General features: G+C 37.2%; 5 protein-coding genes across 7 annotated transcripts; 2 read left to right on the top strand and 3 right to left on the bottom strand.

The window, feature by feature from the left end:
* The first annotated feature begins 23,517 nt into the window (after positions 1 to 23,517).
* LOC131432712 (putative tyramine receptor 2) lies at positions 23,518 to 237,393 on the top strand. Of its 3 annotated transcripts, XM_058599172.1 has the most exons (5): positions 23,518 to 24,398; positions 24,453 to 24,793; positions 129,674 to 129,725; positions 210,717 to 212,559; positions 236,330 to 237,393. In XM_058599172.1, exon 4 carries the CDS (start codon positions 210,931 to 210,933, stop codon positions 212,518 to 212,520), a length of 1,590 nt encoding a protein of 529 aa, XP_058455155.1. In that variant the 5' UTR covers positions 23,518 to 24,398; positions 24,453 to 24,793; positions 129,674 to 129,725; positions 210,717 to 210,930; the 3' UTR covers positions 212,521 to 212,559; positions 236,330 to 237,393. The 3 variants fall into 3 exon arrangements, with proteins under 3 accessions (XP_058455155.1, XP_058455153.1, XP_058455152.1); XM_058599170.1 differs by having other exon boundaries at positions 23,518 to 24,793; positions 129,674 to 129,732; XM_058599169.1 differs by having other exon boundaries at positions 23,518 to 24,793.
* LOC131432884 (uncharacterized) lies at positions 70,337 to 81,827 on the bottom strand. Its single transcript, XM_058599451.1, has 4 exons — positions 81,648 to 81,827; positions 80,908 to 81,581; positions 70,547 to 70,657; positions 70,337 to 70,475 (listed from the first exon to the last, which is right to left on the bottom strand). Exons 1-4 carry the CDS (start codon positions 81,825 to 81,827, stop codon positions 70,337 to 70,339), a joined length of 1,104 nt encoding a protein of 367 aa, XP_058455434.1.
* LOC131432713 (uncharacterized) lies at positions 146,204 to 148,057 on the bottom strand. Its single transcript, XM_058599173.1, has 3 exons — positions 147,565 to 148,057; positions 147,145 to 147,503; positions 146,204 to 147,087 (listed from the first exon to the last, which is right to left on the bottom strand). The coding sequence occupies exons 1-3, from the start codon at positions 147,565 to 147,567 to the stop codon at positions 146,805 to 146,807; spliced, it is 645 nt and encodes a 214-aa protein (XP_058455156.1). The 5' UTR covers positions 147,568 to 148,057; the 3' UTR covers positions 146,204 to 146,804.
* LOC131432893 (uncharacterized) lies at positions 158,208 to 159,720 on the top strand. Its single transcript, XM_058599468.1, has 4 exons — positions 158,208 to 158,357; positions 158,411 to 158,916; positions 158,984 to 159,094; positions 159,160 to 159,720. The coding sequence occupies exons 1-4, from the start codon at positions 158,208 to 158,210 to the stop codon at positions 159,296 to 159,298; spliced, it is 906 nt and encodes a 301-aa protein (XP_058455451.1). The 3' UTR covers positions 159,299 to 159,720.
* Positions 237,394 to 261,704: 24,311 nt separating the features above from the next.
* LOC131427869 (delta-1-pyrroline-5-carboxylate synthase) lies at positions 261,705 to 284,145 on the bottom strand. The gene is made up of 6 exons (XM_058591422.1): positions 283,735 to 284,145; positions 263,568 to 264,564; positions 263,265 to 263,506; positions 262,718 to 263,201; positions 262,365 to 262,646; positions 261,705 to 262,302 (listed from the first exon to the last, which is right to left on the bottom strand). The coding sequence occupies exons 1-6, from the start codon at positions 283,867 to 283,869 to the stop codon at positions 262,043 to 262,045; spliced, it is 2,400 nt and encodes a 799-aa protein (XP_058447405.1). The 5' UTR covers positions 283,870 to 284,145; the 3' UTR covers positions 261,705 to 262,042.
* Positions 284,146 to 288,358: the final 4,213 nt, after the last annotated feature.

The raw sequence follows: 288,358 nt of genomic DNA on the forward strand, positions 1-288,358 counted from the left end.
TTTCACTGCTTGATTACGATGTGACTAAATAATAATCGGAAAGCATAAACCTTGAAATTCATTCATTTACTGCAATAAGCCTAAAGTCCAATGACTTTTTGCAAAGAATAATGAGCTTTTTCAATTTATGTTTATGTTAGTACATTCTTTTATTTTTTCACTTCGATAGGGTATAGAAGCATGAAAGAAAAAATTAGAGGGTTGTATTCAAGACACGACCGAACACAATAACATTAAAAATGAAACGTTTCTAGGGTTTTCATAATAAATACAAAAATAAAGATGATAATGATGATTATACACTAAACTTCACTACACTTCAAAGATACTTGAAAGCTCAATTTTAGATACAAACAACCTAAAGATTTAAACCTGAACAAATGAAATTATTTTATTTTATGATGATAATTTTCGAGAAACGTACAAACTTATTAATTTGATTTGATTTATATCGTTTACCCCCTGTTTTAACCAAATAATGGTCGTTCACTTGGTGGACTTATTAATTTTATAAACAGTTAATCGATCCAAGAGAATGTTGTACCAGTAATCTCAGTAATGGTGTAATTTTATTAATCCTTCAAAATCGTCGATAATCTTCGGAAAGTGTCGGTAAATAAGATGGCAACAATACGGCGAAGAAAATAAATTAAAACATTTTTAAGCTTACAATATTGAAACTTTGGAATCATTTAAGTTAGGAAAATCCATTAACAAATCATCGAGGAACAAGCGCTGCAAATTAGATCCGAAAAATCTATCGCCGATAATTCTAAATTGGCCTGATAGTTACCAGAGAACCAAAATAAAATGCTCAATTCAAACCAATTTTTCAATGGTATGCAATTGAAATATTCAAATGACGTTATCTCATAAGTTTAAGTTAAATATTTCCGAATCGATTAGTTGTTGAATTAAATAAATCCATCAACAAATGACTGAGTTATAAGCGTTCAAAATTATGACAGAAAAATGTTACGCGATTAGTTTTGCATGTTTTAAATTGACACCCAGCCTTGTGTAGCGAAGAGTAAGGCATTTTTAATGCCAAAAAACAATAGAGTCGCCTGTCTTAGAGAATATGTACTTCTACTGGGTCATAGAACTACGTCTATCTCATTTGATAATCACTTTCACAGTACAGATTACAGTCGACGATGTTTTTAGTCAGTCTGTGAAGGTTATTCGATGTGACAAATTGCAATTCTGCTCTCAAGCATCATGCATTCGGTTAAATACGCAATTTCAACTGTCTTTTTGATCAATCGAAGGAAACGCGCGGCCGGCTAATTAAACTAAGTAAATTTCTTGAAAAATAAAAAAAAAATATGAGACTACGTAGGCTTCAAGCAAACCCCCCCCCCCCCCCCCCCTCCACCATCGGAAACAAACGAAGACTTTTGTCAGATCCTCCCTTCCCCCAGTGAGTCTACGTGGTTTATAAACGGTCCCTGAGGAAAACTTATCACGCTTGTTTGCCTTTTTCGCCCTCGGACGACGGTTTTAGCATGGGTTGGTGGTTCAATCCTAGACACTAAGGGGCTGTCCATAAAAGACGTCACACTTTTTTTGACGATTTTTTACTCCCCCTCCCCCCTTTGTCACAAATTGTCACAGAAGCAAAGACCCCCCACTCCCCCTATGTCACATGTCACGAATTCAAAATAAATAAAATTCATCTCAATACATTCAATATGTATGACAAACCATATAAATATGAGGGAAAAATCGATATAGATATATTATTATTATTTTTTTTTTGTTTTGATTATAGAGGTTTTAACATTGTGGTCATTCACCTCTTCGGGCTAGAAAAGTTTTCTAACCCTATGTGCGGGGTTGGGAATCGAACCCAGGTGGGCAGCGTGAAAGGCATCGACTGACCCATCACGCTATACCCGTTCCCCAGATATATTATTGTTTTAGGAAAAGAATAATATTTCCTTAGTGTAGCATACAGGGCTGTGAAAATAAAGACCAAAACCTCATCAAAACGAGATCACTGCCGGAGAATCTTTTCATTATCAGTTGATCAGTGAAATTTAAATCACATCGATCAATATCGGTACTGCTTTTCTGTCACACAATGGGTAGTGATTTTGAGCTAAAATGATTCTTAATTTATGTAAGTTGAATCATTGGATGATTCGATAAGCTTTGATGTTGGTGGAGGAAAATCACATTTGATCAAGATAAGACATGACATGATCTACGTCTGAAATCGTTGATCTCCCGCCCTTTTTCAAATGGAGTACAATTGAATAAACTGCATCAGAATCAGATAAGAGAAATGCTTATGATAAACTATAATCAATGCTAGAATATTAAATTACTGAAAAAATTGTCAGTGCATAACTTAAGTTAAACCGTTTGAAGGCATCTTTTTCTTTTTTACTCATATTTGGCAAAATTTATTAATTTCGCTAATTTACTCGCTCCTCCGTGCACTTTTGCTGATCACAACAGAAATGATTTCCTGCATCATTCATTTCCGAATTTACAAGAAGAAGCTTTTACATCAACAAATACACGTTTTTCTATAGAATGTAAACGTTTATTGTGGAGATTTTTTCAGGAAATAAGGTAAGGCAGGAATATAATTAGGTATTTCAAAAATGTGCTCATTGGAAATATTGGACGTCACATTCCAAAAACCTCCCCCCCTCCCCCCTGTCACAAAAGGTCACGTTTTATGAAACAGCCCCCTCCCCCTTGCGGCGTGACGTCTTTTATGGACAGCCCCTAAACCAAAGACTCTCGAACTGAATCCTAATTCTATATTTTAGAACTAGATTTTCGGAACTGGTTTAGTTGACTATACAGGGTCCGCCATCTAACATTTTTTTTAACCAGCGGTTATTTCGACATTGGTAACCTTAATGTCACTTCTGATTTGACAGAAACTAAGTTTTATCCTTTCGCTGAACGAAAATGGTTGTGTATACGCTTGAGGAACTCGTGAAAATAGTGCAGTTTTACTTTGAAGAAGACGCCGATTTTTGCCAAAAAATCATCTTCTAGGATGAGGCACATTTTCATCTCGACGGGTATGTTAATAAACAAATTTGTCGCATCTGGGGAACGGAAAACCCGCACGATATCATGGAGAAGCAGATGCATCCTCAGAGAGTGACGGTTTGGTGCGGATTTTGGTCTGGCGGCATCATTGGGCCATTTTCTTCGAAAATGAAGCAGGAGCCGCCACCACGGTCAATTACGAGCGCTACCGCGCCATGATTGCCGATTAGTTCTTCCCGTCACTTGAAGAGGAAGACTTGGACACTATTTGGTTCCAACAAGACAGCGCTCCGTGCCACACAGCCTACGAACGCTACGATCGATCTTCTGCGCACAGTCTTCGAAGATCGAATTATCAGTCGAAATTCGGATGTCGTTTGGCCGCCTCGGAGCTGTCATTTGACGCCGTCAGACTATTATCTTTGGGGAGCTGTCAAAGATAAGTGTTATGTGGACAAGCCAAGCCTTGAAGGACAACATTTGTGCAGCCATAGCTGAAATAGAGCTGCATACAATCGAAAATGTACTGAAAAACTGGACCGACCGTATGGCGTACTGCAAGGCCAGCTGAGGCAGCCATTTGAGGGAAATTATATTCCACACCAAATTCCAAATTATTAACCGGAAGGATTGTACTTTAATATGAAAAAATAAATTTTGAAATCGGATGAACCGTTTTTGTTTTATTGCATGTTTAAAAAATAGTTACATGGCGGACCCTGTATTTTGGAACTTGTATTCATTCAGATTCAGCCATTTAACTTCAAAATTTTTTAACAAAATTAAAAACATTAATTTTTAATCTAGATTCTGGAACAAAATTATAGATATGAACTTCGAACGTGAATATCGGAACTGTTTTCCGAACCTGAATTAACTAGTTTCTAATTTTATTTTCCAAATTTAAAACCTGCGCGCAGAAATTGACTCTAAAACTTGGGAACTAGATTTTGGAATTGAATTCAACTCCCTGAGCTTCAGGCTCGGAATTCAAGTAAAGAAATCAGTTCTAAAGTTGAATTCGGAACCAGGATTCGGAAAAAGTGTTCAGTTTTAAGAATTTTAGAACTAAATTCATGAACAGTATTCTTGATCTAGATTCTAAACCTGAATTCTGCATTTGAATTCGGAACCAGTCCCAGGCTCCAAATTTAGTACTTTAATTCAGTTCCAGTTCCTGAAAGTGCAGAAATCAAATTTTGGAGTAGTTAAATGAATGGTGGCAAAAATTATTCAACATTTTTGAGCATCATATAAATTTCCCAAATCGGTCTTTTTAGAACCATTGAAATATTCCACTATGCACTATGCGAAGTTTTCTTCCACTGAATTTACACGATTTAGTTTACACGTAAATTAATAGTAACATGGAAAAGACATCAGTAAAATCGCTTAGTTCTGCGTATAAATTATACTGAACCCTAAAGAATTTAAAAGTAACTTTGTTTAATTTCCTGCTAGAAATATGTGCACGAATAGATGTAAATACACAAAATATTATTATCTGTGTACAATAAGGAAAATAAACTATCCACAGATTTTTCTTTCAAATTGTGATAACGCTCTTCATCAAGTTCCGGACAAGCGATGCATCGCATTTTTTGGACGCATTAGCCCAAATTTTGTTGAACTCCTGCATGTTCCCAGCTGCCTCACCAGTCTTCTTGAAGACTCTCTTCACGATTGCCCAGTAACGTTCGAGGGGTCGAAGCTGAGGGCAATTTGGTGGATTGATATTTTCCTTAACGAAATTTATACCCTTTCCCGCAAGCCAATTGAGAGTGGTTTTGGCATAGTGAGCCGACGCTAAATCTGCTAAATCCGCTTCTTGTAGGTCTTAAGATGATTTCGCCTCTTGATACGCTGGATCATTCCGACACTCGTTTCTGCTTTTTTGGCCAAATCACGTATTGACATTGATTAGTTCTTCATGATTAGAGATACCACTTTCTGGTCCAATTTCGGGTTCGAAGAACCGGGTTTTTCTGCCTTCACTTAGCCATGTGTCCAAAACCTTAACTTTCACTTCCTTTTCAATACGCGACATTTTGAAAACGCAGAATTTCAATCGCACAAACAAGTAAACAAACTAAAGCTGACAGCCAAACGCACAGCATGCTGTGATCTGAGCATAAAAACGTGATTAATCCACCTAACAGTGAGATGGTACCTTTTTTTATCAATCCGCATGTGTTTTTTTGAATCGATATTCTTAGGTGTTTTAGTTCTAATGACATTATTTTAATCATCGTCGTTTTAAACAGCAAATTGAAATTTCAATCACTCATTACCCTGTAATGTCGAAACTGCAAATCGTATCGAATTTCAATCTTAACGTGTGACAATCGATTGAACATTCCATGAGATGTGGAAGTAAGTTCCACTTTAGAGTTTTTCGTCATTATTTATGGTACTTCCAAAGCCGGTATTCAGGAACTAGCATAACCCAAAATGATTCGAATGGCCATAAATTAATACGCCAAACAATTTACATCTTCTATATCGGTATGCATTTTAAAAACTCATCATCTGTAACTCCAGAATCGGATAAAATTCACCTTAAGTCCTTTAATTTGAATTTTTGGTTTTGAAGTTCGATTTGGCCTTTTTGAAAAAATGATTAAACTTTGAGAAACGATTCGAAACTGGATCCGGAGTTCTAAGATCGGTGTAGCCGAAATTAGATAAATTCAACTGAGGAGTGTGTAGACATCTTTGAGAAATTGTAGTGCGAAATAAAATTTGGGGGTACATTCCGAATCCAAAAACGAATACCGCTTAAACTGAAATTGGTAATCGACTATCCAAATCTGCAAACCCGATCAACCTGATTAATTTATGTGAAATGGACATTTTTATACTAATCACCCTATATCTCCTAAGCCAGAAATCGGATCTGACTAAATTTTATAGGATTTTAAGACCTCTTATTTGAATCATATTTATTATTATTTTAATTTCGTTTCACATATCTATTTATTTATTTATTTCGTCAAGCAAATGTAGACTACATATAAATTGTTTACAATGTTCACTTACATACTACGCATTATTTCTACGACAAAGCTGAGATTTGATTTGATTTTTTGACATAGTAAGGTCAAGATGTTCGGAGTATTGATTGTAATGGCGCATTATTCGATTGACTGGACTGTATTTTGCATAATTTGTTCTAGCTTGTTTTTCTAAAAATAATTTCCTGGAACGTAATTGACGGCTAGGTATATAAAAATTTAATTGCGATAATAATGGAGCTGATTGAATGCGTTGAGAAATAATGTCGCTGATAAAATAAAGCATTGCAAAGTCGCGGCGTTCTTTAAGTGTTTGTATATTGATGAGCATGCAGCGTGCTTCATATGATGGTAGAGGAAATGCTGTCCAGTTTAATTTACGAAGTGCATATAAAAGAAATTGTTTTTGAATAGATTCGATGCGTTCTTCGTGAATAATATTGAATGGATTCCATACTAGGCTGCAATATTCCAAAATAGGTCTGACATATGTAGTGTATAATAATTTAATTGTGTATGGGTCCTGAAAGTTATGACTGAAGCGTTTAAAAAAGCCCAGCATGCTATTAGCTTTATTGATTATGGTATTGTAGTGTTCCACAAAAGTGAGCTTGGAGTCTAAGATTACGCCTAAATCTCTTACAATTTTGCATTTTTCTACAAGTTGATTTCCTAGTTGTATGTTTGTAGATATAGTTTCATTTTTCCTACTGAAAGTTATTGAGTTACATTTTTTTACATTGAGTTGGAGTAGACTTTTGCAGCACCAAATGTGGAATAGATTGATTTCGTTCTGGAATATTACAGCGTCGTTGATATTTTTAATTTCCATGAAGAGTTTCATGTCGTCTGCATATATAAGCACTTTCAGATTTTTGAGTATGAAGGAAATGTCGTTTATATGTAAAATGAAAAGGAGAGGCCCTAAGTGAGAACCCTGAGGTACGCCAGAAGTTACATTAATTGGTTCAGACAGAATGTTTTGGAAGCGGACTACCTGTACACGATTCGTTAAGTATGATTTAAGCCATTCCAGAAGGCTATGTTCTATGCCATATTTTTGTAGTTTGTGTAGAAGTAATGGTATGTCAATACGGTCGAAAGCTTTGCTAAAGTCAGTGTAAAGAGTTTCTACGTAGTTTCCGGCGTCCATTGCATTCAGAGTGAATGTCATAAATTCTAAGAGATTTGTTGTTGTTGAGCGGCCTTTAAAAAAGCCATGTTGTTTGTTTGTTATTACATTTTTAAGTTGATGAAAAAGTTTTTCATTTACAATTTTTTCAAATAATTTTGGAATGCATGAGATAATGGCTATTCCACGGTAGTTCCGAATGTTAGATTTTGCACCAGATTTAAATATTGGTACAAGAAAGGAAGATTTCCATGCTTTGGGAAAAGTACATTTATTAAGTGATAAGTTAAAAAGTAGTTGTAGTGGTAGTGTAAGTTCTTCAGCAAGATTTTTTAAAAATATTGGTGGTATACTGTCAGGTCCAGGCCCTTTTGAGGCGTCTAAGTTTTTCAGTGCTGTCGAAATGTCATGTTCTGATAGATAGTTTACAGAGATGGAGTTGGAAAATGCAGGTATGAAAGAGAAGTATTCACGGTCACGGTCAGTTTCTGAATAAGATGTATACACTTCTTGGAAAAAATTTGCAAAGTGATTGCAGATTTCTGTATTATTTTTCCCAACATGTTCGTCGAGGTGCATTTGAGATGGAAAATTGTTGCTTTTTAGTTTAGTTTTTGTGTAGTTAAAAAAGTTCTCAGGGCAAGTCTTTATTTCGTTTTCAATTTTGCGGTTGTATTCTTCGTGTGCTGTGTTAATGGCTATTTTGAGTTGATTGCATATATTTAAGTAATTTTGAAGATGAGCGTCACTTTTTTCTTGTTTGTAAATTTTGTGCGCTTTTTGTTTCCTATTTTTCAAATGTTTTAGTTGTGAATTGAACCATACAGGTAATTTGCTGTTATGATTTTTTCTTCTTCTTTTCATGGGCAATGTTTCGGCTAATATTTTGTTTATGATGTGATAGAATTTGTTTACTTCGGCGTCGACATTTCCTTCTGTACTCAGTATGTTCCGCAAATTTATTATACTTAGTCTACACTTGACTTCTTCAAAGTCAATTTTATTGTATTCCGGCACTTCCTCATATTCCAAGTCGTAGGGAAGGGATGTATTGTGTGAAAATAATTAATATTCAATTGCGGTGTGAAATGCTTCATTTTTCCACAATGGCAGGTTTGATACGTTCACACAAAAGTCTTCTGTGCAATTTGTGAAAAGAAGGTCTAAATATGCATTTTGTTGATTTTTTACGGAGTTTACTTGATGCAGGCCAAAATTAGAAATTTTGTCGAAAAAGTAAGGCAATGTTGCGTTTTCTCCTACGACTGGAAGTAAGATTGATTCATTTTCAGTGTCAGAAATAAAGTCCGCATTACGTTGATTGAAGTCGCCAAAAATATGAAGCTTTACTTCAGATTCCATATTCGAAATAATTGTGTCTAAAGATTGAAAGAATAATTCAAAAGAGAATTTGTTCGCATTTTCGGGTGGGAAGTAGACAGAGCAGTAAATATGTTCTTCTCCCAATATTGAGACTTTGGCCCATACTTGCTCAAATTCTTTATATTTAGGAGTAATAATTTCTTCAGAAGTAAAGCAAGAGTTTATGGCTATGAGGACTCCACCTCCAGATTTTTCCTGACAGAGAGATAAATTTCGGTCGTGCCGGAATACGTTAAAATTATTTCCAAAAACTTCTTCGCTTCTAACACTTTCATCCCAGCTGCTTTCAGTTCCAAGGATTACGTCGAGAGAGGAGGTTATTAAATTTTGATGAATTTCTTTCATTTTGGCCGGGCTTTTCATGCGGTTGAAATTTTGGCAATAGACCAAAATTTCAGTCACATTTTGTCTATGAAGCGAAGAAGTTTTTGAGAATTCTGGAATACTTACATTACTAATTCCTGTTTCTATTCCTTCGTCAAAGGGCGTCGTTATTTCCGAAAATTCGGCCTTGTAAAATTGTGTTCGGCTTCCCGGATTAGTTGGAGTCGGCGGGTACGTTCACTTGTCAAAAATTTCCCATAAGAGTCCAGGTCGGCCAGCGCTTCCTTAGGTTTCATTCCATATTCCTGATACACTTCGATGAAGATTCGTAGGAGGTGGTCAGGTGTTGTTGGAAGGCCTTCTGATGCTAATAGCATTTTTATACTAGTTGGTGTCATACCCTCGATGCATACTGTAGGTTGTTGATTTTTCATGTATGACAAATACAGACGGACGACGTGCATTATTTTCGGGTCACGAAGTCTTGCTTTCAAGAAGCGTTCGTCGCCATTTGCAGATTGTGAAGTAAGACGTACAATTGGAGGACGCATTGGATCAATTTCGAATTGGCTGTCTGTATTCATGTCCTGTGATATTGCAGATGTATTTATGTTCTGTGATATTGAAGAAGTGTTCACATAGTTAGTGGATGGTGCAGCTTTGATGTCATTACTTCCTAAGACCGAAGTAGTGTTGTTTTGAATACTTCTTGTTCCTTTGTAGGGGTTGATTATTTCACCTTTTTGAAAATTTATGAATTTTGAGGCAATATCTGCACCTGGATTCCCGGAGAATTGAACCCGTGCAGCTGCTAGTAAGTCTTTGTCCAAGGGTAAGGTATATTGTAATGACACATTTTTGTTATTGTTGTGGCAGGTATTATTACTATTAGTGTTCAAGTTGCTGTTGTAGTGCACATTATTGTCGTTGTTGTTGTTGTTGTTGTTGTTGTTGTTGTTGTTGTTGTTGTTGTTGTTGTTGTTGTTGTTGTTGTTGTTGTTGTTGTTGTTGTTGTTGTTGTTGTTGTTGTTGTTGTAGTTGCTGTTTTTACTGCGTGTACTGTAATTTGAATTATTTTGTTGTTTCCGCTTCCGATGTCTTCGTCTGCAGTTTGCTTTTTCAGCTTGTTTTTCTTGCAGCCGTCGAGTGCGCTGTTTCTTGTCATACTCACTCCAGTCTCGTTTCCAGATTTTTTTACTTCCAATGGAGCGCCAGCCACTGTCGCATGTTTGAATTTCCTTCTCTTTGAGTTCTTCAGCTAGAGACTTAGGTTTGGTATTTTGGTCTTTGGTTCCGATACTGGAGATTGATGTCGATATTGCTTTGACTTCATCTCTCAATTCTTCCAGAACAGTGTTAGGTATTATTGCAGGGACTTCAGATTTGGTGGGTCGTAAGAATTTTTCTTCGAGGCGAAGAAGGCGTTCGCTCATTTCCTTGATGTGCTGGTCATTTACTTTACTAAAATCGCTAACGTTTTTTATGGCACTGTGTAACGAGGCCTCGAATGACTGCATGCGCTGACCTACTTTACCGCAAATGTTGTGGTCGTTTCTGCTGATACTGGACAATGACTGCTTCACGTCGATGAGCAAGCGCTCGACACTGTCGAATATTTCCAGGTAATGGGTTTTCATGTCTGCAGTGGTCCGGTGATACGTTTCCGTTTGATTTTTTGTGTGCTTTAGAAGTTGCTCCTGTAGATGAAGTAGTTTTAGAGTTTCAGCTCCTGTCCTTATTAAATGTTGACAGTCGGCACACACTGGTACCATAAATGCCAGATTAAAATTTTCTTGATGCCGCTGCACGCCGATGCAGGCTGAATGGTACGATTTTTCACAGAATTCGCATTTCCAAAGGAAGCGGTCGTCAATATTAACACACGATTTTACACCGCACTTCATTATTCTAGATAAAAATTAGTCCGAAAGGCTATAAAAAAAAGCCCGCGCGCGACGTAGACTACGCGTCAAAAAATAAAAAAATATAAATTACTTGCGGAGCGCTCGAAAAAGCGAACCGCGCCCGATGACTGTTCGAGGCGAAAAAAAAAAGCGGATAAATCCTGTGGTTCCTCAATCAGAAGTCGGATCCAAACGTAATTCAGGAACCTTGTTTGGGAGTATACTACTTTTCATATGAATCTGAGTTTGTAGAAATCGGTTTAGCCATCTCCGAGAAAATTGAGTGAAATTATTTGTCACACACGCATTTGCTGATCTCGACGAGCTGAGTCGTATGGTATATGGAAGTTATGTTCTTCCAGTTTTTATTGCTGTAAGTAGTTTAAATCAATATAATTATGGATTTGCTTTCAACTCGAAAATGCTGATATCATCTGGTTTACATATGCCATATTCGAACGATTATGTTGCCAAAAACGAACCGTGCTAAAATCGGTCCAAGGTAAATTGTCATGAAAAAGGATGTTGAACACAGTCTTTCTGTTACTTAGAAACAATTGTATGTCACAGTATAAAATCGTGTTTTACGTTGCTCCCAAGCATTTCTTTGCCAAACAGCGCTCAAAACTTCTACTGCTGGAATAGGGGGAAAAGTCGTTTACACAAAAATTTCGATATCTCCGTTAAAAATGGACGGATTTTAACAATCTATGGCTTGTTGGATAGGTATTACCATGCGGAATCTAAATCTGAAAATATATTCTGTTTTCAAGGTCAATTGTGACAGATACTGTCAAAAAACTGAAAATTTTGACATAAAACTTCGTATAACTCAAAAAGTAAACATCCGATCTCAAAACCATTCAATAGCGTTCTGGGAAACGGGGAGTCCTTTCATTTGCGACTAGTTTGATCAAAATCGGTCCAGCCATCTCTGAGATCTCGACCTCTTAGTTGACAACACACATACAGACACACACACACATACACACACACACACAGACATTTGCTCAGTTCGTCGAGCTGAATCGATTGGTATATGTCATTCGGCCCTCCGGGCCTCGGAAAAATTTTCGAAAGTTTGAGCGAATTCTATACCTATTTTATATATATATAAAAAAAAGGTAAAACCATCGCAAATATATGCGTACAACACAAATGTGTGTGGATAGCTTATTTTCGATACATTCCTCAGTTTCTTAAATAAATGGAAATGTTCTTTGAAGAGTGTTATTCCTTGTAATTATGGGCCCGGGGGGAAAGATTTATTTGTGTGCCCCCAACTAACTGAATTGGTCTCGTCAAGGACCCCCTAAGACTGTGACAACAAATGATTGGGAATAGAAGCCACGAGCTCTTTAAATTTTTAATAATTTTGAAAATATGTTTGAATATGGCTGGAGGAAAGCAGACGCAACATGAAATATCTTCTCATTTTATCAAAAAGGAAGGCTACAGACATTTTACATTGGCCCTACACATCCTCGGAATCGGGGAAAAACGAGTTTCCTACTCGTGTCACTTTAAATCAGTGAAACTGATTTCCAGTTTGTGCTTTTCCGCATTCTTCGAGTTAAATTTCGGCGTGAAAGTCAGTGTCTGTGTATTCGCTACCGTTGTCCTCCTCGTCTTCGTCGCCATCGCATGAGTTCAGATGAGATGGAAATGAATTAAAAATAAGATTGGCTTAACCTCTAAGCTGAGTGGTGACTGATTCAACCCCGGTCGAAAAAGTTCTTTACCAATGCTTGAGTAAGCATAAAAGCGGAAATAATGCAAAGGGAGAATGCTATTGTCCGTTTTCAATGAACGACCTGTACGGCAAATTCAAGCAAGCGCTACGAATCCAGAAATGAAATGGGGCTTTTGAACGACACTCGAGAAGATTGCTCAAATCGGACGGGTAGTTCTATTCATCCTGTAGTTGCAGTTAACGGAATCGCTTCGACTGTGATGAATTGACTCGTTGGAAGTTATATTTTATTTATAGGAAATACTATATTCATTTTTGAACTATCAATAGAAGGTTTAATGAGCACAACCGAAGTGCAGGAAGCGTAATTTACTCAGTTCTAAATCATAATCAATTATTCATCAACCTCTGGCTAGATATTACGATAAAACTTTCACCGAAAATTACAACACTTCAGCTCCACTGAAATTGATTTCATGATTCTACTTTTACTTTTTAAACTAAATCTCATTTCCTTTTGAAGCCGTTAATACAAACTTCCTTCCCACCTTCCATTTCGTTTCCAATCGTTTCCGGTGCCCCTCCCGGATCTAACAAACTTAGACAATATTATTAGCTTACATCGCTAATGGGATTGAAAGTGAGCAGTGAACCATTTTAATGTTTTGTATTCCGGACTGCCGAAATATCCTCCATAGTTGAATATCCTCTATCCGCCATGACGAGAGTGTCGGTAAGTTTAATTATTATTATTTCCAATCACACTCTCGCCTCCATTGTCACAACCAAGTAGATATGGATGTGGAAATACAAACATTTTTGTCCATGGCCGCCTACGACGGTTTCCTTGTCGCTGTGTACACATACACAAACAAACGCGCATTCACACATACAGGCTTTTACAATTTGCAAATTGATTTACCATTCAACGATAGCTCAGCACTCAGCAGATTTGTGTTTACGATTCCGGATAGTATATGGGGTGTCGACAACTTTCGGATATGGTTACCGAGTTGTTTTCGTTCCAAATGGATGACTTGTTCGTCCCAAAGCGAAAAGGGTTCCGCACACTCCTTCCAGTGAGGTTTTTTTTTCGAATACCGCTGTGGGAGACCGCCTCTCCATGTTGCTACCACAAAAAAATTTGGCCTGATTTCCACATGCTGCATAGAATGAAATCCAAAGAAGCGTCAGCAAAGTCTAGACTATGTTAATGCTGAATTCCGGTCTAGGTCTAGGCTTTGTGCAGCGATTGATGATTTATAGTTTAAGAGAAGTTGGATGAAAGGAAATGTTTTTGAGAGACTTCTGACTAGCAACTGTTTTCGAGTTACCAGGCAAGAAAGTGGAAAATAATTTACGTTTAAAGAACTACTCTTTTCTTCGCTATTGCAACCCAACAACTTTCTTCAACAACCAGCTCGGAATTGGAATGGGATCTGTTGAATAAGTGATGAATTTTCGATGCCTTCGTTGGGATAATAGTGGGAGTGGTGCAAGATAAAATTTCTATCGAGCATTTGTGAGGTCGGGTGAAATCTCGCAGGATGTTGGTTTGTATAAGTTGTTTTTAATCACCTTTGTCTTTTGTATGATAAAACAGAATAAATACTCCACATTTTCAGCCTGTCGTATGTAGAAAGACAATGCTGTGAAGTCTACCCATAAAAGAACTGTAATTATAAACGAATCATAAAACAATCTGTTACTTGTCAAAACGTCGTAGCTTATCGAAAATCTGCGTTCTATTCATTTCATGTCTGAATATCTCGAGAATGACAGTTTTTAAGATAAAGGTAACTATGAGTTAAATCATTACTTTTACCTGTAGAATCATTTTCTAATGTTTGACTTTTTGACGTAACATAGAGAGTTCATAAAGTTTTTGAAAGAAAAACAAACCAACAATGTTATTCACGTTTCGTCGTAGACTTTTCAGTGCCGAGCAGTTCAAATTGAACTGCTTATTTCAAACTTAACCAGTTCAACTTGAACCGCTAATCAGACGTAAAGTTAGCAGGGTTGTTACGAAAAATTTCGAAATTAAAACGCGCGAAATCCGCGCGAAGTCGAAAACTAAAAAGCGCGAAATCCGCGCAAAGTTGTAAACTAAAAATCTGCATAAGTTTGTCATAAACACAATAAATAAGTCCGCATACAACACGTCAATTTGTGAGACCTCATCAAAACGTTTTCTTTTCAATTCTGCATCTTTTTCGATGTCCTTGGTTAATATATACTCTCTGATGTACGGGAAATATAAAAGCGAAAATAAAATTGCCCACAATTGTGTGATTTGAAAGAAGTTAAACATATTTCGACGAAGACATTTTTTTTTGTTTCAAGATCTTCTTGCTCGGCAAGCTTTTCCTTCTCGGTTAGAAGAATTTTGAAGTAGGCTAAAGTCCGATCCAAAATCATTTTGGAAACATGTTAACGAGCTAAGAAAGGAATCGGACCTACCATCGACCATGTTTTACGAACAACAAACTGGTTCCTGCACGCAAGAGATAAGCGATATGTTTAGGAAAAAAATTTCCAACGTTTTTTCTACAGAGACCTTAAGCCTGTACCAAATCTCTCAGGCGGCTCTTAATGTTCCCATATCGAGCCAGTCTTTGAATTTAATCAATATCGACATCGACGCTGTACTAACGGCAATCGTAAAACCTAAACCTTCACACTCTGCTGGACCCGACGGTATCCCGGCAGTTGTCTTGAAGAGATGTTCAAGTGCAATAGTAACTCCCTTATGCCAACTGTTTCAACTATCACTCACGACCGGAGTCTTTCCCGTTATGTGGAAATGTTCCTACATGTTTCCAGTTCACAAAAGAGGAGACAAAAAACACATTGACAATTATCGTGAAATTACTGCCCTAAGCGCCATATCTAAGTTGTTCGAATTAGTAGTTCTTAAGCCAATTTTCGACCACTGTGAACAATACATTGCGGAAACTCAACACGGATTCATACCGAAACGCTCCACTGCTACTAATCTCTTATCTTTTACGACATACGTAATGGATGCTATGTCTAATGGTTTCCAAACGGATGCTATTTACACGGATCACTCCGCAGCTTTTGATAAAATCAATCACGCTATCACGATCGCCAAACTGGATAGGCTGGGTTTCGGTTCCAGCATTCTTCGATGGATGCAATCGTATCTCTGCAATCGACGGCTAGCGGTTAAAATCAATGACAGTCTATCGCAGGAGTTCTTTGCTTTTTCCGGAATACCTCAAGGAAGCCATCTCGGTCCACTGATTTTCCTCCTTTATTTCAACAATGTTAATTACTCACTGGAAGGCCCACGACTATCTTTTGCTGACGATTTAAAGTTCTACCAAATAATCAAGAGTGCAGAGGATGCTTCATACCTTCAGCGTCAACTGACCATTTTTTCAAGGTGGTGCGAGATCAACCGAATGACTTTAAACATTAGCAAATGCTCTATTATCACATTCACTCGTAAGAAAGACCCTTTGCGGTTTGAGTATTGCCTCCATGATGCAGCGATTGAAAGAGTCACTTGTGTCAAGGATCTTGGAGTTTATCTGGACGAACAAATGAACTACAAGCAGCATATTGGTTACATAGTTACGAAGGCTTCTCGTTGTTTGGGATTTGTTATGAGAACTGCTAAGCGCTTCACAGATATATACTGTTTGAATTCGCTCTACTGCTCACTTGTTCGCTCAACACTCGAATACTACTCGGTGATATGGAACCCTTACTATGTCAATGGTGTTCTCATAATCAATATCAATGTTCGTTCCAGAGCTCTCCGCAACAACAACCTGCTCAGATTGCCTCCACGTCGTACTAACTACGGAATCAACGGTGCCGTCATTGGATTGCAACGAACCTTCAACGGTGTTTCTACGGGATTCGATTTTCATTTTTCCCGCAGCCGAATAAGAGAAATTTTTTTAAATATTCTTAGAAACAATCATTAGGACTTAAATTTGTCTGTTGATTAAATAAATAAATAAAAATAAATAAAATAAATCAGGATGATCTGATTTAATCTTTATAATTTCAGTTTCCATTATTTATCACCTCCTGTTTAGCTTTTCAGAGACAGCGCCTTCTCTTGTTGTCGGATTTTACTCTGAATGTCTTTTTTTTTTGCTCCTCATCTTTTATGCTTTTAATTGGAGCAGGGAAAACCCCACGGGAGTTAGTTTCTGTCATATTTGCTCTCCATCAGTACAAAAAACCTCCTTATCTTTTGCATCATTAGATTACATTCATCCAAATGATACATTTCCTTAAATATAGTACAATAGCTCAATCGATTAGTGACTGAAGTCGGTCTGCCACAAAACTAGCCTTACAAACATCGCGACGGACCGATAATAAATCGAGACCAAGCAGTTTGCAGCGGTCATGGTAACTCGGTAAGTATAAAGGATATCTCCATGGAAGACGTCGGAGAGCGAATCGGACAAATTTGCGTTGAATCGCTTCAATGCGTTGGATATCGTGTTGGTAATAAGGTGACCAGATAACAGCAGCATATTCGAGAGTTGAGCGAAATGAAGCGCAATACAGAGCTTTCAAGCAATGAACATCCGAGAGTTTTTTAGTAACACGGAAAATACAACCTAATAGCTTAGAGGTTTTAGAACTAGTAAATTCTATGTGCTCCTTAAAATTTAACTTGGAACAGCCTAAACAGCCATCGTAGTCGAACTTGAATACAGACTTTTTGCTACTAAAAGAGATGACGGAGGATTTAGAGGCATTTAAAACCATTTTGTTGATGTTACACAAATTAGCTGCATTATACAATTGTTTTTATAAAAACTCTGAGTCAGCTACAGATTTGATTATATCGGCGAACGATAGTTTCATACACTTGAACGAAAAATTTGGATCGTTGAAATACAATCAAAATATAAACGGTGCAAGGTGAATTCCAGAGGTAAAAGCAAATGGTGAGGTTTTACAGTCTCCTATTTTCAGTATTATTTCACGACTAGTTAAATTAAAAAATTCTCCGTTAAGGTGAAATGTAGCGGAATGCGCGAATCGCGTTTTTGATCAATTATTCAAAAACTAGACCGATTTTCGAAAAACCAAAAACTTAAGTTTTCGAAATCAAATTTATCACAACTAAACATTCTTAGAACGGTTACTGTTTCGTTCCACGGGGATGGTTTTAGAACTGAAAAGTAGTGTTTGTTGCAAAATTACACAAAGAATCCGCATTCCTCATTTTTTTTTATTGCTTGCGCGCTGCTGTTTCGTATTGAAGTGGTGTGAGAAATGCACGGTGGACTCGGTGGCATTATTTCGTGAGCAAAAATTACATATAAAATAATGACGCGAATTTATGCATCATTGGGTTTTGTGTTTAAATAAAAACGAGTTGAATACAATATAATTGTATTATTATAAGTTGTAAAAAATCGTTCATTTTCTAAGCAACTGTCATTTATAATGCTAAAAATGTTTAACTCTGTTTTGCTAAGGTAATTTTAGATTGTAGCAATTTTTATAGCAAAACTAAAACTTCAACTTTGACAGGCTACTGAATGAAATGAATACAAGCCAAGTATTATCGTTCATGTAGAATATTTGAAAATATAACTATAACTGATACAAACAATGTGGCCTGGTGAACTACAGGCAAAGATATCGAAAATACTAGAATGTTATCTTGTCTTCAATCGTTCTTTTGAAGAAGAAGAATCCATGCTTGCTACTAAACTCAGGCATATACATGGTTAGCAAGTTAGTCAATACATATACAAATAACCTCATGTTAGTCATTCATAATTGCTCATGATTCATAGCTGTAGTGTAGGAGTAATCATTAACAATAACGATTGAATTAGCATGTATTCAAAGTTTGAAAGATTCAAAAATCCATTACGTCCAGTCTTATTTACAAGCCAACATAACGAGATGTAAGCCCACTGCGCTCAATCACTGAAAAAAGTACTGGTTTCTATGTGTCGGTTTTTCTTGTTATGCTTTGTGCGACGGTTCGTTCAACTGAAGCGGATAAAATTTTGCGCGCATTTTATGACGCTACATTCCACCTTAAATCCCAGTCTAATTCACTTGGAGTTCGTTATATGATGATTTATTTTGTCGAACGCAGCAGAGAAATCGGAGTACACTGAGGTCTTTTTACGTGGATTTCCGAAGCTACGCGGTTTTCTTGTTTTGTCTTAGAAATGCATGTAACGTCTTGATCTGGTGTTATCTAGAATTTTTTTAAGTCAACTCTCTGACACTTGTTTTTTAAATAATAGATCTCGACTTTCCATGCATTTCTAAGACATTTGGCATCAGAAAAATTCTTCCATTTTGAATTTTTTTCCGAAGTTATGCGGATCCCCCGCGTTAAAATAGACCTCAGTGTATATAGAATGTACTTGGAGTCGTGCTTGTAAAGAACGTATGATGAGGGAAGTGTAGGTTACCAAATTTGTGGAAGTTGAACGCTTTGGCATGAATCCATGCTGAGATATGTAGTCAGAGCAACTATGTGTTATAAAATCCAGAACTATAATTCCAAACAACTTCGATACACCGCACAATGCAGCAATTCCACGGTAGTTGGACACTTTTGTAAACTGGAAACACATATTATTTCTTTCATATTTCATGACAAATTCCAGAATGCAAAAAGCAATTCAGAATGTTGGATAGTGGAACCAACTACAAACTATTAGAACAATTTCTTATCACAACGGATGGAATCTCGTCGGGTCCAGCACTAGATATCTGTTTCAACGTTTTCTTCTTCGTTTCTTCTCATGCCAAACTCGAGATCGGAGTGCAGAAAATCGAAATTTTGTTCTCTAAAGCAACCATTTTCTAGAGCCGCCTCCTAATAAATTTTGATTTTATCAAGGTGAAAATTCACTGGACCAATTGCTGAAACGTTCGCCCATTTTCAATTTTTTGGGGTTTCAAAAACTGAACTTTATTTTTTTGAACAAATGATTCACAAATGTGAAACAATGTTTCTTGAAATTCGCGTGAAATCCGCGCCATCGTATCAAAATCTGAGCAGAAACCGCGCGAAATCCGCGAAAACCGCGAAATCCACGCGACCGTAACAACCCTGTAAGTGTCTGTGTGTGTCCTCAAGGTGGTGTACTATCCCCACTTTTATGGAACCTAGTCGCTGATGGTTTGTTAAGGAAACTTAATAACCTTGGATTTATGACTTATGGTTTTATCGACGATAATCATATATTGATGACCGGTATAAGCATTAACACTCTCTTCGATTTAATGCAACAAGCCCTGCGATCTGTTGAACAATGGTGTTGTCAGGTTGGATTATCTGTAAATCCGGGCAAAACATCAACGGTGCTTTTCACTCATCGTAGGATAATCACAGGAGCTCGTCCGTTACAGTTCTTCGGTTCAGAGGTGACTGTGGTCGATCAAGTTATATACTTCGGAGTTATTCTTGATTCAAAACTGAATTGGTCTGCTCACATTCACTTCAGGATTAGGAGAGCTTGTATGGCTTTCGGCCAATGCAGACGAGCTTTTGGAAAAACATGGGAACTCAAACCCAGATATATTCATTTGATCTACACAACTATTGTTAGACCAATTTTAGCATACGGATGTCTTGTATGGTGGCAGAAAGGAGAAGTTGTAACAGTTCAGTCTAAGCTAAATCATCTCCAAAGGATGGTCCTAATGGCGATGACAGGAGCATTCACGACAAATCCTAATGCTGCTCTAGAGGCGCTACTGTGTATTAAACCACTACATGTGTTCCTAAAACAAGAAGCATTATCTTGTGCATACCGTCTTAGGGTTACAGGGCTTTGGAACAGTAACCCATTAGATTATGCTACCAGCCACACTCGCTTGTGGTCTCAAATGGTTACATGGGATGAGTATTTACTCGCTCCTAGTGACCTAACTCTCACATGCAGTTTTCCTTTTAAAACATTCAATGTGAGCTATCCTCTTCGTTAGGAATGATTGTCTGGTTGTCTGGAACGACAACTTGATGAACACATAGTTTGTTATACGAACGGTTCTCTGTTGAATGGTCGAGCTGGTACTGGTGTCTACTGTCGTGAAATGAAACTGGAGCAGTCTCATTCACTTGGTAGATACTGTACTGTGTTCCAAGCAGAAATTTACGCAATTCTGTGTGGAGTACAATCGGCACTTCAGCAGAGGATCTGTGTTAAACGAATTTATTTTTGTTTCGACAGTCAGGTAGCCTTAAAAGTACTCAGTTCGAAATACTCACGGTCGAATCTAGTGATCGCATGTCGAACTCAAATTGAAGACCTCAGCATTTCAAATGCTGTTTACTTCTTATGGGTACCCGGCCATTCTGGTATTACTGGAAATGGGCTGATGAGTTGGCTAGAGCTGGTGCAACGAATGATTTCGTTGGTCCTGAACCAGCTTTACCACTTTCAACTAGTTGAATAAAGCACAAGATTCTTTCTTGGGCTGCATTCAAACATGCCAACAAAAGGATATTCTCTCGTTTCTCACCCAATGTGATAAGGAGCTATATCCAGAAGTGTTCATCGTTCTTCCTGGAATGAATGAATCCTTTCTGTATTCACCTTAAATAGGGTTTAGCAGATTGTTTGGCATCCTTTAGGGGGTACCGAATTTACTTCTTCTCGTACATACTGCGAATCGTTCTGCATTCTTCCGGGAGTGCAGAATGGTGTCGCTTTTGTAAGATCTCTAAATCCTCTCGGGGGTTGGAGGTTTTATTAACTGTGCATCGTTCATCAGAAAGAACGCACATAGTAACAAACCTAAATAGGTTTTACAGCAGACTGTTCGGGATCTCGTAGAAGTTCAGAATTTACTTCTGCTTTCACTAAATGTGATCCAGAATGCAGATTTTACTTCTGCTTTTTTGTGTTTTTGTGTCGTCAATTTTCCCCATCCTCCTAGTCCAAACCTTACCATTTCCCTTCAATCCCTCCCTCATATATCGGGAAAATAATGCTAAAAACAAATTGATGCAAGGCACAAATCTCCAAATATCAAGGGAAACGTGCCATTTGAGCCAATTTGTTCTGATTCCTGATGAACCTATGAGACTACAAGATCTTTAATTCAAATCTTAGTTGAAGAAAATCGGTTGAGCAGTCTCTGAGAAAATCGAGTTCACTTTTTGTTAAATTTACCGCGCTACTTTCGAACTGAAAGTCCGATCCGGGTAAAATTCAATAGCACCCTATGGGACCAAGAGACCTTTCATTTGATTCTAAGTTGGTGAAAATCGGTCCAGCCATCTCCGAGAGAATCGAGTGCACATTTTTGTTACATACTCACATACAGACACACACAGACACTTGCTCAGTTCGTCGAGATGAGTCGAAAGGTATATGACAGCTGGTTTTCACAGTGATTGCATAACCTTTCTATATGAGTAAGGCAAAAACTATGATATCGAAAAAAACTAAAATAGATACATTAGCACTGTTGAAAGTTAGTTATTACATATTAATCGACTATTAGACGTTTTGTACGGATAAAATGCTTATTTGGTCTCTCCGCAAAATCTTTCATCGAAAAAGCTGCCAATGATAGTTCCAGTTTATTCATATTATCCAGCAACTACAACTCCCAACTCGCATAGCAGAAATACCATCCGAAAAGGGTTAATGATAAAACTTTTGTTTAGAAACATCTTGAATGCTTAAAAAATAAAAGGGGCGTTTCATAATACTTTCCCCTACCAGCGCATATACCGTGAGCTTTACAAGATGTTTTTTATTGTTTGACACTCATCACCTAGTAATTCCCGAACCGAAAGTCAGATCCAGATGAAATTTAGAAGTAACACAAAACCATAAATTGACGACTAGTTTGGGTAACCAGTTTTGTGATAGAAATCAAGTGCATCGATTTTACTCAAATAACTGTTTGACACCGTTTATTGATCAAATATTTTACACACTTTTTTTTCAACTGAGGTATAATATATCAACAACATGATGGCTAAAGGATAAAGGATGTGGATGAGAGAAGCTAATGCTATACCTACTGTACGGAAGGACGACGACTTGTATCATATACGTTAAATACGTGAACTAAATTTGGGATTGTGTTTTAGAGTTATATTTTTTCATTGTATGTATCTCGACCGAATCGAAACATCACAACTGAATGTTCAACTTACATTCTGTAAGGAATAATTCCATTCTAAACTTTAAATTGGATCGAAATATACAGAAAAAATCTGACGCTCTAGCGAAACGTCCGGACTCAATCGAAAAACAGATCCGGCGTGTGTACATGTGTAATTTATATAATTTCAGGAATCAATAATGAAAAAAATTCCGGTCGCGGTGTGAAAATCCATAAACCTAATTAGTTTCCTTCTGATGATCGGACAACGTCGTCACGGTGTCTAACTGAATCTACTTGATTGTTTTCCTTTCGAGTATGACACCGCACAACTCTATTTTAATTATAATTTTGAACATCACTAGTAGAAATATTGGAAGTTAACTCAAATTCTCTAGAAAATATGCCAAATTTATTTCTTTCACTTTGACAAGAGCGAAACAATCTAACGTTCAACGCATACGCCTACTGCGATTCCAAGCAGCATGTTTAACAAACCAAGTTTTGCATAATGAAAAGTTTTTCTATGCTGCTTATTTTTTCTAATTCGTACGTGGTACCAGTCGCCTCCATAGTTTACAGAATAACACTTCAGCAAATACATTACAGCGAACCCATTGTCGATTGCTCATTTTAAATTCAGTGAAACAGTTCATCCGTATCTAGTGATTGGTGCTTACGGTCGTGATGAGGGGGTTAATGTGGTCACTCAACTCACGGCATTCATCATCATCTGCCCAGTGCGCAATGGTTTTGATCTCCGGAAAATCGGCACGAGTTCCAGAAAATGAGTGCCTCCAGCTGCTGCCGAACGTGATTTCAGTAGTAAACATTGGGAGCTCAGCAGCAGCGCGTCCCTTTCGTTTCGTTTTGTTTCGCTCCGTTCGGCCTGGCGCCTACTGCGATTCGCATCAGAATCTTTGCTTTGAAAAGCAAAAGCTGCCAGATGGATCCGCCGTCAGTCGACTTTGGTATGTTATCGCGAACGCACGAAAAGTGGAGTCCGCCTGATCTTCGGGTTCGATTTTCTCAGACAAGTTCGATTTTTGAATTCTAGTGTGGTTTTTCCCAGTGTGTGGGAGTGAGGGTTTTGGACCGAATTCGGCAAACCCACATGACACCACCAGACCACGAGTGTTTCGAATTGATACGTCTGCTATATTTAATAAACGTATCACAGGAAAATTAAACATAATCTCTGGATCAGACAGAGAGGCGTAGCGTTCGTTTCCCACGCTGCATTATTCGGTGTCTCTGTCGAGGTCAATTATGTCCGCGGCCGTTAGGAGTGGCATAGCGCAGCGGAACAATTTATTAGAAGAAAGTGACGAAGATGAACAGTGTTTAAAGAAGAGTGGAAATTAGTTTCGATGGGCGAGTAAATGGTGAACATGCACAGCTACCATGGCACACTACGACCGGAGGTACAGTAGGCGAAGACGAAGTTACCTTGCGGTATTTGCACCGTATGTCCTGTGTAAGCGATGGAAACCCGACCGGCAATGATGGTGATAACGATGAAAAATTGCATTTGGCTGGAACTTGTGTCTAGTATAATGGGGATGCTTTTAGAGTAGAAGCAAATTACACTACGGACGCAGCGGAAGTTGATTTTGCGAAACAAAATTGTGCAAAGTACTGTGGTATGAATAAGTGTTCGTTCTGGAAACGCATAGTGGTTAGCGAAACATTTGAACTATAACAGCTAGTACTGAAATTTAGAGCGAAAGTGATTTTGAAACTGTTAACTCATTAGATTAATTAGTGCAGTTTTCTAATTTCTAAGTCAAACAAATGTGACAACCGTCTCAGTAGTGTGACTACAGGTGTGTAAAAATAACCGTTAGTATTTTTACATTTGAAAATGTTTTCAATTCAAGTTTTAGGAAGCAAACCGTCAGTGATGTAAGGCACGAGCAGTTTCTGTGAACGAAAATCGGTGTTTTTTTGCGTAGAAAAAAGATTGATCCTAACCAGAGCGAAACATCAGCTGAGAAGGAAAATGAGGTGAAAAACATCAAGCAGTAAGTGTGCACCGTCTTCCAAAATAGCGCATTGGACGCGGAGTGAGTTTTCAATACCAGAGACGGTATTGCCATTATTTTTAACGGATAAGACGATCAACGCGCAATAACGAATAAGAAAATCACGGCCAACTGCAATCACGATCCGGGATTCGACGGGTAATAGCACAGTCTGTAAACACGGTGCGGTCCGAGGGGTGAGTATGTGCACATTGCTGTACTAAATATAAATAATCCCATTTTTATGACCCCGAAACATTTCTTTACGTCTTCGAGTCATTGAAAATCGTCGGTAGTAGTGGGAACTGTAACTACGAACTGCCGGATGTTGAATAACTGAACAACCGTCGTCATCGTCGGCAAGTGAAACATGGGCATGGGTTAAACCAATAAATTTTCTCCAGACGAATGTTTGGAGCAGTATATATATCAGAAATTTATGTCAAATAGATTGATTTGGTTTGGCACACAATTTCCTCTGAAGATCTATACTCGAAGTGTGTGCGGTTCATTGACTAATTGGAATGCCTCAGTAATTGGTGCGTGCGAGAAGTCAACGGGGTTTGAAAAATAAAAGTACACAAGACGATACGATTAATTTGACACTTACTACATTAAAATACCGAACAGAATTCCTGGAATTCATCATAAAACTTCATAATCGAACTAGCTGCAATAGTGGGTTAAAAATAATAACCGTGTTTTGCTAAACAGACCTGAACTTCATTCGAGTGAAATGGTTTTGTAAGCGGAAGGCTTCCACCAAAAGTTTGTCTGGCTTGTTCCCATCGTTCAGCCGCAGTATTATTGATAATGTAAACATCATAATAAGACTGAAAAATTTGCCTTCAAAAGATGAAGTTTTTAAATTAAAAAATCTATGCACGTTTATTGCGAACAACAAACTTTGTGTGACTTCTCCACAAATCTCAGTGAAGGACACCATAAAGCTATAAAAAAGTTTTAATTTATTTGAATTTGATGCGATCAAATTTTATCGCTGTGACCACTTGCTCGGAAGATAGAATGGTAAAATTGCAGAGATATTGCTTACCACAGCCTACGACTATGAAGAGAAAAGCATCGGGCTGGATCTCTAATAGAATGGCATGCATTTCCGGACCAATACATTATTCCTGAGTCTTTATTTTTACAGAACACTAAATCAGCATGAAATGTTTCGATATATTCCGAGAATTATTTTATTACTGCAAAGGTGCAATTTAAAAATGTATTTCTAGCATGGAAACATTTGGATTTATATTTAAGCACATGAAAAAGATAAAAAGTGCTGTCTGTTTTTGTGCAACTTGACCTCCTTCTGTTTCAATATACTGCATAATCCATTTTTAACTTTAACTTCGTTATGTTAACAGGAAAATTGCATGGTTTGTGCTTTCTAGAATCTAGAATCTCTCAATGAAAAATAAAAATGTTATCCTTATACAAATTATATTCAAATAAAAAATCATCATTTGTCCGGAATAACGGATCCTAAAGAACAAGTTTCTGAATTTAATTTGGAACCGACTTCTGGTTCCGGAATTACAGGGTGATATGCTCAATTAGTGTTGGGAAAATCATGATCAGAATAAGTTCATTTCATTGTCACTCGTCAAAAAATCAGTTAAAGAAATTTTCTAAAATCACTTCCGAGATTTGCATTCATGAAACAAGCATCCACAACACTCTGAACCTTGAAATTCACAAGTGATGCTTTGTGTCAGCAAAACTTGATGACGAAGTTTCATCCACAGAGAATATTGCTAAAAAGATAATCGAAAATGAGACGAGTCTCCGATGATATTCCGGCGCAGAGTTTCCATTACGCTTCTATTCGAAACTGAAGCAATTCGTGCAATATTTAATTATTGTATTTTCATCAATAAAAAATTTTCTGCTGAATAAATTCGGAACTGAACCGCAACTTAGAAATAATGCCTGCGTTTGCTTTTCGATGCACGTAGGGTTGTCAATATGAACAACAATATTTTTTTCTACATTTCAAGTAGTGATTAGTGACGAAAGGCTGTTTTAATTTCAGCTGTTTGATTACACTGAACTATTTAGATTAAACCCACTAAAAAGCTATTTATCATAAATTTATAGAAGTATGTATATACAGGAGTGCAGCATTTTGCATGTCTTAAGGGGCGGGTAGGGTCTAACACTTTTGAAAAATCATTTATTATTTTCTTTATATTTTCTTATAGTAAAATATTTGAAGAATTTTCTGTGAAATTTTCAAGCCTATTGGAACGAAACTCTGGAAGTTATGGACCTTTATCTATGGCTATCTCATTCTACGAAGAAGCAAGAGCTCGGCGCACAGGCCCAAGATTACTACTTCGATTGACTTCAAAACTTGACAAAACATTCTTGAAATGGTTCGTTATAATAAATTATAAAAGAAAAAATATGATCTTTTGAAAATGTTAGACCCTACGGGCTCCCTGGAGTGATTAATTATTTCCATTGATTTTATAGACTGAAACCTTTAAACGCGTTTTCCTCGAAAGCAGGTTTTGAAAGTCCGTGTTCATCGTCATTTAAAAGCTACTGCATCAATTTTGTTCAAATGTTGCACACACTTTCTACATATAAAAAACCAGACCCCAACGTTTTCCTTTTCGTTGTTTGTTACTTTGGGGAGGTTTAACAGCTATGGCAAAAATGGCATATTTTTTCGTGAAAAATCGTAGTTTTCACTTTGAACAACTACCAAAAATTAAAAAAATCAAACAGCGACGTTGGGGTCTAGGAAAACTTCTACTATAACTATGCTGCATTCATTTGTTCACTTCTGATTAATCTACGCTAAGATACAGTGGACACCGCAAATCATGATTTTTAAGAAGCGTTCTCAAAAATACCTCTTCACCGACTTATTTCTCAATACTTCCCCCCCCCTCCTTAAACACAAAGCAGATGCAGCGTTTCAGTGTCACATTTTAATTGGCGTAGCGATAGCTTGCGCTCCTGTTACTTCTGCATATGATATTCAAGTTGTATTGGGTAATTTTTTTAATAAGTTGCATAACATGCTTTGTGATTTTCTTTTATTATTGATTTTATAAACTTTATTATTATTCACACTTTCTGCTTTTATTGATGAGAATACTTCACAACTGGGGTATGGCTGAATAAATCTCGACTCGACGTTCGACTCAGTTCGACGAGATCGAAAAATGTCTGTGTGTGTGCTCTTTTAGAAGATATTTTTACCGCTCAAATTTCTCAAAGATGGCTGAACCGATTTTAACAAACTTAGGTTCGTTCAAAAGCGACTATTGGGCCATTGATCAAGTTCGAAGATCAAATGGCTGTGATTTTTGGTTCCGGAGATATGATGATACAAGTGACGTAGCCGACAAAATGCGTTGTTTTTTTACCGTGCAAATTTCTCAAAGATGGCTGATCCGATTTCAACAAACTTAGACTCGTTTGAAAGCTATTAGGCCATTATTCAAGTTCGAAGATCAAGTGACTGCGACTTCGGGTTCTGGACATATGATGGCATAAGTGACGTAACCGACAAAACACGTTGTTTTTTACCGCTCTAATATTTATAAGGGTGCCAATATTTTGGGATCACCTCTAATTTCGTAAATCTCTGATGCTCAAAAGTTTAAGCACATAAAAAGTCCCCATGAAAATTTGAACAATATCGGTCATAGGTAAGGGGTGCGCCCGGCGGTAAAGGCTTGAAAATTGTCGATCTAGAAAAATCACCATAGGGGAAAGTACACGAATTTCCCAAAATCAAAATTTTTATTCATGCCAAAGGTCTTAGAATTGCATGAAACGAAAAATTGTGAAATCTTTTCCAAGTTCCATAAAGTCGATTTTTTTCTACGGCCATTAGTAGCATAAAAGGAATGTTTTTCCAACAACGTAAACATTTGAATTTCAATGAAATTTTTCGCATGTAGTAAACAAGAGCACGCCGTATTTTTTGAAGTATTGATTGATTATTTTTGTACATGCAGTAAGAGAAAAATTTGGAGTAGGTCATATCAGAGGCTACTGATTTGATACCGTTTAAGATTTTGTAGTGCTAAAATGAACCATTTGGTTTCAAACGATTGCGTTTGTATTCTAGGAAGTAGGGCGGCGATTTGAGACACGATTTATTATTTTTAATTTGACGTAAAGCCGCCATGACTAAGTTCAGTTTTTGCAATGACTGAGCGGAAATATATATTGGAGAAGCTAAGTGAAAGAAAAACTAACAGAAAAGATGAATTTTTTGGAAAAAGATACGCTCAGAGACAGGACTAGAACCTGCGTTCTTATGCACTCCGTGCATACGCGCTACCATTTCGCCACTCTGATCTTGTTTTAGCCACTCTAAAACTCGAAACAGACATAGTAGCAACGTACATCGAACATGGTCTACATCCTGGCCGTCACCCAATTGCGGTTTGATTTTCCGTAACAATCTGCTTCTGGTAGGAAAGGGCAGACAATCAATACAACCTTCATAGGGGTCTGTCGCTGACGATGTCCAGCCAGCGACTGGCACCATTAAAGAAGGTGACAAGCGTTTATAAATACACTCTCCTACTCAATGCTTGATCGGAGAAATAGGTATGAAGCGAGAAGACTAGTGTTTGATGGGCAGAGAAGATGTTTGGATATAAGGTATCGGTCGGATGACGGCCAGAATGTAGACCATGTTCGATGTACGCGCTATTGTGTCTGTTTGGCGTTTTAGAGTGACTAAAACAAGATTCAGAGTGGCGAAATGGCAGCGCGTATGCACGGAATGCATAAGAAAGAACGCAGGTTCGAGTCCTGTCTCTGAGCTTATCTTTTTCCAAAAATTCATCTTTTCTGTTAGTTTTTCTTTCACTTGGCTTCTCCAATATATATTTCCGCTCAGTCATTGCAAAAACTGATTTGAGACAGTTTTCTGAATAAGTTCTTTACGTTACTTTTGGGGTCCTGAAAAGGACTGTCAGTGGCTTTGGAGTCATGAAAAAGACTATTTGGTTACGGATAATTACGTTTGTATGCTTCAATATTTCATACATCTCAATATTTGAGTGAAATAAACTATCCAAATGCTGTATGGGATTCATTTATAGCTTGCAGAAGCAGCCAAATGCTAACATTATTTGTGTTCATTTGGTGCGAATTTCGTGCAGCGAAAAGTGCACAAAGCTAATTAAATTATTCTGGAATTGTACTAAACTAATGATTTTCTTCGTTGATTTGCAAAGATAGATCATCTTAATAGTTCTTAAGATAATATTTAGAACCATTAGAATGGCTAATTTTATATCATATTCCCCATCGTTGTCAACTTTTCGTTTTCTTTTTCTCCAATGCAAACGACCAGCTGTATGATGCAATCGGCTATTGTTTGAAGCGAAACTCGACGTGGTTCTGTTCATGGATTATCATAGACTGAAACTAGCAAACGTGCAACAGGATCTATTTAGAGATTCGGTTGATTTTGATGTTTCGTGTTTAAACCTATTTTTTCACAATGTTTTCATAAAAAACGTGGTATTCAGAACAATCGTTTTGTGAAAGAGAGAAAATAGTCCAACAGGGAAAAAATTATTAAAAAATCAAATGTGGAATAATTTCATTACACTTTCGTGTTGTGAAATTTTGAAAATTCACCCGTCGCCATCAAAAATTAAATGTTGTAATATTAAGATTAAGAAGGGATTTTAAGATTAGCATCACTTTTTTCATACAAATATGCAACGCAAATGTCAACCGCTTGGTTTGAGAAATGATGCAGAGTATGTGACATTAATACTGAAGCATGCTTTTGGGAACTACTCGAACCAATTTGAATTTATTGTTGTCAAAAATGAGACAGATCGGCTGAAAAGTTCGTATCGTTTCTATGAGAGGCCGCCACTAGAATTTAATCCATACCATTTTCAGTTACTACAAACCTTCAAAAGATACGTGTATAAATTTGACAGCTGTCTGATTATTAGTTTGTGAGATATTGCATTTTGAGTGTAGCTACTTTTGTTATTGTGAAAAAAAATGGAAAAAAAGGAATTTCGTGTGTTGATGAAACACTACTTTTTCATGAAAAGATACCAAAAAATGGCTTGATGAGTGTTATCCAGACTCTGCACCGAGCGAAGCAACAATTCGTAAGTGGTTTGCAAAATTTCGTACTGGTCATATGAGCCCCGAAGACGATGAACGCAGTGGACGTCCAAAAGAGGCTGTTACCGATGAAAACGTGAAAAAAATCCACAAAATGATTTTCAATGACCGTAAAGTGAAGTTGATCGAGATAGCTGACACCCTAAAGATATCAAAGGAACGTGTTGTTATTATTATTAACGAATATTTGGATATGAGAAAGCTTTGTGCAAAATGGGTGCCGCGTGAGCTCACAATCACAATGTCACAAGTCGATGAAAATCATGCTGAAATTGAACGAATTGGGCTTCGAATTGCTCCCTCATCCACCGTATTCTCCAGATTTGGCCCCCAGTGACTTTTTCCTGTTCTCAGACTTCAATAGAATGCTCGCTAGTAAAAAATGTAGAAGCAATGAAGAGGTAATCGCTGAAACTGAGGCCTATTTTGAGGCAAAGGACAAATAGTACTACAAAAATGGTATCGAAAAGTTGGAAGACCGCTATAATCGCTGTATCGCCTCTGATGGCAATTATGTTGAATAATAAAAACGAATTTTGGCAAAAAAATGTGTGTTTCTATTAAACGATACGAACTTTTCAGCCGAACTGTTAGTGTCAAAAATTATTTAATAAAACGACAAAAAAATTTCATGAGTCTGTTTTGAAGAAAGTGAAAGTCAATATCACACCACTAGGTGGATGAAGAAGGGTTTTTCTTCATTTTAACCACTTTACACGCACTGAACATTTTCAAAGAGCTTCTGTATTTGTTAATCAGCGAATTTATTCATCATGTATTCTGCAAAGGGTTGAGATATATCGACTATGAAAGTTTATTTCTCGAAAATCTTCTGTGCGAACTTGTTTCCTAACTATCATCGAGGAATATATTTTCACAACTGTTTTTCTGACATGTGAGATCAGTTTCAGTGAGAATCGCATTTGCAAAAATTTTCCAACACTGCACTTAATTTTCTCGAAGACGGCTGAACCAATTTTCACAAACGAAAATAATATCAGTAGCTTTTGTCGAAGATGATTCAGCTGAGTTTTACCATCTTAGATTCAACTGAGAGGTCTTCAGATTCCATTGAAATGTCCCGGTTTTTATTTACATCAAATTTCCGGTTCCGAAGATAAAGTGCTCAGAGTAAAAATGCCAATTTCAAGTGTATTTTATTTATTTATTTATTTGTTCGAACTGTAGACGTAGGACTACACAATTATTGTGTAGTCGCTATTAATTTCTGTTTAGAACATTCAGGAACTAGTTATCTCTTGTGTTCCTCATATCCTTATTTGTACCACGGTTCAGATTTCCTATAACGTACCGTTAGTTTGTTTATGTTGATTTTGAGAGGCGTGCAAGGCGAACGGCGCATAAAAATCCACAGAAAGCCCATTTGCTGATGAGGACACAATTCTTTACCAAGGCGTTAACGAGCCGCACAGAGTGTAAGTCAAGTTAATACTTATCGTCATCACTGTTAAAGGAGGCTATGAGAACGGCTTGATAAACACAGAATATTTCACATAAATCGTTATTGTTTGAAGTTTCCACCATCAAATATCTTGAATATCTTTATCTACTCCAAACGATGTGGCCTGATCTCTTTTTAAATTGCGTGTTTTTAAAGCGCACTCCTGTTTAGTAAACAAAGACATAATCCTATGTCAAAATGTGCGATACAAGTGTACATGTACATTTTATTGAATTTGTATCTCTCAATAGCAAATTTTCGTAAATAGGAATTTTTGGAAACCTTCTCAATGAGCAAATCAATTTAAAAAAAAGTCATAAGTTTTGAATGAGCACTGTACTTGCAAAATCAGGGGAATTTTATGTCATGAATACAATTTACTTTACTATGAGGCGCTTTTTCAAAATTTACCTTCTTGGAGAGTTATTTATTTATTTATTTAAATAATATACATAATCAACAGACAAAATATTGTAATAATTATTATTTCTAAGTATATTTAAAAAAACTCGTTTTAATTCGACTGCGCGGGACATGGAGATCGAATCCCGTCGAAACAGCATTGAAGGAACGTTGCAATCCAATGATGGTGCCGTTGATTCCATAATTAGTGCGGCGTAGAGACATTCTGAGGAGGTTGTTGTTGCGAAGAGCTCGTGCGCGAACATTTAAGAAGTGCGGAGCAATCGACATTGTTCAACAAAACGTCGGCGATTAGCAATGCACGGGACAGATCACGTCGCACCTTCAGTGTATCGAGTCCGATAAGCAGTCCGCGGCTTTCATAACTCGGCAATTGATGAGGGTTATTCCATGGTAACTGACGAAGAGCGAAACGAACAAATCTGCGCTGTATTGACTCGATTCTGAGATTTCCACTATGATAAAGCGGGTTCCATACCGCCGAACAATAATCGAGCGTTGATCGTACAAGCGAGCAGTAGAGAGACTTCAAACAGTAGATATCTGTGAAGTTCTTAGCAGTTCTCGTAACAAATCCCAGGCAACGTGAAGCTTTTGCATCAATGTACGAAATATGTTGCTTGTAGTTCAGTTGTTTGTCAAGAAAAACCCCAAGATCCTTGGCACATGTGACTCTGTTTATCGTAGATCCTCGGAACGTGAACGTGAACGTGATAATCGAGCATTTACTGATATTTAATGTCATTCGGTTGATCTCGCACCACTCTGAAAAAATTTCGAGATGACACTGAAGGGAAATGGCATCCTTTGTTGTCGTAATCATTTTAAATAGCTTAAGGTCGTCGGCAAATGATAATCGTGGGACACTCGGTAAAAAGTTCACTTCGTTGAAGTACAGGAGGAAAATTAGTGGTCCGAGATGACTGCCTTGTCGAATGGCAGAAAAAGCAAAAAAAATCATTAGATACATTATCATCGATCTTAACCGAACCCGAAGCACAGTCGGTCCAGTTTTTCGATAGTAATAGCGTGTTTTATTTGGTCAAAAGCAGCGGAGAGGTCCGTATATAAAATATCTGTTTGAAGACCATTTGACAAAGCATCTGTTATAAACGTCGTAAAGCTTAATAGATTAGTTGAGGTTGAGCGTTTCAGCATGAATCCGTGCTGAGTTTCTACGATGTATCGCTTAGAGTGATTGAAAATGGGTTCCAGAACAACCAGTTCGAACAACTTAGGAATTGCACTAAGTAAGGTAATGCCGCGATAGTTGTCGATATCCGTCCTGTCTCCTTTTTTGTGCGCTGGGAACATATAAGAAGATTTCCAGATAACAGGAAATACTTCAGTCGTGATTGACTGTTGAAACAGTTGACAGAGAGGGTGTTGCAATACCACTGGAACATTTCTTCAAAACGACAGCGGGGATGCCATCGGGTCCAGGAGAATATGAGGACTTCATTTTAACGGTAGCCTTTTGTACAGAGCTAATATCAACATTGATGAAATTCAACGACTGACCCAAAACAGGAACGTTCCGTGCTGCCTGGGAGATTTGATCCGCTGTTAAAATATCTTTAGAAAAAACCCCAGAGAATTTTTTCATAAACATGTTGCAGATTTCTTGCAAGCTAGCTATTTTATCATGTGATGAGTAGCGAATTTCTAGGGCCAAATAAACTCATAATAGATTTTCATAAAATCAAACTCAAATCAACAGATCTGATAGTTTCATATAAAAATATATCCAAGTTCGATTTCCGGTTCTAACATTACAAGATGATAATTTTCCAAAAATTCAAACCGTCATAGCAAAAAATAAAATATCAAAAATGAGCTCAAAACAGTGCAATTCATTGTGTTCAATCATGTTAGTTCATAGCCATACCAACTGTTATACTGATCCCGTCATTTATGTTAAACCGTCATTCACATCAAAGACGCAGAAAATGTTGGAAATTCTTTTAAATTGGCTTTAAAACTGTTTCAGTTTATTATCTGTTTTAATGATCCCAATTTCAATATACAGGTATCCAACTTTATGTTTCAGAAATTCCGGAAATAGCGGTCAAAATCAAAATGGAGATCAATTCATTTCCGCAAATAAGTCAATTGTCGAATGAAGTCTTCAAAACTGGCGTCTGAATTCGATCAGTATCTGACGAGGAAAATAGATTAGGAAAATTAAATGCAAAAACAACTATGTAATGAAAACGGAAAAAAACTATCGCAGAGACGAAACTCGAACCCGTAGCTAGCTTCTATACAGGGAAATCGTTTTGCGAGTAAAAGTACCCTGCATGTGAAACAGATGAAGAATCAGCCTAAATTAACAGAAGAACCGAGCACGCCATTCAATTATAGTCATGTCATGGTTTCTGTTTCATACTTATGTACACCTGCAAGGATGGCTTTTATCGTATCAAAGAACGTTCACTGGCAACTCTTCACACGGTTCAATCAGTGCCATCAAAGATTAATTATCGTAACAACAAAAACCTGAGATGGCTCATTTAACATAGAATCGACTCCAGTGAGAGAGCGAATTTCTCTCGATGACATTTCAAAGGTTTTTTCGATGAATCAAAGGTTAGCATGCTGCTGTGGGGATCCTCTCTGAAGCAACAAACGGTCGCTTATTTTCGTTTCGCGATCCGATTCTATACAGGCAGTAGATAATTGCGATAGAATCACTTTACTATTGCCGCTTATTCTAACTATGCGCATATAACCTTTGTATAAGTTGTGTCTATGAAAATGTCTGTGAATGCTCCACACAAGGGTTTTGAAATATTGCAACCTAGTATGAGAATCATCAAGTTGAATCATCGATTCGATTTTCTGCGAAAATTGTCAACTAGCGATTCTCTCTTGGGAAATTCCACACAGCAACGATCATTATCAGACTGTACATTTTTTTTAAGGGCGTGAAATACTCAGAGTATGAAGTGGAGCGAAGAAATGTAGCAAAATTCTCTCAAGAATCTCCTGTCATATTTTCAATCTATTTTCCTCGTCAGATACTGATCAAATTTACATCCTACAGCAATCGATGGCTTTTCACAAAACAATTTTCCTCGCTGCGATGCGGATAGTAATGCATTCAGGTCGTGAATTAGCACTTATTCATAAATTTTCTTTAATTTATTCGTTGGCAACCATACGCATAAAAGTTTTTAATTATTTGAAATATCTCAATCATCAGCCGCAAAAAATTCTCCGAGCTCCCGCTGCCCATTCGATCATTTTTATTTCCATCAAAGTAGACGCTGCTCGGTTCAACACGTTTACATCGTAAAACATCGCTCACTGGGAGTCTTCGCAAACCATCAAACCTTCTGTCACACATCAGCATCAGCAGCAATAAAAGTTTTGACGAACGAAACGTGATGTGAACGTTTTGTTTCAATTTTACTGACCGCATTGAGTTAACCATATTTCATTCTGCTGCGCCTAAATCTTTTGAATCGTCTCAAAAAAATCTGGTCCTGCAGGCGCTCGCTCAAATAAGCGATTGAGCCTGCCACTTGTCACCGTGCCAACTTTTCAAGTGACAGTTTTATCCAACCTCCGCTTTCAAGGGAAAGCAATAAAAGGAGGGAACAGAGAATCCTATTTGTCAGTATAATTATAAATCGCGATAAGTTTTAATATGGCTATGCTTCAGCGAATTAGTCAGTTAGTAGACAGGTAGCGCCACCGCCATGTCGGAAAAGTTTCCAGGCAATAATTCAATGTTTTAATCTGAATGCTTCGGGACTACTGCGTTCAGATGATTTAATGTAGAAAGTCACGATCAGCACGTGTCAGAATTATACGATACTCTAGTAAAGCAATTCGAGCATAATGAGCTCCCTAAGCGAAAAATAGTTAAGATTTTAAACGTTTTCCCTAGCAGCATTAAACTATCATTGTGCATCTCTGCATATGGGTGAAATTACAATGCAGCTTGACTACACCGGAACGAAATTCCTTTTTAATCTAAACCTTAACAAGGAGTGTACAGCAAATGAGCCCTCAAGGACTTGCAAAAGTGACATGAAAATAGCTTTTAAACTGTATCACCCTGTCCCTCAATGCTGCAGTACTCGAGAATAAATTATGAAAAAATGATCAAACGTTTTGGACCGATAACTGTACGAGAACAAAGATTTTAAATTTTATAGATGATAAATGAATTATTTATAATGAATCAAAATCCTATTTCACGTTAGTAGTGAACACGGGTGGAAACTCGGTTCGAGGAAACGTCTGCTTGCTTCTAAATATGTGCACTTTTAATGAGTGCTTAGTAGAAGGATTTAACGTTCGGAGTTTTTTGTTCTATGCTTCTGAGAAAAATAAATCCTTACGAGACAGTTGGACATGGGCAACTGGCAGAGTCCACTAGAATATTTTTTGCGTCTTTGGGCGAAATGAAGTAACGGACACAGCTTGCCATGATCAGCACTTCTTATTGGACTTTTCCTCCATTTTTCGCTTGTGTTAGTGGAGCGCTCTCATCTACGGCGCTGGATTGTGGGAAAACACTGTCCATTCGAGTGCTGGGATTGAGTACTGAGCCTCGGAGTAAAAAAGGAAAAAAAAGCAGGTCGGATAAGACGCCTTAAGGCAATTTATGCAACCACGTTGAACACTGCGTTGGGGCTTTTGCTTTGCTGTTTCCGCCGGAAAAAAACTCCGGGTCGGAAGTTTTGTCGGATTTGTTCGATGGAAGTGCAACGATGTACCGGAACTGGTGCCGAGTGGCGAGAAGAATGTCAACTGCATTATGGGGCTTTTAATCACGAGCACGGCGCTACTGTCAATGAGCAAGAAAAAAAAAGGATTTTGTATGGCGTCACAAGAAAAGTTGCCTCTAATGTACATTAATTGATACTGCCCACTAAACGTGAAAGGACTTTTCGAACCCGGAAAAAGGTTTTCTGCTTATCAAGAAGAAACATTTCTGCATTTGGGAAGAATAAATTTAATATGAAATTGTGTAAGAACTGGCTGGTTTTTTTCTATTTTTTATAGAAAGGTCATTGTGCAAACCGATTTTATTGCAGGGACCTCGAACAGAGTGTGATACATAACACTCTGCAAGGACCCGGCAGAGTGTCATTCGATTAAGTTCGTCAAGATCGGGAAACGTTTTTGGGCGTATGTGACAAAAACGTTTTCCAAAAAATTAGTTTATGTAGTTACAATTCACGCTTTGTCACGGCAGTGTATGTTTGGATGCAGTGCCGTAAAATTTCATTTAACTTCATTCAATTGAAACCGACTATACACAGCCGATCAGTTGACTGTGCTATACTTCATACTCAATACATACACCGTTCACTGACACACTGAGTTGACAACACTCAGTTGTTCATCCGTCAATTGAAACTCAGTTGAACCGACGTCAGTTTCTCCCTTGAAATAACAAACATCTCTTTCAATTGACTGAGAGACTGCCCATCGAATGAACTCCAGATGGGTCAAGTGTATCGCTCTAGGTGAAGATTATATTGAAGAATAGAAAAGTTTTCATGGTAAAAAAATCGACTTTTTCTACGTTGGGCCCGGGACTTCTCATTCCATGTAGTACTGCTACAAAAATCCGATGAGATGTCGCCAATGTAACAATTATTTTTCATGAGCGTGATACGCTCTCTTCTCAATTGTGGATGTACCAAAATTCTAATTCTCAGAGAGCAAACCTGCGAACCTCATAAAGTGCAAAAATTATGTTTCCTAAAAGTCATTGGGAAGGTTTCCCGTTCTCTTTGAAAATTTCCGGGGTTGATGAGGAGATATCGGCAGCGATGTTTGAAATGATTCTGAGTTCTGCTTTAGTACCTGATATGTAGAATTTCGCTTCATTTGGGTCACTTGTTCAGCAATATCAACATTCTTGATAATCTGATTTGACTTGTATTTTAGTATTTTTTTACTAAATTAGTGTTTTTTTATCCATTTAATAAAAGTTTTCAAGGAATATCAATAAACCGGAAGTCGCCATCTTGGAATTCAGAATCACCTCAAACATCATTTTCCAACATCTACTCATCAAACCCGTTTTAAAAATATCCATTTTATAAGGGTTTTCAAGGAATATCAATAAACCGGAAGTCGCCATCTTGGAATCACCTCAAACATCATTTTCCATCATCTACTCATTAATTTACATGGAATATAAATAAACCGAAAACGACTTTCATTGTATGCAAAAACCTCTTTTTACGAAGTAGGTTCGTACAAAAAGTTTACGTTATTTGGGATTTTGTTCGTAAAAAGAGTTACGTAAAAAGAGGTAACGTAAAAAAAGTTTACGTAAGCGGAGGTTTGGGTGTATTCTGTTATAGAAAATGAAACAAAAAGAATTAACGAAACAACGATTTTTTCTATTTTCGATATGCAATTTGAATGGCAAAATATAATATTTGGGCAGCAAATTATGTAAGAAAATGAATCATAGAACATCTAACGATGTTTTCAAAGACGAGCAAGGAAACAACACAACATTAATAGCTAAAAGTTTTCTGAACGTTTCAGAAAAATTCTATTTTCGTGATAGTAATTTTGTCAGTTATACACTTTTATCCATGCAAAATTTCTTCCACCCGGCCGCTGCCGCACACCCAGTCGAGAAACTACACTGCTCCATGGGCCATCCGCGGGGGGGGGGGGGGAAGGGGGGGGGGGGAATGTCGACCAAGGCCCCCTTCTCTTTCAACCACTACACGGACCCCACCTAGATTCAACCTCTACCACCACCGACCACCAGAGCACTGTTTCACTACTATCCGAGGCACGACTCCGCCACCGCGAGAGGCTGGCCTCCCGGAACACCTATCACTGGACCCCACTCCCATCGGACCTCCACCTGCAACCATCACCCGAATACAGGACCGAGACCAGGAGCCTGGTCCCGACCTCCAGAAAGCAATCCGCCACAGACCCAGCACCTAAGCGGCCATCCGCCGGGGGCGCTGCCCTCGGGGATGTTACCCGCGTCCCGAAGCTGTAACATCAATCCCAGTCCAGCACAGAAAAATAGTCTTTAACGTAGTCTTAAGCTTATCCCTATCTTCTCTCTTTCTCTATCTCTATCCCCTCACAATCTAAGACATATGAACCGATACCATGAATTGTAACCATTTTTACTGACTCTATGTAAAAACTCCCCCCCCCCCTTTCCCCGAAATGCCCCACCTTATATCACCCAGCCACCCCCAAACCCCTACCCCAATCTGATACATACCCGGTGAACGACCATTATTAGGTTAAAACCGGGGGTAAATAAACGATATAATAATAATAAATAAAATTTCTTCCAGTCTCAGTAGTAGAATAACAAAAAATTTAAATAACATTTTAGGCGAAGCTAAGAGGTACTCAATTCATAGTAAACGAAGTTTTGTGGATGTTAAAACAACTTGTCCAAGAAAACTAGCAAGATTGTAACATATGAACAGGAATTGAAGAGAGTTCATACGACGACACGACCAGGCACTCTGAAGAAAAATCGAAACAAAAAGTGTCCGTGAACGAATCACCACCAATTACCGCAATATTGAGGGTCCCCTTGTTAATCATAGAAATAATCATCTGCAGCAACACTGCTTTGGTTACTATGCGTTAGTTACCAAGGCAACTCGATATTATAAATAAACAAACAAATTGAAAAAGCATTCCGTTTCATTGCCAATAGTTACACAAAAATGGGCTCAATAGGATTTAATTTAATAACGAAGGATTTTACATGCGATCTGCTACCCTAGCGCATCAAAAATTCAGATCCGAGTGGAAAATCTATAAAACTTTTTAAAGATGCGAAAAAAAAGTGAGAATCGTGAAGTTTATTTCATCAGTTTTGAATCAAATAGACATTAAACACGTAACATTAGAAGGACCATGACTTATGATAAAAATCAAAATTAATGGAAAATAATAAAAACGCTGTGTTTTGCGTATTTCTACTAAATTCCTTTTTTTCATTCTTACACCCGCAACTTGTTCTGTAAGCGGAAAATGCGCTTAATTATCTAATTGTTCTGGTTTTAAATACACTAATACTCTGACTTTTTGAAGAATTACGATAGTGTTGAAATAGAGCCAAATCTCAGATGTCTGCTCTAGAGTTAGCAATAGTAATTGGACATAAAAAGTGGTTCGTCAAAATGATATATCAAAGTGCTTCACATAAATTTTATATCCGCTTTGACAATTTTTTGAAAACATTTAGGTTATATGAAAACTTTAAAAAATGTATTCACTGTCGTACTTAGTAATATCTTTGTAGATGTACTTCGAAGTAATCCATAACCAAATTATTTTGTCGTGAATACGACTTACTTTACTATGGGGTGCCTTTTCAAAATTTACCCTCTGAGAGAGTGATAAGTTTTTGATCGTGAATATCTCTTGTTGTAACTAACGAATCAATATAATTTTTGCTACATGCCATCGGAAATATGATCACAATTTTATGATAAAATATTCAGTTGTGTGACATAATCTCAAATAATTCAAAATTAAACTTTGCTGAAATGTTTGGTATAAACGAATATCAAAGAGGATAATTCATAAGGCGCGTTTGCCTTTCTCGTATTTTTAAAGCTCATAGCTCAGTGATCTGTGAAAGGATTCATATAATCTAATTACCAATAGAATCGAAATTTTTCAACTTAAGCGTGTATAGAAAAAGCATTGAAGTATTTTAATAGTACACTATTGAAAAACCTGTCTCATTTGATCCATGTCAACACCAGCCAATCAGAACGCGTTCTGAGGAAGACAACAAAATATCTGCTGCTGTACAACAAATCGTTCGAGCAAATGTTCCGAACAGTGTTTAATATCGTAGTGAGTTCCACAATTTGGTCCTTCTGAAAGGCAGGAATGAATCCCGTATAGCATCCTGATAGTTTCTTTCAATGAAATGCAAATCCGAAATGAAATAATAGTAATTAAAATTCTATATGCTGCTATTTTTATAGCTGTTAGGACCGCCCATTAGTAAAAAGCTACAAACGAAATCTGGTAAAAAAACCTCTCAACAAAAATTGGATCAGTTTGGATTCTATCGCCACTGCGAGCAGATGTATTTTGTGTCGTTTGCAAAGCTAGTTTCGCTTCCGACAATAGCGATTACGTATCAGCTGCCAGTCATTTGCATTGGTGAAAAAGCAACGGTGGAGAGCATTACACAAAATCAGCCGTTCTAATGACTCTAAAAGTTTTCTAAGGAACTATTAGGATTTGTTGATCGCAAATCGAAGGGAAATATCCTCAGTTTAGTGCAACTCTAGAACAGTTTGGTTAGATTTGTGCACTTTTCGCTGTGTGAAATTCACAGTAATCGAGATCAAGTGAAGCCTTCTTTGTTTTTGCGAAAAATGTGGAGAAGGGGAATGCTTGCATAATTCATACAATTGATCAACTAATTGATATTCGGAAGTGTTAAGGAACATTTCAGCTGTTTTCGTATTCACGACATCCAGTTATGTCTCTGACATTACCAACCCGCCTTTTTTCTACTCGTTTGTGCACTCGTTCGATTGTTGTATCATGCCTCCAATCCGGGAATCTATGCAGGAGATATTTTTCGATACCACGTGGAAATGGTAAAGTAAGGTGCTTCTCAGTTACTTTTGCTACAATCTAGTTATAGTTTGGCAGATTTTCAAGAGATGGTGGGCCATTCAAATCCAGTTGATTCGTAACTGAAATACTGGAGTACTTTGGCGCATACTTGTACTGGTGGAAGAGCAACTACAAATACAGCATTATAAATAAAACTAAAGGTTGTCGAGAAATTCGCGATAACAATCCTTTACAATAACATAGTATTTCACTAAATCCTCAAGCGAAATGATCCTCGTGATTCTTAAGAGAGTTGTTCAACGGAAATAGTAAATATGAAACTAAGGTTACGGTAACTGTTATTCTAAAACAACAATTTATCTGCCTGCGTTGCCAGTTTCAAACATTTTTTTTTAACAATTTCACTTTGACATTTCAAGCTACTAAGGGGTAGTTAAATTTGCGATACAGTTTTGAATAGCGAATGGCAGGTCGTGTCGTCGGTTCATATGTCATATATCTTTATGTCATATATTTTGACCTTTCGTACCTCTGTTAAAACATTGGTTTTACAGTGATTGCATGATCGTGCATCAGAGCACCAGATCCCCTTACCGAGTTCCATCCCAGATAATCAATACTTAAGGATCCAGCAACTGCTGTCACGTTTTGCAAAATTAATGGTCACCCATCAGGAATCAGAATTAATTGGCTCAAGTTGAACGTTTCCCTACCACTAGGTCTGGGACTTTTGAAAGACCATCCGAACGATATTTGAACGATCTAGTCGGCTAAATCAAAATCGTCGTATGTAATTTCAAAACATGAAAAGTGGTACTTTTGGGTTCTGAATGAATGTTCCTCATTCACAAATGTTCTACATTTTTGACGCACAAGCAATGCAGAAATACACTACAATCGGCATTTAACATATACCAAATACTATGTTTTTCGCTATGCAGTACACTGTCAGAGTCAAGTCAGAATCCGTCATAGAATGGGTTGATGACTCTGATGTAAAATTAATGCTTGTAGCAGAATCTAGAGCCCGTTAGACTTATTGTAGCCGTATGGATCAAAAGTTTTGTCTTGGTACTATCTCGACGAATGCGAAAATAAACAACAGTTTCTACTCGAAAGCAAAGATAAGCCGTGATCTACAGTTACAATATGAATGATCATTGAACTAATAAATGAACGTCAACGAACGTCAACCTTCATAGGTTCCTGAGAGTGAGAAATCATATTTTTTTACATGATTAATTCAAGTTTAATTAATTGATCTGTATTGATTTCTGTCATTAAAACTATCACAAAAAATCATTAGTTTTTCAGGTTGGTAATAACACAGAAACTTAAAGTAAAGTTGGCAGTTAGAAATATTTTCGGTTACTTCCATATATCGAGAAAAAAAAAGGCTAGGATAAATTGATGAAACGGTTGTCCAAATCATAGCGATCTGTTTGTATGGAACCTAAGGGTATTATGATTTATATTTGCATATACTATCAATAACCGTTAGACAACACCTCTTCTTCGGAAGAAACATCCGATTCGCCAGTCGATTCTTCTAGCTCAGCTTCGTTTTTTAGATCGGGACCTTCTGAAACAATCATTTGCGGTGTGTCGGGCATAAATGAGAATTGTTTTGCGTGAAACTTTACGTAGACCTAAAATTATATTTGTATTTTCCATGTTACGGATTCAACTACCTAGCTAGGATGACAGCTGACGAGAGCCTGAAGAACGTTCGATTTGACAAAATGTTAATTTTCTGAAGTGCTTTTCAACGAGTGTACCGGGAAAAATAATGATCCCATTGAAACTTGTTTATTTTTATCACTATTACTAATCGCATACCTCATCTGTCCCAAACACTCTAGATAATTAATGTGCCTCACTAATTTCCAACTGATCTCTTCTAAATTGTTCCACCAAACAACCATTCAACATTTTATTAAACTGACTTGAATTTTAACTTAATTACCAAGCAACTGAACGTAGTGCCGTTTGTTTTTTGTTGGCATTTCATGCAAGTAGGTCATACGAAACTATTCGACGAAGCACCATTAGATTTTGTCGCAGTTTCAATAAACATTATTCAAAGTTTTACCCTACCTTGGCCCGCCAGTCTGGACTTTTTCCGCACTGTTTATGGCATCTATCGGTGCTTTGGGCTGCCAACCCTCCCTCGGTGTGTAGTATTTAGTATTACGGTTAGCATGGCCTACTGCTGTGTGGGCGATCTGCTACCACGCTGTGCTAATAGAATCAGTGGAACGACTGTGGCCCGATGATGTTGCGGCTCCACGGTAAGGCCTACTGTGATGATGGCTTCATGAAATCGTTCCGACAAATTTATTATTTTGCTTGGCTGAACAGGAGCAAATCTGCGGATTTCATTAACCATTCGAAGGATTCAATTGGCATCGAGAGTAGGAGGACACTGTCGTGAATGTATAGAATTGTATCGGTACTGTCATTTTGTAGCGGATGGCACCATTCATCCGCTAAGGTTATGGTTCAATATTGTGCCCGACAGTGGAATTCCGAAGAACATAATTTATTGTCATTATCCATTTGGAGAAACGATTTTTGGTTCACCTATTGGATGAGATTCAGTGGTTCAACTTGAATCCTGTTTCCGTTCTATAAATATATAAGTAAAGCCGTAGTAAAGCTTATTTTTTTATTAATATCATTTTTCTCACAAAATCCATGAAAAGCAACCGTCTAGTAGACGTGAAAACTCCATCAAATTGAATTTAGTGGATTTTCTACTTGCAGTGCAGCTACCATGGCAAATGATAACGATAAAGTACGACTCACACGATCAGTCAACTTTCGACAACGGCACGCTGAACCGCTTCTTCCGATTAGTTTGATACCTCCTGTATCGGATTGTTTATGCCGATGACGGTCGCCTGTCGGAACGTGTGCGTCGCACCTAAACTATACCATCCTCTCGGTCTTAGCATGCTATGCCGACATGGCCTGATTGATCCAGCAAAGTCTGTTGCAGAAAATATGCAGGATAGCCTGCTGAGATGACTTGAAAGTTGTTACGTACACGCTATGGAAGTGATTTCACTTTAATGTTTGTTTTGTAAAATATTTTTTATGCACTACTTGACGTATTGATAGAATGGCTGCTGGGCACGTGAAGGGGAACGAAATGAAGGAAACTCAGGATGGCATTTTACTGTGTTTTTATGCGAGTTTATGAAAAGGATTTCCATAAAACTTTAGGTTTGTTATCAAAAGTTAAATTATAAAGTGATCGGATTCTTAACTTTAGATATGAGTGAGTTTAGAAAAACCAATTGAAAAGTTTTTTTATTAACATGATTCCGCAGTGAACAGAATATAATAGGAAAAGTTAATCGTCGCCATGTGCGGAAACAACACCCATACACAAGTGACACACTGCTAAGAACTGTTTTTCAATTACAATTGTCGCCTTCTAGCATTTCTGTATCATGACTCCTTCACAGCCAACGTCACTCTGAGCTAGAGATGGTCATGTTAAGTTTTTATTATTAAATCAAAGTTCGGAAATAAATTGGCTCTGTTAATTGAAAATCGTTTCACTCGAGTGAGCTTGATTTATGCGTCCTTGGCGAAATCGGATTCAGGAAAATAAAATTCGATCGTCCCAAATTTGCAATGAAAAGCAAACGAGATAAGCTTTTGGGGTTGCAGATTTCACAACGGCGATGAAATTATGCAAACACGAGTTACTGCACCAACCGCAACGAGTTGAGTTGTTTAAGTAAAGCAGGATTTAAAGTTTTGTCAACCTTTTTTCTTTTCTCTGGCGTAACATTTTAACTTAAACTTGTCTTCTTCATATCTATTATCATCAGTCAAATTAATATGCTTCTTTTACAAACCACCCGTATCTAGAATATTCATAAAACTTCAAGACGTGTTGATGGAACATAGTCTAGGTTGGCGTGATGAGTAACTCAATCGCTTTTAATGCAATTGAAACTACAAAAATATTGAAATTTAATTGTAACGGAATTTTACGATCTCGTTAATCCTATTCAAATGATATACAAAACTCGGCCTTCCGAGTCTCGGTTCGAAAGTCGGTTTTTACGGAGATTGCATATTCTCTTTATATATGAAAGGTAAAACCAGTTACGTCATTTAATCCATCATATCTCCAAAGCCCGAAGCGATAACCATTAGATCTTCGATACGCATTAGATTTCCTTTGAATAACCAAAATCAGTGGTAAACCAGTAGAATTGTCTATTCGTTTCGTTCGAGACGTCAGAAAAGACAGCGGCTCAAATTCAAGTAGAAGATCATTACTAAGCAGCTCAACTTAAACTGTTCTGCATTTGACGAGTCGAAGACGAAACGTAGATGTAGCTTATAATATCGTGTTAAAATAAATATTGCAGAACAATGAAGACGTAAATATTTTTCTAGTTCTAAAAAAATTATTGAAAGTTTTTTCCAGTGTGACTTGTTTAGATTGTCCACTTAATTTCCTGCAACTTTATCACTTTCTTTAACTTGATGCTTGAATCTCAAAAACGGCGCTATTTTCATAAATACATTTATTTCATAGTGAAATAGTTCGCTGTAGCATCCACCATATAGAGTACTTTGAACCTAATATATTTTGAATACAGTCACAACGGTTAGTATATAAAAAACCTTTTTTAATCCACCTAGTGGTGTAATAATGCCTTTCTCATATTACTTATGTTTTTAATAACTAGAAGATTCTGTCAAGATTTTCCTTTTCAAACTTGAATGAAATCATATAATTTCCTTGATGTAAATTACCACCACCATTTCAATTTGTAAACAATTATGTCAAGTTAATATAGATTTAAATGTGCAACCCTGCCCGCTACACAAAACTGAACTAAGCAGGCTGTGTGCTAGGCGGTTGTTTTTTATCTTTTTCTTCCGTACCAGCACGTACCGATGAAGTCGGATCTGGGTGAAATTGCACAGTATTTTTTAAGACACTAAGAGCTTTAATCTGAATCATGATTTGTGAAAATCGGTTTAACGGTTGCTGAGAAATCGATGTGAGTTCCGGTTTTGAAGCTTTTCTTCACTATTATCGGTGCTTCCGGAAGCGGAAACCGAGGACTACTAGTCCCAAAGTAGATTTATATATCCACTAACAAACAAATAACTAGATAGATTTAGCAATAAGTTTTATGGAAATGTGCATCTCGTTTCGCATTCGCTTGTGAAAAAATACTCATGAAACTGAAAATTTTCACTAATCGCTCTGTAATACCGAAACCGGAAGTCGGATCTGGATCAACTTTGCGGGAACTTTTCTAGAAATTTCAAGACCTTTTATTTGCATCTTAGTTTGTAAAAATCGGTTAAGAAATTTCCGAGAAAATTGAGTGCGCATTTTTTCATAGATTTGCACATATTTCATTGTAATTCCGGAACCGGAAGACGAATAAAGATAAAATTCAATGGCGATTTATGGAACCATAAGACCTTTCGTTTGAATCTAAGTTTGTGAAAATCGGTCACGCCGTCTCTGAGAAAAGTTCTTCAATTTTTTTGATGCACCCTTTAATTCCGGAACCGGAAGTCGGATCGGGAAAAAATTCAATAGCGATCTATGGGACCAAACTTATAACTATTTCAGGTTTGTATGTATCAGTACATCACTTTTATCCAAAGAAAGGTAGCTGGATATAGGTTTAACTAATGGAAGAGGATGGAGGCAAACATAAAAAAAATAAAAACATGAAACTTCAATGGTACTAATGAAATGATAAAGAAGTTTCAAGTATGACATGCAAGAAAGTCGCGAACTGGGGCATTGGATAGTCTACCCTGAACCATGCCTTTGTCGATAATTTAGAGAAAATTGAGTGCATCCATCAACACAGATCATCCTCATCCCAAGCAGTTGCCTTTTGCCGAGACGCGCTATAGTATTCATTGAAAGCAACCAGTAGCTCATAATTTTCATCCTGAAGAACACCACCTTTGGCTAAAATATCGGCTCTTTCATTACCTGGAATGGAGCCAAGAGCCGGGATCTAGACTATAGTGAGTTGATAATTCTCGATGAACATTAGAAAAGGTCTTACTTTCTCTTTCAATTATTATGGCAAATTCCAGTAATTTCCAAAAACTTCTACAGTGCATATCGAAAGTTGATGGTTTTTGAGATAATCCTATGTGAAGTGTTAGATGGAAAGATTGCTGAATGGACCGTAATACTCGAAAAAGAAAGTAAACAAAGAGAAACTGTCATTTGCACTTAGGACCTTTTCTCGTGTTTGTCTTCAATTGTTAATCAATATGTCGTTCAGGTACTGTTTTACTTTACCCAAACACGTTTCATTCTTTTTAGCCATGTTTTATCGAATAAATTCAATTTCGCTCAGACTATCTGTAAAGAGGAAATAATGGTGCAGAGATAATGTGACGATTACACTCAAGCTGTAATGAACTGCTTCTAACTCTGCTATATAAACAGATGCAGGTTCTTGAAGCCTAAATGAGGCCGAAACATTATTGTTGAACATAACAGTTCGGCTGAAAAGTTCGTATCGTTTAATAGAAACACACATTTTTTTGCCAAAATTCGTTTTTTATTATTCAACGTAATTGCCATCAGAGGCGATACAGCGATTATAGCGATCTTCCAACTTTTCGATACCATTTTGTCGGGAATACGACTTACTTTACTATGGGGTGCCTTTTCAAAATTAGCCATATGGAAGAATGGGCAGAACTTAATCGTGAATATCTCGACTTGTATTAATGGTAGCAACATAATTCTTTTACCATTTCATCAAGAATATGACCAGGAATTTAGGATAATATTTTTAACAGTGTGAGATAACCACAAATAACTCAAAAATTTAGTTTTCTCAAAATTTTAAAAAAACGCGGAAAACTCTTTACTTTCGCTTGGGTTTTTCGCGCAAGGACGACGATTTCGAGGTAGTCAGGCACATATCTTCAACTGAATGCGTATAAAAGGGGAACCGTGGTGAAAATCGATCATTTCTTTTCGTGCGTTCGATGGTAGCAGACGTCGTGGGAATTAAACCTTCAGCCAGCAGCGACGGAGAGAGCACCTTCTGCGTGGTTAAAATCTCAAACGCTCAGGTCGCAACTCTCATTTGCTTTTCGGTAGTCGTAACGAGGTTTAGAATTCAGAGCCTGCGTGCTGAAACTGGATTCTGGAACTGTATTCCGGAACTAATTTGAGTTTCGAAATTGCAGTTCTAGAATTGAAACTGGATTCTGAGTCTGTTATTGGTTCTAAATTTAGTTCTTGAACTCAGGATCCAGTTCTTTATTCCAGACTTCTTCTACTCGGTTCTTTTTAGAACCATATTAATACTCCTAAAGAATTATGCGGAAACTTACTTTACTGTACTCTATAAAACCCATTCTGGTAGTCATGGCGAAAAATCGTCTTCAAGTTTCAGAGCTTAGTTCTGGAATATGGGTTTAGAATTCAGAGTCTGCGTGCTGAACTAACTCAACTCGTCACTCTTCATCACGAACGCTTTCATAAAAAGTTCTTTTCAGAGCCACCATTTACTGCTTATTCCATAATATTTAATTGCGTTTCAGAATGTTTAATATAACTAATTTGTAATTTAGTCTAGGCGCATCGTTTAAATTTCTAGTAATGAAAGAGGAGAAAGTTGCACATTTCAAACAATCGATCAACTACCAATTCGAATTCGGAAGCATAAATAAAGCGTGTCATCAGTTCGGTTTTACATCTTCTCCAAGTCAGTCGATAAAACAAAACCGCTTACGTTGGAAACGGAAGAAACCAAGTACAGTATTGTGTAGTGAACAATAGAACGACCTAAAAATGAGTGAACCAAACGAACAAAAGCTACCGCCGACACGAAAGAATACAATTATTGTTGATTTCAAGGAGTGCAAAATTCGACCTTCGATACGAGAACTTGAAGGTTTGCTTAAGGAGCAAATGCAGCTGGACATTAAACGTGTGCATTTACTTCAATGCAATAAGACGAATAATGTTGTCTACATCCAGTTTTATAAAGAGTTGGATGCAATTCAATTCGCAAAAGACAATAACAATGTGCACTATGTGGAACACGAGAACATTAGGTACAACATTCCAGTATATATGGATGATAGTGCTATAGAAGTGCGTGTGCATGATCTTCACTCGAGCGTCACCGATTATTATATTCGCAAAACTATGTCCCAATACGGAGAGATTCTCTCTATCGAAAAAGAAAAGTGGAAGAATTTTTTCCCCGGTGTTCTAAATGGCGTACGTGTATTACGCATACACTTGAAGAAGCCTATACCTTCTTATGTGATTTTCGGTCAAGATACAAGAATTCCGTGCAAATCACTTGTTACCTATGACAATCAGATGGCCACATGTCAGTATTATCAAAAAGCTGTTCACTACGGTAAGCCATGTGATAAACTGGACAAGGAGACAACTACACCAAAGGACAACAGTGCTTCCGTCACACCAACCCAAAGCAATCCCAGTACACCTGTGACAGTCACCAACAACAGTGAAGCATCCACTTCAACGAAACCATCCAACGTATCCCCTATAGAACAAAGTGCATTAACTGCAGTGAACAACTTACCATCCAACCAACCAGCAACTGCAACCAATGTACAACAAGGCTCATCTCCAGCAACTAGCAATGAAACCAACAACAATACCATCGATGTGGCAATGGATGACGAGACGAACCACGAACGAAGTGCCCCTCAATCCTCGCAGGAGGGAAATGGAAGCTCCTCTCCCCCTAGAAAAAGGGTGACAACGAGATCCAACTCAAAAATAAAAATTTATTTAAAAAATCGGCTCAATCGGCCACGTAAAGCTTGTACGCATATAGGCCTGAATAAAACTATCTTTTAAATAAAAAAAGCGTGTCATATTCGTATTCACGATATCCAGTTATGTCTCTGACATTACACACCCGTACTTTTTTGTAGTACGATTTATCCTTTGTCTCAAAATAGGCCTCAGTTTCAGCGATTACCTCTTCATTGCTTCTAAATTTTTTACCAGCGAGCATTCTCTTGAGGTCTGAGAACAGGAAAAAGTCACTGGGGGCCAAATCTGGAGAATACGGTGGATGAGGGAGCAATTCGAAGCCCAATTCGTTCAATTTCAGCATGGTTTTCATCGACTTGTGACACGGTGCATTGTCTTGAGCTTGAGCTTGAGCGACCACCCCTGGTTGCTACTCCGTTACTGATCGGGATTAGCTGAAATTGTACAGGGAGTTCCTAGATGATCCGACCTGGGACTGGTAAATCATCCTTCAATGTACATCTTCTGGTAATCCCAGAAATCATTGATCAGTACCGGCGCCGGCCAGGCCCGAACGTAAATCGTCTAAGGAATGGGAAGGGATGTTAGTCCAACACTTGTTGTTACTAGAAGCCGTATATACTACTGCGCACTCCACAAGTGTCACGGGAGAAGGATATTTGTTAGTAAAAATTTCAGTATTGGTTTCGCGCGCGACTCAGTATGTTCCGGTTTCAAGATGCTCGGATGCACCACTAAACTCACTGACTTCCCGAGTGAACGTTTCAACAATATCCTATATTGAAGTCCCGGGAAGTCTTGATTCACAGATCTTATTCGAGGAAACTAAAGAAAAATTTGCAATACTATCGCGCAAAGAATAAAATCTTCCCTATTTTTTTTAAATGAAATTACGTGATACAAAATAAACGAGTGAATAGGATTTAGACAAAATAGTTGATTCATTGCATTGACATATTCTAAACAGTTGTTATAAAATCATTTTATATCACCAAATAAAGGTAAAAAGATTTCACGCGCGTTTTTATTATTTAAGTTTTATTATTTTAATAATTTAATAAAATTATTAATTGGTTATATTGGTTGATCTGGGCAGCCGGCTACCGAGAAAAATATTAATTTTTTGTTTGAAATATTAATATCAAGTGTATTCAATATACCGATATATGTTATCTCTGTTATTAACTTTGTAATATCAACGGATTTGCGCAATAGTTATCAATTCAATTTATAATCCTGAAAGACAATCAATAACATGGAAGAAGAAAACATTCCAAATAAAACTAGACAGAAATTGATAAATTGAAACGAACGAAGCTAGACGGAAATTGATAGATCGAATGAAGAGATAATTTAGTAAAATAGAGTAATCAGAAGTGAAACATTGAAAATTTCTGATAACTGAAAGGGAAAAGAAACTCCAGCAATTGTCGCCTTTTACGACATGGAAGCAGGAACCCAGTGGATCTATTCTTGGTTCATTTTTTTCCGCTGGATTCCACACGGCATCTAGGCTGGTACTGTCCGGAGAGAGCTAATAGGTACTATCAATCTCCTAGTGGATCCCAGCCCCTGACACGGCGCATTGTCTTGATGAAACAAAACTTTTTTCTTCTTCAAATGAGGCCGTTTTTTGAAATTTCGTCCTTCAAACGCTCTAATAACGCTATATAATAGTCACTGTTGATGGTTTTTCCCTTTTCAAGGTAGTCGATGAAAATCAACCATGCGAATCCCAAAATACAGACGCCATAACCTTACCGGCCGATTGTTGAGTCTTTCCACGCTTTGGGTTCGGTTCATCGCGTGCAGTCTACTCAGCTGACTGTCGATTGGACTCCGGAGTGAAGTGATGGAGCCATGTTTCGTCCATTGTTATTTATCGACGAAAAAAATCGGTTTTATTTCGATATAACAGCTCCAAACACTGCTCAGAATCATCAATTCGTTGTTGTTTTTGATCGATTGTGAGCTCACGCGGCACCCATTTTGCACAAAGCTTTCTCATATCCAAATATTCGTGAATAATATGTCCAACACGTTCCTTTGATATCTTTAGGGTGTCAGCTATCTCGATCAACTTCACTTTACGGTCATTGAAAATCATTTTGTGGATTTTTTTTCACGTTTTCATCGGTAACAGCCTTGGACGTCCACTGCGTTCATCGTCTTCGGTGCTCATATGACCAGTACGAAATTTTGCAAACCACTTACGAATTGTTGCTTCGCCTGGTGCAGAGTCTGGATAACACTCATCAAGCCATTTTTTGGTATCGGCGGCACTTTTTTTTATCGAAAAGTAGTGTTTCATCAACATTCCATTTTTTTCACAATAACAAAAGTAGCTTCACTCAAAATGCAATATCTCACAAACTAATAATCAGACAGCTGTCAAATTTATACACGTATCTTTTGAAGGTTGGTACTAACTGAAAATGGTATGGATTTAATTCTAGTGGCGCCCACTCATAGAAACGATACGAACTTTTCAACCGATCTGTTACCAAACTCAGCAGCCTCATCAATTCGTGATCTGCATGAATGTGTCGAAAAATTAAAGTTCGACATTTTTCGATTTACAGTAATCTTTAAAAAAAATGAGTCTTGAGTCGAATTAGTCTCTCCATCCGTGCAAATTAAATGTTTTTTTTTTTACTTAAAACGTCATACCGAAATCTAACATGCTATTAATTTTTGGAATAGCTTAAATTCTAAATTGTTTCGTGATCACACATTAAGAAAATGTTGTTGACTTTCTCCAAATTAATTCATTTCATCGTTCGACGAAGTCAGCATAGAAATTTTGTTGTACTGCGAGGTGGAACCGGCAGTTCGACAAAAACTGTCAAAGCTCCGATGAACTGAAGACAAAATTTTAAAATAATGTGATAATGAAATTTAAGGAATGGACATTCTAGTTCTTCGACGTTGACAGACGACACTTTTTGGATAATTAATGAAGGTTGGACTTTCATAAACTAAAATTCTAATGCCACGATGTTGAACAAATGCGTAAGCGACTCCCCAACTCCTTTCAGTTTGTTGTAAATTTTAACGACTGAAAGTCGAATTGTATTGGATCCCATTCCCCGGTGCGGAAAGCCGAAACATTATCCAGTCAACAGATTAATCAATTCTCTTCACGTGAAGAATACTATTAAACTGTCTTACATTTTACTACTACGTGATATTTGTGGGTGAAAGTAATCACCACACCGATAAATTGGTTTAGTACAAGTACGCACATTTCGAATCAAAGTGCTCACCAGAAAATCGCTAGCTTCGCAAAGCATTAAACAAAAATCCGTTTATTTTGCCTTTGTCATTTCGAAAGATTATTGCGAAGGGTTGACTTTCGCAAAGTGTGCCATGATTTTGCCCTAGGCAACAGCTTGAAAGGGCTGCCAACGTTTGGCTGTTCTTGCATTTGGCAATTGTCAAGGTTGGAACTGCTTTCGGAGCATCTGTCAGATGACCCAAACTGTCTGGCTACATGTTGTCCGGTGGCGTTAGCGAAATCGCTCTGCCATGCCTGCCTGACTGGGGTCGGCATTCTGGGGACAACCTAAAATCATAGCTGCGTGACTTTTACGATTTCACCGGCTCTTTTGTTTTATGAGTCGCAGGATTTTGTATCAAAGAAGCAGAGGGCCTTAATCTTATTTCGCAACTGATTTCACGTTCAGGAACGATGTTGCTGACTGGAGAAGCTTCTAAGCGGATGACGGTTTCCAGTGGGCCCCAAACAGGTTCGTTACCATGGTCAGAAACTTTTCTCGGCAGACACAATCATTCGACTCGTCCCATTTTGGAATAAAGCGTGTCTCGCCTTTCTATGAGAGGCAATAATAAGGCCTGGGATGGCGGCTTTGAATGTAAGCTGGGCATCCTAAAAAAAATTGACGAAGGCAAAAAAGGGTGGGTTTGAAAAAGTGAGCATGGTATTATGCCTTTTTAAGTTGGATCCAATGGTTGTACTTTTTTTATTTGATGGTATATGACCAATGTTATTTAAAGTGAACTCAATGCCGTTTCCACCCCATCAACTGGATAGTGCTTCAGTATCTGGTTTATATGATCCTAACGATTTGAGCTCGAATCGTGTTGATACTTTCGTTTTGATACGGATCGTTATAACGAACGGAACCTTTTTATGATATGCTTGAGAATTCGTTTGGAAAAAATACTTCTTTGATTGTTTGAAACATTGAAACATCTAAATCATTTCTTAGCTAAACAAAAAAAGTTTCCTAGAATAATTTCAAACATCGGTTTAATTTAAACAACTTTCACTGCCATAAATTATAAATATAAAACCGTGCTGTTCAACCGTTCTCCTGCTCAACAGTTTCTTGTCTGACTGTTACAATTCCATCCACAAGTGAACCGCACAAAGTAGACTATTCAAATCCAAAGTATTACATTCCGAGACACACTCGAGCGTCGTATCTCAGGTTCTCTCTTGGTTCCTTTGGTCTGTGTTCGGAGGCTCAGACGAATGGATGTACAAACGCACAAACACGACTTTTCCTCTCAGATTCGAGATATTTCACATTCACTTTAGCATCAGTGATATAATACAGCCTTATTTCAGTCATGAAAGACAATGAAATGGGAATCTTTTACGAGAGTGTGACCGCAATATTTGTTTGCCCGTTTACTAGCGCATGTCAAGATCTACGAATTATAATCCGGAGGTGGATCAAACATCCCAACGCCATTCGTGGGCAAAATCACAAATGTGGAAATGTGTTCTGCTAGACATAAACACATGCTGTTTGCTGAACAGAAAATTTTGCATACATACATGTACGGATAACGATTATGTACGTGTCAGAATTACCGCATGATACTGGTCGAAAAGGCAATTTGAAGCAAGTGTGAAGTGCCTGACACTTTGACAAAATCAAAACTGAACGCAAGGCAATTCTATTGTTTTCAGGACAAATAATGCATGCAATTCCAACAACGGGCTTCCACGAGATATCAACTAATTGAATTACTTTCGGTACCATACATTTCGAATGGAACTCAAAGCACAAAGCAATGGCAAACTCAAACTCAAACTCAAACGGCGTTTCAATTTCAAACATAGCATCTTATCAGACATCTATCAGAATTCCGCTGTTGTATATCACGTCTTGCATAAAATTTCGCTCGTTCTGGCGAAACGGTGTATGACGGAACGAACGAACGAACGAACAATAACTAAGCACTCAACAAGCACAAGTAGGCGTTGCAAATTGGCTGACCTGATTCATTTCGATCTGTGGCAGAGCTGAACGTTGGTCAATATTGAACATTCTCCGATTGATACCGAAATCGCAATCCTGTCGTGATTCTTCAGCTACAAAAGCAGTGTGCCCAATCCAATTGTAAATATTAGCTATAAATGTTAAATCTGTCGGTTGGGTAAGCTTTTTCAAATCAGTAAAAATATTAGCACTCAATGTTTAGTGAATCGATTTATTTCCCCATGGACAGAGAAAACTCAACTTTAATAACCCATGGATTCGCCAAATATAGTTAAAACCGAGGAAAAATAAACTATATACACACCCCGATTCTGCACTTTCGTTCGAGTTCGAATTTGGCATTCTTTATTCCGTTCGATGGAACGCGCCTAGTAAATTTATCTTAAGATAGCGATCCAGGTGTAAAAGTGGTTCAAGTATACAAAAGTTTTAGTTTAGACAGATTTTAATATACAATTTGACAAAATTCCGACGCTTTATAATCCCGAATTGTGAAGCTGTTTGGTTTTTCTTTGTTTCGCTTAAAATGAAACACTAAAACTGTCACACCAAACCCAAACGCTAATGGGCAGCATTGAGTTCTGTCATAGTTCTCAGCGCAGAAAAACTTCTTAGGAAAAATCAGAATCAACGTATCAAATGTTCTAAATAAAATAGAATTGACTCCTTGATCTAAATGTATTACTCATCCTTGATCTAAATACTTACTCATCATCCGCTGGAAGATTGATAGTATCAATTATCTTTCTTTGGATCCTGAAGACCGTACGGCAACCGGGGACGAAAAAGTTCAGCCAAGAATAGACCCGGTAGTTTCCGGCTTCCATGTCGTTAAAGGCAACGATTGCAGAACTTTTTTTCTCTTTTTCACTTGAAGTCATTTTTGAGGAAATTCTTCGGATAGAAAAAATGTGGGAACGGAAAATTCTATAAGACACTTTAAGCACTGGAGATCCTTCCAATGTATCTAATGCTGTAAAAATCGTTAAGTCCAATTTTGAGTATTGGATGACTATTTCTGGTACTTCCGGAATCGAAAACCGAAGACTGATAAATACAGAGTCTTCACTTCGGCTCTAAGAAGAAATACCGCAGAGAAAATGATTTTCATGATAGTGTTGCTGACTTCAATACGAGCTATACTGACAAAAATAACAAAGAATAGTCCAGCGGAATATCAATCATCAAACAATATCACTAAAAATGCCCAGATCACTGATATCGCGTGTGTTTACAGATTCCCTTCGTTTGGTTTCGCTAGATTTCATGACGTCTTGGAATTCTGGATATTTACCTCGAAGGGACAGGATCAGGATCAGAACAAAATGGCTCAGATGGCACGTTCCCCAAGTAATTCGGAGATTTGTGCCTTGGCGGGTTTCACATCATTTCCTGATGGGAGAGGATAGGAAAAGAAGGAAGGATGTGTGGGATGGGGAATTTCAGAAACAGCTCAACTAAATCGCAGGGACGACTCGAGATTTCCTAAGAAACCAAGAATCTCCACCGTCACGACCTAGAGCTCTTTGTCACATTGGACAAGGAATTGTAGGATAACCCTTAGCTTCAGTTTCCTGGAACTATGTTCATCCATGTACGGGAAGCCAAAAATTCTCATGCGCAGTTGCGTTAATGCTGGGCAGTTGCATATCAAATGATATGAAGTTCCGTAATCGGATTCACAAAGATCACACGAATAATATTCAGCACGTTGAATAGTAGCCATGTGATATTTTAGTTTACAATGCCAAGTCACTGCTCTGACTAGAATACTGCAATTTTACTTAGAGAAATGTAATAGATTCTTAGATGTTTTCAAATTTAGATTTGGTAAAATTGCCAACTTTCTAGATTTCGTCAATGACTGGCATGCGTTGACACTGTCCAAGATCGAATCTTGTGTTTTATCCAGCTAATTGGTAATGGTAAGGCTGGTTTAGGACCGACAAAACTGGTCTCTGCTCCTGTTCCAGCCAATTCGTTTCCAGTAATACCAGAATGACCCATAAGAGGTTTACAGCATTTAATGTGCTGAGTTCTTCAATTTGAGTTCGACAAGCAATTAACAGATCGGCTGAAAAGTTCGTATCGTTTCTATGAGAGGGCGCCACTAGAATTAAATCCATACCTTCAAAAGATACGTGTATAAATTTGACAGCTTTGTGAGATATTGCATTTTGAGTGAAGCTACTTTTATTATTGTGAAAAAAATAGAAAAAAAGTAATTTCGTGTGTTGATGAAACACTACTTTTTGATGAAAAAAAGTGCCGCCGATACCAAAAAATGGCTTGATGAGTGTTATCCAGACTCTGCACCGGGCGAAGCAACAATTCGGAAGTGGTTTGCAAAATTTCGTACTGGTCATATGAGCACCGAAGACGATGAACGCAGTGGACGTCCAAAAGATGCTGTTACCGATGAAAACGTGAAAAAAATCCACAAAATGATTTTCAATGACCGTAAAGTGAAGTTGATCGTGGTAGCTGACACCCTAAAGATATCAAAGGAACGTGTTGGACATATTATTCACGAATATTTGGATATGAGAAAGCTTTGTGAAAAATGGGTGCCGCGTGAGCAATCACAATCGATCAAAAACAACAACGAATTGATGATTATGAGCAGTGTTTGGAGCTGTTATATCGAAATAAAACCGATTTTTTTCGTCGATATATAACAATGGACGAAACATGGCTCCATCACTTCACTCCGGAGTCCAATCGACAGTCAGCTGAGTGGACTGCACGCGATGAACCGAACCCAAAGCGTGGAAAGACTCAACAATCGGCCGGTAAGGTTATGGCGTCTGTATTTTGGGATTCGCATGGTATAATTTTCATCGACTACCTTGAAAAGGGAAAACCATCAACAGTGACTATTATATAGCGTTATTAGAGCGTTTGAAGGATGAAATTTCAAAAAAACGGCCTCATTTGAAGAAGAAAAAAGTTTTGTTTCATCAAGACAATGCAACGTGTCACAAGTCGATGAAAACCATGCTGAAATTGAACGAATTGGGCTTCGAATTGCTCCCTCATCCACCGTATTCTCCAGATTTGGCCCCCAGTGACTTTTTCCTGTTCTCAGACCTCAAGAGAATGCTCGCTGGTAAAAAATTTAGAAGCAATGAAGAGGTAATCGCTGAAACTGAGGCCTATTTTGAGGCAAAGGACAAATCGTACTACAAAAATGGTATCGAAAGGAAGATCGCTGTAATCGCTGTATCGCCTCTGATGGCAATTATGTTGAATAATAAAAACGAATTTTGACAAAAATGTGTGTTTCTATTAAACGATACGAACTTTTCAGCCGAACTGTTACAAGACTAGACCTGGCTTCATTTGCACCAAGTGCTTTTAGAGCTGCATGGCTGTCCGAGCAGAAATAGATTCGTTTGCCACAGACACCCCGTTGGAGAGCTGCCTGTACTCCACAGATAATCGCAAAGAGTTTACCTTGAAACACGGTGCAGAAACCACCACCAGTGAGTGAGATTGTTCTAATCTCATTTCGCGACAATAGACACCTGCACCGGTTTGACCCTCCATCAAGGAACCGTCAATGTAACAAGTTATATATTCTTCAAGTTGTCGCTCCATCCAGCCAGACAGCCATTCTCCACGGTGAAGATATGTAATGTTAAAAGTTTTAGAAGGGAAATTGCATGAAAGCGTAAGATCACTAGGAGCGAGAATATACTCTTCTAAATTTATTAGGCCACAGCAGGGTGTTACTAGTTTCACGGTCCCGAAAACCATGCAAGCTTTCTTTATTCTGAAGTCAATGTGACTGGACCAATTCAGTTTTGAGTCAAGAATTACCCCTACATACTTAACTCGATCCCTTGCCACAACGTCAGAGCCAAATAGCCTCATCGGACGGATTCCATTTGTAATCCTACGATGAGTGAAGAGTACCATTGATGTTTTGTTTGGATTTACTGATAACCCGATTTGAAGACATCATTGTTCAACAGTACAAAGAGCATGCTGCATTAAGTCAAACAGAGTATTAATACAAATACTCGTGATTAATATAACATATGATAATCATCGGCGAAGCCGTAGGTCGGAAAGCCAAGATCATTTAGTTTTCTTAACAAGCCATCTGCAACGAGGTTCCATAACAATGGCGAAAGAACACCACCTTGGGGACAACCACAAACACTTTGTCTTCTCAACTCTGCCTGTCCCAGTGATGAAGATAATAGTCGATTTCCAAGCATTGTGTGGATCCAATTTATTATAGATGTAGGTACTCCATGACCACGCGCGGCATCTAGAATTGAATCGAAAGACACGTTGTCAAATGCGCCTTCTATATGTTAAGAAAACTCTCAAGCAAGACTGTTTTTGTGAAAAAGCTTTTTCGATATTATAAACTACATCGTGTAGTAAGGTGTAGAGATGTTCGGGTCTCGGGTATTTTACCCAAAACCCGACCCGTACCCGTACTCGACGGGTTTTTGGTCGGGTACGGGTAAAAATTTTTATTTTCAATCGGGTACGGGTCGGGTACGGGTACGGGTAAAAAATTAATGATATGTTTGTTTTAGCAACCTGAGGTCGCTCTAGATCGGACTCCAATCGCGTAGTTTCGCTCTGAAAATTTTCTCGGGTCGCACCACGCATCCAGCCGAGTTTGTTTATTTTCTTTTTTTCATGAGTTGTTGTTTAGGGCGCGTACCACGTGTTCGTTTTACTCGGAGTCAGAGTAGCCCGCGTCTAGATTCAAAAACGAAAACGGTATTAGCTTCCTCACAAGTTTCACGGCCACCTTTGAGAAAAAATTTAAAAATTATTTCACGCCATGCTATTGGAATATATCCTGTCGCAAGGCTACATATCAGAATTTTCATTAAAACACGTTTGAAGTGTTCAAACCCTTTTTGAAGTAATATAGGAAATATTCCATCTTTTCCCGGTGATTTGTACGGAGCAAAACTCTCCACTGCCCCTTTTATTGAATCAGTTGTATTTTACGAGTTAAAGTCCAAGAATCGCAATCACCTGAAAAGAACTCAGGAACTGCTGCCTGTGATAACTCCGTACACCATTGGAAGTGTGTATTAAACAGACAATTGAGTATCTCGTGTTCATTTGTCGCGTTCATTCACCGTTTTCAATCTTTATTGACTTGACATGAAAGTTTTCCGATTTCGACAATAGTTTATTTAATCTACTAGCCTCATTTAGATTAGAGATGTTATTGCAAAGGTTTTTCCATCCACTTCGCTCAGAAGACCGGAGAACAGTTTTGTAAGCTCGGCGAGCTGACACGAATGCCTCCGATCCATCTCTGTCTCGGCGATTCCAGGCTCTTCTACACAGTTTTCTAAGACTAGTGAGTTCAGCGTTCCTTTGCTAGCTCTCACGATACGAAGTGGGCAAACCTCCTTGTATGCCGCAACTATGAGCGAATTTTTCATATCTACAACATTATCCAAGTCCTTTGGAGATCCAACTATTGGTACGTAACCATGAAAGCTAGTGGCCAACCCTCCTATGTAATGATCCCAGTTTGCAGATGTGGAATTACGATAAGTGATAATATCAAACGTAGCGTTTAAATGGTCGATGTTATAACGTATTTGTGATCAGATAACGATGACTCGAGCTCGTTCGGCACAGCCCAATTCGATAACTCATGAGAGATCCTATCCGAGCAGAGAGTTAGATCCAGCACCTCTTCCCTGCCAGAGCGTTCAAAAGTTGGTCGTCCATGACGTCTTGAAATCCTGGATATTTACCTCAAGGGACAACAGACCTTGTTTCACGGACAGAAGAATAATGTCATCTTGATAATTCAAGATCCAACCAACCAATCACTAAGGACCGCTGTCTGAAGACTGTATAAAACCCTCCATATCTTCATTCAACTACATACCCACCATAATAACTCATTCGTTACCTAGCATCAAAATAGATCAACCAGCTTATTCGAATTTGGGTCAAACTCGCATGAGATTTTCGTTGTCCATTGGTATACATTACTCTTCATGATGAACTCAAACAAACCTCCAATCCAATCGTCTTGAAAATTGAATATTAAAAAGCGCGCATGTGTCGACTTCGATGACAACTAATTTTCATAATTTATGGTTCATATCTAGCAGTTAATTTTTTTCTGGATCCGACTTTCGGCTCTAGTGTTATAGGATGATGAGTGCTAAAAATTTCAAACCTTCGTTAAAAATGGCGATGAAAGCAACGTTCCAATACCTATACCTCGTTAGTTGATGTTCAGTGAAATTTCGCTAGTAATCAAAAGTTCTACAGTTACTGAAAAAAATCCACTTTCTTGCTGATTAAAAGTATACGAGAAACTTCTGACAACTTGCAGGAACAGAAAAAGTCTCACGTGTACCTTCTGTACTTTCGTGTACTCGTAAAAATATGTGGAACTGTTCCACTTGATAGTGCAGAACCACTTTCTCGCTGCCTAATAATACATGGGAAACTTTCTTCAACTTGAAAATGCGAAAGAAGTTTCGATCGCACTTTCACTCTGTATGAAAGTTCAACAAATTTCAACTTTCAAATGTGAATGGTTACTCAGAAATAGTAAGCTGCTTAAACCAAACTATTGCCCTTTTTTTCGAACTTTCGATGGCTTGGGTTTCTCAGGGAATACGAGAATTATGAGATGAGATAGGCATCATTATAGCAGTTGGTGAATTAAAACAGGATTTTCAGTATTTATCCACACTTGAAGGTTCACGCATCGCATCTGAAAGAACTTCCGTGAGCGGATCAATTTATAAAATTATTTCCTTAAATTGTAATGAGAAATTTCCTGATTTTTTCTAGACTATTAAAGACATGTTTCTAATTTACATTGGTTATTTGACCGTTTACGTTAAAAGTCTGCATGTTCCGTGTAGAAACGCACATAAGTACATATGACAGATAGGTACCGTCAATTCTGAAGATACGAAGCTGTTGTCGCAACGGGAACGATAGCGAACTGAATTTCAAATCGACATCGCCATACAGATAAAAGACAACACAGTTTTTCATTAACACCACCAGCCAGCATCCGCCGTCTTCCACCGCGAAATCAATTTAGAAACACTTGTTTTTTTTTTTCAATCCATTTCGCACACAAGCAATTTATTATGAACAGCCAAGCCAGTAAACAATACTTTCCCTTCGATCTGACAACACTTACCGGAATGATACAGAGGGAAATTTGCTTTTCAATGGGTCCTATGCGATATTGCCAGTCGCATCGGTTGATATGTAAACAGTGCTTCATGTATATAGAAGTGATTGGATCTTCTTTCAGACGCGTCCTGTTCGTTGTTATAAGAACAACTGGAAAATCGAGAGTGGGTGGTACTGTTATGATTTCGATAAAGGATACGCGGAGGGTGAAAGAGTTTCAGCGTGATTTCGCTTTAAATTAAATTTAAACCAAGTGGTTTTAGTCAGTCAACAAATATTGTGTTGCATTCAACATCTATTATAGCACATTGAAGTGTTTCTTTCTCGTTTTTATCGGGATCCACTACGACTAGTTTTTAATTTTTCATCACGGTAAACACCATATCGATCGGATACAACTTAGTTAGATGCCAAGCTTGAAGGGAGACACTTGTGAAATAGAAAATTTCATTTCAGTGTCAGGCAAAATTGAATGATTTCCACTGGTCGGAGACTGGCGATGGAAGCATACTGGTGGGTGGAAATTGACTGGGAAATTATTTAACTGGAAACATCGAGCCTGCTCGGTATTTCGTTCGGTTGAATAATTTTATTTCAAATTTTTCTATTTCGTTCGCTTGATCTATAGTATCGCTTTCCCTGGAAATTGTTCTTTTACAGCACTTGTATATTTACAGAAATTTTGACGAATTCGGTATTGGCAAACAAGATTCGAATTATCGTATTATATGCTTTTGCTTTTTTCATCAAGAAACGTGTCCTCGAAGGTCCGAGTGTCATACACCATTCGAATCGGTTTGTTGCGATCGTAAAATGATCGTAAAAACCGATTCTCTCCAAACATAGAACATACTTTTATAAAATTCTCCCCCCTACGTGAAATGCCACGAACTGTTAAAAAATCAAAATAATAACTTGAGAACGATGGAGGAGGAGGAATATCTCGTACTTTAAGTAAATTCAAGTACATTTTTGATTTCAGTTAATTCTACTCGGTGTTCACCGCGCCAAAATGAGGTTTTGGGGAATGCTCTGTTACCACCTTATTTTTCAATAATCAAATAAAGAAATTTAACTGATTATTAAATTATGCTTAATAATGTAAAAAAGTTTGAATGAATTTGGTGAAGCTGTTTCTCCGTAGAAAAATTACAAAAAAACTGTCCTTATCCACCTAGTGGTGTAATGATGCCTTTCTTATATTACTAAAATTTCCGAAAAATTTCTCTGGAAGATTCTGTGAAGAATTTTTTTTTCTATCTTGAATAAAATAAGAAACTTTCTTTAGGTATAAACTAACATAACCTTTTCGATTTGTGAACAGTTATGTCAAGTTAATCAGAATTTTACTTTATTTTGCTTCGTCGCTCTAAATGACGATGTGCTATTTTAAATACACTTCATCCTTTGAAAGTATGGTGAAATTCTGGGACAATGAGATTTTTTATTTTATGAGTGATATTATTTGACACATACTCACACACATACACGCACAGGTACATACATTGCTCAGCTTGATGAACTGTGTCGAATGATATAGAACACTTAGCACTCTGGGCCAGTTTTCACTAGTGAATTTTTCAATTGATTGCATAAACTTTTTATATGAGACAGGCAATAAGAGTACTTTTATAGAAAAGCATCTTTATAACACTAACAACAAGGTACAAATTGAATAAAAGAATTAGAAAATTTACATTTTTTTTTCACCTGAAGAATCTAAATTTTAATCTGGCAACCCTGCACGCTATATGAAATTGAACAAAGCACGCTGCGAACGGAGCAAAGCCGCACGTACCGTTGCGTACTAGTTTTGCATTACTGACGTCATTACGTCATGCATCGTCATTACGATTTGAATGTTTTGACACTCATCGCCCTATAATTTCGGAACCGGAAGTCGTATCAGAATGAAACTGCGCAGCATATTTAAAGACAATAAGAGCTTCAATTTGAATCACGATTCGTGAAAATCGGCTTAACCGTTGCTGAGAAATCGACGGGAGTTCCGTTTTTCGAGATTTTCTTCACTATTATCGGTGCTTTCGGAAGCGGAAATTGGGGACTAGTAGTCCTGAAGCAGTTTTAATATATTCACTAACTAACAAGATCTGTCAACAAGATTAATTTAGCAGTAAGTTTTATAAAAATGTGCACCTCGTTTCGCCATCGCTTGTGAAAAAATACTCATGAAATTGAAAATTTGCATTAATCGCACTGTAATACCGGAACCGAAAGTCGGATCTGGTTCATTTTTTCGAGGACTTTTTAAAGAATTTCCTCTCATTTGCTTCTTAGTTTGTAAAAATCGGTTGAGAAATTCCCGAGAAAATTGGTAAAATTGCCTTTCTCATATAGAGAGGTTATGCAATCGCTGCGAAAACCGACTTTTGAACCGAGGCCCGGAGGGCCGAGTGTCATATACCATTCGACTCAGTTCATCGAGTACGCAAAATTTCTGTGTGTGTATGTGCGTATGTGTGTATGTAACGTTTTTTTGCACAAACTTTTCTCAGAGATGGAAGAAACGATTTTCACAAACTTAGATTCAAATGAAAGCTCTTTAGGTTCCATACTAAATTCCTCAATTTCAATTTGATCCGACTTTCTGTTCTGGAGTTATAAGGGTAAAATGTACAAAAAATGGAAATATGTTTCCTATCATTTCTCATAGATGGCGCCACCGATTTTCACAAACTTAGGTTAAAATGAAAGGTCCTATGGTCCCATACGAAATTCCTAAATTTCATCGGGATCCGACTTCCGGATCCGGAAATATAGGGTAAAGTGTGTTAAAAATTTTGTACCAAAAATTCTCCAATCTTCTTCAATTGATAGTTTCTATCAGTAGACGGTCAAACAAACCGAGTTCGGGTATTCTTTCAAGAATCGAAAAAAAATATTTTGAAGAACACCACGGTATTATATATATCAGCATGATTGATATGAGAAAGGCATCACTACACCACTAGGTGGATTAAAACAGGTTTTTATTGAGATTTTAGTTCAACATGCTAGCAATCACTGCACAAGAAACTGAGTTATTTGATTCATCTTTTTGTTTTAGATTAGTATCACTCTTAGCATTCAAAATTCGAAATTCGAAACATTCGAGCATCAGCTTAAAACCCGAGGCCTAAAATTCAGATGTCGAAATAAAAAAACGATTTCACAAAATTTTATCTATATTTTGTTAAAAATAAAATGTACTAAGAGTGATAATAGAGTTGTCTAGTCAAAGTTATCTGGGTAAACCAAAGTCTTTTGAAAAAAAATTAACGCCTACTTTGGCTGGCTGTATTTCAGCATCCAGTTGTTCGATTTTAGAAATTTTATAAGTATTAGAATTTTTTGAAGATATGAAAATCGAAAAACAGCTGGTATCACATTCAATCTATTCTATATATCATCGCTTCGAAATCTAAAACATGTCGAGAAAACATAGTTTATGATTATTTATTATTGAACTTTCGGTTACATTTTGACGTAGGACTACGTCTACGTTTACCAAATTCAAATTACGGAAACTAAAACCTTACAAACAGCGATCAGTTTTTCAACATCTACGGCACAACTAATTTTAAACAGATTTTTGATTGCATTACACCTACTCATTTCTAGGCAATAGATATAGGGTAATAAGTTATAATATGTCCCCCCTTTAAGAAAACTAGATTGCTAAATGTAACACGTGATATACTGTGAGCCTGAGTGTGCCACAACTCCTTAAAGTGTCCGTAAAGTGAATATTCTGAAAAAAACTACAAGGATCAGCCCCATGGGGTTGTTCGAACCATTGATGTGGAACAAGGCAACCAAAATTTCTAATAATCTACAATCAAAAAGTTCAATCAATCCGAACCAATACCGAACATCACTTGTCTTGATTTGCATTTGTTTTATAACCGACGAAATTACACCATTATCCCAAATGCATGCAATTATATCTTTGTACATGCGATTTCGATAATTAGGCTTCTCTTCGCCAAGCTTGTGTTCAAGTTTTTTATGCAAGCAGTTTTTTAGCGTTAAGTTTCTCTACCATTCTGTGATTTCGGTTGAAGCGATAAACTATTTCTCATTATCAATCGAGATCATCTAATATAAATTAGAAATTATTCTTAAGCATTCAAAATTTATCCAGGGATAGTTGTCAATTTCTCATGAGGAAACGACATAACATGGAATTCCGAGCTTGCATGACACAAGATCAGAGCATACCAATTAATGGCTGAGGCCAGTGTGTTTTAGGGCGTTTTAAAGGTCAATTTTCACGCTTCAAATCTGATTTTCTCAGAAACAGTGACGAATATCAAAAAACCCAACTGACAATCTCTTAGAAAATTAGTTTAGATTATTCTGTGAATATTTCAGAATGATTCATTGACATTAGCGGTCGGGAAAGTCTTTTTTCTGAAGGAAGAATTGCTTAGCTGAAAACGCCGTCTTTCAACTTGTTCATTGAATATCTCGCCTTCAAAAGCATGGATCAAAAATCTAAAATATCAAAACTTTCTTGGCCACCCGGCCACATCGAGAGTCATTTTACACATTTAAGAGAGAGCATGGAGAGAAATTTAATACGCGCAGCGAGCCACACGGTTTCACGCTAACAACTGGCCTCAGCCCGCTTCAAATCGTTTTCTGGCACGTTTTTGTCTTGCTAGGCAATAGATATAGATTCTAGATCTAGCAACAACCTACCTCTAGCATGCTAGGAATAGGACTGAAACGTTAGCTTTAATTTCGCTTCTATTTATAGATTCGCGTGCTTCCAACAGCTTCGCTTTTGCATCGATTGACCAATCAGAGCGATGCTCTCTCTTTGATACATCGCTTACTCCTTCAAAACCGTCGTCTATGGCAGGGAAATCCGGTATGTCGGAGATTTTTAGCAGCCAAATAGGACACTGCTCGCTACTAATCCAAATTTCAATCATATATAATTGAAAATACGTGGCTTGATACATTCAAATCGAAACGTAGAAATATTTCCTATCAAATGATGAAATAATATTAATAATTGATACAAAATAGACTGAGCTGTAAGTGTTTAAAACCTGACCACATTTCTACGTGTAGTTTTTCTTGAATTTCTGATTTGCACCACTATATAGAAAATAAAGATGTGTTCCACATCAAAATGTAGTATGTCAAAGAAATTGCGGATAAAATGCTTAGCAAAACTTTACGTCAGAAAGCTGCCTAGTGAAATTTTCAGTTTATTCATATTTCCCAGCAAACGCCAACTACCAAACTTACATAGGAGAAAGATCCTGCGAAAAGATAATGTTAGTTAGTGATAACACTTTTGTTTAGAGAATTCGATCTTCAATGTGTGTGTTTGCATTGTAGGAAATCACGAGTATAAAACAAGAATCATTATCGAATCGATTTGCACTTTGTGCGGTTCGTTAATGGCATTGAGAAGGTATCACCCAAACCGTGAATGGATCTATTTTGTGCACCATTTGCTTTGCACGAGAGATATTTTTGCATATAAATTCCGTTATTTCTTCGTATTCGAGAGAAATGCAGAATGGTCTTGATCATGAAGTGCTGGATTTTTTCAACTGAGAAATATTTCATTTCTATTATTTTGTGAGGGATATATTTTTGAATTATTGTAAAATTTTTAAAATTTTAAAACTAGACGCCAGTCAAAGTAAGCGTTCTAGGTTTTGTTTTAAAGACATTGGTTTACACTTTTGAAGATAACTTTGGGTAGACGACTCTATTATCCATTACCAGTCTTAAAGAACACATTCACCGCGTTAAACTTGTGTTCAATTTTACGAGCGCAAGTTCATTCTAAACTTGTACACGGGTTTGTATTAAGATTTGCTACAAACCTGAACATCGTGCACAGGATTCTTACACAAGTGCGTAAGCTTAAGTTTGAACATATGTTTGCGCACGAGGCACTACTCCAGAGCGTTCAACGATCCGAATGAAACGTGTCTAATTTATAGATGATTGACGATTTAGATGTGTATTTCCTTTCAGCTATGATCATTGAATATATAACTTCGTTTTCTGAAAATTGTGTAACCATTTGTAAGCATTTTTATAGGTTCTATTGACGAAATTCGCTACTTGAAAACAAGAATACATAAATGATAATTTAAAAACTTGTTTTAACCAAGTGTATTCATATTACTCATATCTTTACATATATTGCTGTGTGATACTTCAAAACACCTTTCTTTAATAAAACTAAAAAAGAACAGCATACAAGACCAAAATTTTCACATAATTCGGGTAATTCTGAAAGTCCGGTTTAAAGTTAATTTTGATTACTATTTGTGGTATTTTGGAACCGGATTCTGGTTACCGATATAGCCGAAGTCGGTTTGGTTTTTTTTGTTTCTTGTATCGTCGTGCTTAATGATGATAATGAACACAGTATACTCAATCCTTTAGGTCTTGTTATAGTTTGTTATAATATGAGTAATATGAGAAAGGCATCAGTACAACGCTAAGTGAATTAAAACAAAATGCTCTGAAATTTTAGTTGAAATAGTTGAAACGCCACTGAATGTATGAAAGGGATGCGGCTAATTCAACACCCACAAATACCCCATCCCAAATCAAATATAATTTAAAATCGAATAACCAATTATTTCAACTAGAAGCTTATGAGAATTGAACATATTTCATTTCATTGAGATGTATGCAAACATGATGATTATTGGTTGTTTTGGTAAGTATCATCGCAACCAATAGAATCGAAAATGTCGGAAAACTTCCAGAATAAAAATTCGCGGTCAGTTAGTTACACAAATGTTTCCACACCGATTTTGGACAACAGAGTAATGATCCATTCAGTAACCATAAACAGAAACTTTTTGAAGCCGTTGTTCGTATTTTTCTTCCAAATAAATTTTTGCTAGTGGATATTTGCATCGTTTTATTACCAAACCAACTGTCCAAACAACAATAGCTGAACGATGCTGAAGGGACACTTATCTCCATACAGTCGATGGCAATCGACCTCCTCATTTCGCATTTCGGCACTGTACTCATCGTCCATTTCCTCTTTCAGTGGCAGTCTGAAACGAACACACAGTAGATGTTATTTTTCTAGAGATAAAGTTTACGTCATTTTGCTCCGGGCTCTGACCTGAAAACGATCCGAGCGATGTCCATCATCATGGACTTTCCTGGTGCCAGCATAAATCCGCGGACCTCACAAATCGACCTCAGAATGCACGCTTTCACCGGTACGTTGAACCTGGAAAGATTTATTAAGTTCTGAAAAGTTTTTCGATTTCGTTTCGATGATCAATTGTACTATGTAAATAACGGAATTGATAATATAATAACGGCTTATCACTATTTTATTTGAAATACTCATTTGTCAATATGATGGATTTTCTATGCCGGTATATAAAAATCATCAATAATTCCATCTTAGTTTCGACGATTATTTCTTTAAACACTATGAGTCACCTTTTGAAATCCCTAATCGTCCATTCGCTGTCAAATCATCACTACAAGCGACCTCAAGGAGTGCTGCGAAAATAACTAGTTGTTTGGATATAGAGCAATTCTAAGCCAAATCTTCCAGAAGTGGCAAAATTGTGGCACGATCCCTTTGGTATGCCATTTGACGCAGCTCGTCGAATGACGCAGTTACGGGGTAAAATGTGAATACTGAACTCGAATTTCTAATAGACTATTCATCAAATTTCAACACGCTTAGGCTAAAATTGAAGGTTGTATACAAATCAAGCCAAATGCATTCAAATAGTCGTATAATTCTTCAATTAGACAGGCATGGTTAGTTGATGACCAAATACGTTGATTTTGGGTATACCAGCAGGGTCGATTTTCACAAACTTGGGCTCAAATAAAAGAATCAACGTCTATTAAAATATATTGCTTTTGACTATTGTTTGGATCTCATTTCCGGTTCCGGACACATGGCTAAGTGAGAAGGGTATTACTATGCGAAAAATGGCGAAGCGGTTTGGAATTCATCATGCCATCATTAATAAGTTTGGGGAACACTATTCTTTGGATGAGCTACCAGGAAGAGGCAGAAAATTCGGTTCTTCCAACCCGAAACTGGTGGTATCTCTAATCATGAAGAACAAATCAATGTCAATACGTGATTTGGCCAAAAAAGCAGGAACGAGTGTCGGAATGAACCATGGTATCAAGAGGCAAAATCACCTGAAGACCTACAAGAAGCAGAAAATATCAAAACAAAGTGTAGAACAGAAGAAGATAGCAGCAACAAGGGCCCGGAAATTGTATTCGCGTATTTTGCAGTGTCCGGATTCATGCGTTTTGATGGACGATAAGACTTATGTATTGGAGAACTCAAAAACCATTCCAGGTCCACAATACTCTACTCTCGTCGTTGGGGAGGATGTGAGCGATGCGGACAGGTCGATTCAAGTGGAGAAATTCGGTCGAAAGGTACTGGTATGGCAAGCAATATGTTCCTGTGGTTTGAAGTCAACCATTTCTCACACTACCGGAACTATAAATGCAGAAATCTATCGATCTGGGACTTTTGAACGGAGCCTCGGAGACCCATAGTGTTATATACCGTTCGACTTAGTTCGACGAGATCGGAAAATGTCTGTGTGTGTGTGTGTGTGTGTGTGTGTGTGTGTGTGTGCACTTTTCGAAGATGTTTGAACGCGCTTAATTTTCTCAGAGATGACTGAACCGAACTTGGGCTCGTTTGAAAACTACTGTCGGGCCATTGATCAAGTTCAAAAATCAAATGGCTGTGACTTTTGGTTCCAGAGATATGGTATAAGTGACGTAACCGACAAAACACGTTGATTTTTACCGCTCTTATATATAAGGGTGCCAATATTTTAGAAACACCTCTAATTTCGTAAAGCGCTATTGTTCAGAAGTTTAAGCATCTCGAAAAGAGTCCTCCTGCAAAATTTGAGCTAAATCGGACATGGGTAAGGGGTGCTGCCCAGCGGTTAAAGTTTGAAAATTTTCGATCTTGAAAAAGCACCATAGGGGGGAGTACATGAAATTTCCGAAAGAACAGCACGTAGTACATCTTGGACCTCAAAATCTCGGCAACGAAATTTGTGGAATCTACGCGGATACTGGTTTTCATAAATTGAGTCATCAATTATCTCATCCACTTTATACATGGTAGGCAATTTAAAGTGGAAGCATCGGATAACCCAATAACTTTTGATAGAATTGTCAGATCGTTTAGTGATATACCGCGTTGGAAGTGTCATTCCAAGAGAAATTTACCATGGAACAGTACACACTAAAAGAACGCGCTGAAATGGTTCACGAAATGACCGAGAACGAGAATAACTTTTTGCGAAAAATCATCATGCCAGACGAGGCATATTTCACGTTAAATGGATGCGTTAATAAGCAAACTTGTCGGTTCTAGTAACAGTTTGGTGTGGTGTTTGTGCGTATATGGTGATTGGTCCCTATTTGTCCAAGACGATAATGAAACAACGAAAACTTCAAATGGCGATCGTTATCGAGCCATGATAAATGATTTTGTGATGTCAATTGTTCGTGAAAATGAATTGAATGGCTACTGGTTTCAACAGGACGGTGCAACATGCCATACAGCTCGTTTAACAATCCATTTGTTCCAACCAGTGTTCCCCGGACGAGTCGGTGATTTTGACTGGCCCCCGAGATCATCTGATTTGACGTCACCAGACTTTTTTTGTGGGGCTATTTGGAATCCAAAGTATACGCTGGATTAGCCAAGAACCATAGCTCAACTCAAAGAAACATACGACGTTAAATCGCCGCTATATCGACCGATACATTGGCCAAAATGATAGAAAAAGCCGAAAAAAGGCCACATTTTGTACTTAAGGCCAAAGGTGATTTTCTTAAACCAAAATAAATTACTCTAAGGTCTCTTTTTACACGGTTTTTTACACGGATTCCGGAATTAACACGGTTTTTATTTACACGGTTTTCGCAATTAACATGGTTTCTGATGAGAGTTTAAAAGGAACTGTCATTTGTTTTTTGAGAAAAAAAATAAAAAGGGTACAGGTTGTGTGTAAGAAAACGGTTATGAGAGCTAATTTAAAGTTTGAAAGCTAACTAAAATCATTCATTCAACAATTCACGGGATGATTGACTCTCCTTCCATTAAATGATTAATCAGTCTTCATGTCTTGAATCCCTGTCGTAAATTACTTCCGCTCAGTTGTGGTGTATGATGTCAGCATCGTCATTGATATCGTCGAAAATTTCGTAGCGTCGGATTTACTAATCTCTTCAACTCTACATCATATCGAGCAGTACAGTATTTTATACCCATTTGAATGATATAGCTCTAGTAGTATTATGATTTACGCCGATGAAATGAGTTGCTTCATCATGACACATAACAGATCGGCTGAAATGTTCGTATCGTTTCTATGAGAGGGCGCCACTAGAATTAAATCCATACCATTTTCAGTTAGTACCAACCTTCAAAAGATACGTGTATAAATTTGACAGCTGTCTGATTATTAGTTTGTGAGATATTGCATTTTGAGTGAAGCTACTTTTGTTATTTTGAAAAAAAAATGGAAAAAAAGGAATTTCGTGTGTTGATGAAACACTACTTTTTGATGAAAAAAAGTGCCGCCGATACCAAAAAATGGCTTGATGAGTGTTATCCAGACTCTGCACCGGGCGAAACAACAATTCGTAAGTGGTTTGCAAAATTTCGTACTGGTCATATGAGCACCGAAGACGATGAACGCAGTGGACGTCCAAAAGAGGCTGTTACCGATGAAAACGTGAAAAAAATCCACAAAATGATTTTCAATGACCGTAAAGTGCAAAATGGGTGCCGCGTGAGCTCACAATCGATCAAAAACAACAACGAATTGATGATTCTGAGCAGTGTTTGGAGCTGTTATATCGAAATAAAACCGATTTTTTTCGTCAATATATAACAATGGACGAAACATGGCCCCATCACTTCACTCCGGAGTCCAATCGACAGTCAGCTGAGTGGACTGCACGCGATGAACCGAACCCAAAGCGTGGAAAGATTCAACAATCGGCCGGTAAGGTTATGGCGTCTGTATTTTGGGATTCGCATGGTATAATTTTCATCGACTACCTTGAAAAGGGAAAAACCATCAACAGTGACTATTATATAGCGTTATTAGAGCGTTTGAAGGACGAAATTTCAAAAAACGGCCTCATTTGAAGGAGAAAAAAAAATTTGTTTCATCAAGACAATGCACCGTGTCACAAGTCTATGAAAACCATGCTGAAATTGAACGAATTGGGCTTCAAATGGCTCCCTCATCCACCGTATTCTCCAGATTTGGCCCCCAGTGACTTTTTCCTGTTCTCAGACCTCAAGAGAATGCTCGCTAGTAAATTTAGAAGCAATGAAACTGAGGCCTATTTTGAGGCAAAGGACAAATCGTACTACAAAAATGGTATCGAAAAGTTGGAAGATCGCTATAATCGCTGTATCGCCTCTGATGGCAATTATGTTGAATAATAAAAACGAATTTTGGCAAAAAAATGTGTGTTTCTATTAAACGATACGAACTTTTCAGCCGAACTGTTACATGTACTTCTTGCTCTTCAGAGATGGTTATAAGAATATTTCCATGGGGGGAGTGAGCGTGGGAAGTGTCCTTAACAAAGGTGGTCATTAAAAATACTATCTAATTTGACGAGAATCGGTACTTTTTGAAGACACTTTTTGCACAACTTAGATAAGATTATAAGGATATTCTGTGGGGAGAGGGTGTAGTAAGTGCCTCTAAAAAAGGAGTGTAATGCTTGTAACGGCACAACTCCGGAAATTCTGAACGGATTGCTATCAAATTTGACTCTCCAGAGATTATCATTAGGACATTTTCAGGGGGGAAAATAAAATTTGGTACAGTTATTTCTTGCTCTTCAGAAATAGTCATAAAGGTATTTTTATACGGGAGGAAGCGTAGCTAGAACCATTAACAGGAGGGGCCATGAAAAAAAATCATAAAATTTGACAAGGGTGAACCCGGTTTGTCGAGAAGCCCATTGGGCCATTTGAAGCCCAATTCGTTCAATATCGCGAAAATTATGATTATAATGAGATCTGAGATGGGTCACTAATCATTCGCAATCTGAACATGAACGGAGTATTGTTCGATCGAGTTTCGAGTTATGTTTCACTACAATAGTATTTCACTAAGCAGGACAACTTCGAGAATTTTTTTCGGCCTTCCCTTTACGAAACATTTCCGAGCAACGCCGAGTAATTCAGCTAGTTTTTGATAAGAGTCGTCGGAATGGTGTATTTATATTCAAACATTCTTTAAATTTCCAGACGATTTTGAACACAATAATAGTTTATTGAACCTGGAAAACCTCTAAATGATTTTTTTTGAATATTTTCCATTACCATCGATGCGGTAACAGTGAGTTGAATACAAGATGGTTCATGCAACATAATGACTTATATTATCTAAAAAAACAGGAAACATTTACATGTTAATATTTCGGAAAGAAATGCTCTTTACGTTTTGTATTTTATCAGTTTAAATCTTCTAGTTATAACATAGTATAGTCATTTATCTTAGAGGGCCCGACTTTTGTGATACGCACTGTATGTATTATTTTGGTGAGTCCGTGTGCTGGAGTTGCAAAAACAAATAGCTCAAGCGGTAATATATAACTATGAGAATAACTATGAAGAACTTAACGTTTCATTCAAAATCTTTAAAAAGTGATGTCAGGTGTGTTTATTTTTTGCGCGAGCTGAAAACCGAATACAAATTATCTGATTCATTTTTGTTTTCATTGCGTATGTAATGCTGTATTTCTACCACTTATATTCTCATGTCTGCAAGTTTTGCGTACATTTCAAACAAATAAATCTCGAACAACTTTTTTGCAAGAATTGAATTTTATATCTTTGTTTTTCTAAAACAGAAGAAAACTGCTCACACTGACCTAAAAATCCATGAGGCTGCCAAAACTATGCGCCGAAAAATATTTATTACAGCAAGGTTCTCAATTCGGCTTATCACTTTTTGCCTTGCGAAGAGCATCATTTCGCTATTTTTTCTTCCACAAGAGATTTATAGCAATTATACGTATATTGTACCCGGTACAATTATGACAGCCGTTTGGAAAGTTTGTGATAAGTTGAACAATTGTTATAGTTACTCTTGTTTCACATGACAATGTAAAAGTTTTTGCAGAACTTCTAGTGAAACATTAACAAGTTGGTGATTTACTGCACAATTGTTTTAGATGTACTTAAAGTTGTTATGCAGTGATTTTTTCGGTAGTATTATGAAACTTGACAGTGATAAGTTTCACAACCAATTTTAATATGATTAAAAATCTTTCTGAATATAAAGGTCTAGCAATTGTTTCAAAGGCTCCCTTCAGATCCAAGAACACAGCAAAAATACTCTCTTTGGCTTCGATTTTCTCCTTCCATTTTGCCAATACCAGGTTCAAAGCGGTTTCACAAGAGTGACCCTTACGATATCCCGATTATTCCGGTATTAGCAAACTGTTAGAGTACAAATAGATAATCAGCTGATCTTCAACAACAAGTTCCAAAATTTTTTCCAGCATATGCAACATGTTAATGGGACGGTACTCCTTGGCTTTATCCGTTCCAGTAACCTTGGGGACAAGAACCACACTTTTGATACGTGCCCCGTGTACAACGAATCGTTTACCAAATCCAGTAGATCGTGTCCGATAACATGAAAGCAATCCTGTATCACTTTTGAGTTTACATTGTCAATACCAGTCGATTTTCCCAAATTGAAACAAATATTTTTCAATTGTTCAAAAGTGATTGGTTGAAATTCATCAAGTCTACAATAGTTATTCATCGACTGTTCTATTTCAACAGGTTCACCTACCAATTCAATGGGTTTCGATGCACTATGTGTAGGCTTGATCAACTGTTTGAGAATTTTCCATAACTCTCTGCTGTTTTGTTGATTTTGATCGATCGTCCTCTGTACGTATTCATATCTAGTCTTCTTCAGGGCCCGTGAATAAATATTTCGTGCTTGTGTATATCTACTCCAGTGACTATCATTGTTAGTTCTACAGAACCTCTTGTACTAAAGAAACTTTTCAATGATTCCAAGAGGTCAGTAAACATTAAATTTCATTTAGTACATTTGCGGTGCTAAGACCAGACCATTGTAAACTTCTCAATTCTTTAAGTTGTCATAATGTGTGTGATTGTACAAGCCATTAAAATATTGACTTAATGCTTCACAGCTATTAAAAAAGTATTAATTTCAAACTAATTATTGGGCGCCTTTGGAAAAATTACTGTGTAATTCACCGGTAAGAACAAAAATTTTTATTATCTCCGCGAATGCAGGAAATGTCCCACATCGTCCATTCTTGAGGAGAGACAGAATCAAAACAGTTAACAGTTATGTCAAATCAATAAAAAAATTTGTCGGTTTAAACACATTTTACCCTATAATTCCGGAATCGGAAGTCGGTTTCGGGAGAAATTCAATAGCAACATATGACTCTAAGACCTTTCATTAGAACCTACAGAGGGGTCTCGTATAACGCGGTTCACCGGGGGCGTGAAAGGCGAATCCGCGATAAACGGGACCCAGAGCATATGGGATTTTGACTCATTGGGGCTGTGAACGATTATCTCGCTTCGGTTGACAGATAGAGTCACACAATCTTCGGCAAACTTGTTGTAGGTACTTAGACTAATAATATAGTGAAGTTTGACAGACAATTAGTTGAGAGCTGCTCCGTCAGAGGCGCTTTGAAAAGAGCATGAAATAATAATAAGTTTTCAATAGAAAAAAAAACAGATTGAACATGAAATATCGCGAATATTTTAGCATCTGGAATTCAAAGAACTTTTCGAGAGTATATTTCGGAATCACTCCATCAGATAGAATTAGTGTACTTGCTATGGTACAAATTTCTATATCAAAATTATTCTCTAGTGAGAAAACTAAAAGATCTAGAGCGATTTTGTCTTCTACAAAATTGTTCGGAATATAGCGGTCTACATTATGAAAATCATATTAGTTAGAAACTCATCCACCCAGTGGCACAATTTTGCCAATGAAAATTGATTCTATCATATCTTTACAATTTATTAAGATAGAATGTTGGTGTTTCCGAGAAGAATGTTCCGGAGCTCAAAACAAATCAAATAGTGCAAACAATATCTGAAAGTTCTCTAATTGATGACGCTAGTGGTTGAAAATTAATGTTGACTCATTCAGATGGTTTCTTTGAGAAGTTGTTCTAGGGTTTCAATACCTCTTAAATGATTGACTAAACGGTTCGTATTGTATCTACAAGGTGGTCTTCTGCAACTAAAAATCAGAATAGTTTACGAGAGTGATGTTATCAATCAGTTTTTCAAGAAGTTGGTGAAGGATTGACAAATTGAAAACTGTTTTACTAGAAGGCGCTAGTGAGCTACTGGAGTATTAGTATGAATATCGACATCTGAAATCTGATGAAACTCGTACATCATATTGAAGTTTTGACTATTTACGTAATTAAATAGATTGTTAAGTACATCAATCATGACATGTATTGCTTATTTTATTTAATCAAATTAATTTTTTTTTGCAACTGATAAGACCCAAAGAAGCAAAAATTTTATAGTCTCGCTCATCGTCAGGCAACAAATATCTTCATCTTTCGTGTCAACGAATTATAATGTATTATGATAGCTCCTATAACTAAGCCTACCACTTAAGAACTAAAAGGGCAGTTTAAAAATAATTGGGAACAATGACTAAATAGATACATTACAAAAACGTTATCAGATAATGCTGATTAAATTTTCAGGAATAGATGAGATTTATTACAACGAGAGTGAATATATAATTTCAGTTTTTTCAACAAGTAGGATAATCAGCTCGAGATTGTAACCAAATCGGCTACGCGAACGGCCTAAGAAACATTTAGGCGAACGGATAAAAAGTGCAAATCGATAGTGCGATAAATTTAGAACGCTCCCGATGGCTGGAAAAATCTCTACAAAGAGTAAACCGGGGAAGTTTATTCTGAATAGCTTCGACGCGTTGGATGTCGAGTTAACAATATGAAGTCCAAACGCCAGCACCATTTTCTAGAATTTCTCTCAGTTCACAATATATAGCTCCTAAATTATCACACATTTAAGATATGCCGTAATATACGTTATATTGAGCACTAGCGCATATGCTATGCGAGTATTCTGATATATACTGTAAACATTACGCTACACAAGCTCCACCTGGTAGAGTGATTAGTTTTCAATACATTTATGTTTTACGCATTAATTTATGTTTTGCACAGAAACTGGTTTAGAACCACTACCTTTCCAAATAATCAAAATCTTTACGCGTAATCCAACTTATACCATGCAATATATTTTTGTTCATGCTTTTTTCAATGCGGTGAGACAGTTGTCAACTAGTTTTAATTAAAATATCACTTTTAGTCTTCACAAACACACAAAAACTCTCCGAAGACAGTACGGTTCTATACTATACTGTTTGTTCGTTTATTTCATTTTATTAACGACTTTAACCATTCATGATCATTCGCCAAATATACTCAATTTATGAGAGTTTTCAAGAAATGTTGATGGATTGGCGATCGCTATAAAATAAAATTGAAAAACCATAAATATCAGTTTTTATGTACTTATCATTATATCTAGCAATACAAATAATCAAAACTTTAATATAAAGTTTGAGTTTCACTGTCTCAAGTTCCTTAGATTTCAGATGTCGATAGCTTATTCTTGCAAATACTGTAGTAGCTTACTAACGCCTTCTAGGAAAACAAACTTTGAATTCCCGCTTTCTTCAAAATACCATAATTTGCGAGTTACGTGAAATTCAAATCGTTTTGTCTGTGTTATGCGAATGATTTATATCATGCATTTTTCAAAGCACCGCTGGCGAAGCAGCTCTCAACAAATTGTCTGTAAAACTAAACTAAATTGTTGGTCTAAGTATCGACAACAAGTTTGCCGAAGATTGTGTGGCTCTATCTGTCGACCGAAGCGAGAAAACCGTTCACAGCCCCAATGAGTCGAAATCCCATATGCTCTGGGTCCCGTTTATCGCGGTTATCCGGCAATAACGAATCCGCCAACAACGAATACCGGCAAAACCGAATCCGCGTTGTACGAGACCCCACTGTATGTTTGTGAAAATCTTAGAAAAATAAGTGAGTCATGGTACTTCCGCGGTAATTACGGATCGAACGATTTCAGTGCAACCTCTGTTACACTGGTGAAGTGCAATTTAAAAACGAAAAACGCTATTAATTTTTCAAAATATTGGTTCGTCGGTGTTAGAGATAATCGAGTTTTTCGCCGATTTTACCCATCAATCCGGAACCAGAAGACGGATCTGCATAAATGTCAACAGCCAAAAGACCTTCCATCAATCAAAAAGACGCGAGGTCAGCCAATGAAATATCTGAGATTTGCATGTTCACCAATGTCATTTGTTAGAATTGGTCCATGTAGTATCATCTCACCTGTCACCTATTTCCTTCTCCAAAGTATTATACAACTCCCGCCGTTCCCGATAATGGTAAAAGTGTTCCCAATCGCGGTGGTGGTTAATGCCGAATCGATCCGGTTCCTCATCCAACTGGTAGTCGAATCCACCACCGAGCGAACGTTTCTTTCGAGGGAAGTACCGTTCAACGTACTCTGCTGGATCCTGATGCCACAAATTGATCGCTTGTGTATGGTCCTGATCCTGATCTAGGTATTTATTCCACGAAAGCTCATCGTAATCGTTGGTATTAGCGTAAGAATTGCGTGACTCTGCATTTGCGGGTGGGTAGAGCTGATCTGATCTCTCTTTTCCGTAGCCGGGAGGAACCCAAGATTCGGGATGTTCTTTCAAATATTGTTGAAGCTCGGTTTCTGTCAGCTCGTGGCCATCGTGATCGTGGTGATGATGATGATGGTGCTCCTCCATCATCGGTATGGGAATTGGTTGGGAAACCATGACAGGTGCCGGAGTTGGTGGTGTTTTTTTCGGAGGACCCGGTTCATTTGGTAATTGTGCGATTTGACCCAATCTCAAAGATGCTATTCTATAACGATAATCTGGCAGTGGGTAGTACATGTCAATTTCAGAAGTGAGGTAATGTCCTCCGGGACCTTTGAAGATAAGCAACTTTGCAGCTGCCATAGTAATCTGTAATGCAAAAAATAAAATCTTATCTTACGTGAAATGGTCATTTTTCGGATAAACCAAACTTACCACAAGTTGGCCGTTGATAGGAAACAAAAGAAAGCGCTTTCTCCTACTCAGTGTTCTATTACTGGATTCGGTAGCATCATCGAAACTACTTCCGGTACTGAAAGTGTCACTTTTCGCTAGCAAAACACTGAAACATTCCATGATAAATATGATCAAAAATAGACCAGCTGCACTTCTCATGATGAGATCGACATCCAGCCGCGCTTCAAGCTACAACCAAACTGAATCGATTGTCACGTATCAGGGAAACGATTTGTTTGATATATCATTTACATTTCTTTCGAGGATCATCTTCCGTCCCAAAATAAAGTCGGTCGTCGTGGTTCACAAAAAGCACACTCGGCACAGTTTCTATTTGAAACCAAATATGGGCCGAATCCACCTATCAGATCAAACGGTCATTCGCAAGAAAGCGGTGTGTGAGGAAATGTTACTGGCAATGAAATCGAACCCAACGAAGAACGAGTTTCTAACCGCAGTTTCGGTTTTAACGTCTATTAGCGAGACGCACGGATGCACGGAATCAGACTCGTTCAAACAATTAGTGCCTGATTTTAGTCAAATTAACTCTACCAGCACGCATTTGTTTCTCGGAAGGTGCTAACCATAGTAGAAAACGAAATCAAATTTCTCATACATTGGAACCAGAATTTACGTGCAAAGTCGGGGGTGCGTAAATCAGATAAAACATCACGTTATTTCTAAATTTTCGCGTAAGTAGTGTATCGAAAATAAGCTATCCACATACATTTGTGTTGTACGCATGTATTTGTGATGGTTTTTCATGCTCAGATCGCAGCATGCTGTGCGTTTGGCAGTCAGCTTTCGTTTGTTTACTTGTTTGTGCGGTTGAAATTCTGCGTTTTCAAAATGTCGCGTATTGAAAAGGAAGTGGAAATTAGAGTTCTGGACACATGGCTAAGTGAGAAGGGTATTACTAAGCGAAAATTAGCGAAGCGGTTTGGAATTCATCATGCCAGTGTTGAAAACATAATAAATAAGTTTGGGGACATTATTCTTAGGATGAGCTGGAGAGACAGAAAACCCGGTTCTTACAACCCGAAACTATACCAAAAGTGGTATCTCTAATCATGAAGAACAAATCAATGTCAATACGTGATTTTGCCAAAACAGCAGGAACGAGTGTCGGAATGGTCCAGCGTATCAAGAGGCGAAATCACTTAAAGACCTACAAGAAACAGAAAATCTCGGAACAAAGTGTAAAACAGAAGAAGCAAGCAGCAACAAGGGCCCGGAAATTGTATTCGCGTATTTTGCAGGGTCCGGATGCATGCGTTTTGATGAACGATGAGACTTATGTAAAAGAGGACTCAAAACCCCTTCCAGGTCCACAATACTTTACTGTCGTCGTTGGGGAGGATGTGAGCGATGCGGACAGATCGATTCAAGGGGAGAAATTCGTTCGAAAGGTACTGGTATGGCAAGCAATATGTTCCTTTGGTTTGAAGTCAACCATGTTTTACACTACCGAAACTATAAATGCAGAAATCTATCGATCTGAGTGTCTCCAGAAGAGATTGCTGCCTTTATATAAGAAGCATAGTACACCTCCACTGTTTTGGCCGAATTTAGCGTCAGCTCACTATGCCAAACCACTCTCAATTGGCTTGCGGAGAAGGATATAAATTTCGTTTAGAAAAATATTAATCCGCCAAATTACCCTCAGCTTTGACCCATCGAACGTTACTGGGCAACCGTGAAGAGGATCTACAAGAAGACTAGTAAGCAGCTTGGAACATGCAGAAGTTCAAAAAAATTTGGGTTCAAGCGTTTAAAAAATACGATGCAACACTTGTCCGGAACTTGATGAAGAGCGTTCGATCAAAAGTTCGATAATTCGTGAAGGAATAACTTAAATTTAATCCGGTTTTCATTATGCTCAAGTTTAACCTCGTACAGTTAAGGGTCAATTTTTAGTTTGAATAAAATATCGGTTTTTATCATAATTTGAAAGAAAAATTTGTTGATAGCTTATTTTCGATACACTCCTTATTGAGTCTTACTTACCTAACAGCTATAGGCCTGGGGTGTCCTTTGCTGTATCAAGAATACGTCTCCACATAACTCGGTCCATGGCTGCTAGTCGCCAGCCACTGGAGGTCATCGTCGAGTTTCTCGCAGAGCTTACCGTAGTGAGCACCTTTCTGCAATATTGATATGTAGCCAGCTGATGATCATAGGGGATAAGAGATTCACATGTAACCCGTGTGTCCTGACCAAAACTCACATAAGAAAGTACAGCCTTCTTTAAGACCATGCCTAAAAAACGTTCCCAATGGGGAAAATTTTCCTACTTTTCTTTATCTTTGGAAAGAATATCTCCGTACTGCAACATGATTATGCACACACACATTTAATATCTATGCCCTATGCATTGAACCGCTAACTCGGGTTAACTACAAGCACCTGGTTTAAATCGAAGTTCATTTGTTCCTTGTTAAACGATACCTTTCTCATAATCATTCATAGAAGAAAATGATGCAAACTCCATTTTAAAAGACCGGACATAACTGAAGTTACTATATTTATTCATCGACTAATGAGTTTTACAAAGTAGAAAAAAAATTGTTACATAATTTAAAGGGATTTGTTTCACTTTTCGTAGCTTCCTATAACAAAAAAACCCTTAAAATTGAAATGTTTACACTAATCAATCTGTAATTCTGGAACCGGAAACTGGATCCCAATACAATTTTATCTATTTGTTATAGAATCATTTTGTTATTTAATTCGATGGAAATCGGTGTAGCCATCCTGGGGTAAATTGAATGCATATTTTTTTCTTTTTTGTACTTATTACCCTGCTATCAGTCGAAGACACCTAATTCAATCTATGCTTTCTTTAGAAAAATGAAAACAATAACAGAAAATTAACTGATGATTTCGGAATAGACTGATATTGCTTTTTCTCAAGATGAAAACGGACTACACCATCGGCTGTGATACAGAATATTATTCCAGGAACAAAAGATCCAATTCCAAAAGCTTTGTTGGCAACGAATTTCACTACACTCAGATGAGCCTCTCAGTAGCCCGTGGCACTGACAACCCATACATGAGTAAGGACCGGGCAAACATTGCTATATTTTGCGAGTCAGGTGCTACTGCTATCTATTTGGGTAACTCTTACGCAATAGCAGTTCCTTGGAAGCGATGAGTACCGCCGAAAGGGATGCTGCCATTTGTTTTTGTGTGACAAACTCACTTGCTATCCACCTGCTGTTCGTGTGTCCTTAGTTTCCCCGAGGGAACGTCACAAAATCTAAATGTTAGTACAGCTTTGAATTCGTTTTTATGCTAGCTGAAAGCGAGAAGTGGCTTCCAGTGAAAAACCAGCAACAGATTATTTCCAGTCACCAAATGTAATGCTTTCCATTTTGGGTGGACACTGGTATGATACCGGTAGGTAAAACCGTTGCTAGGGGTTGGACACAAAATAAGACCCTTTTTGAATATATCACACTAATAACTTCTACATTCCAGTAAAAAGCTTCACTCCGTTTTTTTTTTCACGCTTCGTCGCATAAAAAACATTATAAATTACGAAGGAATTAAAATTCATCTGCATAACATCTTGCTAATATTTTAATATTATTATATTTTATAGAATAACAAAACGAAGCAACCATTGGAATCAAACTTGAATATGTTTTCAATTTTCACATTGTCTGAAAAATAGCCTGTCACCATCACAGTAGACATAACCAACATAGTAGGCTTGTGCGTTCGTACCTTTTGAATAATTTATTTTCATGTCATTTAGTTTGCCTGTACTGAACACAATTGTGTGTATTCGAAAAAATAAGTGTTGCCAAATTCATCAACAACGCGAATGTCTTACTTTGTATGAGAATGAGCGTAACCGGAAAAAATATATCGATGAAAATTTGCTCGTCTCGTAGGGCACTTTTGGCCCTTTTTTCTTTGCTCTAAAAACAATGATAATAAATCGCAAAATTTGTGTTGCCAGCCGAAGTGCCAAACCGGATGGCGGTAAGTGGTTTAAAACACGACCCCCGGATGGCATGCTGTTCCGGTGTACTGCGAAGTAACATTGCCTGTTTTTGTTCCCACGCTATGGGAGATAGGTTTTTTTCTGCTTGGTTAATACATCAGAGCGGTCTCCCATGGTGGCGGACACAGAATCAGCAAGTTTTTTGTTCACTGTAATAAGGTAAATAGTGCTGATGCGTGTATGTGTGGGAAGGAGGGGGGGTGTTTTTGCAAAGCATGAGCTAAAAGTGGCAGCACTGGTGGTTACAGATTGTACCAATGAGCTCTACAAATTGAAACTCTGAAAGGTCACTTCCGTTGTAATTAAGAGACAGGAAATAACGTAAATGCATAATTTTCCTGGAAGGCTTAAACAATTTTAATGTACCGGACGCCTCTGGAATTAAACCATTTGTTTTTGAGGTGAAGTCGTCTTATCATACTATGGGCCGCCTTTTAAAAATTCGTCCTGAGGAAGAATGGGTAGAACTTAATCCTGAATATCTCGAGTAATACTAAACGCAATAACATAATTATTTCTCCGTATCATCAGAAATGTAATCAGCAATTTAGGTAACAATTTTCAACAGTTTGAGATAACCACAAATAATCCAAAAATTCAGTTTTCTCAAACTTTTAGCTGCCGGAAAATCAAACCTTTTGCGTGGTGTAAAGCGTCATTTGGATTGGATTTTGGTAATGAATTCTAAATTTGGAACTTAATTCTGATCCTGGACTCTGGCTCACCTGAACTCTGAGCTTAATTTCGGATTTTGAATAAGGGTTCAAAATTTAATTCCAGAATATAAATTCAAAAATAGGAACTAAGAATATGGCACTGAATTTTATTTCTAAATTCTGGAACTAGCTTTTCGGGATTGGTATCTTGGCTGTGGGAACTGAATTTAATACCTTAATTTAAGTTAGGAATTGGTATCCAGAATCATACTTCAGGAATTCAACTTCAGACGTCTGGAGTTCAGTAAATAAATTTTTGATCTGAGCTCCGAACCAGAGTTTTTATACTGACTTCTGAATCTTGATTTCAATTCTTGTATTCCGTTTCGGAAGTTGCTTCCTGAACTCAGTTCCAGAATTCATTTCCAGATTGAGATCCAGAACTCATAACCTGCATGCTGGTGTTATATCCGAAACCTGAGTTCTAGAGCTACACTCTAAAAAAATGAAAATTACGTATGACGTAAAATCAAGCATTCCGTATTTCTTGGATAACAACTGAAGATTATATCCAAGAACATTTAAATTTAAATTTTGTGCCTTTTTCGCGGTTGAATTCAGTCGAATAAGCTGTAAATGTTTAATATTTGCATGCTTTAGGATGTAAATTTAAGTAAATTGTGACGCTCCTTTTATGTGCATTTATTGAGATACAAATTTACACTTGAGCAATTCCAGAAATGAGTAGACGAAAAAGTGACAAAATCAGAATCGACCTTCTCCGTTTTGGATGAAACTATGCACATGGCTTCAGTATGGCAAACCATAAGTTTTGAACCGATGGAGAGGTCAATCCGACTCACGACTGATTTTAAAAAGGGCGTATGTATTTTTGCATTTCACAAAAATTGCCTTTTTCAAATCGTTGTAACTGGGAAACTGTTAATTGTACAAAAATGGCGTTCAGGAAGAAGTTGTAGGGAATCGATTGGACACTCTAAAAAAATATACACTGAAAAAAAATTTCGATTTTTTTTTCTCAATAATTACAAAATAATCCGAAAAACTTAAATATAAAAAAACATGGTTTTAATTTCTTTTTGATATTTTTTATTTTAAAGCTGTTAATAAAACCTACGGATTGATGGCTATCCAATCCGTGCCTTTTGAAAAATGAAAAAGTTACAGCCAAAACAATTTACAGCTATTCGAAATTTCAAGTTCTCGTTGAAAGATAATAATTTAAACAGTAGAATATTATTCTACAGGTTAAAGTCAATAAATTTGTTCATAATATCCTTTCTTCTAAGAGTAGCAGTTCTTGAGATACTTGGATATTTAATTATAACACCATTTTTTATATTTCCATGAATTATTTATTTGCTTGCTATATCTACAATTATCACATGTACATGAATAATTCTTAATAATATTTAAGGTTTTATTTATGTCTGACGAAACTGCCTCGCAGTACAAAAACAGAAAAAAATCATAGCATGTAAAGATAGGTCATATCTTTAACTTCACAGTTAATTTAGCTGAAGCTAACATCGATACAGATATAAAATTAATATTTATACATGTTACTAGATGTAATATTATGGAACCACCGAAGAAATTACGTGTAAATATCCTTTTTTCTAAGAGTGTATATTTTGGAACTAAATTAAGGTTCGAAATTCAAGTTCAGAATTCAGTCCTATAGTTAAACTCGAAACTTGGATTCTGAAAATAAGTTCAATTCCAGGAATCTGGATCTGAATCCCGTACCTCATTTTCGCAACTGAATTCAGAGTCCCAGGGTCCGAATTCATTTCTTCAATTCAGGTGTAGTTTCCGAATGCCTAAAATTCGTATTCTAGTGTAAAAAAAAGGTGGTAAGGAAATACTCAACAGTAAAAATCGGATAAATTTCACAAACCGGTTCTTTTAGGAACCATTCAAATATTCCCCAACTGAGTATGTAAATCTACAAAAAAAAAAACATTATTTTACTCTCATTTGTTTAAAATTAGCATATACACGTTTGTTGCAATTTTGTTATCACCTGAGCCAACTAAACCGAAAATTTCTGTGCTTTGGATGACCTATAACTGCGCCCTCTGGATGATTGATGGCGGAGGATATGGATTTTTTTCCAGACCAATTACAAATTGGATTTGACTGGAGACTCTTGAAATAGATACTTGAATGATGATGACGGCCGTTGAGAATGGCGCTCCGAATTTACCGCATCTACAGATTGCCTGTCAACCCATTAAATTATTTCCCTGTCTTTTTGGAAAGCGTTGCTTGGACGACACTAACGGTTTTTCCCATACGAGCAACCCATGAATGAAGGAACACGTTAACAAATATACGTCAAAGAATTATCATTGCATTAAACTGATCAGTAGTTACAAATGTTGATTCGATGACATATTCAAAATCATAAACGTTCATTTATCTTTACCTCACCACTTACCCGCAACTCAACCAAGTCGCACGGATACCCGAGGAAAAGCGGTAGCATAGGTTCAATTTTCCGATCCGTCAGAAATACGAATTATGCTGAACACCAATAACAATCCATATTACGTGTACATGACACGACAAATCAATTGGGCGCTCTCTGCCAACATTTTCCAGCGAAAAGGACATTCACCAACGTACGACGACGCATGACGAGGGGCAAACATCGCAGATCATCATCAACCGTCGTGCCAACGGCGCTCAAGGCAGTCTGTTATGCCATGGTTGCCTTCGCCTACTTCGATTAACATGCTCAGCTGTTGCTGCTGTTGGTGACATTTAGTTGTGTAGGACTTCCTCACACAAGTGATCTCTTGATTGGCAAACAATTGCTCACAATCGACGCTGTAATAGGGATACTATGTCAGAAAATAACTTTCGAGAGCGAGAGGTTAAACACCGGGAAATATATGCTTTTGTGAGTAAGCGTTTGCCGGTACCAATGTTGTTTTGCAGAATAAATTTACTATTCATGAGGTGTACCGTGGAACGTGGCAAGCGTGCTTTCTTGCATCATCTTAAGTTTTGCCACTAAACTCACGCTGCCCATCGTTGAGCCCCTCGTGGATCAGTGGTAGAAAATCGTTGAAGGTGGAAGGTAACCAACTCGCTGGTAGATTTCAATTGGCACGGGAAACAGCAGTAGAAGCCTAGTGGCAGTGTGATGGGACAGTTTTCACTTCACTTAATATGGTGTTGTTTTCCGGGATAAGTGGCGCAAGTGTCAGGTCGTATCCGATATAGACTACCAACACCCCCCCTCCCCACTAGTCTGTTTTCTCACGACAGCAGCAGTGAAACGGGCCGGAAACGAGTTGGGCATGGGCGTAAATAGTTTTATCGCTGAAGAAATAATTAATTTGGCAGTGAACTGGCGGTCGGGGACATTTTATGATGAGATTTAATGGAGCATACTGCGGGACTCGCTTTACGGCAAACAATGCCCGCAAGGAATGATTTTACGGAAACACGGAAGCCAAAGTATATTTGCTCGGTATACGCTCGATTGAAAAGTAGCGACCGGGGAGGTATAATTGTTGCTAGCTGGTAAATGAATATTTGAATCGCTAATCCTAGACTGAATGTTCGAGGCTGTATCTCGTCTCGAAGCGCGTTCTACCGTTTTGGGGCTTCGACCGATTCTTGAAGTCGCTATAGTCATTAAAAGTTGATTTTGTTTTTTCTCGGAAGGCCAGATTAGCCATTGTTTTTCCTGTTGTTTTGCTTGATACAATTCAGCAAAGCTAGAGCAGATAAGAAGCGAAGTACGTTTAAAGGATTAACTTTAATTAACTATTTTTTTATTTTTCTTTTTATGTTGTTAAGCAGCAGATATATTCTTCTAATGTTGGAAGTGTTTGGAACCGGAAGCGATTAGATCTAATGCTTTCATCCATTAGTAGGATCACAGAATTTTCAACACTACTACTAATACCATGGAAGGATTAAAGCTCTGTTTAGATTGTGCTGCTAGATAAAAGCATAAAAAGATAAAAAGTCACATCCTTCGCATCAGAAACATCCGGTGGCAGGAGCCGGTTTGGGGTCTTTTCCGGGTTTCCGTACCGATGCCATCTTGTACCAATCATATGTGATAAAAGAAAAAGCATGCTTTTTCAGAATGAGGCACCCATAGCAACTTTTTTTTTCCTCATAACCCTCATCAAATCCCTTCTCTGAATGTGTCACAATATTCACATCTCATCTCTACATTGCGTCAATCAGGTGTGAAAACTAAAATTATTTCCATGTGGTTCAATCCCTTCAAGCTATGAACAAAATTTCTGCAATATTCATAAGGTTCAATTTTTTTTTGCGGATAGTGCTCCCATTGTTTGTTGCTAAGTTTGCAGAACGATAAGTTTGCTATCACCGAACGGGGTTGATTCCTGTCTCCTTGGTAGCTCACTCTCTGATTGAATTTATGAGAAAAGTTTTGCTTCTGGTGAACATTTTCAGTTAACTTTTTTCAACATCGATGGTGCTTAAGTATGAGCGATGTCCGAACTTTGGAATTGTTTACTTGTTCAAATCATTGCAGGGCTTGTGGTGGAGAGCACCGTTGAAAATTTAGAAAGCATTCGTTTCAGTTCTCTAGAATTGAAAAGTTCACCAAAGTTAAGCTGTGCTCGCAGCACAGACAGAACGCAACAGACACTGCAGTATAGAGTGTCAACACGAAATCAACGATCTAGCACCAGTGCGTGGTTTTTGTTTTTTGAGCAATTCTACCGCAAATACAGATTTTTTTTTAATTTTTGTTTTGTATATTTTAATTTGGCTAAAATTTTACATAAGCGCCATATTTATTTATTAAACAAAGTCCATCGGGCTAGTGTCTAAATGTACTAACAGTGTAGGGAAAAGCCCAAATGAGTTGAAATAAATTTATGTCTTTCTCAGATAGGCATAAAAACCACTATATTTTAAAAGCAAACACAAAACAATTACATGATAACTACACAACCATTTAAAAGCTAGGACAAACAACTTATAACAAAAAAAATAAATAAAATTATTTATAGTTAAATTATTGCAGATCGCTTGAATTTTTAAAACAAAGCGGCGGGAAGGCTCTCCATACTCAAATAACTCTTCTACAGCAGTGAATGTTCTTATCAGTGCAGTAAAGCTTCATTCAATTCAATTGAAACTGAATGTGGAACACATTGACGATCTCTCTAATGCAGTAAACTTCACTCTCTGACGCATACAATGTTTGCTGACGACCCGAACGGGCAGCATTCAGTTCATCAATCGTTTCTCTTCAATCTAGGCTCAGTTTAACCACCGTCAGTTGATCTCTTGAAGTAACAAAATATCTCTTTCAATAGTGTGAGAGCGGCCTTCAAATGAGGTTCATGTAAACATTCGAATTGGTTCAAGATAATAGATGAAAGACAAACCAGATAGCTGAAATATCAATCACAGAATACACATAAATTAATTGTTTCGTCCTTCAGTTTACATTTTGAATACTTTACTCCATTTATAATTCTATTCGTTCGAACTTGCTTACTACCAAGAGCGAAGGCAATGAAACAGGTAGACTACTTGGTACTCGAAACTGAGCAAGCAAAACTTCAAATGACTAGGTACGATTATTCAACTGACGATGAATTCCGGAAGCTTCACTTGAAAATGACAGCAAAAGTCAAATGAATTAGTAAGGATATGCTGACGGTCAGCAGCCATAAATTTCATTTTCATCTTATATTACAGATCGGCTGAAAAGTTCGTATCGTTTCTATGAGAGGGTGCCACTAGAATTAAATCCTTACCATTTTCAGTTAGTACCAACCTTCAAAAGATACGTGTATAAATTTGACAGCTGTCTGATTATTAGTTTGTGAGATATTGCATTTTGAGTGTAGCTACTTTTGTTAATGTGAAAAAAATGGAAAAAAAGGAATTTCGTGTGTTGATGAAACACTACTTTTTGATGAAAAAAAGTGCCGCCGATACCAAAAAATGGCTTGATGAGTGTTATCCAGACTCTGCACCGGGCGAAGCAACAATTCGTAAGTGGTTTGCAAAATTTCGTACTGGTCCCGAAGACGATGAACGCAGTGGACGTCCAAAAGAGGCTGTTACCGATGAAAACGTGAAAAAAATCCACAAAATGATTTTCAATGACCGTAAAGTGAAGTTGATCGAGATAGCTGACACCCTAAAGATATCAAAGGAACGTGTTGGACATATTATTCACGAATATTTGGATATGAGAAAGCTTTGTGCAAAATGGGTGCCGCGTGAGCTCACAATCGATCAAAAACAACAACGAATTGATGATTCTGAGCATTGTTTGGAGCTGTTATATCGAAATAAAACCGATTTTTTTCGTCGATATATAACAATGGACGAAACATGGCTCCATCACTTCACTCCGGAGTCCAATCGACAGTCAGCTGCATGGACTGCACGCGATGAACCGAACCCAAAGCGTGAAAAGACTCAACAATCGGCCGGTAAGGTTATGGCGTCTGTATTTTGGGATTCGCATGGTATAATTTTCATCGACTACCTTGAAAAGGGAAAAACCATCAACAGTGACTATTATATAGCGTTATTAGAGCGTTTGAAGGACGAAATTTCAAAAAAATGGCCTCATTTGAAGAAGAAAGAAGTTTTGTTTCATCAAGACAATGCACCGTGTCACAAGTCGATGAAAACCATGCTGAAATTGAACGAATTGGGCTTCGAATTGCTCCCTCATCCACCGTATTCTCCAGATTTGGCCCCCAGTGACTTTTTCCTGTTCTCAGACCTCAAGAGAATGCTCGCTAGTAAATTTAGAAGCAATGAAACTGAGGCCTATTTTGAGGCAAAGGACAAATCGTACTACAAAAATGGTATCGAAAAGTTGGAAAATCGCTATAATCGCTGTATCGCCTCTGATGGCAATTATGTTGAATAATAAAAACGAATTTTGGCAAAAAAATGTGTGTTTCTATTAAACGATACGAACTTTTCAGCCAAACTGTTATTCGATCGAAAATGAAATTTTACCGCACTGGTTCTTATGCATGCAGTATTTGGCTCGTTGTATCCGAATACGGTCCTATGGAATCTGTGCTGAAGCAGGTTTGTGTTACACAGTGATCTATTCGGTATTCGAAAATTAAGATCATGAAGCAGTTCAATCTCTCCGTTGATCAACTTAGCAATTATCAACGCCTGTTGAGTTATTCTACGTTGCTGTAACGAGTCGATTCCCAACAATTGGCATCTATCTGAATATGGTAACAAGTTTACTGGATCTCTACACGCTGAATTTCGGAATGCCATACGAACAAATCGTTTCTGCACTCGTTCAATTCCAAGGCTCCACGAAACTTGATACGGACACCAGATTACCGACGCGTTCTCGAGAATTGGGCGGACGAGTGAGCAATACAAAGCCTTAGGACAATGCGGGTCTTTAAAGTCCTTTGTAATCTTAGCGATGAAACCCAATTGACGTGTTGCTTTCAAACGTCAGTTTAGCATCCAACTGTACACCAAGATCACACACTTGATTCACTCTAGAGATAATTGTACCATCAATGTTATAGTCAAATATGACTGGAGATGAAATCCTATGAAATGTTATGACTTGGCATTTGGCTACACTTATGATGAGGTTGTTTTTCCTGCACCAATCATTGATTAATGTAAGCAGACATTGTAGTCGACAGCAATCATCTACACTACGAACAGTGAGATACAGTTTTAAATCATATGCGTAAACTAATTTACATCCAGCTCCCAAAAGCAACGCCACATTGTTGAAGAATAAAACGAATAACAAGGGTCCTAAGTTACTACCTTGTGGGACACCTGATTTATTCGAAAACTCGGATGATGTGCTGTGGTCTATTTTCACGTGTAATTTTCTATCAGAAAGATTGCGGAGTTGCGATGATAATCCAAGGCGAGATAATGTGCAAAGAAGTATTTTATGATCTATTTTGTCAATAGCAACTTTAACCTCGATTACTACTTTTATAAATAGGACAAATAAACGACTGTTTCCAACCTAGCTTGCTCAAACGATCGATTGAAAATGATACTCAAATTGTTCTGCTGAAGTTGGAATACAACGACACAAAACAACGGCTGGTATAACATCCAGACCAGGAGAAAAGGAGCGTTTAAGTTTTTTGCTGCTTGCTCAACCAAGTTTGGTGTAACGGTAAAAATTATTTGCATCATCAGTTTTGCCATATTAACTCTAGCCTTACTTTTTTGAAGGGACTAATCCCTTGAAAATGTTCAATAATATATATCCCAGAAACGGTGAGTCACATCGATTTTGTGTCTTCCGCTATGTTTAGGTGTTTAGGACCATGTAAAAACCATTTAGTACTGTTTATCTTGTCTGGTGTCTTTTTATTTTAAAAATATAACATAAAATTCAAATATACCAAAAAACTTATTTTTGATTTTTTGCCTTTCTCAATCAAAATCACTACAAAAACCGACTTTTGAACCGAGGCCCGGAGGGCCGATTGCCATACACCATGGCTCAATCGATTTTTACGGACTTAGATTCAATTGAAAGGTCTCATGGCCCCATAAAAAGTTCCTGAATATCATTTAGATCTAAATTCTGGTTCCAGAATTACAGGATGATATGCACAAAAAAAACCTGTTTTAATCCACCTAGTGGTGTAATGATGCCTTTCTCATATCAATCATACTATCATATATAATACTGTGGTATTTTTCAAAATAATTTTCTTCGATTCTTAAAAGAATAACCAAATTCGGTTTGTTTGACCGTCTACTGATAAAAACTATCAATTGGAAAACATTTGAGGTCGATTTAGAATTTTTTTTAAAGGTTTTTCCCCATTTCGAGTGATGGTATACAATTTATAACTAACTTTACCCTATATTTCCGGATCCGGAAGTCGGATCTGCATGAAATTCAGGAATTACGTATGGGACCACAGGACCTTTCATTTGAACCTAAGTTTGTGAAAATCGGTTGCGCCATCTATGAGAAAAGTTAGAACATATATTTTCTTTTTTTTTTGAACATTTTACCCCATAACTCCCGAACCGGAAGTCGGATCCAAATGATATTCAGAAATTTTGTATGGGACCCCAAGACCTTTCATTTGAATCTAAGTTTGTGAAAATCGGTTCAGCTATCTCCAAGAAATGTTAGTGCAAAAAAACGTTACATACACAAATACGCACATACACACACATACACACAGAGACATTTTGCGTACTCGACGAACTGAGTCGAATGGTATATGATACTCGACCCTCCGGCCGTGGTTCAAAAGTCGGTTTTCACAGTGATTGCATAACCTTTCTATATGAGAAAGGCAAAAACGATATTTTATTCAAACTAAAAATTGATCCTTTATTGTACGAGGTTAAACTGAGCATAAAGAAAACCGAAATTTAAGTTATTCCTTCACGAGTTTTCGAACTTTTGATCGAACGCTCTTCATCATGCATCGCATTTTTTGGACGCTTGAGCCCAATTATTTTTTAACTCCTGCATGTTCCCAGCTGCCTAACCAGTCTTCTTGAAGACCCTCTTCACGATTGCCCAGTAACGTTCGATGGGTCGAAGCTGAGACCAATTTGGTGGATTGATATTTTCCTCAACGAAATTTATACCCTTTTCCGCAAGCCAACAGTGGAGGTTAACTATGCTTCTTATATAATGGCAGCAATCTCTTCTGGAGACACTCAGATCGATAGATTTCTGCATTTATAGTTTCGGTAGTGTAAAACATGGTTGACTTCAAACCAAAGGAACATATTGCTTGCCATAATTTCTCCACTTGAATCGACCTGCCCGCATCGCTCACATCCTCCCCAACGACGGCAGTAAAGTATTGTGGACCTGGAAGGGGTTTTGAGTCCTCCTTTATATAAGTCTCATCGTCCATCAAAACGCATGCATCTCGCAAAAGACGCGAATACAATTTCTGGACCCTTTTTGCTGCTCGCTTCTTCTGTTCTACACTTTGTTTCGAGATTTTCTGCTTCTTGTAGGTCTTCAGGTGATTTCGCCTCTTGATACGCTGGATCATTCCGACACTCGTTCCTGCTTTTTTGTCAAATCACGTATTAACATTGATTTGTTCTTCATGATTAGAGATACCACTTTCTGGTCCAGTTTCGGGTTGGAAGAACCGGGTTTTCTGCCTTCACTTAACCATGTGTCCAGAACCTTAAATTTCAAATCCTTTTCAATACGCGACATTTTGAAAACGCGGAATTTCAACCGCACAAACAATTAAACAAACGAAAACTGAGAGCTAAACTCACAGCTGTGATCTGAGCATAAAAAACCATCACAAATGCATGCGTATAACACAAATGTATGTGGATAGCTTGTTTTCGATACACTCCTTTTTCGGAAGTGTGGGAAAAACATACAAGTTTTATTCGTATTCACGTCATCCAGTTAAGACTCTGACATTACCCATCCTCTTGTTTCAAAAGTATTATTTCCATATATTTTTTAAAATTTTTTACTTGAACTGATGTTTTAAATTTCAAATAATGAATTTTTAAGAGATCAATTGAACGGCTGAAAGCAAAAATCGGATAAGTGCAACTTAGTTTGGAAAACCCAAATCAGAAGCGATTCGTGCGCGAATATCATATGAAACTGGCTAGGGTCGTGCGTGTCTGATTGAAAAGCGTGTTCAGATAAGCTGCGTAATTGAAAGGGTTTCAAACCAGATTTGGATTATTTCTAACTAATAAGATCCATTTCCTAATTGAAACTAGTTCCGCAATGAGAAAATTTCGATCACTGCTGATCTAATATTGCACTTCATTGGTGTTGGAATTAATTCGCTGACTTTGAGAGTATAATTACAGTATCGTTATTCAATGTATTATCCATCATTATTCACTATTTTTGGCTATCTCTCCGGTAATGCTCGGATACCGAGTTGAAGAAATTCTTTTTCTTTAGGTGCGATGAATAAATCGATCCAAATTTCAGTAGTTTTCGAAGTGTTGCTCTGACAAGCCATGCGCTTTGGATCGAAACAAATGGTAATCGGATAGAGCAATGTCCGATGATGAGGGTGGGTACAGTAGAACTTATCATTTCTGCGTTTCCGAATAAGTTTTTACGACTTTTGAAACATGGGGTCTTGCATTGTCATAATGAAACATTACTTTGTCGTGACGATCTTTATATTGTTGTCGTATGCGCAGCTCATAATAAATAACACCCAGCTATCATTTTTGAAGCAATGATTACACTTACACACTTTCACTGAAATACGGCGATTTTTCGTGTCACTTTTCTTCTTCAAGGTAATGAAGGAATCCTCCCCGCCAAAAAGGACATGTTTGATATTGCATAAAAAATGCTACGAACACAAAAAAATTCGGTATACTGGTAAAGATGCGCTATGTCAGCTTTCAGGAGTATTTTTACTTTCGTATGTTTTACTATGAACGTCTTCCTTCGTAAAACGCAACGAATTAATTCCAACACCTAATATTTAATAGAGAATATCGATCATAAACTATTAACAAATCTTGGTTGCCATGTTGTACATCATCAGTTCAACCAACCGCATAAAGCTGTGCCTTGTAGTTTCTTTTTCCGAATTAGATTTACTAGTTTTCTCAAAATAAAATAATTGGAATACTTTGCAAAAATACTTTCGAGTTAATTAGAAATCGAAATAAAAGAAACTTTTTACCTATAGCTAAAATTTCAGGCCAGTTGGAATTCCCCGAAAACCAAAAAATCAGATCGGCTTGTAATCGTGTATTGTGAAATGAGTACAACAAAATTGAGCCTTGTACCGGAGCAAAAATCAAAACGGCAAGTCGTTTTGCCCGAAAGCACGCAATCTGAGTGTTGTGTAAATTTGTTTACTAGAAAGTTTCAATTCAATTGTTGGTTTTAGCCGCCCGACGAAATTGCAGAGGAAAACAATTTTCTCGTTCAAAAACATTGTATCCATTTAAATCAAAACAAGCAGAAAATGAACGCTTAGTTATGCATCTGGGTGAACTCAGTCTTATTAGGATCCTCGGGGCAAAATAACTGAGCCAATCGTCGGTTTCAGCGTTCGTTCCATCCGAGTGGAATTTACATCGTGGAGGGAGGCGGTGGAATGTGGTTTCTACATAATACATCACGCAAAAAAAAGTCATGAGTGCGGAACATATTCGTCTTGTTGAATTTTCCGTGTACAAACGGTGGCATAGCAGGCGGTGATGCGGTGCGTTATTAGCTTGTTCTAGCTACCGGTCGTCAGCACCGGTTCCGGCACTGCGTTCATAACAGACAACAGCCTGCTGTTGCTTGGCTTTCGTCAGTTGGTATAGTGGAAACCCTCGGGCTCCTGTGGTGTGATACACGGTACGTGCATTAGTAGCGTGGGACTTCTATTCAGAACGATTTTGCCTTTCTTGATACGTATAAAGATAAACACTTTGATTTTATGCATCGAACCACGCTGTATTTTTACCAGCTTTAGAGCTCTGCCGCCGGCAATTTAGTTTGTAAAGAGCATTTTTGGTAACAAAATACCCGAAGAATTAGCTTTACTGTTGTGGAATGCTTTGTACACGTACCTCGTCTCGGATCCGAAATGTTCTGAAATATTCGGAAGAGAGTAAATTGTACAAATTGAAAATTCTACTGCTAGTAAATAATACTATAGATATTCGACTAATTCCGTAGTTCTGTTTTGGATTCAGTTCAGTTGGCCATGATGAACTGATATCAAAAAGTCAAGAACACGATTGCCCTGCGGAACGAGAAAACGGATGCCGAATGTCAGATGCAAAAACAGATGCTATCGCCAATCGCAAAACCATTCGCTGGGTTTCCGCAGCTCCAATCGACGACCTTTTGTTTTGTACTACTTGCGAGACAGTACAGCTCTCTTGTTTCGGATGAGAACCGTTTGAATGTATTCCGAGTAATATATCTGCGAGGGACGTGATGTGCTCGTTCCGATCGGTCTATTATATTGTTTCATAGAGAAATAGTAGGAAAAAAAGATATCCTCCTGTCAAGGAGAAAGCACAGCATGTGTTCGTTAGCTTACCAGCTATTGGATGATGATAAAAGAGATACCAATAATGGCGACATTCTTTTGCACTGGTGCACATATCATGTCATGTCGTATCCTGAGACGCTGAACATGACTCGGACTTGCAGCTTGGAACGTATTTCTATTGGAAGCGTATTTTATAATCAATACGATAAGATCAGGGCGTCAATATAATATTGGATTTGTGGCATTATCCCATTTTGCGGTCAAACGAGAGATTCGACTAGAAATGACAATGAATTCTAGTGCACTCTAAGCGTAAGATATATAAACTCATCAATCAGATCTGAAGGTTCGTTAAAAAAAGCATTTATCTCATTCTAGGCGAAAACTGAAAACGGAAATAAACAAGTTTTTTTTTTAATTTAAATTTACTGTCGAGCTGTTACACATAATTTGAAAAATAGAAAAAAAAAGTTACTAGTTAATATGTTTTAAGTTCGATTTCATGTGCATTGTGGAATAAACTTCATATTAAGGAAAATGGCTGATCAATTGAAACTTAGGGTGTAGTCAAGACATGCGGAGCGATGCGATGAGTACAAATCTTGACAAGCGATAACGATATTCAACGCAAGGGTGCCACTTTCGAAAATTGTTGAAACGAGATACATTCATGTTTATTTTTCAAGTTTAATTCCTACAAATTAATCCCCCGGTTCTCATAACTCGACAGATGATGAGGATTATTCCATGACAACTGGCGAAGAACGAAACGAACAAATCTGCGCTGTATTGATTTAATTCTGTGGGCTTCATTGCGGTAGAACGGGTGTCATATAGTCAAACAATATTCGTATGTTGGAAGCACAAACGAGCAATTGAGAGACTTTAAACAGTAGACATCTGTGAAGCGCTCGCAGTAGTTCTCATTACAAATCCCAGGAAACGAGAAGCCTAGGCAACAATGTACGAAATATGCTGCCTGTAATTAAGTTCGTCGTCCGATTTCGGTTATTCTTTTAAGAATCAAAGAAAATTATTTTGAAAAATACCACAGTATTATTTTATTTAAGTTTGTAAAAATCGGTTTTTTATTAAGTTTGTGAAAATCGGTTGCGCCATCTAGGTATAAGAAAAATTAGAACACATATTTCCATTTTTTTTTTTGCACATTTTACCCCAAAACTCCGGAACCGGAAGTCGGATCCAAATAATATTCAGGAATTTTTCATGGGACCACAAAACCTTTCATTTGAATCTAAGTTAGTGAAAATCGGTTCAGCCATCTCCGAGAAAAGTTAGTGCAAAAAAACGTTACATACACTCGACGAACTGAGTCGAATGGTATATGACACTCGGCCCTCCGGGCCTCGGTTCAAAAGTCGGTTTTCACAGTGATTGCATAATCTTTCTGTATGAGAAAGGCAAAAAAGTAAACTTTGTTCATTGCGACAGTCCCGCGACAAAAGGGTATAACTGCAAATGAGAGCCTCTCTTTGTTTACTTTCTCTTTTGATTATTACGGAGCCATTACTGCAATTTCTTGAAAGTTTCCAATATAAATCGACGGCTTGTAGTTTTAACTTGAATATTTTGCGAAGAGTAAGGCATCGAATAGGTATAAAATCAATCTGGTAAATCATAAAAGAAAAAGTAAACAAAAAGAAACTGTCATTTGCAGTTAGGAACCTTTTGTCGTGGGACTGTCGATTTCTTCTAATGCTTCAGATGGAACTGGATACCGAGGTGAGGTTCTCCCACCAGCATCAGTAAGAACAAACCAAGTATAAAGCGTGCTCTAATTTGGACTTCGACCGTCAGGAGAAGCAGTCGGTAATGAAAGCAGACCTTTGGCGTGGTATGAAGCCTCCAAAGCTTAGGTCGTGCTAACATCACAAAAACAAGCTCCAAGTCGTTCAAAACAAATTTTTAAAAATGATTCTGAGTCTACCTCCATGGACTAGAACTTCTTATGTACCTTCGATTGCTGAACTAGAAACAAGCGAGCAGAAATTTGAAAAAGCACACATTAAGTAAACTAAATAATAAAACTAAACTTCTGAACATGCCATTATTAGAGTGCTTCACAGCTAGAGTCAGCTTAGGTTAAGTAGACAAAAATATACAATTTCAAGGATATAAATCCAAACATGAAATAAAAGTCACTGCCAATGTCGAACTGGAACAATAAGAAAAACAACTAAATTTAGACTGAATAGTAAATACCATAGATGTAAAGCTATAAACTGCATCACTAAAATATTGTTGTCACTGTATACAAATGTTGACAAAAAATGGATAATAAATAAAATATGTAATGTAAAAAAAGTGCTTTCATTTCGACTTCGATCGTCAGGAGCGGCCTTTTGCGTAACACAAAACCTCAAATGTACAGGCCGCAGAGCCAGTTTCCCTTCAAAGAAGATCGATTGCAACATTTTGCTGCTGGTCGTTTGCATTGAAGCAAAATACAACGAAAAATGAACAACAATGGGGAACATTATGCAAAGATTGCTTCGTTGTAGATCGGAAATTAAAACCATCAGTGTAGTGCAAATTTAGGATAATTTTATTAGTTTTCTGCAATTTTTGCAGTGCACAATTCGGAACAGTGTTTAATATCTTAGAGAATTACTTAATTTGGCCCTTCTGAATGCCATAAAATAATCCCGTACAGCCTTTTGATAGTTTCTTTCACTGAAATGTTCAAATCCGAAATGAAATAATCAGCATAAAAATTCTGTATAGTGTTATTTAAAAACATAATTGTATACCCAAAGAATTATGCGAAATTATTGTATACCGCCCATTTTTCAACCAGTTGTAGTTTGTAATAAAACTTCCTGCTGATTTGATACAAAATGCATAGCACCGACTCAGAATATATTCGAACTCAACTCGTCACTCTCGATCACAAACGCCTTCGGAAAGGTTCTTTTCAGAACCACCTTTATTTTATTATTTTGGTTATTTCGTAATATTCAATTCAATGTCAGAATGCTTAATGTAACTAATCTGCACTTTAGTTTAGGTGTACCGTTCCAAATTCTGGGAGTGATATTGGGGAAAACTTATTTGTATTCATCACATCCAGTTATGTCTCTGACATTACACACCCGTATTTTTTCTCTATATAAAGGTATTAGAATTGCTGGAAACCCCGAATTTCGAACGGAGCCTCGGAGACCCATAGTGTTATATACCATTCGACTCAGTTTGACGAGATGTGTGTGTGTGTGTGTGTTTGTGCACTTTTCGAAGATATTTTTACCGCTCGATTTTCTCAGAGATGGCGAAACCGATTTAAACAAACTTAGGCTCGTTTGGAAGCTGATCAAGTTCAAAGATCGAATGGCTGTGAAAAATTTTTTTTTTGAAAAAATCAACTCAATCAATTAAAAAAAAAATTCGAGATGACACTAAATCTCGACGTTTTATGCAATTCTAAGACTTTTGGCATCAACATTTTTTATCCGATCTGCAGAATTTTATTCAAGTCCGACTACCAACACATTTTTTTTCCAAATTTCATATCTTCATAGAGAATCGTAAATAAATTCGTATGTCATATTAGTGTATGGTTAAATGAACCGAATGTCACTATGCCGATATCCAGCTTTTGGTTGCGGAAGTACCAATAATAGTAATCAAATGTAATAGGGTAACAGGTATTTTGGCCACTTCATATATTTTGGCCGTCCTAACAAACTTTATGAATTTAATCGATTTTAAGGGGCGGGTAGGGTCTAACACTTTTGAAAAATCATTTATTATTATCTTTGTATTTTCTCATAGTAAAACATTTCAAGAATATTCTGTGAAATTTTCAAACCTATCGGAGAAAAACTCGGCTAGTTATGGACCTTTATCTTTGCTTATCTCATACTGCGAAGAAGTAAGAGCTCGGCACACAGGTCCAAGATTTCTTCTTCGATCGACTTAAAAACTTGACAAAACATTCTTGAAATGTTTCATTATAAAAGAATACAAAAGAAAAAATATGATTTTGTGAAAATGTTAGACCCTACGAGCTCCCTTGAGTAATAAATTGTTTCCATTGATTTTATAGAAAAAAAACTTTGAATGCGTTTTTCTCGAAAGCAGCTTTTGAAAGTCCGTGTCCATCGTCATTCAAAAACTACCAATTTTTTCAAATTTTTCACACACTTTCTACATATAAAAATCCAGATCCCCAACGTTTTCCTTTTCCATGTTTGTTACTTTGGGGAGGTTTTACAGCGAATTTTTTCGTGAAAAATCGTAGTTTTCACTTTGAACAATCACCAAAAATTCAATAAATTAAAAAAAAAAATTCAAACAGAAACATTGGGGTCTAGAAAAACATCTACTCTATCTATACTACTTTGATTTGTTGACTTCTTATTAGTCTGCGCTGAGATACAGTGGACACCGCAAATCATGATTTTTAAGAAGCGTTCTCAAAAATACCTCTTCATCGACTTATTTCTCAATATTTTTCCACGAAAAAATACAAAATGTTGTTCGAATGATGCTTTTTATCACGCAAAAAAATTTAATTTATTTTGTTGCACGATAACTCTGAAAAAATTCTCAAAAATGATTATATTTTTCATCGTTTAGACCCTATCCCCCTCCCTGATATAAAAAAAACATTTTTTGATATTTAATGTTTTTCGGTTAATCTCGCACCAATCCGACAAAAAATTAAGTTAACTCTGACGGAAAATGGTATCCTCAGTTGTCTTGACAGTTTGGAACAATTTAAGATTGCATAGATACAACTGAGGGGATGCCATGCCAATATGGAGACTCCCAAAATTAAGTTTTTTCCATCATAATTTTTAAATGATTTGTTTTTGTCTTGTTATGAGGTGAGAGTGAAGGAAACAGATTAAAAAATAGAAATGAAAACTGCGAAATTTTCAATGTTCTTAAAATATATTTTACCTATTAAAATACATATTTTTATCGAAGGTGGCATATTATAATGTACACATTCTGAGATGTTTTTGGACAAATTAATAAAAAAAATAAAGTGGCAGCTGAATTTTTAGACAGAAGTAAAAGACATCTCCGAAGATGGATGAAATTTTGAGTGTTTTCTTCAATTATATATTGTTGATCTGCTTAGCAGTTTGTATTTCCTTTTTGTATTGGATCAGAAGATTTCTCTGTTCGTTTGTGTTTCCTATTTCTTTTGTCCTAGTTGAGTATATTCAGATACTTAAAAGACTCAGATATGGCGTGAATGTTAGTTCTACAACTTCGTAGGAGAGCAGATTGGTAGCCACGAAAGTAACCTAACCTAACAATTATCATGAAGGATTTCCGTTTGACAGTGTCAGTGCAGTTAAAATAATGTGTATCAGAAATTTTATTTTCTCCGAGTTTGCTGAAGAAGCTTTAGTTTTAAAACTCGTAGTGGTCCTACGTCGTCACTTTTCGGGTGGTCCTTAGTTCCTTAGTGTTGCTACTGACATCTAACCATTTGTACAGAGTTGATATCAATATTGATGGATTGATTTGGTTTGTTATTAAAATATTTTTAGAAAAAAAACCTGCAGAATTTTTTCATAAACATTTCACAAATTTCTTGAATACTAGAAGTCAGCTGATCTTTGTAGTAATTAGAAGAAGGCAGATCTAGCTCCTTCCTCTGCTCGTTTTGGATTAGATTTTAATCATCTCCGCACTTTATACAATAATTAGTTAGTTAGTGCTTTTCTTTTAAAACTTTTTTAATCTTTGTAACTCAGTGGATTGCCACGGTGCTTGTCTGGGAGGATGGTGAATTGCTTTGGTACATACTCGTCAATAGCATAAATCAGAACATTGGAAAAGATTTGAGTTGCAAGATTCATATAGGCTATCTGCGCAGCTCCGGAAGCGCGACCAAGTGGCGCATAGCGTCTCCAGCGCGGTGCGCTGCCTCGAGTGCATGAAAGGTCCAACAAAGTGTGATAGCTTACAAAATTGGCAATGGTCCCTATTTTCTTCATTTACATGAACGCAACTGAAATTTTGAACACTTCTGTCCGCATTATCTGCAAAAACCAGTTTTTTGATGAGTTTTCACAATGTTTTTGTAATATAAAAAATTAGGTATACGAGTTTTGGGCAAATTAACCGATGCCCGGAAGGCCAACCGATTCAGCTCGACGAACTGAGCAAATGACCGTGTGTGTGGTTAGTTATGTGTTGTTCACAAAGAGGTCAAGATCTCAGAGATGGCGAGACTAGTCGCGAACGAAGAGTCTTTTCGTCAGTCAGTACGCAATTGATTGGTTTTGCGATTTGATGTTTACTTTTTAAATTATACATAGTTAGATGTCAAAATGTTCATTTTTTTGTAATTGCAATAATTGGATTGCATAATTTCAACCCATGGATTGTAAAAATCCATTCACCTTTAACATAGTGCTCAGTGGTCTCAACCACATTAAAATACTTTTTCTGTTTGAGTTTCAGAGGTTGATTTCAGGGCTTCATTGCATTCAGAAAAACTTTTGTTTGGAACTATCTTCTTCTTTGAATAAAATCAAAGTTGGCATTAATCCACTTAGAAGTGAGTTATAAGTATTTATTTGCATACATTGCGTGGTAGTGAATTCAAGGCTTTTGAAGAATTATAGAACATGCTACTACAAGAAAATATGCCGAACACACGGGCCCTTTAAAATACATTGGTACACGGAGAACCCGCAGATCACAAAATTACAATATTGCAATTGTTGTTTCACGTCCTGGTTGTTTCAACTAAAATGTTGTTGATTTAACTAACATATATGTTGATTTTGACATAACCATTCAGGTAACCGAAATTGTTGTATTCAAATGCTGTCACTTGGCGGAGAACGAAGACAGCAAAAGGCAGAACAAAAAACCTCTTCATTTCACCAGAAGTGTTTCAATTGAAAATTTTCAATGGTAAATGAACGTCATTTATGTTAGTTACGTAGCGGTCGTTTTATGTAAGTGAAAATATGCAGAAGAATATATCAGTTAATTGTAAAACAAGTTTTCCTTGTGTTAAATAGATATTCCTACAGTATAAATGATTTTATTTCATCTGAGAGTAATGTATTCTAGGACAGTTCATATCAATGTTATTAAAACCGCTTAAAAGTGGTACTGTTTGTATTTTCTTGAAAGTGTATCTGTAGCATTAGGTTTACCAGCGAGCCATTCTGCAAGTGAAGGAAAAATTTCCTAATTCCCTGTGACCATTTTTCTGGTGAGTTCTCTTTTGAGAATTGTAATCTTTTGGTTCATTTCCATATCCTTTGTGAATTTAGTGATAAAGATATAAGCAGTTAATTAGGTAAAATTTCGTTGTTCAAGCAGTTAGCTGCCCCCGAAGAGGCTAACCGTAAAAAATATTTATTGCAATCGGCGTTTTAAGTTCAAATAACTGAATAATTGGTTGAAACAACTGAGACATGTTTTTGCTTTCATGCATACAAGTAACTTTGCTGTGATTGTGTCTTTGCTCAATTGCACGAGTGACATCTCATTGAAACGTTTCATTGTTCGCTCAGGGTGTTTGGCATTGCTCAACTGAAACGTTTCATTACTTGTTTGTGGTACGTGTTTTTGTTGAGTGTCGTTGCTAAGCTGCCAGCACGATAAATCAAAAATGACAGATTAGTTAAAACAACAGTCGATTAGTTGTACCAAATTTTAACCAATCAAAATCAGAAAAACAGCTAATATTTTAGTTGTTTTGCGATCGCTGGCTTTTCCGTGTATCGATATAAGGAGCATAATTGATATGAAGCTAAAAAAATGTAGTTTTTCCATCATAACTTTCTTAAACACACAGACGAAAAAGGGAATTGAGGGAACCACGTGGTCGATTCACAATTTATACGCGCTCCACTGTGCTCAGGCCTTAAATAGATATGAAAATACACTTTTAGAAATGAGTGTCTTAAGATTCGTTACTAAACGTAGCACCTTAATATGCGTTAGTTTTTCCTTAGTTGTTCCCAAAACCAGTTGGGAGGTGTAAAAATGTTCCTTCATTATTTCTATCTGAACATGGAAGAGCCAGCGATCGCAAAAAAACTAAAATATTAGTTGTTTTTCTGATTTTGATTGGTTAAAATTTGGTACAACTAATCGAATGTTGTTTTAACTAATCTGTCATTTTTGACTTATCGTGCTGGCAGCTTAGCAACGACACCCAACAAATAATGAAACGTTTCAGTTAAGCAATGCCAAACACCCTGAGCGAACAATGAAACGTTTCAATGAGATGTCACTCGTGCAATTGAGCAAAGACACAATCCCAGTAAAGTTACTTGTATGCATGAAAGCAAAAAAATGTCTCAGTTGTTTCAACCAATTATTCAGTTATTTGAACTTAAAACGCCAATTGCAATAAATATTTTTTACTGTTAGCCTCTTCGGGGGCAGCTAACTGCTTGAACAACGAAATTTTGCCTAATTAACTGCTTATATCTTTATCACTAAACTCACAAAGGATATGGAAATGAACCAAAAGATTACAATTCTCAAAGGGGAACACACCAGAAAAATGGTCACAGGGAATTAGGACATTTTTCCTTCACTTGCAGAATGGCTCGCTGGTAAACCTAATGCTACAGATACACTTTCAAGAAAATACAAATAGTACCATTTCACTTTAGCAGCAAATTTTTAAGCTCTAAGCGGTTTTAATAACATTGACATGAACTGTCCTAGAATACATTACTCTCAGATGAAATAAAATCATTTATACTGTAGGAATATCTATTTAACACAAGGAAAACTTGTTTTACAATTAACTGATATATTCTTCTGCATATTTTCACTTACATAAAACGACCCCTACGTAACTAATATAAATGACGTTCATTTACCATTGAAAATTTTCAATTGAAACGCTTCTGGTGAAATGAAGAGGTTTTTTGTTTTGCCTTTTGCTGTCTTCGTTCTCCGCCAAGTGACAGCATTTGAATACAACAATTTCGGTTACCTGAATGGTTATGACAAAATCAACAGATATGTTAGTTAAATCAACAACATTTTAGTTGAAACAACCAGGACGTGAAACAACAATTGCAATATTGTAATTTTGTGATCTGCGGGTTCTCCGTGAAACAAATGATAACGAACGAGTCTAAAATAAAACAATTACTGGTAGATAAAAACTGACTTGTCGTTTACGTCACTTATATCATCATATTGCTGGAACTGGTAAGCATAGTCACTTAATCTTCAAACTTCACCAATAACTCAATAGTAGCTTTCAAACGAATCTAAGTTTGTTTCAACTGGTTCAGCCTTCTACTCGCACAAACACACATACTAACACAGAGAAACATTTTCCGATCTCGTCGAGCTGGTCATCTGAGGTCGATCAAAAGTCGTTTTTTCCTGCAATTCTAGAATTCTGCCTTCTTCTAAAAAGGGAATTAAATATTCCCTTCATAGAAGAAGGCAGAAACATGGATGCAAGAGTATTCAAATGTATGTAGTAAGATTAGATGTGGTTAATCGTTTTTGTACGCGAGTTTTCTTAATCGAAAAGAAGTAAAGATACCTAAAAAACGAGATAATACAAATTTTTGCGTTTTAGCGAGCTCTTGGTGCTCAAAACAGTTTCCTGGAGAAACCCATTATCATTTCGCTTTTCCTTATTTTCTTCCCTTCCTCAACGATTTATGACGAAAACTAAGGAATTTTACCGTTTGAAAGAGATTTTCAATAACCGTGCTCATACTTCATCGGATTATGCAAATAATATTAATTAAAATAGTCGAGTTTGGTTTGTAAAACCATGGCTAAGGATATTAAAGAGTACCGCGCTAACGACGCCAGCTCTCACAAGGTGTCGCTTTAATCGCTATTTCGAGATATGCAGTTAGCCTATTGTCATTATCAAGAACTAATATCCACGTTTAAAAGAAATGCAGAGATACTACTGTAGTCCGGCTGATTTAAATTGGTATCTGATGATTTGAGAAAATTCACAGTTACCCTACGTTATACTATGTTCACATTAGCGCTTATATCACTTGATATACAGATGATATGCATATCACGTGGAAGTGTTCACATATGATCGAAATGATATCGTTTGACAATGAAGTTGTCATATTGAATGTTCCCATTAGGAGTAAGATCAATAATATTGCTTTTCTCTCCTACAATTCAATCAATAATTGAAGCCTTGCATTTAATGGTCTCCGAACGCCAGTATTCGTTGAAGAATTCGAAATTATAATGATTGTTTATTTTCATTCTCAAAGTGACGTTCATAAATGAGTGCGTTCAATGCCATTATCCGTGTTGCTAGTTGCGATTTTTGACAACTCGACATGATATCGTACATGATATCCCGGATATCATGCCAAAATGGTGATACGCGTTGACATCAAATTGTATGAGATATTAAGTGATATCGCGCATATCATCGGATATCAAGTATATCCGTATATCACTTGATATCAGCGCTAATGTAAACATACTATTAGATTTGATTCAAGTACAATGTGCAAGGGAGGACGGATGTCTAATGGATTTCACTAAAGGATTACATTATCTCAATTGTATTCTATTCTATCTGGTTACAGTTGCAAAATGAATTGAATATTTTTACAAGTTGCCATCAAAGTTTGAGCCCGAGTGATATCCGGAAATGTCCCTAAAACTTATTAAACTGGGAAAAGTTACACAAATCAAAATACCTAAACCTCTGAATGTGCTACGGAAGTCAGCTAACGAGTTACCCATCGGGGACACGACGTGGAAATTTGCTTAGCTTCCATCGATTTTCCACTTTCTCTTGTTCCTTAGAGACCCTAGGCACCCTTCATGCTATCGTTAGCAGGGACTTTTTAATTATCCAACTCATTTTCCAATTAACCTATTCAAATTAAAAGGTGATTTTTTTGAGGTTAGGATTTTCATGCATTAGTATTTGCTCAGATTTTTTGAGGTTATGATTTTCATGCATTATTATTTGCTCAGTATGCTCTGACATTTCATCATGAATAGACTTACTAACGAGCAACGCTTGCAAATCATTGAATTTTATTACCAAAATCAGTGTTCGGTTCGAAATGTGTTTCGCGCTTTACGCCCGATTTATGGTCTACATAATTCTGGTTGAATGGCTACGTAAATAAGCAAAATTGCCGCATTTGGAGTGAAGAGCAACCAGAAGCCGTTCAAGAACTGCCCATGCATCCCGAAAAATGCACTGTTTGGTGTGGTTTGTACGCTGGTGGAATCATTGAACCGTATTTTTTCAAAGATGCTGTTGGACGCAACGTTACAGTGAATGGCGATCGCTATCGTTCGATGCTAACAAACTTTTTGTTGCCAAAAATGGAAGAACTGAACTTGGTTGACATGTGGTTTCAACAAGATGGCGCTACATGCCACACAGCTCGCGATTCTATGGCCATTTTGAGGGAAAACTTCGGAGAACAATTCATCTCAAGAAATGGACCGGTAAGTTGGCCACCAAGATCATGCGATTTGACGCCTTTAGACTATTTTTTGTGGGGCTACGTCAAGTCTAAAGTCTACAGAAATAAGCCAGTAACTATTCCAGCTTTGGAAGACAACATTTCCGAAGAAATTCGGGCTATTCCGGCCGAAATGCTCGAAAAAGTTGCCCAAAATTGGACTTTCCGAATGGACCACCTAAGACGCAGCCGCGGTCAACATTTAAATGAAATTATCTTCAAAAAGTAAATGTCATGTACCAATCTAACGTTTAAAATAAAGAACCGATGAGATTTTGCAAATTTTTGCGTTTTATTGTTTAAAAAAGTTCTCAAGCTCTTAAAAAATCACCCTGTATAAAGGTTAAAATGAAACTCAAATGGAATTGGTAAGATACTTCCTCCCGGTATCCTCATCCACTTGATAATTTTTTGACTAACATGTAAATTCGAAAATAAATCAAAACTGCCAGAGGCAGTGGATCAAATTTTCAGTACAATGATATTCATGGTATGACCGTTGACATAAATTTGAATGTGGAAAAGATTTATTTAAAAAACGATAGACATCACTGATGACTGCAGTGCCTCCTTCAGAATCACGTACGAGTGAACGCATTTTACCAAACTCACCAACCCGTGTAATGTATGTTGCGTGTAGCGAATTCCTTAATCAAAAGCCATGCATGACCTGAAGGGTTGATGGTGAGATTCTCGTGGAAAAGGTATATTTGACAACAATAAACAAAAAAACTTGCATGGTTAAACTCGATCGTTCATTTGTCAAGGTTGTCAAGCATGAAAGAGTTTTCATTACTATTTATCATACATATTATGTGGTAAGTAATCCCGTTGGGAAGTATGCAGACAGGGAAGGAGAAAAGCAGCATGCATCTTTTTTGCATGAAATGTAGCAGTGCACAACCGAATACTAGTTGCATTCCAATTATAACATTGCTAACCAATGTGTTTGAGTGAACTGGGTTGTTTTTTTTCGTATTTTTTTTATTTGGCTCCTTTTCACTTCAGTTTAACGCGGTCGTTTTACAGTAAAAAATATTTATTTTGAACAGTAGTAAACAGCTTTTTGGCAATGGTCATAGGTAACAAGTGATTTGCACGGAATTCTTGTCTTCTGACCGAAAGTCACATAAGAAGCGTATAGTCTTCTTCAAGCGCATGCGTAACAAAAGTACGCCAATTACACAGGCAAAATTCCGATTCAAGAAATGAGCAAAACGAGTCATGATTTGGGGAAAATAATATATTTTCATGTTATGATAATACACCATGATTAAAAGTTCTCGGATCATGATCTATTTGGACTGATTTCGTTGAAATTTAGCGTAACGCATTTGACGTTGTTGGGTATAACTTAGGCGTGTTTCTGCTACGATGCAACATAAGTTCAGGCGTTATGTTTTAAAATATCAAGATTTTAAATATGAATTAAATGGAATGGTGTGAAAGTGTGTGGCGTATTGTTCATACGATTTCAACTAATGTCTCAAATAATGTACATTTGAATAGCAAAACAGTGAAAAGCACAACTAATTTCTTTTAATCTGAAGCATCAACAATTTAAATATGTTTTTGAACAACCACGATACCTAAAATAACGTGTTTACTTGCGTTCATTGCTCCATATTTGATTTTTTGTTTCAGAATTTGGAAAACATAAACGAACTGCATGAAAGTACACGTGTGAATCAAACCTCTTAAAAAATACTCTATGTTGAATTCTTGCAAATACCGCGGATCAATTTTTTCTTTTTCGTTTTCAAAACATCGTTTGCAAAATCGTCTTATTTGAAATATTTAGGTGAATCAATACAGCTTGTGGTCTTATATATATGAAACAAATTAATCAAACTGGTTGAACAAAAAAATCTAATTTTCGTTAGATGGTGCTCCTAATTTACAGTCGAAATTATTTTTCGGTTTACGTTATCTCTCGGAATATAATTTTAACAAGAACAGTCACGTCGAATATGTAAGAATACATTCAGATATATTCATACAAAATGTAATACATATGATGTCAATTTTCGGTTCATTTTCTTTAAAATTTTCAGTTGTTCATGCTTTTCAATGTCTGCTTTTTGTCTTACCATTAATCTATTAAACAATCCATCACATCACTTGAGGCAGAAGGTTCAAAGTGATATCCGGATAGAAAATAGGAGTTACGAGCTTTAAAAGAAATACATTCCTCAAGTAACACACTTTCGGACCATGATTAATTTTCATGGGAGAAGACTTTTTGCTTATGGTTTCATGAGAAGTTAAAATGATTGGTTTCATAATTTTCTAATCATGACAGCAGTAACGGATTTCTTTCCGTGTAAAATACCGGGTTCTTCCACTTTTCTTTTTCGATAGAGAGAAGTTCTCCATATTGGGACATAGTTTAACGAATATAAGGATCGATGACGCTTGATGGAAGATCATGCACACGCACTTCTATAGTACTATCTTCCATATATACTGGAATTTTGTACTTAATGTTTTCGAATTGCGAATTTGTCTTACTGCATTGAAAAAAATGCACACGTTTAATGTCAAGATGCATTTGCTCTCTAAGCAACCTTTCAAGTTCTCGTATCGAAGATCGAATTTTGCACTGCCTGAAGTCAACAATAATAGTATAATTACGATTCGAAATGGTATATCGTTTGTCTCGAAAAATGCGTTCGTTTCAACGATAACTTCGTCGTTGATGAAGAATCTCCTTCTTTGGGGCATTTTCTTCAGATCTGCAAACAGATAGTAGTCGCTGTGGGCCATATTCGGTAAATATGTTGGGTGCGGCAGCAATTCAAAGCCCTATTCATGCAATTTCGGTATGTTAGGGAGTAACCTATGACACGGCGTAATTTCGCTATTGATAGTCTTACCTATTTCACGGTAGACATCCCAAAATCATGAACCCATAACCTTGCTGCGCTCACATTGGAGCCGTTTATCCGGCGGAAACAATAACCAAGAAAAGATCCACTGGGTTCGTGCTTTCATGTACTGGGATCCATTTTAGAATTTATAGTCACAATTTTTGGTCGTTAATCGAAACCCGGGAATCAGAAATGCCGACATCATTCGTAACCGAATGTTCGAAGTGAGCACACGCGTTTTTTTAACAATCGACATCGGTAAGACGAAGGTGCCTATCACAGCAGAGGCTGTAGTATAGGCATTAAATAAAAGTGATAAAAAGTAGCATCCCCGCAAGTGAGTTCTGTCTGTGCACCGGTTTTGTATCGGTATCGACAGTAGACGCTATTGTGCTATCCTCGGGCAGCAGTTATTTCTATTGTTTGCTACCCGCATCGCAGCAGCCAAATCCTGAGTCAAGGTCACGCTGAAGAACAACGAAGGAGTGAAGGAGCAACTCACCTAACAGCTTACCGTGACATACTGTTAAGTATTTTCTCAAACTTTTTCTTTCAACTTTTACTATTCATATATTTTCTTTTCATTTTATTTCTTTCTTTCTCATTTCAAGTGCGGGAGACTTCTTTACTCCCGCACTTTAAATATGAATATTGATGACAGTGGGGGTGTCTCGGAGGAGGGCGAAGCTGAACGAATGAACGAAGAACATTTAGAGGCTGAGTTTGCTTCCGAGATGCCATCTACCCCTCCTATACCATCTCCCCCTCCGATACCATCTCCCTCTCCAATGCCATCTCCCTCTCCGATGCCTCCATCTCCCTCTAAGATATTGCCTGCTCGCCAAAAAGTTTACCAAGACGATGGCTCGGGGGGTCCGTGGTATACTTCCGGCCCAAATTAAAGTCTCTCAGAGTTTTAAATATTGCTCGGGACCTGGAAAAACATTTCTCGGCAATAAAAACAATAGATAAGGTTTCGCCAAACAAGTTACGCGTTGTTGTGTCCGACCTGAAGCAAGCAAACGAGATTGCTACCAGCGAGTTGTTCACGAAGGAGTACCGCGTGTACATCCCGTCTCATGTGGTGGAGATCGACGGTGTGGTCCGTGACGAAAGTCTGACAATCGAAGATCTGATGAAGGACGGGGTAGGCCGTTTCAAAAACCCCGACCTTCAACCAGTGAAAATTTTGGAGTGCAAGCAATTGCACTCCAAATCGATAGATGGTAAATTTTACCAATCGGACTCATTTCGCGTGACTTTTGCCGGATCTGCACTTCCAAATTATTTGGTAGTGAGTGGAGTTCGTCTACCTGTTCGGCTGTATGTACCGCGGGTAATGCATTGTACAAGCTGCAAACAGCTAGGTCATACGGCAACCTATTGTTGCAACAAACTGCGATGCGGCAAATGCGGAGAGGCCCATGAGGACGATCTCTGCAGAAGAGCAGTGGAAAAGTGTTGCTACTGCGGGGAGAATCCTCATGATCTTTCGGTGTGCCCTACGTACATACAGCGTGCGGAGAAATTGAAGCGATCCGTGAAAGAACGTTCCAAACGTTCTTATGCGGAAATCTTAAAAAGAACCACTCCATCGACCCCTGAGAACCCGTTTGCAATCTTGCCAGTTGAAGAGGATACCTCTGACGACCCAGGCGAAGGACCTTCCTACACACAGGTTGAAGGAAGCAGGAAAAGACAAAATCTGGCTTCTCCCAAGCTTCCTCGTAAAGGCCTCAGACTGTCCTCTTCGTCACAAAAGAACCAAACGGAAACAAAAAGTGCTGACTCAAAACCGAAGCAAACACCTCCTGGGTTCAAAAAACTTAGGGATGATAAGGAGTACCCAGCACTTCCTGGGGCATCAAAAAACCCGAATGACCCCAAAGCACAACCAGAAAATCCAACAAACGCTGGATTATTGAAATTTTCTGATATCGTGGACTGGATATTAACAGCCTTCAATATTACTGATCCTCTGAAAAGCTTCCTAACTGCTCTACTGCCAACAGTAAGGACATTTTTAAAACAGTTGACTGAACAATGGCCCCTCCTTGCAGCGATCGTATCTTTTGATGGATAATTTACCACTGAGAATCGAAGATATGATCATTGTGCTTCAGTGGAATTGCAGAAGTATCATCCCAAAACTTGATTCTTTCAAACACTTAATACATACTCATAATTGCGATGTATTCTCCTTGAGTGAAACTTGGCTTACTTCTAACATCAACCTCGACTTCCATAATTTTAACATAATCCGCCTGGACCGAGAAGACTCTTATGGAGGGGTACTTTTAGGGATTAAAAAGTGCTATTCATTTTATCGTATTAACCTCCCCTCGACACCGGGAATTGAAGTTGTTGCTTGCCAAATTAATATTAAAGGCAAAGATCTATGTATAGCTTCTATCTACATTCCTCCCAGAGTCTCGATAGGGCATCGTCGACTTGCAGACATCATAGAACTTCTTCCTTCACCGCGGCTGGTTTTAGGGGACTTTAACTCGCATGGTACAGGATGGGGCTGCTTATATGATGATAATCGTTCTTCGTTAATCCAAGATCTGTGTGACAACTTCAATTTGACAATTCTAAACACGGGAGAAATGACACGGAACCCTAGACCGCCAGCACAACCAAGTGCGCTGGATTTATCGACTTCGCTACAGTTAGATTGCAAGTGGAAGGTAATCTGTGATCCTCATGGTAGCGATCACTTACCGATCATAGTTTCTATCACCAACCGTGTAAGACTATCGGAAACAATCCATGTTTCGTACGATTTCACACGAAACATTGATTGGAAAAGTTTCGCGAGCTCGATATCTGAGAAACTAGAAACATCACAGAAGCTTCCTCCGGAGGAAGAGTATACATGTTTGGCTGGCTTGATTCTTGACACCGCAATTCAAGCTCAGACGAAACGAGTACCTAGTGCGCAAACTAGTATGCGTTCTCCCAACCCATGGTGGGACAAAGAGTGCTCAGAGCTGAAAACGAAAAAAGCTTCAGCCTTCATCTCGTTTAGAAGGAACGGAACTCCAGATAATTATCGGAAATACGCGGCGTTAGAATTTCAAATGAAAAGTCTGATTAAAGCTAAGAAACGCGGTTACTGGCGAAGGTTTGTTGACGGATTAACGAGAGAAACAGCAATGAGCACTCTTTGGAATACGGCCCGTCGCATGCGCAATCGAAATCACGCGAACGAAAGCGAGGAATATTCTAACCGCTGGATATTTGATTTCGCTAAGAAAGTATGTCCTGATTCTGTTCCGGAACAGAAGATATCCCGCGTCGCGACATTGAATACAAACGAAACACCGTTTTCGATGGTAGAGTTCTCACTTGCGCTCTTGTCGTGTAACAATAGAGCCCCGGGGTTAGACAGAATTAAATTCAACTTGTTGAAAAATCTGCCCGACTCTGCCAAAAGGCGCTTGTTGAATTTATTCAACAAGTTCCTCGAGGGTAATATTGTCCCACACGAATGGAGAGAAGTGAGAGTTATTACTATTCAAAAACCTGGAAAACCAGCCTCCGATCACAATTCGTATCGGCCGATTGCTATGCTTTCCTGTATTCGGAAATTGTTGGAGAAAATGATTCTCTTCCGTCTAGACAATTGGGTCGAAACAAATGGATTGCTTTCAGGTACACAATTTGGGTTCCGCAGGGGCAAAGGAACGAACGATTGTCTAGCGTTGCTCTCAACAGAAATTCAAATGGCATTTGCTCGTAAAGAACAAATGGCATCAGTTTTCCTCGACATCAAGGGGGCATTCGATTCAGTTTCCATTAACGTTCTATCTGAGAAGTTGCATCAGCATGGTCTTTCACCAGTTTTGAACAACTTTTTATATAATCTATTGTCCGAGAAACACATGCATTTTGAGCATGGTGATTTGACGACAAAGCGATTCAGTTACATGGGTCTTCCTCAGGGCTCATGCTTAAGCCCCCTTTTATACAACTTTTACGTAAATAACATTGATGAATGTATCAACACATCTTGCACGCTAAGACAACTTGCCGACGACAGTGTTGTGTCTATTATAGGACCCAAAGCTGCCGATCTCCAAGGACCATTGCAAGATACCCTCGACAACTTGTCGACATGGGCTTTTCAAATGGGTATCGAGTTCTCTACGGAGAAAACTGAGCTGGTTGTATTTTCAAGGAAGCGAGAACCTGCGCAACTACAGCTTCAACTAGGGGGTGAAACCATAGCTCAGGTTTTCACATTTAAATATCTCGGGGTCTGGTTCGATTCCAAAGGTACCTGGGGATGTCACATTAGGTATTTGAAACGAAAATGCCTACAGAGAATCAATTTCCTTCGTACAATAACCGGAACTTGGTGGGGCTCTCACCCAGGAGACCTGATCAGGTTGTACAAAACGACGATATTGTCAGTAATGGAATATGGATGTTTCTGTTTCCGCTCCGCTACGAATATTCATTTCATTAAACTGGAAAGAATTCAGTATCGTTGTTTACGTATTGCCTTGGGTTGCATGCAATCAACCCATACGATGAGTCTTGAAGTGCTGGCGGGCGTCTTACCGTTGAAAAACAGGTTCTGGGATCTCTCATATCGACTGCTAATCCGATGCGACATTTTGAATCCGATGGTGATAGAAAACTTTGAAAAGCTCGTCGAGCTTAATTCACAAACCCGTTTTATGTCCTTGTATTTTGACTACATGGCTCAGAATATAAATCCTTCTTCGTTTGTTCCCAATCGTGTTCATTTTGTGGATACTTCTAATTCTACTGTGCTTTTCGACACATCCATGAAAGAAGAAATTTGTGGAATCCCGGATCCTGTACGCCCTCAAGAGATCCCAAAAATTTTTTATAATAAATTTAAAGAAGTCGACTGTAATAAAATGTTTTACACTGACGGATCATATCTAGACGGGTCCACTGGCTTCGGTATATTCAATGTAAATTTCACCGCTTCCTATAAACTCAGTGATCCAGCTTCAGTTTACGTCGCAGAACTAGCTGCAATTCAGTATACCCTTGAGATCATTGACACTCTGCCCACAGATCACTACTTCATTGTATCGGACAGTCTCAGTTCCATTGAGGCTCTCCGTTCAGTGAAGCCTGGAAAGCACTCACCGTATTTCCTGGGGAAAATACGGGAACAATTGAGTGCTTTATCTGCAAAATCATACCAGATTACCTTGGTTTGGGTCCCCTCACATTGTTCCATACGGGGCAATGAGAGGGCGGACTCGTTAGCCAAGGTGGGCGCACTAGAAGGTGATATCTATGAAAGACCAATCTGCTTCAATGAATTTTTCAGTTGCTGTCGTCAGAAAACTCTAGCTAGCTGGCAGAATACATGGAATAGTGGAACTCTGGGACGATGGTTACACTCAATAATCCCACAGGTATCGACGAAAGCTTGGTTCCGGGGGTTAGACGTGAGCCGAGACTTTATTCGTGTAATGTCAAGGCTCATGTCTAATCATTATATGTTCAGCGCGCATCTCCGTCGTGTGGGGCTCGCTGAGAGTGGTGTCTGCGTTTGCGGTGAGGGTTATCATGACATCGAACATGTTGTTTGGACATGTGTCGAGTATTGTGATGCCAGGTCCCAACTCATAGGTTCCCTTCGGGCCCGAGGTATACCACCCTTCGTACCAGTCCGCGACGTCTTGGCAACTCGAAATCTTCCTTATATGACTCTCATCTATAACTTCTTGAAAACTATCAATGCTCAAATTTAGTGCTCTCCCTATCTCTTTCTCGTCTACAGCTCTACCGCACTCTTCTTTACGTTGCTGGAAGTATGGCCTGTGTAAACGATGCTTCGGAGCATGCACCTGCCTTGAACTGACTGAGTTGCTGGAAGCTACCCAAAAACGTCACATCAACGTCAGAACACACCAACGAAGCATCCCAGTCCAGAATAATCTCTTCATTGCTACAAGCTGAAAAACATGAAGATTCATCGAACGCAAAATGTGTCTAAAAGATGTATGCCACAAACCAATGATGTATTCAAATTTCAATTCAATACTGTGTAGGTCCCACCCTCCCTATGTCCCCTTACTAACTGGGGAGTATGCCGCCCCGTAATACGGCATCCCTTTCTCTCTCCCTAACAACAAGACAATCGGCCACGTTAAGCTAAAGCAAATGAGCCTAATAAAAAATTTTATTTGAAAAAAAAAAAAAAAAAAGAAATGCCGACATAAATTTATTTCACCATCTACTGACAATGTCTATCGATGGGAATAGTTTTGAGGCAAGCTTAGAAATTATTTTACGTGTTTTACTCGTCGATTTTGGTGACGGTATAAATACTTTAACAATTTTCACCCTGTGATTTCGCAACGGGATGTCGGATCTAGATGAAATTGAGGAATTCAATATGAGACCACGAGACCTTTCATTTGAACCTAAGTTTATGAAAATCGGCCAAGCCATCGCTGAGAAAAGTGAGATCTATTTTGAAATACATGATCACTATTTCCGATGCTTCCGGAATCAGAAACCAGAATAGGTTTCTTCTTTTGTCTATGGTCTATGTCTATGGATAATGGCTATCGATTGGAACAGTTTCGAGGCCACTTTCAAATAATTGTTAACGTTTTTTGTTTTGCCACTTCTAGTGACGGTATCAAATTTTTATCGCACTTTACCCTATAATTCCGGAACCGGTAGTCGCATCCGGATGAAATTTTGGACTTTTGTATAGGACTATAAGACCTTTCATTTGAAGTTTGGTAGAATCAGTCCCGCCATTTCTGAGAAAAGTGAGTAACCGTTACCTACATATATGAACTAAATGCTGGTCGGTTTCTCGCAATATGTAGGAAATCGAAAGTCTTTCGCAATGCTTGAATCCAACTGAAGCAACCATTGTTTTAAAGTGGGGTTAGTCGATGGAACGGTGATCTTGAAACGTGATTTGCTCTGTTTACGAAATGGGTAATCGAAACTTAATTGTGCTGTCACCTACCTGAGTCCTGGATTAAAGTCATTTACTTGTAAAACATATTATTTTCTGTAGACCGCTGCCAAACAGTGGGGATTGGAATAGGCTAAACACACACATTTTGCTCGACGCTTTTGGCATTACTGCAAAAAAGATACTGGAATCAGTCCTGCAATTTGAAGTAGTCTGAACGTGGTGAAATACAACTTAGAAAGCAATCCGATTGAACAATACTTCGTGCATGCTCAGACTACGCACGTATGGCCTAGTTGAATTCATGATAATCATAATTGTTTTCACGCAATTCTCGTCAAATCAGTTCAGTTTTATCTTTGATTACTTTTATTTTATATATTTGAAACACTTTTCTCTCCATAAATACCTTCCAAATAGTAACTGTGTTTGTGGAGAATTAACGTTTCTTCTCACATCCGATCAATATCGCCTCAGACTCCCGTGGTTATGACGACTGCTAATGGGAGCGGGTCATTTCGCCGAAAGTCGTTTCGTCGAAAGCCATTTCGCCAAAAGTCGTTTCGTCGAATAGGCCATTTCGGTCTGTTCTGAGGTTCATAAATCAAGCTTTATTCAAGAGTACAAGAATCAATTTTTATTCAAGAAGTACAATTGTAGGTCAGCAAAACGGGCGTTAACGCTATCATCTTTCATTTGTCTTTATTTTAAATCAATTCTAATTACGATTTTAAGACGATTTCAGGTTTCGGCGAAATGACCCTTTCGGCGAAACGACTTTCGGCGAAATGGCTTTCGGCGAAATGGTTTCCCTTGCTAATCCCTTCTTACTATTCTTATGACGGCATTATTTCCACGTAATTGATTCATATTGGGTCGGCAGTCATCATGATTTACAAATTTGAATTTTCGTTACCTACTCTTGTTACGAACACTTAATCCCTCTCTTTCTTGTTAATAATATTATAACTACCATTGAATTGCTAGGAATATATTATACTCGTCAAGAAGTACCATTTACGATTAATTTGACCTTACACCACTCTTGCTTGGGACACTTACTACACTCCCTATCGCTTTAAACGTCCATTTTCGTAAACTTTCATCATAGACTAGAAAAAAGTTGGTTCTAAACTTCCATCATAGTTTAGGTGTTTTGGTCTACATGCATTTCGCTGTATATCGATATGGTTCTATATTTTTTACAGGGTTACTACCTTGAAAATCATTCCCCTCTCTTGTTTCACATGGGTGACATACATTGATTCCCAAAATCCCCTTCTCTTAGTCCAAATACCACCCACCCTCTTTTTAGAGCTACAGAATAATACAAGCTCCATACAAGATATTTGAAATCATTGTTCTCGACTCATAACTCATAAGTGCAATGACTATATGTATATCTGAAAATCAACACGGTTTTATGCCTAAACGGTCAACATCTACTAACCTAGTTACTTACACATCTTTTGTCATGCAATACATGCAATCTCGTCTACAGGTAGACGCTATCTACCCTGATTTTTCAGCGGAATTTGATAACATAAACCATCAAAAAACAATTGCTAAACTTGACAGACTTGGCTTTGGTGGTTCTTTACTGAATTGGATGCATTCATATCTTACTGGTCGTGAGATGTCGGTAAAAATAGGAAACTGTACAACATCACCGTTTGCTGTGAGTTCTGGAGTACCACAAGGAAGTCACTTAGGACCGTATATATTTTTACTCTACCTTAATGATCTGCACTTCTTACTGAAATGTTTCAAACTATCATTTGCGGATGACTTCAAACTCTACCATCTGATCAAAGAAGAAGAAGATGCACACTTTTTGCAAACTTAATTGAATACATTTGTTGAATGGTATCACTCCAACAAGATGGTATTAAACGCCTCTAAATGCTCCGTCATATCATTTTCCCGCATGCACTCAGTAATAAGATATGACTACAATCTTTCGCAAAATGTTCTTAAGCGTGAATCGTTCGTGAAAGATTTAGGAGTTATTCTTGATGATAAACTTAATTTTAAGAATCACATTGACTTCGTGATTTCGAAGGCATCGAAACATACACTGCTTGAAAACTCTTTATTGTGCACTAGTTCGATCATCGCTTGAATATGCGGCTGTCGTTTGGTCGCCTCATTATCAAACTGATATTGATCGTATTGAAGCTGTTCAACGCAAATTCATTAGGTTTGCTCTCCGAAATTTACCATGAAGAGACCCATTAAACCTTCCAAGTTATAATGATCCGACTGATCGAACTGGATCCGCTGTGTATTGGTAGAAACGTCTATAAGGCTGTTTTCATCGCTGATTTAATACAATCACATATTGATTGCCCTGATCTCCTACGACTGGTCAACTTTGACATCCATCGTCGCAATCTTCGTTCACATCCATTTTTACGAATCCCTCGTGCTAGAACTAACCACGGATTTAATGAACCGTTTCTCAGTATGTGTCGTTTGTTTAACAGTTGCTCGCAGGTCTTTGATTTTCATCTCTCGCGTAATGCGATAAAACGCTTATTCAACGATTCCTTAACTATCCAGTAAATAAATGTTCACCATCTTCATTGGAAACTAATCAGATTCACCGAAACTAACTTATTCGTCCTCCCTTTCATTTTCTCCGTCTTCCACCATCTTTTTGATCACTAACTAGATCTACATGCCGGTGTAGTGCTGTAATATTGTGTCATCAACTAGTTTTATGGTTAGTGGTTTAGCTTTAACTGTTAGTTTTAAACGTAGATGTATCTGTTGGATTATTAAAATCTGTTGATACAAAAGATGAGGAGGTTTTATGCCTGCTGGAGAGAGATTGCTTCATTTCATCTCCATCGGGCTTTGCCCTGCTCCCCAAATAAATAAATAAATAAATAAAATAACTTGTTTATTGTCAAATTCGTTGAATTTTACATAAAACTCCTCCGTTTTTTTTATTTCTGATGTGAGTTAGCTCTTCAAGAAAAATTTGGAACGCATATCACGTCTACCGTCCTCCCCCCCCTTTTATTTAAAAATAAACTACTCTTCTGACTTCTCTCAGAAAAGCAAAAAGTTATATTAGATCATATAAACAGTTTTTTTCATTTGAATCCCTCATTGTTGGGAACTATTACTTCATCCAACCCCTCAAAATACCCTTATGATCATCGCTCAAGTGCGAATAAAACCGCTCTGAGTTGTGATGGAAGTATTCATGGTTTTCAAAAAGTATCGATTCTCGTCAAATTCGATTAATTTTGTCATAACTTCCCCTGTTAAGCACACTTGCTGCACTCCCTTCCTTATAAAAATACCCTTACAACAAAAGATAAGACAAAATTTGGTTATAAAATTGTGAGAACATGTTCTTGAAAAAACTGATTATAGAGTGAATAGATAATTCAGTAAAATAGAGCAACTAGATGTGAAACGTTGAAAAAATCTGATAATTGGAGGAAAAAAGAAACTCCTGCAATTTTGCCCTTTTATGGTATGGAAGCAGGAATCCAGATGATTTATTTTTTTTTTTGGTTTTGGTTTTTGGTTAGAATCTTAGATCTTGAATAAACACCTTCAATTGGACTCACCACTCATACGGCAAGGATTTGGTCGGAAATTGCATAATTCTCTTCTAAATACAAAACGGCGATCCCCCAGTTATCGTTGAGGATTTCACTTGCTTGTCACTTTGCACTGCTCAGCTTAGAGTACTATTTTTTTGCTTTCGTTTTAATTTTTTTTATTTCGCAATGTTCTCTCAGTAGTGGCATTAACTTTGATGACAGCTGTCTATGGTGTCGCTTTTCCTTTGCTGATATCATTATGCCCGGTGGTGGCGAGGACGAGGAATATGTATTCAGCAGTACACGAGTCCTAAACGAGGATCAATTTCGTCTTTCATTGTTGTGTTGAGTGCTGTCATATACAATCGGACGGAATTGAGAATTGGGCTGGAAAACGAGAAAGGAATCTAATCGCGTTACAGTGAAGAATGGTTTCATTACGAATGCTAATCAACGAGCACACAACAGACTACGGATGCCTTCGTCCTTTTTTTGCGATGGAAGGAAAGTAAAACTTCTACGTGGCTAACATTCCGCAGCGCTTCACTTCAAGACGTCTTTGGTGAAAAAGCGTGGTACATTTGTATGGTACTTTATTTTTTTGAGGAATAAGAAGAAAACTCCACAACATTCGCCCTCCTGCTTCCCACTGCTGCAATTGCGGACGATTCGGTAATGCTTTTTTCCAGTAACGGTGATTGAAGCCAAAATCAATGATGAAATAAACAAAGTATTCCTTTGCGAAAAACGTTACGATCTTATTTTACTGACTTGACTGGCATCGCAAAAGAATAAAAAAAAACATCGTATAACGAAAATCCCATCGGAATGATGGTTGGAATCATTTTCCGTTTGCATTTGCTTCGTTCGGACCTTCCTTCTTTGACTCGGACTTGGAACAGCAGCACGTGTTACACCTCTAGTGCAGCCGAATGAACATTTTCGAAGCAATCAGACTGTCTCCGGAGACGCTCCCTCCGAGAACGGAAATGCCCGGTTTCCATTTGTCTGCATGATTTTCTCGGAATAAAAGAAATGTTAATGGATTTCATATACATAAGCACCGTTCAATGTCGATGATGTCCCATTGATGGTTTCTGTGGGGAGAAAAAGAACAGAAATGTAATTGAAAAAGACAGTACTCCCACATCACTATTGGAGCGCTCTTCGATGACGACGTTGTGCCTGTTTTGATGGGTTTTTCCACAGAATAACATTTGGCATTGCCGTTCTGCTGATGATAACAAACATTAGAATTGTGTCGATCATGGAATTCATAATCCCCGAATGTGTTCAAGTGCGAGTTCTAGAAGATTTCTCCGAGTACAACTAAGTAATTGTTGTACTTAAAAAGGCAGGTTTCAATGTGCGTTGCGTTGGGACGATGATTTTGCCGAATTGCACACTGATATCATCCAGTTTTGTGCTGATTGACTAAGGAGAGTTGCTTAGGAAATAGTATTGGGAATTGATAGGGTAAAGTGTTGTAATATGTCCCCCTTAAGAAAACATAGAGATATTTCAAAGTGTATTAATATGTGGTTGCAATATGGTTAAGGAACATAACTTTCAAAGATTCTGGTCGAAGTGACTAAATTGATTGATATAAACACAATTTCCAGAACGACCACATTCTCAGTTTTTTTTTTCATTTCCTTAGACATAATGATCCAGAAGCCGTATAACATGTCTCACAACAAATCCGTGGTATGCCGCACAACAAGAGACATTATGCCCCACAACAATGATGCATTATGCCACTTGAAATGTCAAAATAGAAAAAAAACGTGCTTCATCCACCTAGCAGTGAGATGATACCTTTTTTTTTATCAATCCGTGTTTTTGTATGAATATTCTTCGGTGTTTCAGTAGGGGCTGGGGTCCACTAGGAGATTGATAGTACCTATTAGCTCTCTCCGGACTGTACCAGCCTAGATGCCGTGTGGAATCCGGCGGAAAGGAATGAACCGAGAATGGATCCACTGGGTTCCTGCTTCCATGTCGTAAAAGGCGACAATTGCAGGAGTTTCTTTTTCCTTTCAGTTGTCAGATATTTTCAATGTTTTACTTCTGATTGCTCTGTTTTACTGAATCATCTCTTTATTCAACCTATCAATTTCCGTCTAGCTTCGTAGAAGAGTTTTGTTAGGAATGATTTCTTCTTCCATGTTATTGATTGTCTTTCAGGATTATAAAGTGAATGATGAAAATCAACCATTGCGCAAGTCCGTTTATATTACAGGGTTGGTAACGGAGATGAATACATAGTAAAAAACACTTGATGGTAATATTTCAAACAGTAAATTAGTATTTTTCTCGGTAGCCGGCTGCCCAGATCATCTAGTATGACAAGTTAATGGTTTTAATAAATAATTGAAATGATGGGGCGGAAATGGTAAAGAATCCAGACGCGTGTGAAATCTGTTGACTTTTGTTTGGTGATTTAAAATGATTTTATAATAGCTGTTTAGAAAATTTCAATGCAATGAATCAACTTTTTTGTCTAAATCCTATTCGCTCGTTTATTTTGTATCACGTGGTTTCATTTATAAAAACGTGCTTAATCCACCTAGCAGTGAGATGATACCTTTTTTTATGAATCCGAATATGTTTTTTTTGCATGACTAAAAAAAACGCGAAAGGTAGATGCATAAACGAGTGACTGCATACTCGACAGCCGGCTGTACGGAGTTTTGTCAATTTCGGAGATTGACTGTTTCGTGCATTATATTGCCAGCACAAAGTAACACATAAAACGATAATACTTTAAAACATTCTTGGTAGCCGGCTACCCAGAACAATAAACACATGATAACATTATTAAAACATTTACTAACAAAGTATCCTCTCCTGTGATGCATGTGGGAATGCAGAGGATTCCTCGGTTCTTAGTAGCAACATGCATCGAACTAACAATCCTTTCTCTCCCAAGTAGATCTGCATTCGGACGTGGCCGGCGTCGGTATTGATCAGCATGCATGGTTCAATACAGTTTGCACAGTGTGAAACAATGTGTTATTCCCAAACATGTTACTTCAAAAAATCATTTTGCAATCTCAATTGGTCCAGATCAATAACGGAGTAGCAACACACGGGCGGTCTCTAATGCTAATGCTAAAAAAAATGCTAATATTCTTCGGTGTTTCAGTACTCACGACATTATTTTAATGACCGTCGTTTTAAGCGGCAATTTGAGATTTTAATCATTCATTACTTTGTAATGTTGAAACTGCAAATCGGATCGAATTTGAAACTAAGAGTGTGACAATCGATTGAACGTTTCATGAGATGTCGAAATAAGTTCTACTTTAGAGTTTACGGTTATTTAAGGTACTTCCAGAGCCGGTATTTAGGATCCAGCATAACCCAAACCGATTCGTATGGCCATATGACGAATAAATTGCAATAGTTTTGAGTCCAACTTTAAACCTTTTCGGGATTGTCATCTTCTATATCGGTTTGAATTTTGAAAAACCATCATCCTGTAATTCCAGAGTCGGAAGTCAGAATTTGATAAAGTTAATTTATTTTGTTTTTGTCGATTTGGGTTTTTTTTGAGAAAACGATTGAGCTTTGAGAAACGATCCTATACTGGAACTGGAATTCGAAAATCGGTATAGACGAAGTCAGTAAAATTCACCTGAGAAGCTGTATAGTATACATTTGTGTTTCAATATATTTCAAAATCAGTGTAGACATCTTTGGGAAATCGTAGCGCGAATTAAATTTTTGAATACCTTCCGAATCTATAACTGAATACCAAAAGCAAAGCGAAGTCTTGGCATTACATTCCTTTTGTGGAATTTTGCCTTTCTTTTTCAACAGACTTCGCAGCCAATTTTCAGTGTACAGAATCTTTGCATGGCTAGTATTACGACCCTACTGTCACTATGAATCCTTCCAGGTCGGGGCTTGAACATATGACAACTGACTTGTAAGACCAGCGTCCTATGCATTGAACCGCCAACCCGAATACCACTACAACTGAAATAAGTTTATTTGGTTATCGACTATCCAAATCTGCAAACCCGATAAGCCTGATTAGTTTATGTGAAATAGACATTTTTATACTAATCATCCTGTATCCCCTAAACCGGAAGTTGGATCTGACTGAAAAACACGATGTTTTACAGGTTCAGCCATCTACGAGAAAAATGATTTACACAATTTTAATTTCGTTTCACATATCATCTTGTAGTTCGGATCCAAACATAATTCTGGAATTCTGTTTAGGAGCATACGACTTTTCATATGAATCCGAGTTTGTAGAACACGATTGAGTCATCTCCGAGAAAATTGAGTGAAATTATTTATCACATACGCATTTGCTGATCTCGACGAACTGATTCGAATGGTATATGGGTGTCATGTTCTCCCACCATTGATTGGTGTAAGTAGTTTAAATCAATATAATTATTGAATTGCTTTTAAACTGGAAAATGCTGCCATCATCTGGTTTACATATGGCATATTCGGACGATTATGTTGCCAAAAACGAACCGTGATAAATTCGGTCCGAAGCATAATGTCATAAAAAAGAAGCTGCACACAGTCTTTTTGGTACTTAGAAACAATTGTATATAACAGTATTAAAAAATCGTGTTTTACGTTACTCCCGAACATTGCTTTGTCATACAGCGCTCAAAACTCCTACTGCTGGAATAGGGGGAAAAGTCGCTTACAAAAAAATATCGATATCTCCGTTAAAAATGGACGGATTTCAACAATCTATGGCTTGTTGGATAGGTGTTACCGTGCGGAATCTAAGTGTGGAAACATATTCTGTTTTCAAAGTCAAGTGCGACAGATACTTTTGAATACCTTTAAATTTTGACATTAAACTTCGCATAACTCAAAAAGTAAACATTCTATCACAAAACCATTCAATAGCGTTCTGGGTGACGGGGAGACCTTTCATTTGATCAAAATCGGTCCAGCCATCTCTGAGATCTCGACCTCTTAGTTGACAACACACATACAGACACACACACGGACATTTGCTCAGTTCGTCGAGCTGAATCGATTGGTGTATAACATTCGGCCCTCCGGGCCTCGGAAAATTTTTCCAAAGTTTAAGCGAATTCTTTACCTATTTTTTATATATATATGAAATAAGGTAAGAACAGAAAAAGAATTATTATTTGCATCAGAAATTATTTTGCGTCTACTAATTGCAATCGGGAAGCAACATTCCCAATGTACCATTTTTTATAATCGTTATAAATCTATAAAACAATATTTTAATTCGAAGCATACTGTTGAATCGAGGGTGCGGCATAATATCCGTGAAGTGACTGTTTCGAAATTCAGTATATCAACAAAATGGCATTGTTTCTCTGCATGTTTATACCGTATATAAAGACATCAGCATTGTTAAAAGTTAGTTACTAGGTTGCAACCGACCATTTGACGTTTTATATGAGTAAATTGCTTTTTAAGTCGACACAAAATCTTAAATCAAAAAGCCGCCTAATGCTATTTTTGTTTTTTATCTTTTCCAGCAAACGACAACTGCCAAACTTGCATAGCAGAAAGATCCTACGCGAAGATAAAGTTAGTGGTAATACTTCTATTTTTTATATTTCTGTCGTTTATTTATACCCGAAACCGGGTTGATAATACTTTTGTTTAGAAGAGTCTTGAATACTTAAAAAGGACTATTCCAACACTAACAGAATATCTCATCAGCCATTACGCGGGCAGATATAAATAGCAAACAATAACCTAAGTAACAGCAAAATTTCCCATCATATCAAGGCTTCTTATTTCTAGGCTGTCATTTCAATAGGGGAGACCAGGGCTGGTTGGCCAGGTGGCTTTTCTGACTAGACTATTATGCGCATTGGCGAATTCTATAGTGTTTTTGCTGAAGTATGTGGTCACCCATGTACCAACGTAATTTCAGGTTTTTTTTATTATAGTTTGTGCTGAAGAAGAGTTTCTATTTTTGGCGCTGGTGAGTAAATTTCTGTTTTTTGTAAAGTTATACGTGTAATGCGAATCAATTTACATTCGATTTCGAAAAACGTGATACCATTGGAAAGGGTATTCAAAACTTTACAAAAGAGCATATCGGTTTCCAGGATAAGTTCGGACGTGTTTTTCATTCGCTCCCAGTGCCGCGCGCGAAATATCTTTTTCTTGGTTATTTTAATAGTTTTTGTTTGTGTAATCAGTGTGAGTTGCGAAATTTGTGCACTGGATACCTCCGTCGACATAATCATGTGGACATGCGTTGGCTGCCCTCGAAAATTTCACACGGCTTGCATCGGTGTTATCATTCAGCGCGGTTCTCTCAGGAGTAGACACAAAAAAGCAGATATTCATTCTTATGTGCTGCCATGTTGCGAGGTATGTCAAGAATTACTACAAGTAAAGCCAGTAAGTGCATTATAGCCTTAAAGTCGACAAAGGAAAGTGTGTTCTCGAAACTACAAACCATGACGTCAGAATTTTCTACAAATTTGCGAGACTTGAGTGACGAAATAAGTCAACTCAGCCAGCTGTCACTTGACACAGCAATCTATTTACCTAACAATCCGAATTCTACGCTCGAGTTGGACATCCTAGAGTTGAAGTCTTTATCAACAAATATTGTTGGAATTCAAATTGCTGTATCATCATCATCGACACCTGACTCATGCCCCAGTTTGGATGACGAATTGAACTGTAAAAAACCCGACTATTCTGGATGGCGTTTATTAGGCACAAAACGGTATGGGAAGCTGATCGGAGTGAGTACGACGCACGCCAATCTAGGTTCCGAAATCAGCAAAATGAGGCTGATAAGTCAAGAAGGCACAAAAAGCGAAATTCAAGAAAAAATCACAATAACAGATCCAGTATTCTTTCAACGCATCATTTATCTACAAAACGACATCATAATAACATTATTCGTCACAACATGAATAATCATTACAATAACTATAATAACAACTACAACAACAGCCAAAATAATTTTCCACCTGATAGAATACTTCTTGCTGCAGCTAAGGATCGATTTTCGGGACCACTAACAAATTACAGACCTACAATTGATTTTTAAAGAGGACCGACGCTTAATCCTTATCGAGAGCACAACCTGCAACTAACGATGCCGAATCAAATGTCCGCTGAATGTATGTCAACTGATACGTGCGTGGCGTGTCGTGCTCAACATTAGTGTTTTCGGCAATTGACGCATTACCCAGAATCAATCAATAAGATCTTCTCATCTAGCGTCGTCGACAGAAATCGTAGCATATTGTCATAATTTTAACCGTATGAAGAGCGCACTTAAGAATAATGAAATCCATAAAAATATTTTAGGGTGTTCGTATGGAATTATTCTAGCAACAGAAACTAGTTGGGATGAAAGCGTCAACAGCAGGGAAGTCTTCGGAAACATTTACAACGTTTTCGTGAATTCCATACATCTGATAAAAACCTGTTTTAATCCACCTAGTGGTGTAATGATGCCTTTCTCATATTACTTATAATATCATAAATATTACTGTGGAATTCGCAAAAACAACTGTTCATTGAATATAAATAGGAAAGTTTTTTCGTTCTTAATCCAACAAACTCTACAAATCCTGTTTACCCTGTAGTTCTGGAACTGGAAGTAGTATCCACAACAAATTTAGGAATTCCGTATGAAACTGTAAGACTTTTCCTTTGAACCTATAAGTTTGTGAAAATCAACGTGGCCATCTTGAAGGAAACTTACTTCCTCTCGTTGGGGAGAATGAAACACTTCATTATTTATTCGACAAAAATCCAGTTTAGGTCTTAATCAAATTAATCATGTAAAAAATCAGCAAAACTGTTATTTAGATTTTCTATTGACTAATATTCACGATGATTTCTGTGTGATAGAATCACCAACTACATTGTGGAAAAATGAAGCTTTTTATACAGCAATCGAATACTCAATATTTATACATCAGATCAATAGACCCGACGACTACGAGTATGAGAAGATTTTCGATTGTCACTCAGCAAATTATGATAGTATTAGTCTTAGCTACGAGAAATAGATTGGCAAGAACTCCTTAGAAACGAAGGAAATGTCGAAATTTCTGTAGATATTTTCTACACACTGCTGTATAAAGATGTCCCATTGAAGAAAATTAGAGCATATTAGAAACCTAAGAAATCGAAAACAAAATGCTAATAAAAAGTACAAAAGAGAAAATAACAGTGACAATTTATCGAATTACATACACATCTGTGACCAACTAAGTTTATCAATTAATACAGCATTCAAAGAGTATAACTCAAAAACTGAACAGGAAATAAAGTCTTGCCCAAAAAAAATCTTTGGTTATGTGAGAAACAAATTGAAATCAGAAAACTTTCCGTCAAGAATGTATATACAGGAAAACATTGGTAATAACTCACAAGAAATTTGTAATATTTTCGCTAATTTCTTTCAACAAATCTACACGAAGTTTTCTGGAGATGACAGCGATCGTGAATATTATAATATCTTTCCTGAGTTTAGTGAAGATATTAATGTAAATCAGATCGAAGATATATGGGATGGGATTCCACCCATATTCATGAAAAAAAATAGCATTAAATCTTGCAACCCCTTTATGCTGGCTTTTTAATAATTCGCTTCAGTGTGAAGTTCTTCCAGATACGTGGAAAAACTCTTTCCTTATACCAATTTTCAAAAATGGGAAAAAAGCAGACATATGCAACTATCGGTGGATTGCCATTCTTTCTTTCATTCCGAAGCTCTTTGAAGCGATAGTTAATGACAAACTGTTTAGTTAAATAAAAATAGAATTACTCACATGCAACAAGGATTTTTTAAAGGACGTTCCACTACTACTAATTTACTTGAATTCGTCCACTAAAGCTCTTTATGCAGATCTCAGCAATATATTCGATCATGTTGACATACCCATGCTTATGTTCAAATTACAAAAATTGGGAATCTTACCAGGTCTTAGCTTAGTTTGGTCACCTTACTTAATCACATGGGAAGAACAATTTTAATTATATTTCGTAATTTAGGTTGGACAACACTTCCTCTTCCGTCCTATAAAGCCCGCTGTATGCTGATCAGTATTCGAACATTAAATTGATGGCTGTATACAACAAATAATTAATCCTATGGTATACTTTTGATTGTTGACAAATAAATAAATAAATAAAACCTTACTTTTATTTTTGATAGTCGCGATTGTTCTCGAAATCATCCAGTGAAGTAGGTTTGCCTAGTTATGTACGGGGTTGGTTGGCCGAGTTGTAATTTTAGCTTACAACTTATTAGAATTTTCATTTTTTCAGAGGTTAAAGCAATGTGCACTTGAATATTTGTGAAATGTGACCCTTTTTTTGAACAGAGTTGTATATTATGCTTATAGTCAAGTTGTAATTTTTACACTGCTAAGTTTGCAATGACTTTACCAATGATTATCTATTTTCAGTGAAGGAAAATATTTGCCACATGCCTTTTTTGAGTTTAATTCGATTTCCGGAGAAGACGTAATCGATTCAAGGAAAACAGGACTGATTAAGTAAATCCGCATCGACTTGGATCCGACAAGTAAAAAAAATTATCTTTTTTTCGGCGTGAAAGTGGCAGTGGAGTTGATCTCGTTTCTTTTGTCAAATATTCATGTTGTTTTCTGGAAACTAAATCAAAAAATTGTGAAACAACAAAATTCGACTATTCAAACTGTTTGTACTCAAACTAGTTGCCAAAAAAACCTCCAGCTAGATATGCGCAACATGAGTACTAAGTTGTAGTAGCGTGTTTTAAAAATATGCGGATAGAACTTTTCAATCAAAATACAAATTACTGTAAGAATTGGACGCAAAGGAGGTCGCGAAACGATTAAATTCTGAGATGATATCTCTGGAAATAGTTAGCAGGTATAGAAGAAAACGTTGAGATTCAATTAAATTCGTAAATCTGCAGTAATCAAATAGTGGTATATTGGTAATAGTGGTATATAGTCGCCTGTATCATAGTAAGCCGAGCGTTTTCATCTTTTTACCTTCGCTGAAAATATCAAAAATTTCGTGTGGAAAAATCTTAGTGGATACGGTTGTATCGTTTGAGATGTATGTTTAGCAGCGGTGAGATAATTGGTCACCAGAATGGCTGCCAGCCATATTTTTTTTTAGTCAGCCATCTGGCAGCCATACGAATACGTATACGTATTTTCGTTTTTGAATCTACACGCGGGCGGCTCTGATTCCGAATAAAACGAACACGTGGTACGCACCCTTAACAACAACTCATAAAAAAAGAAAAAATAAACAAGCTCGCCTGGATGTCGTGGTGCGATTCGAGAAAATTTTTCAGAGCGAAACTACGCGATTGGAGTCCGATCTAGAGGGACCCCAGGTTGCTAAAATAAACATCTCAAAAGTTGTTTGGGCGACTCTGGGTAAGTTCTCGGGCTGCTCTGATCAATAAACGAAAACCGACACTATTCAAATCTATATTCCTATGACTCGCCTACTTTGAGTTAATTGAATTACAAACTTTACTTGTTCCATCCAGTTTTGAAATATAATAATAATATAAGAGTCAACAAATTCGCTGTATCTCTGGAACAAACATGTGTTGAATCCGATAGGCATAGAAAAGATAAAAATTAAAAAATCCCAAGAAACTGACACGGTTCAGGTACAATGATTATTCTGAAGTGCTTAGCACCAAAAGCATCAAATTTACAAAACCATTAATCCCACAAAAAATATTTGTAATATCGTGTTCATGGCTTGCACAGCTTTTCCATCCGAATAATTACACCCTAACAAGCTCACTTTCCACGCCTCAGAGCGGTGAATGAAATTTGCGATTGGAGTCAGCATTTTTTTTTTTTGCAATCAGTGTGGAGATAAATACGTTTTTTCCTTCTAGTGAGCAGATCGTCCCCTTACTATTGAACCGTTGCCGTCCGTTGGGCTTATCGAATATAATTAATGAAACTTCCTCGCCGCATGCATAATTAACCGATCCGGGTTCCGCGAGGGGAGAGCAGCATCCAACATCGGATAAATTATGGGAAGGAAGAATATTATATATTATTTTTTCGAAGGTGTCCTGTTAACTGTCAGATGTCGAGGGAAGAGCAGGAACTGAAGCATGCTACGATGGCCACGGTTCAGTGGAAGCATTGTTAATGTTTTAATTTTTTATCGGTATGATTTTACCATAAAATTTCCATTAATTAAGGTGTTTTGCTGAAAGGAGCTTCTGTACTCCGCCTGACCTCAAGGCGAAATCTATCGGAAGGGTATTCCACGAGTTCGCTTAAGTTATTTTCTGATGATATGTTAATTTCTGTTAATTTTTCGGATAATTTTGGACGATCTTGCTCAAGCTTCTGTAAAATGAATAATTCGTCTGATGGATACTTTCGTTGTGGGTGGAAGCTGTAATCCATTTGTTTGTTTTAATTCGCTACTTTTGTGAGTTTAGTAATAGTAATACACTCAAGTTTGGTGTTTCTCATTTTGTCTGGCCCATTAAAGTTAAAAATAATCGCAAACATGAAATAGGTTTGCTTTTCCTTAATTACGATTCCTTATTGTAGCCACTAATGAGGTATGTTTAAAGAACAATATTGGAGAGATTTTATCCATCGAAAGAAAAGTATAGAAAGAAAAGGAGGGCGTAGATTATTGGTTCTGCCTTCCTTTGTAGTCTTCGGTTTGCAATCAAAATATCCATGTAAGTCACTGGATATCTATGGAAATTAGTTCCTTTTTCATAGATCACCGGGCGCAAGTGAAAGTAATTGATGAAACTGCGAAAATTCAACACTGGATTGGCACTCGAAAGCGAAAGAAAACCCGACCGTCGATACAGAAAAAAAATAAACTGTTCCCATCCTCAACGACACGGCCAAATGTTTTTTTTTCTTTTTCAACCATGCAACGTTTTCCACACTCATCCGTTTGCAACTTGACGAAGCGATACTTTAATTTTGTTTTCTCTGTTTATGTTATTTGACTGTCACTCAGTGCGATGGTGTTAATGTTGTTCAATCACAAAGACACACATCGGAACCGTTTCTAGCTACGATACAACATTTATTCTATACTGAACTCTTAATTACAAACTCGAAACAACTTTCCACTGGTTGTGAATCGTAAACACCAGATTTTCGTCATAAATTAAAGCAAGACATTCGTGCTTATGCTACATCAGTACAAATGCCAGGATACTTGAGAAAAATTCAAAGCTGTCTGATTAATTGTGAGACTAAGTTGCTCTGACTTCATTTAATCAAGATAGAGAAAATAAATTAGAAGTATAGGAATGGTAGTCTTTCCGTTTGTTTTGTGCTTTATTAGCGTAATTATTTATACAATGTTTTCTACATACAAACTGTGTGTTTTTCGATGCTTTTTCAAACTTTTGTATCTACTTCCGACGATGAGAAAGCACGTGGTGCTTTGTACTACAACTACTTCGACAATTTGTTCTAGAAAAACTGTTTTTTAAGGTCAACATGCTAATTGCATTACCAAATGTACCGCATCTTATATTTCACCTACTTTCATGCATGGTTTGAATGCTGGCATGGCATGCATAGAGTAAGACTAATTAGCACTTCAGGGGCGATGAACGTAGGAATGATTTCTCTATCTTCGTTTCAGTTTGAAATTAGTAGGCACTGGCATCTCTCGCTTTTGTGTACTGGCGTTGGTATTAGAATGTGGGTAGATGTTTTTTTTTCTAACTCAGAGACTGCTACTTGCACACACAAAACCGGAAAAGTACTGATAAATTAACAACTTTTCTTTTAATGTTGAGTTTTCCTAATTGAATTGAGTTACTCAGCATATTTTTGCATGATCATATGGAAACAATTTACTGTTTAAGTGTAAACCTTAAATTAACCATGATAAATATCGTTAAACGATCAATAGTATGGTGTGGATGAGACAAAGAATAGTATGTTAAGCAGGTTTGATAGTTTTCTTACGAGTGAGTTGGTGCCTAACAAAATATAAAACGGAACCCTGAAAGACCAGGGAAAATGAAAATGAAATTTTTTAAACCTCCTCTTTCGGCATAAAGCTTGGAACTGAAAATTGTAGGGATGAAAGCGTTAGAAGCAAAGAATTTATTGTAAGTCATTTTATTGTACGAAGTATAACAGACTTAATAATACAGAACATGAAAAACAATACTTCTTATAGAGCGAGAAAAAAATTATTTTCATGACAACACTCTTCGGAACCGACTTTTACATATGTTAGGTCGTTCTGATTTTGTGAGTACTCGAAATAATTTTGCCCGAGTTGGTGGCTCAAAGCATAGGGCGCTGGTCTTACAAACCAGTTGCCGTATGTTCGAGCCCCGACCTGCAAGGAGTTCTATTGTAACTGAGAATAATAAATAAAATCAGAATTAAAATTAAAATGCTAGTACTCAATGTAGAGCAAGGATGTGAAGATATACAACAAAAAGGTGAGCATGCAGAAATCTTTTAGTAACTTAACTTTTACCTTCAACCAAAGGGGTCGAGTTTAAGCATCTCATTCATGCAAATCACTCGAATCTCTGGTATGCCGGAAAGTACCGAAAAAGGTCTTTTACCATTTACTATACGAACCGGTAAAAGAAAAGTTACCAGAAGTTGTCAGTTTCTACTTGCGACAGCATTCTTATACACATGAAAGGTTTGTTCGAACTATTGTTTATGCCCCCAGAGTCACAGGGTGCTGGCTGTTTAGTCTAGGTTGTAAGCGGTATTCAGTAGCGCTGCACTCACCGCTACCTGATGGAAACCCATCATGCAATTTTTACTTTGTCACTATTAGAGATAGTGAAGAATTAATTGTGTACGAGAATGCAGCTGCGAGTTAAAAGTAACAACTTCTGATAACTATTCTTTTGTCGGTTCGGATAGTAAGTGGTAAAAGATCGTATTTATCGGTATTTGCGGCATACCAGAGACTCGAGTGATTTGCATTGATGAGATGCTTAAGTTCAACTCCTCTTGCGAAAGTTAAGTTAATAAAAAATTTCTGCTTGCTAAAATCAACCTTGTCACGTCTCGCCTTTCCATTCTTTATTTTCACATATATGAAATCACTCAAAATCTTTTGACGTAGGATTGCGTTTGTTTTCTATACCGGGGTACTAATTTAAAGTATAGAAGTAAAACCATATAGACAGTGGTTAGATTTTGAGCATCTACAACTCAACCACGAACAATGTCTAATTCTCCCTGTTTTTCAAACCATTGTCTTTCCTCTAATTGTTATGACGATATCGTATACATAAGTTCACGGTTTCCATATGATTTCTGCTCTTCAATGAGTGCGTTCGCATTTGAGAAAATTACTCACAGAAAACCAAATTCAGTGTCGAATCGACTTGCACTCCGTTCGATTCGATACTACCATAGAGAAGGTTGCTTCCACATCGTTTAAAAAGTTCAGGAATTAACTAGGGAAACAACATATCTTGTGCCAAATTTCATTCATATCATACTTATAGAATGATTTGTCCATGGCCTTAAAATAAGCTTCAGTTGCGGCGATGACTCTCTCAGATCATCAAATGACAAGTAGTCGCTGGGGGCTAGGTTATTGAGAATATGGTGGGTAAAGAAACAGATCGATCCCCAATACATTCAATTTGGCCATTATTTTCATTGACTTCTGGCACGGTGCATTGTCTTGGTTAAAGATGACGATTTTTTACGATTCCATACTTCAAACGCATTAATAACTCCTAACGTATTAATAACTAAAAACTTCTGTTGGTACTTCCTTTTCAAGATAGTCGACGTTAATTATACCTCGAGCATCTAAAAACTGACGCCATACTTGTTACAGCTACCTGTTGCGTTTCCCCGTCTAAATGTTGAAACAACTCCGGAGAAAAAAGATAGATCCATGTTTTGTGCACTGTTTCATACCAACGCAAGAAATCCTTTTTATTGCGACTAAACAGTGCCGACCAGCTCTCTGGATTGTTGATGCGTTGTTGCTTTTGATAGATTGTGAGCGAACGAGGCACCTATTTGGAAAAGATTTTTTTTATGCCCATATTTTCGCATTTCGCAAAAGCACTTAGAGTTCAGTCAGACTTTGATTTTGTGTTCTTCAATAACGATTATCAAAACTTGCTCACATTTTTTCCGGATGACTGCTTAATTTGGTCACGTTAAAATCTGAATACCACAAATCTTTTTATATAAAAGATATTTTATTCAGGCCTATTTGCGTACAAGCTTTACTTGACCAATTTAGCTGAGTTTTAAGATAAGTTTTCTTTTGTATTGGATCTCGTTGTCACCCTTTTTCTAGGAGGAGAGGAGCTTCCATTTTCCTCCTGCGAGGATTGAGGGGTAGTTTGTTCGCGGTTCGTCTCGTCATTCATTGCCGCATCGGTGGTATTGTTGTTGATTTCGTTGCTAGTTGCTGTAGATGCGTCTTGTTGTACATTGTTTGCAGTTGCTGGTTGGTTGGATGGTAAGTTGTTAACTGCAGCTGGTGTACTTTGTTCTACAGGGGTTACGTTGGATGGTTTCGTACGCCATTTAGAAAAATTCTTCCACTTTTCTTTTTCGATAGAGAGAATCTCTCCATATTGGGACATAGTTTTGCAAATATATGAATCGGTGACGCTTGAGGGAAGATCATGCACACGCACTTCTATAGCATATATACCGGAATGTTGTACTTGATATTTTCATGCTCCACATAGTGCACATTATTATTGTCTTTAGCGAATTGAATTGCATCCAATTCTTTATAGAACTGGATATAAACAACATTATTGGTCTTATTGCATTGAAGTAAATGCACACGTTTATTGTCAAGATGCATTTGCTTCTTAAGCAAACCTTCAAGTTCTCGTATCGAAGGTCGAATTTTGCACTGTCTGAAGTCAACAATAATTGTATTCTTTCGTACCGGCGGTAGCTTTTGTTCGTTTGGTTCACTCATTTCGAGGTCGTTCTATTGTTCACTACACAATACTGTACTTGGTTTCTTCTGTCCCGAACGTAAGTGGTTTTGTTTTATCGACTGACTTGGATGAGGTGAGAAAGCGAACTGGCCCACCACAAATCTTTGTTTTTAATCTGAGGGCGGGTAACACTTCTTAAACCATTGCTGGACTTGCCCGGTTTATCCTTATAAGAAGCAATGTTTTATCAATAAATGGAATTCGTTATTTTTAAGTTTCCGTAAATCAAAAAGTAACGTCACTTATATGTCGGTAAGTTTAGTGTTTGTGGTGTGATTGACGTGAAAATTTGACACTTGTCTTCTGAACGATGATGATAGTTTGACATTACAAACGTCATCTCAGTCGGTCCCGGGACTTTGTTTTAACAATGTGCTATAAACATCAGCGGCTGGATTTGTTTTGTGCACCGTTCGATTAGCCCGTGTTTGCGGTTCAATGCATACGGCGCTGGTCTTATAAGCCAGTTGTCATATGTTCGTGCCCCGACGTGGAATGATTCATAGTGTCAGTAGGATCGTAGTACTAGCCATAAAATGATTCTGTATGCTAACAATCGGCTGCGAAGTCTGTTGAAACAGAAAGGCCAAATTCCACAGAAGGAATGTAATGCCAAGACATTGCTTTCGATTCATGCGATCAGGAATTAAGAAATTTAGGAACTAAACGATCAGGATAACCTAAATTCTCAAAGAAATAATTTCGAAAATTCGCAAACACAAATAAGTTTATACGGAACCTAAAAGACTGCTGATTTAATATTCCAAACAAATATTGGCCGAAATTTTGTAGTTTGATATTGTATTTAACCCTAAAATGCGCAATTTTGTTTTACAACAAATGATCGAAAACGCTTCAAGCTTCGAATTTACGCGTCTCATGCAGAGTTATATTGAAACAAAATATTATTCAAAACTCGACTAAATAATACTTCAAAATAGTGAGTCGTTCTCCCCGGTACGAATAATTACCCACCTAGGCCTAATATGTTTCACCAACTCTGGCAGAATGTACAGGAACAAGAACATAAAGTACAGGAATAAGTTCAGGTTCAAAAAGTGCAGTAATAAGTAGAGAAAGTACAGTAGCAAATGCAGAAAATGTGGGTAGGATTCGAGTTGATTTCTTGAGCAGTTGGAAACATGGCTTTCAAATGCAAAAAATAACAAAGCTTGTTACATTAAGAGATATACTAATATACCTATGAACATACAAAACAACAACCTTGTCTCACGTTACAGCAGTTTACAAGAATCTGATTTCTTCTTGTGTACAAATACTATCCCGACTCGACCAGCCAGTGGAACCATCCTTGGTCATTTTATTTGTAAGGTTGATGACGTTATGCGTTTGCGAAACAACAACCATTTTCACAAACTTGAGCGATCATCTTCAGACTATATCTACAATAAATCTAAACGGTAATAAACAAAAGCAAGTACTTGTCAATAAAATAGTCAATCATAATAAACTGAATCGTTTATTCAATCAATATATCGATAATTTAGCGCTTATTGATGATGTTGACACATTTATTTCGTATATAATGTCAACATATAACTTAATGCTGTTCCAATGTACCAGATATGCTAACGAAATAAATACCAAAAAAGATTATTGTCCTTGGATTTCATATAACCATTGGAAGGTGTTGCAACTGAAACCTAATTATCTCAAAAAGGTTCGAAAAAAAACAGATGATCTAACCTTCAAAGGTTACTGAAGCACATTATTAAAAGAGTATACATTGCAAAAAGAACCAGTAAAAAGTTATACTACGAAAACCTACTCAACACTACTTGTCATTCGAGGGTTTGGAAAAATAATAATGAAATTATGGATCGTACTAAACCTAAGGATCAAATTAAGCTGGTTATTGATGGAACAAAGACCAGCAGTGATTTGGAAGTATGCGATGCATTCAACGCACATTTTCCAAGAATTGGAACAACATTGGCAGACGCAATTTCGAACTCAAATAATACCAATCCGATCAATAATGTAACCTGTTTAACAAACTCAATTTTCTTTCGTCCGGCCTCCACAAATGAAGTTATTGCCATAACCCACCATGAACTAGATGTTAACAAAAGTAATGGGTATGACAATATTCCCGTTAAACTCTTGAAAAGCAATCCATGATCTTTTGCATGGATTTTGGCACAAGTTTTCAACAAAATTCTGAGTACTGTTTAAAAGTTGCTCATGTTGTGCCTGTTTTCAATTTCGGAAATCTTTATGATCCTGATCCAATTACCGTCCGATTTCCACCTTATCAGTATTCAATATTGACCTGGAAAAGCTGTTGGTGAACAGAATGCTTAACTTTTTCAACTCTAACAACGTCCTGTATAGATTCCAGTACGGGTTTAGATCGGGATGTAGTACTACCACAGTTATTACCGAATTGGTGAATTGTCTTGTTGGTGAGATTGATTCGAAGAAAGTTGTTGGTGCGTTGTGCATAGATCTTAGAAAAGCGTTTGATACACTGGACCCTAAGATTCTGTTACAGAAGCTAGATCGATATGGAATTAGGGGAGTTGCTAACGGCATTGTTAAAAGTTATCTGTCGAACAGGAAACAGTTTGTATCTCTCGGCAACGCTCCTACCGTTCAATCAATGTGAGGGTACCACAAGGCAGTAACATTGGTACTATTTTTACTTTTTATCAACGATATTGAAAATTTGAAAATTAATTACAAAATCATGCAAATCCATGTCTGGGTTCGACAGTGATCGAAAAAGCCAACGATTTTAAGTATCTAGGCATACATTTAGATTCAATACTCTCATGGGATATCCATATAAAGACAATTGAAAAAAAAAGTTGCTTCATTGTCAGGTGCACTGCAAAAGTTTAGCGACTTTTTTACAAGGAAAGCTCTGATGAGTTTTTATTCTGACTGTATCCATTCTCACATTCAATATCTTATAATCGCATGGGGTCATGCGTCTAAATCTAGACTTAAAAAGATCCAGGTTCTGCAAAATAGATGTATAAAAACCATATTCAGGTTACCCTATCTATATCCTACAGTTTTGCTGTACTCGAACGTCAGCCACAACATTTTTCCTATATTGGCAAGCACTGAGAGATATGCAAACGATCATGTTCTTTCACAAAGCACTGTACCAACCAGGAGCTCACAGCAATTTACCACTGTCGGTTATCACTCGCCAGCGAAGTAGTAGCCAAGCTAATTTTGGTCAAAGCCGAATAATGTTTCATGGCCCAGCAATCTATAATTCTCGACCTAATACTTTAAAACAAATAACGAACATAAACATATTCAGAATTAACCTGAAACAACAGTTGAAGTCGAAGATAGTCGATTATATCGTTTAAATGTATCAGCTCCAGATGTGATTCTTGCTTTCGGTAATCGAGGAAACTAACCAGAGTTTTATATTGACAAACTTAACAATAAGTTGAAGAGTTTCTTTTCTAGAGTTCTTCATTTGGTAGAGTAGGATATATTTACAATTTGTATTTAGCCAAAGTAACTAAAATTTCGTAAAACAAGATTTGGCTTAAGAAGCATACGAAGTATTCTGAACAGTCCGTTTTCAGGGAATCACTCATACTTGAATGTTCACCCAACACAACAGAACTAACTTTGAACAGTTCCTTGTAAAGCTTTTAAGTAGCGACAAAGTTTTTGCCACGCGTACTCTATAGCTTTATTAAAAGGATATTTTTCAGGTACTGTGGAACTTTTTGTTGCTTGGTGAGACGACGCTTAAATTTTAATTTGATATTGATCTTACACGGAACGACCGAAATTAGCTCTGCGCCTAATTCGTATTACTGTTTTTGAATTAGTTGATTTTAACAACAAAATTTCCAAAATAACTATAAAATTAGTTAAAATTGAGAATTTATTTGCTGAAAAAAACTCTTATTTTTAGAGAATGTGTTTAGTTGGAGAATATTCTGGACACAAACCAGCAATATCTCAATCCAACACGAAATTCTCATTGACAACTAATTTTGTTTTTAAAATCAGAAATTTTGTTTCTATTTATCTATCACCAGTTTATTAGCCACAAAATTCATGAGAAGTGTCAAAACAAAACAATCCAATAAAAAGCTAAAAGGGACAGTCTCGTTGAAACTGCTTGCAAATTGTTTAGATGTTTTACGCATGTGTTACGATATATCCATATATAAATTTCTAAACCGGTATGTAAAAATGACGTAAACTGTTAGTGGAAAGTGTATTTATTCAGAATTTGTGCGCATTTGAAGCGATTGTGCGTAATAATGTTTTTACGCGGAACAGTGAATTGAGTTTCGAATGTTGCACTCTAATTGTACATGTCAAATGATGTTTTTTGTATCTTTCAATCTTCTGGGCCACGCCGTTCGATGTACTACTTGTATTCGGTTTTTATTTTCCGAGTGCTCAAAGTTTTCAGTGATGTTTTTTGTATCTTACAACCTTCCGGGCCACGCCGTTCGATGTACTACTTGTATTCGGTTTTTATTTTCCGAGTGCTCAAAGTTTTCAGTGAGAGAGTCGATTTTGCGAAGTCGAATGAAGAAAACAGCGATTTAGAAGAAAAATGTTCAAAAAGAAGTTAATGTTTCGCTTATGTCTATTTCTCCAATACAACATCGTATTTATACCTGCCAATATAGAAAAGACAACCGCGACTGAAATTTTTTTCGGTAGTGGTGTGCCATCTAGTGGCTAGTAGTCATTACGGTGCGTTATTTCGGCGACAGAGCGCCATATAGCTGCAAATTGCAGAAACCAATTCAACCATTTATGTTGGTTGAAAACAACGTTTTATTTCTCTAATTCAACTAAAAAATTAGATGAATGGATATGAAGTGTGCCTTAGCTAAGAAATGACAATTGGTGAATTCAACTAAAAAAATAGCCATTTCAATAAACATTTTATTATTATCAAGGAAATTAGAATTAAAAAATCTAAATTAGCAAAAGTAAGATTTTTTTAGTTGTCTCAAAAAATAACTAACTAAAATCAGAAAATCAACTAATTTTTTCGCCAAAATGCTGATATCGGTCTTTCCGTGTACAAATTTGAATACATTATTCACAGAATAATGCATAGAAAATGTCAGTCTCACTCCTCTTGAACATTGATCTAATCAGAAAAATTCAAGGAAAATCTGTTAGTTTGACCTTAGCTCTTCTACGTCTGACTCCATGACACATAATCCATCAACTGGTGAATGATATCAGAACTTTTTCTCCTGCCTATTTCTAGAACAGTATACATTCCGCCAGTCATTTATTTCGTTTTCGTTTAATTTTAAATTTCACCCAGTTTCCTCCCTAACTGCTGTCAAACTGTGACTCCGAGTAAAACGAACACGTGGTACGCGCCCTAAACAACAACTCATGAAAAAAAGAAAAAATAAACAAACTCGGCTGGATGCGTGGTGCGCCCCGAGAAAATTTTCAGAACGAAACTACGCGATTGGAGTCCGATCTAGAGCGACCTCAGGTTGCTAAAACAAACATATCAAAAGTTGTTTGGGCGACTCTGGGTCAGCTTTCGGGCTGCTCTGATCAATAAACGAAAACGGTATTATACAACTCGTTATGCGCCAAACACCTATCAAAGATCTAGCAATCATTGGCGACTTTTTCAGCGGAAAATTCCATTGTCCATACAAAAAAATTGATTTTTCCCACTTTTCCGGCAAGTTTTTCTATTTTTTTTTATGTACGAACCCGGTGGGGTTGAAAACTGATCAAACAAAAAAAGAATCATGTAAATCCGTCCATCCGTTCTTACGTGATGCGATTACAAAGAAAGATCTCTGCATTTTTATATATATAGATATATAGAAGATGTTACCTGTCACACTGTGTTACTAGCGCATTCATTTACTGAACTCATGATTATTAACTTTATCTATTCATTCATGTATTAAAACAATCATTGTTTCGTCGATCCAGCCACTGGTTCATTCATTCTTTTATTCATTCACTTTCACTCATCCATAATTCATCCCGTAACTTATTCATACATTCATTCATCAAACCATTCATTCCTTCACTCATTCATTCACTCATTTATTTACTCATCTATTTATCCACTCACTCCTCACTCATTAACGTTTCTTTTATTCACATATTATTCCAAATACGTAACGAAAAGATGAGGAGGTTTTTGGTATAACAGTCAGCTCAAGGGGGCTTTTTTCTGCTCCAATAAATTGATATACTTTTTGTTGAAAATTATTTTAATTCTACTGGGTGCTCTTGCTTTGTAACAATAGTTTATTACCTTCTTCACTTGTAATAACAGTTAATTGTAATACCCTCAGCTTGTTAAAATCGCACAGTAGTCTTTTGTTTTGTTATAAAGCTTTTCATTTTTTTTCAAGCTGAGGTTTGGATGTGTCCGTTACCAGGGGACTCCGAACGTGAGCTCTTTGGTGCGGGGGAGTGTGGATGACCATTAAAACAAATAATTCACTTATTTTCCGTTTGCTTACAATGAGACCACTATTAAAACTATAAACCTTTTAACTTGTAATAACATACTAAATCTAAATTACATCTCCATCAAAGTGCCAGAGTCTTTAGCACTTACTTGTGGGATTCCTGTTTAGGCCTTTATTTGTTTCTATTCAACATTTGACTGAATGATTTAAGAATTTTCCATCGTGTTTTTATATCTTGTTTATGAAGATTAGTCATTACATGAAACTGTAAGGGCTAGCGTACTTCCCCAGTGCTAGTTCCAACAGCGAAAAGCTACACTCGGGATAAATCGACTGACACATGACCTTATTTTTACCCTTTCGGTGCGCTTCGTCGTAGATTCTAGTATCGTGATGTTCGAACGAAAGTACCTTAGACTTCGGAAAGCTAAATAAGGTACGCAGCATTTCAGCAATCATGTTACTTCCCTTCTTGCCAAAATATTGCGAACTTTCACACAGTGCACGCAGCACACAGTTCCGACCATCATAGCCCATACTGAAAAAGGTTACGAAAATTTTAAGTTAGAACAACTAAGGTGAGGACAAAACCTACTCGTTCATAGCCACTTCCAAGCGATGGTACAGATCGCGTCGGTACCGTCTCTGGGCAATCGGTTTCGGTTCCTTCATTTCCTGCTCGAAACTAACTGTCTGGTTCGGTAAATTGTACGCCATGCCCCAGTTTAATGCCCAACTGAACATCTGATAGTTGGGATTGCCGTACATTCCAATTGTCATGCAAACTGCCACCGAGAAACTGGATCCTTCCGGAAATACAACGTATCGCTTCTTTCGGGAAAGTATTCCTTTCGATGGACCATTGTCTGCTCCACTATGCTCGGTTCCATCCATGGTCGATTCCAGCGCCGAACAAGAGATAACCCAAAACATTAGAAATGGTAACCAGACGTTCTGGAATAATGAACAAATATTAACCAACTTTTCAAAATGCAATCAAATTGCTTTCGAGCACCATTTTGCAGAATCGCCCAACAACTTAACCTTCGAACTCGCCAAGCCTCAAAACACAATGCTCAGAATAATCTATTCTGCAATTGCGAGCTTCGTTTCTTTGCCGTTCAAGTGCCAGGCAACGACTGGATATTTTCCGGGCTGAGAGTAACGAGACCAATTTGCACTTCAAGTACATAACAAACAAGCGCATCGTCGTATCTAACGAAAGGATGGCGGGCTATGCCAGTCAGGGAAGATTGAATATTCATCGACGCAGAAAACTATCCCCAGCTCTCATGTCGTCTTTCACCGTTTGTACGTTCAATGGACCCGTTCCAGGGCGGGGAGAATCGAGGAGACATGTCTAACCCGAAAGCGGTATGACCAATTCACCAAACAGAAATGTGCTGTTGCTACGCCCGGGTTTGCATCTTTTTCACAAGTTCCAGCTTCGTACCACTCCGCGTACAGGTAGATTGATTTTTATGCTGAGATCATTGTGAAAGCCATTTTGCCACCAAGATTTTTATGCTTGAAGAAAAATTTTTGGAATAAATAGTACAAAATTTAATCTAAAACAGAATCAAATTATTCCTCCTGATGCCCTATCGCAGGTCCCTCATGTGGATTTGTGATCCAAAATCGTATTCGTTGAGTTATCTTATGATGTATTCAATTTCACGTCTAGAAAACACTTCTTTTTTGTTCCATTACCCGTCTCGAATCGATAGTTCTGACCTAGTTTCTCGGTAGTACGATAACTTTTTAAATGTAATGCTCAGTTTTGTCTATAATCACGAGCTGTGATGCTTCAAACTTGAGAACAGAAGGTCTGTTCTGGTGCTAGGTTGACATCGCAAAGCTATTATTTGCTCTTTATGTAGATGAGAAAAACCAATCGATACTCGGTCCCACTAAAAAATAATGATACTGATGTGATTAAACTTAAACCAGCACATTTTTCGGTAAATATCGGATTTTGTACGGTAGAGTGTACTCACGCGTTCTCGTCTAATTTAGAACAACTTAAATCGTAAAATAGTTTCTTTCTTTTCAAACTTGTAAAAAAATTGTTTTCTTGAGATATTTTGTTGTTCGGATTACTAGGGTTTGCTTCAGGAGCATACAAGTTTTGATATTCTAAGGAGTGTATGGAAAATAAGCTGTCCACAAATTTTTCTTTCAAATTATGATAAAAAACGATATTTTATTCAAACTAAAAATTGACCCTTAACTGTACGAGGTTAAACTTGAACATAATGGAAACCGGATGAAATTTAAGTTATTTCTTCACGAATTTTCGAGCTTATGATCGAACGCTCTTTATCAAGTTCCGGACAAGTGTTGCATCGCATTTTGTTGGACGCTTAAGCCCATGTTCCCAGCTGCCTCACCAGTCTTCTTGAAGTCTTGAAGTCTGATGGGTCGAATCTGAGGGCAATTTGGTGGATTGATATTTTTCTCAACGAATTTTATACCCTTTTCCGCAAGCCAATTGAGAGTGGTTTTGGCATAGTGAGCCGACGCTAAATCCGGCCAAACCAGTGGAGGTGTACTATGCTTCTTATATAAAGGCTGCAATCTCTTTTGGAGACACTCAGATCGATAGATCTCTGTATTTATAGTTCCGGTAGCGTAAAAACTGGTTGACTTCAAACCACAGAAACATATTGCTTGCCATACCAGTACCTTTCGACCGAACTTCTCCACTTGAATCGACCTGTCCGCATCGCTCACATCCTCCCCAACGGCGACAGTAAAGTATTGTAGACCTGGAAGGGTTTTTGAGTCCTCCTTCATTTAAGTCTCATCGTCCATCAAAACACATGCATCCGGACACTGCAAAAGACGCGAATACTATTTCCGGGCACTTGTTGCTGCTCGCTTCTTCTGTTCTACACTTTGTTTCGAGATTTTCTGCTTCTTGTTGGTCTTCAGGTGATTTCGCCACTTGATACGCTTGATCATTCCGACACTCGTTCCTGCTTTTTTGGCCAAATCACGTATTGACATTGATTTGTTCTTCATGATTAGAGATACCACTTTCTGGTCCAGTTTCGAGTTGGAAGAACCTGGTTTTCGGCCTCTTCCTGGTAGCTGTTCCCCAAACTTATAAATGATGGTTTCAACACTGGCATAATGAATTCCAAACCGCTTCGCCAATTTTCACATAGTAATACCCTTCTCACTTAGCCATGTGTCCAGAATCATAATTTTCACTTCCTTTTCTTTTCGCGACATTTTGAAAACGCAGCATTTCAACCGCACAAACAAGTAAACAAACGAAAGCTGACAGCCAAACGCACAGCATGCTGTGATCTGAGCATAAAAAACCATCACAAATACATGCGTACAACACAAATGTATGTGGATAGCTTATTTTCGATACACTCCTTACATCCGTATCGAGGGTAAGTATTTTTTAATATTGTTTCAATTTCTAACAATAACGGTCATTTTTAGTTATTAGCAATTATTTTGGTGATCTTACATTCAAAGTTTGATCAATTTTATTCAAGCAACAAGAATTCTGAGTGACTAGGTATCGTTCACTGCAAATTAATTTTCAGAATAATTTACAATCACTGAAACAATTTTTTTAATCTTTTAGTTCACTACAATTGAGTTACAATAAGTACTGTACTCGAAACCAATTTTGTGTAGATGGGCAAAGCATTACAGTTGAGAGTATAACATGTGAAAAATTTCGTTACAATCTGTCAAGTGATAGTCGAAATGGTTTCCAAGCAAGAAGTGTTTCACCAACAAATTTTGTGCGCGGTTGTGGAAAATCCAGGTCAGGTAGATCGTCAAACAGTTGGAAGTCAACGATTCGACCGTGTTACGTGTGGTAAAATCATTCAAAGAGTCCCAGATGAAGGATCACTTCAAGCACAGTCCGATCTTTTTGATTTGTTTTCAAGGCATCGAAGCGGCCTAACCGAACAAATAAACAGTGTAGTTAATGTAGCCGAAATGCATCGTAATTGATGACGAAACTTACAATAAAGCGGACACCGAGCAGATTCCCCGATCTGGAGGTTTTCGTCAGCATGTCCTACCTGGATGTTCCGAAGAAGTTTTGAAAGAAGAAAAGCTTATGATTTTTCAAGAAGTACTTGGTATGGCAGGCGATCTGAGGATGCAGTAAATTCAGCTAGCCGTAAATAATGATCGACACTACAGACCTTTTCAAAATTATAAGGCCACCCATAAATTTCAAGATACAAAAAAAGGAATATAGTTTTAGGATTTTTTTTTCAATGGAACATGAAATTAGTTTGCAAATCACGAACGTGAGTCAAAGAGTTGGTTGATTTCGCTGAAAAACTTTTGTGATAAAACGTTTTTAAGGAAAAATGGCTTTTCGCAATTATAAGGCCACTTGCAGTTTATTGAGGTTCGGATGATTAAAATAAGCAACAAAAAGCATCTAATGATCCGTTGCTCCACCGGAACGATTTATTGTCTGAAAAATACAATTTGGCATACTTTGCACCAATTTCTGCAGTGTTGCCAGTTCAATAGCTTCCCAAGACTGAAGAATAGCACTTTTTACCTCTTGTAATGAAAATTTACGATTGTCGGCATAAATTTGTCGTACCATAATACCCCAGAGATTATCAATTGGATTTAAATCCGGCAAGCTCGAACTATGTTGGGAGAAAGTTTTAATGCCCTCCAAACCGTCGAAAAAGAAGCTTCCAACTTAAGTTCAGTGCGGATTTGTGAACAACTCAAGGTAGAATTTGTAGAGTTATTGACAATTCTAAGAGTATCTCTCTCTGACAGTTTCATTTTGCGTCCTGCATTTTTATTCTGACCATACTTTGCTGGATTTTTCAGAAAATTTGAGACCGCATATCTGCTACGACCATATTTCTCCTTCAATTTTCTTGTTGATTTAGTCTTTTTCGCTTTCCCGTAGTCACATAACGCTGTTAAGTGAATAAAAATGATATTTATAATCACTATATTCAACACAAACTGATAAACATACAAGGTGGCCTCATAGTTTTGAAAAGGGATAATTACTAACTTCAGGTGCTTCGGCTTTGTTTGTCAACAAATATGCGATACGAAAATGTTTTGCTTGTATTTGTGTCATTCTTCATCGATTGCCATCGTTGAGTTAATCACACGAAAACTTGAAATCCGAGGGTGGCCTTATAATTTTGAAAAGATCTGTATCAACGGTCAAATAAGTAAAGAAGAATACCCCCATAAGTGCCTGTTGTCCTTCCTCCGTTCCAACGAAGATGAATCTCTGTGTTGGCGCGATCTGTCATCGTGCCATTGCGCGAACCCGGTGTTGGAGTGGTACGATGCTAACGATGTTGTTTTTGTGCTGAATGAAGCAAATCCGCTAAACTTACAAGTATTGCACCCAGTAGTGAAAATCCGGACGATTGTAAAGAGAAAGCTTCAGGAAATAGTGAGGGTCTACACGGAAAAGCCAGCGATCGCAAAACAACTAAAATATTAGTTGTTTTTCTGATTTTGATTGGTTAAAATTTGGTACAACTAATCGACTGTTGTTTTAACTAATCTGTCATTTTTTATTTATCGTGCTGGCAGCTTAGCAACGACACTCAACAAAAACACGTACCACAAACAAGTAATGAAACGTTTCAGTTGAGCAATGCCAAACACCCTGAGCGAACAATGAAACGTTTCAATGAGATGTCACTCGTGCAATTGAGCAAAGACACAATCCCAGCAAAGTTACTTGTATGCATGAAAGCAAAAACATGTCTCAGTTGTTTCAACCAATTCTTCAGTTATTTGAACTTAAAACGCCAATTGCAATAAATATTTTTTACTGTTAGCCTCTTCAGAGGCAGCTAATCGTTCACTGCTTGAACAACGAAATTTTACCTAATTAACTGCTTATATCTTTATCACTAAACTCACAAAGGATATAGAAATGCAGCAAAAGATTACAATTCTGAAAAGGGAACTCACCAGAAAAATGGTCACAGGGAATTTGGAAATTTTCCCTTCACTTGCAGAATGGCTCGCTGGTAAACCTAATGCTACAGATACACTTTCAAGAAAATACAAATAGTACCACTTCACTTTAGCAGCAAATTTTTTAACGTTAAGCGGTTTTAATAACATTGACATGAACTGTCCTAGAATACATTACTCTCAGATGAAATTAAAACATTTATACTGTAGGAATATCTATTTAACACATGGAAAAACAACAATTAACTTTTATATTCTTCTGCATACTTTCACTTACATAAAACGGCCACTAAGTAACTAACATAAATGACGTTCATTTACCATTGAAAATTTTCAATATGAAACGCTTCTGGTGAAATGAAGAGGTTTTTTGTTCTGCCTTTTGCTGTCTTCGTTCTCCGCCAAGTGACAGCATTTGAATACAACTATTTCGGTTACCTGAATGGTTATGTCAAAATCAACAGATATGTTAGTTAAATCAACAACATTTTAGTTGAAACAACTAGGGCGTGAAACAACAATTGCAATATTGTAATTTTGTGATCTGCGGGTTCTCCGTGTACTAAAACGAAAACGATTTGAAGAAAGAGTAGATGAAAGTGTATAAGAATGATGGCGCAAGTGCTGCATAGAATTAATGATGTAAATGAAAAACAAAGATCAAAATAATAACAAATTTTACCAACATATCTTGTCTTGAGGTTTCTGTGTTATCATAGCGACACTTGATATTTAACTGTTCAGCATCGAAATTAGTTATTTTATTAAGTACAATTGATCCAGTAGTTCTATCTTCAAACAAAATACAATTGAATAAACTGCATCAGAATCAGATAAGAGAAATTCTTATTATATTATTTAAATCTGACTGCTAGAATATAAAATAACTGAAAAATTCTTCCTCTCTAAATATTTTGTTTTTGGTTTGATATTACAATGACAGAATTTTATATTTTGTTGACATTTTCTCACGAAGACTTTGTTATGAATTTTGATATTTTAGCTCTTATATCAAACTAAATAATGTTATTTTCTACCATTGAGATGTTCAGTTTTAAAAATAAAACTTGTTATTGGTTTGCAAATCACTTCTACCCGGGTAGTGTTAAGTTCCAGATTCGGGTAGCTATGCAGAAACATAGCTAGCATATGTGTATTTAATCCCTGGGCGTTTAAAAAATATCAGATTTCGAATAAGATTTCAATGGTGCTTTTTTTCAGTTGCACTGTTTTCAAATACAGTTCTTAGTTTTTTCAACACCTACCCACGAAAGCTACCAGTATCGTGTACACCTCGAATTGTGGTTGACTTAAGGTAGTGCAAAATTCGGCCTTCGATACAAGAACTTTAAGGTTTAATGTTGTTTACATCCAGTTTATTTCACTAAAGATAATAACAATGTGCTTCACATCTGTGGAGCATGAAAACATCAAGTACACTAAGGTCTCTTTTTACACGGTTTTTTTTTTCGCACAGTTTTTTTTATACACGGCTTTTATTACACGGACTCCGGAATTAACACGGTTTTAATGTACACGGTTTCTCATGAGAGTTTAAAAAAGAATTGTCATTTGTTTTATTGAGAAAAATTTAAAAAAAGGGAACAGGTTGTCTGTAAGAAAACGATTATGAGAGTTAATTTAAAGTTTGAAAGTTAACTAAAATCATTCATTCAAAATTCACGGGAGTATTGACTGTCGTTCCATAAAATGATTAATCAGCCTTCAGATCTTGAACCCCTGTCGTAAATTACACGACAACGTCTCTTCCGTTCAGTTGTGGTGTATGATGTCAGCATCGTCATTGATATCATCGAGAATTTCGGAGCGTTGAAGAACTAGACAAATTTACTTCAACTCTTCATCATATCGATCAGTACAGTATTTCATACCCATTTGAATGATTTAGCTCTAGTAGTATTATGGTTTACGCCGATGAAATGAGTTGCTTCAGCATGACACATAGTTAACGCTCGTATCCGTACTGTATTTTACAGTATTGTACTGTATTTTCGACTCAAATACTGTGTACTGTTTTCTACCCTCAAATCTACTGTATTTTAATTTGTACTGTATTTTTACACTGAAATGTTCTGTATTTTTCACGCTAAGTTTAATACAGAATTTTAAATCTTCAACGCATCGAATTTTGATATGTGGCAGTACAAGAACAGTAACAACACGTAGCGAATGTGAATGAGAACACAACAACAACACATACAAATTTTTTCATTATTAATTCTTGTTCAGAGCGCGTCACAACAATCAAGCGAAACTTTAATGATTAAAAAAAAAAGAAAAATGTCTCAACCAAGAAGAAAATATACTCTGAACCAAAATCATTATCAAAAACATCCGCTTCTCACAAAATGTTATTATTACTTTCGCACATTTTTCAGTTTTTGACGAATTTTAAAATGCTCCAAAAAGGAAATAAAAAATAATTGAGTTTATGAACTTGCTTTGAACGATTTGTTTAGTCTTGTTAAGACATAGGGCCGTATTAAGTAAGTTTTACATGATATGCGAATTCAACTGTGTGATGAAAACCGCGAAAAAGCTACCGCAGAGACGGTACTCGAACCCGAAAATAGTTCCTATCCTCCTAAATCGTTTTGCATGTGAAACATACAAAAACACGGACTAATTGAGGGCTGAAACACCTTGCGGAGGGATTTTTATTGAGAAATGACTACAAATGAACATGCTCGGTTCTTATGTTCAGTTAGGCTGTTTGTATGTGTGTCTCACATGCAGGATAGTTTAATAGGAAAAAAGATTTACCCGTATTTGGCTTCCTACGGATTCGAGTCCCATCTCTGTGATGGCTTTTTCGCGGTTTTTATTACATAATTGTATTCGCATGTCATTTTTTCAATCTGTTTTCCTCGTAAGATGCTGATCAAATTTATTTGCTTTTGTTTTTTATTCACTATTTTTAGAAAAAAGCGTACTGTAAAATGTAGTGTATTTTCATAGTCGATGTACTGTATTTCCTTGATTTTTACGCCAAATGTACTGTTTTTCGTAAAAAATATACGAGCGTTACACATAGTAATACCTTTTCTAATTTGATTTATATTCATCTCTATGAATTCTTCCCCTTTAATTCTGTCTCTGCGTGCATAGATCTTCATCCAATACCCATGTCTTTCACTCAGTTTAGTTGAAAATGACGGTTAAGATCGTTAGTGTTTGTAGTAAACGTACCTTCGGAATTGGAAAGAACTGATTCTCAAGCTTGATTTGTAGTGAAAGTGTTCATTGGTGGTATAACTAGCACTTCTTTAGTCGAACGTTCTAATTTGATAGTATTGTCGTTTTTTTGACAACTGAATGCATTATACAGAAAGCATGAGCCATTTAGATTAATTTGCTTATCGCACAACGCGTTTTCTAAGTGTTCTAATTTTAATTTATCATCCAATGTGTTTTATCAAGTATGACTGGACCCTTCTGGTAACCTCTGGCTGTTTTTTAGATTTCCGTTTTTATTGTGAAACGCGTTTTTTTTTGCACGGTTTCCGCAATTAACACGGTTTTCTTTTACACGGATTTTTTTAACACGGTACGTAACCCCCGTGTAAAAAGAGACCTTAGTGTACAACATACCAGTTTATATCGTATCAAAGAACGCTCACCAGCAACTCTTCACACGATTGAATCAGTGCCATCAAAGAGAGACGGATATCATCGCAACAACAAAACCCCGGCATGGCTCATTTAACATATAATAGACACCAGTGCGAGACCGAATTTCTCTCGATGACCTGTCTGAGAATCAAAGGTTAGCACGCTGCTGTGGGGATCCTCTCTGAAGTAACAATCGGTCGCTTATTCTCGTTTCGCGATCCGATTCTATACAGGCAGTTGAAAATTGCGATAGAATCATTTTACTATTGCCGCTTATTCTAACTATGTGCATATAACCTTTGTATAATTTGTGTCCATGAAAATGTCTATGAATGCTCCACACAAGGGTTTTTAAATATTGCAACCTAGTACGAGAATCATCAAGTTGAATCATCGATTCGATTTTCTGCGATAATTGTCAACTTGCGATTCTCTCTTGGAAAATTCCACACAGCAACGATCATTCTCAGACTGTAATTTTTTTCAGGGGCCGTGAAATACTCAGAGTATGAAGTGGAGCGAAGAAATGTAGAAAAATTCTCTCGCGGTTCATGCATTGCGAGACTCGAGTTCTTGTAGCATCTTCTACCGGATTGAAAATGTTGTATACAATATAGATAGCAATATAGCAGCTTCTGTCAAATTTTCAGCAATCACCAACACTGCCAGTTCATATGAAGGATAATGCGATAGAAGTGTTCGAAGAACTATTTCCCAGTACGGAGAGATTCTCTAAGGAAGCATGAAAAAACTGTTTTCTCGTTTTTCTGCATGTACGTTTGTTAAGTATGTGCTTATGAAAAACTACACCTTCTTATGTGACTTTAGGACTCAAAGATTCCGAGTAAATCACTTGTTACTTACGAGAATCAAAGGGTTACATGTTAATATTACCAAAACGCTGCTCACTACGGTAAGCCTTGTGATAAACTGGACGAGAAAACATCTATTTCGAATGACAACGGTATTTTCTGTACACTGGTCCCAAATAATCCTAGTACTTCTGTGGCAGTCATCAACGAAAATCTATCATCTGTATTTCATTTAGAATAAGGTACATCTGCAGCTAGCAACGCTCTCAACTCCCGGACAAATAAAGGTAATAACGGACGGGAGTGTGAATAGCGAACCACTACTCCCCCTTCATTCGCTGGATAGCAATGTGAGCACCTTCTTCCTCCAAGGAGGAAAATAGCAACGAGATTCAGCAATAAAACGAGCCGAGAAGAAAAATAAAACTTTATGAAATAAAAAGAGCATTTACGCACTCTACCACATTACTATTACATTTATGGCATCAGTGTAAAATTCAGTCATTTGACGTGAATTGTCTCGTATGCGACCCAATTTCCAGCATTCAATTATGAAGGCCTTTTTCCGTTGCCTGTCATACAAAATAAAGCTCACATTTTACATTGTTTAGTATCGAAACAAAATTTATAAATCGCGGATTTGTTGAAAATGAAATGGGGAACGACAAAAAAAAGCAATTTTGAAATTGCGATACGCATTCACCGGATACCATCGAAAGTAATTCAATTCAACCAAAACATCCAAATGGTATCGATTTGATTTTATCTGGATGCTGAAGGACGCCAAATGCCTATCCAGCATATGAATCGACCGGGCGCCGAATGGGTTTGATTCATGGTTTAACACTTTCACCGAACCCTCGGTGGTGCGGAACGGATTTGTGTGTGTGTTTTCTATTACAGCCAAGAGCCGATATATCAGACAATAAACGACAAATACCACGCGCCATGCTGAACGGTGTCGGAAGATTTTGATTTCTATCGAGAATTGGGTCGCATATTTCTGGGTGGTGGAATGGTGTTAATCGTTAACACATATTTCGTATATGTACTGAGATTTGTGTTCAATGAAAACTTCTAACTAGAAACGAAATGTTTTATGTAACAAATGACCCGTTTTACACCTCATTACTCAGGCCTTAATAATCACGCATATCTTCTGCATCAATGGACCTTAACTTCAAAATCGACTATTTTCGGTTCAGTACCTTTTCGACCCAGCGAGATTTCGGATATTATGAACAGCATGGTGCAACATTGGTTGCTTCTTCTGGCAACGGTTGCTTCACTCGGCACCGGAAAAGTGGCTCACAGAAGTTTGCCCGGTGACACAACCGTTGGCACGTTGTTTAGAGCTAAGCGTTTTTTGTTGTTTCCGATAAATGCGCAACTGTTGGTGAGTACAACTGCCACCACCGGAAGTACACATAATTTGCACTTCAATTGCAGTTCACCGTGGCAGGAACAAAAGGCTTAATTTTCAAAGGTCCGGGAGGCTACTTCGTACTGGCTGAGTTGGACCTTTATCATCCTCTCCCCGACTATCGCTATCGGATATCTTCGTTGAGATTAGGTGAAACGGCTATGCTGCCGGAAGAGGTGTCAAAAACGGGTCCTGTTATGGTGTCAAATCCTTCATCTCCAACACCGCTTCCCTTGGAAATGCAAACCGAACTTCACCATGATGAACCGGAACTGTCCTCAATAGAGATTCAACAGTATCTGAAAGATCATCCCGAGACGTGGATTCCAGCCGGCTACGAACAAGACCAGTCGGACTGGTCTCCTTACAATCCATCTCGATATGATCGACCGACCCATCTTCCTGTTGGTTATGAATTTCCGGAAGTGAATGATCCGTTCAATACAAGTCGACATCGTGATTGGGAGCATTTTTATCACTACCGGGAGCGGCGAGAGCTGTACCATTCTTTGGAGACGGAAATTGGTGAAAGGTATCGAAAATTTGACACTGTCTGGCTTGTTTCCGGTAGTACATTTTGTCACTATTCGTTTTATTAGATTCGATTTCCCGATGAAATCTTGCATTCTGAGAGCGATTTGCGAAGTGCGCAAATATTTTTTACCACCGGGAAAATCGATGATTATGGACATTATTCAGATTGTTTTCAGGTAAGTTTACTTGATAAAATAGCTGGCTTTAAACGATCAAAATGTTTTTTTTGTTATCATTTCAGAATACCGTTGCACGAAGAGCTTCAGGATGAGTACAGCTCTGCCATGAGGGAGGAGAGTCGTGATTGTCATAAATTATATGGAAAAAAATGTCCCATAAGCATCGTTTATTTAATCTTGTTCGGAAAATTTGTTAGATAATAAAATGTACACCGACTGCTAGATAATCTTCTTCCACTCACTTAAGGTTAGACACTGTTTTCCGCTTCCTCTGTACTGACAAGCAGACACGCTTCCTGTCAGTATAAATATGATGGAAGATTCCGCCGGGATTCGTTACCTGATATTCTCAAAGGTTATTTTCACCCACCCCTGGAGCCAACGGGAAAAAGAGATAGAAGTTTTGCGTTGAAAGTGAATGTCGTAACAAGTATTTTTTTCTTCATGCTGATATCTGAAAGAGCTTTCCTATATCTTCATGAGCTTGTGCTCAAATACTATTAGTCAGGTAATTTTGATTTGAAACCATGAATCATTCGATAGATAGGAATAAAGTTCATTTATGATTCACGAAAGTAATTTCAATTTTTTTGCTCTGTGGAAAAAAAAAATAAAATCAAGAATCACAGCAAGCGTTGACACACCTCACATGGGAAATCACCAGTCTAAGCGAGACAGGAAACATTTTTGCCTTTCTCATATAAAAAAGGTTATGCAATCACTTGAAAAACCGACTAGTGAAAATTGGCCCGGAGGGACTCAGTTCATCGAGCTGAGCAATGTCTGTGTGTGTATGTGTCAAATAATCTCACTAGGTTTTCTCGGAGATGGCTGAACCGATTTTGACAAACTTAGATTCAAATGAAAGGTTTCGTGGTCCCATACGGAATTCCTGAATTTCATCCGGATCCGACTTCCGGTTCCGGAGTTATAGGGTAAAGTGTGTTCAATATTGTACACCGTCACTTAAACCGGCGAAACAAAACACGTAAAAAATTTCTAAACTGGTCTCAAAACTACACCAATCGATAGTCATTATCAGTAGGCAACTAAACAAACCGATTGCGGCTATCCTGGTTGCCGGTATCCGGTTCCGGCAGTACCGGAAATAGTGGTCATATATACCAAAATGGACCTCACTCACTTTTCTCAGCGATGGTTTTACGATTTCCACAAACTTAGATTCAAATGAAAGGTCTTCTGGTTCCATATGGAATTCCTGAGTTTCATCCGGATCCGACTTCCGGTTCCGGAGTTATAGGGTAAAGTGTGTTCAATATTGTACACCGTCACTTAAACCGGCGAAACAAACACGTAAAAAATTTCTAAACTGGTCTCAAAACTACACCAATCGATAGTCATTATCAGTAGGCAACTAAACAAACCGATTCCGACTATCCTGGTTCCCGGTATCCAGTTCCGGAAGTACCGGAAATAGTGGTCATATATACCAAAATGGATCTCACTCACTTTTCTCAGCGATGGTTTGACCGATTTCAACAAAATTAGATTCAAATGAAAGGTCTTCCGGTCCCATATGGAATTCCTGAATTTTATCCGGATCCGACTTCCGGTTCCGGAGTTATAGGGTAAAGTGTGTTCAATATTGTACACCGTCACTTAAACCGGCGAAACAAACACGTAAAAAATTTCTAAACTGGTCTCAAAACTACACCAATCGATAGTCATTATCAGTAGGCAACTAAACAAACCGATTCCGACTATCCTGGTTCCCGGTATCCAGTTCCGGAAGTACCGGAAATAGTGGTCATATATACCAAAATGGATCTCACTCACTTTTCTCAGCGATGGTTTGACCGATTTCAACAAAATTAGATTCAAATGAAAGGTCTTCCGGTCCCATATGGAATTCCTGAATTTTATCCGGATCCGACTTCCGGTTCCGGAGTTATAGGGTAAAGTGTGTTCAATATTGTACACCGTCACTTAAACTGGGGAACAAAAACCGTAAAAAAAATGTTATAAACTTGACTCTAAACCGTTATTCCCAATCTTAGGGTCAATTGATGCAACAAACACTTAAATCGTAGTTAAGAGTGCATACTCGTAGAATTTGTATGTCATGCCACTTCGTTTTCTTAAGAATGACCTACGCAATCAAAGCACTGTTTTATTCTGTATGTTATTCTAGTTAATGCACAAACAATCTCTTGGTTTCTTTAAAAAATCGAAGAGAAAATTTTTGAATAGAATTCCACAATATTATACATGAGAAAGGCATCATTTCACCACTAGGTGAATAAAACAGGTTTTTGGGATTCTATCCCACACGATGCCTTCAGTATCGATTGGAAATGTGTGTTAAAACTTTTACTACCGACCTTATTGTATTGTGCCATAATTAGGTTTTGCACGAACATGATATAAACTCAAAAAGTTCACTGAATGAACATCATTTGACAACTAGCGGTGGTTTGTTTACGTGTTCATTTTAATTTAGAAACATGTTATTGGAAATGTAAACAAACCATCGGTACATGTCAAACATGAACTTTAATCATCATGAGTTCATTGGTGATGTCATCTTGCAATAATGTCTCTCTCAGTATAGTGAAACATTTCGAATTGGAAAACACTTTCCGAGCAAGAAGTGATGAATGCAATTCTCCAATTTTATCTGATCGATGAGGAATTCTAATACGTTGCACAGATCAAAAACGCGACTTTGCTCAGTAATTTTTTAAAAAACCTAAGCAAATATTTTCAAAGTTAGTATTTCTTATGCAAATTTTTCCGTAGAAACGATTTATGGTAGTTAGAAGATCCGCAAAATTCACTATCATGCCCGTTTTACTGAAATTCCTCTTTTTTCTGACTTTACTTCGAAAACTAACTGTGAAACTCTGGAAAAATTTGAATTCGATCAATCGGAAGGTATTCCTGACATGTTCATAAATAAGATAATTAACAGATAGTCTCCATGATCGCATTCTTCGCGCTACAACGTTTTACCCCAATTTTTCCACAAATATAAATTTATGTTGAATGCAGATTTACAATCCCGAAGCAACTCCAATATGATCTGTCAATATTGGTTCATATTACGTAGAAAACTTCAGTGATCCAAGTACACATAAGTGGTATGACAGTACTAGTCCGTTTAACCCTCTTTTGTCCAATGTATGTCATAAGTTGTATCTATGGGTAAACTTTCTTTCGTATTTCGAAAGCAGGCTGATTTCGGTTGATGAAAATCGATTGATATTACGAAGAAAGACCTAAAAATAAGATTACAAATGAATTCAATGGCCGCACGAATTATGTTATACCGTTTTACCCTATTGTTTTCAATTGAGCCTTACTATTTTTTTAATTCAGCCTTTTGATCTACCATTCGGAAGCAGATCCAATACAAACTATCAATATTGGTCCATATTACGTAAAAAACTTCAACGATCCAAATACATTTAATGGTTTTCAACTGTCATTGGAGGTTTTATAACAGTTTTAAGGTAAAATTTTCCTGAATCCTGAAAGGAGTCTGGTCGAATCGATTATTGATAAAACAGGTTATATTATACTAACATTTTGTTGAAAATACGCATTGGCTTAAGCAGCTCTTTGAATATTTTCGCAGTAACATGATCAATGTACGTTGATTTTAAAAATTATTAAAAAAAAATTAAAGTGAAAAAATATGCTTTCATTCTTTCGTTTTTTTTTGCACAGAAAATTACTTCTCTATTTTCTCATCACCGTCAGTGTCTTCTGCTGACAGCGATTTGTCTACGACAGATTGATACGACTTATGAAATAAATTGGGGTAAAACGATATAACAAGATTCTTGCGGTCATTGAATCCATTTGTAATCTTATTTTTGCGCCTTTCTTCGTAATATCAATCGATTTTCATCAACCGCAATTAGACTGCTTTCGGTATGCGAAAGAAAGTTTAACCATTTTGATACAAATCGGGGTAAAACGGGTTAAACCGGCTAGTTCTGTCATTCCCATTGTGTTTGATTGGATCACATATGTTTTCTACGTAATATGAATCAATATTGATAGATCGTACTGGATCTGCTTTTGGATTGTAGATCATATTTCAACTGAATATTATAACTAGAAAAGAAATGGGGTAAAACGGTACAACGAGTTTGCTGCTGTTATAGTTTCAAATATGCTATCGTCTTGTAAGACTTTTTTACACCAGAAAAACTCTATTCGCTCTCTGCAAGTTCTTCGGTTTTATGTTATATAGTTAAGCTTGAATACAAAGCAGTACAAAAAGGGAAGTTAGGGTAAAATGAACATGATAGCGTTTCGTGCGCTCCATCTAAATGCATGGAATCGATTTTACTGACCATTTTACACCAAAAAAGTGCTTTGTGGTCAGCTGTATCATGCCTCCAAAATAATTTGGTTGGTCCATTTTTCCCCACTGTGCGTTGTATTCAACATGGAATCTACTTTGCTCCTCTATTTTCTCTAATGGCGTTTTTCATTGAAAAACACTGGTGGCGTGGATTGCTCTTGTTTTGCACTTTCGAGCAGAAATCGCAATGAAACACCGTCAGAATGTTGCATTTCTGCTCGAAAGTGCAAAATCAGAGCAATCCACGCCACCAGTGTTTTTCAATGAAAAACGGCATAAGAAACACTTCCCCGTGTTTTGAGGAGTAATATAATTCCAATTTACACCTGTCATCGAACCTTCCTCATTATTATCATGAATCTTCTTGCTTTTCTCGTTACAAAAGAGTATGAAATAACTGTGAAAACTGACTTTGGAACCAACTCATCGTTTTCTGAACATTTTCACAATATTAAAATTAAATGTAAGGTTTCATAGGTCTATAAGTTGCATTCTATGCAGATTCGACTTTCGGTTCCGAAATTGGTGCTTAATCCTAGCAATGAGATGATACTTTTTTGCCTTTCTCTATAGAAAGGTATTAGAATTGCTGGAAAAATCGACCTTCGAACGGAGCCTCGGAGACCCATAGTGTTATATACCATTCGACTCAGTTCGACGAGATCGGAAAATGTCTGTGTGTGTATGTGTGTGCACTTTCGAAGATATTTGAACGCCCTGAATTTTCTCAGAGATGGCTGAACCGTTTTTAAAACTTGGGCTCGCTTGAAAGCTACTGTTAAGTCATTGATCAAGTTCAAAGATCAAATGGCTGTGACTTTTGGTTCCGGAGATATGATTGTATAAGTGACGTAACCGACAAATAGCGTTGTATGTTCACGCGCTCAATTTTCTCAGAGATGGCTGAACCGATTTTAACAAACTTGTGCTCGTTTAAAAGCTCCTGTCGGGACATTGATCAAGTTCGAAGATCAAAAGGCTGTGACTTTTGGTTTCAGAGATATGATGGTATAAGTAACGTAACCGACAAAACACGTTGATTTTTACCGCTCTTATACATATAAGGGTGCCAATATTTTGGGATCACTTCTAATTTCGTAAAGCGCTAGTGCTCAAAAGTTTAAGCACCTCGAAAAAAGCCTTCATGCTAAATTTGAGCTAAATCGGACATGGGTAAGGGGTGCTGCCCGGTGGTAAAGGTTTGACAATTTTCGATCTTGAAAAAGCACCATAGGGGGAGTACATGAAATTTCCAAAATCGAAAATTTTTTTTGATGCCAAAACTCTTAAAACTGCATAAAACATCGAAATTTAGTGGCATCTCAAAAAAAAAATTTTTTTGAAAAAATCAACTATCTGTGACTTAGTCCCAAAAAGTCGATTTTTTCAAAAAAATTTTTTTTCGAGATGACACCAAATCTCGACGTTTCATGCAATTCTAAGCCTTTTGGCATCAAAATTTTTTTTTCGATTTCGAAAATTTCATGTACTCCCCCCTATGGTGATTTTTCAAGATATATGAAAATTTCACTAAGTGGACTAAGAAGGCTTTTTGCCTTTCTCTATAGAAAGGTATTAGAATTGTTGGAAAAACCGACTTTCGAACGGAGCCTCGGAGACCCATAGTGTTATATACCATTCGACTCAGTTCGACGAGATCGGAAAATGTCTGTGTGTATGTGTGTGTGTATGTGTGTGTGTGCACTTTTAAAAGATATTTGAACGCGCTCAATTTTCTCAGAGATGGCTGAACCGATTTTAACATTCTGCCCTTTGGACGCAGGGATTCGCATTCAATAGGCCTAATTTTCGTGAAAGAGGAAAACGCGGAAATTACGGCAGGGGTTATAACTTCAACCATTACAATAGTAATAGTAATAGTAATAGAGATTTCTCTCACCAACGAGGTAGAGGAAATAACCGTAGATCTAACAGCAACCGCCGAGGTTATGGACGGTATAACCATAACCAAAACTTTGACGGAAACCAGAGAAATAGGCAACAGAACCAGAGTAATAACAATAACTCGGCTACCCAAGCAAACAATAATAACCCTAGCAACCGAAACAACAATCAACCAAGACGGAATGTGCATGTGGCGGAGCAACCAGAAGGTGCAGCCGCACATGACGAAGAAGCAAACGTAAACGAGTTTTTTCGTGAATAATTTAAACAGCGAGAGAGCTTTAAGATCCAAATTCATCATAGAAAATGAACACCTCAACCTAGTAGTAGATAGTGGTGCTTCATGTTGCATATTAGACAGACGTCACCTACCAGGCAGATTATACGCTTGCATTGACACATCAAAAACCATACAGGTACATGGTGTTAATGGTATCACTACCACTTTAGGAACAGTGAATACATTTATGGAATACGATGGGAGTAGCTACCCCATTACTTTCCATATTGTTGATAAACTACCACAAAATATCGTAGGGCTAATTGGTACGAATTTCCTTAGAAAATTTGACGCTAACATAAATTTTGAGACGCTTACATTAACATTGAGAAAACCTTTGTTTGCGGAAAACTTTATTATACCCAAACGAACTGAGGTAATGACATTTATTGAAGTAAATTACTCTGAATCCATGGTAATATGTAGCCAAGAAATCCAGACTGGAGTCTACATAGCAGGAGCTATAGTGGAGCCAACTAATGGAAAAAAACCAGTGAGAATATTAAATGCAAAAAAACAAAGCAGTCGAAATCAAACATTTAAAACCAATGTGTAAACCCTTTGCGAATTATGACGCAATTGAAATTAAGAGTGCCTATAAGTATAATGACAATAGAGCACAAGAAATATTAAAAGAATTAAATTTACAGGAACTAAATGAGCGGGATAGAATAACAATTGAGAAACTTTGTATGAAATATAATGATATTTTTTGCTTGAAAAACGACAAGCTAACAGTAACGAAAATTTATCAACCTTCGATTACTGTAAAACCTGACACACATCCTGTGTATACAAGGCCCTATAAGCTACCACAAACCCAAAAGGACGAAGTTCAAAGGCAAGTGGATAAGATGCTTAAGGATAATATTATAGAGGATGCAGTTTCAGAATGGAACAGTCCACTACTGCTAGTTCCTAAGAAATCAACTAATGATAACAAAAAATGGCGTTTAGTTATCGACTATCGGAAACTAAACAATGTCCTACAAGATAATAAATTTCCACTTCCAAATTTGGAGGAAGTGATCGAATCATTAGCAGAAGCAACATATTTTTCTCACCTGGACTTATCACAAGGATATTACCAGTGTGAACTAAGAAAGGAAGATAGGCCAATAACAGCATTTAGTACTAACAGGGGACAATACCAAATGACTCGTCTCCCAATGGGATTGAAAGTAAGTCCCTCAACAGTCTCCAGGTTAATGACAGTGGCTATGTCAGGTCTCACCATGGAGAAATGCCTAGTTTACTTAGATGACATCATAGTGTTTGGCAAAACCCTAGATGAACATAATAGAAATTTGATAAATGTGTTTGAAAGATTGAGAAAAACAAACCTGAAATTAAACCCTCTGAAATGTAATTTTTTAAAAACCGAGTTACTTTATTTGGGACATTTAGTATCTGTAGAAGGCGTAAAACCAGATCCTTCTAAGATAGAAATTATCAAAAATTGGAGTAGCCCTCAAACAGCAGACGAAGTGAAAAGAATCGTCGCATTTGCGAAATACTATAGGAAACATATAAAAGATTTTGCTAAATTATACAGTCCATTGAATAAATTGACTAGGAAAAATATTGAATTTCATTGGACCGACGAATGCGAACACTCTTTCCAATATTTGAAAAAATGCTTTATGAACCCTCCAGTACTTGATTATCCAGACTTTTCCGAGGATACCATATTCACGTTGCATACTGACGCATCAGGAAAAGCACTGAGAGCCGTATTGAGTAATAATAATAATAATAGACCCGTTGCATTTGCAAGCAAAGCCTTAAACAAAGCCGAATTAAATTATAGCACTATAGAGAAAGAACTTCTAGGTTTAGTGTGGTCAATTAGACACTTTCGACCTTACTTGTACGGTAGGAAGTTTGAAGTGTACACAGACCATAGACCACTAGTTTATCTAATTACACTAACAGACCCGTCGAGTAGACTGACAAAATTTCGTCTATCACTCGAAAAATATAAATTTGACGTAATATACAAAAAGGGATCGGAAAATGTTGTAGCGGACGCGTTATCACGTATTTCGATCGACGACCTCAAAGCTCTGACACCTCAAGTAAGCTTGGTGACACAACCGAAAGTAAACAATTAAAAAGTAAAATCGAACAACTTAATTTAATGGGCATGCCACCTATTATAGTAATAGGTAATAAAATACGAGTAATAGAGAACGAGAAAGAAAAAAGACTAATTTTGAATGATTTCCACGTATTGCCAACTGCAGGGCATGCGGGGATAAAACGAACATTAAACACGATAAAACAGAGGTATCATTGGAAATCAATGGATACTGACGTAACGAATTTTATAAAGAAATGTGCGAAATGTCAAAGAAACAAGGATAATGTGACAAAATATCCTATGAAAATAACAAGTACAGCCAGTCAAGCATTTGAGAAAATATTTTTAGATATAGGGTAACGGCTCCCTATTTCATCTGAGCTCCTATTTCCATCTCATCCCTTCACCTCATTACTTTGAACATGAATCATATTTTAAAACCTACCTGAACCAAACTGTGAAATGTTTTAAAATGATTATAAAAGCTATTGTCACACTTTCCTATTGAAAGAAATGGTTTTAAGTTCTTCGGTTATCGTTTTTTTCATTTCAAATAAACTCACTTTTCAATTTAGGACACATTTTCGTCTCAAGATTTACAGTTCGTCATGTTTCTGATTATCTACTAATCGGTTCGTCTCAAAACATGTTCACTTTTTCGCACAATTACAATACCATTGAATGCTGGATGACTTCATAATTAGTAATGTTCACTTGCTACTTGTTTAATTAACGATTTAATACTTCAAAAACTACCCGACAAACAATAAAAGTCTTTAAAAATATGAGATGAAAGTTTTTCACTTAGTTCACTTGATTGCGCTTTGTTTTCATCTCATTTGGTTTCGCAAAGTTGCCAAGTTATCTCATAATGTTACAAAACAAAAATTGTTTTTGTTCTTCAAAATCTCATCAAAAAGTCTGTTTTTTGGTATCCGTGACATTAGTTTAATTATATTATTGATATTAATATTTCGATAAAACTGTTTTGGCTTCGAATATTACCAGGAAGAGCATGTTAAATACTAATGAAATAACCATTGTGGCAAATCTAGTAGCACTGGTTTCATTCCGATATACGTCAACATAACGCTGTGAAGTGTGTGTGTTTCATCGGCTGTGCACAGAGATGCCAGATATTTTCATAGAAAATATGTATTACGTTGCATAGAAACTCTATATCTGGTCTATCTGTTTTCACTAATAAAATGATGTTAAATCTGTTTTCACTAATAAAATTTGTTAACATCATTTTATTAGTGAAAACAGATAGACCAGATATAGACTTTCTATGCAACGTAATACATATTCTATGAAAATATCTGGCTTCAAATAGTTCAAATTGGTTCCAAATTTTAATATAAATGTTTGTCAGTGTTCATAATCAATTATCTACATAAAAAATTTCCACTTTAACATGTGATTTGTCCGTTGATTAATAAACTTTTAAAGAATCACTGCAATCAAATACTAATAGATACTCAGAGAGAAAAGTCTAATTTTTTACTTCTTTCTTTCTATGAACCTGTACAAATCTGTATTAAATTTAGGAAATCTTTACAAAATCGGTACTTTGATTTAAACCAGTATGCGAACGCAAAAATCTATACAATACATATAAATCTGTATAAATGGCATCTCTGGCTCTACACTTTGTTTTAAGAAGGGATAATGAATAAATAGTAACAATCACAGTTTTGTTTTTATTTAAAGTTCACCAAATTAACTTTTCAGTAAAATTTTAAATTTAAAGCGAAAGGTAACGGAAACGACTGAAAAATATTTAAACGTTGAAATGATTTCAAACTGGTTCTAAAAATATCGTATATTGTCTCATAGTTGGCGTTAGGCCGTTTTTAAGAAGAATTCGGACATTTTGAACCTGAGAGTGTAATAGTGAAATATTTCGTTTTGATTGCTGTCGCCATTGCTAATTTATAGGATGAATAAAGGATCAACGATAGGATGGATAAAAATCCATTGAGATGAAATTAGGAGCAGAGTAGTGAACATTTCATAAGTGTTTTTTGCTGTTTTATGAACATTATTTTAATTTCCAAGGAATGTGAATCAAATCTCAATGTGGAGCAAGGCGAATGAAGCAGTAATATGAAATAGTTATAGTGATTTTAGTGGCTAAATCGAGGTTTGAAGGCGACGTCCTTACAAATGAGATGAAATAGGGAGCCCTTACCCTAGTTGGTCCTCTTTTACCAGACAACAAAGGTAACCAGTATATACTGACTACCCAATGTGATCTGACAAAGTATGTAACAGCAACACCGATTCAGGACAAATCAACAGATGGTGTAGCCAAAGCATTTGTTGAGAATGTCATATTGAATTATGGTGTAACAGATCGGCTGAAAAGTTCGTATCGTTTCTATGAGAGGGCGCCACTAGAATTAAATCCATACCACTTTCAGTTAGTACCAACCTTCAAAAGATACGTGTATAAATTTGACAGCTGTCTGATTATTAGTTTGTGAGATATTGCATTTTGAGTGAGGCTACTTTTGTTATTGTGAAAAAAAATGGAAAAAAAGGAATTTCGTGTATTGATGAAACACTACTTTTTGATGAAAAAAAAGTGCCGCCGATACCAAAAAATGGCTTGATGAGTGTTATCCAGACTCTGCACCGAGCGAAGCAACAATTCGTAAGTGGTTTGCAAAATTTCGTACTGGTCATATGAGCCCCGAAGACGATGAACGCAGTGGACGTCCAAAAGAGGCTGTTACCGATGAAAACGTGAAAAAAATCCACAAAATGATTTTCAATGACCGTAAAGTGAAGTTGATCGAGATAGCTGACACTCTGAAGATATCAAAGGAACGTGTTGGACATATTATTCACGAATATTTGGATATGAGAAAGCTTTGTGCAAAATGGGTGCCGCGTGAGCTCACAATCGATCAAAACCAACAACGAAAAACCATACTGAAATTGAACGAATTGGGCTTCGAATTGCTCCCTCATCCACCGTATTCTCCAGATTTGGCCCCCAGTGACTTTTTTCTGTTCTCAGACCTCAAGAGAAAGCTCGCTGGTAAAAAATTTAGAAGTAATGAAGAGGTAATCGCTGAAACTGAGGCCTATTTTGAGGCAAAGGACAAATCGTACTACAAAAATGGTATCGAAAAGTTGGAAGATCGCTATAATTGCTGTAGCGCCTCTGATGGCAATTATGTTGAATAATAAAAACGAATTTCGGCAAAAAAAAATGTGTGTTTCTATTAAACGATACGAACTTTTCAGCCGAACTGTTACCCAAGCAAATTCTGACAGATAGAATTTGCGAAGTTCTAAAAATCGAAAAATTAAATTCTACGGCTTACCACCACCAGACAATAGGAGCACTGGAGAATTCACACAAAGTATTAGGGAATTTCCTACGCATACAGACAGACAATTCGTATGGAAATTGGTCAACCTGGGTACCATATTATAAATTTGCATAGAATACTACGGTACACAGTGCAACAGGAATGACCCCATATGAACTAGTATTTGGCAGACAATGCACTTTACCAACAAACTTATCTGGACAGAACGAAGTTGACCCTGTGTATAACATAGATGATTATGCTAGTATTATGAGGATTCAATTACAATCCACCCAGCTGAAAGCGAAAAGGAACCTAATGAAGCTGAAAGCGGATAGGGTTCTGGGATGTAATGGAAAACTTCAGACTAGTTCTTGTAAAAAGGAGACTTCAACAAAATTGGAAAACAAATACAATGGACCCTACGAAGTCATAGAAGACTTGGGTTCCAATATAAAAATTATAAATATACAAAACAAGAAAACAGATACGGTTCACAAAGATAGAGTAAAACAATTTATAACAAGTTAAAAAAAAAGAAGAGAAGAGAGAAGAAAAGAGAAAGAAGGAGTGGGAATAGGATAAACTATGGAAATATGTATACAGATAACTCAAAATAACTTAAAATTTTTATCAAGTGCCACAATCAATGTAAATTCTATTAAATTGAAATTTATTGATTTCTGTTTATCAAATTGAATATAACGAAGTAAATTCTATTATATTGAAATTTATTGCTTTCTGTTTTTTTTTTTTATTCAATAATATAATATAATATTAAGGCACACTGCTTAAGCTCTAAGATGCCAAGGGTATTTACTAATCTTAATTATCGTCTAACTTAAAACTAGAGTAGTATCATTATGTAATATAGTATCTGGCGATCGGTAGTGGCCGGTGAATTGAATTTAGGATGAGATGATTCCAGATGGCGATGGTAATTTTCTATGTTGGCCGCATTCTTCGGTCCGTGAGGGTCCGCGGGAAACACCCCCAGGCTACGAAGGCCCGGCGGGTGGCCCGCATGCTGGTCATTGACTGGAGCGGTCTTCCGGTGATGGTGATGTTACGGAAGAGAATGAAAAAAAGAAGTAAATATTGTGGGAAACGGGGTAAAAAAGGGGTGTGGGAACAAAATGTTTGAAAACGACAGAGATCTAATTAGTTGCCATCGAGATGGTGAAAAAACAGGGAAAGGGGAACGAAAAAGTTAGTGACAAAAAAAAAAGATCTTGTTAATTCCAATGAAGATGGTGGACAGGGACGGGGATCGAGAGAATCGGGCGGATGTTAGTGTCGAACCTGTAGGTGGAGATTATATTTTCTGAGCGAGGAATAACACATTACACTTGTATATCAATGTGTTTAAGGTACTGGTATATGAGAAGCATATATGAACTATCCCGACTCGCCAACACATCCCGAACCGGCACCTCAGGCGGTCTACCTCGGGCCCTGAGGGATTCCAGTAGCTTCGACCTGGCGTCACGATACTCTACGCACGACCACACGACATGCTCGATGTCCTGATAACCGTCGCCACAGGTGCAGAGCCCGTTCTCCACGACCCCGATACGCCGGAGATGTGCGTTGAATGTATAGTGATTTGACATGAGCCGTGACATAACGCGAATGAAATCACGACTCATGTTCATCCCCTTGAACCAAGGTTTCGTCGATACCTTAGGGATAATGGAGTGTAGCCATCGTCCCAGTTCGTCATTCGTCCATGTAGTTTGCCAACTTTCGAGAGTTTTCTGACGAGAGATACTGAAAAATTCATTGAAGCAGATTGGTCTTTCATAAATATCACCTTCCAATGCGCCCACTTTAGCCAATGAGTCTGCCTTTTCATTGCCCGGAATGGAACAATGCGAAGGGACCCAGACTAACGATATTAAATAAGACCGTTCAGATAAAGTTCTCAAATGTTCCCGTATTTTCCCCAGGAAATATGGGGGATACTTTCCTGGCTTCATTGCCCGGAGAGCTTCTATTGAGCTTAGACTGTCCGTGACAATGAAGTAATGGTCTTTGGGCAAGGTTTCAATGATCTCGAGGGTGTACTGAATAGCAGCTAATTCTGCGACGTAAACTGAAGCCGGATCACTGAGTTTGTAAGAAGCGGTGATGTTTTGATTGAAGATGCCGAAGCCTGTGGACTCGTTGATGTTTGATCCGTCAGTGTAAAACACCTTTTCACAGTTGACTGTTCTAAATTTATTATAAAAAATATTTGGGGCCACTTGAGGGGGCACGTGATCCGGAATTCCACGAATTTCTTCTCTCATGGATGTGTCGAAAAACACAGTAGAATCAGAAGTATCCAAGAAATGAGCACGGTTGGAAACAAACGAAGAAGGATTAATATTCTGAGCCATGTAATCAAAATACAAGGACATAAAACGGGTTTGAGAGTTAAGCTCAACTAACCTTTCGAAGTTTTCAATCACCAGAGGATTCAAAATGTCGCATCGAATGAGCAAACGATATGAGAGATCCCAGAACCGGTTTTTCAGTGGAAGAACGCCCGCCAGCACTTCGAGGCTCATCGTATGAGTCGATTGCATGCAACCCAAGGCAATACGCAAACAACGATACTGAATTCTTTCCAGCTTGATGAAATGAGTGTTCGCCACTGATCGGAAGCAGAAGCATCCATATTCCATAACGGACAATATCGTTGTTTGGTACAACCTGATCAGGTCTCCTGGGTGAGCACCCCACCAAGTTCCGGTTATTGTACGAAGAAAGTTGATTCTCTGCTGGCATTTTTGTTTCAGATACCTAATGTGACATCCCCAGGTGCCTTTGGAGTCGAACCAGACCCCGAGATATTTAAATGTGAAGGCCTGAGCTATGGTTTCACCCCCTAGTTGAAGCTGTAATTGTGCTGGTTCTCGCTTCCTCGAAAATACAACCAGCTCAGTTTTCTCCGTAGAGAACTCGATACCCATTTGAAGAGCCCATGATGATAAGTTGTCGAGAGTATCTTGTAATGGTCCTTGGAGATCGGCAGCTTTGGGTCCTATAATAGACACAACGCTGTCGTCGGCAAGTTGTCTTAGCGTGCAAGATGTGTTGATACATTCATCGATATTACTTACGTAAAAATTGTATAAAAGGGGGCTTAAGCATGAGCCCTGAGGAAGACCCATGTAGCTGAATCGTATTGTCGACAAATCACCATGCGCAAAGTACATGTGTTTCTCAGACAATAGATTATGTAAAAAGTTGTTCAAAACTGGCGAAAGACCATGCTGATGCAACTTCTCAGATAGGATATTTATAGAAACTGAGTCAAAAGCCCCCTTAATGTCTAGGAAAACTGATGCCATTTGTTCTTTACGAGCAAATGCCATTTGAATTTCTGTTGAGAGCAACGCAAGACAATCGTTCGTTCCTTTGCCCCTGCGGAAACCAAATTGTGTATCTGAAAGTAAACCATTAGTTTCGACCCAATTGTCTAGACGAAACAGAATCATTTTTTCGAACAATTTCCGGATACAGGAAAGCATAGCAATCGGCCGATACGAATTGTGATCGGAGGCTGGTTTCCCTGGTTTTTGAATGGCGATAACTCTGACTTGTCTCCAGTCGTGTGGGACAATATTACCCGTGAGGAACTTGTTGAATAAATTCAGCAAGCGCCTTTTGGCGGGGTCAGGCAGATTTTTCAACAAGTTGAATTTTATTCTGTCTAATCCCGGGGCTTTATTGTTACATGACAAAAGTGCAAGTGAGAGCTCTACCATCGAAAACGGTGATTCGTTTGTATTTGGTGTCGCGGCGCGGGTGATCTTCTGTTCCGGAACAGAGTCTGGGCATACTTTTTTAGCGAAATCGAATATCCAGCGGTTGGAGTATTCCTCGCTTTCATTCGTGGTGTTATGATTGCGCATTCGTCGGGCTGTGTTCCAAAGAGTGCTCATAGATGTTTCTTTCGTTAAGCCGTCTATAAACCGACGCCAGTAACCGCGTTTCTTGGCTCTAATCAAGTTCTTAGTTTTAACGTCTAACGCCGCGTAATTCCGGTAATTATCAGGTGTTCCATTTTTTCTGAATTTTTTATACGCGGAGGCTCTCTCCGCGTTTAAATTTGTGCACTCTTTGTCCCACCACGGGTTGGGAGGACGGATGTTAGTTTTTGCGCCGGGTACACGTTTCGTCTGAGCTTGAATCGCAGTATCGAGAATCAAGCCAGCCAAAAACGTATACTCTTCCTCCGGAGGAAGTTGTTGAGTTCTTTCAAGTTTCTCAGATATCGAGGTCGCATAGCTATTCCAATCAATATTTCGTGTGAGGTCATACGAAACATTGATTGTCTTCGATGGTTTTGAGCCGCTGGTGATTGATATTACGATCGGTAGATGATCACTACCGTGGGGATCAGGAATTACCTCCCACGTGCAATCCAACCGTAGCGATGTCGAGCAAAGGGATAAATCCAGCGCACTTGGTCTTGCTGGTGGTGCAGGAATCCGTGTCATTTCTCCCGTATTCAAGATTGTCATATTGAAGTTGTCGCAAATATCATGGATCATAGCTGATCTGTTATCGTCGTGAAGACAGCCCCATCCCGTACCGTGTGAGTTAAAGTCTCCTAAAACCAACGTCGGTGCGGGAAGGAGCTCTATGATATTACTGAGCCACCGATGCCCAACCAAGGCTCTAGGGGGAATGTAGATGGAAGCAATACAAAGGTCCTTACCTTTGATTGTAACATGACATGCGACAACTTCAATACCTGGTATCGAGGGGAGGTTAATTCGATAAAAAGAATAGCACTTTTTGATCCCTAAAAGTACTCCTCCATAGGGATCATCTCGATCCAGGCGAATAATGTTAAAATCGTGGAAGTTTAAGGATATTTCAGAAGTTAGCCAAGTTTCGCACAATGCAAATGCGTCACATTTCAGATTATTTACTAGAAATTTAAAAGAATCTATTTTTGGGATGATACTTCTGCAATTCCACTGTAAAACAGTGATTAGATCCGTGACCTCGGTGGATGATTTAGCCATCGAAGGATACAATCGCTGAGAGAAGGGGCCAATTTGCAGTCAACTGCTTCAAATATGTTTTTACTGTTGGCATGAAAGCAATTAAAATGCTTCTAAGAGGGTCTGAAATATTGAAAGTTGTAAAAATCCAGTCCACAACATCAGAGAACTTGATAAGTCCAGCACCTAGTTGGTTCTCTGGTAGATTTTCTGGGACGCTTGGGGATTTTGTAGTCCCGGGAAGTCGTGGGAATTCCATCTCGGAATTGAGTTTTCCGAGACCAGGAGCTTTTTGCTTCGGTGTTTTGTCCCGATTCCCGTTAGCTGTAACTTTTCGAAGCCCTTCGGAAGACACCTTCGAACCCTTACTAGGTAGCTTATGAGAGGATTTATTTATTCTTTTCCTACAGCTATGAGGGACCGCCGAAGATGGACCTTCCAAAGGGTCGTCAGAATCGCTCTCGTCAGTTGACAAGCAGGCATATGGGTTCGTTGTCTGTTTAGGAGGGGTGGCACTTTTAAGCATCTCTGCGAAGGAACGCTTGGAGTGCTCCTTTAGGGAACGCTTCATTCGATCACCTCGCAGTTTGTAAGCGGGACAATCAGAGAGGTCATGCGGACCCTCCTTACAGTAGAGACACTTTTCAGCATCCTTACCGCAAGAGCCGTCCGCATGAGCTTCCCCACAGTTAGCACAACGTGGCTTATTGCTGCAATGGGTAGCTGTATGCCCCAGTTTTTTGCAATTAGTACAGTTCATTACTCGGGGTACGAATAGGCGAACAGGCAAACGAACCCGGTCCAAGAGGATGTAGTTGGGCAAAGCAGAACCGGCGAAGGTCACACGATAAGAGTCTGATTGGGGATAGGACTTTGTTCCATCCCCGGCGATCGATACTGAATGCAATCGCTTGCAATCCAGTATCTTGACATTCTTAAGTGAGGGGTCTTTAAAACAACCCGCCCCGTACTTAAGAACGTCCTCGCAAGTCAAACTCGAATCGGTGACCACACCGTCGATTTCTACTTCGCGAGCTGGCACGTAGACGCGGTACTCCCGCGTAAAAGGATCATTTTGAACGAGCTCATTAGCCTGTTTTGAACTGGTAAACAGGACCCTGAGCTTGTCTGGACGTATCTTATCAAAACTTTTTATAGTATTGTATCGCGAGGACAGGTCCCGCGATATTTTTAAAATATTTAATTTTTTTTCTTTCGATTTGGTCCGGAAATAAACCGCATAAGGACCGGCCGGTAGTGCGAGCCCATCCGGATAGCTCTTTATGCGAGACTTTTTATAGTCAAGGGAAGTCTCCATTTGATCATCGGGAACGGGGGGGTCAGAATTTAGACTAGACATGTTGCGGAGCTACCTCCGCACAGAATTAAGTGAATCGGGGAGAAATAGAACAGTCGAATGCAGGAAGGAAAAAAAAACTAAATAATGATACTTAACTTAAATCCAACGTGGGCCACCAAGGCCTAGCCCTCGTCGATCGGCGTATCGCCGCTGCGATGGTGTGCAAAAAACCTCCGAGAGGAAAAAGCACACTCTTTTTTAATCCGCACAGTGATATCACGTACACCGCTGGGCCTGTTTTGATCGATCGAACAATCACCGGCTAACGGTACTGTTTCGATCGTCCGCTCACAACAATACACTGCTTCAGTATATAATGTGCATAAAACCTCTCACAGGAAAAAGCACTATTGTCTATTACACAATAGCGATCTAGTTTTGATCGTCCGGTCACTTTATCACACACGGCACTGGTTTTCAACGCTTTCGCAGTAAACACAAAGCACGTCCGTTCACTCGGAAGGTTGAAACGGCGATTGCTTTCTGTTAATCAAATTGAATATAACGAAGTAAATTCTATTAAATTAAAGAAACTTATTGGCTTGTATTGATTAAATTGGAAATAATGAAGTAAAATCTATTAAATTGAAATTTATTGATTTCTGTTTATCAAATTGAATATAACGAAGTAAATTCTATTATATTGAAATTTATTGCTTTCTGTTAATCAAATTGAATATAACGAAGTAAATTCTGTTACATTGAGGAGATTTATTGATTTTCTGTTGGTTAACTTTAAAAATAACATATAAACTAATTTCGATGAAATTGAAAAAAAAATCTTTTTATTGATCTTCTGTTGATCCAATCTAAAATAATATGTCATATAACAATATTGTACTTATAATGATAGATTTGAAAATTAGAACTGGAGACTAATTTTTAATTCAACACGAAAAGACCGAAATCAGCATTTTGGCGAAAAAATTAGTTGATTTTCTGATTTTAGTTAGTTATTTTTTGAGACAACTAAAAAAATCTTACTTTTGCTAATTTAGATTTTTTAATTCTAATTCCCTTAATAATAATAATAAAATATTTGTTGAAATGGCTATTTTTTTTAGTTGAATTCACCAATTAAACGTGCTTAGCTAAGGCACGCTTCATATCCATTCAACTAATTTTTTAGTTGAATTAGAAAAATAAAACGTTGTTTTCAACCAACATAAATGGTTGAATTGGTTTCTGCCATTTGCAGCTATATGGCGCTCTGTCACCGAAAAAGCGCTAACACCATAATGACTACTAGCCACTAGATGGCACACGACTACCGAAAAAAATTTCAGTCACGATTATCTTTTCTATATTGGCAGGTATAAATACGATGTTGTATTGGAGAAAAAGACATAAGCGAAACATAAACTTCTTTTTGAAATTTTTTCTTCTCAATTGCTGTTTTCTTCATTCGACTTCGCGAAATTGAACTATCTCACTGAAAACTTTGAGCGCTCGGAAAACAAAAACCGAATACAAGTAGTACACCGGACAGCGTAGCTCAGAAGGTTGGAAGATACAAAAACATCATTTGACATATACAGTTAGAGTGAAATATTCGAAACTCACTTCACTGTTCCCCGTAAAAACATTATTACGCACAATCGCTTTAAATGCGCACAAATTCTGAATAAATACACTTTCCACTAACAGTTTACGTCAGTTTTACATATCGGTTTAGAAATTTATACATGGATATATCGTAACACATGCGAAAAACAACTAAACAATTTGCAAGCACTTTCAACAAGACTGTCCCTTTTAGCTTTTTAATGGATTATTTTGCTTTGACACTTCTCATGAGTTTTTAGCTAATAAACTTGTTAATAAAACCAATTCCATTTTTGTTTTCTTTGTCCTGTCCTTCAGTAATGATGGTGATAGATAAATAGAAACAAATTTTCTGATTTTAATAACAAAATTTGTTGTCAATGAGAATTTTGTACTGGATTGAAATATTGCTGGTTTGTGTCCAGAATATTCGCCAGCTAAACACATTCTCTAAAAATAAGAGTTTTTTTCAGCAAAGTAAATTCTCAATTTTAACTAATTTTATAGTTATTTTGGAAATTTTGTTGTTAAAATCAACTAATTCAAAAACAGTAATACGAATTAGGCGCAGAGCTAATTTCGGTCGTTCCGTGAATAAGAAAGGGCGTGTGGTGGATACAGGCCCGCTTCAATCGTTAAAATAAATAAATGATATCGAAACTCCGACGCAGCATAAAGCGCGATCATTGCGGTGACCGTTTTATGCTGACGCGCTAAAAAGGGTCACGTAGCCACCGCCCGAGCAGGACCTAGCGTTAAGAAATACAATTCCTGAATAAAGAGTTCGAAACCAACACTCGACCTGGATGTAGTGAGATGTAGTTACTTCAAATAGAAAGAAATTCACGCCACTCAGTGGCCTTTAGAAGTTAAGATTTTTTAGCTCAGTACAAATTTACCATTTGCTAAACGATCTATTTCTCCCCCGTGGGCCACATCACGTTTACATGATTTAAAGCGCAAGCGCAATGCTTGGCAGCGCAGACACCGTCGTTGGCGGAGCTTAGAAACAAAACAAAATTTCAAAAAATCGAGTGATGAGTACCGCAAATTGAATGCTGGTTTATATAGAGCTTACGTCATGCGAGTTCAAACGGATCTACGTAGGAACCCCAGGAATTTCTGGAATTCGAAGCGATAATGTTCAATCATTCCTCAGAACGTTTGTTTTGACGGTGTGACGTCTGCATCAACCTCAGACTCATGTGAGTTGTTTGCTAAATTCTTCGCTTCCGTGTTTACTGAGAAAGTAGCCTCCAACATCGAAGCTGAAGTCGCCGCATCATATGTTCCTGAAAACTTGGTGGATTTGCCTAAATTTATAATCACTTCCGAAATGATCAGTGCTGCAGCAAAGAAACTGAAGAGTTCGTACTCGGCTGGACCTGATGGAATTCCATCTGTCGTTTATACTCGCTGTGCAACTGCTCTGCTCGAACCATTATGTTACGTGTTCAACAAATCGTTCGAGCATGGTATATTTCCAACGATATGGAAGCAGTCGTTCATGTTTCCAATCTACAAAAACGGTGATCGAAAGGATGTGAGAAATTATCGTGGTATTACGAGCCTATCTGCTGCCTCCAAGCTATTCGAAATAGTTGTCAGCTCTGTTGTTCTTTCTCGTACAAAAAGTTATATATCAACCGATCAGCATGGATTTATGCCAGGACGATCCGTTAGTACAAATTTGCTTGATTTTACCTCGACCTGCTTTTCGCGGATGGAGGAAAGGGCAAAAGCGGCATTTGATCGTATAGACCACCGAATTCTATTATGTAAACTGATGCGACTTGGTGCATCACACAAGTTCGTTGAATGGTTGAGTTCCTATTTGTGTGGTAGAGTCCTACGCGTACAATTGGGAACCTCAGTCTCATCCCCGTTTACGAATAAATCAGAAGTTCCGCAAGGCAGTAATATGGGTCCCCTTTTGTTTGCACTGTTTTTCAACGATGCCACTTTGCTGCTTGGTTATAGATGCAAGCTGATCTATGCTGACGATTTGAAGCTGTACTTAGTAATTCGTAATTATGAGGACTGCGTCCATCTTCATGAACTGCTAGATGAATTTGTCGCATGGTGTCGACGAAACCATCTTGTGATCAGCATTACCAAATGTCAAGTAATTACATTTCACCGAATACTTCGCCCATTAATCTTCGACTACAAAATTGATGGACAAACACTTACAAGAGTTGACCGTGTTAACGACCTTGGATTGGATGCAAAACTCACATTTAATCAGCATCGTTCTGCTTTAATATCTAAGGCAACGAAACAACTCGGATTCGTAGCTAAAATCAGCAGAGATTTTAAGGATCCACATTCAACTGTTCCTTAGTGCGACCATTGCTGGAAAATGCCAGTTTGGTATGGAGTCCATATCAACTCGTTTGGAACTTGCGGATTGAGCGTGTTCAGAACAGATTTATTCGGCTTGCGCTAAGAGACCTTCCCTGGCGAAATCCCTTGGATCTGCCACCGTACCCTGATCGATGTCGCCTGTTAGGTCTTGACACTCTGGAACGACGAAGGAAGATTCAACAAGCTGCGTTTGTGGGTAAGATTATCAACGGCGAAATCGACTCTCCAAAAATCCTGTCTCTCATCGACGTCCGGGTTTCACAACGAACTCTACGATCAACAGGTTTGCTACAACGAAGATTCCATCGGACATCGTTTGGAGCCAACGAACCTATTGCAGCGTGTGTTCGAACTTTCTCCCTAGTTGAAAATTTATTCGATTTTGGTGAATCATAGCATAAGTTTGTTCAGAAAGTGTCGCGATCCTCGATTTTATAACTTGATTTTATATTAATTAAGACTTTTATTGTCAGATGGAACAAGCAAACAAATAAATAAATAAATAAACCCTTCTCATGAGTCATATGTTCTAATAAACTTTTCTCCGCATTCCAAAAGGAGCCTAATAGCGGTTAACCAAAATTTATTTCTGTAACGTAGAAATCGTTAAAATAACTAATTACAAAAAGACCCTATGTTCGAACGAATCATGTTATACTTAGAAATAGAAACATGCTATACTGGTTTACTCCGATTCCTTTTAGAAGTCGTATGTTCAGTTAAACTTTTCTACGCATTGCGAATCGAGGCTGATTGCAGTTCTTAATCGATGTATATTACGTAGAAATCTTTAAATGCTTAATCAGGTCCAAAGTGATCCATTAAAATTGGTCAATATCGCGTATAAAACACCAGCGAATCAAGTACATACAAAAGGAAAGACAGCACTAAATCGTTTAACCTGACTTCTGAGAAGAAGTCAAAATAACATGAGTCGTGCGGTCGTTGAGTTTATATAAATCGATTTTGGTCAATCGAAATCAATCTCAATTCGTAATTCGGAAGAAAGTTTAACTAAAGATACGACCTATGAAAAGACTTAGGGTAAATCGGATTAAATGGTTCAGTAAATTATAACGGATAAGCATATTTTTAAGTTATTGTAATCGAATTTGGTCAGCCAAAGTCGTGGTGAGAACCTTCAACCAGTAGCAGCGAAAACAAACCTACTGCTAGGTGTAAAGTTTCATTTGGATTGGATTCTAGAAATGAATTCAGAATCTGGGTTCTGGTCCACCGGAATTCTAAACTTTATTTAAGATTTAGAATTTAATTTCAGGTTTCGGTTTCAAAATTTAGTACCTAAATACAGATTCAAAAGTTAAAACTATGACGCTGAACTAAATTCTGATTCTAGATCCTGGAACTAGATTTTTGGATTTGAATTTAGGTACAGAATTCTGTTCTAACATTAAACTCGGAAGCTGGATTCTGAAATTGAATTCAGTTCCAGAATTAAAGAACTAAATTCATGAGCTGAGTTCTTGAGAACTGGTTTCCGAACCTGAATTTTGCATTTGAAATCGAATTTTGCCAGTCCCAGGTTTAATTTAGCATTTTAATCCAGTTCCAGTAACTTAATGTCCAGAATTGTAACATTTTTAATTGTAAACATCGGATAAATTTCTCAAATCTCTCAGAAAAACGGCTTTCGGCGAAACGATCTGCTCCCGTGTCCTACTGCTTTCCCATCGCATCATTAAAAACAAAGCAATTGTTGTCACTTTTGATCAACGCTGGCAAACAGCACAATAAAACCTCAAGTTTCTCAGTCAAGTACCCCGAAGTTCAACCGTAGCTCAACCTGCGAGAAGATTGTACAATATATTCAAATTTTCACGAATCATAAAACGGACCAAGTTTTGACAGGCCGTATTAAAACAAAATATACCGCAAATTTACCTTCATAGATGGTTGCACCATAAACCAACAGACGCTGTCGAGCTGTCACATGCTGAACGGAGTTAGTAGGCGAACATACTGAAATCAGAAACTAGGGGAAGCAAGCATTCGATGGATTATTACCTAAGGATCATCAATTTTATTAGTTTACTTTCACGAAATGCACCAACGAAATTGTTTCGTTCATTTCAAATTGAACATTTTTAACATAAATAAAACCGGGAATCATCCGAAATTCCTATTCAAAAAGAGTTTTGACAGGTGCTTTGAGTTTCCGAAAAGGCATGTCCTACAATTGAAAACTTCCACCCGCCCAAGCACGCCTTATTCTCCTATAAAAAAAAATCGTTCACCGCAAATGTGTGCAGGGAAGGATGTTGCTATTTTCATGCAGCACGAGTATTTTTTGCCGGTAGATTCTTCAATTTTCGTTTTGGTCAGGTGGCATCACAAGCATAAACATTTTCCATACCTTCTGTTATTGCAAGCTTGTCATGAACGACTCATTTAATGGCAGTGAATTTGAAAAAGACCGTGTCGGAAAACGGAAGCAACCTAATGCCTGTTTTTTTCGCTTTCGGGAGCAGTGCTTTAATGTGACAATTTTATTCTCGGCGAACCATCGCTAATCTATTCCAGATGAAACGTTTGTGTCATTCAAACATCATAACACTAATTATATGAATGAATTGAAATTATGCAAGATATAAATCAGCAGTTGAAAAACGTTTTGTGTGGGAAAAAAGTGCAAACACAGACACAGACACTTGCGTTTGATTGAAGCAACCAAAATTGAAGGCCTACTTCGCTCTAATCTTTTTCGCCATTATTTCCTTTTGTCGCGGTAGTCTTTGATGAACAGAGACTTTTTCGAAACATTAGCTCTAAATTATTTCGCCCATTTCGTTGTCAATTCTAGAACCATACCCCGCAAACCAATAGAACTGGAAACAATAAAGACTAATGGAATATAAAAGTTTCATGATTCAAAGGGACGAGAGAAATGTATTAAAAACTGAACCCGCCACGTTTCGCCCCGCGGCCACGAAAATCACCCAGTCCACGAGCCAAATGCGACGAAACAAGTTTACTGAGCACTTTAGCAAGCAATTGAAACAATTGATACCTCGGAACCAATCGAGTAACTTCTTTTCATGCGACACGGGCACATCGTCAAAAAGACAAACAGAAAATGAGCAAATGGCACCCTGTTAAGCTGAGATGGCAAACCGCCAAATGTCACCGACGTATAGCATTGTGTTACCAATGAATAATGGGACTGATATGTAAAAAGGAGGTCAAAGTTATTTTGTTAGGTAGGGTGAAAAGTAACTTCACAGAAAAGATGATAGTGCATTAAAGCCCATTCGTATTTTGGCAGTTGTTTTGTTTTGGCAGCCGATTTTTGGTAACGTCTAATTTCAGTATGTCAGCACTCTTTGACATTTGTCAGCTGATTTTCATTCTATTTTGCACCGAATCACATATGGGCATATGGGATGAACAAACTTTATACGATATCACTTGACGGAAGGTCGATGACTCATTAGACTATTCCATTGGAGTGATGGAATTCTTGATATAGACCCGATATGGACATGGATTTAGCATGAATTCTACAAGTTTCGACTGTAAATGGCATTCGACTAGCTAGGTGTGTGCTTTTGTGGCTTAGTCTATCAATGTACTTACTTTGTGATTCAATGATTCTTGATCAGAGATGACTGAACCGATTTTAATAAACTTAAGTTAATATGAAAAGGCTTATGAACGCTATTGAATATAATCTGGATCCAACTTCGAGTCGCATTTTTGGTTAAACTTTCTGTTGCATTCCGAAAGGAGGCTGATTGCGGTTGATTTAAATTGATTGATATTCTGTATAAAGCCCTAAAAAGTTGATAACAAATACACTCATTTTATCCTTTAACTGAGTCTTAAGATTTTGCACCTCATTTGGAGAAAGGTTCGAATGTAATTGAAATTAAAACAAAACTACTATGCTATTTCTTTGATCGGTATCAGAAACATGGTTGCTATGGTTCCTATTTTCATTACATCCATAGCCACCTTGATATTTGGAGATTTGTTATCGAATACTATTTTTAATTAATTATCAATCTGAAGGTGAATGGTTTTACAGTGTATTTTAATCGAGAAATCGCTCAAATTATTTCGAAAAAGAACAAAAGTAATGTTATTGAGTTATTCAGCCAAAACTCAAAAATGTTCGAAGAGTTCGTCGAATAAAAAGTGAAATTTAGGATAGTTTCCTTCGATTTTCGTTGGAGAAAACAGTATGAAGAATGAAAAGATTCTTCGTCAGAGAGTCTCAGTGGCTCGACACGCAATTTTAGGTAATATCTAAACTCATGAACAAATTGTTTATGTAGAGTTTTTGGAGAAAATTAAATTCAATTTAGATTTAGGTTTAGGTAGAATGGTTAATAAGGCTTTCTGTCAAAAAGTTTGACATTTTCGTCGAAAATTTTAAATGCTGACAAAATTGAGAAATTGTATTCAACCATGAAAAAGCAAATACTAAAAGAATTTCAGACTATAAAGAATCTTCCTATTTGATTGCATAAATACGAGCATCTTCAGAATCGATTGGTAAAATATACACAAACATTTTGCATACTCGACAAACTGAGTCGAATGGTATATAACAAACACTATGACGGTTTTAAAGTTGGTTTTTACAGTGATTGCATAGTCTTCCCATACGAGAAGGGCAATAAAGAGCAAAACGGATAGAATAGTGAATCTTGCAGCTATTTTATTATTAATTGGGTCAAATGTAATTTTTGATTGACAAATACCCACTATGAAAATAATTACTCAGATTTTCACGGAATTATTGAGTAAAGTTGCGTTTTCGATTGTTTATTCCCCACTGTGTAGTGGTTTGCAAATTGAAAGCTATCTGGTTTTTATTGAAGTTAAAAATATATTTTTTTTAGATTCGTGTAATGTTATATATGAAAATATGAGTGATACGAGAAAGGTATTATTACACCACTAGGTGGATTGAACCAGGTCTCGTGATTTGTAAAATAGCCACAATTTAACCCTCCGTCTGACAGATATTTTTATACCTTCGGTCTGATTGATTTACGCGAATTTTTACGCATTTCGGTGTAAATTAGAAGTGTAGTCAGGTTCATTTCTATACAAACCAGGTATATTTCGTTTCTTACATTTCTTACTTGTCATGGCATATGATTTTCTGAAATCTTGTATAAGAAAATATATTGCACGGCAAAACGGGAACAATAAAACCAATTATGTTTTTGAGCGATTTTTAAATTTTATTTTATAGAAACTCTCCTATCAACAAATTTAAATTTGGAAAAATAGGCAAATTTATTAATTTTAGGAATTATTTATCAGTGTTTGAGCGTTTAGTACAATAATTTCTCTAGAATAATTTTTTTTTAGAATTAAACGGTGTTAAAAATTTTAGTCATTTTTGGACGTAAGAACCTTCAGTTACTAATTCATTAAATATCAGTTAATAACGGTTTAAATTGTACTGCTTGGTGGAGATGGCAGTTTAGTTTGACCTGCTTTAACACTTCTAATACCAAACCTAAAAAAGTTGCGCGGAGCACCAAGCCTGAGAAAAAGTTGGAACGGTAACTTTGAGCTATCATAGCTCAGTTGTTACTTGACCAATTTCGATAAATTTTACACCCTCGAATTTTGTGAAGTTTGTAGATTATTTTAAGTAGGGTAAAGTGTTATAATATGCCCACCTTAAGAAAACATTGAGATATTTCCAAGTGTATTGATATATTTTCCTCGAGAATGTAAGTATTTCATTGCAATACGGATGAGGAACATAATTTTCAATGATTCCAATAGAAAAGATGAGAATTGATTGATATAAACACATTTTCCAAAACGGCCACATTCTTAGTTATTTTCGCTCGCCTCAGACATAATGCCCCAGCAGCCGTAAAATATGTCTCACAACAAATCAGTGGCATGACACACAACAAAAGACATTTTATCCCGTAACAATGATGCATTGTGCTTCTTGAAATGTCCATAAAGTTACTGTTTTGAGATAATCAGTATGTCAAAGAAATGGTGGATAAAACATCTATTTAGTCGAAGCAAAACTTTGCATCGAAAAGCTGCCAAATGAAATTTTTAGTTTGTTCATACTTTCCTGCAAACGACAACCACCAAACTTGCATAGCAGAAAGATCCTACGAAACGATAGTGTTAGTGATAAAACTTTGGTTCAGAAAAGTCTTCAATGCTTAAGAAAGGGAAGGGGCATTTTGGCTAGCAGGGGCGCTTTATAAGACTTTCCCCTATATCATTATTGACGATCGTGTAGGAAAAACTAATGAAAATCTGATTTTTCCCGTTCCAAATTTTGTTTCAAGCTCAAAATGTGCCCTATCTGCATTCATGCCGCACCTACATCGCGAATCAGATATTGAGAACTTCAACTTTACCGAGTCATAACTTTGTTGTTAGCCAACCGATCTTCAAAATTTGTTCACCATAGGAAAGGTACTACTTTCAGAAATAAAATGCACTGAAAAAAACGAAAAATAGTGTTGTCCACCCAAAGTTATAATGAAAATTGCAGATAGATGACCTAAGAAAAGGTGAGACTTTTTACAGTGATCGTAAATATCTCGAAATTTAAAGCGATGACCTATACATTTTTACACATCATTCGATTGCTAGTGATACCGGCTACAATTTTCGCTCAACTAACATTCCTGCACAATCAAAAGAAGACATTAAATAATCGATGAAATTATAAATAAATATGAATTTTTCATTTTTTTTAACATGTTTGTATATAACTCAAAAATTAAAGCGATGACATGTACATTTTTTTGATACAGAATATTGGAATCATTACCGGAAATAATGTATTGATGAACAAAATTATATATCCGTTCAAAGAATCTCAAGAAATTTGGTACAAATACGAAGAATTTCTATTATTGGGAAAATTGTGCCAAACAAAATCAAATCAAAACTTTGAAATTTTATGACATATATTTTTTTATTATTTTAGTTGGAAATTTATTATGAACAAAATTTTCAAAAAAACTAAAACTTGGATTTCACTGAAAATTATAAAAAATTTGGTAAATAACCTAAAACTCTAAACATAGTTACATTTTTGTATACGACACAATTTTTATGCACAACCCACACGCAATCGATAACTACTAAAATTAGGTGTTTTTGTTTTAGATAAAGCCATATTTTGATGTACATGGTATTAGGGTGGTTCTTATTACTAAGGTGGTCCAAAAATTATTTTCCGGATGTGTTCTTGGACTGCATTCTTCGGCAAAATTGTAGATAAACTTATATCGAGCAGCTTTGCTGAGGACACCTTAGTAGTATCTGCAACGGTTTTAGTGTTACATCTATTTTTAAAGAGCAACTTAGGGTGTTCCTAAAAAAATCAGATTTTTTGCTCTAGCATTTATATTTTTCTCTTTTCGTATTTTAGGTATCTTTAAACATCTCTTAGAGTTTGTTAAAACCAATTTTTTAATGACTGGCGCATTCAGGTAGGGTTTTCTGAACCGAAGTTATGAGCAAAACTAGTTCAAAAACAGGTTATTTTTAAACTGCTATATCTAACATTGAGGCAAACGAAAAAAAAATCCGTTTCTTTTATTTGACAGAAAATATTTTCGAGCATTTTTATAAAAAAGGCGGAGGAGATTTTTTTTTAATTATGTTCAAACATTGGGTTTTTTCATTAAATAATACTCGTATCATGTAAGTCATTTATTAGCTATATATGAAAACAAGGTATTTTTGTCTTCCAAAGTGTTAAATTAATTCAAGTGCATATCCGAGAAGAAATCGTTCTGCATTCTTCTGGGAATGCAGAATGGTGTCGCTTTTGTAAAATCTCTAAGGCCTCTCGGTGGTTGAAGGTTTTATCAACCGTGCATTTTGGCACCGGCAGATCGTTCAGCATCCTTTCGGGGATGCAGGACGACTTATTTCTTTATGTTTTGTGCTGTTTTCCCACCTCACCCAATTCTCAATTCCCTTCCATGTTCCTTTTATCCTTCCCTTCCCATCAAGAAGTTGATGAAAAGCTACGCAAGGCACGAATCTCCAAATAACAAGGGGAACATGCCACTTGAGCCAATTAGTTCTGATAACATAGGTGTAGGGTTTCATTCAGTAAAAAGCATTCAAACGAAGAGGTTGTTTTCCGAGACAACTGTAAGCTGCAAATAGATTGGTTGGTTGGTGCTAATCGTAAAGGCAATATTCGGGGCGGTTCCAGTTTCATAAGTATCTGAAATAGTGGAACTCACTTCATTGAGAAAGATGGCCAACCGATTTGAGAACTGTTTCATTTTGTAGGTTACACTAGTTCATTCACTAGCTTTCATGTTTTTCAAAAATCAAACAAGTTTGAAGAATACATTTTTTATATGAGAATAAGAGAGAAATGAGAAAGGCATCAGTGGATAAAAACAGGTTTTACTTAATTTCGTGTGATTTTCGTGCTAAATTCAGAATTCTACTTTTTCTGAATTGTTTACTAATAGAAAATTCAAATAATTTTCGAATTCTATACATTTCGAAATAATTTCAAGTTTGTGATATTTAAATTTTAATATTCTATCGATTATAGTATTATTGATGCCGTTTAGTATAGCGGAAAATTTAAGATATATGTTTTTGTTCTTAATTGCTCGTTAAACAAAAATTTAGAAATATTTTTTTTTAATTGTAGTTGGTTTCCTTGGCCATGGGTTGGTATATGGAATTCATATAATTTTACGTTCTCTTTCTTATTGTACAAAGCCATTGAAATAATTTAAAATTTTTGCGTTGTTACAAAATTTATTTTATTAATAAAAACCAAATTCTACGTCTCTTTGAAACAGATGAAATCAACACGGATTCCAATATTTTCACTTTGATTTGCAGAAACGTTGGAACGCAATATATATCAGAAATTTTCAAATTTCCGATCTTCTACCCATTGTTTGAGATTTCACGGAAAACCTAAAACAAAAAAACTAATTTTAGTAGTTATCAATTGCATTTGGGTTGTGCATAAAAATTGTTTAGATCTTTTGTCTAATACAAAAATATAATTATTTTTAGAGTTTAGGTAAATTTACCAAAATTTTTAAGATTTTCAGTGAAATCCAAGTTTCAGTTTTTTTTTTTGCAAATTTTGATCATAATAAATTTCCAACTAAAATAATAAAAAATATATGTCATAAAATTTCACAGTTTTGATTTGTTTTTTTTTTGCAAAATTTCCCCAATAATAGAAATTGTCTGTATTTGTACCAAATTTCTTGAGATTCTTTGAACGGATATATTATTTTGTTTATCAATACATTGTTTTTGGTAATGATTCCAATATTCTGAATCAAAAAAATGTACATGGCATCGCTTTAATTTTTGAGTTATATACAAACATGTGAAAAAAAAAATGAAAAATTCATATATATTTATAAATTCATCGATTTTTTAATGTTTTCTTTTGATAGTGCAGGAATGGTAGTTGAGCGAAAATTGTAACTGGTATCACTAGCAATCGAATGATGTGTAAAAGTATATAGGTCATCGCTTTGAATTTCGAGATATTTACGATCATTGTAAAAAGTCTCACCTTTTCTTAGGTCATCTATCTACTGTTTTCATTATAACTTTGGGTAGACAACCCTATTTTTCATTTTTTTCAGTGCATTTTATTTCTGGAAGTAGTTCCTTTCCAATGGTGAACAAATTTTGAAGATCGGTTGGCTAACAACAAAGTTATGATTCGGTATAGTTGAAGTATTCAATATTTCCTATGCGACGCATATGCCAAAGGAAAGAAAATAGGAAAGCAGATAGGGCATATTGGGTGCGTGAAAAAAACCTGGAACGGGAAAAATCAAATTTTCATTGGTTTTTCCTTACCAATCGCTTCAATTGAAGATTGCATCGATTTTTGTCGGAATTTGCTTATAATATTATGTGACATTACATCTAATGGTTCTATACTTGTGAGTCTGTGTAACTCATTTGTACTAAACCAGGGAGGACGCTTCAGAATTATTTTCAGAATTTTATTCTGAATCCTTTGAAGCGTTTTCTTCCTGGTGGAACAACAACTTGACCAAATTGGTACTGCATAAAGCATGGCTGGTCTGAAAATTGGTTTATAAATTAACAATTTGTTTTTTAGACAGAGCTTAGAATTTCTGTTTATAAGAGGATATAAACATTTAATATATTTATTACACTTTGCCTGGATTCCTTCAATGTGATCCTTGAAAGTGAGTTTTTTGTCATACGTTAAACCTAAGTATTTAGCTTGATCAGACCATGTCAATTCCAAGCCATTCAATTTTAGAATGTGATTATTGTTTGGTTTAAGAAAAGAAGCTCTTGGCTTATGAGGAAAAATAATTAATTGCGTTTTTGCTGCATTTGGTTTAATTTTCCATTAGATAATCACTGAAAATATTTAAACTTCTTTGTAGGCGACTGCAGATCACTCTTAGATTTCTACCTGTGGCTAACAGACTTGTGTCGTCACAGAATAGCGATTTCTGACAACCAACGGGTAGATTTGGAAGATCAGAAGTGAAAATATTATACAAAATTGGAGCTACGCTCGAACCCTGCGGAACACCGGCTCGTACGGGTAGCAATTCAGATTTACAATTCTGATAGCTAACCTGAAGAGTACGATCAGTTGAATAATTTTGAATCATTTTGATCAAATAAATAGGAAACTGGGAATCAGACATTTTTGTTATTAAACCTTTGTGCCAAACACTGTCGATTGCTTTTCCTATGTCTAGAAGAGCAACTCCAGTGGACAACCCAGAAGATTCATTTGCTTTTATCATGTTCCTTACTCTTACAAGTTGATGAGTAGTTGAATGTTCATGACGAAATCCAAATTGCTCTGGTAAAAAAATTGAATTCTCATTTATATGAGACATAATTCTCAACAAGATATTTTTTTCAAAAAGTTTACTGATAGAAGAATGTAAGCTAATTGGTCGATAACTTGATGTTTCTGCTGGGTTTTGATCAGGTTTGAGGATAAGAATTACTTTAGCGTTTTTCCATCTTTTTTGAGAAGTAAGCTAATGAAAAACACTTGTTGAAAATTTTAACCAGGAGTCTCAAGGCAACATCGGGAAGATTTTTAATAAGAATACTAAAAATTCCATCATTACCAGGAGCCTTCATGTTTTTAAGTTTCCTAGTAATTGATTTAATTTCATCAAAATTCGTCTTAATAATGTCATCTTGTGATAACACTTGGGTTGAAATATGATCATAATTCAGTGAGACTTCATTTTCAATAGGACTCACAACGTTTAAATTAAAATTGTGGACACTCTCGAACTGCTGCGCAAGTTTTTGAGCTTTTTCGAAATTGGCTCATAATCGTTTGGGTTTGTAACAACACATTTATGGCTGTTTAAAATGAGTTTATTTTTATTTAAAACCCTCATATCCATAATCATATGCATGACACACACACAACAGGAAATATTTAATAACACAAACTTTGGTGCATCGGAGGACTTAACACTATCTGAAATCCCCTCATTCAAGTCGAACAATGCTCAGATTCACAAAATGCGAAAAAGTTTTGACCATCTTTTCCATTCACTCTAGCAGATAGTTCCAGTGTTAAGCAAAAATACTGAAACTGTCGTGAAGTGGATTTTACCTCGGTATTGCGGGCATTTATAGAGGAAAATAAAATTAAAAGTTCCGAATAAGTTTTTCCCAGCTGTCACGAGTCACCGGTGTTGGTGGTCAAGCAGTGGCAGTTGGTTTGTGGAGGAGGAGTAACGTGTTTTTATTACACCGTGAGGTCAGGTGTGAAAACATTGCAGTGCATGTTGCGCTGAGAACCATTTTCCGTTTATACATATGTTGTTAGCTAGTTGTTTTCGAGCAAAGCATTGGAACGTGACAAGCGACAGTTGCAGTCCAATTGTGTTTTTTTTCCCATGAGTATCCTCGAACGAGAAATCAGTAATTTCATCTAGTGTTGTAAGGGTTCAGTACTGATCAGGAGAAACTAACATGTTGGATTCGTGGTTGTTATAAGAACAGATAAAGTTTTGATTTGGGGTTTGATCACAATGCATTGTTGGGAAAGAAAGTTTTATAAAGCAAACGAGTATACAAAAAGATTCGGTTATTCTCTATAATGCAACATGAACATGTCTGTATATACTGCCTCGTTGCAATGAAAAATATCAATTTATTCCTTGTATCGAAGTTGATATTTTCCATTAAACTTATAAGTGTATATTCAATATATTTAAAGTAGTCATTCCATTTAACGATTTCAAGGCGTGTTTCAGTCTAATCATTTTAAGAATGATGTACAGAAATAAATTAATACTGGGACCCGTGATGGCTCCCTAACTTGGCCCGAGGCCAGACACCGTTAGAGTATGGCTCCATAGTCTGATATTCATTGTCAAACAGGGTCAAAATGACATAAAAACCATTTATTTTTCGAGTAAATGCTCTCTGCACAATAAAAGCACTGCAATGCCTAACGAAAATCCTCCGGAATCCATGCTTCAAACTAATGGCACTGAATCGGCATGCACCAGAAATGGTCCCACTGTCAACAGTGACAGCAGAAGTAATCAAGTGGTTCCTTGCATTCACATTCGTACATGAAAAAAAATCTATTTTCGGTGCTTCTTTGCAGTGTGAGACTTGACCTTTTACGCTCCATTCGAAGCGATTTCGAAATACAATTTTTTCTGTAGTATTGACGTAACGCAAAAATTCTACAAACATGAAAAACATCTCAGCCCCATATCAAATGTGTGACAACTGACGTACGAAACCAATATTTCAGCTCAATATCTCAAGTCCCATCCATTCGAACAAACCACAGTCGCATGCTTGGCTTATATTCTTCGATGTTCCGTACCGAAAAAGGACGTACGTTTGATGAACAAACGGCATAAGTGCCTGGCCCTATCACGCGGGACATGACTGCCGGTTGTGATCGCAGCAAGCGTTGCTTGCATATGAGATGAATACACATTTGCGGAAATTGCATTTCCCGGCTGCGTGCAGCCGCTTGTTGGTGAATAACGGAATTTTGTGGCAGTGGTCACGTGCAAAATTCCGCTCTCACAATACATTATGGTCAGCCTAGTGCTAGTGGTTTTCACTCTGGTGTTCCGCATGATTTATCTCCGTATGTGAATGAGACAGGAATATTCATGACTGGACAGAGTGATAACCGCGCCGGTCGGTCGAAACAACTGACATTCGCAACTAATGGAACTCAATTATTCTAGAATCAATTGTTTGGTGAGTTTGAATTCGGTTAAAAACAAAGATATCCATGTTAAATTGGAAACGTTGGGAAGAAGAAATGAGGGAGCAGTCCACTGATTTGGGACTATTTTCCAATATCAGAGACAATAAGCAAACGTTGAATTCCGACCTTTACTAGTAATTTACCATTTATTGTGAATTATTCAGTTATAGTCATTGGATTTCAGCAATTAACATAAATGTACACTACACATTATTATAAATCATCCGTTTGGTGACAAAACACTAATAATTGTTTTTGCAAACCAGCTATAAAATTCAATAAAATGCGATAAACGTATGAGGTTTTTTATAATGTGCATTGAAAGTAATAAAAGCTTTGCCCTGTTATGCTCTTTCAAATGGATTTAGTGAAATATTATTATTAATCGTTTTGCTCCGCAAATCGGTTCTGTTTATGTACGGTAATTATACTGAGCCTACGAACATGTTTTCGATACTTATCAATAAAATAACGCATAGCAAATGTTGCTCCCGTTCCATTAGATCGCTTTCTAGACAGAATTTGAACAGAGGAGCCAAAAAATAGGTTATAAAAAAGAAATACCTGTTTCAATCTATCTAGTGGTGTGATTGTGCCTTTCTCATATCACTCATACTCTCATACTATACAGCCTTTTCTAAAAACACTTTCCATTGAATCTTCAATGAAAATGCGCTTAATCCACCTAGCAGTGAGATTATACCTTTTTTTAACAATCCGCATTTGTTTTTTGCATGAATATTCTTCGGTGCTTTAAATATCATGACATTATTTTAATGACCGTCGTTTTAAGCGGCTATTTGATATTTTAATCACTCATTACTCTGTCATGTCGAAACTGCAAATCGGATCGAATTTGAATCTAAACGTGTGACAATCGATTGAACATTCCATGATATGTCGAAGTAAGTTCCACTTTAGAGTTTACGGTTATTTAAGGTACTTCCAGAGCCGGTATTCAGGAACCAGCATAAACCAAACCGATTCGTATGGCCATATGACGAATAAATTGCAATAGTTTTAAGTCCAACTTTATAGTTTTTCGGGATTGTCATTTTCTATATCGGTTTGAATTTTTAAAAATTCATCAATCTGTGGAATCGGAAGTCGGAATTGGACAAAATTAATTGTTTATTGTGTATTGTGGAGCAGAGAAAAGTCCAGTGGAGCTAACACATGGATCAATAAGTCCCGAGACTAACAATGGAAACAACATTTTTTTTGCAAAATTTTTTTTTTATTCATCAACATAATCACCTTTTAGGGTGAAACAATGGCTCCAACGTTTTTCCAATTTTTCAATACCATGTTTATAAAAAAATTTATCTTTCGCTTCAAAATAAGCCTCAGTTTCAGCGATGACCTCCTCATTTGAGCCAAATCTTTTTCCCTGGAGCCTTTTTTTAAGATCAGCAAAGAGCCAGTAGTCACTGGGGGCTAAATCTGGCGAGTATGGGGGGTGGGGAAGCAGATCAAAGCCCAATTCGTTCAATTTCGCCATTGTTTTCATCGACTTGTGTCAGGGTGTTTTTGTTCCATCGAAAGCAATCGCGGCACCCACTTGGAAAAAACATTTTTCATGCTCAATTTTTCATGAAGGATAGTAAATACACTTCCATATGATATCTGTGTCATCTTTTTTGTCACTTCACCCATATTTTCCGGTGTAACGGCTTCCACAGGTCTACCCGAGCGTTCCGCGTCATTTGTGTCGGTACGACCACGTTTAAACTCGGCGAACCACCGACAAATCGTTGCTTTTGATGGACAAGAGTCCGGATAACATTTTTCAATCCATTGTTTCGCTTGCACGATGTTTTTACCCATTAAAAAACAATGTTTTATCAAAACACGAAACTCGATTTTTTCCATTTTTTAAACAAACTACAGAACGACTTTACTACAACTTCGATAACTCAGCTGTTTCTGGTCTGATCGACTTAAAATTTTGACCCGTTTCAAGCAAAGATTAGTACTCTAGAAAGACGTGGTTACTGGTTTACTACGAGCGCCATCTCTGCTTAAGTCTCGGGACTTATTGATCCATGTGTTAGTTTTGTTAGAAATTTCTCTCCAACAGCCCAGCGGAACTCCTTCTGCCAGCACCTCCAGGACCAAGGACCGAAGACCAGTACCACAGACCCAACCTCCTGAAAGGCCTCCACTACAATACCAGTACCCCAGCGGCTATCCGCCGGGGGCACCGCCCCCGGAGATGCTCCCCGCGGCTCGAAACGGAAACCGACCAGCATTGAAGAACTACAAGAACATCTCTCTCTATGAAATGTATATTAAAAATTGCAATGTAATTACGACCTACCATTGTAAACCCCCTGCTCTCCCCCCTAACATAGTCTAGTCTTCCAACATCCCCCTACCCCCCCCCCCCCCCCCCAATCCTTCTCCCACCATAAAACCCAAATACTCGATACAAACCCGGTGAACGACCGCAACTAGGTTAAAACCGGGTATAAATAAACGATATAATAATAATAATAATAATCTCTCCAACAGGCATAAAACCTTCTCATCTTCTGCATCAACAGATTACAATGATCCAAATGATACATAATATATAATAACTTAGAACTAAAAGTTAGAAATTATACAATGATGAAAGAAAACAAAAACTAAATATACTATTCTAGTTACTAGAACCTATCGAGACAGAGAACTGAGAAACAGGTTTTTTAGAACATTTCGAGAATGATGAAGGTCAAATACATTGAAGCAATTATTAAACAGGCGGTGCATACTAGTTAAAGGTTTGTAATAACCGTAGTGAGTTCTAGATGAGGGTATTCTAAGAAATGGGAGGAAACGAAGAGTGCGGCGATGAATATCTGAGTGTAACAATTGTAGAAGATCTGAACGGCCTATACGAGCTTTTAGTAAATCAGCGACACAAATGACCTTACAGACGTCACTTCGAACAGAGAGAAAGTTTAGGTCGATCAGCTTGCAACGATATTCATAGATCGGAAGATTTAATGGGTCTCTCCACGGACGACGACGAAATGCAAAACGGACGACTTTGCGTTGGATTGATTCAAGGCGTTGAATGTCTCGAAGGTAAAAAGGTGACCAAACGACAGATGCAAACTCTAGAGTCAAGCGTATCAAGCTACAGTTAATTGATTTTGTCTTTGTCGATTTGGCTTTTCTTGAGAAAACGATTGAGCTTTGAGAAACGATTCGATACTGGAATCGGAACTCGAAAATCAGTGTAGCCGAAGTTAAATAAATTCACCTGAGTTTACATTTGTTTCAAAATGTTTGAATATCAGTGTAGACATCTTTGAGAAATCGTAGTGCGAATTAAATCCGTATCGAATTATACTATCTTAAAACTTTACATTTGTATCTTAGATTTCATTTGAAATCTTAGATCGGTTCAGCCATCTACGAGAAAAATGAGTTACACAATTAAAATTTCGTTTCACATATCATCCTGTAGCTCTGGAACCAGATGTCGGATCCAAACATAATCCTGGAATCTTGTTTGGAAGCATACGATTATTCATATGAATCTGAATTTGTAGAAAATGGTTGAGTCATCTCCGCGAAAATTGAGTACACACATTTGCTTTTTCGACAAATTGATTCGAATTCGGTGCCGTGTTCTTCCAGCATTTATTGTTGTAAGTAGTTAAAATCAATGTAATTATGGAATTGCTTTCGACTCGAAAAATTCTGCCATCATCTGGTTTACATATATCATATTCGAACGATTATGTTGCCAAAAACGAACCATGCTAAAATCGGCCCAAGGCAAAATGTCACGAAAATCGATGCAGTACAGTCTTTTTGATACTTGAAAACAATTGTATGTAACAGTTTAAAAAAATCGTGTTTCACGTTGTTCCCAAGCATTGCTTTATCACATAGCGCTCAAAACTACTACTGCTGGAATAATGCGGAAAGCCGCTTTCACAAAAATATCGACATCTCCGTTGAAAATGGACGGATTTTTACAATCTATGGCTTGTTGGATAGCTATTACAGTGTGAAATTTTGACATAAAACTTTGTATAACTTAAAACTACAAGGATCAGCCTCATGTGGTTGTTCGAGCCATTGATGTGGAACAAGGCAACCAAAATTTCTAATGATCTACAATCAAACAGTTCAATCAATCGTCACACTTTTGAATCCACTATTGCACGAGAGTCTGCCTAGATTTATCTTGATAAGGAAAAAACGCCGAACATTATTTGTTTTATAGCCGCCGAAATTACACCAATATCCCAAATGAATGCAATTATGTGTTTGAACATACTTGCGATGCGGATTTTGATATTAAAGCTTCGCTTCGTCAAGCTTGTGTTCAAGTTTTGTATGCAAGCAGTGATTTTTATAGCGTTAAGTTTCTCTACCATTCTGCGATTTCAGTTGAAGCGATAAACTATTTCTAATTATCAATCGAGTTCATCTTATATATATAAAAATTAATCCTACGCACTCAAAATTTACTCTGGGATAGTTGTCAATTTTTCAGGTGAAACGACATAACATGGAATTTCATCCGAGCTTGCATGACACAAGATCAGAGCATACCAATTATAGCTTCAAATCGTTTTATGGCACTTTTTGTCTTGCTGTCTAGCAACAACCTACCTCTAGTATGCTACGCGTAGGACTGAAACGTTAGCTATAATTTGGCTTCTATTAGTAGATTCGCGTGCATCCAACAGCTTCGCTTTTGCATCGATTGACCAATCAGAGCGATGCTTTCCCTTTGATATATCGCTTACCCCTTCAAAACTGGCATACATTCAAATCGAATCTTAGAAATATTTCCAATCAAATAATGAATTAATATTGATAATTGATACAAAATATACTGAGCTGTAAGTGTTTAAAACCTGACCACATTTCTACGTGTATTTTTCCTTGAGTTTCTAATTTGCACCTCTATATATAAAATAAAGATGTGTTACACATCAAAACGTAAACATCCTATCTCAAAACCATTCAATAGCGTTCTGGGTGACGGGGACACCTTTCATTTGCGACTAGTTTGATCAAAATCAAAATCAAAATCAAACACACACACACACACACGGACATTTGCTCAGTTCGTCGAGCTGAATCGATTGGTATATGACATTCGGCCCTCCGAGCCTTGGAAAATTTTTCAAAAGTTTGAGTATATTCTATACCTATTTTTATATATATAAAAAGGGTAAAACAGACTTCACAGTTTTGAGACAAATTTAGAAAAAAAATTTCGCCCAATTTTTTTTGGCCAATAACTAACCAAACGTGCACAACATAAGATTTATATAGCTAGTTCAAAGGATTTTTTTTCGTTTTTACAATATTATGTATAGAAACACGCTCTTGAAATGAATATTTGGACAAGTATACGCCTTACTTTACTAACTAACTTTAATAACCTTTCCAAAATTCGCCCTGTGGGAGAATGGAGCTTTCTTTAATAGTGTTCCACTTAGTTGTTGTGTTAAGTTTTTCTTATTTAAAGCGTATCTTCTACTAACTTAAAATAAAACATGCATTAAGAAAGTGTGCAATTTTCCATCAAAGATTGACAAAAAAACTGAATAAAAACTATATTTCAACCAAAAATCATTCTTTACATTTGGATGAATGTGCATGTGACTTTGATAAACTGGTTGCCCTGACCATATTAATTCGACATCACAGGCGTAGCGCTAACTACATTACATGAGTAATGGGATTTCATGCTATAGTGGAAAACAAAGTATCACACCTTCTAAATTTTCCACTGCTAGCTACACCTACTCCATCAAATTATTCTGAAATCTTGAAATCTGTAAAAGGATCAATTATTTGATCTGTCTTAATTTGTGTCCAAAATTAGCTAAACGAAGAAAATGTAGTAATGAGAGTGTAGCCTCGGAGAAATTTCAGAATACTGAATCGGAGATTCTTGCATTTATTTAGTTCAAATAAATTCGAATAAGAGTTAAGTTTCAGTGCACACACATCGTTTGCATATCTCTTTGCAAATGTAATCCAATAAAATAACCTGCATCATCATGCTTCGATTTTATTCAAATGAGTTTATATGCAAATATTATCCGCAACAATGGACTCTCTTATTTTGTTGAAGAATTTTTAATTGATTATATCTGAAAAGTAATCCGAAATGTTAATTCCATCAATAACAGTAAACATTTGTTCATTGGCGCAAAATGAAAATGGAATATTTATATCTGTTCAATCGATAATAGCAGTAGCGAATGATGAATGTCAAATTACCCTTTCGTTACTAACAGCAATTGTAAATAAACGTAAATAACTCAGAGTAACACTGATTATTACTATGCATTAGTTTTGTTGTTAAATAATCATGCTTTTTCATACACCTTCATGTACTTCCAATCATTCTCGTTCGAAGTGGAGTGAAAAAAAGAACAGGATTATCGATTGGTACGTAAATGAAATAGTAAAGCATATTTGAAAAAGAATCAAGATTGCTTGAACCAGTTCTAAAGGAAGGATTCTCGACCAGACAAAAAGCAGAAAAGTGGATTCTCTTGAATAATTCGAATAATTTTTATTGTAATTTCATTTCTTCCAGTATTACCCACATTGATAGTTCTTTGAAGGAAACCACAAGAACTAAACACTTAACTAACCAATCAGTAATGGTAGGCATATCAGTATACAAACACTTATAACTTTGTTTGATCGGATCGAAAGTCTGTTTGCAGTTTACAACTACTTTGAGTACTAAACACACATACTTTGAGTGAACCCATAATCATTATTTCAGCTGCCCACTAAGATCCTTCCTTTGAGAAAATGAAACCCCATAAAACACATCATACACGAAAACAAGGTTGCATCACAAATCCAACCGCCGGCAGACGGAAGTTCAGATTGCCTTACAAATCGCCCATCCCAGAAGCCATAACACCCCCTTCCTCAAAAGCAAACACGATTTCTTTAATCCCTCGTGTCGTAAAGGAATCTGGTTCAATATCGTGTCATGTAGAAAATCATCAGAGTAGGCTGATCGATTGCTGAAATCGTTTCCCATTGCTTGCCCTTAGCCCTGTCACGTAAAATCGCACCATATATACAAGCCTACTAAGCAAAGGATTTAAAGCAAACCCCGTACGTATGACGAATGGTTCGTCGGCTCCCTGATTCGAATGACAATCGGAGTGAGATCGTTATCGTTCTACTTGGTGACGTATTTTTTTTTATCAGTTTGCTTTGTCGATTTCGGGAGCGGGTACCAGAATCAAATATCCGGCAGCGCCAAAAGCAAAGTCACGGCCCGGCAGACAGACGCGCCGAAGCCAAGTATAATACACGGGTTAGCAATTTCCTTCGGCTTCCGCAGCATTTCGGTTTGCAGGGAAATTATGCGAAATTGAATTGCATAAACCATTCTCGAATCGGATTGAGGGATTGTGGAATTCCTTACTTGAATATTATAATGGCAACGAGTTTGTTGTTCAGTACGGCTTCGGGCATTTACGCGCTACGGAAACATCGTTAACAGGAAATCGATTATGACTGGATATCGCAAAATTATGCACTGAATTAAACTCTCGACGGTTTATTAATTACATTTCTTCGAATGACTGCAAGATCTGTAGGAAAACAACGAATTTTATCGGTTCCAGTCGGCAGTTACTAGCTTTGTGCATGTCTATGTTTCTGATTAAAAATATTTACTGTTCTAGAATTATTGCTTTATTGAAAGTTGATTCCCAGGACAAATTTTATTGAATTATAGGGTAAGGGCTCCCTATTTCATCTCATTTGTAAGGACGTCGCCTTCAAACCCCGATTTAGCCACTAAAATCACTATAACTATTTCATATTACTGCTTCATTCGCCTTGCTCCACGTTGAGAATTGATTCACATTGCTTGAAAATTTGACTAATATTCATAAAACAGCTAAAAACACTTATGATGTGTTCACTACTCTGCTCCTAATTCCATCTCAATGGATTTTTATCCATCCTATCGTTGATCTTTTATTCATCCTATAAATTAGCAATGGCGACAGCAATCAAAACAAAATATTCCACTATTACACTCTCACCCATGCGTATGCGGCTGCCAGATGGCTGACTAAACGCCGCCAGCTGGAAAAATATGGCTGGCAGACATTCTGGTGACCGACTGCCTCACCGCTGCCATATATTCAACTCAAACGATACAACCGTACCCACCAGGATTTTTCCACATTATTATTATTGGTAAAAAATTTACTCGTTGAATTATCTAATTAATGGGGCATCTTTTAACATCATTTTATTAGTGGAAACAGATAGAACAGATATAGACTTTATATGCAAAGTAATACATATTTTCTATGAAAACATCTGGCATCTCTGTGCACAGCCGATGAAACACACACACACACTTCACAGCGTTATGTTGGCGTATAGCGGAATGAAACCAGTGCTACTAGATTTGCCACAATGGTTATTTCATTAGTATTTAACACGCTCTTTCTGGTAATATTCGAAGCCAAAACAGCTTTATTTAAATATTAATATCAATAATACAATTAAACTAATGTCACGGATACCAAAAACATACATTTTGATAATAATTTGAAGAAGAAAAACAATTTATTTTTTTTAACAATATGAGATAACTTGGCAACTTTGCAAAACCAAATAAGATGAAAACAAAGCGCAATCAAGTGAACTAAGTGAAAAACTTTCATCTCATATTTTCAAAGACTTATATTGTTTGTCGGGTAGTTTTTGAAGTTTTAAATCGTTAATTAAACAAGTGGCAAGTGATCATTACTAATTATGAAGTCATCCAGCATTCAATGGTAGTGTAATTGTGCGAAAAAGTGATCATGTTTTGAGACGAATCGATTAGTAGATAATCAGAAACATGACGAACTGTAAATCTTGAGACGAAAATGTGTCCTAAATTGAAAAGTGAGTTTATTTTTAATGAAAAAAACGATAAACGAAGAATTTGAAACCATTTCTTTCAATGGGAAAGTGTGACAATAGCTTTTACAATCATTTTAAAACATTTCAATGTTTGGTTCAGGTAGGTTGTAAAATATTATTCATGTTCAAAGTCATGAGGTGAAGGGATGAGATGGAAATAGGAGCTCAGATGAAATAGGGAGCCGTTACCCTATTTGATATAAAATTGCTCTTCAATCTGCTTTTTCGTTTTACTTATTCCGGTTTGTAGGTTTTATTAGATAGCACTTATAGAAAATATACGTTTCCAAATGTGTTTTTGCAAATGCAATTAATATGAATCCCAGATTCAGATAGGTGTTGGATCAATCGAATTTCGATGACCCATTTCGAATAAAGAGCAAATCATATTTCCAGGTCATCATTCCATTTACCAGCCCCGCCTCAATGCAATGTTTGTATCAAATTAATTCCAACATTATGTAGAGCAAATCTCACTCTAACTGAGAGTTCCATATCGGGTCCAAACGGAAGAATATTTAGATGTCTAAATCGAACAAAAATCAAAATATTTCAGATCCCATAGATATGAACCATCGAGTATCTCCATTCGAATTCAAAAGTCGTGTATTGCCTTTCTCACCTAAATGGTATACAATCACGATGAAAACCGACGACTGAACCGAGCCCCGAAGGGCCAAACGTCACATACTGTTGGAATCAGTTCGTCGAAATCGGCAAATGTCTGTGTATGTATGTATAATTCCAAATAGATGCCTTGCCTCATTTCAACAAACTTAGATTTAAATGAAAGGCTTAGTTTCTAATGAAAGGGTTTAGGATATTGCCGGTACCGCAGTTACAGGATGATAAGTGCGAAGAATTCATAGAAGGTTGATTTTTCATAACTAATTGGTAAATTTCTAATTCTTCTTGTTTTCGGAAGTACTGGATATAGTGGTTAAATAGTCCAAAACCGATTTTTTTTAAAATAATTTTCACAAACATTGATTCAAATAAATGATCCTATCCTCCCATAAAATATTATATAAATATAGTATACTAGTTGGCACGGAGAACTTCGTCCCTCCCGGAATTCGTATCTGGATTCAACCATATTCAGTTTGCAAAACTATCAAAGGACCTGAACATTTCACTTGAAATTTATTACATTTAATAATTTAACTTAGTACTTTGTTTGAATTAATCTAATAAAGTGCAATCACTTTGATTTCTTTTCACTCACATTCGGTCATAAAAATAGTTGGCATAACCGATAGAGTTGTCCAAACCATCGAACGGTATACGGGAAAGTTCAGTAATATGTTATTTTTGTTTTCTGGTAGATGTCGAATTTATTCTACGCTTCCCTCAAATATATCGAATTACGTTATTGCCAAGTCGATGTTTTATGTGGGTGCATTTTTGCAGAATAACATATCGGCTGAAAAGTTCGTATCGTTTCTATGAGAGGGCGCAACTAGAATTAAATCCATACCATTTTCAGTTAGTACCAACCTTCAAAAGATACGTGTATAAATTTGAAAGCTGTCTGATTATTAGTTTGTGAGATATTGCATTTTGAATGAAGCTACTTTTGTTATTGTGAAAAAAATGGAAAAAAAGGAATTTCGTGTGTTGATGAAACACTACTTTTTGATGAAAAAAAGTGCCGCCGATACCAAAAAATGGCTTGATGAGTATTATCCAGACTCTGCACCGAGCGAAGCAACAATTCGTAAGTGGTTTGCAAAATTTCGTACTGGTCATATGAGCACCGAAGATGATGAACGCAGTGGACGTCCAAAAGAGGCTGTTACCGATGAAAACGTGAATAAAATCCACAAAATGATTTTCAATGACCGTAAAGTGAAGTTGATCGAGATAGCTGACACCCTAAAGATATCAAAGAAACGTGTTGGACATATTATTCACGAATATTTGGATATGAGAAAGCTTTGTGCAAAATGGGTGCCGCGTGAGCTCACAATCGATCAAAAACAACAACGAATTGATGATTCTGAGCAGTGTTTGGAGCTGTTATATCGAAATAAAACCGATTTTTTTCGTCGATATATAACAATGGACGAAACATGGCTCCATCACTTCACTCCGGAGTCCAATCGACAGTCAGCTGAGTGGACTGCACGCGATGAACCGGTAAGGTTATGGCGTCTGTATTTTGGGATTCGCATGGTATAATTTTCATCGACTACCTTGAAAAGGGAAAAACCATCAACAGTGACTATTATATAGCGTTATTAGAGCGTTTGAAGGACGAAATTTAAAAACAAACGGTAAAAAATTTAGAAGCAATGAAGAGGTAATCGCTGAAACTGAGGCCTATTTTGAGGCAAAGAACAAATCGTACTACAAAAATGGTATCGAAAAGTTGGAAGATCGCTATAATCGCTGTATCGCCTCTGATGGCAATTATGTTGAATAATAAAAACGAATTTTTGCAAAAAAATATGTGTTTCTATTAAACGATACGAACTTTTCAGCCAAACTGTTACGTTAAAACTTTAGTGTTGTTCTTTAGAGAAAAACTGAACTGGTGAGAGTTTAATATCTTTGAGGTCCCGTATGATATTTAAGCGTATTACAATAATAAAAATTTCAATCACCATCAGCGCATTACCTGGACTGTGTGAGCCATTACGATCGGTGCCATTTTGTCTTTAGGATATCATGTAAAAACCTTCTAAAACAGTCTCCATGCATAATTAAAAGAAACACCATACTATTTTAAGGGCCATTTTAAATCAATCGCTGTACCTTTGTACCTAACCATTGAATTTTACTGTCCACTGCCTCGTCACTACACTATCACTAAAGTGTAATAATTGCAATACAGATACGAATTCCGAACTACTTTTTGTAGTCTTCATCATTGTATTCTGTTTTATAAGTTTGTTGGTTTGCACTAATGAATACGGCAAAAAGTAGTTTAAAATACGTATCCGTATGTAAGTATTAAACCATAGTAAAAGTTTAGGCCCGTGACAGTTGATCTTAGAATTTAAATGTGATAAACAAAGTAAAATTGATTCAAAATTCAACAGGCCAACGCAAGAAGGTGATTTATTAGGTAATTTATCTATTCGACGTGAGTCTCTATTAAGGAATGTATCGAGAATAAGCTATCCACATACATTTGTGTTGTACGCATGTATTTGTGATAGTTTTTTATGCTCAGATCACAGCATGCTGTGCGTTTGGCTGTCAGCTTTCGTTTGTTTACTTGTTTGTGCGGTTGAAATGCTGCGTTTTCAAAATGTCGCGTATTGAAAAAGAAGTGAAAATTAAGGTTCTGGACACATGGCTAAGTGAGATGGGTATTTCTATGCGAGAATTGGCGAAGCGGTTTGGAATTCATCATGCCAGTGCACTATGGTCCGAAACAGGAAATTAGCGTGACAAAAATGTTTTCACTATTAAATATTAGTTTTTTGTAGATGGTGTCTTCACACTAGTTGTTTGTAATCAAATGGCGCTCCTTTTGATGAAAAATGTTACTAGGGTGGTCCTCATTTAGATTGAAATCTGAAATCTAACTTTCTTAATTGAACTCAAAAATGATTTTGTTGTACGATAAAGCTGTAGAAAATTTTATTTTGAGCAACTTTGCTGACAAAAGCACCTCTCTAGCTTTTTATTTGATCGAGTTACATCAATTTTCCCGAATAAAAGTAAGGTGGCTCCTGAAAAATCCCTTTTTTTGTTCTAACTTTTTTGTGGAACGTTCTATGGAAAAGTAGTCTTGAGAAGAGTTGTTGAACTAATTATTGCGCACAATTTTGCTCCACCAAGCTTTTTCATATGAGCTACCAGTAAGAAGTTATGATTATTTTTTCATCAAAAACTGGTCAAGCTTCGAAAGGATTTCAGGGAAGTTGATGTAACTCGATAAAATGAAATGCTAGAGAGGGGTTTTTATCAGCAAAGTTGCTCAGAATAAAATTTTCTACAGCTTTATTGTACAACGAAATCATTTTTGCGTTCAATTAAGAAAGTTAGATTTCAGATTTCAATCCAAATGAGGACCACCCTGATAACATTTTTCATCAAAAGGAGCGCCATTTGATTACAAACAACTTGTGTGAAGACACCAACTACAAAAAACTAATATTTAATAGTGAAAATATTTTTGTCACGCTAATTTCCCGTTTCGGACCACTGTGCAGTGTTAAAACTAGCATTAATAAGTTTGGGGAACACTATTCTTTGGATGAGCTACCAGGAAGAGGCAGAAAACCCGGTTCTTCCAACCCGAAACTGGACCATAAAGTGGTATCTCTAATCGTGAAGAACAAATCAATGTCAATACGTGATTTGGCCTAAAAAGCAGGAACGAGTGTCGGAATGATCCAGCGTATCAAGAGACGAAATTCGGTCGAAAGGTACTGGTATGGCAAGCAATATGTTCCTGTGGTTTGAAGTCAACCATTTTTTACACTACCGGAACTATAAATGTAGAAATCTATCGATCTGAGTGTCTCCAGAAGAGATTGCTGCCTTTATATAAGAAGCATAGTACACCTCCACTGTTTTGGCCGGATTTAGCGTCGACTCACTATGCCAAAACCACTCTCGATTGGCTAGCGGAAAATGGTATAGATTTCGTCGAGAAAAATATCAGTCTTCAATTTTTAGTTTGAATAAAAGATCGTTTTTTATCACAATTTGAATGAAAAGTTTGTGGGTAGCTTATTTTCGATACACTCCTTACGTTGATAGTTAGGCAGATTTAACGTTTGAGATTACGGTTATAATTTGACTTTGCAACTTACACACCTCAATGATATTATCTCTAAATGACATTTTAACACATTGCGGAAATAAAAATCACATCGCACGAATCAAGAAGAGGGAGATTCACTCTTCTGGAATTCTTAGAAATCTATGAATTATTGAAGAACCTATCCACATGACTATCCTTTCATTTGTTTGTAATACTCCGTATATTGCTTTGGTTTGTCCATACACACCTTTTCTTTAGTTTGGTTTGACGGCATTGAACACAATTTATATTCCGCAAAATGGCTTAGAAATCATGAATGTTGTTCAATTGGTGCCCATACTAAATTAAGCATCAGAATTGAAGTTATGGAACAAGTTGATTAAGTAGACTCAGTAAAATAGTCACACAAACACGATTTTCATAATAATATAGTATACATAATTTGTTCTTCAGTTGGCATGCATTGCCCAACTCGATATGCGTCAAACAATCATAATAATAATTGAAAACTGTACTTGAATCTACAAAAGACCATATACATAATTTGAAAAAAATCCGAAATATATATAAAATTTGGTCTTCCCATTGCTATAAAATATACATTGGGCAAACGAAAAAAACACTAGACATACGTTTCGAAGAGCACATCGCAGAAGTATTTAAAGCTTCTAAAGAAGTGGAAAAAAGACTATCATACCGTTTGAAGATCATGATCTTAGGATGAATGACATACAAATTTTAAGAAAGATCCATAGAAACTAGACGTAGCTGAAAGTTTAGAAATGTATAAAAAAAGCTCTAGCTATTCAAGTTACTGTCTAAATATAAAGAATAAACAAATATAGGAAATCCATGAATAATCAAAGTTACTACCAAATATTCCCATAGTAAATTCAGTTAGTTGTAATTAAAGAGTAAATGAATTGAATTAAAAAGTTCATATTGTCATGAATGTGAATATAAATTAGGGTAACGGTACCCCCATTCATCCCAGCTCCATTCGACATCTCATATGCGAAAACTATTAGTTAGGGTGAGATCTGCTGTCTCTGTTTGATAGATTGACTTTAAGAGTAAAATGAAATTAGGTGGTTCGCTTCGAGTTTTCGCGTCGCTATAACAGCAGCATTGCACAGTTTTCGAACTTAGAATCGAAGATATTCTTTTCGATTTTACCACAATTCATCGAATTTAACAGTCGAGTCTTCGGCAAAATAACATGACGACTCTAGTAATGAGATGACTTTTGGTACAAAAGCCCTATATTTTCAGGCTCCATAGTTTTTTTTAGATTCTTTGTCGCAGAACACAGATTTTATCACAGATTTGTGCAGATTTTTAATAATATTTCATCAAAATGGCAGATTTTCAAAATAATTCTCACAGATTTTCGCAAATTATGATCGCTAATATGCAACACAGATGTTAAATAGATTTATCAAGTTGAAACATGGATGAATCATGACAGAAATCAGAATCAGAACAAATTGGCTCAAATGACACGTTCCCCTTGATATTTGGAGATTTGTGCCTTTAATATGATAACTCTGCCAGTGAAACACGAAACGTTTTTAGCTTGACCAACAAACATAAATTCAAGATAACAATATTCCATACGATCCATGGAAAAATGTTAGGTCAGTTATCGTGAAGCAGTAGGCTCAGTAATAGTGTAATTTTATGGACCCTTTGTTAATAAGCGTCGACAAGTTTCGGCAAAATTCCAAGGATATAATACAAGTTTCAAAGGAGGCAAACATATTCAGCACAAAAATATTTGTTGTATCCATTGCTTTTATTGCTTCGTAGGTTAAGACAATAAAAACTAATTAAATCCTAAGCAATAATTCTAAGTAAATTTTACTTTCTTATTTTATGAAACACTGGATACTGTAACTTGATATTTTTTCAAACATAAGCAAAAATTGTCATAGTTACGGAGCATGTAGCGGTTTGACGCTTGTTGTTTTGCTTCAAATGATGATTGAACTGCAACCGACAGTGAACCTAGTTCATCGAGTGGCTCTATTCAAATGATATTTGAGATGAATCTTGTGTGGTATTTTTATACAGGCGTAAAAATTACCTTGTTTTAAAACAGTTACACGAACAAAACTGGTTTCAAACAACCAGGTTCGGCAGCATTTGGGATGGAAAAACTAGATTGAGTTTGTATTCGAGTAAAAAAACGACAGCAACTGCCAACTTTTGATAGATCAGATGGCTAATTTTAAATATTTTCCATCATCATGCGTTTCTCATCGGAATCCACAAATCCTAGACACAACAGTTATGGGCTGACACAACCGTACTGAGATGTTGTTTACTATTATTGGTTTCTCTGCCGCTTCGAACATTAGCACTTCTATATTCCCATTTGCAGCTCCTAACATAGATGCCAGTGCGATGTGAATTCATTCGATTAATTCCCGTCCACTGTTCCCTTCCGACGTGTGCAGACAGACTGACCCAAAAGTGATAAATTTTCTCGTTTGTTTGCTTTTGTCATTTCAGAAAAACCACCATTTTCACCAGAGTACCAGCGTCGTCCGAGCTTTGGCTGCTTTGATGTGTGCGCGCACGCCATTGAACGGAAAGAACAACTTCAGCGCCTACTGATGCTATGTGACTGGCTGTGGCATTTGTTACCGAACAGACCCCAAAGTTCACAAGTGGTTATTTCGGTGAATTTGAGGACCGTAAATGCAGTGAGAATAATGCTTAGAGAATGGCAATTGTATCAGTGATACCGGTTTCCAACATTACACACTCCAGTGACAATGGCAATGGGACGGCGAATGGAACTACCGGCGTTAGTGATGGTGGGGGGGACGCTGGGGGATCAGTCGGTGGCTGTCCCCGTCCCGATGATACACTATATCCTAGTATGTTTGGAATTGACCTTGCTGTACCGCAGTGGGAAGCGATTGGAACCGCATTGGTACTGACACTCATCATCATCATTACCATCGTCGGTAACGTGTTGGTGATTTTGAGTGTGTTCACGTACAAACCTCTCCGGATAGTACAAAACTTCTTCATCGTATCTCTGGCGGTGGCAGATCTGACTGTTGCCATCCTGGTGCTGCCCTTCAATGTAGCCTACTCGATATTGGGCCGCTGGGAGTTTGGTATTCACGTCTGCAAGATGTGGCTAACTTCCGACGTTCTCTGTTGTACTGCTTCCATCCTGAACTTGTGTGCCATAGCACTAGATAGGTACTGGGCTATTACCGATCCAATAAATTATGCCCAGAAACGAACCCTGGAGCGTGTGCTGGCATTGATTGCCGGTGTGTGGATACTATCATTGGTAATTAGTTCACCACCGTTGATCGGCTGGAATGACTGGCCGGAGGAATTTTCCAGTGAATTCCCATGTCAATTAACGAGCAATCAGGGTTATGTCATCTACTCATCGCTTGGGTCGTTCTACATCCCGTTGGTCATCATGACAATTGTGTACATCGAAATCTACATAGCGACCCGGCGGCGTCTCCGGGAAAGGGCACAGGCTTCCAAGATAAATACTCTGGCCAGCAGAAGCATCGGAGTGATAGGCGGTAAGGAACTGGCAACCGCTCAGCATCATCCACCGGATCGAGAATCAATTAGCAGTGAAACCAACCACAACGAACATCCGAACAATAGTACCAGCAGTAGCAGCACCGATCACAGGTCCCAGCGTAAGCGGAAGAAGAAAGCCAAGGAAAAGAAGGAAGCCAAGGAGGCTGCTAAGCGTGCCAAGCAGGAGGCGGAAACTCAACTCCGAATGGCTCTCCGGGATGAAGAATCCGTCACGGAGTATCCGGAGAATTCGTCCATGGGTAAAGCAAACTGTGATATAAAATTGGCCATCGATCCGAACGGGATTGCGGCGACGGGTGCAGAAACAGCGGAGGAAAGCGGTGGAGCTAATCCAACTATCGCTAATACTACCACCAACGGGGATGGCACCGTTGGCGATACAAAATCCAAAAAAGCCGTGGTTACCCGAGGACGGATGAAACAGTCGTTCCGGAAGGCTGGAGGCCTTAATCAGTTTATCGAGGAGAAACAGAAAATCTCCCTTTCGAAGGAACGGCGAGCGGCGCGTACGCTCGGCATCATCATGGGAGTTTTTGTGGTTTGCTGGTTGCCCTTCTTCCTCATGTACGTGATCCTGCCGTTTTGTCCAACGTGCTGTCCGACAAATAAGTTAATTAATTTTATCACATGGCTTGGTTACATCAACTCTGCTCTAAATCCTATTATTTACACAATATTCAATTTAGATTATAGGCGTGCATTCAAACGGCTCCTGGGTATCAAACCATAGTTAGGAGATGTACAATGGCGATAACTACGTTTTAGAATGGTAAGATGAATGCCAGCAAATGGCTTGTTACTTGGCTTGGCTTGGGAATGACACATATGCTGCTAGTTAACCGGATTCATCCCTACCCCAGATCGAAACGCATCGAATAAATGCCAGATGCTTCGGATAGTAAAATCTGATTATTTATTCTTGAAACCCTTCGGCAATCATACGCTTCTCGCACAAAGCTGGTCGGATTTTCTAAATAAGATTCATCGATTCAATTTCGTTCCTTCATCACGTGTAAACACTAAAACTAAACGGCCTTCTCCCGATAACATCCCCAACAACCACAAACTTGATAATATCCAAAGAAACGACATACAAATCATCCCCCAACAGCACTCTCGTATATTTAAACGAACTCTACTGAGAGGAAACATATTTCGTTCTGCCTGTGATGAAAAAAAATTTTTTTTTTCTTGTTAGCCCCACCCACCCCGACATTTTCCCATGTGACTAAAAGTAAAAGCATGCTTCACAGCTGACTTCACACACAAATCAACAGAAAAAATTGCCAACAACCGCCGAGGTCGCAGCCTACTGCAAATGACAAACTTTGCCAATATTTGCTTTGCATGCGTGAATGGGAAAAAGATTTACTTTGATATCCACCTACAGTGCGACGGAATCAAAGGAACCAAACTGATACACTCTCGCTCCAATTATTCCAGAGGGAAATTATTTTCTGGGTGTATTTATCTAGGGAGGAGAGTTTGTTTATGTTGCGTTGCTCCGTTGCTCTAAGCGCTCGATAGTGACCAATCTACTACTGCTGCTAATCTGCTGTCACTCATCGGAGTTGGATAGATAATTGAACTTTTGGGAACTGCTTTGGAATCGAATACCATTTCGATTGGTGTTTTTCAAGATTGGCACGTGGAAGTGTTGAATATAAATACTAAAGTTTTTACCGATACTGTGATAGATATCTGTTACATAATGAATGGTTGTCGTAAAATTGAAAACTGTCAAAAATAAAACTCCAACTTGGCGATTTTAACGCGCAGATTTAACGTTTGATTTATTGCATTGGTGTCTACTCACTGAGCCGTAGAATAAATTGTAGTGTATTTAGTAATCCCAAATTTTAAATTCCCCTAGTCAAATACAGTACATGATTACAAACAAATACGAAAATACAGTATTTGTGGGGTACAATTGTATCCAAGGGATACGGGACGGGGCACAGGACTTAAAATTATTATTTTATTTCAAATGATCAAACTCAAATTTTGCCGAAAGGTTTTGAAATGACACTGTACCGTTTATTTGTAAATACATTGAAATTAATTATTTTTGAAGAAATTTTCCTTCAATTTTTACATAAAACTTGGTATAACTCAATAAATAAACATCAGATGTCGAAAACTTTCAATAGTTTTCTAGCGGATGATTTGCGACTTAGCCCAACACTCTCTGAGTTCTCGACCTATGAGCGAATTACCTACCAGCAATAACTCATTTAAACTTGATTATTGATCAGTGCAGATAGTAAAAAAATACATGTTCTCGGTACAAGGAAGAATATTTTTCACAGAACTTTATCTGAATTGGAAAACAAAATATCCACAGATTTATAAAACAATTCTAGTTTAAATGTTTATTATTTTGGATTGCGCATGCGTTCTTATAAACCATTATTTCTAGTATTTTCTTTACTTTCGTTGAGAGTTATCACACTTGATATGGGTTTTATTATTTTTTGTTTGTTTATTATTTAGCTCCTATTCCAACTTGTAGTTGACGTTTAACGCAAGCCTGAAAAAAAGTTGGAAAGGTAACTTCGAGCTGTCATAGCTCAGCTGTTTTTCAACGAATCTTAACCCTTGAATTTTGTGAAGTTCGTAAATTGGTTCAAAAACTTTGTAGGAGACGTTTGGTAAGGGAAAACCAATGAAAATTTGATTTTTCCCGTTCCAGGTTTTTTCACGCGCCCAATATGCCCTATCTGCTTTCCTATTTTCTTTCCTTTGGCATAAACGTCGCATAGAAAATATTGAACACTTCAACTTCACCGAACTTTGTCGTTAGTCAACCGATTTTCGAAATTTGTTCACCATTGAAAAGGTACTACTTCCAGAAATAAAATGCGCTGAAAAACCCGAAAAATAGGATTGTTTACCCAAAGTTAAAATGAAAACTGTAGATAGACTTTTCACAATGATCGTAAATATCTCGAAATTCAAAGCGATGGCCTATATATTTTTACACATCATTCAATTGCTAGTGATACCAGCTATAATTTTCACCCAACAACCATTCCTGAACTATCGAAAGAAAACTTTATAAAATCGGTGAATATATAAATATATATGAATTTTTCATTTTTTTCACACACGAACAAAATTAACAAAAAAATTGAAACTTGGATTTCACTGACAATCTTAAAAATTTCGGTAAATATACCTAAGCTCTAAAAATAATTATATTTTTGTATTGGACAAAAGATCTAAACAATTTTCATGCACAACCAAAACGCAATTGATAACTAATAAAATTCTGATCTTGTTTTACTGCTCATACTTGCACTGCCCATACTTGCATATCGGTCCCATATGGAAAATCGGCATGTCGAGAAAAAGACGATCAAAATTTTATTTCCGATTTTTTTTATTTATTGTGATTCCTAATGCTAAATCATTGTATTATTACATGAAATATCGGTAATACACTTTTGCTATTCCAATATTGCAACAAATGAAATTATTAAAATTTGCACTGAATGGGACTGATATGTGGGTATTTTGCATATGGGACGGACATAAATTGGTATTTTTTCACATTTTACAGAACAAACAATAAACTATTATTGCAATTTCTGAGAGTATATTGAGGATAGATTTGATTCCTCAAGCTAACTCAAAATGGGCGAAAATCGATATGGGACTGATATGCGAATATGGGCAGTTTAGTTTTGCCGTAAAATCTTAAAAAAAAACCGGTAGAAGATCAAAATTTCCGATATATATTACGTTCCAACGTTTCTGCAAATCAAAGTGAATGTATTGCAATTCGTGTTGATTTCATCTGTTTCATAGAGACGTATAATTTTAGTTTTACTAATAAAATAAATAGAATTTGTGACAACACAATAGAACGTAAAATTATATGAATTTTAAATACTAACCTATGGCAAAAGAAAACAAATACAATTTAAAAATAATTTATTGTTTGATTTTTGTTTTACATGCAATTAAGAACATAAACATATATCTTAAATTTTCCGCTATCTTAAACGACATCAATTATAATGGATAGAATATTAACATTTAAATTGCACAAACTTAGAATTATTTCGGAAAGTATAGAATTCGAGAATCATTTGAATTTTCTATTACTAAATTATACATGAAAATCTATCATATACTTGTTTACCAATTTAAAAAAAGTAGAATTACGAATTTAGCACAAAGAATCTCACGAATTTAGCACAAAGAATTAAGTATAACCTGTTTTTATCAACCTAATGGTGTAATGATGCCTTTCTCATATCTCTCTTATTGTCATATAAAAAGGGTATTCTTCAAATCGATCGGTTAGGCCATCTTTCTCAGTGAAGTGAGTTCCACTATTCCAGGTACACAGTTCGAAAGAATCTCTTGATTGTACATCTTATAAGATGCACATAAATGGAGCGCCATATTTCACACAAATTTAAAAAAATGATGCAGGTGCCGCATGAATGCAGATAGGGCATACTTTGAGCTTGAAAAAAAAACTTGTAACGGAAAAAACAGATTTTCATTAGTTTGTCCAAAACGATCCTCAAGAATCATATACTTAAAATAATCTACAAACTTTACAAAATTCGAGAGTGTAAAATTTATAGAAATTGGTCAAGTAACAACTGAGCTATGATAGCTCAAAGTTACCTTTCTAACTTTTTTTCAGGCTTGGTATTTGGAGTGTTAATATCATGCATTATAAGGGCAAAGTGTTTCTTATTCACGTCAATCCGGTTATGTCTCTAACATTATCCACCCGTCATCAAACATATTTTGCTTGATCAGAACATGTTAACTTCTACCTATTCAAATAGGTTACATGGTTATTTTTCGATATAACGAAAGTAATTCTAGGTTTATGCTTAATTCTGTTTTTGCCACGTTCTATAAAAAAAGAAGCATCCAGGATTATCTTAATAATACAATGTTGATCTGAATTTATTAACGAAAGACTGTTCCGTTTGTAAATGAAGAGTTTTGTGTGCATGCCCATCGGTGTAACGTGAATAGAACATAAGCTCATTTCTAAATGTACGGTATCTAAATAATCTCTTCAAATCAAGTTAAATCACAAATACAGAAATATACTAGAACTAATAATTATACCAGAAAATGTATCACAAAAGGCTCTGATAACTAATTTGTATTTAACATACTCAAGTGATCACGATGTGAAGTAGAGGGAAAATGGCACGCACACAGATAAATCCAGCGCTAAAAATTATGACAGAACGCGGCTAGTTTTGATTTTGTTTTGAATTTTTTAATTGGCACCCAGTCTCGTATAGTGAAGAGTACGGTATTTTTAATGCCAAAAAAATCATTGGTTGGTTACGTCCTTAAAACTATATTGTCGGAACACTTAAGTATTAGTGTTACAGAATAGTGAGTATGATGGTGTAGAAAACTTTAAAATTCCTCTAAATTGGGCTCAAAACTGTTTCAATTCGTATGACATATTAGTTTCTGGTTAAACGAATCGATTTTTTTTTATATTTGCTTCTAATGTCTTCGAAATGCATAAAACATCGAGATCTGGTGTTTTTTCTTTGAATAAAGCTTGCTTCATTTAGAATTGGAACAAACTTTTGCTCATATTGTGGCGCTTCTGGTGGACGGATTTGGAAGCTCTTGGCGCCCACGTGTCGGAAATTTTGTCAGCTTCACGTATGATTTTTGACATTCCGAAAATCGACTGTACTTTGTAAACAATAAACATGGAAGCCGAAAGAAGGAAAAAAATTGTGCACAGTTATTTGGAAAATCCATTGTGGTCTGCATCTAGGCTAGCTAAACAGCTGAAATTGCCCAGAAATACCGTATGGCGCGTTATCAAACGGTATAAGAAAACATTGACGACGATTCGGAAGCCTCAAGCCGATCGTCGGAGTCGAACTGACGACCGGAAATTGCGTGGTAAGATTTTGAAGACGATTAAGAGGAATCCTAATCTATCGGACCGTGATTTGGTCAGAAAATTCGGTGCTGCCCATAGTACCGTGAGGAGAACTCGACTCCGGGAAGGAATCAAGTCGTATCGAGCTAGCAAACAGCCAGATCCGACCAAAAAACAGAATAGTGTGGTCAAAATTCGTGCTCGGAAACTATATGACCAGGTGCTGACCAAGTTCAACGGGTGTCTTCTGATGGACGATGAAACCTGTGTCAAGGCTGACTTCGATCAAATCCCAGGTCAAAAATTTTACTTGGCAACGGCTCGAGGGGATGTTCCAGCCAAATTTAAATTTGTTTTTGCCGACAAATTTGCAAGAAAATTTATGATTTGGCCGGGCATTTGCACCTGCGGCAAAAAAAACGAAAGTTTTCGTTACAAATAAGACAAATGACATCGGAACTATACCAAAAAGAGTGTCTCCAAAAACGAATTTTGCCGTTCATTCGATCCCACGACCATCCTGTAAAGTTTTGGCCAGATTTGGCAAGCTGTCATTACAGCAAAACCGTTTAAGAATGGTATGCAGAGAAAGTGGTCCAGTTTGTTCCGAAAAACCTTAACCCACTCAACTGCCCCCAGTGCCGCCCTATTGAGAAATACTGGGCAATCATGAAGAGGAGACTCAAGGCAAAGGGAAACGTTGTCAAAGACATCAATCAGATGACGACCTGGTGGAATAAGATAGCTAAAACGATGGACGAAGAAGGTGTGCTCCGCCTACTGAGCCGTGTTACAGGAAAAATTCGAGAATTCCTCCAAAACCGTGACGAATAATTTTATCCGTATTTTTTCTTAAAAGTATGAAGAAAACGCTACATTTGTATAAAAAAAGATCTTGAATACAATAAAAATAACTGAAATTCAGGCAATTGTCTTTGTTCCAATTCTATTTGAAGCAAGCTTTATCTACTCTCTGAAACATATCACATATAAAATTCTTAACACGGGAATTAGAGATGGAAAAAAAGAACATTTAGTTCATAATGCTTTTGGGTCACATTTAAAAGACTAATTATTTTTCACTTCTATTCAAACAAAGATTTTATCGTTGAACTGGAGTACAGGTTACTTGATAATGCTTTCTGGTGATATACTTGAATATGGTATTTCAAATCTTACGAAATACTTCTTCCAGTACTTGGAGATTTCTTTACAATAGAAACAGTTGTACGAAAGCATCAAACAGAAGATTGTTGACAATTTAAACACCTAAAGTTGATAATTTTAAATATGAATAAACAATGTTTCTTTGAGAAAGAACGCAGTATATAGACAAAAGAATTCCTTAATAAGATATAATTCAAACAACGCTTTCAGTAACAGTAATGAAAAGACAAACTGAATTTGAATGGTTCTGAACCACGATTTCTTGGTTGAGAAAATCATTATATTTTTACTTTCCAATATCTAGTTGTAGAGTTTGCTATTTTAGATAGGCCTCAGAGACGCATTTTCTTCTTACCGGTAATTGTCATTTGTTGCAGCAGAACTTTAAAATATTCTCCAGGATTGTTAATACCGATAAAAATCTGTCGACCCGGTGCCGATAGGCCAGTGATTTTCAAACTGGTTCCTACCACCCACCTGTGGGCGCTAGCTTATTTTTAGTGGGCACTACACACTAATTGGTCTGCAGGTGGGAAATAAGTCTCAGATAGTGGGATTTCCCATTTGAAAAAATCTTCCTGGGAAAAGTTCAAAGCTAATGCACAGAGAACAAACATCCAAGTAGAGATTCCAACATGTGTAAGAAATTTAACGGGTGTTTTAAAAAGTAATCAAAAAGTAGCAATTCTCCTGTAGAGGCGCTTCCTACAGCCCAGTAATATCTTATGGACTCTTGCGTTCGAGCTTTCATACAATGGTAATTCATGCGTGCAAAATCGTACGCCATTGAGATTTTTAACGGATTTTTACTTGTATGCTTTACTCAGCTTTTTGAATAAGTTTGTACTAGCTTGGATATCTGTTCTCTGTGGCTTATGTTTTCCTGAAAATTTCGTATATACAAGTAGAAAAATTTTCAATAAAGCATTGCTAAATCTCGTCCGGGATCAAGCCAAAATATTAGAACTACATTATGTCTGTTTGCCTTGAAATGACTCGCTGACAACAGTTTGTCGTTTCATCTAAAATTTGCGCCTTAAAATTTTCCCATATTTTTAATTTCGGCGTAGCTCCGGTATCTTGGAACGATTCATGTCCTTGAACAGTACGTTGTTTATTATATACCATCATGCCGAGATGATAAGATAAATTCAGCCAAAACAAAGCGAAGCAGTTATACTACTTGTGGAAAGGAAAACAATAAAATTTTTCGGAGCACCTGGACAACTGACGCCTGTTTCGTTTCCTCAAATAGTATAGCTGTTTCGTTCTGTTCTGTACATATTTTTTTGTTGATGATTCCGGTAGCGATTCAAAGGTCGCTTTTCAAGTCATTGAAACAAGTGGTTCATTACACTAGAAATTTGTTTAGCTCAAAATATTTGAGCCAGTAGCCGTTTAATATTTCTGTCCAGAATACTCTTTGACACCTGACCCTGTAGTCAAACTTTATCCGCTAAATGTGCGTTTTGATTATCGCACGATTTGGAGTTATTGTACTCTGATAAGTCGACAGTCCTGCTAGTTTTTCAATTCGATACACGGTATTCCCAGCTTGCTTGTAAAATCTTGGATAGAGAAGCAGGGGCTCCGTTTGAAACAGATTGTCACTCTTTTCGACAAATTTGTAACATCCGGTGTTCAATTACAACCCCTCTCGATTATAAATAATTATATGTTTGGCCGCATTGATCAATTTCAACTAATTGCGTGCGAGTAGTTCGGAATTTTTGCGATGGACGAGCGAAATATATACGTTGTTACTCTTGATTTGATGCCTTTTCTACAATCCGAGATCAAACATCAAAATTGAATACTAGTCATGGTATTTGATGAGATCGAAAGCGACATAGCGACGTTCGTGGACATAAATCAGCTTGCAATTGATGAAACACAACTCAGAAGTCTTCGGGGTAGAAATTAAATTGGTGAACTGACATTGCACGATCGGTGTGATTCAAATATTAGTCTTAATCCGGTGATCTAATACCGCACACAAACACTTGTGAAGCCCATTCCATACCTATCTAATCTCTCTCTTCGATTCTTCCCGCTTGGCAGAACGTTTTGATTTTGATTTTTGAGTATGATAACAATGCATTTGAGTATCATAACAAGAGTCAATTGAATGAATTGGAATACACTGACAGTGAAAGGTCAGAAGCTTTATGTTCATCGAATGTTATTTATTCGAAAGTGAAATCTTTTTCGCACTGATCCATGTCGACAAAATAAATTATACACATTTAAAACTTAATTTTGATCTCGGCGAAAAAAAATGCTGAAAACGAACGACAAAGCGATATTTTACTGAATTTCTCGGCAATTCAAAATGTTATACTGATATTCGGTTTTGTAAATTACCGTATTTACCAGCAATTGGTTATTTTGCCGAAATCTACCCATTAATCATATCAACTTGCCGAAATATCGGTAAAAAACTTTTAGACAACCAAAATTCGGTGAATCATCCATGTAGCCATTTTTCTTCAGTGTAAAACTGAGTGATGTAAATAAGTGCATGTGTTCATATGTGGAATTAGTTGCAAATAAAAAATTGAATCCGAATATAGCGATATGTTTCATGACATCAAGAACAAATTTGTTCAATGTTCGACGATTATTCGTGACAAGAAATCCCCCAGAGCAGTCTTATGGGATGAAGATCCTTGCAACGCCAATCTACTGCATGAAATTGATTGGACTCCGGTATAATATATTTCTTTGAATATTCAATGTTTTATTGAGCCATTGCTTTCGTTGTAGTAGAAAATCGAATTGTGTTCTCTACTGTAACTAACATGGAAGTGCATCCATTCTACGGCGTGTATGTTTGGCAATATATTTTTCATGGGACATATTTTTTTCTTATTTTACATTAGTTCAACAGCCAACATAATGTTGAAATAAATAAATCAATGAGAACTAATTTTTACTAGAATGTTTATTTTATTTTTAAAATTTTATTTTAATTATTTACTTTAAATCTCGGCATTAGCTCACATGCTTGAGCACCGTTAGGTAATTTGATTCCAAAAGCGATGAATATCTCGGTAATTTCTCGAAAAATACCGATAATTTCAGTTGTTTTAATGTTTGCCGAGATGATTGCCGAGCACTCGGCTGTTCAAATCGAGATTCGGGGAAAAAAATTAAGTGTGTATTATCCCGTAGCTTTAATAACAGAATATATTTTTTTTCGGAGACCTCTTGCTTATATAGTTTCGATTGAATTAAGTTCGATGCGACAACTAAAGGCTTAGAGCTAACAGTTCGGCTGAAAAGTTCGTATCGTTTAATAGAAACACACATTTTTTGCCAAAATTCGTTTTTATTATTCAACATAATTGCCATTAGAGGCGATACAGCGATTATAGCGATCTTCCAACTTTTCGATACCATTTTTGTAGTACGATTTGTCCTTTGCCTCAAAATAGGCCTCAGTTTCAGGGATTACCTCTTCATTGCTTCTAAATTTTTTACCAGCGAGCATTCCCTTGAGGTCTGAGAGCAGGAAAAAGTCACTGGGGGCCAAATCTGGAGAATACGGTGGATGAGGGAGCAATTCGAAGCCCAATTCGTTCAATTTCAGCATGGTTTTCATCGACTTGTGACACGGTGCTTTGTCTTGATGAAACAAAACTTTTTTCTTCTTCAAATGAGGCCGTTTTTTTAAATTGCGTCCTTCAAACGCTCTAATAACGCTATATAATAGTCACTGTTGAAGGTTTTTCCCTTTTCAAGGTAGTCGATGAAAATTATACCATGCGAATCCCAAAATACAGACGCCATAACCTTACCGGCCGATTGTTGAGTCTTTCCACGCTTTGGGTTCGGTTCATCGCGTGCAGTCCACTCAGCTGACTGTCGATTGGACTCCGGAGTGAAGTGATGGAGCCATGTTTCGTCCATTGTTATATATCGACGAAAAAAATCGGTTTTATTTCGATACAACAGCTCCAAACACTGTTCAGAATCATCAATTCGTTGTTGTTTTTGATCGATTGTGAGCTCACGCGGCACCCATTTTGCACAAAGCTTTCTCATATCCAAATATTCGTGAATAATATGTCCAACACGTTCCTTTCTTCAGGGTGTCAGCTATCTCGATCAACTTCACTTTACGGTCATTGAAAATCATTTTGTGGATTTTTTTCACGTTTTCATCGGTAACAGCCTCTTTTGGACGTCCACTGCGTTCATCGTCTTCGGTGCTCATATGACCAGTACGAAATTTTGCAAACCATTTTTTGGTATCGGCGGCACTTTTTTTCATCAAAAAGTAGTATTTCATCAACACACGAAATTCCTTTTTTTCCATTTTTTTCACAATAACAAAAGTAGCTTCACTCAAAATGCAATATCTCACAAACTAATAATCAGACAGCTGTCAAATTTATACACGTATCTTTTGAAAGTTGGTACTAACTGAAAATGATATGGATTTAATTCTAGTGGCGCCCTCTCATAGAAACGATACGAACTTTTCAGCCGATCTGTTATTCTAACTCTACTCTGTAATTACACTTCATTCTAAAATCAGCTTCGGATTATAGCGTCAATGCGTCACATTTCGTGAAGCAATATTCCCAGCAAGATGTGTTGAAAATAGAAGCTTTCATTAGCAAACCAACACAGACAGATTTGGTACGGTACGAAGTTCATTGAAATAGGAATGAAATATCTTCTAACATTAATGATAATGAATTATCGGAGAACATGCCCTCTTAATCTCACTCATTTGTCTTCGTTGGCATACGGAATAAAACCTAAACCAGATGCGGACGAAAACGATGAATTGGCTTGGCAAATAAACAACTGACAAAATTAATTTTCATCATTCCTCTAATTGCTGTTGAACAGTTTCACTATGAATGAGTAGCAATAAAATATTATTGAAATTTGCCGGTGACCTGTTTTCCATTTCCGCATTACTGTCGAGGGCACTTGTAATTCTACAATCCGCAACGACACGGGGTTTGTGTTCTTCATTTTTCATTCAAAGGCGTTCACATTTTATTTACTTCACGCCACCGTTTTATGTGGGAAACTCGTTTTTTTTTTCATAATTTAACTTGAAGTAATAAAGTAGGTGCTCATCCTAGAATGGCATTAGTCTTACGAGAAAAATCTGAATTCATAAATTACATTTAGACGCAGATTTAACGCAAATATTCATGACTATAGGATCGAAATTCTGATGAGTTAATCAGAAAATGAGTTTTTAACATATCAATAAATGAGTTTTTACGTTGAATGGTTGATATCAACTTGACCTAATTGGTCTTCTCGAACTTCTTCATTCCTGTCCGAGCACTCTCGAGCAGCAAAAAGACCATACCAACAGTAGGCTACTACTGTCTCATAACCGCAAACAAGTCCCCCATGGTTACGTGATAACTCTTTGCGCTCGCTGGTTATCAGGAAAAAAAATGTCATCCGTCCAACTTTTACTGCCACCCCCTCGCTTTGTTCGAGGTTCTGTTCGAGTGAAGCTGAATCGGTGCCCGTTCAAGCAAATGCTTATTTTCTTCGTTCTGAGATTTTCCTTGAGAAGCACTTTCGTGCTGATTCCATTGTCTGTCGAGTTAAAAGCGCAAGCCCCGCAGGACATAAATAAAAACAAGTGTTCTGCCATACTCGGGTTGATACTAGGAAACATCTAAGAGAAGAATTGCTCTCATTTTCCCTGTGGCAATCACCCGTAGGATTGCAATGTTGAAAATTTCCCATCGCGTAGCAGTTTTATCCGTTCCTATGAAGTAAAAGTGGTAAAATTGACGATGCGTTATTTTTGTTTTCCTCAGCGCCCTCGCTCAATTACAACAGGGCATCATGAACACAAGGCTCACTTGGATGGAGGAAAAATGTTTTGGCATATAATATCACTCACAACTATTCAGAATTCCGAAATGCTATTCATATTTTCGATCTCTTTACGAAATGGAAATAAGAGAAAACATCACAATCTTGAGTGTACCATGTACTGTAAATAACAGCTTACGCTTACCGGAAACATCATCGAAACATGATTCTATAGTCTAGAATCGCTGGTGCATATGTAAAAATGATTTACATAAAATCTAAAAGATAAAACCTGTTACCAAGTTGAAACAGCAGCGTTTGAATTGTAATACATCCCTTTTGTCGGAATAGAATATAGTTATTCGATCCAACAAACCACCACAGACTACCAGACTCGACAGTCGACTTCGATTTGAACGATCACTTACAGAAACGAAAATCATCCGCGTTGCAATCGTTTATTACTAGAAATTAAGTATTGACGAATTTTGCTCTAAATCGTATTCGCAGATGGTGCTCCCAGATTTTAATGATACTTTCTGTACATGAAGACTTTGTCACAAAAAGACACTTTGCATACTTTCTTTCTCAAAATTGATCTAGACTGTATTTTGAAGAGGGCCAAACTTTTTTTAGCTACTTTTGAGCAATTCCAGGAATGAGTAAACGAAAAAGTGACAAAATCAGAATCGACCTTCTCCGATTTGGATTAAACTTTGCACGTGGCTTCAGTATGGCAAACCATAAGTTTTGAACCGATGGAGAGGTCAATCCGACTCACCACTGATATTTAAAAAGGGCGTATGTATTTTAGCATTTAACAAAAATTGCCTTTTTTAAATCGTTGTAACTCGGAAACCGTTAATTGTACAAAACTGGCGTTCAGGAAGAAGTTGTAGGGAATCGATTGGGCACTCAAAAAAAATATACACTGAAACATTTTTTTTGATTTTTTTCTCAATAATTACAAAATAATCCGAAAAAGTAAAATTTTAAAAAAATCAGGGTTTTAATTTTTTTTGATAATTTTTATTTTAAAGCTGTTATTGAAACCTACAGATTTATGGCTATCCCATCCGTGCCTTTTGAAAAATGAAGAATATTGGAAATTTCAAGTTCTCGTTGAAAGATAATCATTCAAACAGTAGAACTAACGTAACATATAGAATCAAAGAGGTGTGCCAGTTGACTACCTACTGTTTACAACGAACGTACGTATCGGCGAATCGCTTACCTAAATTCTACCTGTTTCACATATAAATAGCTATGCATGGTAGAACAGATATCAGTTTATAACAAATCTCTTTCGAAACAGTTTTGGTTTGGTTTTCCCAAAGTGTTGTAATCCTTTTCCTGGTTTTGTGTGGTCCGGAAAAATTTTCCAATAAACAGAAACCATGATCGCTGTCGTAGGCGGGCTTATAAGGAAAGTCATACGTCGGAAACAGAAGGGCAGTCAACAACGGAACCACAACCATCCACATCGCGATACGATTTAGAGGGAGTACCTTCAGCCTTCTTCAATCAACTCAGCATCTTCTGTAGCATCAGTCGCGGCGGAGTATTCAAGAGCACACAACATTGAACTCTTCAACAAGGGCATCGCAGGAATCAACGTGTCTCCGATATCAACGAAGAAAACCCGGAATGTTAATTTTGAATTATTTCAAGAGATATAAAAAAGCAAATACTCGGGTTCCCGGCGGATGAAGAAGATCCAGAAGTACTCAAAACGAAAGCAGCAGAGTTTGCTAAGCCTGATTGCACTAGGAATGAAAAAGTGCGTTTGTTGTCAGTTTGACCAAACTTGTGGTCAAAGGAGAAAAGGCAATTTTTGTGAAATATAAAAAAATACGCCCTTTTTAAAAACCGGTCGTGAGTCGGATTGACCTCTCCATCGGTTTAAAACTTATGGTTTGCTACACTAAAGCCATGTGAAAAGTTTCATCCAAATCGGAGAAGCTCGAGTCTGATGGTCTGCTAAGCATTTCTGGAATTGCTCTTTGCTTTTCTCTACACACTAAGAATTAATTCCTTTGTTCGGTAATATTTTTGACGAGAAATTTCGGTAATCTATAGAAATGACCGATATTTCGGTACATGAGTAATATTTTACAAAAATTATGCAACTTTTTATCGGACGATCAGTTTGAAGTAAATTTTCGTTACTGAATTTTGTAAATAGATATACAATTCATACGGTAAATCTGAATAGCCGCCGAGTACGGTAAAAACTATACTGTCCGTATGGTAAAATTATCTTCCAATAACCGAACTTCTGTCAAAACTGATTGTCGTTTAACTAACTGTCAAACAGTTATTAAAATTTTCAGTAAATGTCTTTTCATTAACTAAACAAAAAAATTCTTGAAGAGTACATCGAATGGATTGAGGTACAGGTGCTAAAGTTTTTAAAACATTTAACCACTAAAAACTTTTGGTTTACTTATAGGCAGAAAATAATAAATCACTTTTCCACTTGCTCCCTACACAAATCGTTCGAGGGTAATTTCTGGTGAACTCGACGGATTGTGCAGTGTTTTGGAAGGCGCTCATAATTCCGGTCAGCCGGAAAACATTTGACCCTTTTTCAGTGGAATAAAGCCATAGCCACAACAGGTTGGAATTTTATTCATACGTTTTTTGTAAATTTATGTTGTTTTTTGAAATCCGAAAATCCAGAATTTTAACCAAAGGAAAACAAATAAACAAAAAATTACCGAACAATCAGTTAGATCCATTTGGTTTACAGTTTACGGTAGTTGTTTGACAGTTCAGCAATTACCGAACGATCGGTAATCAATTTAATTACCGAACTGATTACCGAACGTTCAGCTGTTGCAAATTCGGTAAAAAATTACCGAATTCTGCGAAATTTTCTTAGTGTGTATGGAAAGGTAATAGAATTTCTGGAAAAAACGTATTTCGAACGGAGACCTCTGAAACCCATAGTGTTATATAAATTTTTAAAATCGATTGTTTTTACCTTTTTTTATAAATATAAAAATAGGTATAGAATTCGCTCAAACTTTAGAAAATTTTTTCGAGGGCTGGAGGGCCGAATGTCATATACCAATCGATTCAGCTCAACGAGCTGAGCAAATGTCCGTGTGTCTGTATGTGTGTTGTCAACAAAGAGGTCGAGATCTCAGAGATGGCTGGACCGATTTTGATCAAACAAGTCGCAAATGAAAGGTCTGCCCGTCACCCAGAACGCTATTGAATGGTTTTGAGATCGGATGCTTACTTTTTGAGTTATACGAAGTTCTATGTCAAAATTTTCAGTTTTTTGACAATATCTGTCACAATATGAATATGTTTCAAAACTCAAATTCCACACGGCAAAAAGCCATAGATTGTCAAAATCTGTCCATTTTTAACGGAGATATCGATATTTTTGTGTAAGCGACTTTTCGCCTTATTTCAGTAGTAGAAGTTTCACGGAGCAAAGTGAAACAAGAATTTCAATACTGTTTTATGCAATTGTTTTATGGTACCCAAAAGACTATGCACAGAACCCTTTTTCATGACGTTTCAATCGAATATGACATATGTATTAGAAAGATGGCAGTATTTTAAAACTCAAAACGATTTCTTATTTATATTGATATATATTGCTTGCAATAATAATAATAATAATAATAATAATAATAATAATAATAATAATAATAATAATAATAATAATAATAATAATAATAATAATAATAATAATAATAATAATAATAATAATAATAATAATAATAATAATAATAATAATAATAATAATAATAATAATAATAATAATAATAATAATAATAATAATAATAATAATAATAATAATAATAATAATAATAATAATAATAATAATAATAATAATAATAATAATAATAATAATAATAATAATAATAATAATAATAATAGTAATAATAATAATAATAGTAATAATAGAACACAACCTCCTACACCCTTAAACCATTCGAAGAAGTTCGTCTAGATATGTAAATTTGTGTGTGAAAAAATGAATGAAAATTGATGAATCGGAATTTCATAATTTTTTCTCGAAGATGGCTTAACTTATTACAAACTTAGACTAATATGAACAATCCTATGCTCTCATATGAGGTTTCTGAATTTCATGTGGATCCGACTTCTGGTTCTACAGGATGATATATGTAATGAAATTGAAATAATGTCACTCATTTTGCTAGTAGATGGCTGAATCGATTTCGTCCATCTTACATTCAAATAAAAGGTCTTAAGGTCCCATAAAAACTGCTTGTTACCAAACTATTCAATTTATAGACTTCGATGTGCAAAAAAAAATCATATTTTGTGGCAAGTACCATAGTAATGATAGTCTTACAAACCAGTTGTCGTATGTTCGAGCCCAGACCTGGAAGGATTTGTAGTGTCAATAGAATCGTTGCACTAGCCATGCAATGGTTCTGTACACTCTGAATTGGCTGCGAAGTCTGTTGAAACAGAAGGTCAAATTCCACTACAGGATTGTAATACCAAAGCATAAACCATAGTAATGAATATATACTGAAATCTGATATGACATGAAGTGCACCTTATCATTGCTAATGTCAAGGACAAGGATATTTGAAAAGAACATATCTCGCCTGCAGACGATCGCAGACAAGTAATTCAACCATGGTATAAAAGCTCTTGTCAAGTAGTTTAGTATGTAAGTAGTCTCATCTGCACCTTTCTGCGCCTTTTGATGATAGACAAGTCAAAATTTTGTACTAAAAAACATGAAAAATGGCTCTATTTCATTAAACTGAAATGATAGCAGCATTGTATGGTTGAGAAAGTTGTGTAGTTTTTAATGATGAAAAACTTAGTAGAACATGAAAAACTCATATAAATTGAAAATATATTAGTTTTTATACAAAAACTGGTTTTAGGACACCCTTTTCAGAAAATACATTATATCATGAATTACACTCAAGTTAAGGGAATAGTATCTTCAGTAAATTTGTTTGAAAGAACTTTCTGAACAACTTTATCGAAGTAACTTAGCCCCTATGTTGGCTCTGGACTAAAGAAATAATTTTTCTCACTTTTAGGGGGATTAATCACATAAATCAAATTTGCCAAAAGATACTGTACCTCAAAACCACGTTCCTATCAGTTATCAATTAGAAGCGTGAAATTGTGGTTTTGAACCACTGTGATATGGTCCCATTCAAAATTTATGAATTTTACCCGATTTCGACTTCCAATCTTGAAATTACAGGGTGATGTGTTTTTAAAATTCAAACCGTCATAGAAGATGACGATATAAAAAAATCCTCGAAGTCTGGCTCAAAACTATTTCAATTAATTCGTCATACTAATTCATAGACATACGAAGAATTTGTGTTATGCTGGTCTCTGAATACCGCTTCTGGAAGTACCATAAATAATGACAAAAATTTTAAAGAGGAACTCACTTCTACATCTTACGGAATGTTTAATCGATTGTCACACGTTTAAATTAGGTTTCATACAATTTCTTTCTTCGATTAGTCTTGCAGATCAAAAATGTTATTTACAAATAATTTAAAACGACGGTTATTAAAATAATTTTATGAATAATAAACACACGATTATCATTCATGCGAAAAACACATGCTGATTGATAAAAAAAGGTATCATCTCACTGCTAATTGGATTAAGCACGTTCCTTAATGAAGAAATTGATGAAAAATTTTGTTAATATTTTTATTTGAAAATTTATTGTATGATTTGTCTTTATTCAACTATAGCCATTTGAAAAAAAAATGGTAAAAAAAAGTTTAGATCAACTTTGTAAAATCAAAGTATGCAAAGAGTGAAAAAGTCTTCATGTACAGAAAGTTTCATTCGAGTTAACGCGAAATTCGTCTACTGATAATTTAACGATGAAAAGAAAGTGAGTTGAATCCATTTGTCTTTTATCCGTGCTGCATACCATTAGTAGCTAACATATACCCACTCTAGGAACCCTATACCTTCATATAAACTTAGAAAGGAAAGAAGAGGAAAAGGAAAAGTTCCTATACATCATTCATGAATGCTTCAAAGAAACTGCTCATTCTCATACGAAGGCAATTTCTAGTCTTCATACTCGGTCCAATCTAGTATAATCGATCAGAGGAAACGACAATCGAATGGGTTCTTGTTGGTACAAGTGCAAACAGTCACTCTTGGAAAAGTGCTGGAACGGGAAAAAATAAACAAGAAAGACATCGTCCGTCAACATTGAGTTATCAAAAATCCAATATCTATCGTGAGTACATATCGTTGGATACTACACTCATACCAAACAATAAATAAAAAGCATCGGTAAACTTGGTGTTGTAATTGAGTTTTGTACGAAAACGGATGGTATTTATTTGCCACCATAATGCAATAGAATGCCTAGATATATTCGTAGATTCGCCTACGGAATATGACTTTACTCAACGGAACACAGTAGGCCACAAATACTGCGTACCATTTTATCGGAAAGACTCTTGAGAATAATAGATCACAGTAGACCATGGAGAATCTTTTGAAGCGATACGAAAATTTGATGACGTTAAATTCGATTCATTCTCCAGCACGTATGCCATTCCGAAGCTTAGTCACATTCATCAAAGCCAGTTCGAACCGTACACAGAAATAGATTAGCTTAGTCATAAACCGAACGTAAGTTCTAGTTTCGTACGCATCGAGCACATCACCGTTTATGTGTTCGGATCAAAGACGTCGTCAATTTTAACTTCGATAACCCAGTTTAATGCAATCGAATTGACTCAGTTGTTCAGCCCGGAGCCAACATGGTAATTTATGAAGCAGGTGCTCTGGTGGGACTTTTAAGCTCATCCAAACGACATCATGAGCTACAGGCTCTACAGGAAAACTTCGTAAGTCCCCTTCTTTCTGTGATTACTGGTTACTCAGATGGATGCATATAAATGCATGTTTTCAGCATCGATGAGGACCATGCATGCTACGGAAAATACGGTTTCATCAAAGGTGCTTCTGTTTTGCATCACTACGTTGCAGCCGAAGGTTGGGCTTAACTTTTCTCGCATAGGCGTGTACGGGTGCAGATTATTCTGCCTTTAATTAATTGAACCTGTGTTCACTACAATTTCCTTGGATGAAAATAAGTATAAGTGGTTGAAGCTGGAATCTTCAGTTTAATGCATCATGGAAACCAAATTTTTCTACTTCACGTTTTTAAATCAATGTCTTATGTCCCTATAAATGTCACGGAAAATTGTTAGACAATCTCACCACCCACAATTTGGAGCAAAATTCAGAAATATTTGCCCCATTTTTGCATCGTCGCTCCAAATGACTCCGCGGGAATTCAATAGAAAAATGGGTGATATTGTTTGCCACGTACAGACACATACATACATACACACACAGCCTTTGTTCAACTTGACGAACTGAATCGAATGGTATATGATTTTCACTAGTCAATTGTACAACCTTTCTATATGAGAAAGGCACAAAACGTTCGGAGGATTACGCTTTTGGAATGACAGAGAACGTCAGTTGAAAGAAGGAAATTATTTCTGTAGTTCGATTGAATTGAAGTTTTTTTTTTTCGAGAAATACTCTTGCAGTGTTTGTCAGACAATTCTGTGCAAAAAAAAATTAAAGGGTTGTATGCAAGACACGACCGAGCATGATTACATTAAAAATGAAATAATTCTAAGGTATCCATAATAAACACAAAAATAAAGATGATGGCAAAAAACGGCAATTTTCCTAACAGCTCTGCGCACTCAATGTTGTTAACTATTATATCGAATATCGGGAGCCGCTGCAAGACCTGTCTCCGGTTTTCCAGGGGAGATGAACGGGATCCGACCAAGGCAGTAGACGTAGTGCGTATCGTATGAAGCTCCTTTGCACGCGTTCAATTCTTCTAATAAGGACACTATGGAACGGTGCCCATACCGGAACGGCATATTCTAAAATACTGCGAACAACTGAACAGTACAAAGTTTTCAGGCAATAGATGTCTTCGAACGACTGTGTCTTCCGACGGATGAAACCCAACATGGAAAAGGCCTTCGCGGTGATTAGTGCGACGTGTTCCGAGAAGCGTAGTTTGTTATCCAAATAGACTCCAAGATCCTTTATTATAGTGACTCGTTCAATACTTGTAAACGAGAAAATGTGACAGCATTACATTTACGAATGTTGATCTCCATGCCATTGATTTTACACCAGTCGATAAGTGTTTCAATGTCAGATTGCAGTGCGTAACAATCCAGTGTAGATATAATACTGCGGAAAATCTTCAAATCGTCCGCGTATATTAATTTTGGGGATTTTATCACCTTGCAGAGATCGTTGATGAATAGAACGAATATTAACGGACCAAGATGGCTTCCTTGGGGTACGCCCGAAGATATATCGAACGATGACGATGTTATGTTTCCTGTACGTATCTGTAAATCCGAGTTTTTTTTAATTTTTCAACAGCAAGACGGTGAGGGACTTTGTCGAATGCTTTTGATAAGTCGACGTAGATGGCATCCACTTGCTACTGTTTCTGCATTTTCTCGATTAAACTCGAAACGTAGCACATCAAATTTGTTGTTGTCGAACGTTTTCTTACAAAACCGTGTTGCTCTTCGGCGATTATGTGATGAACAGAGTCATATACCTGGCATCATGAACCATGCCTTAAAGTCTGGATCTCTTCTGAGAGATAGTTCATTGTGTTTAGGAACATTAACACAAAAACAAGCAACATTAGCACAAAAACAAGCACCTATGATTATCATCATAACACAACTTTATACTGTAACTATTTGCGCGCCACCACGTTGTTAGTATGTAAATGGAGATTTCTGTATGCACACTACCCGTTGACAAATTAAAACATTTTTAGACTTTTTCAAATCGAGTTAAATGAGAAAAATCCACCAACAAATCACCGAAATACAAGCGCTTCAAATTAAGTTCGAAAAATCTATCGCCGATCAAGAATCAAGATAAGCCATGGGTAAACTAAAGCATAGAAATGTATTCGGGCGAATATTTATAAATTTTCTTTTGTGCTATAGTTCATACTGAGCAAATCGGACGAGAGTTTGACATCATTCACTGAGACTGTCATTGGCTCGTGAAAACATAGGTCAATTCGATCCAATCTGACAATGGTATGCAATTGAAATACTTAAATAACGTTACCGCATAAGTTTAAGTGAAATGTTTTCGAATCTATTGGTAGTTAAATTATATAAATTCATCAACAAATTACTGAGTTATAAGCGTTCAAAATTTTGACAGAAAAAGGTTACGCAGTTAGTTTTGCATTTTTTTAAATTGACACCTAGCCAAATACAAATTATAATACGGAATACTTCGACAAATTTTCAAGGACACATTTTGCATCGTGCGGTACACTGTCATGATACACTGTCAGAGTGACAATGTACTTTAACGAGTTTTCTATAAAACTAGCAACACTGAAGGGTAAGAACAAATTCACCATGGTTACTGTTTATTGTAGTGAAAAATAAACTTGAACTATGTTGTTATGTATGAGATATGGTTATTCCATATCGGATTTTGTTTTTTGTCCTCCTTGGCTTTTCAGAAATATGCTCCTTGGCTTTTTGGAAATTGCTCAGCATTATATGTTAGAATGTCTCTGCACTGTTCACCGAATCGTTATGGTAGCCACCCGATCTTCTCATTGCAAATCACTCCCGTCAGAGGAGTAGGAATTTTTCCAACATCTGCTAAATGCGGGGAACCTTTACATCATAATACTAATAGAAAATAATTCAATTAATAAGTTTATCCATCGTGAGAGAAAAACTGCTGTGTCTGCCACCGTTCGGGCTATAATCAATTTGTCTGGGTCACGCATAGATGAGTGACTATTGGGAAAACGCATAAACAGCTTGCATTTGTTTCTCTTTTAACTTTTATTTTATCGTGTAGAGCGCTAATCGCTGTTTCCGTGGTACGTATACGAATCGTACCCATGTTCCACGCAAGGCCCGTTTATGAAAAAAGTCCCATCACTGCCAAAATATATCGCAATTCTTCATACATCGATTAGCTGGAGTGTACCTTTGAATTTGTTGCAATACAGCAACGGAAAACATAAACAAACAAACTTGTTTTGCGCCGTAGCAACTAGCATAAAGCGTTGCCAGAAACGATCTCCTTCCACATTTTCAAACTATTGCAACAAAAGGGAGTAATTTGCTAGGCTTGCTTGTTCAGGCTGTGAACCAAACATTCTCGGTTCGTTTGCATGGGACTTAGGGGTATTATTATTTGTATTTGACCTAGCCTCGTACAGTGAAGAGTTAGCAAAAGCGACAATCCAACTAGCGAACGCATATACAATCTAGTCATCACCTCACTGGACGAGCTACTTGTTTCATTCACAGTCAAGCAAGAAATGATTTGCAGCATATATTTATAGATTCCTCTTCGAACTACGCAGAATGATGCGGTGTTTTTATGCATGACGCAAAGCCTCCTAAGCCGAACAAGAAAATGACGTCAATTTATTCAGCTGGGATTGGTGGATGAAAACATAGGTCAATTCTAACCATTTTTTCAATAGTATGCTATTGAAATACTGAAACTACGTCATCATACATGTTTAAGTTAAAAGTTTCCGAATCGATTGGTTGTTAAATTATGTCAATCCATTAACAAATGACTGAGTTATTAACGTTCAAAATTATGACACAAAAAGGTTACGCAGCTATTTTTGAAACTTTTAATTGACCCCCGGCCCCGTATAGTGAAGAGTAAGTCATTTTTAATGCCAACAAACTATTTACATCTTAAACCTCTAACATAAGATATAACGACTTACAAAAACACCCACCCACACTCACATGTGGAAGAAAATGCACCATCCCGGCCATAGTAGCAAACGTTCCGCATTCCTTGGTGCCTGAATAATGCACGATTCCACGCTTCCGACCGTATTTGTCGAAAAGCGGAAACCCGACCGACTGACCCACCGGGAGCCATGTATAATTATGTGGCCGGAAACGGAACGCTCACTGGCAACGCCCCGATCCGCAAGGTTTCCGACATTGGGCTGAGCTGAAAGCAGACATTTGCGAATCATATGTTGGAAAAGGGGATTTATCCTTTCCTTTTACTGGCAGCACCTACGATAGACGGGCACTGAATTGCGTAAAACGGTTAATATATGATAGCTCATGAATAGAAGCACTTAATGGAGGGTATTTCCTTTCGTTTCTGCTCGGTACCATATTTTACCATACGACTGAGTCCTAACTATTAGTTGTTACTTCCTTTTGTTGTACGGTAAGATTGGGGGTTTATATTTGTCACTACGAATAGAGAGTAAAGTTGGCTTTCATACGTTATGTAAAAATCTATCAAAAATCTAATAATGCTGAAGTTTTTTTTATCTCGGACGAGTTCAGTTAACCATGTCAGTACAGTTATTAACTGGTATGATTCTCTTCCAAAAAAGTTTTCTAATTATGTGGTTTTTTTTTCTTAACGTTTAACAGCCTGTAAAACCGGTGAACTACAAAAAGAACAAAACTCAAACCGCAATTATGTGTCATTCCCGAACCGTTCAAGCCTCCAACCTTCGAAACGGATAGGAAACGGATTGCCTATCCGAGAAAAAAACAACGGGGGAAACGGAGAAAATTAAGCAAAACTTTTAAAATTTCCACCGTTATCATTTCGTCTTCAGGCACAAACAAACGTCAGATGCCAACCTCGCAGAACTTTTTGCCCGCAACACTATTCACCGTCATCAAAAATCCATTATCATTCGGTACGGGGAACCCACCAGCTCAGGATGGTTCTTCGGAAGTATGCTAGACTTAGGATAGAAAGTAATTGAATGCCATTTCCCACAATTTCTTTCGAGAGCCCAAAAGGAATTGTAGGAAAGCCAAATGAAATATTTAATATCGAGATGCAGAAGAGAAAAAAAAACAAATTGCCGTCTCGCACAAAATTGTAAATAGCCGATTCGATGCAGTAGGAACCGCTACGAATGCTCATTGTTGAAAAAAAAACCAAAACAAGGATAAAAACCGTGGCCAAAATTCACAAAGCGTTTCACTCAGACTTCAGACAGAGTCTGGTACTTACCATATAGAAGCACACTGTTAGGGAGATAGAATGTTGCTGTTTGTATCGTTCTTATTTTTTATTGTACCTGTTGCTAGTGAATGTCTAAATTCTATAGAAAAGCAAAATAACTCACTTTGTAAAGATGAAACTTGTAACATAAGTAGATAATGTTTCGTGATTAGTATATACAAATCAAAAAGGTGCTATAAACCTTATTCGACAAAAAAAAAACAAATCAAGCAAGTAAAGAGTGAAGATAATGAGCACATTTTTAGTGATACTTAAAGCATCAACACGTACAGCAGCATTCGCACCAAGAAACTAATGCTGGCGGTTAACAAGAAGAAAACTAAGTGTATAGAAAGAATTTAACGGGTTAAACAGAAAACTTAACAAGTAAGGTAAGCAACTCTTGTAGAAAGAATAATTGAACAAAAACATGTTTTGCTTTGATCAATTATCCAAATCGAAGGACAACATTGTGAGATATCGGTTTTGGTTTAGTTTGGTAGCCCGAACATGACGAACCGGAACGGAAGTTGGAAATTTTCAAACATGAACAAAATAATAAACTGCTAAAATAAACACCGTTTGTAAGATATCATGGATTTGATCATATGATAATTGAAGTGTAAGACGAAAACATGGTTGATTCAATAAAAACAATGATTTTGATATTTTTGTATTCTCTTTGTGATGAGTAATAGAGAAACATACTTCCTGGAAGGTAAGTAAAAACAGATACTTCCCATTATTTGGGACAACATATCGCAAATTCAATTTCATTCCGGTAGGAGAGATCGGGGCTGGTTGACCGATTGTGCTTTTGTGAAAAGACTGTTATGCAGGGCCGGTGAAAGAGGTGGGTACGGTGGATAGTACTACCCACCAGAAAATTCCAAAGATAGGTAATTACCCACCTGAAATTTCTAACGAAAAACAATGGTAATATAAGTATCATTCATGAATATCGAAGGTTTAAGAGTAAGTATTAAGTTTATACGGAACAAGGCAAGGCCACTGCCCTAATACTCAAAACAAATATTGGCAGTGATTTTGAGTCTAGTTGGGGAGTCCTATGTCAACAGTTCGAATAAGCCCACAGTAGCGTTCCATGGCGTATTTAATAATTAAATGTGCAATCTCGTTTTAAAACAAAATACCGAAAACGCTTTAAACTTCGAATTTACACGTTTCATGCAAATTAATAACAAAACAAAATATTGTTAAAAAATCGAAAAACTACCCACCTGGGCTTAACATGCTTCACCGGCCCTGCTGTTATGCGACATGTGGCGACATCTAAAGTGATTTTAATGGGGTGTTTGGTCGCCCATGTATCGACGCAAATTCAAGTGTTTTCATATTTATTTTTTCGCCACTGAAAAAAAGGTGGCAGTGGTACCGATGGCATATCAGCTGGTTTACTAAAAGAAAATTGTACAACGTTTTCCATGATTCTCTCTAAATGTTTTAATGAAATTATTCTGTCCGGTTATTATCCCGATTGTCTAAAAATCTCTAAAGTCATTCCTATATTTAAGTCCCGTAATCGTTGTGATTGTAATAATTATCGTCCCATATCTACATTATCCATCTATTTACATCTTTAACAAAATTTTTGAAAAACTGTTAGTCACCAGATTGCTTGACTTTTTAAATAAACATAGCGTCTTCTACCAATTTCAATACGGTTCTAGACAAGGTTCTGGCACACAAACTTCTATTATGGAACTAGTTGACAAGATAATGAGTGAAATAGATCGTAAGCATATTGTCGGTGCCTTATTTCTTGACGTTAAATAAGCTTTTGACACGTTAAACCACACGATTTTACTCGAAAAGCTCGAATGTTATGGTATCAGAGGCATTGCCAACAGCGTTATTCGTAGTTACTTGACAAATAGGCAACAATTTGTACCCATTGATGGGGAACGTAGCAACCTCGCTCCTACGAAAATTGGTGTACCACAAGGTAGTAATATAGGAACTTTATTATTTCTCTTATACATAAATGATTTAGGCAACTTGAAGCTTAACGGTACTCCAAGACTCTTTGCCGATGATACAGCCTTATTTTATACTCATCATAATATCAGTACCATTATAAGCTCTTAATTTATTGTCATTGAATTTACTTTAAACGAAATATATGATTTTTCGTTCCATGCGAAAAGTGTTACCAATTCATGACAACCCGAAGTTAACAGATTACGTGATTGAAAATGTGAAATGCTTTAAATACCTGGGCATACATCTTGACCCTACGTTATCTTGAACTCATCATATAAGTTTTGTTGAAAAACGTATCGCATCTTACTGTGGTATCATGTGGAAAGTGCGATCATATGTTCCTCGGCGTGCACTTTTGAGCTACCACTATGCTTATATTCACTCACAACTTAATTATCTTGTATCAGTCTGGGGCCGTGCAGCTAGCTCTCATCTGAAAAAAATACAAACTCTTCAGAATAGGTGTCTTAAAACCATTTTTAATAGACCTCTGCTGTTCTCTACGTTTTCATTGTACTTCGACCAAGCTCATAATGCTCTACCAATAGCTTACTTATGTGACATGCAAACCTTGTTGTTCGTTCATGACACCTTGCATGCCACGACACATCGTAACATAAAGTTTTCAACTCCAAACCATTTGTACGCGACGCGCCGTAATGGCAACTGCGTCCATTAGTTCATCTAATAGCAAAATTTTATTAAAAATGATGTGCTGATAAAAAAAACTCCAAATAGGTTATGAAATCAACAACAAAATGTATAAAAATTTCAGCCTATTTTATAATTTATAGCAGTTAATCGTTTGGTTCAAATAATATGATATTTAAAAAATAAGAGGAATATGCTTTATTAAACTCAAATTGCTGTGAATATATTAGTATTATATTAGGATAAGAATTCTATGTGATGCTACGGCGAAGAACAACTTATGTAAATTGCCTTAAGAAATAAACGTATTTATGGAAAAAACAATTCTAAGAAATCGATTCCAACCTTCATCAATGGCCACTTCTGTTTAGACACCAATATAAAAAAGAAAAATTCAATTCACTACTGTTTCAACTCGCTATGTATTTAGTGAAATGTACTGAGCTGGCAAAAAGGAAACCGCGTTGTACGAGACCCATCAGTGCAAAACGATTTGACCATTTCATGAAACACTATCGAATCATCGAATTAAAATACAGTCACCCGCTCTAGTTCTTGACTGCCGTAACCGAATTTCATAAATGGCAACTCATAAAATTGCGATATCGCAGTTTTTGATTTTTGAGATAGTTGATTTAACTAATTTCTTTTTGATTCAACCAATATGGTTTTTGACTTGCATATATTCAAGTAGTTGAAAAATATGTTGTTTTGAATGCTGTCGAATGCCGGAGACAGTTGAAAGCAAAACAATAATCGCAATGCAAAATCAACAACTTTTTTAGTTGCAATTTGTTCGCGTCGCTTCAAAATGTCAATGAAAACAACATCGATGGTTAAAGCGTTTGGTGAAGTTGTGTTCATTCGATTTGAGAAATTTATGATAACAAGTGTTTATCTAAACGCGGTGTTGTGATAAAGTTAACCTTGTTTAAGATGAAAAAAATTAGGTGAGAAATTAGAAAATCTCTCATCATCATCTCGTAATCTTTCAGGTATGCGCAAAAATTTTATGCTTAAAATTCGATCATTGATTTACTTCCAGCAGATTGTTTTGCTTCCAGCTGTTTGATACCGATGATGATGTTCATGCATTAGCAATAAAACGCTTTTTGACATGAATTTAATTTATAAAATTAACAGGAGCGAAGGGTTTCAAACACACAGAACGCGCTGCGATTGAATGGCGCGTTGGAATTGCCGTCGCGAAATTCTAATTCCCAGCGGTTGATGCACCCAAGCTCATATAAATTGACTAAAATTATCAGTGCATAACATTAGTTCAACCGTTTGAAGGCATCATCTTTCAACACTCATTTTAGGTAAATTTAAAAACGTTTTTCTACGTATTTTTTTAGAATTTAGAATAGATCTTTGCTGATCTCGACTTCACTTGATCATGATCATACAAAAATCAAAATCACTTAGAGATCAGATCAGTGCTGATTTCGTAATGATAATTTATTCCTTGGTTAAGATCACTTGAAATCAGCAGTGATCGGTGGTTTTCCCAGCCCTAATGAAATTACTTGTCAATATAAAATACTGTTTATATTTAAACAACAATATTTATTTCATGAATCTCAACATACCGAACTTATTTCAAATAGATCATGACGTGTATCAGTAAGTATATTTTGATTATTTTCGCAAATCAATAACATTGTTCGAGTTGATTCAACTATTTGCAATGTCTAAAACAAATAAAACCGATTTATTTTTCAACTAACAGAATTTTGTTTCAATAACAACACCAGTTATTTCAACTAAAATATTTGTTGAAATTGAAAGGTATGTGTCCTCACTAATTGACAGCATTTTTTTTCCAAACAGTTAAATTAGTTGTTTCAACCATCGTTTCTGCTAATCGAAAAACAAAAATGACAATTTAGTTAAAACAACAATCGATTAGTTGTACCAAATTTTAATCAATCGAATTAAGAAAATCATTCGTAACCGAATGTTCGAAGTGAGCACACGCGTTTTTTTAACAATCGACATCGGTAAGACGAAGGTGCCTATCACAGCAGAGGCTGTAGTATAGGCATTAAATAAAAGTGATAAAAAGTAGCATCCCCGCAAGTGAGTTCTGTCTGTGCACCGGTTTTGTATCGGTATCAACAGTAGACGCTATTGTGCTATCCTCGGGCAGCAGTTATTTCTATTGTTTGCTACCCGCATCGCAGCAGCCAAATCCTGAGTCAAGGTCACGCTGAAGCACAACGAAGGAGTGAAGGAGCAACTCACCTAACAGCTTACCGTGACATACTGTTAAGTATTTTCTCAAACTTTTTCTTTCAACTCTTACTATTCATATATTTTCTTTTCATTTTATTTCTTTCTTTCTCATTTCAAGTGCGGGAGACTTCTTTACTCCCGCACTTTAAATATGAATATTGATGACAGTGGGGGTGTCTCGGAGGAGGGCGAAGCTGAACGAATGAACGAAGAACATTTAGAGGCTGAGTTTGCTTCCGAGATGCCATCTACCCCTCCTATACCATCTCCCCCTCCGATACCATCTCCCTCTCCGATGCCATCTCCCTCTCCGATGCCTCCATCTCCCTCTAAGATATTGCCTGCCCGCCAAAAAGTTTACCAAGACGATGGCTCGGGGGGTCCGTGGGTGGTATACTTCCGGCCCAAATTAAAGTCTCTCAGAGTTTTAAATATTGCTCGGGACCTGGAAAAACATTACTCGGCAATAAAAACAATAGATAAGGTTTCGCCAAACAAGTTACGCGTTGTTGTGTCCGACCTGAAGCAAGCAAACGCGATTGCTACCAGCGAGTTGTTCACGAAGGAGTACCGCGTGTACGTCCCATCTCATGTGGTGGAGATCGACGGTGTGGTCCGTGACGAAAGTCTGACAATCGAAGATCTGATGAAGGACGGGGTAGGCCGTTTCAAAAACCCCGACCTTCATCCAGTGAAAATTTTGGAGTGCAAGCAATTGCACTCCAAATCGATAGATGGTAAATTTTACCAATCGGACTCATTTCGCGTGACTTTTGCCGGATCTGCGCTTCCAAATTATTTGGTAGTGAGTGGAGTTCGTCTACCTGTTCGGCTGTATGTACCGCGGGTAATGCATTGTACAAACTGCAAACAGTTAGGTCATACGGCAACCTATTGTTGCAACAAACTGCGATGCGGCAAATGCGGAGAGGCCCATGAGGACGATCTCTGCAGAAGAGCAGTGGAAAAGTGTTGCTACTGCGGGGAGAATCCTCATGATCTTTCGGTGTGCCCTACGTACATACAGCGTGCGGAGAAATTGAAGCGATCCGTGAAAGAACGTTCCAAACGTTCTTATGCGGAAATCTTAAAAAGAACCACTCCATCGACCCCTGAGAACCCGTTTGCAATCTTGCCAGTTGAAGAGGATACCTCTGACGACCCAGGCGAAGGACCTTCCTACACACAGGTTGAAGGAAGTAGGAAAAGACAAAACCTGGCTTCTCCCAAGCTTCCTCGTAAAGGCCTCAGACTGTCCTCTTCGTCACAAAAGAACCAAACGGAAACAAAAAGTGCTGACTCAAAACCGAAGCAAACACCTCCTGGGTTCAAAAAACTTAGGGATGATAAGGAGTACCCAGCACTTCCTGGGGCATCAAAAAACCCGAATGACCCCAAAGCACAACCAGAAAATCCAACAAACGCTGGATTATTGAAATTTTCTGATATCCTGGACTGGATATTAACAGCCTTCAATATTACTGATCCTCTGAAAAGCTTCCTAACTGCTCTACTGCCAACAGTAAGGACATTTTTAAAACAGTTGACTGAACAATGGCCCCTCCTTGCAGCGATCGTATCTTTTGATGGATAATTTACCACTGAGAATCGAAGATATGATCATTGTGCTTCAGTGGAATTGCAGAAGTATCATCCCAAAACTTGATTCTTTCAAACACTTAATACATACTCATAATTGCGATGTATTCTCCTTGAGTGAAACTTGGCTTACTTCTAACATCAACCTCGACTTCCATAATTTTAACATAATCCGCCTGGACCGAGAAGACTCTTATGGAGGGGTACTTTTAGGGATTAAAAAGTGCTATTCATTTTATCGTATTAACCTCCCCTCGACACCGGGAATTGAAGTTGTTGCTTGCCAAATTAATATTAAAGGCAAAGATCTATGTATAGCATCTATCTACATTCCTCCCAGAGTCTCGATAGGGCATCGTCGGCTTGCAGACATCATAGAACTTCTTCCTTCACCGCGGCTGGTTTTAGGGGACTTTAACTCGCATGGTACAGGATGGGGCTGCTTATATGATGATAATCGTTCTTCGTTAATCCAAGATCTGTGTGACAACTTCAATTTGACAATTCTAAACACGGGAGAAATGACACGGAACCCTAGACCGCCAGCACAACCAAGTGCGCTGGATTTATCCCTTTGCTCGACTTCGCTACAGTTAGATTGCAAGTGGAAGGTAATCTGTGATCCTCACGGTAGCGATCACTTGCCGATCATAGTTTCTATCACCAACCGTGGAAGACCATCGGAAACAATCAATGTTTCGTACGATTTCACACGAAACATTGATTGGAAACGTTACGCGAGCTCGATATCTGAGAAACTAGAAACATCACAGGAGCTTCCTCCGGAGGAAGAGTATACATTTTTGGCTGGCTTGATTCTTGACACCGCAATTCAAGCTCAGACGAAACGAGTACCTAGCGCGCAAACTAGTATGCGTTCTCCCAACCCATGGTGGGACAAAGAGTGCTCAGAGCTGAAAACGAAAAAAGCTTCAGCCTTCATCTCGTTTAGAAAGAACGGAACTCCAGATAATTATCGGAAATACGCGGCGTTAGAATTTCAAATGAAAAGTCTTATTAAAGCTAAGAAACGCGGTTACTGGCGAAGGTTTGTTGACGGATTAACGAGAGAAACAGCAATGAGCACTCTTTGGAATACGGCCCGTCGCATGCGCAATCGAAATCACGCGAACGAAAGCGAGGAATATTCTAACCGCTGGATATTTGATTTCGCTAAGAAAGTATGTCCTGATTCTGTTCCGGAACAGAAGATATCCCGCGTCGCGACATTGAATACAAACGAAACACCGTTTTCGATGGTAGAGTTCTCGCTTGCGCTCTTGTCGTGTAACAATAGAGCCCCGGGGTTAGACAGAATTAAATTCAACTTGTTGAAAAATCTGCCCGACTCTGCCAAAAGGCGCTTGTTGAATTTATTCAACAAGTTCCTCGAGGGTAATATTGTCCCACACGAATGGAGAGAAGTGAGAGTTATTACTATTCAAAAACCTGGAAAACCAGCCTCCGATCACAATTCGTATCGGCCGATTGCTATGCTTTCCTGTATCCGGAAATTGTTGGAGAAAATGATTCTCTTCCGTCTAGACAATTGGGTCGAAACAAATGGATTGCTTTCAGGTACACAATTTGGGTTCCGCAGGGGCAAAGGAACGAACGATTGTCTAGCGTTGCTCTCAACAGAAATTCAAATGGCATTTGCTCGTAAAGAACAAATGGCATCAGTTTTCCTCGACATCAAGGGGGCATTCGATTCAGTTTCCATTAACGTTCTATCTGAGAAGTTGCATCAGCATGGTCTTTCACCAGTTTTGAACAACTTTTTATATAATCTATTGTCCGAGAAACACATGCATTTTGAGCATGGTGATTTGACGACAAAGCGATTCAGTTACATGGGTCTTCCTCAGGGCTCATGCTTAAGCCCCCTTTTATACAACTTTTACGTAAATAACATTGATGAATGTATCAACACATCTTGCACGCTAAGACAACTTGCCGACGACAGTGTTGTGTCTATTATAGGACCCAAAGCTGCCGATCTCCAAGGACCATTGCAAGATACCCTCGACAACTTGTCGACATGGGCTTTTCAAATAGGTATCGAGTTCTCTACGGAGAAAACTGAGCTGGTTGTATTTTCAAGGAAGCGAGAACCTGCGCAATTACAGCTTCAACTAGGGGGTGAAACCATAGCTCAGGTTTTCACATTTAAATATCTCGGGGTCTGGTTCGATTCCAAAGGTACCTGGGGATGTCACATTAGGTATTTGAAACGAAAATGCCTACAGAGAATCAATTTCCTTCGTACAATAACCGGAACTTGGTGGGGCTCTCACCCAGGAGACCTGATCAGGTTGTACAAAACGACGATATTGTCAGTAATGGAATATGGATGTTTCTGTTTCCGCTCCGCTACGAATATTCATTTCATTAAACTGGAAAGAATTCAGTATCGTTGTTTACGTATTGCCTTGGGTTGCATGCAATCAACCCATACGATGAGTCTTGAAGTGCTGGCGGGCGTCTTACCGTTGAAAAACAGGTTCTGGGATCTCTCATATCGACTGCTAATCCGATGCGACATTTTGAATCCGATGGTGATAGAAAACTTTGAAAAGCTCGTCGAGCTTAATTCACAAACCCGTTTTATGTCCTTGTATTTTGACTACATGGCTCAGAATATAAATCCTTCTTCGTTTGTTCCCAATCGTGTTCATTTTGTGGATACTTCTAATTCTACTGTGTTTTTCGACACATCCATGAAAGAGGAAATTCGTGGAATCCCGGATCCTGTACGCCCTCAAGAGATCCCAAAAATTTTTAATAATAAATTTAAAGAAGTCGACTGTAATAAAATGTTTTACACTGACGGATCATATCTAGACGGGTCCACTGGCTTCGGTATATTCAATGTAAATTTCACCGCTTCCTATAAACTCAGTGATCCAGCTTCAGTTTACGTCGCAGAACTAGCTGCAATTCAGTATACCCTTGAGATCATTGACACTCTGCCCACAGATCACTACTTCATTGTATCGGACAGTCTCAGTTCCATTGAGGCTCTCCGTTCAGTGAAGCCTGGAAAGCACTCACCGTATTTCCTGGGGAAAATACGGGAACAATTGAGTGCTTTATCTGCAAAATCATACCAGATTACCTTGGTTTGGGTCCCCTCACATTGTTCCATACGGGGCAATGAGAGGGCGGACTCGTTAGCCAAGGTGGGCGCACTAGAAGGTGATATCTATGAAAGACCAATCTGCTTCAATGAATTTTTCAGTTGCTGTCGTCAGAAAACTCTAGCCAGCTGGCAGAATACATGGAATAGTGGAACTCTGGGACGATGGTTACACTCAATAGTCCCACAGGTATCGACGAAAGCTTGGTTCCGGGGGTTAGACGTGAGCCGAGACTTTATTCGTGTAATGTCAAGGCTCATGTCTAATCATTATATGTTCAGCGCGCATCTCCGTCGTGTGGGGCTCGCTGAGAGTGGTGTCTGCGTTTGCGGTGAGGGTTATCATGACATCGAACATGTTGTTTGGACATGTGTCGAATATTGTGATGCCAGGTCCCAACTCATAGGTTCCCTTCGGGCCCGAGGTATACCACCCTTCGTACCAGTCCGCGACGTCTTGGCAACTCGAAATCTTCCTTATATGACTCTCATCTATAACTTCTTGAAAACTATCAATGCTCAAATTTAGTGCTCTCCCTATCTCTTTCTCGTCTACAGCTCTACCGCACTCTTCTTTACGTTGCTGGAAGTATGGCCTGTGTAAACGATGCTTCGGAGCATGCACCTGCCTTGAACTGACTGAGTTACTGGAAGCTACCCAAAAACGTCACATCAACGTCAGAACACACCAACGAAGCATCCCAATCCAGAATAATCTCTTCATTGCTACAAGCTGAAAAACATGAAGATTCATCGAACGCAAAATGTGTCTAAAAGATGTATGCCACAAACCAATGATGTATTCAAATTTCCATTCAATACTGCGTAGGTCCCACCCTCCCTATGTCCCCTTACTAACTGGGGAGTATGCCGCCCCGTAATACGGCATCCCTTTCTCTCCCCCTAACAACAAGACAATCGGCCACGTTAAGCTAAAGCAAATGAGCCTAATAAAAATTTTATCTGAAAAAAAAAAAAAAAAGAAAATCAACTAATATTCTGGTTGAAATGGGATCGCGGGTGGTTCCGTGTGTATAACAATGTTAGTTAAACGTCAACAGTATTATATTATTCAATTTTAGATATTGAACTAGGATCCCTTAAAAGGAAACTTATTTCCACTGGGATTCCACACCAATAAATTAGTTAATTGCACATCTTAGAATAAATTGTTTTAATCTCAGTTCGTCTTGTTTTTTTTGTTAGTAATAAAATTTTTGCCAGTGTTAATGAACTGAGATTAGTTGCGTCCATTACCAGGGGGCTCTTTGTTGAGCATTTAAAATAAAATAAGATATATTGGATTTTTGTAATCTGTTGATATGAAAAAATAAGGAGGTGTTATGCCTGCTTGAGAGAGAGAGATTGTAAATTTCAGCTCCAGCGGGCTTTTCCCTGCTCCCAAATAAATAAATAAATAAACAAACATTTAGCAATACAAACTTTTTGCATTCAGACCTCGTCCCCAAGGCGGCCGTACGAAATGATTCGGAGGAGCATCAAGGTTGTAAACGCTGATTGATCCAAATTTTGACCGATTCCTCAATAAAAGCAGCATCGAAGAAGGAAAAAAATCAAACCAAACATAAGCGTATGCTGACGAAGGAAATGATAGAAGCGAGAGTTGTGAAAAGTCCATTAATGCTGCTCAAACTAAGCCTAAAGACTGTCCCAGAAAGTATGGACGCAAACAAATACCATTTTGCAATGGTTCAGAATCTGTCAATTTTTATGGCTGCGTCCTGTTGTTTACACTCTTCTCTAACCACTTGTGCAGTTGTTTATTCGTTTTCATTAGTTTGTTTCGAAATGCGTGGACTTTCAGCAGAACAACGTCGAAAAATTGTGTACAAATGGTGCACAGAACGCGGACTGTCACTGAGAAAGATAGCAAAAATGGTAGGAGTAAGTGAAAAAGCCGTGCGATATGGAATCAGAAAGTTCGGTGAAGATAACACCTTTGAGGATAAACCGAAAACGGGTCGAAAAAAAGGTCCTGCTAAACCTCAGCTAGATAAACGTATACTGAAGGCATTCGAGCAAAAGAAGGTGGTTTAAATTCGGGATGTGGCCACTTGTGGGCACTTCGAAGTCAAATGTTCTTCGTGCTAAAGAACGTTTACATCTTCGAACTTATAAGAAGCAGAAACAACCAAAACTTAGTCCGAAACAAGAAGCATCGATCAGGCCGATGGTTCGAAAGCTTTACAATACGATTCTTGCTGAAAATTTGAACTGCATACTCATGGACGACAAAACCTACGTGAAACATCGATTACAAATCCTTGCCGGGACCACAATATTATATGGTGCGAGAAGGGCAAGTGTTAAACCAGTCCGAGACATCGATTGAAGTCGAAAAAATTGGTAAGAAAGCTATGGTCTGGCAAGCAATTTGTAGCTGCGGTAAGATTTCGAAACCCTTCATCACCACTGCTTCAAAGAACAGCGAAATATACATCAAGGAATGTTTACAAAAACGACTTCTACCCATGATTTGAAGCCACAAGGATCCTGTTGTCTTCTGGCCAGATCTTGCTTCTTGTCACTACTCGAAATCAACGCTAGAATGGTATACTACCAAAAATGTCACTTTCGTCCTAAATGACATGAATCCATCAAATTGCCCACAACTTCGACCAATTGAGGAATTTTGGGCATTAACGAAGGCACATCTTAGGAAACATGTCTCGGCAGCCGAAAACATTCAACAGTTCGAAAAAGATTGGAAAAAAGTGTCAGAACTTGTCGCCAAGAAGTCTGTACGGAATTTAATGAGGAATGTTCGCAAGAAGGTGCGCCAGCTAGTCTACAATGGCTAAGTAGCAAATGTTGAGAATAATATTTTGTTGTTGTAGTCAAATATTATCAGTATATCGAATAAAATTTTAATATCTAACACTTGTGAATTATTTACAGCGAAATCAAAGTGCGTCCATACTTTCTGGGACAGTCTTTAAAATAGTTTAAAAAACTAAAGAGTAATGAGTGGAATTTTTTACGTACCTATATAATACAGATAGGGTGCACATTAATTTTTTTATCACTAGTGAATGTATTCCATTGAGCCTTTTTTCTTCTCATTTAATTGTTCAAAACTTTTCTCCTGTTTTTTCTTTGAGAGGTTGTATCTTCAAGACCGCGTAACCCGTTTATCAAAAAGTCTAACCAGAATGAGTACAGAAATTTCGAAAGCAAAACTCGGCCAACCAGCCCCGGTTTCCCCTACTTTGAGCCAGCGATTCGACGGAAAACTCAATTCAAAACTGATATTGAACCTCAACACGTGAAATATTTATTCCTCAGTTAACCATCCAAACAGCCGAGACTAGGTATTGCCACCGTGGCTATGTTTATATGGCCTTTGAACAGAGAAACGAATATCTGGTTTCTTGATACCACTGGAACTAGAATTCCACATTCTCAAATTGGATTAAATGGAAATTTCGGTTCCCATGAAATTTAGTGCGATATGCTCTAGAACTAACTTCCATGCTAACAGAATATAACAGAAAACAACTTACTTTGTGCACTGAATAGTTCCCACTTCTGGTGGTTCGGTCGTGCGAAATTGATTTAATTCCGTTGGAAACTCCTGGCTCATTCGTTAAAGTTTTACAGACAGTGCTGGAGCATCATGAGTGCAACGACTGAGTTTCCCCAGAATATCTCCCCTCTGACAGTGAATCGAGCCGTACCAATGTTTCATGAAATACATTATTGTCAGTTAGTTTTCATTGCAAAAATAAATCGTGAGTTGACCGATTCGTTTAGTGGACATTCTGTTTAGGTACTTTTCCATGTCAAAAATTATGCCTCCCACAGTTACTGCTCAAGTTTCTGACACCACACCATGCAAAACCGGAAAACCAAATTTTAATTGAGATGACAGTTAGGTTTTACGCGAACATGACATAACCTCACCAAATCCACTGAATTAATCTATCTATATATGGGGCATTCCACGCAAAATCAGCCACCCAAAGTTTTTTCATTCATCTAACTATTTTTTGTTCGGTAAAGAACTCGAAAATATTCGACAAGGTAGTTTTTTATTTCAATATGGTACGTGAAATTTTCGAGATACCATTTTTTGAAAATTTCGCGTTTTCAAAAAAGAGCCTTTTTTCAACAGCCTATACTGTAAAATCTAATAAAGATACAAAAATTCGTCCAACTCACTAAATGTGCGTCTTTTCCTTAGCTTTCAAATAAGCGATTCCATAAAACAACCATTTAAAGTTAATATAACGAAAAAAGTTAAAAATAATAAACAAATAAAAAAAATTCAAACTTGGGCCTAATTTTTTTTCTTTTTGGCATTAAAAATGCCTTACTCTTCACTATATGGGACCGGGTGTCAATTAAAAGTTTCAAAAATAGTCGCGTAACCTTTTTGTGTCATAATTTTGAACGTTAATAACTCGGTCATTTGTTGATGGATTTTTATAATTTAATAACCAATCGATTCGGAAACTTTCAACTTAAACATGTATGACGACGTCGTTTCAGTATTTCAATAGCATACTATTGAAAAAGTGGTTGGAATCGACCTATGTTTTCATCCACCAATCCCTGTTGTACAAAATGACGTCAACTTCTTGTTCGGCATAGGAGGCTTTGCGTCATGCATAAAAAACAACGCATCGTTCTGCGTAGTATCATGAATCAAATAAACATAGATTTCCCAAAGTACGGTGACACTAACAGCACCTCTAGTGAGAAACGGGTGTACTTTTTTCCATTAGCTACTGCGGTTGTGTTAAATGCGCAGGTAACTTCAAGAATGACATTTTAGGAGCATTTACGCACCCATTCTCCACCAGACGGCGCTTTTGGTGTCACGAGTTGCTCAACTACATTACTATTACATTGGGAAATCTATGTTTATTTGATTTATGGTAGTATGAAGAGAAATCTATAAATATAGGCTGCACAATATTTCTTTGCCTAGTTGATGTTTGACTGCGAATGAAACAAGTAGTTCGTCCAGTGAGCTGATGACTGGATTGTATATGCGTTCACTTGCTGGATTGTCGCTTTTGCATTATGCGTTGGTGAAATTTCCTGTTGTCTGCGCAACACCGTGTTCGCTTGAGTATCTTATAAAAGATCGGCTGAAAAGTTCATATCGTTTCTATGAGAGGGCGCCACTAGAATTAAATCCATACCATTTTCAGTTAGTACCAACCTTCAAAAGATACGTGTATAAATTTGACAGCTGTCTGATTATTAGTTTGTGAGATATTGCATTTTGAGTGAAGCTACTTTTGTTAATGTGAAAAAAATGGAAAAAAAAGGAATTTTGTGTGTTGATGAAACACTACTTTTTGATGAAAAAAAGTGCCGCCGATACCAAAAAATGGCTTGATGAGTGTTATCCAGACTCAGCACCGGGCGAAGCAACAATTCGTAAGTGGTTTGCAAAATTTCGTACTGGTCATATGAGCACCGAAGACGATGAACGCAGTGGACGTCCAAAAGAGGCTGTTACCGATGAAAACGTGAAAAAAATCCACAAAATGATTTTCAATGACCGTAAAGTGAAGTTGATCGAGATAGCTGACACCCTAAAGATATCAAAGAGACATGTTGGACATATTATTCACGAATATTTGGATATGAGAAAGCTTTGTGCAAAATGGGTGCCGCGTGAGCTCACAATCGATTAAAAACAACAACGAATTGATGATTCTGAACAGTGTTTGGAGCTGTTGTATCGAAATAAAACCGATTTTTTTCGTCGATATATAACAATGGACGAAACATGGCTCCATCACTTCACTCCGGAGTCCAATCGACAGTCAGCTGAGTGGACTGCACGCGATGAACCGAACCCAAAGCGCGGAAAGACTCAACAATCGGCCGGTGAGGTTAAGGCGTCTGTATTTTGGGATTCGCATGGTATAATTTTCATCGACTACCTTGAAAAGGGAAAAACCATCAACAGTGACAATTATATAGCGTTATTAGAGCGTTTGAAGGACGAACTTTCAAAAAAACGGCCTCATTTGAAGAAGAAAAAAGTTTTGTTTCATCAAGACAATGCACCGTGTCACAAGTCGATGAAAACCATGATGAAATTGAACGAATTGGGCTTCGAATTGCTCCCTCATCCACCGAATTCTCCAGATTTGACCCTCAGTGACTTTTTCCTGCTCTCAGACCTCAAGAGAATGCTCGCTGGTAAAAAATTTAGAAGCAATGAAAAGGTAATCGCTGAAACTGAGGCCTATTTGAGGCAAAGGACAAATCGTACTACAAAAATGGTATCGAAAAGTTGGAAGATCGCTATAATCGCTGTATCGCCTCTGATGGCAATTATGTTGAATAATAAAAACGAATTTTGGCAAAAAAATGTGTGTTTCTATTAAACGATACGAATTCAGCCGAACTGTTATATCATCTAGCTATTGAAGAACCGAATCAGCATGGTTACCGATTCTTTTGAAATATCCCATATATTTAGTAAATTGTTGGTCGATTTTGCCATTAAAAATGCCTTACACTTCGCTTCCCGAGGCTGGGTGTCAATTTAAAACAAGCAAAACTAATCGCGTAACATTTTTCTGTCATAATTTGGAACGCTTATAACTCCGTCGTTTGTTGATGGATTTATATACAACCAATCGATTCGGAAACATTTAACTTAAACTTATGAGACAACGTCATTTGAATATTTCAATTGCATATCATTGAAAAATTGGTTTGAATTGAGTATTTTATTTTTGTTCTCTGGTAACTATCAGGCTAATTTAGAATTATCGGCGATAGATTTTTCGGATCTAATTTGCAGCGCTTGTTCCTCGATGATTTGTTAATGGATTTTCCTCATTTAAATGATTCTAAAACTTCAATATCAACGGATTTGCATACTTGAATCTCCATTCCCATACGAATAAAACGGTGGCGCGAAAATGGATTCAGTATAGAGTTGTGTTATGATTATGATTATGATATGTGACTGAACATGTTGTTGTCCCACCAGGAATTAAACGCTTCAAAAGATTCAAAACTAAATTATGAAACTTATCTAAAAGCGGTCTCCTCGGTTTAGTAGTATAAATGAGTTCCACAGGCTCACATATATCACCGCTGTGCTGTCGCTTTAGCTGAACCTCTATCTCAAATTTTCAATCGATCGTTTAGTGAGGCAAGGTTTCCTGAAGTTTGGAAACAATCTTACATGTTTCCAGTGTTCAAAAATGGAGACCGACGAAATGTCCAGCAGTACCGTGGAATTGCAAATCTTTCAGCCGGAAGTAAATTATTTGAAATTATCGTCTACCAGTTTATTCTCCGTCAAACCACTAGTTACATTTCACCTGACCAGCATGGATTTATGCCAGGCCGATCCGTTTCAACTAATCTACTGCAATTTGCGTCAACTTGCATTAACCATATAGAAGAGAAAGCACAGGTCGACGTTATATATACTGATTTGAAAGCAGCCTTCGATCGTATCGATCACGAAGTTCTTCTTCGTAAGCTCAGTTTACTTGGCGCCACACACCAGCTAACTACTTGGCTACGATCTTACCTCACCCAAAGAATTATACGTGTTAAACTAGGTTCTTGTGAATCGTCCGCATTCACCAATAGATCAGGTGTACCACAAGGTAGTAATCTGGGTCCCCTGCTGTTTACTCTCTTTTTCAATGATGTAGCTACGGTTTTGGGTGCTGGATGCAAGCTTATATTTGCTGACGATCTCAAGCTCTATCTAGTAGTAAAGTCGATTGAAGACTGCCATCGATTACAAACCGTATTAAATAGTTTCGTGGAGTGGTGTCGCTCCAATCTGCTGATCATTAGCATCGCTAAATGTTCCGTAATGACATTTCATAGGAAGAGCAATCCGATCATCTGCAGTTACAGCATTGATGGTATAAACCTACATAGAGTCAGTGAAATCAGCGATCTCGGCGTTATTTTTGACCACAAACTGAATTTTAACTCTCATATAGCTAACATAACTAAAAAAGCGTATAGGCAACTGGGATTCATTTCAAAAATATCCCGCGACTTTACTGACCGATATTGTTTGAAATCACTTTATTGCTCTTTAGTCAGGCCAATACTTGAGTTTGCATCGCCAGTTTGGAATCCACATCAGCTAACTTGGAGCTTGAAACTCGAAAGAATTCAGAAAAGGTTCATACGATTAGCGCTCAAGAATCTACCATGGCGTGATCCGCAGAACCTTCCACCATACAAAGATCGTTGTCAGCTACTAAACCTTGAATCATTAGAACGTCGTCGTCGTATACAACAAGCCGTAACAGTAGTGAAAATCCTGAATGGTGAAATTGATGTACCCGAACTGCTATCCCGTATAGATCTACGAACCTCTAGAACTCGCGATGTATCGTTACTATCGACAAAATTTCATCACACAAGTTTTGGATATCACGAGCCAGTTACTTCTATGATACGCACTTTTTCACAAGTAGATAGTGTCTTCGAGTTTGGCGACTCATCAAAAAAATTTGCATCCATCATACGCAGACTACAACTTCTGTGATATATTTTATTTTATTTAATTTTTGTATGTATTCTGCTTTTAATCAATGACAATTAAATTAGTGTTCTGTGTGTATTATGTCGTTATTTTTAGTATAGTTGAAAAGATAGTGGTTTTTATGCCTGTTTGAGAACTATGCCATTGGATGTGTTGGTAAACTCAAATGGGCTTTTTCCCATTTAAATCATTTAGACTACAATGTCCGATGATTCGAAACAAATAAATAAATAAATAAATAAATATGAAGTACAATTAGATGTAATATCATATAGTATCAAAGATAAACTCAAGGTAAGTTTACCTGCGATTTTAAATGTACCGTTTGAATAGCAACCCTCGTAGAATTTGGTTAACCGCCAGTTTCAGTTTAATTATTATTTGATTCAAAACAATAAGTTGCTCTTGGCTACACGCGTTGTAACTATGACAATGTTCATTCATGTGTTAATAGAATTAATTTACAATATGAACAAAATTTCGAAATTTTGTTGTGTATCCATTCCGTATATTTCTAATATGCCAAAGTGAAAAATCAATGTAAGTAACTAAATATTTTATGCGGACTGTTTCACACGTTTTCTTCCTCGTATTGTTGCCATATTATTTGCCGACACTTTTCGAAGATTATCGACGATTTTGAAGAAGGATTAATAAAACTACACTATTACTGAGTTTACTGATACAACATTTTTCGTTTAAATAAATAAAATCTTTTCTTGGATCGATTAACTGTTTATAAAATTAATAAGTTTGTACGTTTCTCGAAGATTATTATCATAAAATAAAACATTTTCATTTGTTCAGGTTTAAATCTTTAGGTTGTTTGTATCTAAAATTGAGCTTTCAAGTAACTCAAGTAATTCATCATAATTAACTTCTAGTTAAAGGGCGTTATTCAAAATTATCAAAATTGAATAGAATTAATTATCAAGAAAGAATCTAATTGTCAATTTTATCATTCGCTAACAATCTAAGCGCTTAAACTAGAGCAAGTTTGTAATTAGTCAATCGAAAAAGTTTTTAGTTTAGTGTATCATCATCATTATCATCTTTATTTTTGTATTTATTATGAAGACCCTAGAAACGTTCCATTTTTAATGTTATTGTGCTCGGTCGTGTCTTGAAAACAACCCTCTAATTTTTTTTATGTCCGTTTCTATCCGACAAAAATCGATGCAATCTTCAATTGAATCGATTCGCTCTCTGTATTAGTTAGTAAGTTAGTATATAAGTTCCTTTACTCCATTACACAATACAAGTAGGTTCACAATTTTCCCTACACAAAAATCAAAGAATTGCGGAAGCAAATGATGTCCTCATGGTAATAACCGAATCATGTATATAATAGGGCTGAAATGTCACCACTTGTGGCTGAACACCCAATTTAAATCTTAATAATTTAATTTTAACTCATATTCCAATAAACAGTTATTTAAAAAAAATGTCCGTTTCTAGCTTCAGCAAAAGAGATTCTATGCTGTCGAGAGCATCATGTGATACTTTCATGCTTTTTATTTGTGCGAATAAAGCATCCCGCATAGCGTTTTGGCTACCTGGGCAGCCATGGCCACCAGACGGCTACCAAAATTGATGCAGTGACGGTTGTCAAATCCTATTTGACAAAACAATGTCGCCTGTATCTAAGTTAGCCGAGCGTTTTTATCTTCTCACCTTCGCTGAAAATGTCAAAGATTTCAATGTGGAAAAATCCTGGTGGATACGGTTGTATCGTTTGAGTTGTATAACTGCCAGCGGTGAGGCAGTCGGTCACCAGAATGTCTGCCAGCTATATTTTTCCAGCTGGCAGCGTTTAGTCAGCCGTCTGGCAGCCATGCGTATGCGGGATGGTTTGCTTCAATTTGGGCACGGACTGTTTGGTTCAATTCCTGCTTTTGATGGATAAGTTTTTTCACAGTGACAGTCAATACAAAGAGGTACCATGAACAGTTAAATTTTTGTTTCAATTCGGTAAGATATGGTTCATTCTACAAAGACAATCAATATTTTAAAATTTGAGAAATGCAATGTTCTAATGTAAGTGAATGTAAGAATTTCTTCTATATAGACACATTGTCATCATTGTCATCAGTCCCAGAGGTTTCAGAATCTGTGATCATTATTGCATCAGCATTAGCATGTTTTGCTAACATGAGTCTAAAAATTAAATGGATTGCAGCAACGATTTTTGAATTTTGAATTCATTTTACATTTCGCGATCTTAATTTAAGCGTTGCTTACGATAAACTGACAATGTTAGGATTTGATATGTGGCGCGACATGTGTCGACAAGTGAAGCCCGTATTCGAGCGAGTTGCGCTGCGGTACGCTCTGCACGTGCGGGTCGTAATTGAAAAATTCACTACTCCAAAAGTATTGATCTTTCCACTCTGGAACTTTGCCAAGATTGAGTTAAGCCCCTAAGGCTTCTTTTTTAAACAAAACAAAAAAGAAAAAAAAATTAGGCCCTAGTTTGAAAATTCGAGTTCTTCTGATTTTGCGTGAAATGCCCCATATACAATATTTGGTTAGGCAGCAGTATTTTGAGTATAAAAATGGGGTCTTTTTGAGTTCATCGGGGCTTCTTAATTCAATTGTTAAGAGTGCTGATTCATAGGCGACCGGGTAACACCGTAATCAAAGCGTTGGTGAAAAAGCAGAAATTAGGACTTAAAGCATAGTTTAGTGTATCTAACATAATCTCAGATAGGTGTTAGATCAGGCACAGAGTTTATGTACTTACCTTACCTAACAGCTATAGGCCTGGGGTGTCCTTTGCTGTATCAAGAATACGTCTCTACATAACTCGGTCCATGGCTGCTCGTCGCCAGCCACTCAAGGCACGGATGCTTCTGAGATCACTCTCCACTTGACCGATCCACCTTGCTCGCTGCGCTCCTCTTCTTCTTGTACCAGTCGGATTAGATTCAAGAACCATTTTCACTGGGCTGTCGTCCGACATCCTTATGGCATGCTCAGCCCACCGCAGACGTCCGATTTTAGCTGTCCGTACGATAGGAGGTTCTCCTAGCAGCTGTTGCAATTCGTGATTCATACGCCGTCTCCACGTTCCGTCTTCCATCTGCACTCCGCCATAGATGGTCCTCAGTACCTTTCTTTCGAAAACACTGAGGGCGCGTTGGTCCTCTGCCAACATAGTCCAGGTCTCGTGGCCATAGAGAAAAAACCGGTCTAATGAGCGTTTTGTAGATGGTCAATTTCGTGCGGTGGCGTACTTTTCTCGATCGAAGGGTTTTTCTAAGTCCAAAGTACGCACGATTCTCTGCCAAAATACGTCTATGAATTTCTCAGCTGGTGTCATTATCTGCGGTCTCCAGTGAGCCCAAACCAAATACACGAACTCTTCAACCACCTCGATATCGTCACCGTCTATCAATATTCGTCAATCAATATTGCGTAGTGTTTCTTCTCTAGAGTCTCTTCCTCTCATGTATTTTATTTTCGACGCATTTATGGCCAGTCCGATACACCTAGCTTCAGCTTTCAGTCCGATGTAGGTTTCCGTCATCTTCTCAAGGTTACGTGTTACAATATCAATATCGTCAGCGAAGCCAAAAAGTTGTACGGACATTCGGAAGATCGAAGATTTTCTCAGAGATGGCTGAACCGATTTTCACAAACTTAGATTCAAATAAAAGGTCTTGAGGTCCCATACAAAATTCCCGAATATTATTTGGATCCGGATTCCGGTTCAGGAGTTATGGGGTAAAATGTGCAGAAAATTAAAATATGTATTCTAACTTTTCTCATAGATGGCGCGACCGATTTTCACAAACTTAGGTTCAAATAAAAGGTCCTGTGTTCCCATACCTAATTCCTGAATTTCATGCGGATCCGACTTCCGAATCCGGAAATATAGGGTAATGTCCTAATGATAATCTCTGAAGAGCAAAAAGTATCTGTATATCTAAGTTGCACAAAAAGTATCTATGGTCTTCAAAAAGTATCGATTCTCGTCAAATTAATTTTTTTTCATGACCCCTGTTAAGGATACTTGCTACGTCCCCTTCCTCATAATACCCTTACAACTATTTCTGAAGAACAAAAATCTTCTATGCCAAGTGTGACAGCAATCCGTTCAGTAGTTTCGGAGTTATGCCGTTACATCCCCCTTTTTAAAGTCACTTGCTACATCCACCCTTATACATATACATCATATCTAAGGTATGGAAAATGTTTGCATGATCTCAAAAAATGATCAATTCTAGTCAAATTTTATGAATTTTTTCATAGCCTGTTAATGATACTTGCTACACTTCCTCCCCTATAAAAATACCTTTATGACTATTTCTGAAGAGATTGAAATAACTGTGACAAATTTTCTAGCAATTCGTGCAATAGTTCCGGAGTTATGCCGTTACAAACATTACACTCCTTTTTTAGAGACACTTACTACACTCTATCCCCACAGAATATCCTTTTAATTATATCTAAGTTGTGCAAAAAGTGTCTACGGTCTTCAAAAAGTACCGACTCTCGTCAAATTAGATAATTTTTTTATGACTACTTTTGTTAAGGACACTTGCTTAACTCCCCCATGGAAATATTCTTATAACCATCTCTGAAGAGCAAGAAGCACACGTGCCAGGTTTGATAGGAATCCGTTAAGTAGTTTCGAAATTATGCCATTACAAACATTACACCCCCCTTTTTAAGGGCACTTTCTACATCCATCCCCTATTAAATCATATATACGGTATGCAAAATGTTTCTAAGATCTTCAAAAAATATCGATTTTTGTCAAGTTATATGTATTTTTTCATGACCCCTCCTTGTTAATGACACTTGCTACGCTTCCTCCCCCATAAAAATACGCTTATGACCATCTCTGAAGAGCAAGAAGTACATGTGCCAAGTTTGATAGCAATCCGTTTAGTGATTCCGGAGTTATGCTATTACAAACATTATACCCCCCCCCTTTTTTAAAGGCACTTGCTTTATCCACCCCCCTCCCCCCATATAATCATCTCTAATATATGCAAAATGTTTCTACGATCTTAAAAAAGTATCGATTCTCTTCAAATCAGACAATTTATTTCATGACCTCCCATGTTAAGAACACTTACTACGCTTCCTCCCCTATTAAAATATCCTAATGACGTTTTCAGAAGAGCAAGAAGTATTTGTGCCAAGTTTGGTGGCAATCCGTTCAGTAGTTTCGAACTAATGCCGTTTTAAACATTATACCCCCCTTTTCAAAGGGGACTTTTTGAATTAATCGGGGCTTCATAATTCAACTGTTAAGAGTGCTGATCCATGGGCGACCGGGTAACACCGTAATCAAAATTTAATACCAGCGTTCGTGAAAAAGCAGAAATTAAGACTCACAACTAAACACACACTTGCCACAACTGCACTATCACTCAAAACAACTGTTTCGATCAAATTTTTAACTATACGTATCAAACAACACCGAACAGCACTTAGACACGGACAGAAAATCGTTTGATATTTTTGTACAAAAACTGTCCCCATAAAAATGTAACAAACAAAAGTAATCACCAAACATTCAGATATTTTTCAAACTCTCAGGAAATACATATTAGCAAAGCTTTAGCAGGATCCAGCCAAAACAGAGTGTCATCTTCTCGGGACCTCGGCGGAAGGGCAACAGGCGCTTCTGGAGGTGCTTCTGGTCCCAGTCGTAAATTGCTGAATTTACTGCAACCACGGATTGCCTGCCACACCAAGTGCTTCTTGGTAAATTATTCCACTTTCTTCTTTCGAGAATTCTCCGGAACAACCTGGTGGGACTTACCGATGAAAAACTTTTCCTTGGCCTTGTGGCAAAATGGTTTGTAGATTCAAATCCCTCCCGAAGGGTATACTTTTTCACCTCACTTTCATTTTTTTTTCGAACCTCTCTAACTGGTTGGATTCGAATGAAATGAGATTGGTTTCAAATCATTGTGGCGGTTAAGTTCCAACGTGTGAATTAGAATCGCTTAGAATTAGAACACAAGAGCTCGTTAGCCATGACTGCTACTTAGTATTAATAGTAATGACTTTCGAAAAGGTCAAATATAATCTCACACATCGAAAACTGATGCTGAATCAGTATTCAAAATCATTGTTCAAACTAAACCAACTGAAAATAAAAATGCAAATTGAATACCATTCGTACGAACAATTAGTGCACCGAAAATTCAAATTCGAGTACCTGCGGTATAATTCAGCCCAGGTCTGCTTCATTCACACGTCCCTAATGGTGATGTTCGTTGGATGCATTCAATTGTGCTTCCGAGAAACTCACACCTCACACAAAAATGATCTCTGCCTAATAATTATCATATCCGATTACCGCTACGAGGAACTGGGAGTTTAATTGGAATGTGCCGCTGGAGTTCTGAAACCAGTCATTATCTTTCAAATGTCAATCAAATCAAATAGATGATGAAGAATCCGTCATTAATATCTAATAATCATAAACCACAATTACCGCTTACATCAGATTAATGTACATCTCCCCCCACCCTCACCCCCTTCCCTTCCAATCCAGGCAGCTCATTGGATTGAAGTGCTCCTGCTATTTCCACTCACCACTAGTTTGATTCCTTGATCCTTGATGGCATTTTCGGGAAATAACTGACAACTATTGAATGCAAAATAATAAAAAAAAACAAACCTTACCATTCCGAAACAAGTTCTGTTTGATTGTTGTCTGTTAATGACTACGAAACACGCTAGTGAATAATCAATCATTGTTTATGAACTAATTCTTGCTGGTTGGTTAGATGATTGTTGTTTCCACTATCGAAAAGGCATTTTTCGGCGTGTTTTGACCTATTTGATAAAACCAACAGCTACCAGCTGCTCACTCAATAAATTATTACCAGCAATCAACTAATTGTTTCAGGGAATCGGCAATGTTTTGCAAGTGCAGGCGATTGTTGATGATTAATTCCATGTAACACAAATTCAAAATTGCTAATGGGAAAATTATATGTTCAATGGAAACCACGTGCTTGTACTGATTTTTTGTTTCATTTATTGGGACGTGCTTTCCGTTTGATGGGTACTACTCTAACAAAGAAGAAATAATTGAACAAAAAACAGGTTATTACAACTATTGAATTGATAGGCGAATTGAGTTTCTACAAATGCTTAAACCTACTGAAAATGATTTCCAGCAGTCGCTCGAGTCAGTCGATGGGCATCGACTCGTGGATCCATTTGCGCGATCCATCATTGAAGTCAGCGGCGGCATGATCTACCCCGTTCAGAATCCACTTTGTCGTTAGTAGCCCTTCCACACCAACCGGACCTCGGGCATGAATTCTGGCAGTAGATATTCCAACTTCGGCCCCCAATCCGAACCGGAATCCGTCGGCAAACCGACTGCTAGCATTGTGGAAAACACAAGCACTGTCCACATGACTCTGGAAGTACCGAGCCGATTTGTCTGAAAAAAAGTTATCATTGCATCATTAGGACTACCACTCGGGAACAATCAAAGTAGGCTACCATTTTCCGTCACTATGACATCGGTGTGACCGCTTCCGTATGTGTGAACATGTTCAACAGCTTCTTCTAGATTTTTCACCACCTCAATAGTGCACTCCAGAGCGCCATATTCGTGCTTCATTGACTTGGCCGGTGGAGGACCAAAAGTTAACTGTTGATGTAGCTTAGGTCCGGAATTAATTTTGACACCTTCCCGTTTTAGCATGTTACAAGCATCCGTGAAGAAGTTTCCGTCCGACAACAAATCCTCGTGGATAAGCAGTGTCTCCATGGCATTACAAGCTTAAATTAGAGATCGAATTCCTGGTGATAACGATCGACGTTTATACGTTGTTTAGAATTTTCGAACTTACCAGCCGGATAATCACACTTGGAATCACGCACGATCTTCAATGCCTTCTCCAAGTTTGCCTCCTTGTCGACGTACACATGACAGATTCCTTCGGCGTGACCCATAACCGGAATATGGTGCGATTTTTCCTGAATGCTGCGAACCAATTCACTAGAACCTCGTGGGATGATCAGATCGATGTGTTGATCCATGGATAGAAGATCACTGATTTCTTCGCGAGTGGACACCAAAGAGATTGCATTAGCAGCGCCTACCGTGGTCAGAGCTTCCTTGACCAGTTCCATCAGTGCCTTATTACTGTTGGCCGCTTCCTTGCCACCTTTGAGCAGTAATCCATTACCGGATGCCATCGCCAAGGCCGCTACTTGTGGCAGAGAGTCAGGTCTTGATTCGAATATAACCAACAGCACACCTATCGGAACGGTGACCTGCTTCAATTCCAATCCATCGGCCAGCTTGGTTCGACGAATAACGCGTCCAACATTCTGCAATTGTTAAACATGAAAATGAAACAAATTGAAACGGAATTGTTCCGCGGTAGAATTAACCTTGTGGCTATCGTCAGCGATCTGCTTCAGTCCTACAGCTAAACTTTCAATTTTAGCTGGAGTCAAAGATAATCGGGATAGAAGTGGTTTTGCAAGGCCCGACCTTTTCGCGATATCCAGATCTTTTGCGTTGGCTTCCAGAATCTTTGATTGCTTGGAGATCAGTAGATCAGCAAGAGTGTTCACACAAAGTGCTCGATCGCTGGCAGACAGATTCTGCAAAACTCGGCTACCGCTACGAGCTGAAATCAATAGTTCGATTAGACTAAACAATTCGATTGGTTCGTGACTAAAGTAACTCACCTTCCTCCGCCAGATGCTCAATGGGTGCTGCCTTTTCTGCCGTAGATTCGGTAAAGAATGTTCCCACTTTGCGCCCAGTCAAAATGAGTTTGATCGCTCGTTCTTGTGTACCGTTACAGATGACAACACTGACTCCACGATCAAGTGCCCACGTAGCTGCGTTAACCTTAGAGTCCATTCCACCGGTTCCGACCTTGGACTTTTGTCCAAACTTGATCAATTCCTTATCGGCTGAAGTGTAGGTACTCATCAACCGTGCACCCTCCTCCCACGGTGGCTTATTGTAGATCCCATCAACATCCGACATCAGAATCAGTAAATCTGCATGAATTTCCGCTGCCAACAGTGCAGACAAGCTGTCGTTGTCCTTGATCTTGATACCCTTTTTCTTGCCCATTCCGGAGACCTCCTTATCAACAACGAACATCGGTGGCATGACGGCATCGTTCGTGTTGATGATCGGAACAATGTTCAAGCTAATCAACTCCGACAACGTACTGAAAAGATTTCTCCTAGTCTCTTCATTGTAGAAATCCGGTTCCGTTACCAGCACCTGTGCCACTTTGATTCCGTACTGAGCGAACATCGCATCGTACAACGACATCAACCCGGACTGACCGACAGCCGCAGCCGCCCTCGGTTCCACCAGTGTTCCCACGTCCTGGCGCGTATGATCCGTCGGAGACAGTGTCTCTCGCATCGACATCGACATCAACAGTTCCTGGGTGAGCTTCTGCTTTCCGAAAGCCACGGCACCACTGGTGACCATGATACACTCCTTGCCCTCGACATGGTACTCGGCGACCTGTTCGACGATCGAAGCAAGGCGCCCCAACGCCAGACCATGTTCGTCCTCACGGGTGATCACGGCACTGCCCAGCTTAACCACCATACGGCGCGCATCCTTGAGCTGGCTACGTTCGGCGATCGTGGCACGGGTTCGGTCGTGAATCGAGTGCAGAGTGCGATTTGCTGCGGCCCGTTTTGCTGCGATGACCTGTTCCAAGAAAAAGGATGAATGTAAAATTGAGATCAAATTATCAGTTTTCTACATATTGATCAGTATAATTTCTGCAAATTATGTATTTTTTGCGGAAACAATCGCACAGTCAAAATTTCACTTCTATCGCCGACAGCATCAACTACAAACTTCCACTGCTCTTGCTTCCATCGTTCGTGCTGTTGCGAAATGAAAAACAGACTCCCCCCCTTCGGCAAGAAGCTCACAACTTTGTGTGTCGTTAATAATTTTTCAATTCATTTTTTTCATTATTATTATTATTACGACAACGACCCCTCTTCGTTTCTACCGTTCTGTGTGTGTGTGTGTGTGCTTGTGTACGTGTACCAATAAATTGCGCTCGAAGGCACTTTTGAAATTTATTGGACGCCATTAATAATACAACACCGGAACTTGCCCCTCGAACAGAAAATGGACAGTGAAGAAAAAAAAATAATGAAACAAGCTCTCCTCTCGTTCTGCTGCACTGCAACTCTTGGTCTGACGCTGGGTTCCGGAGAGATATACGGAAATCTGAGCATGTGATAAATTGACAACATGCAGATGCATGGAAATTATGCACCATAGACTCGGAATCTAATGATGGTAATGGCGATGAGAATGATGATGATGATGATGATGATGATGACATTATTAGAATTCCTGATGTAAAATCCGTGCATCGGTCGGATGACTTTGATCACACGCAGAGGCCCGAGTTATTTGATATGATGGAAGCTTTTAGAGAGTCACGAACACACCGGGAGTAGTTCAATGACAGAACCGAGAAATGTGAATTGGATGGGAAAATAATTAAGAGTTGAAAACACAAAAGGCCAAACGATGTCTGACAAAATGTCCTCACAAGTGACCAAATGGCTGTAGCTTCAATGACGATGGAAGGACAGAGAAAACGTCTATTCGATATCATCTGCCGGATCATTGTGCGTTTGACAGATGAGTAGTAGGGCTTTCAGTTTTGACGTGCTACTTGAATAGAGAAGCGTTATCTAAAAAAACACGAAGAGTAGTGTTCAAAAGAAAACGTTCATTAAACTTGATTCTTGTTTCGGTTCATACTCAACTTTTCTTGTATGTTTCAAAGAAGAATTCGAAATATCATAGATGCTTAGTATGGACGAAAAGTTTTTAATTGGACCGCCCCGATAATCTCGTTTTCCCACTTCCAGCTGCAGCAATTCAATTGAAACAATCGCCGTTAGTCAGTTTAATGTAATCTAAAAGTCATTTGAATACGTTAAAAGGAAGAGCTTCTGGGTTTTACTAATTATTATATCTTTATCTTTTGCTTAATAATTAATAGGGCTGGAACTACGGATAAATCCTTTGGGTTGGCATTGCTGGTTAGGTACTTTTTAAAATTAAAACTTAGTACCATTAATACCATTACAATTCGGTGACAGTGATGACCTGTACAGGTGAGTGTGTTTGAATAGATCAGCGATGAGTTGAAGTTCAAAATTTATTCTGCTAAAAAAAACTCTTGTTTTTAGATAATGTGTTTACAGGGTCCGGCACTCAAAGTGTAACCAATTAAAAAGGCCATAAATTCAGTTTGGAAAATTACTTTTACTTAATTCAAAGTACAAAATGTGTAAAAATAATACAAAATTCAGAATCAATTCACTTTTGCTCGATATGACCACCTTTTGCCTTGACTATGGCCTAGAGACGGTCAAAAAACGAATCGCAAGCTGCTCGAATGTGACTTGCAGGTATTTTGGCCCACTCGCGGACAATAACTTTTTTTCAGCGCCTCGAGACTGGTGTATCTTATAGTTCGGACTTTGCTCTCCAAAATGGCCCAAAGAGAATAATCCATTGGATTCGCATCTGGTGAATTCGAGAGCCATTGTGTGGACGTGATTAAGTTCGGAACGTTGTTTTTCAGCCATTCTTGGTTCACTCGAGCTTTGTGAGACGGTGCCGAGTCCTGCTGAAACGTCCATGGTCTGCCACCGAAATGTTTTTCTGCCCACGGCTTCAAAGCAACCTCCAGAATACTTTCCCGATAATATGTCGCATTTACCTTGACGCCAGGCTCGATGAAAACGATTGGAGAGCGCCCATCTGCGGTTACAGCGGCCCAAACCATTATCTGTTGCGGGTGCTGCCTCCTGGTGGCCAATCGATGACTCAAATTCTCGTATGAACGGTCGGTCAAGTAAACCCTATCGTTTTGAGAGTTTACGAATTGCTCAATTGGAAAAATTTTCTCGTCAGAAAATACAATGTTCGGAAATTGACCGCTTTCGGCCAAACGAATCAAATCCTTCGCTCTCTCAAGTCAAGATTTTTTTTTTCGCGTTCACTTTTGGCAAAATGCTTTCTTGCGCTTGTAAACAATACAACTCCGAACTGTCATTTAGTAAATTTCTAGAGAGCTGATGCCTGTGCGTCAGCTGCGCGAGCGGTCTGAAGTTGTTACACTTCGAGTGCCGGACCCTGTAGTTGGCGAATATCCTGAACACAAACCTGTAAAATTCAATCCAATACGAAATTCTCATTGACAACTAATTTTGTGATACAAATCAAAAAATTTAATTCTATCTATCTGTCGCCATCACCGTTGAAAGACAGTACAAAGCAAAAATGAATTTGGTTTCAATAAAAAGTTTATAAGCCAAAAACTCATTAAAAGTGTTAAAACAATACAACCCATTAAAAGCTATAAAGTATAGTCTTGTTGAAACTGCTTGCAAATTGTTTTGATGTTTTTCGCATTCATATTTAAATTTCTAAACCGAAATGTAAAAATGCCGTAAACTCTTAGTGGAAAGTGTATTTATTCAGAATTTGTGCGCATTCGATACGATTGTGCGTAATAATGTTTTTACGTGTAACAGTGAAGTGAGTTTGGAATGTTGCAATCTAATTGTATATGTAAAACAAAGTTCGTTGTATCTTCCAACCTATATTGCAACTGATTGTAGTTTTTTCAGCAGAAGGCTATCTCGAAAAAAAAATCAAAGGTAGGTTTATATTTGTTCAAAATATAGCTTCGGATTAAAAAAATGAGATCCCTCACAGTTTGTGTAGAATATTCGTAGAGGGCGGTTGCTTTTCTCTGTAGTTTCTTGTTGTTTTCGCTCGGGCTACGCCGCCCGGAGCAGCATTGCCAGGTTGCAAGATGTATCTGGCAAATGCCAGATTTTTCTCACTTCGCCAGACACTCTAATGAACCAGATCTTTTGTCAGATTTTACTAACTTTGCTATATTTTACAAATTTTCCTATATTTTTCACAAATTTTCCAGATCTTAACAGTTTTGGCCTCTATATGTTTTCTATATAGAGGTGCAAATAAGAAACTCAAGAAAAATACACGTAGAAATGTGGTCAGGTTTTGAACAATTACAGCTCAGTCAGTTTTGTATAAATTATTAATATTATGTCACCATTTGATTGGAAATATTTCTACGGATTGATTTGAATGTTCATAGCCATGTATTTTTAATTGTATATCATTGAAATGTTGATTAATAGCTAGCAGTGTCCTATTTGTCTGCACAAAATCTCCGACATACCGGATTTCCCTGCCATAGTCGACGGTTTTGAAGGAGTAAGCGATATATCAAAGAGAAAGCATTGCTCTGATTAGTCAATCGATGCAAAAGCGAAGCTGTTGGAAGCACGCGAAGCTATAAATATAAGCGAAATTATAGCTAACGTTTCAGTCCTACGCGTAGCGTGCTAGAGGTAGATTGTTGCTAGACACCAGGACAAAAAGTGGTATAAAACGATTTGAAGCTTTAATTGCTATGCTCTGATCTTGTGTCATGCAAGTTCGGATGAAATTCCATGTTATGTCGTTGCGCCTAAGAAATTGACAACTACCACAGGGTAAATTTGGAGTGCATAAGATTAATTTCCAATTTATATAAGATGAGCTCGATTGATAATAAGAAAAAGTTTATCGCTTCAACCGAATTCGCAGAATGGATGTAATGGTAGAGAAACGCTATAAAAATAACTGCGATCGTGTATCGTGTACAAACATATAATTGCATACATTTGGGTTATTGGTGTAATTTCGTCGGCTACAAAACAAATACAAATCACGACAAATAGAGTCTGTATTCTGGGTTCGCGTGTTCGGTGTTGGTTCCTAATAGAGATCAATCTAAGCAGACTGCATTTGCGGATTCAAACAACCCCATGGGACTGATCCTTGTAGTTTTTGAGTCAGAGATAGATTTTTCAAAAAATGACCTGGTCCGAAGTACTTTTTGCTTTCCGAGTGCTCAAAGTTTTCAGTGAGAGAGTCGATTTTTTTCCCAGGAACCCAGGAACTATTCGCGTGTGGTGCGAACGATTGTTCAACATCGACTGAATCGAATTATTCATTCTGTATCTAAATACGGCCACGTCATTTTCTGTCATTGCAGTTGGATTTGTGTATAATATTTGTCATATTCACTCAAACTCAAACACTCAAACAATATTCTCAGCACATTAAATGATTTTTTAATCGACTTGGCCGGAAACACTGAAAAATATCTTGCAAAAACATTCTAATTTTGGACCTTTAGTAAAAATTACTTCTGCATAATTTTTTTATACTTTCACTCAAAGAAAATACCCCAATAAAAAGTGTAAATATTTTTTCAATGAAGTAAGTTTATATCGAAGTTATTCTTATTTTCGCTGAATTGCAATTATTACACCACTTGCTATTACTCTATTGTCAGAGCAAAATAGACCCAAATAACTTTCCATCCGTCAAACTTTGAAATGGGCCACAGTTTTAGATAAATTTAACTACTGGATAAAAAATAACTGGCCGACTGTCAAATTTTAACTAAAAGTTCAAATAATTCGCAGGGTGGTCCATACTCTTAGAATGGAGGAAGAAAATAAATTGCAATCGTAAAAATGCTAGCAATCTCACAAGTAGCCAGTATTGTATAGTATAGTATTGAAAAAACGAGTCACGAAGCTAACAACAAATAATCATTTTATTGAAACGCTGAACTGTTTTGCCTTTCTCTTATAGAAAGTTTATACAATCACTTGAAGATCGACTAGTAATAATTGGCTAAGTGTCATATGCCATTCCACTCAGTTCGTCGAGCTGAGCAATCTATCTGTGTGTTTGTTTCTCAAAAATAACTCAATCGATGCTGACCAACTTAGATTCAAATGAAAGGCCTCATGGTTCTACACGGAATTCTTGAATTTCATTCGGATCCGACTTTCGGTTCCGGAATGATAGGGTAAAAAGTGTTAAAAATTGTGTACCGTCAATTGAAGAGTCGAAACGAAAAAAGTAAAAAGTTTTCAAATTGGTCTCGAAAGTATTCCCGGTTTTCGAATAACGACGGCAGATAATAGTCATACACTCAAAAAAGGATCTCACTTACTTTTACACTTAGTCCGTTATTCCTAATCTTAGGTTTAAATGAAAGATCTTATGCTCCTACCGAAAATTAAGCATATTTTTCGGTTGCAATTAAAATCATGTTAGTTGATGGCCAACCGAACCAACTTCGATTATACGTTCTCGGGTTCTAGTGCAAAATACCTACAATAGTGGAACAACAATCTCTTTGGTGTATTTTAAGAATCGAAGAGAAATATTTTTAAAAGTATACCACAGTATTATATATGAGAATATGATTGATGTGAAAAAAGGATCATTACACCACTATGTTGTATTAAAACAGGTTTTGGACTATTTTATTCAGCGTGAACATATGGTAACAGTGTAAAGCTATGGTAGAGTTTTTTCGCCTATTCGCCACTAATGGCGCTACTTGTTATCGTGCACGGTCCCTATAGCTGCAAATTGCAGAAGCCAGTACAACCATTTACGTTGGTTGAAAACAGCATTTTATTTTCTTAATTCTACTAAAAAATTAGTTGAATTGAAATGGAGTGTGTCTCAGCTAAGAAATGACAGCACGTTTAATTGGTGAATTCAACTAAAAACATAGCCATTTCAACTAATATTCTATCATTATTAAGAAAATGAGCATTTAAAAATCTAAATTCGCAAAACTAGGATTTTTTAGTAGTCTCAAAAAATAACAAACTAAAATCAGGAAATCAACTAATTTTTTCACCAAAATGCTGATTTCGCTCTTTCCGTGTAAATTGAATACCCTTGAAATAGTAATTTTTACGCTAAGCACCCTACGGAGCCAAAAGTCGGATCTTAGAAAAGTCGGGATACTCTTGAAAGGTTTTAAACACTTTTCAGTTGAATTTATGATGGTATAAATTGGTGGAGCCTTCCTCGACTTATTCTGAATATCGACGTATTGATTTTTCGATCGAATGTGGTTCGATCGAATCATAGCTACCTTTGATTTTGCTAGCGTTATGGGGAATACAAATGAAATACGAGCGAAAAAACGATACGACGTTATTCGAAATAAGGGCGATTGTTTTCATTTTTCATTTCATAAAAATCAAGTTCGAAACTGATGACGCTGATAATAGGTTCGAGACTGACTTAAAACAAACGGTTTGACAGCAGTTAGGGTGAAAACTGGGTTAGGTTTGGCTTTAAACGAAATCGACATAAATGTGTAGTAAAACTTTGGATCAGCACAACCGGTTTAAAAGCATCATAAATTCAAATAAAACTCTAAGGTTGATATGATTGGTCGGAATTGACATTTCGACAAAATTATTTTCGGCATAATAGCTGTCGGCAAAATAACTCTGATCCTTGGTTTGAATCGACACGCTAGGATTTAGTTTATTCGAATTTTTTAACGCTACTTTCAACCAAAAATATTATTTCTTCACAAAATTTTATTTCAAAAAATTGTAGTTCTAGAGAAATTATATATTAACTCAGTTCCTCCACTCTGACAACGATTTAAACAATTTCTTGAAGTCGGTTCCATTTTATTTGAACCGATCTGAATAAATGTGAGTATGTTCAAGAATTTCAAAAACAATTAGGATCTGAAAATATCATTTGAATATTTGATTATAAGTGTTCGCATGAAATTACTCACGCTCAGTTAATGTTTTGACGCTCTCGACTAAACAGCAATCATCGGTTTGGACAATCGGTTTCTGATAAGACACTACTTCGACTAAACATTTAGCTAGCGCATCATGCAATCGCTAGCCCGTAGTAACGATGGACAAGGTTAAATCGGCACGTGCCGCCGACGGGTATAAAACCGACACTCGTTTGTTGTTTACATCATACAAATGTCTTATTTGTGGGACCCACTTTCAATCAGTTGTCCGCCTGCTGCGCCCATGTCATAGAATTTTAGATTTGATTTGATAGCTCACTGCTTTGCCGTTGGCTGTATGTCGTTCGGATTTCCGCTCCGTTTGTTCCGCTTTGGTTTATGGTAAATTGACAGGCAATGCTGCCATTATTTATGCTGTCGAACAGCTCACCGGGCTTCGCAGGGCCAATTTGCTGATTAGATCTAGTCAATGGAAAAAAAGATTCGATTTATTTCACAGATTATATCAATCCTTTAGGTGTTTTGTTTCCATTTCGTATCGGGAGAGTTGATTTAGGAATCGCAGACGAATGTTGTTTGCGGTAACACTAATATAGTCTAATATTGCTGGAATTTTTAAATCTTTGGTTTATTTTCCTGTGCCTTCTTGTTGTTGTTGTTGTTGTCAAACCCATCCTAAAAAAAACTAATTTAGGGTTTTGAGTCAAATTGAACAACTTCGAGGCAAAATTACACTTTTTATTATCATCCACGTCATCAAGTTCCCGATGTTCCCGAGGGAAAACTTTACCAGTTTATTACTGTTTACGCAGAAGGCAGCATAAAATGAAATACAGACACGGGGACAACTTATCCCTTGTTTGTTTCAGGGCATGATTCAGTATTAAGAAGGTGACATTATTTGTCATTTTGGTGATTGATTCTGCCATGTAGTGAACCGAAGCGGCTGAATGTAAAAGCCACAATTGTATTGAAAATTTGGAACACGATGTGTTTGAATGAATCGGTATTACATCGAGTGTTTTTCGAAAGCAAAGGTGCAACAAACCATTTTTCCGAGAATGAAAAATAGACTCACACGTAGAAAAATGTGATCACCTTCTCAGTTACATACACTTCGTTTTCGAGTTACTGGAACAAACCGATAATTCCTGCAATCGCACTGAAAAAAAAAACGATTGCAAAACGTACCGAGCGGCGAGAAGGGTCTTATCATTGATCGGATGCTTATCACTTTCGTGAGGCTACTTTGTGTGTCGTCAGCAGTAAGTAACAATGCGATTGCTATTATTATTGGTTCGGCAATCGTTGACTGTTTGTAAACAACTGGCAGGAAGAAAATTTCACTTCAAACAGCGCTCAGCTTCAAGGTACAAGGTACACGGAAGGAAAACAACGTTTGCGAGTGCTCTATTCCTCGTTATCTCAACGGTTGCCCCATCAGACGTTACATTCACCGTAGCGTGACTGATATTGGCTGAAGGGTTGCACTCAAGTACATCTTCAAGGGCGGATTACTAAAATCCACTGGACGGTTGCCATTATCGTTGTACTCATTGCAGAATCTTCTTCGGTCAGCATTTGCTGAGCGATGGTCCGAACACCGCAATCACGGTTGTACTCGGAAGCCTACTGCGAACAAATTTCACAATTCCAAACAAACTTCTTTATTTTTTTTACTTAAATTTTTGTTTACATAATTACTCAATCAAACATAATTAGAGTTGATAGAATGCGGGTACAAACTATTTCGATTAAAAAAAACAACAAATTTTGTACATCAATCATGATTTGTAGATTGTTATTCCCAGGAAATTTCAAAATATTCCGATAAAATTTTGATAATTTGATAAGTGTGCTATTTTTGTCAAGTGCCACCCTTTGTAATGTGATGGATTGGAGAAAAGCACAACTTTATTCAACATAAGGAGTGTATCGAAAATAAGCTATCCACATACATTTGTGTTGTACGCATGTATTTGTGATGGCTATTTCATGCTCAGATCACAGCATGCTGTGCGTTTGGCAGTCAGCTTTCGTTTGTTTATTTGTGCGATTGAAATTCTGCGTTTTCAAAATGTCGCGCATTGAGAAAGAAGTGAAAATTTAGGTTCTGGACACATGGCTGTGAGAAGGATATTACTATGAGAAGGATATTACTATGCGAAAATTGGCGAAGCGGTTTGGAATTTATTATGCCAGTTTTAAAAGCATAATTAATAAGGTTGAGGAACACTATTCATTGAATGAGCTACCAGGAAGAGGCAGAAAACCCGGTTCTTCCAACCCGAAACTGGACCCGAAAGGGGTATCTCTAATCATGAAGAACAAAACAATGTCATTTCGTGATTTGGCCAAAAAAGCAGGAACGATTGTCCAGCGTATCAAGAGGCGAAATCATCTGAAGACCTACACGAAGCAGAAAATCTCGAAACAAAGTGTAGAACAGAAGAAGCGAGCAGCAACAAGGGCCCGGAAATAGTATTCGCGTCTTTTGCAGTGTCCGGATGCATGCGTTTTGATGGACGATGAGACTTATGTAAAGGAGGACTCAAAAACCCTTCCAGGTCCACAATACTCTACTGTCGTCGTTGGGAAGGATGTGAGCGATGCGGACAGGTCGATTCAAGTGGAGAAATTCGATCGAAAGGTACTGATACGGCAAGCAATATGCTCCTGTGGTTTGAAGCCAACAACTTTTTAAACTACCGGAACTATAAATGCAAAAATCTATCGATCTGAGTGTCTCCAGCGTCGGCTCGCTATGCCAAACCACTCTCAATTGGTTTGCGGAAAAGGATATAAATTCCCTTGAGAAAAATATCAATCCACCAAATTGCCCTCAGCTTCGACCCATCGAACGTTACTGGGCAATCGTGAAGAGGGTCTTCAAGAAGACTGGCAAGGCAGCTAGGAACATGCAGGAGATCAAAAAAATTTGGGCTCAAGCGTCCAAAAAATACGATGCAACACTTGTCCGGAACTTGAAGAAGAGCGTTCGATCAAAAGTTCGCAAATTCGTGAAGGAATAACTTAAATTTAATCCGGTATTCATTATGCTCAAGTTTAACCTCGTACAATAAAAGCAAATTGATCTTTTAGATTGAATAAAATATCGTTTTTTATCAAAATTTGAAAGAAGAATTTGTGGATAGCTTATTTTCGATACACTCCTTATTATTAATTGTTTTTTTCAACGATATATTCAATGAGGCACACTACCTTAGCTCTAGGATACTGAAGGCAATTATTAACTTTATCAAATCTCTTGAACAGATGTCAAGTGACGCAATATTCCATTCGTATAGAATTTTATCTTTTTACACTCGGCTATCAAGTGCCCCTGTTAGGATTTATATGTATTATTTATTCATTAGGCAGATATGTGCCTCTGTGGTTCAGTCGATTAACTGGAGTGCTTTGTGATCTAATGTTTCTCGATTCAAGTCACGCTGTTGCAATTATTTTTTTCATTTCATTCGATTTCAAGCCGTGTAACTCTCAAATCACACAATTTTACGTGTTCTTGAATATAAATTTATGTGAAATATGACGCTCCATATATGTACATCTTATAAGATGTAAAATCACAAGAATTTTCCGAATTATGTAGGTCTATCAGGTATCAGAATAAATTGGCTCATAACGGCACGTTCCCCATATTTTCTGGGATTTGTGCCTTGCCGTGACTTTTCATCATTTACCTGAATGATGGTGGGAATAGAAGAGGATGGAAAATAAAGCAACGGCAGGAATACGGAATGAAAGACGCACACAACATAAATGTGTACAGAAACCAGTCGCAACTAACGAGACGTAGAAACCGCTTGCGAGAGTAATTTGAGCTTTTTTCCAAATTGGGTTAAATACCCAAGAATATCTCTGAGTTTCAGTTGCTTGAACATAGGTTCTTCAATGTAAACCCGTAGTTGAGATACTGCAGGGCAGTTACATATTACATGATATGAAGTCCCGTAATCGGATTCACAGAAATAACATGAAAATGATTCAGCAAGATGTATGGTAGCCATGTGATAATTAAATTTACAGTGGCCAGTCAGAGCCCTCACCAGAACACCACAATGGCGCTTCGAGAAATGAAAAAGATTCTTCGAAATTCCAGGGCATGGATTTTTCAAGAATACTTTTGTATGACGACAAGTCTCAGAGCTTCGCCAGTAGTTTGCATGCTCAGACGACGCCCAAGACAGAGTTTTTTGTTTTATCTAGCATTTGGAAATTGGTAGTGCTGGCTCAGAACCTACAAGGTCGTTTTCTGCTCCTACTCTGGTTAGTTTGTCCGCCCATTCATTTCCAATTATGTTGGAATGACCAGGTACCCAGACTAGATTTACAGCATTGAAAATGCTAAGTTCTTCGATCTGAGTACGGCAATCGATCACAAGTTTTGAACGTGAGTCACCCGAGCTAAGCGCTTTAATTGCAGCCTGACTGTCGGAGCAAAAATCTATTATTTTATCAGATATGCCTTGCCGGAGGGTACACTGTACTCCACACATGATTGCAAAGATCTCAGCCTGGAAAACGATGCAGTATCTACCAAGTAAGTACGATTGCTCCAACCTCAATTCACGACAGTAAACACCCGCACCAGCTCGGCCCTTCATCAGTGAACCATCATTGTAACAGACTACGTGCTCTTGCGTGTATGATTTTGAATTTATTGATTTATCCTTCCATAGACCGGTAACTTGAAGTCCATAGGCACAAGCGAGTGCTTCTTGCTTTAGATACACATGAAGTTGTCTTATATTGAGAAGAGCTTCCAGAGCAGCGGTCGGAGTTGTTGTAAAAGCTGCAGTCATTGCCATGAGCGCCACTCTTTGTAAATGATTGAGCTTCGACTAAATCGTAACTACTTGCCCTCTCTGCCACCATACGAGGCATCCATATGCCAGTATTGGACGTATAATTCCAATCGATATATTTCGGTTTCAAACCCCGCGTTTTACCAAAAGTGCGTGTACATTGGCCAAAGGCCATGCACACGCACTTTTGATTCTAGACTCAATGTGAGCAGTCCAGTTAAGTTTGGAATCCAGGATTACTCCAACGTAATTGACCTAGTCGGTACACAACAGCACGCTCCCAAAAAACTGCAAAGGACGGGCCCCGGTTGTTGTTCGCTTCTTTGTGAAAATAACCATTGAGGTTTTATTTGGATTTACCGACAATCCAACCTGTTGACACCATTGTTCCACAACCCTTAACCCCCTGTTGCATCAGATCAAATAACGTTGCAATGCATAGTCCAGTGATTCGTATCTGCGAATCCGTACGTCGGATACCTAAGTTCATTGAGTTTTTGCAGCAGACCATCAGCAACAAGGTTCCAGAGTAATGGTGACAAGACACCTCCTTGTGGACAGCCTTGAACACTCAACTTCCTCATCTCTACCTCATTGTCAAAAACACCTTTTATATCTAGAAACGTTCCCAAGCTGGATTGTTTGAGTGAAAAGGCTTTTTCGATATTATATAAATCGTAGATTTTCCACGTTGATAAGCATGTTGTTTAGTATGAAGCGGTCGCTCAATTAGGCACTTATCTCTGATGTGATGGTCGACAATTCGTTCCAAGGATTTTAAGCAAACAGAGCTTAAGCTAATGGGTCTAAAGCTCTTGGCTTCCTCGTAACTCTGACGTCCGCCTTTTGGAATAAATTTGATGATTATTTCTCGCCATGCTTTCGGGATGTACCCAAGAGCAAGGCTGTTAAGTAGAATCTTTCTCAGGACATGTTTCGTAATAGCAAAACCTTTCTGCAATATAATAGGATAGATGCTATCTTTTCCAGGTGATTTGTATGGTGCAAAACTGTCAATTGCCCACTTTATCGATTCAAAAGTGATAAGCGATCTTGCTATTGCCCACGATTTAAGATTGTCTGTGCACGGTTCGTTAGCATTTAGAAATTTTGTTGCCAAAGTTTCAGTATAAAGAACCCAATCGTTAGATTTTGGGTTCCGATATGTAATGACAGTTAAGGTAACACCTAAGTGATCAAAAAATATAAATTTGTGGTCTGAGAGCAAAGGTTCAGTTTCATCTGACACCTTCCAGTTTCCCGCACGCTATTGCAATTAATGTTTGTTTTTTATTTCATTCGATTTCAAGTCATACAAATTTCAAATCACACAATTTTACGTGTTCTTGAATATAAATTAATGTGAAATATGATGCTCCTATATGCATATATCTTATAAGATGTAAAAACACAAGAATTTTTCGAAGTGTGTAGGTCTAAAAATTAAACGTAAATAAAAGAAATATTAGGATACATAAGTAACTGCCATTTTCAAGCTCAACAAGAGTAAACGTGAATGACTAGACATTAACTTTCCTAGTGCTTCTTGACTATGTTTATTTTTAGCTAAATACCAATTACGACTCTGACCGCAGCCTCCGAAGGATAGTTATTGAATGAAACGTGAAATTTAATAACCAGAAATTAAGCCAAACCACATCGTTCTGCGTTGTCCGAAAAATTCCAGATACATTCAGATCAATTGAGAGCAGCAGCTGTGACCTTGCTGGCACGCACGGGATCTATGCGTGGCCAACAGAACCGTTAACGGGAACAGAATTGAGCCAGCTCTCACACGCGAAATGTTTTGGTAATATTTAATTCCTTAATTGAATTGTGTTTGCAGGGATATGGGAAGATGGATTTGTTATTTGGATATTAATTTCCAAAACAATGTCGCATTAACTTCGATTAGACTGGTGATGTAGAGTCAAATAAAACTAGTGCCATTCTGGACGTAAAGTAACCCCCTGTGACAGCTGTGTATGTGGTCGATGACCATTTATTTCCAGTATTTCAGTGTACATAACAGCCAGCTCGAGAACTTTTGAAAAATAATCTGAAATTAAATTGGTCTAGATTCATCTGTGAATAACTCGGTTCACGGTCAGCTACAGTTCAATGATTACCCGAAACAAAATATTTAATGTAGTCGATATAAGCGTTTTTTTCGGAGATAATTCCATCTAAGGTAAAGGCTCCCTATTTCATCTCTCATGTTTAAAATGTCAGAATTCTTCTTAAAAAGGGCCTAATGCCAACTATGAGACGACACACGATATTTTCAGAAACAGTTTGGAATCATTTCGATGTTTAAAATTTTTTGGATCGTTTTCGTTACCTTTCGTTTTAAATTTAAAACTTTACTTCGCGGTTAATTTGGTGAACTTGAAAAAACAAAAAAAAAACAATTGTTACTATTTAGGCATTAGCCCTGACAAAAACAAAATGCAGAACCAGAGATGCCATTTATACAGATTTATCTGTATTATATAGATATTTGCGTTCGCATACTGATTTAAATCAGATTACAGATTTTATACAGATTTTCTAAATTTAAGACAGCTTTGTAAAGGTTCATAAAAAGTGAGAAGTAAAAAGTTGGACTTTTCTCTCTAAGTATCTGTTAGTATTTGATTGCAGTACTTCTTAAAAAGTTTATTAATCAACGGACAAATCACATGTTAAAATGAAAATCTTTTGTGCAAATATTTGATGATGAACACTGATCAACATTTATATTGAAATTTTTAACCATTATGAACTGATTCATTTTATTGGTGAAAACAGATAGAGCAAATACATATTTTCTATGAAAATATCTGGCATCTTTGTGCACAGCCGATGAAACACACACATAGGTGACGTATAGCGGAAAAAAAACCAGTGCTACTAGATTTGATACAATGGTTGTTTTATTAGTATTTAACACGCTCTTTCTGGTAATATTCGGAGCCGAAATAGTTTTATTGAAATATAAATATCAGCAATATAATTAAACAAATGTCACAAATACCAAAAAAAAAACATACTTGTTTATGATAATTTGAAGAAACACTTTTTTTTGTAACATTATGAGAAAACTTGGCAACTTTGCGAAGCCAAATGAGATGAAAACAAAGCGCATTTAAGTGAACTAAGTGAATAACTTCCATCTCATATTCTTGAAGACTTTTATTGCTTTTCGGGTAATTTTTGAAGTTTTTATTCGTTAATTAAACAAGTGGCAAGTGAACATTACTAATTATGAAGTCATCCAGTATTCAATTAGTAGTGTGATTGTGCGAAATAGTGATCATGTTTTGAGACGAATCGATTAGTAGATATTCAGAAACATGACGAACTGTAAATCTTGAGACGAAAATGTTTCCTAAATTGAAAAGTGAGTTTGTTTTAAATGAAAAAAAAGATCACCGAAGAATTTAAAACCATTTCTTTCAATGTGAAAGTGTGACAACATCTAGAATAATCATTTTAAAACATTCTACAGTTTGGTTCAGGTACGTTGTATGATATTATTAATGTTCAAAGTAACGATGTGAAGGGATGAGATGGAATAAGGAGCTCAGATGAAATAGGGAGCCATAACCCTAACTAATTTTACTGTAGTGACCTGTATGCAAGTAAAAAGAAAGGTTTTTTAGTGGCATTGTTTTCTAGAATAGCTTGCCGCAACTTAAAAGAGTTTACATATGTTGCTAGATCATTTCGCTTTTACATCTCATCCAAGTCAGTCGATAAAACAAAACCGCTTACGTTCGGGACAGAAGAAACCAAGTACAGTATTGTGTAGTGAACAATAGAACGACCTCGAAAATGAGTTAACCAAACGAACAAAAGCTACCGCCGCCACAGAAGAATACAATTGTTGTTGACTTCAGACAGTGCAAAATTCGACCTTCGTTATGAGAACTTGAAGGTTTGCTTAAAGAGCAAAAGCATCTTGACATTAAACGTGTGCATTTACTTCAATGCAATAAGACCAATAATGTTGTTTACATCCAGTTTTATAAAGAGTTGGATGCAATTCAATTCGCAAAAGACAATAACAATGTGCACTATGTGGAGCACGAGAACATTAAGTACAACATTCCAGTATATGTGGATGATAGTGCTATAGAAGTGAGTGTGCATGATCTTCCCTCAAGCGTCATCGATCCTTTTATTCGTAAAACTATGTCCCAATACGAAGAGATTCTCTCTATCGAAAAAGAAAAGTGGAAGAATTTTTTCCCCGGTATTCTGAATGGCGTACGTTTATTACGCATACACTTGAAGAAGCCTATACCTTCTTTTGTGATTTTCGGTCAAGATACAAGAATTCCGTGCAAATCACTTGTTACCTATGACAATCAGATGGCCACATGTCAATATTGCCAAAAAAACTGTTCACTATGGTAAGCCATGTGATAAACTAGACAAGGAGACAACTACACCAAAGGACAACGGTGCATCCTTCACACAAACCCCAAGCAACCCCAGTACTCCTGTGACAGCCGCCAACAACAATGAAGCATCCCCTGCAACGAAACCATCAGTCTACTCTATAGAAGTACACCGGCTGCAGTTAACAACTTACCCTCCAACCAACCAGCAATTGCTACCAATATGCAACAAGGTGCATCTACAGCAACTAGCAACGAAAAGAAGACGGAAATCGACAACAATACCATCGATGCGGCAATGGATGACGAGACGAACCACGAACGAAGTGCCCCTCAATCCTCGCAGGAGGGAAGTGGAAGCTCCTCTCCCCCTAGAAAAAGAGTGACAACGAGATCCAACTCAAAAAAAAATTATTAAAAAAATCGGCCACGTAAAGCTTGTACGCAAATAGGCCTGAATAAAAATATCTTTTTAAATAATAAATATGTTGCTAGGAATCATTCGTATTCAATTTACGGTCGCATGCTGAGACTATAGATTTTATCAGATGATAAAGGTTAATGCGGTCAAATTTCATTTTCAATCGAATATTCTTTAAGGAGAATGAAATTCATGGCCATTCACTTTCAGCATATCCCTTCTCATTCAATTGGATTTTGTTGCCATACTCAAATGAAGCTCACAGAATTGGTCGTCAGTTGAATAACCGTACCTAGTGATTTGAAATTTTCCTTGTTCAGTTTCAATTGATAAGTAGTCTAACTGCTTCATTGTCTTAGGTATTAGAAGTGAGCAAGTTTGAATAAATGGGCATGAACATCTACTCGAAAATCAGAATTCTCTCTGGCCAGGAATATAAATAGAAGGAGGGGGTTTTGATTTGAGTTTTCGATTATCACCAACAAGTTTAAATCGATCATTTTCGACTGTTTGAGATGTGTTCTAACGTATTAAAATTGAAAACTGAAAGTGGAAACAATTAATTTATGTTTGCTCTATAGCTGAAATTTCAGCTATCATGACTGGTTACCTTTCATCTAGCATCTTGAACCAATCCGAATGTTTACATTAAGCTCATTTGAAGGGTGCTCTCTCATTCATTTGAAAAAGATAGAGTAAAGTGTTATAATTCAGGTGTTTCTAAACGTGTTAGATTCTAGATCTTCGATGATTGGCGGGTATCGAGTTATGGAGAGCAACCAATACCAGCAGAAATGAACAAATAGTAGTGCAATTTTCACAATACCGTTTCATTGATCGAACTTCAGTGCAAAACAAAGGGCACCGAACGAGCGGAATCAATAAAAAAAACGATATTAGATTATTAGTAAAATCGTTTGGCATCCGGTGCATAAGATCTCTTTCAAATATTGTTTCAGTGGAACGACTACTTTCAGGAAAATGCATTAATAGCAAAACTATTCACCTTCAGCACGATAATAATGGCTTGATACCTTCGAAAGATACTTCGGACGATGTATCGAGCGTATTTTTTTTTCAAATTTTGGTGAATTGCTTCAAATTTCGGTGATTCATTTGAGCCCAAACGTCTTCAATTGGCCTAGACACGATCCAAAGTATATCCACAAAATCGAAGTACTGAAACAAGTACAGATAGTACATGAACAAGTACAGAAACGTGTACAGCAGATAAAGAAACATGTGCCGAAAGTACGAAAACAGGTACATAAAATTAAGAAACATGCACAGAAAGTACCGAATATAAATAAACGATAAAAAAATCACAGAAAGCACAAGAACAGGTGCAAAAAGTATAGCAATAAGTACGGAAACAAGTACAGAAAATACTGAAACATGTACAGATAAAAGAATTTAAGTTTAAAAGCTAATGGCAAATGTAATCGAGGCAACAAAAGTTAAGAAATTTTTATTCCACGCATTCCAATAATATCAGTGTTGGAGCTCAAACGCTTAGTTACTGATTTGTAAGATTATTTCATTGCCTCTGGAAAGGCCAAGGCTAAGATTTTTTCTAATGATTAAACGTATCACTTTCTACTTGCTGTTAACGATATATTGTCTACCAATAAAATATTAATATATCATAAAATAACTTTTTGAGTCCTCTAGTAGCTCGGTTACAGGAAACCATTGTGTACTGATTCAATTTTTCAGTAGAGATAACTTCACGTCTGTTTAGTGGATTATGTTGAACTGTGAATGTGGCAGTTCTACATGAACTGCTATAAACTTGTGGATCGTATATGAACCGTCAAATAAAAACTTTCTGAATTTGAAGGATGTGCGAGCAACGTTTCAAATATTACTGTATTTTATATTTCAACTGTTTGGGTTAAAGCGCCTTCAAAGAAAACATTGATTCCAAATAAAGTTGGCTCAATGAAATGAACAGAACTGTAATCGGAGTAAGTTCAATGACATTGCTTTTATTTTTTACTAATGACACATAATCTCATTTGTCAGAATAAAAAAAAGACATTAAATCTGAATTCTCTTAACTTTAATCGCTAAAGGCTAACTACTAGATCTAATAAATGTTTATTAGGGTAGGATAAGGTTACATGGAAAAAATAAGTTTTATTTTTTCAAGTTAGTAAATTTTCCGTGTTCCATTTGAGTTCTAAAGTAGTTAGTAGAATTTCGCGGTTTAGGGTCGTTGCTAGTGATCGTGTTATGATTAGACGACGTCTTTGATTATACTTTGGAATTGATTTGTAAACTTCATCTTCCCCTTCATGCAAATCCCATACAAACTGCAAACCATGATCGTGAAAATATAGTTTCACTAATCGTGGTCGAATGTTTTTTACTTCCTATGGGACCCAAATGAAACACGAAATATTCACAGGAGCTAGATCTAAATTTTCTTTCACCCTAATGCCCATTCAGCATGCGTTGTGCACTTCTCGGTCGCATGATTGGCACATCGCTAACAAAGACTGACACAGTCGATTTAAAAAAAAAAACAAACTTTCGACTTTTGAAACAAATGAAAGGAGATATACTTACTTGTTCTGTCAGATATGCTCCAACGCTGGGACTGCTTACAATGGAAAATTTCCTATCATTTCGTAAGAGTTGATGATATTTGTTCCAGAATATCGAGGCACGCGTTAAACCCAAACCACGTGCGCACATCACCATCGTTAATAACAATTCTTTTGGTAAGGCAAACTTAACACAAAGATTGTTGAATTAAGTAAAAACGCGATACAAAACCACTTTCGAACGAATGTAAACTTTTTCGAACTTTTTTAAGTAAGTAACTCTAAATCACAGCATGATAACTAAAACTAAAATATCATAAATCTAAACTTAACAGTGGCAAAAGAAAACTCGGGCTCAAGTGCTCCGGAGGACCTTCCAGTTGACTGCCTCACACTCGACTAATCATCACAGGGATTCGACTCGCAAGTCAACCATCATCCGGATCTCGATCCGTTCTGCACACTGCTGGGAACTGGTCAATATTATTGAGACTAAGTTGATAAGAAATTTACAGCTATTCATATTGTTAGTCCGATTCCGCAAGGCACCCATTTGAGAATAAGGCACTGATAGTGCCTTTCATTCGGGCGTCCTTTCACACCCGTACGGTCGTTGAATGATGATTCAACTATGTATGAACATTACATTCAAACGTCAGGTCAGGTAACACTCAGTAGGACAAAGGCGGGCTTTTTGTCTATCGCACCAAATTTTATTACCTGTGTTGTTTATCAGCAACTTGACCAACCAGGATGCCATCCAGACACCGATCTGACTGCCTGTCCAAATTTACTCGTTACTATCGCAAACATCAGCTGGCCATGACTGAAAGGATACATGGATGACGCACGGTTCGCAGTAGCCACGTTGCTTCCACCGTACAGTTCAATGTGCTAGCAGTGAAAACAATGCAATTATCACAACATCCCGTCTACTGGGATGAGCGTAATTTGATAATGACAGTCCAAACACTGCGACCGAATAATTCAATCGGGGCTTCCGATTCCAAATATTGGGAGCGTGAGTAAAATGTGTAATCAGTTTGACCTACAATTGCCATCAGCATTCAAGTACGAGTGTTTGGGAAAAAAGAAACCGATACACTCCGATAATCGGTTGATTAGGTGAATTCGAATTTGTGCATCAAATTTTTGTTGATGACGTGAATTTCTGACAGGAGACCCGAAGAAATCGTCGATAAACCGTTTTACTGCAAGACATCACAGAATCGCGAAACTAGAAGTGAATAGAGGAAGATATTTTCCAATAGAAACATAATCCTAATCAATTTAGTTTATTATTATTATTATTGTGACTTTGATATTCATAACAAAAATTCTATACATTTTCCTTCAAGACAGCTGCAAACACGGAAGATTAAAGATTGATAGGCTAGGACAGCCAACACCGTGGCACATTAGATTACCGATCAAAGTACGATGTGAATTATACACTTGAACTGAATCTTCTAGCGGAACTGCAAAACGTTCATAAGTTCGTGAAAAAATACTGATCTAAACACTAGGCATAAATACACTAATGCAATAATTAAAACTTTGATTACAAATCCTTGTAATACACTTCAACTCAACGTTGGCATGTCAATCTAGCTTAACTATTCGAAGGACTATGCGCACACTCTTATTGTGCTACTTCCTCAGAAGACGATGGCACCCAGATGAAACCATTCTATCGAACAAATATAGTGTACGTATTCTGTCATAAAAATATGTTTTCAAACTGCTACTTTTACAATGGGGTCGAGGCATCACTCATACAAAACATTCTAATAAATAGATACAAATGTTTTAAACTTTAAATGCTCATTTAATCCGCTTGGGAAATTTTAACACTTCAAGGACCAAGCCTTGAAAAAAGTTGGAACGTTAATGTTGAGCCTTCATATTTTGGCTTCTCTTAAACTAATTCCGAAAAAAATTGTACACACGAATTTTATATATTGATCTGTTAATAAGATGCGGATAGTTATAGTTAAGAATGTATTTTGTTCTAGTTCCAACGATTTTTGTGTTCATACCTAAATTATCGAGGAAATAACCAGCCTTTCAGCCTCATCGAAATTATTCGAGATAATTGTGAGTGGTACTATTTTAGATAGTGCAAAGAACTACATTTCATCTGATCAACACGGTTTTATGCCTGGTAGATCAGTTACAACGAATTTATTGACCTTCACGTCTAAATGTATTTCTAGTATGGAGGCAAAAGCACAAATGGATGTTATCTACACCGATCTAAAAGCAGCGTTTGACAATATTGATTATCTCGACTTGGTTTATCATCGCATATCGTGTCTTGGCTGAACTCATATCACAGACTAACAGACATGACAGTATGAGTAAATTCTTATAAAAATAATTTTTCTTGATACACTAGTTCCACCTATATTGTACTGCGCGAACTATTTACTATCTGTACACCCCTTGTGTTATGTACAGAGATGCCATTTATACAGATTTATCTGTATTATACAGATTTTTGCATGCTCATATAGATTTAATATAGAGTATAGATTTTATACAGATTTCCTCAATTTAATACAGATTCATACAGATCTCACAAAAAGTAAGAAAGAAAAAAAGTATTTGATTCCTGTGACTAGATAAAAGTGTATCAACCAACGGACAAATCACAAATTAATATAGAAATCTGTTGTGAAATCCATTTATTTTATAATTTGAAATCAATTTGAACTGATATTCAAGGAAGTGATGGCATCATGAAACTTTACTATCAAACTGAGAGTTGTATGGCCCGACTTGACGTTGCATATTGGGTGTTACAATTCCATGTCAAAATATGAAGTAAACAATTCCAAACAAGATGAATATATGGAATTACAATTCAATTGTTGTGGACAAAAAATAAATGAAAACTATGAAAATCTAACATCCTACAACCACAATCTATTGGAATAACAACTTTTAGCATCATTTTGTTGTAAGAATTTCATTTTATTAATGAATGCAGATTAATACTGATTTTTGGTAAAAAGTAATACAGATTTTCTATGAAAATATCTGGCATCTCTGGTTATGTACAGGTTTTTTAACTAGTTGGTTTCCCCTCGTTTGTCAACACCGATCAGCTGCTTGCAGGGATGCCTGATTTCATCAAAATATTTGAAAATGAATCGTCACAATAAATTATTAGCGGCCCTTACACGATTATTAAAAGTGTCATTACTAAAAAGTAACGAGACTTTTAACGATCGTGTAAGGACTGCGAGTTCAGTAATGATACGAGTAATGATGGAATTCCGGATTTTCCATCATTACCAACATTATTTCTTCTTCTTATTTTATTGTGGAAGTGGTGAATCTTCAGTTGTATTAGATGAGAAAATTTGACAACCATGAAGTAAACATTCTCTTCAGAACTGTACGTGAAAAAAATTCTGGAAATGACAAACCTTAACGTTTCAATGGCAAATAAAATTTATTTTCAGCTAAACGAAGATAAAGAATATTGCTAATATTCTTTAATTGCTGAGGGATTGTTATTCTGGTTACAAGCCCCGTGCTGGAATAGTTACAAATACTCATCATTAATAATGAACGTGTAATGCTAAAAAGTAATGATATACAGTAATGCAGTAATGACGAGCGTTTGAGCAGAAGTGTCATTACTTAGTAATGACACTTTTAATGATCGTGTAAGGGCCGCTATTGGATTACGTTGGTAATATACTTAACTTTTTCGCGAGGTTGGAAGGTAATCATTTATTTGACTCAACGTTGTTCATCTAGACTATTTTTTTATTGTTTTGGTAGTTTTCACCCGAAATTAAGTGGCGGCAGACCAGAAGCAAGTAAATATTGTAACAAAACGGGTTCGATTTTGTATTGCGTTGGAGGATGAGAAGTAGGCACAATTATGTATAAAGTTTTGGCAATATGTATTAAATCTGTATCCTGCATGAAATTCGCGTGGACGTATACAAATCAATACATTACAGGTAATTCTGTATGAATGGCAACTCTGACACAGGTGAGTACTGTCCCAAATAAAGGAATATTCGAAATGACCGTTAAAATGATTGAAGAATCTAATTTGAGTGTCCTGTCTGTTAGTCTGTGCTCATATCTTTCCGATAGACAACTGCGTGTAAAAATTAATAACATTGCGTCGTCCGAATTTTCGAATAAATCAGGTGTTCCGCAAGGCCCTTGCTATTTGTAGTATTTTTAAACGATGTTGCATTACTCTTGGGATCTGGTTGTAAATTGATCTATGCAGCGGATTTGAAACTGTATCTCGTCGTTCGTAACAGTTCGGCTGAAAAGTTCGTATCGTTTAATAGAAACACACATGTTTTTGCCAAAATTCGTTTTTATTATTCAACATAATTGCCATCAGAGGCGATACAGCGATTATAGCGATCTTCCAACTTTTCGATACCATTTTTGTAGTACGATTTATCCTTTGCCTCAAAATAGGCCTCAGTTTCAGCGATGACCTCTTCATTGCTTCTAATTTTTTTACCAGCGAGCATTCTCTTGAGGTCTGAGAACAGGAAAAAGTCACTGGGGGCCAAATCTGGAGAATACGGTGGATGAGGGAGCAATTCCAAGCCCAATTCGTTCAATTTCAGCATGGTTTTCATCGACTTGTGACACGGTGC

This window comes from Malaya genurostris, chromosome 2, assembly GCF_030247185.1.
Source record: "Malaya genurostris strain Urasoe2022 chromosome 2, Malgen_1.1, whole genome shotgun sequence".
Lineage (NCBI taxonomy): Eukaryota > Metazoa > Arthropoda > Insecta > Diptera > Culicidae > Malaya > Malaya genurostris.

What these genes read in the sequence shown, in the direction of transcription:
- LOC131432884 (XM_058599451.1), bottom strand. Translation starts at nt 81,827, where the DNA reads ATGAGAAGTGCAGCTGGTCTATTTTTGATCATATTTATCATGGAATGT. An exon ending in CTATCAACGGCCAACTTGTG is followed by an intron (nt 81,582 to 81,647) that starts GTAAGTTTGGTT and finishes TTTGCATTACAG; the next exon opens with ATTACTATGGCAGCTGCAAA. An exon ending in GAGAAGGAAATAGGTGACAG is followed by an intron (nt 70,658 to 80,907) that starts GTGAGATGATAC and finishes AAATCTTTCCAG; the next exon opens with GTTCAACGTACCGGTGAAAG.
- LOC131432713 (XM_058599173.1), bottom strand. An exon ending in TTGGAAGTGGCTATGAACGA is followed by an intron (nt 147,088 to 147,144) that starts GTAGGTTTTGTC and finishes AACCTTTTTCAG; the next exon opens with TATGGGCTATGATGGTCGGA.
- LOC131432893 (XM_058599468.1), top strand. Translation starts at nt 158,208, where the DNA reads ATGGTGCAACATTGGTTGCTTCTTCTGGCAACGGTTGCTTCACTCGGC. An exon ending in GAGACGGAAATTGGTGAAAG is followed by an intron (nt 158,917 to 158,983) that starts GTATCGAAAATT and finishes TCGTTTTATTAG; the next exon opens with ATTCGATTTCCCGATGAAAT. An exon ending in ATTATTCAGATTGTTTTCAG is followed by an intron (nt 159,095 to 159,159) that starts GTAAGTTTACTT and finishes TTATCATTTCAG; the next exon opens with AATACCGTTGCACGAAGAGC.
- LOC131432712 (XM_058599170.1), top strand. Translation starts at nt 210,931, where the DNA reads ATGGCAATTGTATCAGTGATACCGGTTTCCAACATTACACACTCCAGT.
- LOC131427869 (XM_058591422.1), bottom strand. Translation starts at nt 283,869, where the DNA reads ATGGTGATGTGCGCACGTGGTTTGGGTTTAACGCGTGCCTCGATATTC. An exon ending in TCGCTGACGATAGCCACAAG is followed by an intron (nt 263,202 to 263,264) that starts GTTAATTCTACC and finishes TAACAATTGCAG; the next exon opens with AATGTTGGACGCGTTATTCG. An exon ending in CAAGTGTGATTATCCGGCTG is followed by an intron (nt 262,647 to 262,717) that starts GTAAGTTCGAAA and finishes CTCTAATTTAAG; the next exon opens with CTTGTAATGCCATGGAGACA.